The 288,358-nt window shown below is 39.2% G+C and overlaps 2 protein-coding genes, 1 non-coding gene and 2 pseudogenes across 4 annotated transcripts; 1 reads left to right on the forward strand and 4 right to left on the reverse strand.

Annotated features, from left to right (window-relative positions):
* Positions 1-45,923: 45,923 nt before the first annotated feature.
* On the reverse strand, positions 45,924-232,763 carry Man2a1 (mannosidase alpha class 2A member 1). Of its 2 annotated transcripts, none has more exons than XM_045132451.1 (22): positions 232,528-232,763; positions 208,058-208,312; positions 205,416-205,560; positions 191,211-191,382; positions 171,535-171,662; positions 157,906-158,079; positions 156,756-156,942; positions 153,656-153,833; positions 145,900-146,099; positions 143,071-143,253; positions 137,342-137,456; positions 135,810-135,880; positions 110,524-110,689; positions 108,373-108,588; positions 107,462-107,584; positions 102,516-102,630; positions 86,416-86,549; positions 82,231-82,372; positions 78,781-78,914; positions 57,882-58,082; positions 49,003-49,113; positions 45,924-47,453 (listed from the first exon to the last, which is right to left on the reverse strand). In XM_045132451.1, exons 1-22 carry the CDS (start codon positions 232,660-232,662, stop codon positions 47,301-47,303), a joined length of 3,438 nt encoding a protein of 1,145 aa, XP_044988386.1. In that variant the 5' UTR covers positions 232,663-232,763; the 3' UTR covers positions 45,924-47,300. The 2 variants fall into 2 exon arrangements, with proteins under 2 accessions (XP_044988386.1, XP_044988387.1); XM_045132452.1 differs by lacking the exon at positions 232,528-232,763 and adding an exon at positions 225,543-225,662.
* LOC123454355 lies at positions 105,627-105,725 on the reverse strand. The gene has a single exon (XR_006633324.1). It is a non-coding gene; the product is annotated as a small nucleolar RNA SNORD16 (small nucleolar RNA).
* LOC123454347 lies at positions 121,954-122,009 on the reverse strand (annotated as a pseudogene).
* LOC123454319 lies at positions 151,445-151,544 on the forward strand (annotated as a pseudogene).
* Positions 232,703-241,606, reverse strand: LOC123454064 (skin secretory protein xP2-like). The gene is made up of 3 exons (XM_045132146.1): positions 241,454-241,606; positions 233,243-233,893; positions 232,703-233,143 (listed from the first exon to the last, which is right to left on the reverse strand). Exons 1-3 carry the CDS (start codon positions 241,604-241,606, stop codon positions 232,703-232,705), a joined length of 1,245 nt encoding a protein of 414 aa, XP_044988081.1.
* Positions 241,607-288,358: the final 46,752 nt, after the last annotated feature.

Below are 288,358 nucleotides of genomic sequence, written 5' to 3' on the forward strand. Positions count from 1 at the left end.
TCACATTACATAATTCCCATTAACAATTTCACATTTGGAGTCAGGCTTCCTAGCCATCATAGGTGATCTGAAAGCAGCCAGGAAGAACCCCCCACCTCATCAGAGATATCCGCAGGACAAGAATTTTGGGCATTTTCACAATCTGCTGGTGGGTGTTTTGCAGAGTGAGCACAGCCCTTTCTAGGAGTTTTATATTCAGCAAACCTGTGTCAAAAAAAAAAAAAAAACCCTTCATGCACAGGCATCATGGGAGATGCAGGGTATAATAACCTCTTCTCCACAGAGTTTTTATAGAAAATAGATATGTATCAACAGCCATAATCAAGGCAGATAAAATGCTATGAGGTAAGATGCTTTGGGAATTCAAAAAGGAAGTTATCGATTATTTCCGATTCAAAAAATCATCTATCGTTGAGCGGTGCCCTAAAGGCTGGGTATAATTTGAACCTATCTGGAAGGCTTTCCAGAGGCACTGATATTTGCAAGTTTTTTTTTTTTTTTAAAAACTTACTAGCAGTAACATTCTCAAATGAATGCTTTTTGTTGTTGCTGTTTAGCTAATCTTCTCCGTGACAACAATGACTGCTACCAAATGTACTGTAAACACGGGTCACGTACTTGAAAGAAGAGAGAACTAACAGTGGGAAAACACACGCTAGACTAATGAACTTTCTTGATTCACATTTTTTATTGGCATCAGGCAAAACTCTGACTACCTCCTAAACAAGTGGTAGAAATCAGGGTCTCTCACTCAGTAACTTTTGGGAGATACATAGAATCAACAGAGACACATCCAGTCCTCTGCCACAAAGCAGCTAGGGGCCCAAAGCCCTGCCTCTGGCTGTGTTTTGGGGGATTGGGAAGGGACTGCTCTGCATGCAGCATCTGGTGTGGTTGTTCATTTACAGGCAGCAGCTCTAGTGAGGCCACGGAGAACCTGGGGCGTAAGGTCAAGACTAGCAGTTCCCTGTGGCATTGAGGCTGACCACAGGGGCTTGTTATACTGTGCCCGGCGGACAAGACTGCAGACGTGGGGAAGGAGCAATTAGACTGGAGAGTTGGTGCTATTTCAGTCACCTGATATAATGAAGGCCCCTCAGCAAGGCTGAAAAATAAGACCCCCCAGGGAAGTGGTGCCTACTTGGGCCAGACCCATGGGGCTGGACTGAGACTCCTGAGATGCGGTGCACCGCCTGAAGTCTGCGGCTGCACCCTGCCGCACAATGAGACTGCTGCAATAGGCAAAAGCCACCTTTGCCGTGCTGTGGAAGGCAGACAAGTGGCTGAAAGAAACATTTTTCAAGGGATAAGGGAAAGATGCTTAATCGCCTGCTGAAAGCCAAGCAGGTGCTGGCCCTGGCAAAGGAACTTTCTTTCTCTCTTTCTTTTCTTTCTTTAAGAATATGCTTTGTATGGAACATCCTGTGTTCGTACCACAATTTCCCTCCTCCCTACCCCCAGTCCACCAAGGGCCCAACTCAGTGGGGTTCCTGCTATCCTCCATGGGGTTGTGGGTTATGTGTTGTGGGAGCAGCAGTCAGTTATCAGGAGGAGGCAATGCCTCTGAGCATGTCACCCCCAACCTGTGGTTCTAACAATCTTTCCTCTTCCTCTTCCACAAAGTTCCCTGAGCTATGGTGGGTGTGTTTTAAATCTACTTCAGTGTTGAGCTGTCAGGAGCTTCCGGACCTCTGCTTTGGTATATGTTGAGTTTCTCAGCAGCTGTCTCCATCACCCTGGTGCAGATTGTCAAGCTCCCCATGGAAGCAGCTCTTTGGCTCATCTACCCAATTCCTCTGTGGTTTCACCTGGGCCTTGGCTAAAGTAGGAGGGATGCTTTATCTTCTCAGGTCTCACTGCCTTCTGAAAAAGAACAGATTCCCCAATGGAGAACAAAGTCAGAATAGTCAAATGGGATAAGCATTGCTAATTTAGAGTGGTTTTGATGAATGTAGCCCCTCTTTTGGTCAAAGTCTAGGAGGAGCTTACCACTAGAGACCATAATCTTGGTCTCCATGGGATTCTGACGAGTTCCAGCCATGGGTTCCTTCCCACTGAATGGCTCTCTTAGCCAAGCAGAGAGGCATTGGTTACCCACCAAGGCTGTGTGCCACCATTGCACAGGTACATGCATCTTGTCAGGCTGGTTACTTTTGAGTATCTGTGAGCCCCTGCTTGCTCAGAACATGGTTGGTAACTTTCCCCCAGTAGCTCATGTAACACTTTTCAGCCCTAAATAGGCTAACCATCTGGGGACTGGCTCCCTTCTGGATTCGAGCTCGGTCACTCAGTGTCTTGTGTTGGCAGCATGTGGTGTCTTCAGCAACAGGATCCTACCTCTTACCTAGGCAAGTAATTAAGTGCTTTTCAAAGGAATTTTAACCAATGGGAGCAATGAGATGTATACCTTGCCAGGGTCATGGCACATGCCTTTGATCCCAGCACTCAGGAGGCTGAGGTCAGAGGATCACTGTGGGTTTGAGGCCAGCCTGAGACTAATTCCAAGTCAGCCTGGGCTAGAGCAAGACCCTACCTTCATAATCCAAAATAACTAGACAATAACAACAAAACAGTACTTACTTGCTGTCTGGAGATGTACTGCTCCCTCCATCAGAACCTGGAACAATCTGTAGGTCAGAGAACCTAATTTTTCTAGGTGATAGATAGTGAAGCTTAGTTTGTTAGAGTATCCTAAGAACTGTTGATGGAGGATGGATAGGGCCCATCATTTACAGCGTTGCAAAGAGCACTTCTGAAGTTAACACGCTGCCACATTTCAAAACAAATAATAATAACCCAGAAGTCTGAGTGGAAGTTCCAGCCAAAGAAACACAGCTCCTTTGGATGTGCCTGATCACCTCATGCTGACACACGCAGTTCACACTCAAGTCTGCACCATCACCCCATCTCTGTTCCTTTAAAGTGGCCACTTTCTCTCAGCTCCTCTGACTCACATCATGGTCATGCCCTGCAGATGCCAGACTTCATCAGAGTGATCTGTAAACACAGGCATCCACGAGATCCTTCTCCTGGTTCATAATGATATTTTGGGATACAATCTGCTATTTAAAACAGCTGCTGTTGATTTACTTGAGGCACATGCTGATTTTACGTCAAGCAGAATGTCATGCAAACTCCTCCAAGGACTCCTGTGGGGGCAGGTAGAAGAACACAGAAGATAAGAACATTCATAAATGCTTGCCTACCTTAGAAATCGCTGTTATAAAATCTTCAAACACTAAGCGATCATGCATCCATTTAACTAACTTCTGGCTTCTTATTGCACAAGTCACACATCTATGCTGATGAAGGCAAAGAGAAAAGGAAAAAAAAAGTACTATTGACAATGTCTTTGATACAGTCTGATATAATTTCTCTTGTACAAAATAAAAACAAAACTATTTTCAAGGAGGTTCTCTAGCTCCTTAAGTCTCTTTTCTGTTCTATTATCATTTCATCCCCTAACTTCCATCTGTTTTCTACCACTTTTGTCTTCCTCCACATCATGTGCTCTGGAAGCTGTTGAAGAAAAGGAATGTTCCAGACCATGAGCACTTATTTTTCCTTTTAGGTAGGGTCTCACTCTAGCCAGGCTGACCTGGAATTCACTATGGAGTCTCAGGGTGGCCTCGGACTCATGGCAATCTTCCTACCTCTGCCTCCCAAGTGCTGAGATTAAAGGTGTGTGTCACCATCCCTGGCTCCGTGAGCACTGTCTCTTCCTATCACCAGCGCTCCACACATAGCCTGGCACTTAACAAATTCCTAAGTAATCAATGCAGTTGGATGTAGATTGTCTCCAGTGTTGCAGAACTATCTGAAAACTCGCAGAGTAAAGTTTGTCTCCCCTTCCCCACCGCGGCACCTCAGACAGCCACCTGCTCTGCCACAGACCCAGCTCTGTGATCATATTTCGCCCCCTGCCAATGACCATCCACAGCCCACTTCCACCCTCTGAAACCCTTTTCTCTGCCTTGAGGCATCTTACCAGTTCTACACTATCTGTTTCAATTACGATGTGCTTGGGCCAAACCCTAACCTAGCGGAATCTTTCATCATCTCTCTCCCTCCTTGTCTAGCCTAAATGCCTTAGTCTACTGTTCCCATCCTGACACAACTGTGTTTTACAAAGGCAAGTGACAAAAGAGCCCAGGTTTATAATAGTTTCACCAAAATGCCAATTCTAAAGCAGATCTAAGGGGTCAGTTTCTCTTGTGATGTATAAGACACTGACACATCTAGGACTCCTGAGAAAAAAGGATCCCAGAAGAGTTATAAAGAATCAGACTCAAAATAAACAGTGCTACTCAAAGAACAAACAATAATACATTGGAGTTAGCCAATACAGCAAGCATCCTTGGACTCCATAAGGAAGACCCGCACCTCCTTATACATCAAAAGTTAAACATAACAAAGTAATTCTTAAAAAAATTTAAATAGCGTACTAGTAAGATAAAAAACACAATGTGAGCTGGGCGTGGTGGCGCACGCCTTTAATCCCAGCACTAGAGAGGCAGAGGTAGGAGGATCGCCATGAGTTCGAGGCCACCCTGAGACTCCATAGTGAATTCCAGGTCAGCCTGGGCCAGAGTAAGACTCTACCTCAGGAAACACATTTATTTTATGTGCAGAAGATACAATAGTAAACTTTAACAAGTCTCTTCCAAAGGCTTTAAGTTATTAAATAAAAATTCCAGTGTCAGGTGAAGTATCATGTTGATCAGTAAGACCCCTGAAGCTTCCAAAACAATACAGGCTATTGCCACTTCTTTTACTTACCCACAAAACTGGATGGTAAGACACTGTTGAAGAAGATACCACATGCCTCAGTCACAACACAGGAAGAAATCAAACTGGAACAAGGTTGATGGTTTGCTTCCCACAGGCTACTTTCTTAGTGAGGGAAGGTGCAGGCTGAGGGGAAGGGCTGCCATCAACAAAGTTACTCAAATGTGCACCTACCACTACCAACACTACCAGCCGGCCAGGCACAATTCATCCACTAGTACAACAGAGGCAAGTCTATTATGAGGGCAACCAATTGCTTTCTGATTGGATTTGAGGTCCTCACCATGAGAAGGAATTCACATATGGTATTTCAAACTCTGTCAAAAGCCCCACGGTGAGGGAAGTCATAGAACATGGAATGGAAGATTTTGTTGTTTGGCTAAATAGACATACCATGCCCATCAAATTGCCCTCTAAATAACTATGTTTATGTCCATAGATTAGTACTGCTTTTAGCTTTGGTCAGAGAAACTTCTTTTTGCAATGGTCAGATTTAACCTATCAACTTATATAACTGCTCAAAGTGATAAGAATAAGTGACTATTGAATGTTTATCCCTAAATGAGACATCTATACCACCCCAAGGAATGTGGAAGAAAGAGACAAAAAGAATTTAATAGCTGGAGAAAAGAGCAGACTGGTATGGAATGCTGACTTCCAACCATGGCATGGCTGTTGCAATCTTCAACTCACAGAAGCTGCAATGACCCACACAAGAGCTGCACAAAATTAGGCTTGTCAACATTTTGTCTTCATAGAGGAAGGGTTCATGGACCTCCATATTATTCCCTGAGGATTTATAGTATTCAATGATGGAAGGGAAAGAGAGAAACATTTTCTTCAAAGGTATAACCACTGGTAAATTGCTCCTGCTCCTATCAGCAATCTTAATGAAACTCACTGAGTCACAACATAAATAAACAACAACCAAAAGCGAAAGTACAAAGAGGGCAAGTTGAGCAGTGGAAGAAGAATAACAGTGGTAAAGCTGATCAAAATACATTATGTACATGTATGAAAATATGAAACTCAGCGCTATATAATTGATGGATGCTAACAAAAACATTTCTAAAAGTATCTGCTTACAACAACCTGTGAAAACAGATGGGAAGGTGAGAGAGAAAAAAACTAAAAGGTATAGGATCAGATACTAATAAACGTTCTGGAAATAAAAACCATCAAGTGGAGGGGTTGACATGAAACAGTAGGGAGCAAGGAGTATTGTATCAGATGTTCAGGGAAGATCTCTTCATACAAACTCCTTCAAACATTGAAAGACACATCTGGAGAAGGAGTCTAGGAAGGAAGGAAGCCTTATTTGTCCCAGGAACCCAAGAAAGCTCAGGTGGCTAGAGTCGAGTGGACACCAGGGATGAAAATAGGAGTGAGGTTAGGTTTTAAACAGCTTGTTAAGCCATGATAAAGACTCTGAACTTTATTACAGGTGTAGGGGGTCGCACTGCTAAATTCTGAGTGAGAAATGACAGGACCTGACTTGGGTTTTAAAATCACTGGGGGTGTTGTGTGGAGACTGAATTTGGAGTAGTTTAGAGTGGAAGTAAAAACGTATGTTAGGAACCTCTTGGACTAGAATCAGCGAGAGGGGCCGGGACAGTGAAGTGGCAGGACCGTAGCAGTGATATGGGTGAAGATGAACAAAATTTGAGGCATAATTTGTGGCTACACGGAATCTTCTAGATTCAGGAAGCAGAAGGCTAAAGAGACTCCTAGGGCTTTGACCTGAGTAACAGTACCGCCCTGGACACACTAAGTGTGACAAATGGGCCAGACATGGGAGACGTGACTAAGACATCTGGATGTGCATTTGGAGTTCAGAAGAGAGGCTGAAGCTAGATATAATATCAAAATTCAGGAGACTGGATGGAAACACCTCTGTCAGTAAAGACAGAGACCTCAGCAGAAAGCCCCAGAGCAGCCCAAAACAAGACAGAAAGGAAAGGAAACCTGATACATGGTGGAGGGTATAGAATGGACATCAGACACCTGATTTCTACATGCCAAGTGAAATATTTTAATGGAAATATATGCATGTGGGTCAAACCCGGCTGAGAGTTCACAAAGGATGGTGGCTACAAAGTGATCACTGGATTTGTGAATCTGGAAGCAATTGATGACTTTACAGAAATGGTTTCCAAAGAGCAGAGGGCAGAAAGCCTGATAGAACAAGGCAAGAGATTTGAAGGCGAGCGAGTGGGAACACACAGGAAACTTTACTGAAGTGTTTTGTCAGCAGGGTGAGTACTGAAAGAGCAGCTGAAGGAACATGTGAGACTTGGGACCAAAAAAAATAAAAATGTTGTCTAGTTTTGTTTTTGTTTTATTGTTGCTAAGATGATATTGCTCAAGCTAGCCTCAAATTCCTGGGCTCCTACCTCATATTCTCATGTTTTTGCTTGAATTAAGATGGTTAAATATTAAGATCGTCTGCATATTTGTGGGAATGGCACAGTTGAAAACCAATACACAATAGCAAAGAAGCGCTACAGTTGAGGAAAAGGGGATGAGCTTTAGTCCCTTAGTTCACATTTCAGCTGCCTTTGTTACACCAAGCTGTTCTAACCCGAGTGCTTTAGTTTCAAAATAAAATACTAAATTTACGAATAAAATATAAAATTGTTTCCATTATTCTTCCTTAATAAGAATAGTCCTTTGGATTACCTTCAAAAGATGGTTATTATTTTTTTTCACTTTTTTTACATATCAGGAAGTGGACAACATGGTCAAGTGACTTGTGCAAAGTCATACAATATCAAAGCCAGGACTGACACCCTGAGTCCCCAGTGCCTAGCCGTTCTGCCTCCCCACGCACAAGTTGGTGAGTGACAAGCAGTTAGAATACTCTCAGGGGGTCAATTCAAAGCCTCTGGTTTAGTATCATGTGGAAATTGAGGCTAACTTTGACAAGTTCATTCAGAAGCAGTGTTTTCAACTTCGATCCACACCTGTCTTTCCCCCAATTAGCCTAAACCAGAGATTCAGAACTGACAGATGGTTTTTATGTCTTATCAAGGGAGCATTTCTCTCCTGTCTATTCTGCCAGTAATTCCAGATGCATTACTCCTCAAATGGCAATCTTGTCAAGGATGGGGCTCATTCTGCTAGCACACAGCCCAGGGACAGACTAGAAACATAGTTGGCAAGACAAGATGGTCTGGAATTATCCATTTGTTGGATCTAATGCTCAAGTTGAGAATTGTCATGGCCAGAAACAATTTTAGAACGGTCAGATAAGGGCATAGTCTAAAATACTTAAATCATTCATTTACAGTACTCCTTTCCTTAATATAAATTAGGACTTGGGAAGCTTTCTCTCTTACACAGATTTCTCTCTCTCTTTTTCCAACTCCACTACCATCTAAGTTACCCTTTAAAAGTAGGCACAGATTCTTGCAAGGATAAAACCACAGTGAGAGACAAGAGGATATGGATCCAAAAGGTGGTTTTGGGTTGTTGTTTTTTTTTTCTGTTTTGCCACATGTGCTAAAAATTCCACAGCTGGCATGGAGTCCCAGAGACTATGGTAATGACTATTGTGTTGCATGACTTCTAGTGTTCAGTTCACTTGTGAAAATGTTCAGGGATTTGACCACAACTTTCAACATTAAAAATGAGAGGTGTGAGAGCTCCCAGACATGAGCTACCTTAGCTCTTGCCAGGTCTGAATTTTCCCCTTCTGGGTAAGCTTCTAACAGATGCTTTAGCTAGTCTTGTTTTAAATATCTTACATGAAGGCACTCCCTCCCTTTCCACTGAAAGGCTATTTCACAGCCCAGTGGATCTTAACATCAGACTGTGTTTTCCAGAAAGTTGCCTGAAATCCATCTTTGGTTAATTTCTTAACATAATTCATGTTTATTCACTTTGGCAACTCACCTGCAAGTAGCCTTTCTCCCTGGTTGGCAATTAAGCAAGTAAGTCTAAAAATGAGAGTGTAAGCCAGTCAATTCCCTCCAGGCTGGATGAATCCATGCTGCATGAATTCAGGATGCCAAGATGCCTTGGGCACTGAACATCCAGCAGTTTTCTCTTCTCTTTACACACACACACTCTCTCTCTTGCTCTCTGTCTCTGTCTCTGTCTCTCTCTCTCTCTCTCTCTCTCTCTCAAATCATCACCTCATCTCTCAGCCACTGCATGGACTGCTCTCAAGTACCAGGCCTGGCAGGAGACCCAGTCACCCACACAATGCAGTTCTCACTATGTCCTTCCCTCATCTTGACCCTCACCCCAAGGTTCTTCATAAATTGTCACAGATTGCAGAGTGAGAGGACAGTCACCAGAAGAAATACAGTGTAGCCAAGGTCAAGGTGGAAGACCCCCATCTCTGCCAGTCTCCACATTTCCCGGTGCTCTGGCGCCTCCTCCATCATTCCACCAACCTGTTTCCACTCATGCAGCTCACTGACGCTTGCTCGCAGCCGGTCCTTTATTCAGACCACGCATTGCATTTGGCCGCTTTGTTCTCCACCTCCTCACTTTCTTTCATTAGCCTATCTTTTCCCTCACAGCTCTCACAGGGATTTTGACTGCGCACTTTCCTCCCAGAACATATTGATCACTTCCATTTTTTTTTTCCTTTTTTGATAAAGACAACAATGTGAATAGAAAACATTGTTTTGGGGCTGGAGAGGTGCGCCAGTTAAGATACTTCCCTGCAAAGCCCAAGAACCCAGTTCCATTCCCCAGGACCCACATAAGCCAGATACACAAAGTGGCGCATGTGTCTGGAGTTCATTTGTAGCAGCTGGAGGCCCTGGCATGCCCTCTCTCTCTTTCCCTCTCTCTCTCTCAAATGGATAAATAATAATAAAATATTTTAGAAAACTAAAACATGAGCTGGGCGTGGTGGCGCATGGCAGCACTCAGGAGGCAGAGGGAGGAGAATCGCTGTGAGTTCAAGGCCACCCTGAGACCACATAGTGAATTCCAGGTCAGCCTGGGCCAGAGTGAGACCCTACCTCAAAAAAAAAAAAAAAAAAAAAAACCCACATTATTTCTTTCCCATATTAGAAACAGAAAACAGCATGGTCAAATGGCTTTAAAATGATTTACTCAAAGTCATGCAACTAGTACCAGTCAGAACAAAAGCTGACGCCCTGAGCTTTTGTGTGTGGTTCTGCCTGATTTTTGATACAACATGCATGTCAGAAACATGCTGTGGAAATTGGCTCTGCTAAGAAAGTACTGCATATTTGAGTATCTTTCTTGTACACACTTTAAAGAATTAACCTTCTATCTTTCCTTTTTATAAGAATTATATCTTGGATATTGTTTAAAATAAAAACATTACAATGGTTAAAAGGAACAGTTTCTTATTTCATTATTTTTTGCTTTGCACGTAAGCCGAATGTTGTTTCGCTGAGAAGAAATGCTTAAACAAACTATATAACTGAAAAGTATTTGGATAAAGTTACATTTTGAATAAAAACAATCCATTAGACTGCTTTCTAAAAACAACTTTGCTTTTGCTTAGCGTTTGCTTGAACTATACCCGCCCAACCATAGCTGAACACAGAGCTTCTTTTGTCTCATTGAACTGATGTCACTTGAGTTGTTCTGCTTTAGAATCCTCAGGACTAACATGGAAAAACCCCGCACATCTGGAACTGGAGCAGCACTGGGGACGTGACTCACATGCCTGTGTACTGGCCACTAAGGCTCTTCAGATTTCCCACACAAGAAGTGCTATGGTCTGCTTCAGTTTTGAGCTTTTGCTTCACTCCTCTGGCTTAGTTTCTTAAAAAAAAAAAAAAAAAAAAAAGATTCCACAGTTAGGGCCAACTGTTATCCCAGACAAATTAAATTAAGCCCCTGGCATACAACTAAAAGTTAGTTTCACCTAATTGAGCAGCTAATGAGTGTGGATGAATTTGAAGTACAGATAAAAAATATTGTTTTCAAAGAGCCTTTCTGATTAGCATGTTCTGAAATGGGCAAGGAAAAATATTTATGCAGCCATTTTTTATAAGCATGCTCAAATCCATTTGTTAAGCTCCAGGGAAGATCTCAGAGAACTCTCCCATATTTTACACGAGATGATCTACTCATTGCTGAGAGAAGTGCTTTATCCACATCCGGTCTTTTATATGTCTTGTGGCAAAATGAGTTCTTCCTGTTACCAACACATGTTTTCACTCAATGAAAGCGTGGGTCTCTACTCCACTGGAACTCCATTTTCTCATCTATTAAACAGCCTTTTTAATAAATGGCCCTAGTTCCCCTGAAACATTAAAGGAGCCAGTAGTGGGGTGGAGGAGAGAAATAACAAACAGGGAGAATTCTGAGTATTAACATTTTAGAACTTGTCATAGTTTCCTATCATTTTGCTATATTTGCTTTTATAGTATTGAATATGGGATTGCAACCATTTTTCCTTCCTTCTGTAAAATTAAGCTTTTAAAAAATATTTTGTGATGGAGAGATGGCTTAGTAGTTAACGTGCTTGCCAGAAAAACCAAAAGACCCAGGTTCATTTTCCAAGTACCCACCTAAAGCCAGATGCATAAAGTGGCACATGCATCTGGAGTTTGTTTGCAGTGGCTAAAGATCCTGGCATGGCCATTCTCTCTCTCTTTCTCTCTCTCTCAATGTCTTAACCACTGAGCCATCTCTCCAGCCCCCAAATTTAAGTTTTTCATGTGTGCATAGTACACGTAATGTGGGGGGGGGTGCATGTGTGGATGGTGTGGTATGTGCATGTGTATGTACTGGTGTGGTACTCTGTGCCCTCACATGGCACTCTGTGCCCTCACCTGAGGCTCTCAGTGGACTCACCTGTAGAGGCCAGAGGAGAATGCAGGTATCCCCCTCTATCACTCACCCAATTACTTTTCCTTGCAATGGAATCTTTTACTGATTCCAGAGCTTGCCATTCATAATTCCCAGCTATTCTCTAGTCTCTACTCTCCAGAAAACAAGGGTTATCGATGGGGATGGCCATGCCCGGCTATTTACCCAGGTGCTGAGTCTCGATGCCCCTCAGGTACTGATGCTTGTGCATTTATCTGTTGAGCCATCTCTCCAGACTCCTTTTTTATTTCAGTGTCTCCTTTTTTGAAAAAAAAAAAATTTATTTATTTGAGAGAGGGAAAGAAAGAGAAGGATAGAGAATGAGAGAGATAATGGGCATGTCGGAGCCTCCAGCCACCACAAAGGAACTCCAGACACATGCATCACCTTGTGCATCTGGCTTATGTGGGCACTGGGGAATTAAACCTGGGTCCTTAGGCTTTGCAGGCAAGTACCTTAACTGCTAAGCCATCTTTCCAGCCCAAATGTCTCTTTTTTAATAAGTTTTCATAATTAGCAAAGCAAATATATGTATTGTTTCCCATAATGTATAATCATTTAAAAAACCAAAACTTCACAATGTTCAATTTAAATGCAACATTAAAGTCAGTTAAACAAAACTTAAAAGGCAGCTATATTTAGTGATTGCTGCAATTGTGATAGGTTATCTCAAATTCTATCATTATTTTTATATGCATGTTAGCTTCTGAGGGTCTACATTTGTTTCTTTTGGTTGTCTCTTGCCCACTAGTGATAGAGGAATGGGGAAAATACTGTGGATGTGGATGAGGAAACAAAGCTCGCAGTGTTCCGGAAACGACATAGTATATCAGAATGTGTAATAGCAGGTTAAGGATATGGCTCAATGGTAGATTGCTGGGCTAGCATGCCTGGGTCTTGGTCTGAATCCCTAGGGCTCATGTTCCCCCCCCCCCTTCTCTCTCTCTCTCACACACACACACACACGCACACACGCACACACACAAGAATCACAGGGGTTGGAGAGGTGCCTCAGTGGATAAAGTAAATGGGATAGGCAACTCAAAACTGATAAACGGCTTAAAAAAATTGTGCCACAAAATGTGAGGACTGGTGTTTGGATCCCCAGCACCCATGTAAATGTTGGGTGGGCATGGCCACCCACCTGTAATTCTAGCATAAGAAAATTAGAGATCCTTGAGGCAAACTGGCTAGCTGGACTAGCCAAATGAATGAGCTCTGGTAAGACTCTGCCTCAGTAAATCAAGGGACACACAATTTGAAAAGACACTCAGCATCAACCTCCAGCTCTTCTATGCAGGCATACTGTTGTGCATGCACACCTGCACACAGTATATGGACAAGCATGTGAACACATACACACCCTTGCATACATCCCCCACACAAGAATGCAGAGTAGTAGGTTCAAGCTTCACCTCAGATAGCATGCACGTGCCGTGAACCTTATGCTCTCATATACATATGCACATCATTCAATGTGACCTTTCCCTTGTACAAAATGCATGTATGTTCCCTGAAATGGCTCATTGTGGAGGTCACAGCTATAGCTCTCACCCTAAATGGAAAGGAAGACAGGAAGGAAATTAGTATTTAGTATCTGCTACGAGTGTTATCATTTCCATTTGAGTCCGTTCACAGAAGTCTCATGCATGCGCATGTATTCAATCTTCCTCCTCAAATGGAGGAAACTTCTAAAGAGCACCAAAAACAAACAAAACAAAACACAAAACCAGAGCATTGTTCCACCCTCCTTCCCACAGCAGATTCTCCTTGAAAGCTTTTGTGGCGGAGCGAGGGGCACTGGAAGGGCACCTTTGGGCAAAGACCGTGCCCTCTGGCTGTTAGCTTCACTTCCACGCCATCCACCTCGCTCGCTCAGGGAGCATTCACTGAAGCTGATTTGAATCAATGGAGATTGGTGTTTAGTCTTCTCTCCAAGACCAGGAAATGTGCCCATTTTTGGCAAGGAGTTCAACTTTTGCCATGTTGGTTTTTTTTTAAGCCCTTTATCAGTTTTGAGTTGCCTATCCCATTTAAAACTCTTTCATTTAATCAAATCAAGCCAATCAGAATTATTGAGCACCTATTCTGGGCCAAGCATGCCTACAGTATACAAGAACCTGTCAAACCCTGCTCAGGGAACTTGAGGAAAATGGAGCAAGTGCTAGACCCACAAATAATGCAAATATAAGTGCTATGAAGGAAGTACAGAGAGCTGCAGGGGTTCAAAGGCTCTAAACGCAGCAAGTCAGAACAGACATTATAACAATGGAAGCAGCATTTGATGCAGACCCTTAAAAAGTCATTTTCCTGGCCATCCAGTCAACGAATAGTTAGTGAACATTGACTACGGGCCGGTCGTTTGCTAAGAATCAGAAATGCATAAAGGATATAAACTCCTCTGTTCAAAGTGGGCATCTGCATTGTAGCCGTGAGAAAGGTGATGAGCAAATAACTGAATTCCTTATCCCACATATGGATGCTGGGAACTGAGTGACCAGTATGTGCCAACAGTGTTAACTGGGAGAGAATGTTGGCAGTGACAGGGCAACAGTGACACAGTACGGCGCCACCGCAAGTGGCCCGAGGAGCACCTTTTCCCCCGGGACCTTCACTCAGGTAAAACAGGATCCTTGATGACGCCACGGAAAATAATGTGAGGATGAGTCAAAGTGAACCAAAGTCAGAGAAGAGTGTGTCAAGTAGTCAGAGAAACATAGCAAAAGGACATTACATATCCAAGACGCGGTGGGGGCTTCTCGAGGGAGAGTCACAACCAAGTGTCTTTATAATCGCTACATATATGAATTCTGTGGCTAAGTTACATTGCTCAAAAGATATAATTTCTAGTAAATTTTAAAGATTGACTATAGCTTAAAATGTCAGTGAAGTGTGAAGTTTAAAAAATTTTAAAAATAGATGATCTGGTTTACTTAATTCTCCTGAAAAATTCCCTTTTGTAAATAAAAGGGGTGGGTAGTTTTATATGGCACCTTTTTTAGATTTAGGGATGAGAAAGAAGTACTAACACAGTCAAACTCAAGGTCACAAACATTCTGGCTCTGGGCAGTTTGTTTGCTTTTTTTTAACATCCTTGCCTGAGATGCCTTTAGGAAGGCAAGCACCATTCTGTGGGCAATTTGGACTTTATCTTGTGGTAAAGTTTCCCTTTCCAGGTCCCCTTAATTGCCATCTCTCTTCTGCTTCAGTGGTGGCGTGTGTATGAGGTGGGCAAGGGTACTTAATTCAGCAAAATGGACAAGGAAGGTCTTTCTGAGGGCAGTGCTTTGTAGTAAAGATCTGAAGGATAAGACTATTAAAAGATAGAGTGAGGCCAGGCATGGTGGCTAACACCTTTAATCCCAGCACTCAGGAGACAGCTGTAGGAGGATCGCTGTGAGTTCGAGGCCAAACTGAAACTACATAATGAATTCCAGGTGAGCCTGGGTTAGAGCTAGAACCTACCTTGTAAAAAAACAAACAAACAACAACAAAAAAAGAGTGAGACAAATGTCTTATCAAAAAAACAGAAAACAGCCGGGCGTGGTGATACACGCCTTTAATCCCAGCACTAGGGAGGCAGAGGTAGGAGGATCATCATGAGTTCGAGGCCACCCAGAGAATACAGAGTGAATTCCAGGTCAGCCTGGACTAGATTGAGACCCTACATTGAAAAACCAAAACCAAAAATAAAAATAAAAACCAGAAACAAATAAACTAGGTGCACTGTGGCCAGAAAATAGCAAAGAGGAGGACAGGTTAAGATGCTTTGGAGATGCAGATGGATTCAGGTCTCATAAGGCAGCTGGTCATAAACAGAAATCCTGGATTTTCTCCTAAACATGGAGGACTTTTGATGGGTTTAGAGTGGGTGGCGGCATGAGTCCACCAAATTCAGAGTACCAAGTAAAAAGAGAGCTGAAAAGTGAATTAGGAAATAATAGCCTCGTTTCATTTGTAACTGTGTTTCACAGAAGAGTAAGCCTGAGATATAAAGGTAGATAAATGATTTTGGAGGAAGAAACAAAAATAACTTACTAGATTTAACAAGACATTAAGGTAGACAAAGCAATAGAAGCAACAAAATTCATAGGAGAGAAACAGAGGGGCTCTGCTGCAAGCAGCCTGTATTAGCATTCTTTTCTCATCCCCAAGTGAGACTAAGCCAGGGTAACTCATTCTTGCAATAGAGCCTTGAGTCATGAAGTATCATTATCTATCTTTGTGTGTTGAATATGACCCTATCTCTGTTCCTTTGCTCCAGCTTTATGTCCCCTATCCTGACTCCATGCTTTGTATATGATTCATGCTAAAAAAGAAAAAAAAAAAAAGTATAGGTTGCTTGAGTCAGACATCTAAACAAACATTTAGGAGAATATTGAGACCATACTCTGTAATATTCACTATATAGGAAAATTCCTTAAAAAAAAAAAAGGTAGGGGTGCTTTGTATCCAAATAAGTTTGGAAAATGATTTTTACATGTCCTTCCTGAAGAGTAACAAGTCAGATTCACACAGTAAAGACATAAAGACATTCTTTAATGAAGACACATTTTTACTTTTCTTTAAAAGTTAACCCATTTTCCCCTCCAAATCAAATGGGACCTATGTCCTTTTATTCCACACAAAGGCCCCAGGGATCTATGGTACATCTGACCTAAGCCACAGGAGCAGTTACATAATTTGCAGGCCCAGTACGAAATGAAAATACTAGCCTCCTTGTTAAAAAAAAAAAAAAATTAAGAATTTGAAAACAGTGGTAGCAGACCACTAGGTGTGAGGCTGTTCTGAGACAAGGGGGTCTGTCATAAAAGCCACCTTGACAGCAGTTCTAGGGGAAACTATGACTTTGAAGAATATGAGCTGCCTGATTAGAGATGAGAAAGATAGCAAAGCAAGGGCAGAGGAGACTATGACCATCTGACTCTTGCCATACTTGAGTGAATGGGCCCAACATACACTGTCACACTCTATTCAACCTCAAGACAGTGTTATGCTTAGTAGGCACACAAAAAATAAAGTGCATGTGCTCCCTCAAAGGTAGAATTTGGGGCTGGAGAGATGGCTTAGTGGTTAAGGGCTAGCCTGTGAAGCCTAAGGACCTTGGTTCAAGGCTCAATTTCCCAGGACCCACGTAAGCCAGATGCACAAGGGGACACACACATCTGGAGTTCGTTTGCAGTGGCTAGAGGCCCTGGCACACCCATTCTTTCTCTCTTTATCTCTCTGCCTGTTTCTCTCTCCATCTATCTGTCACTCTCAAATAAATAAATAAAAATAAAAACAAAAAAAAGTTAAGTAGAATCAGAATGATAAAACTGAAGGTAAACTACTGTGCCCCATGAACTTTTCTTTTTTTTGTTTTTCTTTTTTAAGGTAGGGTCTCACTCTAGCTCAGGTTGACATGGAATTCACTATGTAGTCGCAGGGTGGCCTCAAACCCTCAACTCCACGAACTATTTAAGAGACAGACCATTGAGACCTAAATTCTACGACTTTGCTGTGAACAGAGATCAGGAAAATAAGATGAAAGAGAGAAATCTCTGCTGGGGTTGCTGAATTGGGAGGCTGTAAGGCAATAAGTTCTAGGATCACTATGTGGGGAAGACCTAATTAAGACTTGACCACGGCACAGGGACACAAGTGAGAGGGGCACACGTGTTGGGCTAGGGCCCCTGACTCAACATTGCTAAGTTTCAGTTACACGGGCTACCCAAGTTAGCTCACACTTCAGCAGGGCCTTGTCTTATGCAAGCAATGAGTCTTGACAGTTGCTGTGAGCACATTATGCTCAGAAAATAAATGAAGGGAATGGGCCTGCCTTATCCCAGGAGCAGTTAGGTGACAGCTCTGCTCTGGGAGTGGTCCTTTCAATCTCAGTTACCGCATCCAGGAAGCCACACAACTGAACAGGACTTAGCTGCTGAGGCTGAAGCTAAATCTATCAACTACTAATGTCACACCATTACTTGGACATGATTCCAGCCTTGCAATCCCATCACTTTGACAATAGAAATCATCTTCTTCTGTTCAATGTGAGCATACACAGTAAACTGTCAGGGGCAAAACTGAGGACAGGGAGCAGACAAGGAGGGATGAGAACACACGTAAGGACCCTGGGTGATTTCACGTTAGAAACACAGTACGGGAAAGTGGAGGCAACACATGTTAACACAGGTTTCACCCAAATCCACGTGGATCCCTAGAGAGCTTCCCTCCTTCCTTGTGCCTCCCTCTCCAACACATACAATTTCCAAGTTCACTCTTATTTCAGGCATTGGGTAAGACTATGAAAACAGGCACTAAAAAGTTTACTGGTTGTGGGGCTGGAGAGATGGCTTAGTGGTTAAGCGCTTGCCTGTGAAGCCTAAGGACCCTGGTTCGAGGCTCAATTCCCCTGGCCCCGTGTTAGCCAGATGCACAAGGGGGTGCATGCGTCTGGAGTTCATTTGCAGTGGCTGGAGGCCCTGGTGCTCCCATCCTCTCTCTCTCTCTCTCTCTCTCTCTCTCTATCTGCCTCTTTCTCTCTGTGTCTGTTGCTCTGAAATAAATAAATGAATGAATGAACAAAAAAAGTTCACTGGTTGAATGGGGCAAATATTACATTTTTTTCTCATACGGACAATCTAGATATTAGATATTATTTTATATTATATGTGCATATAAATATGACATTTGTACATATGAGAGCAGAAAGGGGACTGACTACTTGGATGAAGGGAGGAGAATAGTGAAAGTGAGGATGGTGGGTAGATGAAGGTAATGGAGAATAAATATGTTCAATTATATGATATGCTTAAACAAAAATATCTTTATGAGACCCATTATTTTGCATAATGAATATGTACAGAGGACTACAGAGTGAGGTAGAATGCTCTGGGTGAATTTGAATTGCTGAAAATTTTATCACTTTTGTGACACATCTATAATGCTATTATAAAACACACACATATACCATATAAATAAAATGGTGATTATTGATAATTGAAAAATTGAGAAAACATAAATGTCCAATGCTAAGGGATTAATTAACTTTTGCTATTTGTGCAATAAAATAATATACTTCTATCCAACGTTATTTTCTATATGATCACTGAATTGCATAAACTGCAGAACCCAAGCAGTTTAAACAATATGTTATTTGAGAGAGAAAGAGAAGAGAAAATTAGATTCCATATCCTGAATTAATGGTAGTTGACAAGGAGTCTCTGGAACGTCTGCTGGCTTCTCTGGATGTCTGTTCTCTCTACAATGAACTCACACTTCTTTTTGTAATCAGAGGGTGAAGAAATTATTAAAACTTTACTCTTCTCTAGTGCTGCATGCAAAGCAGGGCCGCATGGTAGACAGGCTCAGAGACCAGCCCTGGAAGTGCCTGGCAGCAACCTTGACACTAGTTCTCAGGCAAGGCACTCTCTCAGCCTCAGACCCTTGTCTATACTATAGAGACAATTGTTCTACAGGGGTTAGTCAGCATTAATGAAAACATAGGTGTAAAGCACTAAGCCCAGGGACTGGAGAAAGTGACCAACCATCTAAACGATTATTTAAGGAAAAATAAAAGATACTATTTTTCATCATTTTGATTAGAAAGCTCTTTTGATGTCATTAATGCTTACAAGAGTGAGATGAAATAGGTACTTTAATGCATCATGACAAAAGTTGAAGTTGGCATTTCCTTCCCGAAAAGTAAATGTGTAATATGTTAATATTTTGGTCTCTGTGATCTCATCTTTTAGGATTCTCTCTAAGGAAATAATCCATGATGGGCCAGAGGGTCATGTGATAGGATTTTAACAGAACATTGTAAAACAGCAAAAATAGAAAATTGGAAATCTTCTAAATGTCCAATGATAAGAGCATAATTAAATAAATTTCAAAGATAATATAATACAATGGGGGAAACTCATAAAGCCATATCAGAAGCTAAATTCATTATATTTTCAATTCAAAAACTAGCTTTTAAACTAATAATTTAAAACTAACTTTAGCATTCTAAAAAAACTTTATTCCAAGACTGTACATGTAAATAAATAAAATAAAAATCAGAGGTAGTAGGAATATAAGTTTTAAAGTGGCATTTTAAAAAATGTTTTTAAATTTAATTAATTTATTTGAGAGAGAGAGAGAGAATGGGGACACCAGGACTTCCAGCCACTGCAAACAAACTCCGGACCCATGCACCACGTGGTCCTGGGGAATCAAACTGAGGGCCCTTGGCTTTCCAGGCAAACGCCTTAACTGCTAAGCCATCTCTCCAGCCCCTAAAGTAGCATTCTTAATCAATTGTTTACAATAAGTATATGCTGTTTTATAGGTTAAAGTCAATATTTTTAAATGTAGAAAACATTTTGGGAAGAGAAGAAAGTAATTTCATTTCCTTTAGAAACTCCTTGATTTTTTGGAAAGAAAAAGAAATAAGCAAAAATATTATTTGAAGATGAATGTATTTAAACTTCCTACTTCCAAACCACCCTTAGAAAAGATAGCCCAACAGACTTTCATTGCTTAGTCAGGAAAGCTAAGATCAAATGGGAACTTAAAACAGCCTGAACATAGCCAGCCTCTTGCAGCTGAAAGGGTGGAGGTATTACTCCATTCCCATAGAGGTGGGGCATTACTTCATTCCCATAAATGGGTTATCACTCCATTCCCACAAAGGTGGAACATTTCTCCATTCCCACAAATGGGGTATTACTCCATTCCCACAGAGGTAAGGTATTACTTCATTCCCACAGAGGTGGGGGTATTACTTCATTCTCACAGAGGTGAGGGTATTACTCCATTCCCACAGAAGTGAGGTATTACTCCATCAGAGGTGGGGTATTGCTCCATTCTCATAGAGATGGGGTATTACTCCATTCCCACAGAGGTGGGGTATTACTCCATTCCCACAGAGGTGGGGTATTACTCCATTCCCACAGAGGTGGGGTATTACTCCATTCTCTCAGAGGTGAGGTATTACTCCATTTCCACCCAGGTGAGATCAGACAGGAACAACATTTCCTTTCCACAGGTCCACTTCCTGGTCTTGCATCCTCTTCTAGCCAGGCCAGTCCTGCAGAAATAGGGACACTAGGTTATTTCTTAACTGACTGAACAGATGAGGGACTGAGGACTTGGATCACATGGGCCCCAGAGATATAAATAGAGCAATGGAAAGAGCCTGTGCTTGGGCGCCATGAAAGTTTGGCTTGCTTTCAGGTTTGCCTATCTTCCTGTCTTCTAGCTGAGTGCTGGAAAAATTGTTCACCTCAAGCTTTAGTGTCCTTTACTATAAAATGGAGACTATAATTTCCATCTCACAGTGTTGTAGCGGGGATTCTCCCCAGGCAGTGCCCAGCTTTGCTGATTATTAAATGCTAATATGTTCAGTGCAAGTTGATGAACAATTCCTTACTCCAATGTTCCCACAGCCTCCCACCCACATCTCTCCACAGCTGTCTGACCACAGGGAAACCCCTCAGGCTGGTGCTCCAGCACCATGGCATGGTCTCATTTGAATCCTCCGTGAAGGAGCCCTGGTAGCCGTTCCTTGTCTTTGAATATCATCCTTGGTACAACTCTAAAACATGAGTGAGGTGAGATGCATGGCTGAGATTCTAGCTTGCTGAGATCTGAACTTGATATAAGAAGCATATAGTTTGTAGCATCTGCTCAAATCAAGAGGATACTTACCACCTTGGCCCCCAAGACACGGCTCTGAAAAGTTAAGGAAGCTGAAGAGAGGGTTAAAGAGCAGAGTATAGTGGGAACCCAGGGAATCTCTCTTAGCCTTTGTGTGTTTGTGAATATTAGGGTGGGGGCCATGTTCAAGTGTGCAACTTCATGTGTATGCATGCATATACGGTCACAGGTTGATATCCGGCATCTTCCTCAATTGCTCTCTACCTTAGTTTTTGAGATTGAACCTGGAGTCCACTGATTTAACTAGTCTAGCTTACCAGCACGATCTAGGGATCATTGTGCCTGCTTCTACATGGGTGCTGGGAATGCAAAATCAAACTTGAAGGGCAAGCACTTTCACCCACTGAGCCATTGTCCCAGCCTCCTCTCTGTGTTCAAAGCATCTTAACCCAAGCTCAGAAGAGAAGCAACTTCCACCCCAACATTTATTTAAACCTCATGAAGTCAACACAAGTGATCCTTTCTCTTGTTCTTTTTAAATTTTTTTAAAACTTTTATTTATTTATTTGAGAGTGATAGGCAGAGAGAGAAAGAGGCAGATAGAGAAAGGGAGAGAGAATAGGCGCGCCAGGGCCTCCAGCCACTGCAAAAGAACTCCAGATGCGTGCGCCCTTTGTGCATCTGGCTAACGTGGGTCCTGGAGAGTCAAACCTCAAACCAGGGTCTTTAGGCTTCACAGGCAAGTGCTTAACTGCTAAGCCATCTCTCTAGCCCCTCTTTCTTTTTAATTTAATTTATTTGAAATGGAAAAGGAGAGAGAGAATGGGTGCACCAGGGCCTCCAGTCACTGCAAACGAACTCCAGATGCATATACCCCCTTGTGCATCTGGCCTGCATGAGTCCTGGAGAATTGAACTGGAATCCTTTGGCTTTGCAGACAAACACCTTAACTGTTAAGCCATCTCTCCAGCTCTCTCTTGTTATTTTTCAGTAAAGAGCAGAACTAGGTTTTTCCAATACAAAAGTTTTTTTTTTTTAATATTTTTGAAAAGATAGTACAAGGTTTTAGATTCTTAATAGATTATCTGGGAGTTTCTGACACTGATAAAGTTTAAGAGTTGAACTTCTAGCCCATCTCACTTCAGGCCTGGGCAGCCAATTCATCAGAAAACAGCAGCTCTGAGGAAAAAATCCTTAATTTATGATTCTGTTCTTTTCTCAAGGATATTTTCTCCATTCTTTAGAAAAGACAGGTCTAAGACAGTCTTCTCAGAGACATTTCATGGGAACAATCACTAATTCTGATAGTTACTCTCATAACAGACAATCAACACTATCCTCCAAATTATTTGAAGGGAAGACCTGGTATGAGAGAATACTGAGAAATCTTTTGTATTGAGAATTTCAAATAATTTGTTAAGAAAAAGCATCATCAGGGATGGAGAGATGGCTTAGCAGTTAAGGTGCTTGCCTGCAAAGCCAAAAGATCCCAGTTCGACTCTCTAGGACCCACGTAAACCAGATACACAAGGGAGTACATGCATCTGGAGTTCTTTTGCAGTGGCTGGAGGTCCTGGCATGCCCATTCTCTCTCTCCCTCTCTCTTTCTCTGTCCTTCATTCTCTCTCTCAAATAAATAATAAAAAAAGAAAAATAAAAAATCATTAATGTTCACTTATGATCCTTAACTAAACACAACTTACAAATAATTTTTTCTTGTCCTTTTTTTTTTAATTTTTATTAACATTTTCCATGATTATAAAATATATCCCATGGTAATTCCCTTTTTTCTTGTCCTTGATTGGTGGGCTACAAAGAAAGCATGTGATAGTGTGCTGGAAGAAGTTTTCAGGAATTTTGATGTATTGCATGGACTAGGCTTCCTGTTATAAATATGACTGTCTTAAGATTGTGTGTTCTATTCCTTCCCAGTCCTTCTAAAGTGATGGGAATCTTCTACCAAGGTTAGTTTTATTTTTTGTCACTTAGTTTGTCCACCTGTTATAGTAATTTGAAAACTTGATACTTGAAAGACTGCAGAACCCCTAAAGACAAGTTCATGAACTATTTTTATTTTGTTTGTTTTTCTTCACTGCAGTCACCAGAAAAACTTCCTGAACTCATAACCAGTTTTTGCATGAGGGCAACGTATAGTTTTTCACAGGTGTCCAGTCTGTGACAAAGGACAAATTAAGTCTCCAAAAAGACTCATCTGCTTGCTTTTTTTGATGACTTCTCTTTCAAGGTCCTCTCTCGCTAATTAGCCTCCTTAAATGGACTGTTTAATGCATAACTAATCCTGAATTTCTCTTTTCTCTGACTGAAGAGAAAATTGCACTTCATTTTGTTGAGCTGTGGTGCTTATGTTGCAAATTTATCAACGAGTGATATTCGAGAACTCTAGATGGCAGCTGTTTAGAGTTTTCTCATTGGCAATATTAGATTGGGAATTACTAATGGTGAATATATAAAACGTCTTTAATATGCAATCTAATCAAAATTGTTCTAAATATTTAGCTTCCTAAATTCAAATGATTTTCTAAAGTATATTAGTCTGATGAAGCATTCTTTTTAGGTCTACAGGAAAGTTGAAAACATTTATAACATGCATCACATGGCAAAATGTTATTATGGATAACAGTCTAATTCAGTGTGTTGATTTGAATAACTGTCTATCTCTGCATCTATATCATTTAAATTTACTTTTATTATTTTATTTTCAATAGCAATAAAATATTTCAAAAAAACAAGTTTATTCTGAGTAAGATGGCTGTACCTGGGCCCTGTTGCTGCCTTTTGCTTCACACTGTACTGCAAGGCAAACTACAGAACAAAGGAAGTGCATGCAAGCTGTGGTGGTTCGGATCAGATGTTTCCCATAAACTCATGTGTTCTGAATGCTTCCTCCCCAGCTGATGGCAATTTGGGAGAAGGAAGCTTGCTGGAGGATGTGTGTTGTTTGTGGTGAGTTTATGGGTATTCTATCCAGCTTCCCCTTGCTAGAGTTTGGCTCCTGCTCCTGCTGTTGTTTGTCATGTGGTATTGTCAAGAAGGTGATGTCCAGCCTCTGTTTACCCTGCCATCATGAAGCTGCTCCTCAGACTGTAAGTCAAATAAATCCTCTTCTCCCATCAGCTGCTTTTGGTCAGGTGCTTTATCCAAGCAATGCAAAGGTAACTACAACAAAACCTAAAATAAAACTAGCAAATAGAGTTCTCAACATGATTTCCTTAAGTGATTGATACCTCACTTTCATAAGCAACACACACCAGGGTCTCTTCTGTCTCTATAAATAGTCATTGTTCTCTTGATGAGAGCAAAAGTCTGTGGAAGGCTGAATGATGAAATACAGAAGAGATCAAGCCCCCAGAGTGTTGAAAACTATCCCATAACAGCCCTTACATTTTTAGTAGGATTCTTTTTTAAAACATTGTTTTTATTTGAAAGAGGGGGGTATAAAAAGCTGGGCATGGTGTTGCATGACTTTAATCCCAGCACTTGGGAGGCAGAGGTAGGAGGATCTCCATGAGTTCAAGGCCAACCTGAAACTAACTGCATAGTGAATTCCAGGTCAGCCTGGGCTACAGTGAGACCCTACCTCAAAAAAAAAAAAAAAAAAGAAAGAAAAGAAGAAGAAGACTAGAGGAGGGTGGAGATAGCACACTGCACACTAACTGCGACACAGCACTACTTTGTGCATCTGGCTTTATATGGGTACTGAGAAATTGAAACTGGGCCAGCAGGCTTTTCAAGGGTTGCAGTCACTTCATGTTACTAGATGAATACCAGACCAAAAGCAATCTGTGGGAGGATACAGTTTATGTCAGGCTTACAAATTCTAGGTGAACACCATCAAATTTTGAAAGAAGCTGGCTCATTTCCATAGATCCAAGCAGAGATACCACCAACAGCCAGTACCACACAACTGCCAGAGCTCAAAACTGTTCTGAACACATCTCATAGTGCTAGAATTGAGGATCCATCTCCAAACACACCTTAGCGGCTAGACTCCAAGGTCTGCTCCCAAGATACTCCTTGTAGCAGGGATCTGCCTACTGGGGGATCAAATTTCAATCTCCGTTTTAATAAAATGCCTGAATTTATGGGAACAAACATTCAAACTATCACATTAACACATTCCACCCTGGCTTCCATAGACTCATGACTATCTCACAATGTAAACTACATTCAGTGTAATTTCCAAGGTCCCCATAACCTTTATCAACTTTAAGAGTGTCCCAAAGTCCAAAGTCTCATCTGCAATTTAAGACTGTCTCTTGTAAAATCATAAGCTATATACTTCCAACACATAATGGCACAGAGTCAACATTTCTGTTACAATAAGGCATAACAAGGGGATACTGGACCAATACAAATCAATAACCATCAGGTAAACATCAAACATCTGCAATTCAAGTCTGGCATCCATAACCAGTGATGACAGTCTCTGGATTTCCAATATTACCCCTCCAGCTTTGCTGGCAACAGCCCACACAATCATCCTGAGCCAGCAGCACTCCACAGAGGCTATCAAACAGTCCTGGGATATCCAAAACATCTTTGGGTCTATACTTCAAACCACAGTCCTTCTTCACAGCTCTATACAATGCCCTTACTGGACTTCCATACAGGGACCTATCCCTGTGTCACAGTCTGCATCTCAGCAGCAGTTTCTGGAACCATGTTGCACAGCTTATGCTTTTGTTATGCTTTCCAAACCATTACCAGTTGTGCAGTTCCACAGCAAATTTGTAAATCTAGGGGACAGTAAACTTTGACCTTGAAGAGCAAATTACTTCTTTAGAATTCTTCCTTCAAGTCATCTCTCCTTTCAGAAGAATTTGTATTCTTACTCATTTGAACATTTTCTGGATGGATTTCACCCTTGGGTACCTTTTCTATTGTCTCAATGCAAAGCAGTTGGCTCATCCTTAGTGGGGGTTATAAATTTACAGTTGTAGCTTCAGTAACCTAAAACTAATCTCTGTGTCAGTAACCTTAAACTTGTTTAAATTTTTTGCTGTGATAAGCTCTATATTCTTCATAGCTTTCTGTTCTATTACTTCTGCCAAGCATACCAGTGCATTACTTTTAAAGTTAACCTTGCTCAAATTCTCTGGGCATGAGCAAAAGAACACAGCCAGCCTTCACACCAATGGCCCAGTTCCAGCAAACTCTCTGATTCCCCTTTGAAAGTTCATAAACCAGTCCTTCACAGTCCACAATTCTCTCTGCATTTAGCATTTTCAAACTCTCACCATAATAGCACACAAAACTTTGCATACTGCACTGTTATAAGGCTTCTTCAATCCAAAGCACCAAGTCTTTCCATATTCCTCCAGCACACAAGTTCCAAAAAAAAAAAAAAAAAAAAAAAACAGAATCTGCATGGTCAGATTCAGCACAGCAACAACTCCACTTCTATTGAAGGAACTTCATGTTACTGGACAAACACCTGACCAAACTCAGCTTATGGGAGGACAGGGTTTATTTCAGACTTACAAATTCCAGGAGAACACCATTCATTTTAAACAGCTGACTCAATTCCATAGGTCCAAGCAGAGAGATACCACCAACAGTCAGCACTGCCCAACCACCAGAGCTGAAAAGTGCTCTGAACACACACTCAAAGCAGTAGGTGTGTTACGGACTGAAGATCTATCCCCAAATGCACCTAAGGACTGGACTCCAGGATCTACTCCCAGTGACATGCCTCCCTGTAGCAGGGATCTGCCTGCTAGAGGCTCAAATCGAAAGCTCCATTTTAACAAAACACCTTAGGTCTGTGGGGCCATACATTCAAACTATCACATTCAATGTACCCCATTAAGCAAGAGCCTTTAACCATTGAACTGTCTTCCTAGCCCCTTAATAGGATTCTTGAATCAAATAGATAGCAGGATCAAAAGCTCAAATTCCCTGGATTTATAAATGAGATATAAAGCAATGAATTGTTATATTAAAGAGAAATACAGAATCAAAAACCAGATAATGGCAAGAGGTACTATAAGGATGACAGCACAGAAAGAGGAGGCACTTATCCAGTGGAAAAGGAGAAAAGAAAGTCCAAGACATAAAGTATTTGCAGAGGCACATGAGAGCTCAGAAGTTAAGTGCATGTGCAATCCGGCTGTGCAGAGCTGCTTCCAACTGAATCCAATGGGAAGGTGTCATGGGGCCTGATCTCAAGGCAGTAGGTGGATGGACACTGCCACCAGAGTCTCAAATGAATGATGTACAAGACTACTATTTAGTACTTGTCATGAAGGGCATGCAAATCCACTTTTGCCATCCTTGCCTTATCTCAAAAGTAAAACATAAAAGAGTCGAAATCCAGTACCTGGAATATAGCAACGAGGAAAAAAAAAATGTTTAGAGACATGTGCTACAGTGCCAAGTCCCACTTCCCCCCATAACCTCTACCTCCAACCCCAAGAGGAATGAATGAATGTCCTTTTGCACTGACTTCAAGTTTTGCGAAGGGTGTTCACATAATCCACAAGGGGATCCTGTGATTTGAGCTCTAAAACCAGGTACATGACTTCTGCCTGAGAAACCTAAGTTAAGTGTGTGGCTAAGGGTAAAAAACCTATCAGATAGGTAAAGGAAATGTGGGCTGTCTTCCATAAAGATGCTACATGCAAAGACAGACATGTACCCACAGACACCCAGGGGACTGTGAGAGAAAACCCAAGGGATTGACTGAAGCATGAATTCACATCAAGGAGGATTCCAAGAAATAGATGTCCCCAAAGAACCTAGGAAATCAACTACAAATGTGCTCCATAGATTGGTAGCAACTGAATAAGGCTTCCTTACATCCCTTCCTTTCACATGTTAGGGTTGAAGAGGGGCACCCAGAAGAGCTGGCAGAGTAATGAAGCCAGTCACATTCTGTTCGCCTTTCTGCCATAGACCCTGACTGGCTGATGCTGGATGAAGGAAGAAAGTTCTAACTTTGCATAAAATGTAGGGTTTTGGTTGAACTTCCAGGTGATGGAACTGAGACTACCCTGGTCATAAAATCACTACATGATAGTTGTTTTCTAAAAGTTACCAGGACATCTGAGACAGAAACACCTTTGGAGTATGTTTGTTTGTAGTAGTTCTGATTGTCCATTAAAAGTCTCATTTGTTCAGTGTAGCAGTACATAAAAGTGACCATAAATAAACAAGTTGGCACATGAAATAAGGCTGTTGCATGCACTGCACTGAGAAAAGTGAAAATAGTAATGCCTGAAAAATCGATGAGAGACACCAGGAGAATTACCTACATTGTGTTTAGAAAAATAGAAGCCTGGAACTACATGAAGGGTCCTCTGTCAACACCATCTTCTCTTAATTGTGCCTCTTAAAGAAATTATCTCAGAACTGAAAGCCTAACTTTCTTTTCATGAGAAAACAAAAATAAGAGCAAGCTACTGGTATATGAAAAGCATACATTTTCTTTTTAAATCTCTGATATTTGTAGATGAGTGACTAGGGGCCACACATCTGTCTCATTCCACACTTATAGTTCATGTCCCAATATGAAGTAGTTCTATGTGTGAGTTCCTCCAAAATCTCATCACTGGCCCACGCTATCAAAACTCCTATCACACTGGATGAGCAATGTAAAACTCCTACAAAAACGCCTACCAAACCAGCCCCATCCATAAGAACATTTCAAAGTTATAAGGGTAACACGTAGGTGCCAATGAGCAGCATGGCTTGTCAGTATCAGCCATTGTGGTGTCTCTCATATAACCTTGCTGACCGTCTTTCCATCCTCTTCGTCCATAGTATATACTACTTTCTGTTAAATGATCATTTTTAGATTCATCCTTAGTGCTTTTATTAACAAGTGGAATGATCAAGACTAAGCTGTTGGCTTTTCCAGACCTTAGTTTTTCTCATCTGCTAAGTGAGGGTTTGGACTAGATCAGTGGTGTAGGGAGCACTAAACAAATCTGTTATTTAAAATCATATTCCAAGCCCATCACTAGAAATGTGTGATTCAGCAGACAGAGGGTAGGCTCCGTCTGCATTTTAACACAGTTCAGACGGCTCTGAAGCAGATGATTCAGTCATTAAAATACATTATCTCTAAGGTCTCTAGCAATTTTAACCCTGCCTTCTGTTCCAGTTTCTCACCCTGTTTTTGGAGCATTTTCAGAAGGCATGAGACTTTATGGCATTTAGTATGCTTAATTAATATATTTTTATTTGAAATCCATGCTCAGTGAGCGTTGGGTTCGTACAACAATGATTTTAGTCATCATATGATAAAGCAACACTCTTCTGACTGTACAGAATAGACATGTCTTCTCACTGGCAAGTTAGATGACTGGACTAAAAGGTTACATAGGCCATGAGATGATATGACTCTGGTGATAGTTCTGCCACACTATCAGGTCTACCACTAGGAGTTGCCACAACTCTGTCATTTGGCAAAAGACACATTTACTCTTTAGAACCATCTATGAAGTTGTGTGACAAAGATGACAGTGTAGAGGGCTCGAAAGTTCCCCACTCTGAGGGCAAGTACAGTTCTCCTTGTTCTCTGTTTGCCTCAGTCACAGAAAATTCAAAATTTAATCTCTTCCTAAATAGTATTCTGGCTCCCTTCCCTCTCTCTCAAAACTGGCATCTAGACACAAACGCATGCTCTCACGTGACGTGTACAATCAATAGAAGGTCCTGAGGATCATTGACTGTAACTTTGTGTCTTTGCTGCTTTCTGAGCTCTTATAGTTTGTTTGGTCCTGCACCCAGGAAACAGGGGTGGCACCAACTGAAGTGTGATTTGACCCACCTGATTCTTCATGTGCCATGTCGGCAGCCTCTTTTGAATTCCTGACTCTAGATTTAAGACACACTCACTCTGACCTCTTCTTTCTAATCCCAGTTCTCTTCTGGTCCATGGCATCCCTCAACTTCCATTCCCCCAGGGCCACAGCGTCCCAGAGGATATGAAGAAACTGCATGATAGATAGTTGCACATCAGCCCACCAGTTTCCTTAAGTATTTCTAAAACCCAGCTTGGCACCATGCCAACTTGAATGTGTGCCAGGTAAACCTGTGGTCCTGGAGCAGGTTTCTACCACATCTTCCAACAAAGTCCAATCCCAAAGGAGGCCAGAGAGCTAAGATATTCATGCAGGATAACTGGTCTTTCCTTTTTATTCTTCCCAGCCACCTACCCTCAGAAATACAAAGGGTATTTCCTCTACCTCGCCATCGAAGCTGTTCTCTGCAGGGCCTACCGGCCCCCTGCATGCTAAGGCTTCTAATAGAATTTAGTGATCCCAATTCCCCAGGATTATCATTTGATTTGTAAAAGGAATTCTGGCAAATTTAAGCAACACATTTTTCTTCCTCAACAAGGCCCGTATTTCAACGCTATGGTCTCACAGTGAATTTTTTTTTTTTAAATACGGTTTCCCACTGACAGCCAAGAAATGACTTCTCTTTTCAACTTTCCCCCAAATGATGAAGTCCATTGATTTAATAAGTGCAGAGCCACACAGCAAATGATTTCTGGGAGTGAAAAATGTCTGCTTAATGTGTGCAAAAATATTATTCCTGTAAAATAGTTATCTAGATAGGGCTGCCTTTGGGAAACTGCTAGCTAAGAGAAAAATGTATGGAAGAGCAACTCTTACATATAGTGCCATGCATGTTAAACAGCTTATGACCAAGAAGAGAAAGCGCTGTCGATTTGCACTTCTCTTGGGTCTCCTACAGATACTAGGATCACAGCCACTTATTGGGCACAGGGCCTTAAAGAGCAAGTATGGTGGAACCCTGTGCTATCCAGATAGATGGCATCTCTTAGGAAACAATGAGAAGTATCAATTCTTTAGTAGCCTGGCTTCAATCTAGCACTCCAACTTTGCCTAACACTCCTTACCTGTGGCAGCCTACTCTTCCACAAGCCAGCTAAGTCTTGCGCAGATCCACTGGCTGCACTCCTGCAGCTGTATGTTTGCTCTGGAAGTTGAATTCCACGGGGATGTCACAGGAATAAGGGCTCCCAAGGGCCTGTGGACAGGAGCAAGAGATGCAAAGGAAGAAGAGAGGGGATAAAAGAGGGGAACGGAATGTATGAGACATAAAAGTAGAAAAGAAGCCTAATGGGGGAAGAAGGAGACCAGAAAGGGGAAGGATAGCGAGAGGGTAATGGGGGAGAGGAAAGACTGAGAACAATGCACATATGTATTTAGTGTGTATGTGTGTATAAATATTGTAATGAAACCTATTACTGTGTATATAACTTAAAAAATTAATTTAAAAGGGCTGGAGATATAGCTTAGCAGTTAAGGCATTTGCCTATGAAGCCAAAGGACTCAGGTTTAATTTGCCAGGACCCACGTAAGCCAGATGCACAAGGTGGCACATGCATCTGGAGTTCGTTTACAGTGGCCAAAGACCATGGTGTGTCCATTCCCTCTCTACATAGCTGCCGCCCCCGAAATAAATAAATACAATATTTTAAAAATAGTGAGAAAATTCATGATCATTATCAAAACTCTTGCCTTTTGCATGTATTTCTATCAATCAAGGGGATCTTGTGACACAGGAATCTAAATGCCACATTTCGCTTAATTCCTTTAACAAGAAAAAAAAAGAGAGAAAAGAAAAGAAATATGGATCATAGTTCTGTCTTACTTTCAGGGAAAAATCAGATCATATGCAATTATCATTTGTTATAATTTATGTATTCAAAAAAGAAAGAAAGAAAGAAAAACTTCTGAGTAGGAGTCACAAACTGAGTCTGGCTCTGAGGAAAAGAAGAATATGGAAGAAGAAACACAGAGCAGGAAGTAGGGAGCCAGTGGGTGGTGTTTGTTACCATAGTGATGGAGCCTCCAGGCCTGATGGCGCTGAGGTTGGTTTTTGCTAGTGAGTGGGAGGGAACAACTCTCCTTCTGGACTGTGCTGAGGATAGAGGGATCTGAAATGACCAAGTTCTCTCCCAGCTTGACAGCCTACAACATGCCTCTATGGACAGAGACAACTCTGTACCTACAAAGTGGATGACAAGGTGCTGGGCACATCAGAGGGTTTAATGTACAAAAGTGAAAGACTGAACCCCAATATTAAACATGAAGTACAATTCCAAGAGGAAAAGTAATTTTCTTGCTGTGTATTGACTTAACTAGCGACAGGACAGAGCCAAATCTTTTTTTAATTCAACCTAATGTTATTTTCAGTATCAACCTATTTCTACCAGCTCACAATGACATAGCAGGGCAACCACTGTCCTCTTGGATAATGAAGACTTCAGAAGACTATGAGGGTGGTCATCCCAGACTCTCACCTGACTCTTCCCTATCTTGCAAGTTTCTTGGAGAAGTGACTAATGTTACACTTTCTTTCATTTCTAAATGGGTTTCTGATAACAGCATAATGAAATGATTTAAAAATGACTGTAAATGACAGGTTTCACTATATTTCCATTTATGTGATGATATTACAATTCACTAACTGTAAAGAGTAGCTTAGGGATAGGTTATGGTTAGGGAATTATCTACTGAATTTTTTCCTAAGTGTAAATACCTTAGAATTTTTAACAATAACATAGTGCTAGCAGACACAATAAACAATATCAAGAAGTTAAAAGCTCTTATAATTTTAATCCCAATTCCTTCCCTACTCCTAAAACGGTATAGGTTGGTGTTTGTTCTTTGCAAGTATTTATACAGAGAACAGCGTTTAGCACTGTGGACTTACTCCCAGCTTTGCCGCTTCTTAGCTGTGGGATTATGCAAATTAGCTCCTTAACCTTCAATTCCTTACCTCTAACATAGGGGTGAAATACTAATGCAGGATACTGTAAGGGATAAATTAAATAACAAGATAAATTATGTTAGCTACATAGTACAGTATCTTAGAATTTTGTAAGTGATAGCATAAATAAACTTGCACCTCAATTTATATTGTGTTTATATAATTATGCTATGCATATCAAGCTACAATTCTCAGTTATCCAAATACCTTTACACATATTTCCATGTTTTTATATAATAATTTAATTTATCAGTTCCTGTATAAAGTTCTACATTATGGAAATAAAATAATTTTAGTCAAATATAATTAATGAACATTCCCATTGTTAGTGACTTTAATCTACTCTACAGAAGAAGGGTTGGCAAACTTATTATAAAGGACCAGATGATATTTTGGGCTTTTGCAGGCTATGCAGAATGTATTGTAATTATTCTACCAAATTGCTGTAAAACAAAAATAGCCAAATAAACAAGGGAATATGGCTATCTTCCTGTATTTTATATTTTATGTATATATATTTATATTCAAAAATAGCCAGTGTTTGGACTTGGCATAATCTCTGGTTTTTTAATTCCAGGTATAATGTTCTGGTTAGTAGTGCTGTGCTCACATGTGCCTACATATTTTCTCACTTCAGCTCATTGCTTTGAAATACATACACACAAGTATGCATTGTCAGTGGTTATTATAACAAAATATCATGCATTGATGGCTTAAACAACAAAAAGTTATTTTTCACATTTCTAGAGGCCAAAAGTTTAAAATCAAATTTCTTATTTATAGCCAGGCATGGTAGTGCATGCTCTTATCCCAGCACTCAGGGAGCAGAGGTAGGAGGTTTCTGTGAGTTTGAAGCCACTCTGACACTACATAGAAAATTCCAGGTCAGCCGGTGCTAGAGTAAAAACCTACCTTGGAAAACCAAAACAAGTAAAGAGAAACAACAAAACCGTAAAATAAACAAACAAAAAAACCAGAACAACAAAAAAGCCTGCTTATTAGTTCTTAGGGAAGGCCTCTTCTGACCTTACAGAGACCAGTTTCTCCATGGGTCCTCACATGGAGAGCTCTTTGAAGGCTCTTCTGATAAGGCACTAATTACCATCATAAAGTCCCCACTGTCCTGACCTCATCCAGCTTTCCAAGATCTCATCTCCAAATATCACACGAAGTTAGGGCTCCTACACATGAATTGTGGCAGGACACAAAAATTCAGTCCATAGCACATTGAATAGAAGAGCAGATTTCTAAATTATAAATATTCATATATACCATTATATCTTCTACAGTTTACAGTCTTATCCAAGTATGTGAGAGAGCCCAATTTCCTATACCTCATCATTAGTGCTTTTTCATAACTATTTTATTCTTTGATAATTTAATACAGAAACAATATATGCAGATTTTATTTTTTTAAGCATTTATTTATTTGCAAGGAGAGACAGAGAAAAGAGAGAAAGAGAGGAAGAATGGGTACTAGGGCCTCCTTGCAACTAGAACTCTAGATGCATACACCACTATGCATCTCTGGCTTTATGTAGGTACTAGGAAACACAGGTCATATGCTTTGTAGGCAAGGGCCTCAACTACTGAGCCATCTCTCCAGCCCACAGGTTTGACTTTTTATACATTTTATTATTCACGAATATAAACATATTTTCATATGTTTATTGGTGAATTATATTTAATTTTCCTGGAACTTCCAATGTATATCTTTGGCCAGCTTTTCTCTGTTAATATTTTTCAATTGTTTTTCATAAGCTTGTTATACATTAGAGATGTCAAGTCTTATTTACTCACCTGCATCTTATGTCCCTGTGACAACCAGACCTGACCTTAAGATGGTCATTTTATTCAAAGATACTTGCTCAGTGTAGGCTCCTCATTCACTGGATTGTGAATTCTATGAGCTCAAGACTATTTGTCTCAGCATATTTTGTTCCCAGCAATGATGACATAACACAATGATGGCTGATAACTGGTATTCCAAAAGTAATTATTAAATAAACCAATAAAAATGCATATATTGCAAATATTTATTGCCATGTATTGTTTTTACTTTAACTTTTGGCATTTTTGACAGCATGTATTTTTTTCTTTTTTATTTCTTTTTTTATTTTTGTACTTAGTGAATATAGTCAAGTTGGTACCATTGTTAGCCTCCTCTCTGCCCTCCCGCCTCCACAGGGACCCTCCTTGTTGGGTATGTGGGTCATTCATTGCGGGGTTAGCCATCAGTTTTGAGTAGGAGGCAATGTCTCTGTGTGTCATGACCCAACATGTGGCTCTGACATTCTTTCTGCCCCTTCTTCCGCAAATTTCCCCTAGCCATGTTCATTTGAGGTTTACTTCAGTGATGAGGTCTTGGGAGCGTCTGTGTCTCTGGATATCTGGTTTGGTAGGAGTTGATTGTTCTCTGTGTTGATCTCCTTCACCCTTATGCTGGTACCAGGTTCACTGAGAAAACAGCACTCTTGCATGTTTCCCCAATTATTCTTAGTTTCAGCTGGGCCCTTTTGAGGTATGATGGGGTGGTTCTTTCCTTAGGATCTGCATCTATCTGAAAAAGAAGAGCAGATTCTCTGACGGAGAGTAAAGTTAGCACCAGATAAATGGGATGACCATTACTTTTAGAGAGAGTAGGCCCTCTTGTAGCCCACGATTGGTGGGAGCTTGATAATGGAGAGTGGGCTCAACTTTGTATATAGTTCTGACTTGTTTCCCAGCTCTAGCTATGGATTCCATTCCACTGAGGGGATCAGTTAGCCAAGTCAAGAGCAGTTTATTTCCTACCATTGCTATGTGCCACTATTGCACTTGTGTGAGCATCATGTCAGGTTGTTTACTGCTAAGTAGGTTAGACCATGAGTTGCTTGGACAGATATTAGTCATTTTCCCCCACTCACTCATGTAGCACCTTCTGACACTAGATGCACTAACTGTCTGGGGACTGACTCTCTTCTAGCTTCCAGCGATGTCATTCCATGTTACATGCCAACCGCATATGGTGTCTTCAGCAGTACGGTCTTACCACTAACCTTTGGTGGGTCATCATGCACTCTGACAGAAATCTGTCTTCTTTTGGGAAACCTTGTCGGTCTCTCAGATCAAAAGCTCATTGTGGATGATAGCCATCTGCTGGTACTGGGTATTACAGGTCAGTGCCCAAGAAGAGAATGAAGAAAAAGATAAGTGACATAAAAGAGATAGAGAGATGAGAGAGAAGAAGGAGAGAGAGAGAAACAGGAGAAGATTAAGGTCAGTTTTCATCATACTCTCTCCAAGGCCTTGTGAATCAGGTGTTCCCTCTAAGGGTCTGGTGAAAGTTTAACCATTTGGTCTTTGAGGATGTAGAGTTTTATGGTACCATTGCCATTTGGGTCCAGTTTTGTGTTCCCCACCCCCTCCCTTGCTTTCCCCTCTCTCCCCACCCACTGTATTGTCCATTCCTCAAGATGCTTGCTAGGTATGTCAGCAATTTGGGTAGATTCAGGTTAGGAGCTGTAGATGAGTGAGACCATGAAGTGATTATCTTTCTGTGATTGGGTGAGTTCATTGAGAATGATCTTTTTTTTTTTTTTTTTTTAATTCTCAAGGTAGGGTCTCACTCTAGATCAGGGTAACTTGGAACTCATTCTCTAGTTCCAGGGTGATCTTGAACTCACAGCAATCTTCCTTACTTCTGCCTTCCAAGTGTTGTGATTAAAGGTGTGCTGCTCAGCTAACAGCATAATTTTTAATGTTTATAATCAAATTAATCTATTTTTGTTTTTAGCTTTCAAGTTCATACCATGCTTAGAGAGCTCTTCATTCCCAAATAGTTAAAATAACCTCTTATTTTTTATTATATTTGTGGTTTAGTTTTTACAATTGGATCTTTAATGTGCAAATCAATTTTCATTTGTTTTCACAGACAGACAATGCTCCTTTTTCCTAATTAATATCATGCTACTTATTGAATGATCAACTTGTTGCCACAATGTAAAATCCAATCTTTATCACATTTTATTGGGAGTAGGTATACATGAAATACTGGTGTGTTCTGACATGTAATGGGAGATGTCCGTGGTTTTCTTTCCTAATTTTTTACTGTTTACTATCTTCATGTATAAAAACCCTTTCCTGGTAGACTGCAGTTTCAATTTGTCAACATGCTATTGAGTCTGTTATTCATTCCCTATAGAGCAAGCCATTAAGCAGAACACTGGATCAAGAAGAATTATTTTTCCATCTGGCTTTCTTCATTAGCTCTCTGTCTGTAAGCTACAAAACTTCTAAAGAGCCATCAACACATAGGTCTGACCTGCCTCAGAGTTACCTTGAGACTGGAGCAGGAAACAATGTGCATATGTAAAGTGCTCTAAAAATTAAGTGTTCCTGACAAGTGATAATTATCCATGGTCCCGATTAGTGACAAGTATCTGGTGATTTCATCTTGAGGAGTCATTACTCAAGTTGACTGAAATGAGATGAGCAGCATTCTGTGGTGAATGGAGGCAAAATCATGGAAAACACCCTCCTGTTTTCTTTCCAGTTGGTGTTCGCAACTGCCACTGGCTAAGTCATCCCATAAAATGAACCGAACACCCATGGAGTTCTGGTCTGGTTGTGAGAGTTCTGTGATCTTGGCACACTCCTGTGTGCCAGGATCAGTGTAATGTCCCAGACTTCATTATTCTCTGGTGGGGCCACAGAGCTCTGGGGATCCCTGGTGGAACTGTCCAGAGCAGCAGATAGAAGGATTGAAGTACTTTATCGATTTTTTGAGGTAGTTAGTTGCCAGGTGGCTTAACACAACAGAAACTTTTTCTCAGAGTTCTCAGAGGCTAGTTATCAAGGTGCCAGTCAACAGGGCAGCCCGTTCTCTGGAGATTCTAGGGATGAACAATCACCAGGTCTCAAGAATCTTAGTCTTTGGACACTATGGTCAAAAACGAGTCACACAATTAGCCTTTCCTTGACTCAGGGAAAAGAGTACTTAAGAAAATCTCATGGCTACATTGTAGGAAAAGCTTGGGCAGAGGGCAATGCTTCAAACCACAGTGAGCTTGATAAAAAAAGCTCCCAGTGAAACCTTTAGCTTGTCCCAGAGTATATCATGGTAATTTGAAGAAAGAAACATGTTTGTAAGTTTGATGCTTCTGTCCCCAACCTTTTTTATTTACTGTAAAGATTTGCAGCGGGAGCTGGAAGTCAATAATTAAAGGTATAATTTTTTAACTCAACCTCACTCAAGGTTGAGTCCAAGAAAAGCTATGTGTATATTTTAGAACAACAAAACATCAGAACATGAAGTCAGTATCTGAGAAGGACCTTCCCTTGGTTTAGTATCTATCAACTGTGGCCGGGTGGGTCTCATGAGCTCCATGTGCTAACTCACAGTTGGAAACTCATCTGTTTTCACATAATCTTTCAGAATTCTTCACATCACCCTTCCAATTTCTTCTTCAGTTTCCCAAGAGAAAGATTCAAATACTTTTTTTTTGTTGTTGTTGTTTCAGATTTAGGTTGTTTCAGGGGAAGGAATCACTGGCATTTACGAAAATAAAGTACAACAGAAATAAGTTTTTTGCATTAAACAGATCATTCTATTCCCTAAATACTCAGAGTCAAAACCAAAAACTTGGAGGAGTAGGACTCCTAAAGGTCATTTGGAAATAGCTGGAAGTGTTGCCATGGAGAACCAGTTAAAACATGCTTATTTCATCTGCGAAAAAACTCTTTGCAAGCCAGAAAAGGTGTTTGGGAAGACTTCTCATTTGGAATCATGGCAGTGTGGCTTTAATTAGAGCAGGGGAAATAAAAAAAAAAAAAACAACAATTTCTTAGGGATGGAGTGACTTATTATTCAAGGTCTCACGGCAACATGTAGGCATCAAGTCTAGAATTGAGATGGACAGATGCAGTGTTCTTCGTGTTACTGATGTATTTCCCATCCTCTTTTGTGATTAAGATCTTCCTGGAAATGACAACCCTACGGTTTTTCCGTGCAGTGTAAGAATCCTCTACAAGTCCTATTCCAACATCAGACACAAGGCCAGCAATTTTATTATTTCTATAGAGAACCATTAGTAGATATTTTCTGCTTTGCAAACCATACAGTCTCTAAATTACTCACCTATGCCACTGTAGCCAGCCATAAGGTGGCCATAGAAAATAGGTAAACCAATGACGTACTGAGTTCCAATAACGTTTATGAAAAGAAGTTGCTTTGGCCTGAAGTCTATAGTTTTCAGACCCCTAGAGACCAAGGCAGACATTCAATTGCATCAGCCTTCACTTTTCCTGTTGCGTAAGATGGCTGTAACAAAGGGACATCCTTTCCAGGAAGTTATGGGGATTAAATGATGAAAGAAACATCATGTGGAACAATGCATGTTCGTTATTATTGTTGTTAGTATTATTATTTTGCCTCTGATCATGCCTTCTGAAGCAAACCTTTCTCCTGGCCCCAGACAAATCCAATTCATCCACTACCACGAGCCCTGACTGCTTTACAAACTTCACAGCCACAGACGGTAGCCTTGCCTTCTATGATCCCAGAGTTGTGCATGGCTAAGATAAACAATTTGCATTCTATTTAGAACCCTAAAAAATTTTGGACTCCTAAAACCTCCTGGTTCTTTGTCACTAGGTCCTCAAATAGGTAGATTTCTTTTTAAATATTGAACAGCTTTCATTTTCATTGCTTATTTCTAGAGATGTTAATGAAGCCAGGTGCAACTTTTCAAAGACCAGCTGGTTTTGCTGCTGCCACCCTACTTCTTGCATGTCTTTTTAAATTTGAATTAGACAGGACTTCAAAGGGCTTTCCGGGTACCTGTCAAAACAACAAGAACTGGGGCCCATGCCACTCCAAAAACTGTTAAGACCCTTCTCACTCCCTATTGTGCAAACAGGTGAGATTCAGGAGAGAGTGGCTCAGTCTTTTCATCTAATGTGCATTTAAGGACAAAAAACCTCATCATTACTAAAGCTAAATGGAACAGGCTCAAGAGAGTGCATTATGACAAGGTTTCACTAAACTTTACCATAATATGAATGCTTGCAAAGCTAAAAGTATTTTAATAATAATGTGTCTTATTAATTCTTTATCTTCTTACCTGTGTGACAAATATTGCTGAGCTTGTGGTTGACAAGTTAAACTACAGAGACAGCCCTGAAATTGACTGCGGACGAAAGAATGAAGGTACATTAATACTCTATGAAAATGTTCTGTCCAAGTTTAGATTATTTTCTGTTATTTCAATTGTATTATTTTTAGTCCAGAGTTCTGAAGCCAACAGACCTCTGTACAGGACACTTCAGTTTCATAACTGTCATCATAAAGTATCATAGTCACAAAAAGTCTTAAATTTGGAGATTTATATATCATTTCCTCTACACATATTAAACAAATATATATATGTATATAAATATATATGTATATATATGTATACATACATACATTTATATATACACACACACATGTATATCCATCTTAAGTTTTTTCTGAAAACTACACATATTTATTCACATTACTACTATATTTTCAAACCATGTACACTACTTTTTTTTCCCCTTGTAGAGTGCAAATTCCAGATGCAGAATAAGACACAAAAACATCTCCAGTCTAATTCCAGCAATTGTCCTTCCCCAACACTAGATCTGGGAGATCTTGGTTTTATGTTGCCAGTTTGAAGCCCACGTCCTCTCCCACCCTAACTGATGATGTGCTTACTCCAGGCGCAGCTAAGGTCTCACCTCCTGGCCTTCCTTCCTCTTCTGTCCATGTGTGTTTGGGGGTACCGCCTCTGCTCTCACTCAGCATGTCATATGTGCCACTACTGTGATCTTCTTGCTGTCTCATTTTAGAGTACCTTAATTCCACCGAGACCCTTCTCTCTCTTACTAGAGAGAAGAGCAGGACTATCCTAAGCCCATTCCTCAGTGCCCAGCAGAGTTCTCTTGCCCACATCACAAACTGAGCTGCTTATTGACTGAAAGTGATGCAACAACATTCGATATTGGTTGCCCTCAGGCTTGATTAAAGGTACTCTATAAATTCTGAGGGGATGAATTTGTAGATTTTACTTAAGCCAGTAGATTTTAATTTCAAAATGATCTTATTCACTGCACTTAGAAAATCCATTCAGTGAGGCATTCTTTTATTTCTGCTAAACCCACTTCCATACAGCCACTGCAAATATATTTCAGTTCTACAAATGACAAGGAAGTTCACCCCAATGACAAGTGCTTTGCATTCTGCTCCAGGAGGGGATTGCAGACCAAAACATGGGCTGATTCCCAGCTTCAGATCATGCTTTGAAAGCCAAACCATGAGTGCCCCCTTTAGTTTAGCAAAGAGTCTCACGTATGCAGACCCAAGAGATGCATGTTCCTTACTAAAATTGCCATGCAGATGTGGAACCAAAAACTAAGCCCCAAGGCTAAGTGACGAATTAAAATGAACAATGAAATAAAAGAAAAACAAAACACTTGGAAAGTAAACCAAGCATGGACGCCAAGAACACAAGGCTGTATGGGAAGCCCTTAAAGTGTGTCTTTTTATTCAACACTGTTCCCATTCCCTGTGCACAGCCAGAAATTCAGTCCTTCAAGGATGATTCTATTGGGAAGAGTCTGAAAAATTCAGAGTTGGGATACTTCCAAGAGGCCAGCCACTGCTCCCTCCTTGCTCCAGCCTCCAGCTCCTTCTTCCCCCACCCCGCTTGCCTCTGGGTTCTTAATGTACATCTTGCTTTATGGGATCCAGTCCCAATCCCACATTTGATGGGAACACACCCTGAGCCACTTTGTAATTTTCAAGCATTTTGTAAGTATCCACATCCTTGATCATACTGCCTTATATTCAGAAAAAAAAACACCCCCACCTAAGTGCCATGTAATGAATTAATCAGTTTTTATTAGACACTTTGAGAAAAAAAAAAAGTCCAAGGTAGTTGAGGCTAGAAAGACAAGGTAAAAGACAGTATTTTGAAGGACTGTTAGTACAACCAAGGACGAATCACTTAAGGACACACATTTAGCCAAGTATCTATGGAAGAGCATGCTTCTGGGCAGGCATGGGAGACACCGAGAGTCAGCTTGAATGTTTTTAGCTTATTGTGCTATACCACTGAATTCCAAAAGGTTTAAAACTCAAGTGGGTTAATTCATTATTGGCAAGAAAGTTGGGGCTGGTTCATTTAGCAACTCAACCTTGTGGGAGCCCTGAGCTGTACTCTCAATTTCACTTTGGTCTTCAGATGTCCTCTAGGGGTTAAAAATGACTTCAGCAGCCCCACCATCAACACCCCCATAATACTGACTTTAAATTTTCCTGTGTGAAGGCAGGGTGTTCTCCCTTATTATGGAGGAGGAAACCCTTTTGAGAAGCCCTCGATAATTCCTCTTGGCAGCTCATTGACACAGTGAATTCTGTCATGTCGATTCCTAAATTAATCTGACTTGAGGAGGGCAATTATCATGATCAATTTAAACCAATCAAGATTCACCCACTGAGGTCCATAACAAGTAAGTAAAGTCAGGGTTTCTAATAAAGAAAGATAGTGATTGGTTGGTAGATAAAGTCCTAACATGAGGTCACATCCTTTGAGGGGCCAAAGGATATGGCTTCAAAGAGTTTGTGTGGAACTATTCTGAAGGTTTTGAGTAGAGAAATAATAGGAATAAAATAAACAATTAAGATGTGAGAATTTCACGGTCTCTTATTCAGAAATCTTAATTTTTGTCTCTCAACATTTACCTGTGGTGAACTTGCTGCTGTGTGAGGATTCAAGGCAGAGCATGAAGGCCCAGGTTCTTGTTTTCAGAGGAGCTTACATTCTGGGAAAAGCCAGCCTACGAGGTATCAGGCTTGGCTCTGCGATGAGGAAGAGAAACAGGGCCAGAAAATGACTGTGAAGGCATGGAGATGGGGCTGTGCTAACCTGGCTAGTCACAGGGAGATGGCTGGGGCGGCACACAGGTGATGATGGTTAATCTCAACTGTCAACCTCATTGGATCTGGAATAAACTAGGAGACCAATCTCAGAGAGGGTCCGTGAGGGATTTTCTAGAGTAGGCTAACTGAGGTGGTAGAACACACCCTAAATATGGAATAAAAAGGAGAAAGCAAGCTGAGCACCAGCACTCATCCTGACTGCAGACGGACCGCTGCCTTCCGCTCCCACGCCTTCCCTGCCACCATGGGCTTCTGGGCATTTCCAGAGCTGTAAGCCAAAAACCGCCCTTCCTCCCTCCAGCTTGCTGCCTGTGACGCATCTGTTCACAAGTTAACTATGTAACTGAGTACTTGCAACGAGACCAGAAGAGTAAGAGGGAGGCTTGATGGGAGATGAGAGCAGTCTTCCAAGCAGAAGAAAGAGGAGAGCTCAGTCCCTAGAGGAGGGGGTGTTGGCCGTAACATATGAACAGCAGTTAGAGGGAACACAGCAGAGGGCGTGGCTGATCAGGGAAGAATTTCCTAAACTCACACAAAGAAGGTCAAGGAGGAAGCCATGTAGGGCTTTTTGGTCTGGGCATAAGTCTATATTTTATTTCAAGTACAACCAGAAACAGGAACAAATAAGTAACAAGAAGCCTTCTGAATTTCACGTTTTAGAAGCTCCCTGTGGCCTCTGTGCGAGAAAAGAAACTACAAGTAGCAGGAGCTGCTGGAGGCAGCAACAGCGGTCTAGGGAGGATCTTGGCTTGCTTTTATATCGAGATTTATACTATGCATTATGAACACATGACCACCGAAATTCAAAAGTTCCTTTACCAATTTAAATATTAAATTTTAATATGCAGATAATCAAAATTTGTGGAGCCAAGTACTTGGTTTTTATTATTTCTTTAATGAAATCTCTTTTTACTATCTTTAGATTTCTACACACACACACACACACGTTACAACATGCATTCTACACATCTGTATAAGCATTATGAATTGTTGCATCTCTGCACTGCATAATCACCCAAAGTAAGTCCGAGCTTCCTTGTGAGCATGCTTGTATGAACCTGTATGGTTTTCACCCACATCCCTTGCCCCATTTTGAAGGAACTCCCTCCCAGCCACTACAGCTGTACACTAGCCTGGGCTTCACTGCCAGGAGAGAGTACAGATTTTGGTGTTCCCACCAGCCTTACTTTCTGGAACAACTCATATGGACCTTCCTAACTTCATGTCCTGATTTATCCCCCTCCTCAGCTCTGTCCTTATCCTGCCTACGTAATGCCTGCTGACTGGCTAAAGATGACCTATGGACACAGAAGCTGGGATGGGTCTCAAATTCCAATCCCAAGGTGTCCAAATCTTCTTTCGCCTCTCTAGAACCCCCCTTTTCTAAGTACAGCTGGGCTGAAGAGTAATTCCTTCATGAAAGAACAAAGAACAGGCCCTTACTACTCTGTCCTACTTCTTTTTAACACTTGAATAAAGACATCTACTTTTAAAAACAGGATTAAGAACCACACTAAAGGACCATGCACAGGATAAGATTATCTTTTATTATAGATCTTATATTACATAGTCCCAAAAAGATATAAAATCTTCCAAGAGAAAATATCAAAACCTGCTGATTTCAAGGTGAGCAAAATAATCAAAATGAAAGTAAACATTTTCTTCTAGACAGAGGAATGTGAAAACATTTCAGCACAAGAACAACAGACATCAGAAGATAATTACAATGTTTTACAACATATTTTACAGCATTTTATTTAATTAATATTTCTACAAAACAAGGACGTTGAATTCTCAAACAATGCACTTATAACACCAAATTAATATTTCTAAAGGGGGGACAGTGACTATGGGGTCATATGTGATAATAAATGTAACAAAACCTAACTAGACAAATATGCCACTGAGATCACAACTGAAGTGTGTAGTTTTTAGTGTGCAAAAGACACTAAATTATTTAAGCCAAAGAAAAACATCCTCTCTTCATTTCCCTGATAATGTATTCTAAAAATAATTTTAGGGCTGGAGAGATGGCTTAGCGGTTAAGGTGCTTGCCTGTGAAGCCCAAGGACCCATGTTCGACTCTCCAGGTCCCACGTAAGCCAGATGCACAAAGTGACACAGGGCACAGGGTCGCACATGCGCACAAGATGGCACATAGCTTGGAGTTTGACTGCAGTGGCTGGAGGCCCTGGCACACCAATTCTCTCTTTCTCTTGCGTTTAATAAAAAAAAAAAAAAGGCCAGTCTGTTGGGCTTGCCTCAAAAAGAAAAACTTTGAAAAGCAGAAACTTGCTGGTTAAAGAGAATTTCTGCTTCACCTCTGATTAGCTGGTAGCAACAACACGAACTGAAGTAAACCCGACTTGCACGGGACGGACCCGTGTGCAACACCTGGAGTGGCAAAACCACTGTTATTGCATCAGATTGTTCATTTTATCTGATAGAATTTCTAGAGTGATTAAGCACACCCTCACAACCACAAAACACAGTGAAGGGATACAAACAGGGACGCAAGGAGTGCCGATCTTATTCCTGGGACTTGCTTCTGGCTAGCCTAGTGAATGCAGATGTCCACAGAAGGAAGTGGTTTTGTTGTTCTTTCAGTTGTTTATTCCCTCCAAAATGAGGAAGGAGATGTATAGTACATGATTATTGCATGAAATTACCCCCTTGTAATAGTGTTGTCATCACAGATATTGTTTCCTTAGTTATTAAAGGCAAAGGAGTTTATGAACTTAACACAATGGTGATAGGAGCTGCATCTTGAGTAAAAATTCAGATGATATTCAGACTGCACAGACAAACAAACGTTTTTTTCCCCTAAAAGGATATTGGAATGACAAGAGTTCAATGAAGTTTAAAGTCAGGTAATACTAAATTAGGTTAACACACCAAAGAGAATTCTCCAAACTGTACATATCAAAAGAATTCTTTTATGTTGAAGCTGAAAGCTATTGATTGGAATATTTAGGAAACAATGATATCAAATCAACTTTATTAAAAGTCCTGTGATGGCACGTGGGTTTAGAACTATACTTTTGAGTTTAGCACATATAAAAGTTTGAAGTTGACTGAACAAACATATTCCTTAGTTAAGATACATCAAGATGAACTACACATAAGTGCATTTCAAAACAGAGTCTATTTTAAAGCATTCTCTCTTCAATATGGTCAACTACTGAGAAATGGAAACAGTATCTGGATTTTGCATGTTACAAAACCCTTGCTTCAAGTGTAGTTTCCTTGGCAGCAGCATGTTTTAATTAACAATATTTTTCTTCCTTGTTTTGTTTTCTGACATCTCAGTACATTCAAATAGTCAAAATGTTTATAGTAACACTACCACAAATTTAATGAAACAGATCAGAATGTGGCCAGCATTAACAGGCAAAAATGAGATAATTTATGTGTCATAGAAAGTACCCACCCTCTGCCCCAGCCTCCTAATAATCCCCCCTTTTTCCCCAAACAGTAATATGGACACCAAAAGATTTAACAAGACTTATAAAAAATAAGGCACATTTATTTTGATATGGTACTTTTAAAATAGAAAACCCCACCTCAGAACACCTGTATTCAAATGAGCTGTGTAAAAAGACACCTTGTGGTACCTAAAATAGGGTTGTGGTACCAAGGGAATTGCTTTTTCTATTTCAGTGACCATGGAATAAATTGCACCTATCCCACATTGTCAAGTAATGAAAATATGCCTCTTTTTCTACTGTTGAATGATTCAAAGTCAGTCCTTTCTGAAAATACTAGGGTAGGAAAGGGTTTGTCAGGAGGTTCATCAGGAAAAAGTGTGACAATCAACTATGTTTATCAAAAGTTTGGGAGATTGCACTTTTCCACGTTTTAATACACACAATTTTTCAAATTTGTATTAATAATTGCAACCATCTTGGCTACTAAGCTACTACTCACTAGCATTATTTTTTAAATATTTTGGTCTCTTTATAGGTTTTCCATTTGGGTATTTTTTTTTTTTAATAAAACTATTGACAGACTAGCAACACCAATACTTAGGATCTCTTCCCAATCCCCAGCACAGTCATAATTAGTTAGCATTTAACCTGAGAGACCATCTGTTGAGGGCTATCTTTAACCCTTTCTTCACGTGCTGCATCAAATCATAACGACAGTGGCAGTTCACGGGATGAAATTAAAGAAAGAAACTTGGTGACTTAGCATGGCTTTTTTCTTTTCTTACTATACGGGCATTAAAAAAAAAAAAAATCACAGAATTCAGGTTCTCACAGTAGCCAGAAGCTAAAATAATGTGCTTCGTTATTGCACGTCAAACCAAGAAAGGTAAAAAAGCCAATGCTTCTCAATTCGAATCTCAAAGTCAGGTTCACCTCAGCTGGATTCGGAATGTGCTGATTTCCATGGGACTCAAGTAGATTTCACTTATATTTTGAACTTCTGGAGGTGAGTGCATCAAGGATAAAGATGAAGGAGTGAGACTTTCCACAGTAAACTTATTGAAAAGTTTTGGTACCAATATCTAAAAGTAAAATACAGAATATTGCATATTTAGATCAACCTTGAAGGAAGATTAGCAGCCCATCTATAAAATCACTAAAAAATAGTGTAGGAAGGAGTATGTATGTACGTATGCATGTAATTTCTTTCTAAGGAAAAGGGAGGGGAAGGCATGCTCGAACATATAAAACTACTCCTGCCTGCAAAGACATACAGGAACCTGGACATAACCATGGGTCATCTGTTCTTCATTCCTTTTTTTTTTTTTTTTTAAATTTTTGACAGAGAACATTTTATTTTCAATAAAAGAGACAACTTGTATGGGCCAATCTAGTCCCCAAGGACTTAAAACATTATTAGATTTTTGCAGTCAATACTTATCCCTAATAATGGTGGTTCTGAACTATTTTTTTCCTTATTCCAGCAGAATTAAAAAATGGGATGTAGGTCCATTAAAATAAAATTTCATGTCATTGAGTTCTATTCTATAGGTAGGGTGGGTGGTTATTTGAAAAAAAAAAAAATTCTTCACCACTGCCAAATTATCCTTGTACATCTCTTTAGATTATACTCCCTTGTCATCTTAAGACTCAATGCCTTAATACTAGAATGTTCACCAACTCATTACACTCCGATTATCAATAATACTTTAGGATGGACATGTAATGAAAGCAAAACACGCAAGTGCTACTTGCTTCTTTGTTATCCTACGGAAAGTGGGATAACAGCAATGGAGAAGATCTGCCCAAGCACATTTAGTGTCCACACCAGACTGCCTCCTATTCTCAGAACTTAACATACATGCTAAATGGTAGAGTTGGTACCAGACTGTTGGAGTCTAGTCTATGGAGTTTTGGCAGAAATTTGGCTCAGTTGAGCTGCCGTGGGGCATACCTCGCTACTTATAGGAAGAAGCCAGGCTGCTTCTGAGTCACAGGCCATTTTGATAGCAAGACAGGAGACCAAAAGCTCACTTCCTTTCAAGGAGAAGCTGATAAAACTTCCAACAAGACCAACATAAGGAGAAACCAAACTAGACAGGCAGCCAGCAGATTGCAGACTAAAGATCTGTTTGGCCTGCACTTTGTTAATGCGCATGTAATTCTGGATTAATTGTAAGACCTAGACATACATTTATTTTCCAAAACTAATCAACCAATGCCCAGCTGGCTCTGGGATGTGGTCAGTTATTTCACTGACCACCATCTCAAAGCTTACACTATCACTTCCTGATTGCTATATCAATCGATTTTGGTTATTTAAAACTTGCCCTGACTTCTGTAGAACTTGGATTTACCAGGGCTGTAAGTTACATGGCTCTTGAGCATGCTGTGGAGCATGCCCAGAGAAGGAGAAAATAAAAGGCAACAAAATGATATGAACATTGCCTTCAAAGGTGCCCTATTGTTGCATTGAGGGTGAGTGAGTATTATCTTAGATGGGAAAACTTAGCCACCGTGAAGTCTGAAGGAAATGAGTGCAGATAGGATGAAAAATTATCTTACTGTCAGAAAGACTGTCTGCAGAAAGTGAGGATTTCAAGGCACTATTAAAGTGAGCTCTTGACTTACCTTTCCCTGAGTAGTGGAACAACGCAGGCCCATGCCTCTACTGGAGAACTGGCAATCAAACCCTTTCCTATGGAGGATCAAGGCTGCCTCATCAGAATATCCATTGCCCACCTGAGAATGAGAACACAGACATGTCACAGAAACATTAGAGTTGAGTATTTATAGTAATTCACACACTTCTGTTTAATGTCAGCATCCCTGAAACAGTTACTCAATAGTAACGTACAGTAACTGCGCTTCTTCCCAGGTTCCAGGATCACTGGACCCACCTACCCACATCCCTACTCTGAGTCCTGATGAGCCTGGGAAGGTTAGATTCTAAGATTCTTGGTTAAGTAATTTCATGCCTTTTCACCCCATTGTCATGAAGGGCTTAGATTTTTGTTCACATGTTACATACTGTTTTATCAAAGAGTGCTCAAATAACATACTTCATTATTTAATACACAAATCTGTTGAAAAGAATATACCTGAATGTAGTCTTTACCTGGTCAATGAGCAATGCCTTAACTGCTAAGCCATCTCCCCAGCTCACTATCTGTATTTTAATCAATGTGATTTGTAAAAGATAGGCAACTGTATTCTAAACAGAATAAGTTAACATGCTCATTTAAATTTCTATTCATATCTGCTACTGACCTAACTTTGTAGCTAAAGGATAAGGGAACCATCAGATGATCTATCTACAGCTGTACATATGTATATCAGAGCCGTAACAGTCTTGTTTGGATTCACAGACTAGCTGGTCTTGTAGTGAGACTTTTTCAGAAGCACTTGTCAATGCTAACTGAAAGCGTGTGGCATTTTAACCCACTGGAACATCCTTAAAAGACATTTGATAGCAGGAATTGCTAACGTTTCTCAAGGCATTTGCTCTGAGAATAATAGATTCCTTATGGCCTGTAGCACTCAAAGGGAAAAAAATGAGGATAGAAATTCCTTTGGAATTCTGCATTTGAATTCTAAAAGATATTTCAACGACCAATACAGAAGTGGTTAAGACTGCATCTTCATTGTCAGTAAAAGTTACACTTTCTCTAAAAACTGAAATGGTAACATTTTTGTCAAGATTAACTGCAATAAATAGCAATAATCTTGTCCAGTTTTTTTTTCCTTTTCCAGTTTTTTTTTTAAAATCAAATATTCATAAAAGTTTCAGTTTTCAAGCAAAATGACTTGAGGCAAAGCAGTAGTTTTTCAGTTCAAAGTCTAGCTAGACATTTTATTTCCAAGGAAACTGTTGTTCAAAGTAGGAAAACTATGAATTTAACTTGAATATTCATGCAAGAAAATAGACACCTTCAAGAAGGTACCTTGAAGTGCGGGGGGGAGGGGGGGAGGAGACATTACCATGGGATATTTTTTATACTTATGGAAAATGTTAATAAAAATTGTGAAAATAAAAAAAATAAATAAAAAGAAGGTACCTTGTATGTTCCATATATACATATGTATGTATATTTACATAATTTTACATTCACTGATGCATTATTAACATCTGGACCCCAGAAACAGTGGGGAGGGCATAAGAAGAAAATCTACCAGCTTTGAAACAGTTCCAAGCACTACAATAGGTAACTGTCTTTGTAGAGAAAATCCATTACAAAACTTACTTCTAAGGACAAAAGCCAGCGCTCAGCTCACAACTAAGCCTGGCAGGGAGATTCTCCTGGAGACTGAATGCAGCATGGAGGAGGAGGAGGAGCTGGTCTGCAGAGTGAAAGTCTTGGACACAGCAGGATCAGAGCAAAGCTTAATTCCCCTACAAGCCAGTTAGTTGAGCGACTTTATATGAGCACGCATGTAAATGCAGCGCTCTGGGTTACACTCCTGAAGGGCCTCTCTAAAGACCAAGGTCCACACTTGTGGCTACTAAGACAGCTGAACAACTGCTGAGCGCCAGGCCTGAAGTATAGTGCTCAACCCAGATTAATTTACTTTACCTCACAAGCTTTAAGACAGTTAAGATACTTTAACATTTATATTAATATGTTTATATGTACAGCTAAGTCCTTATTACAAAGCATTTTCCCTTATAGTCAAAGAGCAATGATCACTGATGACTACTTAGCCCCCACAGTCTTTTCCCTTTGATGGCTCACAGAGCTGTTGTGAGTGTCCTCTTGTTAATAAAGTAAGTGGGAGAAAGAACAGGTAGTCCACAGCATTTTCAGCACTCTCCTCTCTGATAGCAGCACATGGCTCTGGGCAGGGACCTGGAGGCAGCCTCCCCACAGGGAGCCTCCCAGCACTACTACTTGCTGCCACGTCTACTGCAACATTATCCACCATTTCCACGTCGTCAGATTCCTCTTCCACAGACAATGTTGTTTACTTTACTGTGGAGTGGAAGCGAAAGTAAGATTCATGTTGATGGCATGATGCCAGACATACAATTATAGAAATGTGGTTTTAAAAATCTGAAGAATTAGTAAAAGTATATCAAAAATTACATCAAAATAACAAGATACACTTTAACAATAAATGTCACCCTTCTCTTATTCATAAAAGGGGAGGAGAAACATTTTTGCTTCACTGTTACTATCTACCAGGACTCATGACTGAGCAGTGGGAAGCTGTGCCCATCGAGCACTCACAGGGCTTACCATAGGCTAGACACTATTCTAAGCACCTCACAAGCATTAGCTCTAACCCTGAGAACATTTCTAAGCTGGCCTAACTGGCATTCCCAAGTAACCAATGAGGAATTGAGACTCATATAGTTAAGTGACTTGTTTTAACTCACAGGGTTAGAAAGCACAGGAACCACTCTCAAATCAGCAGTCTGTGCTTTTAACAGCGTCACTTGCCTGCTGTGCTCAAGCTCTGAGATGGTGCTCACAGATTCCTGGCCAAGAGGGGAGTGAGTGAGAAAACACTCAAAATGCTTGTACTAAAGGAGATAACCTTCTGATTTAAGGCTGGATAAAAGGAGCATCCTGTCAATGGTTCTAGCAGAGCAGCCATGACATCAAAACAACTATCAATCTAAAAAGCAAGGTTTGGAAATTATAACTTCTACTCATCGATCTTGTACTACCCATCTACTCTTTTCAAATCGGAGTAAAGCCCATTCTAGAAATTATACATGCATGTGACTGCCCAGTCTAAGGAAAAGAATGCGTCAATATTCTTCCACTGAAGCAGATGATCACTTTATATGTAAGAACTATGCTATCCTTCTCTTGCTCCAAACGTAACTTGACGGGATCATTAATAACCCAAGACTTAATGGCTGCTGAGAGGTAGAAATTTTCTCAGTGGTATTGGCACTAGTAAGGCACCCAACTAAGTAATTCCTCAACCATGCTTCTATAAGCAAGCCTAAAATTCAGTGAGTTACAATGGAAAAAAAAAAAAGGAAGAAAGGAGGGAGAGAGGGAAGGAAGGGAAGGAAGAAAAAGTGGGGAAGAAGGGAAGAGACAAAGAGATAATGAAGACAGACTGGTTTGGAAGAGGAAGGTGATTATTGGGAGGAGGGATATGAAAGAGTTATGGTGGTATGAACAAGATACATTATTATATCCATGTATGAAAATGCCAGAACGAAACTCACGATTACATATAATTAATATATGTTTTACTGATATATTAGAAATTTACTGATTTGTGAGACTCATACTAAATATTTTTAGACAACTTTTGGAAACTAGTAAACGTTACATGTGAATTTGTGTTTTTCTAGTGAAGAAAGGGGCCTTAATTCTGACAAGATTCTATAAGAATAGCATGAACACCTGTCCCTACCCTAATAAGCATTTGAGGGTGTAAACAGATTAAAGCTCAGCTAAATACTTAGAGAAAATTTTCCCAACCCACTCAGGTGAGAATATGGACTTTCAGAAATAGATAAAGTAACTCACATTCATCTTTAGTGCATTCTGGGAACTGGGGAGGTTAGACAATTGTATACCTCACTGTGAGTCACTCATTAAAATGTGCTATAATAGCACTTCTGTTTTGATCAACAGAATAAGATGACAGAAAGAGAAGGTGAATGATTTTCTTAAACATGTACAACAAAGGACATCCCACAATTTTCACCTTTTTAGAAGCTAGAGAGATCAATAAAGCACCAATCAATTCTTAATGAGAAAGGCAAAACAAAGTAAAATCCTTAAAAATATCATTTATAAGGGGTGGTATAAACAAGTGAAGAGAAAAATTAACTTTTTAGGAGTTATTGGCAAGAAAGCAAACCATAAACCAAAAAAAAAAAAAAAAAAGTAGGAGGAAGAGACTAGATAATCAAAAGTATTATGTATGTTCAAAGTAAACAAAAATGTCAAATCATAGAAACAGTGTGAATTCGTGAACAACAAAGCCTAGGCCACATGCAAACATGAGGCAGAACAGTATCCTGAAGCCAGGCTGAGTGCTTGGTTAGGCCTCTCTCTGGCCCTTTCTCTTTTTCAGGCTGAGTTGTAACTACAGCCTTTAGAACCCTGACTCATGACCTGTCTTCCTCTGGGATTCTCCCTGTATTACTCTTGTCCTAACATAGTTACCCTTTCCTGATGACATGGCTTTCCTAATCTGTGTACCTGAGTGATGTTCCTCTTTCCAGTCTTCAAGCCCTTGGAGAAGTTTCCCTCTTCATCTGAAGTGCTTGATAGTGTAAGGAAGGACACTAATTAAGAGAGGGCAACTCAAGAGGAGAGAAGATCATGGGCAACAGTGTGAGGAGGTGAACAGGTAACTTCATAGGCTGTACTGTATGCTGTGAGAAGGCCTCCTGAGACATCTACTCCCTCTTCATCTCATCATCAATACACTGTATGGACTCACTTTTAAAAAACAGAGACAGTACAAAAGCAAGATATGCCTATAAGCAACAAACTTCATCTGCCAATATAGGGTATTTCCTGAAAATTGTGAACCTTTAGAAATAGATTTAGTAAATATAAAGGATCAAACAGCACTATCTGAGGCCATGAGCAGGACTCGGACTCGCCTGCTAGATGACTTAACTGTAATCATTTAATCTACCCCTTACCTTTCATTTTTGGATATTGATGAGAATTTAACAATTTCTAGAATCAAAAAAGGTTTTATAAAAATTATTAACCCTAGGCTCTCATCAAGAAGTCTACACAATCAGATCTGACAAGATGGTATGTTTGTCATACAATCTTCCTGGTGTAAGCTGGACAGGATGAATGTGCAGGCTGGTTATTTGAGAGTATAGAGTTCTTTCTAGCCTCTACTTGGTCTCTCTCACCTGGCCTTTGAAACAATGACTTTCTTCCATGAATATTCAGGAAGATCAAGTCCAAGAAAATTTAGAATTGAGGCAGCTCAGAGAGTAGCTAGGGATGGGGGATGAGTGAGCAGAGGTTCACTACTAATGGAGACCAGGCAGGAAGAGACACCTGCCTAGCAGGTCATGGTGCCGCACCTTTAATTCCAGCACTCGGGAAGTAGAAGTCGGAGGATTGCCATGAGTTCATGAGTTCGAGGCAACCCTGAGACTACCCAGTGAATTTCAGGTCAGCCTGGGCTAGGGTAAGACCCTACCTTGAAAAACAAAAACAAAACAAAAATAAATAAATAAAAGAAGAGAGGCACTTGATTTTTATTAGGCCAAAGTCATGGTTAGGACAACGCTAGCTCATGAACAGTCCAGTACAAACCTCTGGCCTTGCCTGGAACCTGATCTGTGCGTTGACAGAACTTTGAGGGGAAATGACTTGCCCTTTCCAAATGAATACTCATTACTGTACACTCAATGCTGCTCATGCACGGAAGCACAACTTCACTCAAAATGTTTAGGCTTAGCTTCTGGGTTTACCCATGAGGTCACTTTTGTTTTGACAGGCAAACACACTCACGACTACACTAATGAGGACAGCATGAGAAGCCGTCTTTGAACCAATACTCACACCAGCTTCACCGCATGATGTACTGTCTTTTCCTACAGACTAATGGACAAAGAGCACTTCTTTAATGAAGTGGGTTGAATGGACCAATGACATCCTTCTTTAGGTTTCCATGTGGCCTTTTTCGAACAACATTGAAAATACATGCTAAAAGTCCAACACTAACCTAGGAACTGTCAGCAACTGACAATGCAAGAGTCCTCCATATTTAGTCCTCATTATGAGCCACTGTGGCATTGATAGGCAGCAGTATTTTTGTCCTTGTTCTTCCTTCCAAACTTTGATGTTAAACTGTTAACTCTATTCTGTTAAAAACTGCATTTATACCCACACTGATATGTACAGTAAGTATCTATCTAGATCAACGACACAGAGTTTCTGTCTTCAAGGTCAGCAGTGTCTCAACCTGCAGGCAGTGAAAGTGATCTACCTGTGCAAAGGTGAGAAAAGCTGCAGAAAGGCAGGTGGCTACAGTGAGTACAGTCTATACTGTGGAGGGTCTGAATGGTTCAACATGTCAGCCAATTTGGTAGGCCGTGGGATTTTTCACCTGGGAAGTAATTAGGGTCCATAAATAAAAGATAGCCAACAACAGAAAGAAGGTAAAAAGTTACCATTAAAAAGAAGTGAGGTAGGGCTAGAGAGATGGCTTAGTGGTTAAGGCATTTACCTGCAAAGCCAAAGGACCTCGGTCCAATTCCCCAAGACCCACATTAGCTAGATGCACAAGGTGACACTGTGTCTGGAGTTTGTTTGCAGTGGCTGGAGGCCCTAACATGCCCATTCTCCCTCATCCACACACTCTCTCTCTAATAAATAAAAATCAAATATTAAAAAAAAAAAAAGAAGTGAGGTAGAAAACAATGGCAGCCATGGATTAAAGAGGCACAACTGCCTGCGCTTCCTAACTTCAGACAGCTTGAGCTGCTTCAGGGAAACCAACACCTTTTGCACAAGTACAGGACAGGAGTCATCTACAGACCAAAAGAGCAGAGGACACAGCCACAAGTTCTTGTGATCTTCAGGTTGCTAATGTCCTCCGAGTCTGTAGAGAAGTGGTAACCCACCCAAGTCTGGTGCCTTCTAGACTATCCTTTTGTTCCCTTTTAGCCTGTCAATTAATGGCATTACCTCAGAAAGGCTATCTATCTCCCAGCTATTGTTTCCATGGGTCATCCTAGTGTCTATGGGCCAAAGGGAAGACCCATAGAAGAGCATGGGAAAAGCCAAGTGAGAATATCCCACAAGTCACTCGACAAGGTGACTGAGCTCTATGTAAGCTCTGTCCTAGGCAGGAGAACACGGCAGTGGGTGTAAGAGAGGCCTAGCTCTCACTACCTGACACACATTTATTTCTAATTGTGTAATTATGTTCCCCTTGCTACTAGAACCTATGCCTGAGAAACTGAGTACTTCTGTCAGTTTTGTTCACTACTACAGGTAAAGGGACTATGGCGGAAGCTATTATGTAACAGGCATGAAATAAATCCTGAAAGGTCATCTCACATGACAAACAAGTGTTTCCACACAGAAATGTGCGTGCATGTAAACACACTAGCAGTGCTGTTTTCACTATTTGAAAATCATGTATTTTCTGGCATAGCTAAGCCAAGTTCCTTATCTTGGACATTAAGTCTAAAATCCCTAAGCAGGTACTTTGTTCAGTTTGCTTTGATTCCTAATTTTTAAACATTTCTCAGGTTGAACATCCCTTTCTTTCCATGCTGAAGCCATTTACTCTGAGGTTTTCCCCACAGATTCGATAGCCACATACTATCCAGCTAACGTCGTGTCCACTGAAAACAGTGCTATAACACAAAGGATATCAAATCTAACCAATACTCATTCCAAATACAACTTTTATGACCAGAGCAAATGGGCATATGTACACTACAGCAGCCTGAAAACTGCATTTCCTGTCTAATAAATCTTTCCTATGCTCTTTCTCTAATATTTCTCTCCAGCCCTACCCCTTAAACATACTTTTATTATTTATTTTATTATTTATTAAGGAGAGGAAGAAGAAAGAGAGAGTGTAGGGGAGTGAGTGGGCATTCCAAGGCCTACTGCCCCAGTAAACGAACTCCAGATGCATGTGCTACTTTTTCCATCTGTCTTTAAGTGCGTTACTGGGGAATCCAACCTAGTCTGTTAAGTTTTGCAAGTAAGTACCTTTAATTGCTGAGCCATCTCTCCAGCCCCAAGCTGGTTTCTCAATACTAGAGTCTGAGTTGCAATTTGTTTAAAGAGCAAGATTTGAAAATACAAAGTTTTGATTACAGAAATACTTAAGCACTGTATTTGTATTTCTTTAACTCCTGAGAAACACTGACTATCATGGAGTAGCAAGTAGAAAGAGTACCAGAGGCGATCAGCCTGATTCTACCACTAGTTCTTTGACCCAAGACCAGCAGTAGTTCCATGTCTGTAAGAGAAACCTCTGATCAATTCACAATGCACAACTTTTCTGAAAGGCCAGTGAGTAAATATTGGCATGTACTCTTAAGCTATAGACCAACTGTCAGAGGGAAGGCATAATGACCCAAGCTACAAAGGGAGGTCCCCACAGTCACTCCTCAAAGCACAGTAAAGTTTACTGTATTTTTTTCCCATTGTCTTTACCCCTTAGACTAAGTATGCTGTGAGTGTGGTAGTTTGATTCAGGTGTCCCCCATAAACTTTTGTGTTCTGAATGCTGGGTCCCCAGCTGGTGAGAATTACAGCCTCTTGGAGATGATGTGTTATTGGGTGTTACAGCCAGTTTCCCCTTGCCAGTGTTTAGCACACTCTCCTGCTGCTGTGGTCTACCCTGCTATGATGTCCACCTTCTGCTCATGTCATTGTTTTCCCCTGCCCTTGTGGAGCTTCTCCCTGAGTCTGTAAGCCAAAATAAACCCTTTCCTCCCACAAGCTGGTTTTGGTCGGGTATTTTCTGCCAGCACTCGACGCTGACTGCAACAATACGAAACAATTTTATACTGACATTATTTTGGTATATACCTTTGACTGTATTGTCCGTAGATTGACCAGATGGATGTCACAAGGAAAAGATGACAGTAGCGGAGGGAATTCACTTAGCAGCTCAAAGCTGGGAGAAGGAACCTGTACTTTGACTATCATGGGAAGGATGGGATGATTCAAGAAAGAAGAGGTCATGTGGCTGAGGAGGGAAGGATAGCTGACTGCATTCTTGTCTTCTTCCTGTCGAAAAACAAAGCAAAATACAAAAAAATGCTTAAGAATTTTATATTTGCAGTTCCCACCAAATTAACTGAATTGTCTAATAAAGTTTAAATATTAAAAACACACTGACACTTTGCAGTATTATATTTCGCAGGTCTTAGAAAATGCATAGTGGATAATTAAACAATATAAAAGTATCTGCCTAACTAAAGTTTTAACAATTTCATCCAGTGAATTAATAGTGAAGACACAAAAGCATTTTCTACAAACATTTCTAGATAATTCATACCTTTGTATGAAAACCCCCAACTCCTACAATGCTCTCCAAGTTCAAGGATCATAATGTTATTGTATCTTACACACTGTCAAAAGTTAGCTCTCCCTGCTCAGGTTTCATCCACTGTACTCTTGTGCTTTCATTTATACATGTGACAAGATCATAAAGGCATGGATAGATAGATCCAAAGGGCATTCTACAAATGTTAAAAAACTTCAGGAGCTAAACATTACCCAAGGATAGACTTCAAACAAAACAAAGCAGACATGCAGAGGTGCATGTCTGTAATCCTAGCAGTTGTAAAGTAGGGAGAAGGGAAGTTCAGGAGTTCAAAGGCAGCCTTGGCAAATGAGAGGATAGTTTGGGCTACATGAGCTGCTTGGAGAAAAACAAACAACAACCTAAAGCATAAAAAAAAAAAACCTCCCAGAACAAACATGATTTTTAACAAATATACAAATGGGGCTAGAAAGATGGCTCTGCAGTTAAAGGAGATTGCTTGCAAAGCCAGATGACCTGGGTTTGATTCTCCAGGACCTACAGAAAGCCAGGCACATGAAGTGGTTGATGTGTATGAAGTTTGTACTGGCAAGTGGCCCTAGTGTGCCTAATCTCTGTCTCTGCTTGCAAATCATAAGCAAAGGATTAAAAAAAATGAAAATTAAAAAATTTCCAAAGTTGAGATAGACATATGCTGGACTTTATAAAACGACTAATTAAATCAATGCCTAAGTAGGACCATAACCAACAGTGTCAACGGAGTAAGACATAGGCAGAACTGAGAACAGAAAGTAATTTATGTTGACAGGTCCTTTGGTCACCAGCTATACTTGGTATAAAATTAATGTTTTTAGAATGTACTTTTTTTATTTAATTTAATTAATTTATTTATTTGAGAGCGACAGACACAGAGAGAAAGACAGATAGAGGGAGAGAGAGAGAGAGAGAGAGAGAGAGAATGGGCGCGCCAGGGCTTCCAGCCTCTGCAAACGAACTCCAGACGCGTGCGCCCCCTTGTGCATCTGGCTAACGTGGGACCTGGGGAACCAAGCCTCGAACCGGGGTCCTTAGGCTTCACAGGCAAGCGCTTAACCGCTAAGCCATCTCTCCAGCCCTAAAATTAATGTTTTTAAATGATGACTTCACTGGTACCATGTGGTTTTGCGTGTTTTCTTGTACGTGTGTGATACAGTTATCTGTGAAAAGACAGGATTTATAAAGATAATGGAGTTTATAATTCAGGATGTCAGATAAGCACTGGACAGAAAGGTGCTAGCAAAAAGCAACTAGCATTGTATCAGCAGCTAACAGTACACATCATTACAATTCAAACCATGGAGGCGGGGGAGGGAGAGAGAGAAAGAGAAATGAACTTTAAAGGTAGCAGAGGAATAGTGAAGTATTAAGATACTGACAAAAAAAAATGAGTTCTGAAAGAATTTTATGAAAATGTATCCATTTAACATTCTTGTAAAAATAGAGATTAAATAAAGCACACACAATAATATTCTCCAACAATACTGGCACTTAATGCAGCTTGTAGAATAACATGAATAGAGGAGAAAACTTCTAACAAGACACTTAAATGTGCTCCCAGATCAAAGGACTTCACAGTCTAGGTCAGGACTGCTGACTAAAGCACTTCTGAGGAATGAAAGATAAAGAATACCAACAGAGAGGAAAACACCTGCCTGATCATTTTGAGAGTCATTCAGTCCATTTAGGAGAAGACACACTCAGAACAAGATCCTGGCTTTGTTCTATGTTCTTGGAGGATTCCCAGACACTTCAATGACAGATAAGATACTTCTCTGGCTTATCACCTATACCCGAGAATGATGTGCACATATGCCCACTCTCCTCAGGACCAGATCAGCTCTGCTGACCCTGGTGCCTCCCTGAATTGCTCACACAACAGAATGACTTGGGATACTTCACAAAGCACAGGTCTTGAGTCCTAACCCAAGTCTACAGAACCAAGTCTCTAGGGGGAGCCTTGGCAATGCATGGTATAAAAGCATCTGCAGGTGAAGCCACAGAGCCAGATTAACAGTACTCTGAGATTGGTGCTGGGAACTGCTACCTCAGTCATCCTCCCAACCTTCTACAGGAAACAGAGCTGTAGTGAATAACATAAACTATAAGTCTCACCATTTAGCTACTTTTAGGATAAAGAAACGAGATTCAGACCAAAAACTGTGTGTGTGTGTGGGGGGGGGGGAGAAAGAATTAAAGAAGGAAACAAAGTCAGAAATGGAACTGCTTCAGAATTAAAATACTGGCAGCTTATTGCCCCCAGCAGGATAAGAACATTTACAGAAGAGTTCAGCTCAGTAACAGTATAATGGACAAGTAATACTGCTGAAGACCAGCCCAGCCAGTGGATGTACTTTCTAACACTGACAGCAACAAGGGGCTAAATAAAATATTTAACTGCTAAATGACTACTCTGATTAACCTTTTAGAAACATAACCTTTTAAATTAAGTTTTAGGATAAACTCTAAATTTATAAAACACATTTGTTGTAGACAGTGTTATGTGTTTAAGCTACAAAAGGATCTGCCAACTTTCAAGAAACTGATTTTGCTACCATAAACATGATTTCTCTCTTGTCTAGAAGGCTTCAGATTGTGCGAGTCTAGCTTTCTCTGTGTAGCTTGCTTGATGGTGAAGACCTTCCAGTACATTCTGAGCCCAATGACACAGAGCTGTGTTCTCCCTCACTGGGTTGCAGCCCTCATGCTAGGAGCTGGAACTTCCTGACAGGCTTTCTGGTGCCCTTTGTTAAGCTCACTTGAGTTATCTGATCCTTTAGTATCGGAGGCTTCCATTTCATCTAGTCAGAAGTTGTTAAATTATGTAAGATTAAGAAAAAAAAATCTCTTTTTTTAAGGGGGGGGGAGAGCAATTCTACAGAGAGAAGCCAGGGCCTGGTGTATGCTGGCAAATTCTCTATGACTGAGCCATAGAAGGTCATTTTAGTCTCGCTTATCACTTTGACCTGCAACATGGCAAGAACTTGACATATTTGTCAAAATAAATTTACTAATTTAACAAGTAAAATGAAAGAAGAATTCTTTAGAATGGAAGAGTTAGGTAAAAGACAAAAAGGGAGTGAAAAACAATGAACATATATTAAATCAGAACATTGAGATATAAATATTACCTAGCTCAGAACTGAAGAATGGTGTTCTGTGGTTCAAAGTTATCTACAGCCATGTGGTCTACACAGATTAAAAAGAATTTTACTTTACTAACAACAAAAACTCCAAAAACAGACTTCTGCATTTTAACCAGGAAAAGAACTAGAACTGTGACTCAGATTGGGACAGTATTTCCATGCAGAAACCAGCATTTGTGAAGGTAGGAGTGGGATAATTGGGAACAAAGGTCTGGTAGGAGTGGTTTGGGGATAAGAGGGAGTAACTGGTTGAATATAAATAATCAAAATACATTACACACATCTGTTTAAAAAAATCAAGAAGAAAGAAATGAAGCCATCAGCTAGAGCTAAGCACTCGTAATGAGACAGGTATCCAGAAGTTCACAAAAGGCATTCTGGTTCTGGCCCAACATAAGAATTTGCCCTTAAACCTGGCTAACCTCCCTGTGCCATCATGTTCCTAAGTCACATAAATTTGAGTGTTTTAACCTGATCTCCCCTAATTTCTTCTCCTTATATGAAAAAAAAAAAAAAAAAAACAGTGATGTCCAGGGTCAAACGACAACACTGTAACACGTGCATACTTGCACTGCTCCTAAATCCGCAGTGGCTCCTTTCCTGTACCCACCAGCACCAAGGAAGAAGTTGGGAGTGAAAGAAACCAATCTTGACGCACTCAGTGCCAGACACCATTTCCATTTACATGTGCCAACCCTTTCTGATAGTCAGCGATCAACTTTAGGCAGCCATAGTCCTCTGCTAGCAATCCAAGTGTGTCCCCACAGTCTCTCTGCAGAACACATTCAGAATAGGACTCACTTTGTTTAGTTAGCCCAGGAGTGCTTCCATGTAGCCCTAGAAGGTGCTACCTTTCTAGGGAGTGTCTCTCCACATCAGCTTCGCCATCCACACTTTAGACATTAGAGGTCTTAGTTAAAATTCAAAAAAATTTTCTTTTTTTTAAGATTTATATTTATTTATTTATTTGTTAGAGACAGAGACAAGGGGAGAGGGAAGGAAGGAGAATGGGCGCACCAGGGCATCTAACCACTGCAAAAGAACTTCAGACATATTTATTTGCCACCATGTGCTTACGTGGGACCTGGAGAATTGAACCTGGGTCCTTAGGCTTCGCAGGCATGCACCTTAACCACTATGCTATCTCTCCAGCCCAAAATTTAAAAACATTTTATAGAGAAGTTAAATTATAAGCTATAGTTCATATTTCTTTATCAAGTACCTTTTTTTTTTATCAATTTTACTACAAATAGAAATGTATACTCTTTTACTTTTTTTTTTTTTTGGTTTTTTCGAGGTAGGGTTTCACTCTAGCTGAGGCTGACCTGGAATTCACTATGTAGTCTCAGGGTGGCCTTGAACTCACGGCAATCCACCCACCTCTACCTCCCAAGTGTGGGGATTAAAGGCGTGCGCCACCATGACGGGCTCTACACTTCATTTTTAATTTAAAAGAAGCTATACATAAAAGCCCCAGAAAATTTAACCAATATAGGATTATAAAAACACTGGATCAAGTTTAAATCAACTGCTATCTTAAGAATTTTGAATGAAAATCAACAAGTTATTTAACTTCTAAGTGAAAGCTTTATATATCCGACATGAAAATTTTTATTGCCATATTTAACAGAAGTTTTGTATACTAGTGTCAATATGGAGGGAAGAATATCAATGCCAGAAACAGTTTCAGGAACAGCAAATGAGCGTAGCTGCCAACACGCAAACAATAATTTTAATATGTGGTTTTCGTTCTTCAAACTAAGCTATCTTGTCACTAAATGATTTAAACCATAAGTCTCAGGAGCTGATATAAATATTGACATCTAAAATGAATATTACTTTTTTCTAAAAGATTCTAAATACTGAAAGAATTCTCTGTAATAAATTAGCCATTTCCATGTCATTTAAGCCATTTGACTTTTACTTATAAAATATCTACTCAGGATGAAAGGCCCTGCAGGATACTTTAAAATTAAGTTGACAAGGTCCTGGAATCTAACAGGGGAATAAAATATGTACATAAGCTGTACATGGTGGTGTACCCTTTCAATCTCAGTACTCAGGAGGTAGAGGTAGGAGGATCCCTGTGAGTTCAAGGCCAGCCTGGGACTACAGAGTAAGTGCCAGGTCAACCTGGGCCAGAGTGAGACCCTATCTCAAAAAAAAAAAAAAAATGCAGAGGAAGATGATACAATAAGCAGAAACAATAATACAGAGCATATGGTCTGGTCTGCAAAAGTTCAGACCTGTGCACATGGCTATCTACTTACATGACAATTTGGGTCCTTTCTCTGCTATAAGGAAAAACCACTATAGCCTCATTCCCAGACCCTCAACACAGGCATCCTTGTGTGTGCTCCACAGCCAGTGCCTCTGTCTACCTCACACCTGCCAACTCCCTGACAAAGGAGGGGCTGAGGAATAGTGCCACCCCCGCCATCTCTCCAATAACCTGCCCCACTCCCAGTGATTACTTAGGGGATCACAAAGGCCCCAGAAAGGGAACACAGGAAAAATCAAGCAATCACCTGCCAGGGGAAACCAGTTAGTCCTCCATAATCTGCCCATCTGGGTTCAGTAGGAGAGCAAGGGCAAGTGCTCCTTCCCTAGTGCCACAGGCAAGACACATCTGAGACAAGGTCAGAGGGATCCCAAACGTCCAATCCCCTCTGTGGTATTACAAGGTCAAAGGGATCCCAAACGTCCAATCCCCTCTGTGGTATTACAAGGTCAAAGGGATCCCAAACGTCCAGGCCCCTCTGTGGTATTACAAGGTCAAAGGGATCCCAAACGTCCAATCCCCTCTGTGGTATTACAAGGTCAAAGGGATCCCAAACGTCCAGTCCCCTCTGTGGTATTACAAGGTCAAAGGGATCCCAAACGTCCAGTCCCCTCTGTGGTATTACAAGGTAAAAGGGATCCCAAACGTCCAGTCCCCTCTGTGGTATTACAAGGTCAAAGGGATCCCAAACGTCCAGTCCCCTCTGTGGTATTAAGCACCAGTACAGAGGGACTGGTGCAGTAATGCCTGTCACAACCTGAAAACTCCAAAACACGAAGGCCATCATGAGCCTATTCTATTCAATCATACAACGGAACACTCACTGAAGATACTACAAGGGAAAACTATTGCTTCCTCATTAATTAAATAAGACTCCCAGACTGTGATGGGCAGACCACAACACAAAACAAACATCAAAGGAACTCCAATAAGGTTGGCTATTTCCACAATGGAAATCTCCAATAAAAATAGAAGGAGGAATAGAACAGGAATAGAACCCCAAAATGAAGAAACAAGATATGTGACCCTGACGAAGCCAATGGCAGAACTGGCAGCAAATCAAAAAAAAAAAAAAAAAATCACACAAACAAAATCCACACAGCTGACTTCACTAGGCTTTACCAAATAGGCTGAGTTCCAAGATGCATTAAGAAAATCAAAAGGTGAAGGTATTACTAGGCACTGTGAGGTCAGGGGTATTAAGGCCAATCTGTAAGTACAGAAGTTGTCAATCAAAAAAAATTAAAATAAAAATCAAAACATGACCTGAAATTAGAACCAGACAAAGGGATGAATATTATACGGAAAAAAGGCAACAAAAAATACAAATGAAATTGAACGATTGAAAACCTCTCTACAAACCCTCAAGAATAGAATTAATCATGTGAAGGACAGAACCTCAGAGCTTAGAAGACAGTTCAGGAGTCCAAAAATATTAACAAGTTCAAAATATCTTATGAACAGGACAAGAGGGAATTGTGGGACACCCCCAAATGACCAAACATCCAGATTATGGGTATACTAGAAGGGGAAGAAATCCAGGCCAAAGGCATAGGGAATATATTCAACAAAATTATTGAAGAAAAATTTCTCAAACTTGCAAAAGAGAGGCCAAATCCAGATATAAGAAGCTCACAGAACATCAAACAAGACAGGACCAAAGAAGCAACTCTTCAAGGAATATCCACAGTTCAAACTCTATAAACAATGAAAACAAAGACAGAGTAGTTTATAAAAGCAGCAAGACAGAAACAACTCATTAAATACAAAGGCAATCCTATCAGAATTACCTCAGAATTCTTGATGGAAACACTGAAAGCAAGAAGGGCCAGGAATGAATCACTTTGAAGTCTAAAAATCTGTGGCATCCAAACCAAACTTCTGGACCTGGCAGATGTATCCCCTTGTACTAGATGATGAAAGGAAAACTCCATGAGTAAAGTGAGCTCTGTGATTATAATGACAAAGCCAAACCTACAAAGACCACTTCAGGGAATACTTTACACACTCAAACAACCAATCTCAAGAGCCTACAAGAAGACGATCACAATAACCAAAAGCAGAGCAGGCTCAAAAAAGTACAAAGCTCAAGAAAGTACCAAAACCCCAAAAGAATCCAAAATGGCAGGGATTAAATCGAACTACAGTTATAACTTTAAATAGTAATGGTCTTAACTCACCCATCAAAAGACACAAGTTAACAAACAGGGTAGATCAGAAAAAATGGACTCTTATCTGCTGTCTTCAAGCAAACCACCTCAGCACTAAAGACATACACCTTGGGATGAAAGGGTGAAAAATGATATTTCAAGCATATGGAACTTAAATAGAACATGACTTCCAGGTAACATCGTGGCATAGGAGGCACACCAAACCAGCCTAGGGAAGGACTTAAGTAAAACCACAACAAAATACACTCTTCTTCTGAAAAGTGTGGGAGTATATGATATTCATAGGCGCAGTGGAGAAGCAGGAGAGATCCACCAGAAAGGAGGAATACTGCCAGAATCCCACTGACCGGCTTGAGGCCCGTCATTTCATGTGATCTGTGCCAAGAGGTGGCAGCAGCAGAAAACAAACAAGGGGATTTTTCAACCTCATAAACCTCCTTGAAAAGTCAAGAATTCTGAAGGAAAGACAGCTGAGATCAACTAAGGAGCTACTGAAAGGATTATAGGCAGGACTTTGTGAGCAACTCTAGGCTTTCTGCATGCTCCCATCCCACAATCATCAGAACCACGACTCCTTGGCCTTCAGCCCCCCAGAAGCAGGACATCCAGCACAGCTGATCAGAACTCCAGCTCCACAGCACAACATGGAGGGATCGAGGTGGGCATTCAGCACTGGTGAGACTGGAATACACCCCAAAAGGTAACAAGGCTGACTGGCAAAAACCAAACCAATCCTAAACAACAACAACAACAACAAAAAAAACAGAACAAGCCAGGTGTGGTGGCACCAGCCTTTAATCCCAACACTTGGGAGGCAGAGGTAGGAGGATCACTGTGAGTTCCAGGTCAACCTGAGACTACATAGTGAAATCCAGGTCAGCCTGGGCTAGAGTGAGACCCTACATCGAAAAAATACAAACACTAAAAAACAATAACAATAACAACAAAACAGGTACAATAGACCTGCATAGGAAGAGCTAATATCTCTTTCCATGTCAGGACAGGTTATGGGTTACATATTCTTGGTGGGCTTTCAAATAAGCTGTATTTGGGGGTTGAATATTGTTGCCCTTGATGCTTTCAGATTTACAGGGCCTTTGTGTTTTGCTTCTGTCATTATTGGAGGCAGGGACTAATCCAGATCCAGGCTGACCTGGAACCCAACTCAGAACAGAAATCTCTACCTCCCAGCTGACAAGATTAAGGGTGTAGAACAACACACACCCTTTATAAGACTACCTGTTTTAATCCCCACAATTGCATAATCTGTGCTGGAATTTATTGACTATGTATATTGCTCAGCTGAAGTTCAGAATTTGCCAGTAAATTTTTCCAATTAGTCCACTAGCATACTTACTTAGCAAGAAACTCAGCACCTAGGATTACTTCTGCAATTGGACTGGGGTACAAGAGTGACACCTGGCACATTAAGCTCATATTCTGAAAGTACATAAAAAAGTGGATTGCCACATGTAAGAACACTGCAGATAAATGGAAAACCCAAGCATCAAATCAATTCAGGTTGCAAAAGTCGCTATGTTATAATACAAGGAACACAAAGAATCAAGACAATACAATCTCACCAAAAATTATAAATCCATCAGAAATGATCACCAACAAGACTGTTTCAGATGAAATGCCTGACAAATATTTTAAAAAAATGATTGTACCTATACTCAATGAAATAAAAGAAGAAATGAAAGGAATCAAAGAAAAAAAAAACAAAGGAATTAAAGAAGAAAAAAACTTCTGAAAGAGAACACAGGAAACTAGCTTCATGAAATAAGGAGGTCATTACAAGACATGAGTAAGGAAATAGAACTACTGAAGAAAAACAGGCTGAAATTCTAGCTCTAAAGAGCACAGTCAGTCAAATAAAAAACTCTGTGGAAAGTCTCACCAATAGAAGGATGAAGGAGAGAACAGAATATCTAAACAGGTGGCAGATCTAATACAGACCAACAAAGAGAAAGACAAGCTAGTAGGAAGGTACGAATGGGAATTTCAAGATATCCGGGACACTATGAAAAGATCAAACATAAGAATTCAGGGTATAGTAGAAGGAGAAGAATTTCAATCCAGAGGCTTAGTAGGTATTTTCAACAAAATCACAGAAGAAAATTTTCCCCACATTGGGAAAGAGATGCCAATGCAGATACAGGAAGCTTTCAGAACACCAAACAAACAAAACCTGGAAAGAACCTCTACTTGCCATGTTATAATAACACTACTAAACACTCAAACCATGGAAAATGTATTGAAAGCGGTTACAGAGAAAAAGCAAGTCACCTACAAAGGCAATCCCACCAGAATAAAAGCAGATAATTCAATACAAACTTTAAAAGCCAGAAGTGCTTAGAATGATGTATTCAAGTTCTGAAAGATAACAAGTGTCAACTCACATTACTTTATCCTGCAAAGCTATCTATCCAAATTGGTGGAAAAATAAGGTCATTCCACAACAAAAACAGGCTAAAGGAATTTATGACAACTAATCCAGCTCTATAGAAAATAATTGAAGGAATCCTTCATGCTGAAGGGAAAGCAAAAAGCACACAGGAGGAAATAGGAAAAAATAAACCATACTCAAATAACAATAAAACAAGCGAGTAAGGGAAAACAGGAGGCACTACAAAATAAGAAGAATGGCATGCAGAAATACATATCTTTCAATAATAACTCTTCATGTCAATGGCCTCAAGGCCCTAACCAAAAGACACAGACTTGTAGAATAGATTAAAAGGCAGGATCCTCCCATTTGTTGCCTCCAGCAAACTCATCTCTCAATAGACAGTCTTAGGGTGAAGGGTGGAAAACGGTATTTCAAGCAAATGGGCCTAGGAAACATGCATGGGTTGCTATACTAATATCTGAGAGAATGGACTTCATATGAACATTAGTGAGGAAAAATAAAGGTCATTTTATACTGATTAAAGGAGCACTCCAACAGGAGGATATTACAATCCTAAACATGTATGCACCTAATATGGGGGCTCCAAATTTCATCAAATAAACACTATTAGTCTTAAGGTCACATACAACGTCAAACACAATTGTAGTGGATGACCTCAATATCCCACTCTCATCAATTGACAGGACATCTGAGCAAAAAACTAACAGAAACACATGTGGATTAAATGATGTCATGGAATAAATGGACCTAAAAGATATCTACAGAACATTCCATCCAAATACTGCAGAATACACTTTTTTCAGCAAGACATGGAACATTCTCCAAAATAGACCATATATTAAGAAACAAAACAAATCTCAATGAATACAGAAAAACTGAAATAATCCCTTGTCCACTAAATTCAGGAAAAGACAAGGGTTCTACTGTCCCCACTTTTATTTAATATTGCACTGGAAGTCTCAGCTGTAGCAATAAGGCAAGAGACACTCATAAATGGGATACAAATGGGAAAGGAAGATATCGAACTATCATTATTTGCACATGATATGATTCTATACATAAAGGACCCTAAAGACTCTACTAGCAAACTGTTAGCAGTGATAAACACCATACCCAATTTTAAGCTATATTACAAAGCCATAAAAAATAGCATGGTATTGGCACAAAGAGAGATACAAAGATCAATGGAACAGAACAGAGGACCCAGATGTTAATCCAGGCAGGTACAATCATCTGATTTTTGACAAATATAATCATTGGAGAAAAGATAGCTTCTTCAAGTGGTGCTGGGAAAACTGGATATCTATATGTAGAAGGATAAAAATAGACCCTTGTCTATCTCCATGTACAAGAATCAAAAGTGGATCAGAGACCTTCAGACCTGAAACTCTGAAATTGCTAGAGGAAGAGGTAGGGGAAGCACTTGAACATACTGGCATAGGCAGTGACTTTCTGAATATAACCCCAATTACTCTGGAAATAAAACCACCAATCAACTGCTGGGCTCTCATGAAATTACAAAGCTTTTGTACAGCAAAGGACACTGTGAATAGAGCAGGGGCAACCTACAGAATGGGAGAAAATCTTTGCCAGCTACACATTTGACAGAGGATTAATATCCAGAATATACTATGAACTCAACAAACAAAACAATAAGAAACCAAATACCCCAATCAAAAAATGGTCTATGCAACCAAATACAGAGTTCTCATTAGAAGAAATACAGATAACATATAAACATCTAAAAAAGTGTTCTACATCCTTAATCATCAGGGAAATGCAAATTAAAACTACCTTGAGATTCCATCTCTCTCCCGTCATAATGGCTACCATCAAGAAAACAAATGACAATAAATGTTGGCAAGGATGTGGTAAAGGGGGAACCCTTCTCTACCATTGGTGGGAACGTAATATGGTACAGCCATTTTGGAAATCAGTGTGGAGGTTCTCAAGACAGCTAAAAACAGATGTGCTATATGATCCAGATATAGCACTCCTAGACATGTATCCTAATGACTCTTCTCCTTACCTTACAGATATTTGCACAACCACGTTTATTGCTACTCTATTCACAATAGCTAGGGAATGGGACCAGCCTAGATGTCCATTCACAGATGAATGGATAATAAAGATGTGGTACATTTAGACAATGGAGTTCTGTTCAGTGGAAAAGAAAAATGAACTTAGGCGGGAGTGATGGCTGAATGGTTAAGACGTATGCTTGCGAAGTTTAAGGACCCTGGCTTGATTCTCCAGGTCTCATGTAAGTCAGATGCACATGGTGGCACATGCATCTAGAGATCATTTGCAGGTGGGCCCATTCTCACAGACTCTCTCTCTATCTCTCTCTCTCTAATAAATAAATAAATAAATAAATAAATCAATAATAAAAAAAACCTCTTAAAAAATGAAATTTGCAGGGAAATGGATGGATCTGAGAATGATTATACTAAGTGAGGTAACCCAGGCCCAGAAAGTCAAATGCTGCCTGTTCTCTCTCATATGTGGGTACTAGCTACAAATGCATGGCTTTGTGTGTGAGCTGGAACCAAAAATCAGTAGCAGAGGCCAGGAAGGTAGAAAAAGGCTATAAGGGAGGGAAGGACTTAAGGGGATGGTATTGTATATAAGAAAGTAGAAGAACAGATTACAGGGAGGAGAAAGGTCTAAGCAAGGCCAGGGGAAGAGATTGTATAAAAGGGAGGGGGAGGTCAATCAAAATTTAAGATATTTTGAGTAAGACATATGAAAACCTCCTAGTTTGAACAATGGCACATCTAGAAGCCATAGATTGTTACTAGAAACTTTTCAGTGCCAGGGATGGGATACCTTCCACTGAGTTATTGGCCAGTGAGGTCCCTATTGCCTCCAAAACATTACAGTCTATTGCCAAGGCCATTCATTGGTTTCACTTGAGAAAAAGATAGTAAGACCCTATTGCTGAAGACTTCACATGCTTGAGTGGCAAAGTCACTGAGAAATCAAGCTGGTGCTGAGCAGAAAACTTTCTCCCTGTAGACCAGCCAACTGAAAGCTAGAAAACGCTGCCCTGTATGCAGCCCTATGGGTGACAGAAGTCATCAGCAGTGAACAGTGGACAATGGAAGCCTCAAGGTTGACCAGACAGGTCAAATGACTGAACAAGTGCAATAGTGGCATGTCTGCTCCAAGGGAAACCAACTGCTCTCTAATTGGATCAAAAGCCCACTCTATGGGAGGGAATACATGCCTGGTATTGAAAACCTAATCAAAAGTCTATTGCAGGGGAAGTCTTAAGCCTTGAGGTATAAAGTCTGCTCTTGTCTGGATAAATGCATATATTGTCCTCATCAAAGTGCTCTGAAAGCACTACACTTAATGTTCATATTGATATATTAATGCTACTCTTACTTCTGGTTACAGAAGCTTCTCTTTTCAGATGGTGATGGCCATTGGCATGACCCAAAAGGCAACATAGTGCTGAGAAGAAGGAACAGAGGAGTGTCCAGCACTTAAACATCTATATCACACCCTCTAAGGCTCAGGGTCCATTGTGGAAGAGGTGGCAAAAAGAATGTAAGAGCCAAAGGAAGGGTGCCACTCCTTATGATGCAACTGTCCAGACAGAAATTGGCCTCCACCACAGTACCTAGCAATACCTATAGAAGGCCCTCATAACAGGAGAAAAAGATGATGACATCAAATTAAAAGATAGACCAATGGAGAGAGGGAAGGGGTATTATGGAGAGCACAGTTGTGAAGGGGAAAGTGGGGGAGTGAAAAATCATGGTTTATTTTCTATAAGTATATAAGTTGTCAAAAAAAGAAAAAAAACTTCTTCATGTAGACCAGCTGAAAGAAAGCTGGAACAAGCTATGCTGCATGTAGTTCAATGGGAGAGAGAGAAATAACCAATGGAGATATTCAACAATGGACATTGCAAGCCTTAAATTTGGCCAGCTAGACCAAATGAGCCAATGTGTGCAATAGTGGCATACCTGTTGTGTGGGAAACCAACTGCTCCCTAACTGGAATGAGGCCCAGTCCACAGGAGGGAATACATAACTGATACTGAAAACCTATGACATGGGTAGTCATGAGCCCTAGGTGTGTAACATCTGCTGGTATCTGGCTAAATGTACATAGTATGCTCACCACAGTGCCCAGTATGCACTTTTCTTAGTGTTCATATCCATATATTAATGCTACTTTCACTATTGGTTAGAGACATTTCTCTTTACAGATGGCAGTAATCTTGGAATGACTCAGAAGGCCATAGTGCTACGAAGTGACAGAGGAGTGCTCAGCACTGCAAAAATCTCTTTCACACCTTCCAAGGCTCATAGTCCATTGTGGAAGAGGTGGCAAAAAGAATGTAAGAGCTAAAGGAAGGGTAGGACTCCTTATAATGTGCTCTTCCAGAAACAAAATGGCCTGGATATCCATGACCTCACCGTATCTGACACTACCTACATAAGACCATCATAACAAGAGGAAAAGATTAATCATCATAAAACATTGTCAACATAAAAAGAGACTGATTGAGTGGTGAAAATGTATGGAGAGTGGAGTTGCAAAGAGGAAAGCGGGGGGGGGGGGGTGTGTGTAATTACCACAGGTTATTGTCTATAATTATGGAAGTTGTAAAACAAATTAAAAAAAAAAAGAAATTCCCTGGTTTGCCCCAGGGAATGCCATTCACCCCCTCAGAAAAGAAAGAAATACAACTTAAGAAAGAAAAGAAACAGCTGTTACTATATAAATGTAAGATAAAATAGGCTTCAAACTAAGATTAATTGAGAAGGAAAAAGAAGGCTACTTTTTACTGTCAAGGGAATGATACAATATGAGGACAGCATGATCATAAATCTATGTGCACCAAACATAACAGTTTAAAAAACAAAACCTACTTGACAGCAAAAGAGAAATAAATACCAACTTCATAACAGATGGGGAATTCAATATTCCACTATCATCAATAGACACATTATCCAACCCAAATCAGAAATGAAAAAAGAGAGGTCACAATGGACATCAATGAAAGTGGAAGAACCATTGGAACTTACTTACAAAACATCTACCCCACAAAATTGGATAATCTGGAAAAATGGATGGATTCCTACATACATACCAACTACCAAAACTAAACTCAGAGCAGATTAATCTCAACAAACCTAACACATTCATTGAAATTGTAAAGGTCATCAAAAACCATGCCAGAAAGAAAAGCCCAGAACTGGATGACTTCTCAGCCAAATTATATCAAACCTTCATTGAAGAACTAAAACCATTTTTTCTTAACATGGTTCACATAATAGAGAACAAGGAATACTCCCCAGTGCCTTTTACAAAGCTAGTATAACCCTAATGACCAAAACCAGACAGATATATAACAAGAAAACTATAGGCTATATCCCTGATGAACTTAGATGCAAAGATCCTTAAAAAAAAAAAAATCCTTGCAAACAGAATTCAACAACACATCAAAAGCATTTTCCATTTTCATACAGTATGTTTTATCCCGAAGATGTAGGAATGGTTCAACATACAGAAATCAGTCAACATAAAATACCACGTAAATAAACTTAATCAGAAGAATCACATGATCATTTCAATACATGCAGAAGGTCTTTCACAAAATACAACATCACTTCATGAACAAAATTCTGGAGAGAATAGGAATGTACAGTTTGTACCTCAACATAATAAAGGCTATATATAAAGTACTTAAAGCACACATATTTCTTCTTCTTCTTTTTTTTTTTTTTTTTTTGGTTTTTCAAGGTAGGGTTTCACATTAGCCCAGGCTGACCTGAAACTCACAACATAGTCTCAGAGTGGCCTCGAACTCATGGCGATCCTCCTACCTCTGCCTCCCGAGTGTTGTGAATAAAGGCATGTACCACCATGCCCAGCTACAAATAATTCTTACTGGGGCAAGAGTCAAGGACATCTCATTGCAATTGGGAGTATGACAGGGGAGCTCACTCCCATCTCTGCTCTTCAACATAGTTCTAGAAGTCCTAGCCCATGCAATAAGACAGGAACAAAGAAATGAAAGGAATACAAATTGGAAAGGAAGAAATAAAGTCAGTCCTATTTGCAGATGACATGATCTAATACATTAAATGACCTGAAGTCTCCAACTCAAAATTTCTAAAGGTGATTAATACCTTCAGTAAAGTGGCAGGATACAAAATCAACACACAAAACCAGTAGCCTTTCTATATACAAAGGACAATATACAGAGAAAGTAATCAGCAAGTGTGATGGTTAAGTTTTTGTCAACTTGATCTGTTTAGGACTCTACAGACATTTCTCATAAGTGGGTCTGTGAGGTTACTTCCAGGAAGGGTTAACTAAAGGAGGACTCCTTCCCCTGGGTGAGCGCTTCCCTCAGAGTGGGTGGTCCCTCACGGGGGCAGGGTCTTTATCTAAAGAAGCTCTGGGAAGAAAAGTATCTTCTCCCCCCATCTGGCTGCGGGTGCTGCTTGCTGTTTGCTGCTTTCCATTGTGGACTGAAGAGCAGCGTCTCTCCAGGACACCTCCAGGCCTTCAGTGCCAGATTGGGACTGCTGAGGCATCCAGCCTCATGGACTGAGCAGCTACCAGGTTCCTTGACTCTCAGGCCTATAATCTGCTATTGTTGGACTGCTGTAAGCTTATCCAATCACTTCCTTTTTAATACAATTCATTCTATCGGTTCTGTTCCTCTAGAGAACCCTTACCAATACAGTGAGGCTGTCCCCTTTCCAATAGCAACAACAACAAAAATTAAATACTTGGAATAACACTAACCAAGGAGGTGACAGACCTTTATAATACAAACATAAAAAAACTCAAGAAGAAATTGAGGTGACTTGAGAAGATGGAAAGATCTCCCATACTCCAGTATAGGTAGAATTAATACAGTGAAAATGGCAATTCTATCAAAAGCAACATACAGATTTAATGCAATACCAATAAAAATTCCAGCACCATTCTTCACAGAGATAGAAAAAAATGATCTAAGAATTCATATGGAATAGAGTAGGCCTCGAATAGCCAAACATATCCTCAGCAGAAGAAACACCTCTGGAGCTATCGCCATACCCAATCTAAAGCTATATTACAAAGCCATAGTAACAAAAACAGCATGGTACTGGCATAAAACCAGAAATGTAGGGCCGCAGAGATGGCTTAGTGGTTAAGGCACATGCCTGTGAAGCCTTAGGAGCCTGGTTTGATTCTCTAGGTCCCACGTAAGCCAGATGGACAAGGTGGCGCATGCATCTAGAGTTCATATGCAGTGGCTAGAAGCCCTAGCATGCCCATTCTTCCCCCCTTCCCTCTCTGACTGTACCAAACAAACAAACAACAACAACAAAATGAGAAACCTAGACTAATGGATCAGAATTGAAAACCGGGATATTAGGTCAAGTAAGTACAGCTGCTTGATCTTTGACAAAGATGCCAATAACACAGACTTGAGAAAAGACAGCATCTTTAAACAAATGGTGCTGGACAAATTGGATATCCATATGGAGAAAAAAAATAAAGTCCAAATGCATTTAAGATCTCAATATAAGACCTGAAACTTCTCTTACTGGAAGAAAAAATTGGAGGAGCTCTCCACAATATAGGAGTGGGTGAAGACTTCCTGAACAAGACTCCAGTAACCTCTCTGTCTCTTTCTCTCTGTCTGTCACTCTCAAATAAATAAATAAAAGTGAATTTAAAAAAAAATCAAACAAGGCCTGAAGAGATGGCTTCATGGTTAAGCGCTTGCCTGTGAAGCCTAAAGACCCTGGTTTGAGGCTCGATTTCCCAGGACCCACGCTACCCAGATGCACAAGGGGGTGCATATGTTTGGAGTTCATTTGCACTGGCTGGAGGCCCTGGCATGCCCATTTTCTCTCTCTCTCTCTCTCTGTCACTTTCAAATAAATAAACAAAAATAACAAATCAAACAAGCTACTTAAAAAATGAAGCAGAACACAGAATAGGGAGTTCTCAGAGGAAGAAATACAAATGGCTAACACGTACTTAAGAAAATGTTCAACATACCTATACATCAGGGGAATACAAATTGAAACAACTATGAGATTACACCTTACTCCAATAAGGATGACAATCATTAAAAAGTCTAACAACAAAAAATGTTGGCAAGAATGGTTATGTAAGTTTACATTCCTACTGTTGGTAGGAATGTAAACTTACATAACCATTATGGAAATCAATGTGGAGAATCCTGAAAAGGATGAACAAACACAGAGCTACCCACAGACCCAGTCATTCCCTTACCAGGCCTTCATCCTTAATGTTCCATGCTTCATGACAGAGACATTTGCTCACACTATTACAGAAAGGCAATGGCTGTATAGTCTCATTCATCTGCAGTTCATAACCTGGATCAGCTCAAGTTGCTGACATACTTCATAGGCAACTTGAGGCCCAGACAATAGGGATGGAATGGTTTGCGGGGAGGGAAAACTAAGGTTGGAAAAAAAAATGAAGTGGTACCACAGAAACCTTTATCCTTGAAGATAGACTAAAAGATTCAACCTTTAACAGGTATATGGTGGGAACACCTGACAAGAAGGGCCCTGGAGAGGGTTGGGATGAAGACTAACCTTAAAAGATTTTTTTGGCTCTGGCCTGTAATTAGTATCAGAAAGCAGTTGCTACCCACAATAAGCTATTGACTGGAGAGACCTATGAGGTCCCCAAAACAAGACAGGCTTCTGTCAAAGCACTTGATTACCCACCAGAGGTAAGATAAGACCCTATTGCCAAAGATACCATATGCTGCTGGCACAGAACACAGAGACCTGGCTAGAATCCAGAAGAAAGCCAGTCTCCAGACAGTTCGTTCATCTAGTGCCAGAAAGCACTATATGAGCTACTGGGGGAAAGTGACCAACAATGGTCTGAGCAGCCAGGGGTCAAAGGTACTCAGAAGGAAACACCCTGACACGATGTAGGCACCAGTGCAACAGTGGCACACAGCCTTGGTGGGTAACCAACAGCTTTCAGATTGGCTAAGAGATCTGCTTATTGGAAAGGAACCAGTACCTGGAATTGGGAACCAGGTAAGAATCCTATGGAGACAAAGATTATGCTCTCCAGGGCTGGAGGGATGCCTTAACGGTTAAGGCGTTTGCCTGCAAATCCAGAGGACCCAGGTTTGATTACCCAGGACCCACGTTAGCCAGATGCACAAGGGGCATATGCACCTGGAGTTTGTTTTCAGTGGCTGGAGGCCTTTGCACGCCTATTCTCTCTCTTTCCCTCCCCTCTTTCTCTGTCAAATAAATAAAAATAAAATATTAACAAAAAGATTATGCTCTCCAATATTAAGCTCCTACTAGTCTTTGGCTCAAAGAGGGGCTACATCTATCAAATTCTCCCTCAATTAATAACACTTATCCCATTTAACCTATGCTTACTTCTTTTTTTGTTTGTGTGTTTTTTGTTTTTCGAGGTAGGGTCTCACTCTAGCTCAGGCTGACCTGGAATTCACTATGTAGTTTCAGGGTAGCCTCGACTTCTTGGTGATCCTCCTGCCTCTGCCTCTCAAGTACTGGGATTCAAGGCATGTGCCACCATGCCCGGCTTTTACTTCACTTTTTGCTACATAATATTTTTCTTTTTCAGAAGGTAGCAATACCCAAGAAGATACCCCTAGCACTTCAGCCATGACCCAGCTGAAACCACAGAGGAAGGAGGGAGACAAGCAAGAGTGCTGCTTCCATGGTGAGCCTGATAACCAGCACCAGGGTGAAGGGACAGATGCTGAGGATACTCAAAACATACCGAAGCAGAGATCCAGAGGCTCCTAAGAGCTCATCACCAAAGTAGACTTAAAACATACCCAACAGTGCTCAGGAATTTTGCAGAAGACAGGGCAGGGAGATTCTAAGAGCCACAGGCTGGGACATCATTGCCTCCCCTCAACAAATGACTTCTGCTCCCACAACATAACCCACAACCCCATGGGGAATACCTGCAACACCACCGAGGAGGACCCTCAGCAGAATGGGTCAGCGAGGAATGAAAAGATGGTACTAACACATGCTGTATCTTCACTAAGTATGTACATTAAAAAAAAGTTTGAACAAATTCTACAAACTTAGTCCCTTAAGAATATGACTAAGCTCTATTCCATAATTATTTCCCTCAAAATGTTTTCACACAAATTGGGACCTTGGGCTTTTTTTTCTGTACACAATAAACAAAAATAAAATTAACAAAATTCAGATTTTATATAATATTTGCAATTGAAGTTCTAAAAGAGTGAGCTAACTCATTAGTGGCAGCATCTCAATATTGGAAATTGCAAACATAAGTAAGCAAAAAGCTTCAAGTTATCACTGTAAACTTTAGGTGGCAAATGACAACCAATATTAGAACATGCTAACTCCACTGTCCTACCAGGTTCATGCCACTTCTTCTTTCCAGCAGGATTCGAAACAAATTAGCTGTAATTTTGTTATCATGTACACCTTGCCCAAGGCCACGGTTATCATCTTGCATGAGTCTTCTATCCATGAAAACTTCAATTTGACCTAGAAAACAAACAAAATTGTCAGGAGTACTTGAAACAATTATTCACAGGACTATGTTAGTGGGAGCTCAGGTGCTTTGTTCTAACCTCTCCCACTAGGGTGCTGGATCCAGAAATCCCACAAGGGAACAAGCCTTCTCTGGATCACAGCTCAACACAATGGCTACAAACTCATAATCCAGTATATTTTATCTGCTTTTCTTCATTAATGTTTAGTAATGTCTGGTAAGCTTCTAACAAAATGGAGCAGAATGGGAAATATAAAAAAAAAAAATAGAAGCGTAAATTAAATTCTTTAGAACTTAATTCCAAGTAGCAGTACCTGGAAACAAGATGCTTATGAAGTTAGAAAATATACAGAAAATGTGGAGCAATGACTATCCAGATGCATGGAAACTAAAAAAGATTTGTAGGTAGAATTCAGGTTACTTGATATGTGGGGATTTTGTGAAAGTCCTAGAAACCGAAGGCGCCACTCCGCCCTCTCTGACAGTACTGGCAGCTGCATGGCTGTCTGTCAGGCATATTTGGTTCCTTTTTGCTTCACAATAATTTCACATTTCTTCTAGTTATAAACTCACCATGTGAGATTACAAAGCGAAAACCCTAGTAGTAGAAGTGAATGTATGTATTTAAAATTACATTCAATGTGACTTAAAATGCTATAGCCTTTTACATCTAAAATATTTTTTCTTTTGTTTTTTGATTTTCAAGGTAGGGTCTCACTCTGGCCCAGGCTGACCTGGAAGTCACTATGTAGTCTCACGGTGATCCTCCTACCTCTGCCTCCCGAGTGATGGAATTAAAGGTGTGTGCCACCATGCCCGGCTTCCTTTTACATATACTTTTAAAGTATATTTATATCCATTCTTATCTACTACTGTGTACTGTCAATTAAAAAAGAAATTGTGCTAGTATTCTTACCATCAAGCCAATTCGTTTTACTTTCTTAGTTCAGGCATCCAATACATAAAATTACCAACAATGAGTAGAATTTTTCTCATTAACTATTTTCATATATGTATTTGCTTTTTTCGAGGTAGGGTCTCCGTCTAGCCCAGGCTGATCTAGAACTCACTCTGTAGTACCACATTGCCCTTGAACTAATGAGGATCCTCCTGAGTACAAAGATTAAAGGTACACACCATGATGCCAGGTTATTTTCATATTTTAGAAGACAACTATGTAAGACTTCCTCCTCTCATCCAGGGACTACTTATCCTTATGCCTTTCTAGAGCTTGTTACTTTATACCCAAATAAGTCTATTAATCTATAATTCTTCTATAGTCTCCAAATCACCACACAATTATGGATTCTTTCAATTGTACTAAATTGTATTTTACTCTAATATTAAGGTTATTGAGTAAGTGCTGAGGCATGTGGCTTCTCACTGCCTGAGGCCAGAGTACAGTCCCCTATTTAGAACATTCAGAATTTAACCCAAACTTTAAAAATGTGTGGCTCAAGAGTTATATAACATGAAGGTGTCATTTGTTTTGTGTACACAGTGGTTTTGGTTAATTAAGTGTATTAACATTTATAGACTCAATAACTCCATAAATTTAACAGAAGTTTGAACTTTCCTTCAAAAACTAAGAAGTTTGCCAACAGTGGGTCCCATCCTAATGGGCAAATGAAAGAGTACTAAACAGTAGTTACCCTACTAAATCCTGGCTGACATGCTCCCCAGCACACTCGTGCCACCAGTGCTCCTGATCAATCTGTGCGATGAAACGGTTATTACTTTTATAAGTTAATTCGTATCTTGACAACATAAGTTCATATGATTTTATTCTATGAAGGTCACGCCAAAACCTGAGAAGTAGCACTTTCCCTATACAAGCTTGCAATGAATGCACATAACTAATGCAGAAGTGAGTTTGTCAGAAGACATCGGGTGAGTGAAATTATTATGTGCCTTGTCCGCTTTGGGCAACTTTTTTCATGTGTGTGTGTAAGCCGTATTAGTGTATGCATGAAAAACAACTAAAACTATGTATTATATATGGTCTACGTCTCTCAATAGAAAATTTAACACATACTGCCTGTTTTTCTCTTTCTTGGCATTGCTTTTTGAATCCTTGAAGCTATAGCTCTTTATTTCCAGCTTTAGCATTTTTCTTCTTTTGGGAAGTGGTACATTAAAGTAGGAAGACCATGTGTGTTTGTCAGGTTTACCACTGTGCCAAAATAGTTGAGTAAATCAAATTAAAACAGGAAAGATTAACTGGCTCACAGTTTCACCTGTTTCAGCCCAGGGCCACTACAGTCTATGGGTTGTAGGTCTGTGGCAAGGCAGAAGAGCATGGCAGAGGACAGCTGCTCAACTCATGACCGTCAGGAAGCAAGAACGGGCTGGGGACAAGGAATACCTCTCATGGGCACACCCCTGATGACTTACTTTCTCAAACTAGACTGTACTTCCTAGGTTCCAGCACTTCCCCAAAATGCTATCAAAAGACTAATCCATTGGTTAATCACTTCTCCAAAGGCCACAGCTGGGTCTTTTGTGGGGACATTATATCATATGGAAACTGCAATGCACTGATCCAGAAAAGAAGCCATGCTTGAACTACAAATTTATACCTTTGCAGTAAGTTGTCTAAACTTTGGAGTTTGGGTTTGCACACCTAGTCAATTGCCTCTACAAACAACAGACTATCAGAAATAAATTACTCTTGTTGTTTGTATATGAATTATCTTCAAAAGCTCATATGTTGGAGACTTGGTCCACAGTTGCTAAGGCTACTCAGAGATGACTAGATCACGAGGGCAATAGCTTCGTTAATGGATTAATCTCTCAGAAAGTAACAGCTGAATATGCTATTAAGAGCTGGACCTTAGTTAAAAGAATAGGTCACTGGCGGTATGTCTGAAGAGTATGTTGTTCCCAGATGCCTCCTCATCCTCTTGCTTCTTCATAACCATTATGAAGTGAGTGGCTCTGCACCACCACATATTGCACCATGATGCTGACTCACTATGGCTTTAACTCAAAGGAACAATGTGATTATGGCCTCAGCCCTCAGAGATCAGGAACCACAGTGAATCTTTCTTCCCTAAAGTTGTTTCTTTCAGGTATTTTGTCACAGTTATCTTTACTAACAATTATCTTTAAAAACATTATGACACACAGTGTCTTAGGTTATTCTTCATCTGAAGATTGAGAAACTTTATCTCATGTTTCTCTTATAAGGTAAAAATAATTAATAGTTTCATTCTTGAATGACAAATAGCTTTTAACTGGAGAGGATAATCAATATATTTATCCTCAGGACTGAAGGCTTTCTAAGCATAAAAATTAAACAATACATACCAGTAGTCAAACTGGAAACACCTAAAGACTGAGCAGAGAGCAGTGACAGCCGATGCTCAGAATCTTGGATATAGGCCATTGTGGTCATTGGATAGACATTTGCTTGAAGAGGCAATTTGCTCATTGTTCTTCTAGGTTGAATCTATAAAATCAAACAATTCTCCCCTTAAAATTGTGATATTACATATGTGCTTTTTTTTTTTTAACTCTATGAGAGAGAGAGAGAAAGAGAATGAATTGGTATGCCTGGACCTCTAGCCACTGGAGTCCAACTCCAGACAGACATGTCACCGTGTGCATTTGGCTTATGTGGGTTCTGGGGAGTCAAACACAGGTCCTTTGGATCTGCAGGCAAGCATTTTAACAGTAAATGCACGCGTTTACAAATTAGGATTATTAGGATCAGTATTGCATTCTTGTTAGATGAAATACCACTCACATTTCACACAAGGCCCATAAGAAACCAGAGAGGCAGTAGGGAGAGTAGTGAGAGTGCTGTTTCCATGGTGAGCCCAACAATCAGTGCCAGGGTATAGGAGTTAGACCCCGAGGATACTCAACACATACTAAACTGGAGATCCAGAGCCTTCTTAGAGCTTATCACTGATGTAGACTTAAAACATACTACCCCCTACGGCTCAGGGAATTTTGTGGAAGAGGGGTCAGAAAGACTATATGAGCCACAGGTTGGGATGTCACGCCCAGAGGCATTGCCTCCTCTCCAATAACTGACTGATGCTCCCATAACACATAATCCACAACCCAATGGGGAATACTAGCAACCCTACTGAGGAGAGCCCCCAGTGGAATGGGGTAGGAGGATGGAAAAGACTGTACCAAGACATGATGTATCTATACAAAATATGCTCTCAATTTAAAAAAATTAAAATATTCTATAAAACCATATGAAGAAAAATCGTAAGAATCTCCAAAGACAACCTTATGAGGGAAAGGAAACTTGTTCTGATTTTAAAAAATAGGCATTTCTATTTAATTCAGAATGAAAATGTCTAACAGAAGTCTTCTAGCTTTCTCATATTTGCATAAAACAAATTATAAAGGTATTAAGTATTCATTTTTCATCTAAATCTAACATACTGCTTTTGTAATGAAAGTTAAGCATAATAGTGCTCTATCCCCTTTCAAGAAGTATCTCTTATTATTCTTGGTCAGTTTTAATAAATACCATGGACTTCCCTAACAAATCTTCTAATATATTACATTATAATCAAGAGCATCTTTATATTTAAAAGCCATTCAACATTTTCTGTTTAGTGTCAATCTAGATTCCAATGTTTTGTAGTCTAGTATTTGAATTCATGAAACTGAACTGTACTTTCTGAGAGGCTGTCAGAGTCTAAAAGCCATTCCATAAACCTAGGACTGGTTTTCAGTAAATCTTAAATGCTATCTCATTTAATCTTATGAAATGTTAAAGTGAAACTCAAAAATAGCACGGCAGTTCACGCACACATACTGTGTGTCTGCTAATGGAAGGATGGCCCTGACTAAACACATTACAGATCTGATCATATGTATTCCCAACAATCCATCAGCATTTCTGTGACCGATTATATTGTCCCCACCCCAAACACCTGTATGTAACTATAACCTGTGAATATGGTCTTATTTTGAAAAGAGTCTTTGTAGAACCTGCCCATACTGGATTACAGTGAGCCCTTAAGGCCAAGCTATGTGGTGTCCTTGTTAGAGGTAAACTGGGACACAGAGATTAACATATAAAGGAAGAACTCCATATACCAACAGAGGAATGAAATGTAGTGTCAATTCTATAAAACAAGGAATGCTAGGGATACTTCCCTAGCTCCTTTGGAGGTGTCTTACTGACACTCTAACTTTACACATCCAGCCTTCTGGACAGTGTGAGGATAAAGTTCTGTGTTTTAAGCTACTCAATTTGTGGTAATAGAAATGCAGGTAGCCCACGGAAATGAACTCAGTAAGTGTGGTAAAAGGGAGAGAGGGAAGGGAAAGGAGGCACACAGGCTACCTTGAAAGACTTCTCCATTTCTGCTTTCTTTGTTTTTCTTTCTGAATAATCTGATTTTACTTGGCATACCAATGCAATTTTGCCCCGTAATAAATGCATAGTTCTAAAACAATCTTAGTCGTCATTCAAGAAAAATGTGCCGGAACCCCTATGTGAGCACATTTCCAGAACCCTGTAAGCTTACAACACTTTTCAAACTCAGAAGCATGGGGCTGTTGCTGAAGAAAAATGCAGCTTTCATTTGCCGTGGTTCATGATTTAGTTCTAGGTTTACAAAGATTTCGGCCCCAGGCCTGAAATGAGAGGTAACCTGACCCATTCTCCTGACTGTACACACAGACAAGGGATCCACTGGCCTTGCTACAAGCTAACCAGAGACAGAGCCTGGTTACCAGGTGGTTATCAGAGGCGTTCTAGGAATGTCTGGACTATGGAAGGCACATTTCCACACAACTCCAGGGAGAGGTGAAGCACTTGGGTTTTCTTGCTGCTTTACACAGAATGAATTCTAGGTCTGTTGTGGACTCACAAACTTAGTGACTCTGATGCTTTAAGAACCAAACTACTCCTAACTCCTCTGCTTTCTAACTCCAATTTTCCTACCCTAATTAATTTGTATCCTTAATATTATAAAGATGTTTAAATCTGCCTCAACTGTTTTACTGTTTCTCACAACCCGTACCCATGAATCTAGATATCTAGTTCTGTTCAAATACTACCTATTTCCAAGATTTTTTAATATGGCTTATTTAGATTGTACACTTAAATATAATCTTTACTCAAATGTTTGGTCACTGGAAAGAAAATGCATATTTTTAGTTATTCATTTTTACTACGAGTTCTTATTCATGTATACACCCACACATACAAATGATTGCTTCTGTGAGATTTTAAGAAAAATATATTTTTTTGTATACAAGGAAAATGAATCACCATAAAGTCAGTTTCATTTGTAAACCAAATGGCTGTAGTACAATTGACATGTTAATGAGAATCTATGTTGCAATTTTTGTGCTTTGGAGAAAGTTTAAATTTAACTTTTGCAGGAAATCACTAAAAATTATCACAGTCCTTTCCACTTACAGCCAGTTGAAAATCAAAAAAACTAAAAAGCATATGTTGTGAAATTATTTCTATTCATAGCCAGGAATGTTTTAAATGCTAATGTTTCAAAAACATGAAAAACATGCTTCTATTTAAAATAGTACCATTCCAAAGATGTGTTGTCACACGCACATACACACTTAAAATATAGACATTACGGTAACAATCAAGCAAGTTCTAATAGCTTCTGTTCAAGAGTGTTGACAATTTGGAAAAATGTTAATTCTGTTACTATTTGTAAGTATTGTATGAAATTTTTCATTAAATATATATAAGCCTACATATCTAAAATTGTATACAGTTCAATGTGTATATATGTGTGTCTGTATATATGTATATATATGCTGTACATTTATGCATATATATGTATATATGTATATATATATATATATATATGCATAAATGTACAGATACATACTGGAAAAGTAAAGCAAGTATTTTCCAGAAAATTTAAAACAGCCCATTATACATCACACATTAAAATATATACCAATGCCTCATGGTAAAAAAGATATCCATTGTTCCCTAATTATGTTTCTTTGTAGCAAATTCAGACATACACATATATAAGGTTTTAGCATCAAAATATTTAACATGCAATAATGGTAATCAAATCTTTGAAAGAAAAAATTTTTACATAGAGACATTCTATAAAAATGGTACTCAAATATTTCTCCTGACTTTGGAAATCTGAACTTAAAAGTTTTGGTTTAAACTCAGCTTTATTTTAGAAATACCTTGTAACTTTAGGAATAGTTGAAAAAAACTGAGCCAGTTAATTCAATATTAATTGGCCCATTAGCCCATATTAAAAACTATACACTAGGGGCCTGGGGAGATGGCTTAGCAGTTAAGGTGCTTGCCTGTGAAGCCTAAGGACTCTGGTTTGATTTTCCAGTACCCACGTGGCATAGGCGTTTGCAGTGGCTAGAGGCTCTGGTATGCCCATTCTCTCTCTGCTTCTTCCACTCTCTCTCTTCCCCCCTCTATCAAATTAATTAATTAATTATTTTTTAAAAACAAACTACACACTAATATAACCAACTCTTAGCTATTTTAGAAAAAATTACCTGGTATCCATTTAGGTCAGTATAAAACCTATTTTGGTTGTTTATTTTAGAAGAAATTCTCATTACAAGCTCACGGTTATGCACAGTTCGAATGTCCACAATATTAGAAACCTCCACAGATTGTCCTTCTATTCCTATATTTAAAAAAATACACATTAATGAAAAGCAATTATTGCACCATCTTTGAAAACATAGTATAGAGAACTCCTCCAAAGTTATATACATTTCCTTTTCTCCTGCATCCTATCTTAACCATCTCTCACATATAAAATGTGTTACAATTTACCTTTTTTTCCTTTTATTGCCCATACATCTGGTGAAATGATATATGGCTGAAACCAATATTAACATACTAGTATTTATGGATTATAATATGGAGAATAACCCATAAGTTACATCAATTTTAATTGAGTTTGATGCCTCTTAGCTTCCCTCATTATGAAATAATCCATTCTGCCTTTTGCTATACTACAGAGGGCAGCTTGAACATGTATCAAGCCCTATTTTTTTTTGGGGGGGGGCATGCAAGCCTAAAGTATTTACCAGCATCTATCTGTCATTCTACCCTAAGCGTATTGTAAAAAAGGAGTTGTGAATACATCCAACATATTTAATAGAGATGGAAAGAACAGGAAAGGTATTATACAGTCTTCTAAAGAAAGCAGTTAGTAAAGAGGTGATAAAAAGAGGCTGTGCTATTTATAAAGCTGATAGCTTTTGAAATTCTGAGGACCCTGGAACTTCCCTATAATTCTATTTCCACTATTGGGCCTCATTTCTAACACACACTGTCACTCTGTGGTGACAACCAGGGACTCTTTAACCAAGTGGTTATATGTAAAGACCAGGGGTGGGGGTGGAAACAATAGAACATGGAGATCATTTTATTTTTTCTCAGAAGATAATCTCCAGAGCATAAAGAAAGTGATAAATTGTTACAGAAAGGAAAATTCGAACCTGTGCTGTCTGTGGAAATGAATGTACATGCAGCTAGTGCAGGCAGTACAGGTTTCTGTGAAAGGTATGCTGGACACCATAAAATATAAGTAACAACAGGTATGAATTATGGTGAGTTGGGGAAGTCTCTCATCAGGTCTTTGGAGCTCACAGAGCTTGCTGAACTGCTTCCCAACACCTACCGCTCTCCAGCTTAACCCAACAGTTGTCAACTTCAGCTTCTTACTATTAGTAGAATTGCTAAGAATGGAAAAAGAACGGTGCCACATACGTGTTTCTAAGGCCTACAATTAGAATTGAGAACTTGCCAGTTTAAAAGAAAAAGCACCTCTATCACTAGGCACAAGTTTTAGCATAAACATATCACCTAAATTACATAGTACAACACAATCTTCTTTGAACTAGGATTACATATTACACTAAATGTAAACTTTACTTTTAGTATGTTTACATCAATCACAACATCGTTCAACTGAAATGAATGTATATGGAATTTTAATAGCAAGCATCTACAAATGAACCTAAATTACCCAAAACACAGATGAATGGTTTAGGTTGTAGCTCCGTGGAAGTGCACATGTGCTCATTATGGTGTAGTCATGGGTTCAGCCTCTAGCACCTAAATAGCCAAGCCAAAAGCACCACCAGGAATGGCAGCACTCGTACGGCACTGAAGATGGCACGGCGGATGGCAGAAACTAACTCTACTGGGTGCATTTGTTGGATTCCCAGTAGTGTCTTACGTTTTCTTTTGTCTAGATTAGATATTCTCTCAGGGGTCAGCAGAATGCATGAAATGAAACAGTTTTAACAAGCACGAACATCATTAATTTCAATTCATGTCTCTCCAGAAAACATTTACAAAGAACATGCTTCAAGGAAAAACATTAATAATTTCACATTACCTCTAGCCATGATAAATTATTCCATTGAGAAAGTCATCTTTCTCAAGCTCAATATTATATTCAGATACTGTTGTGGAAACAAATACTTCAAATTCACTATAAGGAGCTCTATGTCCATTCACAATTTGGAAAGGCATTAATTTAAATTCTGAGTGTGGGCAGGCTTTTAAAATAAGGTCAAACCATATGACTATTAAGAACAAACCAAATAAAACCTATAACAGCAATAAAAGCAAGGCGGTATGTTTGAATTCTCAAAGAGAATGGGTTCTTTTTTAAAGAACAGTGTACATGAACACACACATAGCCAACATCAACAATTCCCTGAGGCGTGCTTTTCCCAAGGAAGCCTGAGGGGTGGCAGGGTGGCATCCTCAGGGAGCAGGATGCAAGCCTTCAGCCTAGTGCCTCCCCGATCTTTGTAGTGTAAGTGGTTCTTCTTGCCTGGATGGCCAAGATGTTTTTTCTAGTTCCTTCTATGTTTTCTATACAGGGGGTGGAGGGGGGTGAGGGGGGAAGCCTCTATCTTAATAGGTTAGTCCCCTTAGGACAGGAGTGAAGGTATTTTTCAGGATTTGGCAGTGAGAAATAATGCCCTCCTGCTGCTATTACCTACTGCCCCGAGAAGAGGGAATGGACGGTGTTTAGGTGTTTATACTTATTAACCCAAGCAATGCAACATCAAATACAGACAGTTCACAGGTGAAAAGTTTAGGAGGAAAAAAAAAGCCAAGTAGTCTTTCACTAAGCTGCTCTTCACATGTGGTAGAGTCCAGCTTTACCCCTATAGCTGGAGTGGCATCTGTCTTACATACCATATTTATATCCCATTCTTATATTTTGTACACATGATAACTGATGAATCACATAAGTAAACAGAAATAGTCAAGAAGTGAAAACCTATTCTTGATCACACAAAAGCTGGAAGATATGGGAGGAAGGAAAACTGGCTTGTGATAAAGATGGGGCAGCTAAAGAGATGAAGTAGGGAGTTGTATCATGAGTAAATGCATGAATGTTACAATGTGAGGTCCTCCAAGTCAGCACGGAGGCACACACACAGTAAGTGTCTGCTACGTGAAAGGTGGAAGTAAAGGGGCCCAGAACAGCCAACAATTACTGGCTCTTATTATGTGTCTCGTGCTTCCTGCATGCTTCACATACAACGCTGTATCCCTGCCTGATCCTAAGTCTAGAGAAAATCACTGCTACAGATCCCAAGGCTGGCACCACCAAGACTCAACCTGTAACCATCATGTCTCCCTTGCAAACCAATAACTGGGGAAAAACAAAACAAAAACAAACTGAAGTTAGTTTGAAAGCACGTCTGAGAATCCTTGCAATATACCTAGTAGAAAGAAGATCTTCAGGTATAAGGAGAAGCTATTTGAAGGAGGGAAGAAAGGTGGGAGGGAAGGAGGAAGAAGAGGGAGGGAAGAAAAGAGACAAGTTCAAGTGATACATAGTAAGAGTTATTTACCTGACTGAAAGTGAAATATAATTAAGGGACAGGGCTTACCAACACAAAAGCCTTCTTTAAGAAATGATGTAGAGATAAAGACATGTCTGAGCACATGCAGCACCTATCTGCATCAAGTCTGGAGTGTAACATGTCTGAGCACATACATGCATCTACAATGTTAATACTATTGGTCTTGGCCACTGGAACTCTGCTACGTCGGCCTTCTAAAATGGACTGAAGAAGCATCCAGCCTCAGGGACTAAACAGCTACTGGGTTCTCTAACTCTCTAGTCTATAGATAGCAATTGTTGGATTATCCAACCCATACCAAGATTATCTAGTAAGTCTCCTTTACAATACATATGCATTCTAATGGTTCTGTTCCTCTAGAGAATCCCAAGTAATACATCTGCCATGATCATGTCTGAAATAAGAGGTGGGGGAACACCCAGGGAAGGCACACAGATGGTAGCCTGGGATCTCAGCCACGAGCACCAAAAATTATGATGGCCTTGATGAATTGCTTATATCATTTCCTTTGCATTAACTACTCTGTTTCCCCTGCCAGCTAGACATTTGTCTAATTAACGTGGAACAGCCTAGATCAATCCTGAACCACAGAATCACAGAATTGGCTCTCTCCACCTCTCCAGATATCTCATTCAATGTGAAATGCAGAGTATACATTTCCAAAGAATATTCTCTTAAAAAAAAAATCAGACCATTTCCACTATATCCAATTAATAGGAAAGAGTTTGTTAGTCTCATTTACTCCCCAGGAACAATCCAGTATCTTATCAATGGCCTGTACCATGTATTTAATATAAATAATTAGATCAAGAAAAGATAAGGGCAACTGGCTCATGTCCATCTAGGAAACCAAAGAGAACCCTGAGAGAGACATTTAAGTCTTTGAAAAAAGTTTCACTGAAATTTAGTATCTGCGTATCAAATTATAGCAAATAAATCCTCAAAATATCCACCTTAGTGTATATCATGAAAGCAGGGCTTTTGAGCAAAATGGAATCCTGCTATGTAATGACCTCCTTGCCTTTTCTTCTGTGTCTGAGTTGAGAGAATGAGCCATTACTTCCCAGAAGGAATACTACCTGTCTTTCTGATAGACAAGGTATGCTGATTTTGAATATTTCTCTCTCCAATTTTCAGAGTATTTTATACCTAAATCATAAAAAATAAAAACATTACTACAAAGGTACATGCACATATGTTTATTGCAAAAGCATTCATAACAGCTAAGAAATCGAACCAGCCTAGATATATATCAGGTGATTAATGCAAAGAAAATGTGGTACATATTCACAATAAAATTTTATTCATCCACAAATAAAAATGAAGTTGTGAGGGCTGGGGAAATGGCTTAGTGGTTAAGGCATTTGCCTGCAAAGCCTATGGATTCTGGTTCGATTCTCCAGGACCCATGTAAGCCAGATGAACAAGGGGGCATGTGCTTCTGTAGTTACTTTGCAGAGGCTAGAGGCCCTGCCATGCCTATTCTCTCTTTCTCTCCATCTGCCTCTTCCCCCTCCTCTCAAATAAATAAAATATAAAAAAAATTTAAAAACATGAAATCATGAATTATCAGGAAGATGGGTGGAATTGGAAATCATTATGTTAAGCAAGGTAAGCCATACTCAGAAAGAAAAATACCAAGGTTTTTCTCACATGCAGATCCTATGTTTGGGTATAGGTCGTGAAATAAGAAAGGAGACCATGAGAAGGGTAGCAGAGAATTAAGCAGGGAGAAAGAGAGGGTAAAAAAAACACATACGGTATCAAAACAGAAGGGAGACTGTCAAGGGGTAATGGGACTAGCAAGGGGGAAAAGGGGAAAGGAATGTGGGATGCAGGGGAAGAACAAGAAAATGAAAATGCTATAATGGAACTAATTAATTTTGTATGCTAACTTAAAAACAAAACAGTAAATAAAATAATATATTCCTATTATGTATTCATATTTTTTAAGATTATTTTTATACTTTATTTTTAGTGACAAGTTTCATAAATGTACAGAATGTATTTTTAATTTTTTAAATTAGTTTTGTACTCAGCAAATACAGTCAATTTGGTACCCTTATTATGCTCATCCATGACCTATCCCCTCCCCTTGGTCCTCCCTTGTTGAGGTATATGGGTCATTCATATTTCTTATATTGTTGTTTTGTGGAACTTTATCCAACTGTGGAATTGACATGCACATTAATTAATACACAGTACTTAATTCAACATGTACACTTAGATGACAGTTCTCACAATGATGAATTAAGATAGTATGTAAATGTTTGTAAAAAGAAAATATTATAATTATATATTTTTGAAAACTGTCCTCAAATATGAAAATATTAAAATAAAAAAAGTTGTAATAACTTTCCATCACTGAGTGACCTTTTCCTCCATGCTAAACTTTCTCAACTTATCATCCACTATAAGATCTAATTTATCCTGAGACTCTGCTGATTTCTGGGTCTGTAAATGTTCTCATTGATTATTTCTTCAGAAGTGAAAAGTTTAACATCAGTTTTTATGATATAAATTTTAGAAAATTTCATTCTAACTCTCAAATTTAAGAAAGTGATATATCACTTTGTTCTATTCCTAAAATACTAGATTAGTAGCTATTATTATCCATTGATCACTTGTGAGTTTGGCACTCGTCCCCGTACTTTATGCTTTCCCTTTAATCATCCTAACAATGCCAAAATAAATGTGTAATAAGAAACATGCAGAATTTTGATCAAATGGGTTGCAAATTTTAAAAAAGGTTACAATAATTAAGCAATTTATTTGAAGAAGGATAAAAACTGAAAGATGTCCAATATAACTAGAAAGATGTTTATGAAGCTCTGTTTTGGAGGAAATGTAACACATCAAACAGTTATAATTTCAAAATAAATAATCAAGAGATGAGTGATTCCCTAATTGACGAATAAGACTTCACATTGCCAGAGTTTTCCTGGTGCTTCCTCATGATCCAAACTTGGATGGCTGCAGTCAAGGGAGCGCAGAACTCTAGAATAATCCCAGTAGTGGCCTTGCACCCCTTCACTGACAGGAACTCTGAAGTATCCTATTTCCAGTTCTCCCAAACAGGCTCCCTTTCCCAAATGCCTTCAGACAGAAGCTTGAATTCCATGTATCATTCCTTACACTGATCTTCTCACAAGAGTCTTTCCATCAAGACATGTCTTCTTATTGTTGTATTATTTCTTGTAACTTACAAGTGAAGGAGGAGGGAAGAGGGAATAGAGGAGAAGGAAAAGGTGGTAGTGGTGGTGGCGGCGGCGGGGGGAGGGGGGTAGAATGGAACACATCTCTCACCTATCCCAACACCCAGAGATTCTAAAGCTAATTTGAATTATTGGTGTCTGATTGGATTTTAATGAGTAACAAATATTTTTGCACAGCACAGTTCCTAATTGTTTGCTTTCAACAAAAATGAAAGGGATACACAACCATGTTGAGAGGCAACAGATAATTAAAAGTAAGTGATTAAACTTAATGTTTGGGAATTACTTTGTAACTTATCTTGTTTGACTAAAGAAGAGTTCAAAATGTTATATCATATTCATATAACAAACTCCTTTCATTAACACCTATTTGTTTACATAACAATGTTACTTTGCATTGATATTTATAGAAACAAATAAGTTACAGTTTCTTGAGAAATGCCTCAATTAAAGTTAATAAATTACTAAAATGACATTTAGGCTGTTTTGATTTGTTCTTAATAATTTTATAACATTTAAACATTTGGATCCTTAAAATGAAGTTGTGAGGGTTGTTTTTTTTGGGGGGGAAAGGTGAATTTTGAAACTTTAGTTACATATACAAATCACAGAGAGAATTCACTTTTTTTTCAGAGAAGGAATGAAAAGTTGACCAAAAAGCATAAAATATTAAATAATGATACAACTCTGTAACGACCTAGAAAGGAAACATGAGGACAAGGAGAAAATAATGATGTGAAATCTGTGACTGTTAAAAAAGACTGAGAGGGCTGGAGAGATGGCTTAGCAGTGAAGGTGCTTGCCTGCAAAGCCAAAAGACCAAAGTTCAATTCCCCAGTACCCATGTAAGTCAGATGAACAAGGGGGCACATGCATCTGGAGATCCTTTGCAGTGCCTAGAGGCCCTGGCACACCCCTTCTTTATTTTGAGAATAAATAAATAAAATTCCCAAGTTGCCTAGTGTGGTGACACACACCTTTATTAAAAAAAAAAAAAAGATGATGACAACAACTGAGGGCAACTTTTAAAAACTGCATGACTTGGTATTGCATGGCGACCTGTGGATATGTTCTATTTTAAATTAATTAATTAATTAATAAGTAAAGAGATATAGTACAAAAAGGAATGGACATGCCAAGGTCTCTTGCCACTGCAAACAAACTCCAGGTGCATGTGTCAGTTTATGCACCTGGCTTTACTTGAGTACTAGGAAACTGAACCCAAGCCAACAGGCTTTGCAAGGAAGAGCCTTTAAATGTTGATTAATCTCCCTAGTCCCAATGTTTAGTTTTACATGGTACTATTTACAATAACAAAATAACATCCTTTCCAATTACTTACGTATATAAAGAAAAAACACAAGTCAACTTAAGTGATAAACTGAATTAAGAAATAAATAAATTTATCTATCTCCTTTCATACCTTGTAATTCTTCTCCTTCCTGCCCATCCAAGTGACATTTCTCCAAGACCTAACAACTGACAACCAGCTTCATTCATCAAATCTTCCAAATTACCTAGCCTACAATGTTCATTCTTTCTCTAAACTAAATATATATACATATATACGTATATATATTTATTATATATATGTATATATGTGTGTGTGTGTGTACATACACACACACACACACACACACACACATACTAGTGTTTAATTCATCTGAATCACTCTGCATCTTAAGAAGGTTCAACATTTACTACGTGTCAGGCTTGGTGTGCATTAACTTAGTTATTTTTCCTAACACCCCTGTGAGGCGGAGTCTTCTGCTATCCCTGTTTCAGAATGATGAAACTAAGGTCACATAGGCAGTAACCTACTGAGGTCAATCAATGGACAGGCAGCAGAGCTTCAGTGGGGCTAAAAGTGACTGTGTTTGAACAATTACACCCATGTTCCCATTCCTGGCTTTCATCAGAGTGCAGTGTACACACGTTCGAAAAAGACGATGTTCCCCTACCCTTCAACACAGCTGCTATCAAACAGCCCCCAACATAACCTGAGTCTGAATTTGTGTAACAAGAATGTGCTTATGACCCCTTAAAATAACCTTCTCTTCCATGCCTGTAGGGAATAATCAGGTTCTACACATGCTGGCTAATTTCAATTTTTAAAAGTTCCAATTAACAGAAGAAAAAAAATCCTTAGCAGTCAATTGCATATTATGATATTCCAAAAATGTTTTAATTACCTTGTCTGCCTACCCATAACTTAAAAGATTTTTACTCTTAAACTAAGTATGGAATGTAGCTCTAGGGAAAATATAGGAGATTGATTATAAACCATTTTAACATTCTCATGAATCTTTTTATAGAAATAAAAACAACTCCAATAAAACCCTGGGATCTTGTTTACAAGTGAGGTAGACTCCAAGGACAGAAACTTCAGATTCGAGCATCTTTAGAAGATGAATTTAGAAGCAAGGAGCTAAGAACAAGAGATTTTCTGTTACTGAGTTGATGAGTTAGTTATATTTGGCTATCTAGTCTTTTTACAGATTAAGAAACTGAGACCCAGGCTGGAAACATGACCTAGTGGTTAAAGATGCTTGTTGCAAAGCTTGCAAGCCCAGGTTCAATTCCCCAGAACCCAGTAAAGCTAGATGCACAAAGTGGCACATGCATCTGGAGATCATTTGCAATGACAAGAGGCCCTGGCATCCCTATTTTCTCTCTCTTCGTGCAAATTAACACATATTTTAAAAAAAGAAACTGAGTCTATGCGAAATTGAATAAACCCAAAAGGTTACTGTTGTTTGCCTAGTGGCAACACTGAGGATTCTACACCAAAGAACTGAATCTCTAAATCTCAATGTGAGCACCCTATAAGATTAATCCAATGAAGGTCATGGGTCTCAAAATCTCAAAGTGAATACTCTGTAAGATTAACCCAATGAAGGTCACAGGTCTCTAAATCTCAATGTGGACAACTCTATAAGATTAACCTGATGAAGGTCATTTTGTATCCCTAAAAGTGAGGCATCATGTAATAAATTTACTTAGATTTATAAATTCAAACTGCTCAAGAGAAAAACTAAGCAACTCTCTTTGGATGCTAACTATACCAACGCAAGGAAATTACTTAGTCATTTTAGTCAAAGGAAAGTCTTTCCTTCCTTCATCTTTTTAAAGCAATTCATTACATTTTACCTCCAGGCTACTTTCTTTCTTAATGTATCTTTTCTTTTAGCAAGATGTATTACATATAGTACATTCTTAAAAAAAATATGTTGGTAGGAAATAGAGCCAAAGAATTACATTTCAGGTATTTCTCTTAAGGTTGAAAGATAGTTTTTCTACACACATACTAACTCACAACCACCTGCCCAGAAAAACATGGTTAGGGGAGGGAGGACTTGAAGTTATAAATCATAAATGATTTGGGACCTGAACCTTTTGCCAATGAATATGTACATGACATAATGGTAACCCATAGCAACCTAATTCTTCAAAGTAGTTGTTTTGTCAGTAAAAGTAGGACACTGAAGTCCAATAATTAGATCTCGGAAGAGAAATGAAGTTTCAGTTGGCAATGTCACTTATCAATCATTATGCTACTGCAATGCATTTGTGTGTGTGTGTGTGTGTGTGTGTGTGTGTGTATGTGTGTGTGTGCGCATGCGTATGCGCACAATATAAAATATAATGTAAGAAAATTCTGGGGCTTTTGGTTAGATGTTATTTCCTAATCCAAGAGTAACAGAAAAAGCTAAAGCAGCTCATTTGATGAGGCTTGAAGCTTCAACTAAAGCTGATTACACTACAAGAAAAATTAGCTATCTTTTGCCCCTAGAAAAACTTTATTTTTCTTATAAACTAAATGATCTTTGAAAAAAACATAAAATGGTTTCCAAAGAGCATTTCATTAAATTATGTGGGTTATAGTACTGATTTTTACTTAACCTGACATAAGGCAAATAACTTTATTGCATTAGATATCTCAGAAATAGCTCTGATTTGGTATTATTTCAAGCTAGTGAACATAAGACCTCTAGTAATTTAGTATTTCTAGAAACCTTCTGAATGTGTTGTATAAGCAAAAATGAAAGGAAAAGCATGACTAAAAAAAAAAAAAATCCTAAGACAATGCAAACAGAGAAACTAAAGTTCAATACCAAACGAAACCAGAAGCCTTGGCTGCACCAAGGCTTCTCAACAATTTGTTTCACAATCAATAATGACCAATCAGCTTGTGCAATCAGGGAAGTGTTGTTTAATTGTTGCTCTTGATATTTCCCCCAAAGCTTAATTTAGAGAAAAGTTACTGTGGGGAGAAAATATCCAAAGATACCTAAAATAGAATCTGAGGACTGGAAGGATGTTTTTTCAGGTTTGGCTACTTTAGATTTTTGAAAAAATGTTTCAATAAAACAAAATGCTTAACAAGTATAACCTATAGTAGTAACTCAGCTTCTGCTTAACCTGGTTGCTGAAAATAATAAAACTTTTTGTGCAATTAGCTGGTTTAGTAATCTAATACAATTTCAAGCATGTGGTCTGCGTAACTCCCACTTTTTTCTGGATCAGAAATTTGGCACTACTATAAAACTGCAATGATGAAACCCAATACTTTCTACGTTAACTTAAAAAAAAAAATCAGGCCGGGCGTGGTGGGGCACGCCTTTAATCCCAGCATTTGGGAGGCAGAGGTAGGAGGATTGCCATGAGTTCCAGGCCACCCTGAGATTACGTAGTGAATTTCAGGTCAGCCTGAGTCAGAGTGAGAACCTACCTCGAAAAACCAAAAACCCAAAAACAAAATAAAACAAAACAAAAGATTAAATAGAAAAAAATAATTTTGGCATTAACAACAAAAAGACTGTACTCATTAATTCCAATTCTTAACTGTACTGGTCAATTTGGAGAAAAAATAGCATATATGTAAAAACTAAGTTAAATTTCAGAGTAAATATTTTTGTTATTTTAAGAAACACTAGCTAAGAGTAGATCTACCATAAAAAACATGGAAGTTGCCCATAAAGTTTCTTTGTACCCCAGAAATCAACTTTTTGTCCATGCATTTTGATTAGCCATCCAGAAATGTTTGTTGTTGCTGTTTTGTTTTTGTTTTTGCTTTGTGAGGTAGGGTCTCACTCTAGTTCAGGCTGACCTGGAATTCACTCTGTAGTTTCAGGGTGGCCTCAAACTTTCAGTGATCCTCTTACCTCTGCCTTCCAAGTGTTGGGATTAAAGGCATGTGCCCCCATGCTGGGCCAAAAATGTGGTTTTAGAGGAGCCATGTTCAAGAGTTTTCAGGTGATTTATGAATGAAAATGCCTAGGAATGTCTCAACACATTAGCAACTCTGAAAAACTGATTTCATTCAAATTGTCAATGAATCAGAATCCAGATAATATGAATCCTGAGGTAATGGTGTTAGAGGAAAGAGGCAGTCAGAGTTACAGAGTCAAAGGCAAAATCTTTAAGGTGGGACTACTTTCCAGGAGAGAAATTCACTGCGAGGAGGTTAAATGCAGAATGGAATGCAGCCTGGAAGCACACCTTTCAGTTACTTCTGCCATTTCATCTTCCATTGACTACTTCCATGTTAGAAAAAGAAGTAAGTAAATGCTCAGGGCTAGAAAGCAAGTAGGTTTACAGGTCACTTCACATCTGTACATGCTGACTTCAAGTTTAATCCAGGCAACTAAAATAAACTCTTTCAGAAAAGCACTATAAGTTAACTTCACAAAATACTTACTTATCTGTCATTTTCCACACATTTCTAAACCCTCCTGCTTTCAAGCTACAAAAATCTAATATTGGCTCAAAAACATGTGTCAGCCCAAGTTTATCCTACTCATTGAGATATCCAGAGGCAATATAAAGTCCATATATTTCTTTGTTAGGTCAATATTCTTAGTGTCTGATTCAGTACAAACTCCATTTTTTACAATTTTATTTATTTATTGGAGAGAGAGAAGCAGATACAGAAAGGGCATGGCAGGGCCTCTAGCCACTGTGAATTAACTCCAGAAGCATGCACCACCTTCTACAGCTGGCTTATGTGGGTATTAGGGAATCAAACCTGGGTCTTTAGGTTTTGGAGGCAAGTGCCTTACTCCTAAGTCATCTCTCCCAACCCAAACTCCATTTCTTTCTTTCTTTCTCTCTTTCTTTCTCTCTTTCTTTCTTTCTTCCTTTCTTTCTTTCCTTCTTTCTTTCCTTCTTTCTTTCCTTCTTTCTTTTCTTTCTTTCTTTCTTTCTTTCTTTCTTTCTTTCTTTCTTTCTTTCTTTCTTTCTTTCTTTCTTTCTTTCTTTCTTTCTTTCTTTCTTTCTTTTTTTGAAATAGGGTTTCATTCTAGCCCAGGCTGTCCTGGAATTTGTTATGTAATCTCACAGTAGTCTTGAACTCATGGAGACCCTTCCACCTCTGCCTCTCAAAAGCTGAGACTAAAGGCGGGTGCCACCACGCCCGGCTCCAAACTCCATTTTTTAACAAGTTAAAATTTATTTTTAAGATGCCTCCATTCACTAAGGCCAACTACTGGAGACAGGAAGTACTGGCACAAAATTGTATTCATACATTTGAACATATTTTTCTCACAACTAATGAGCAGCTTATAAGTAATGGGAAATATGGAAATAGATGACAACTACAACTTTGATGGTTGTTCTAAGTGTCAGAATGGTCTGGACAGCCTGGGGAAGACAGGAACCTACCCAACTGCCCCTGAGAGGTAAGCCCCTGCCCAGAACATGGAGGAGAGCAAAGCAATCTAGACAGGAAGAGACAATGGAAAAATAAAGCAGAGAAATGAAGCTGAGTCAGCAACACAAATGGACCCCACAGAAAGCCTAACACCGCTGAGGGTAACATGGCATGTGTAGTGCTTAGAAAGGTAGAAGTCACTGGTCTCAGAGGCCCTTGTTCCTGCTGCACAGCTGCTAGTCAGGCCCTGGACAGGCCAGCACCCAGAAGGGACAGGGAGGAAACATGAGACAACTAAGTTCTGATGAGCATCGTTTATTGAAACTAAATGTGCAGACAAGTCAGTCTATGAATTTCCAAATCAGCCACTGAGGTATGACAGAACACTAAGCTACAACCCCAAGTAGCAGGAGAGAGCCATGTACCTTATACAGATCACTTTGTGACAACAGTTCCAGAAGCCCTGGATAACACAATGAAAATTCATGATGCATTATGAAATAAAAGTAAAAGCAAGTAAGGAAATACACTTGAGGTTAGAATTTTAGGATGGCAGGCTTCCTCATTCCTGAGAGAAAAGACATAGCTCATCTCTAAATACAAGTGATGAAAACAACATGAATCACAGGTCAGTGACAAAGTGTGTGCCGTGCTACAGTCGAGGAAAAGCTTTCCTGTGGAAGGGCAAGGGTATACAAGAAAGGGCTGGAAAGATGACTTAGCGGTTAAGCGCTTGCCTGTCAAGCCTAAGGACCCTGGTTCAAGGCTCGATTCCCCAGGACCCACATTGGCCAGATGCACAAAGGGGGCACATGCATCTGGAGTTCCTTTGCAGTGGCTAGAGGCCCTGGTGTGCCCATTCTCTATCTACCTATCTGCCTCTTTCTCTCTCTGTCTGTCACTCTCAAATAAATTTAAAAAAAGAAAGAGCAATGGAGATAGCAGATATGATTAAAGTATTAATGTATGAATATGTTATAATGAAACCCAGTACTTTACACATACCTAACATGTTTATAAATACAGATTTTTTTTTGAGGGCAGCAAGGATAATTTCACGGACTGAACCCAAGGTCTTATGCAAATTTTACATAAGCACTCAACTACAGAGCTATGTTCCAAGCATTCCTTTTCCTTTTTTTTTTTAAAAAAAAAACAAAACAAAACATTTATTTATTTATTTGAGAGAGAGAGACAGAAAGAGAGAGAATGGGCACACCAGGGCCCCTAGCCACTGCCAACAAACTCCAGACACATGTGCCACCCTGTGCAGCTGCCTTAAGTGGGTACTAGCTGCTAGCCATCTCTCTAGTCCCCTTTTGGCTTTATATTTTGAGACATAGTCTTACTAATTTGTCTAAGCTGGCTGTTCACTTGTGATCTTCCTACTTCACCCTCCCAAGCAGATAGATTATAGTAAACTTAAAAATAGACGAATGCATATTTTGTATGGAGTTATGAATCATTTAATCCTAGATGAAATGTGATTTTAGACTTTTTGAGGGTTGTTTACCAAAGAGTAGGCAATGATGGTCAAAATGGTTCTGATTTACTAATGGTTTTAGAAAACTCAATAAAAGGTTATTTCACAACTATAGACTTTCCTGTAGGTAGGAAAGTGATAATAGACAACTTGTAAGTCAAACTTTGGATACAAAACTGGGATTTTTTTATAACTCCCAGAAGACTTCTTAATTCAACCTAGGAATCATGGATTATATTGAAAATAGATCACATTGACTATACTTAATATCCCAAGGAAAATAATATAAAAATAAAAATATATTGTGGGGTTGCAAAGTCAAATAAGAGCAAAATAAAATTCAGACTATGAAATCATAAAACTGAAATCAGTTATCTAAGAAAAAGTTTCATATAGTACCTTTTGCTTTCCTATAACCTAAAAAAGAATCAAGGATTATTGATAGTAAGTTTATCCTTAATTTGTGGAATTTTAAATTTTTTTCTGCCTGTATGAAGAATCAAGGAAGGGGAATATTTTCTCTTACCTTATTTTTTCAGCTTAGATACCAACAAAAATAATTTAAAGTGGTATTTTTAAAAGAAAGTTAAAAAAAAATAGCTGATAACTTAGTAATGGTCTGGTTACTGGAACTACATTTTCAGTTGAAGAAGTACTCCCTTATAAAACACTGAACTCAACGTCAAGCAATTATGTAAGTATACAAGTGTAGGACTTTGGTCAGTAATTCAACCAGATCCCATGAAAGAATATGTCAATTGCTCAATTGCCAAGGGTTAAATTGCTAAACTAATCAAGACCCAACTTTCTACCATTTTGATTACTAATAATGCCATGCAAAACTGGCTAAAGTAATAACCAAATGGCTGATTGCATACTACAGTAGACAGAGCTGCAAACAAGCATAACTACTTTAAATCTATTTAAAGTTACATTCCTATGGTATGTGCAACTGCAGTACATTCCACATTTTAAAAAGTAAGTCTTTTGTGTGTGTGTGTGTGTGTGTGTGTGTGTGTGTGTGTGTGTGTGGTGTGTGTGTGGGGGGGTGATTGTTTGTTAGTGGTCTAACAGAAATCCATAGAGAATATTAGTCTACTTTACAACACCACACAAAACCCTGTACTGCTTTCACATCTGAATAAGGTTTCTAGTAATGAGCTCATGACTAAAATACATTGACAGAGGATGGCATATAAAAGAAAAAACACGTCTATGCAGGGAGTGAAATCTTTTATCATGTTTATTATTCAAAGGTAAATATGGCTGAAATCATATAATATGAAGTTTAAAAAGATCAAACCCTGTCTACAAATTAACTGCAACTTCACTGAAAATGATGTAAGTAAAGCAAGAATCCAAAACTAGTGCATACTTCACAACTGTGTTTTCTTACCATGGATGTTGTACAGTCGGACTTTATGAGTAACATAGTCAAAGAAGCAAGTTACATCTGAATATATTCTTCCACGTGTCACAATGACAAAGGGCAGTTTTGAAGAAACATATGGCTGAGGAGAAAATGACATTTGTAGTATAAACATTTTGGCTTCTAAACATGCCCAAGAAATGATTATAGTTTCTAAAATGGCAAATCCATATTAGCCATTATTTACTTCCAATGAAAACCAAGCCTATGACTTATCTGAATATGCATGTTATAAAACTGCATATAAGGGATATTTTGTTATAAAAATTGCAGAAGTCATGTTGGGTCATGACATGCAGAGACATTTATTGTACCAATAACTGTAGGCTAACTCCACAATGCACAACCCATATACCTCAACAAGAAGGGGCCAATGGGGAGGGGGTAGGTCACGGATGACCCTAATAATGGTACCAAACTGCCTGTATCTGCTGAATACAAAACTAATATAAAAAAAAAGAACGAAGAAGGAAAAAAAAAATTGCAGAAGTCTATATCTGCAAATGCTTACAATTTGACTGGCCTACATGACCTACAAATATTCTCCCCAGCTATTAAAAACTTCTAATTAAAATTCTCCTATAGTCTAGATGCAGTTATTTTCTCATGCCAGCACTTATTATAATGACTAGGTCCTTCCAATGTTCAGGACGTAGGCCCAGGGAAAGGACATTACCAGGGAATCAACTAAACGAACAGCATGCAAGATGCTAACCCAAGTTAATCACAAAGTAGCTACTGAGCTCTAGATAGTTAGCCCTAGTACATGAAAGAACTAGATCAAAACACCAAATTCACAAATACAAGGGAATAAAAAACATGGAAACCACTGATTTAGTTGTTACTACTTAGAAGTTAAATTTAAGAAAATATGGGAAAAAAATCTACAATTTATGTCACCACAAAAAAAATTTAAAGAATTTAAGAAGAAATGTATTTTAAATACTAGATATCTTAGCTCAACAATAACATGAAAAATGAGGCTTGCAATACAAAATACTTGAGCAAAGCATGACTCTCAGAATTGTGTACTTTTGGGGCTGGAGAGATGGCTTAGCAGTTAAGTGCTTGCCTGTGAAGTCTGAGGACCTCAGTTCGAGGCTTGATTCCCCAGGACCCACATAAGCCAGATGCACAAGGTGGCACATGCATCTGGAGTTCATTTGCAGTGGCTGGAGGCCCTGGCGTGCCCATTCTCTCTCTCTCTATCTGCCTCTTTGTCTGTGGCTCTCAAATAAATAAATAAAAATAGTCAAAGAAAGGATTGTGTAGTATTGTTGTTAACCTACCTCCTTGTCTACACACACACACACACACACACACACACACACACACACAAATATATATGAATACATTAGGATAATAAATACTTCATAGTTTGCAAAGTTCTTGTGCCTAATTACTACATAGCTAGAAAGTGAGCAGGAGGATAAGAACTTGGGATGGAGGTTTCTGAATTCCCAACTTTTTTTTTTTTTCAAGGTAGGTTCTCACTCTAGTCCAGACTGACCTGGAACTCACTATGTAGTCTCAGGGTGGCCTCGAACTCACACTGATCCTCCTACCTCTGCCTCCCGAGTGCTGGGATTAAATGTGTGCCACTACACCTGCCCCAACTTCTGATATAATCAGTTATCTCCTTCTCTGATCTTAGAATGCTTTTTCTTTATAAATACATGACAATTATCTTTATTCTCCATGTATTATAGACATTTAAAGATAAAATAATTTAAAAGTTATAATAGATAATAGTTACTATTATCCATGAGTTACATTCCATAATACAACTACCTTTTCTTTTCAAAATGAGAACAATGAATCCAAACAATGACTGAACAGTGCATGCCTATAATTTATATACTCAGGAAGAAAAGGAAGTAGGATCTTGGGCTGGAGAGATGGCTTAGTGGTTAAGCGGTTGCCTGTGAAGTCTAAGGACCCCGGTTTGAGGCTCAATTCCACAGGACCCACGTTAGCCAGAAGCACAAGGGGGTGCAGGCATCTGGAGTTTGTTTGCAGTAGCAGGAAGCTCTGGCGTGTCCATTCTCTCCCTCTCCCTCCCTCCCTCCCTCTCTCTCTCTCTTTCTCTTTCTGCCTATAGCTCTCAAATAAATAAAATAAATTAATAAAAAAATGAAGTAGGATCTTGAGCTTGGGACCAGACTTTACACACACACACACACACACACACACACACACACACACACACACACAACCTTATCTCAAAAACAACAAGCAGGGTATGGTAGTGCATGCTTTTAATTCTAGCACTCTGGAAGATGAGGTAGGAGGATCACTGTGAGTTCTAGGACAGCCTGGGCTAGAAGGAGACCTGTCTCAAAAAACCCAAAACCAAGACAAGCAAACAAAACCTTAACAAAAACACATCCAACATAGCAAAACAAAATAAATGACCCAAACCAATGACAAAAGATAGCAGTACGTGAACAAATTCAAATAGCATATGCTGAAGTTCTCTGTTCATTCTGGAGCAACTTATGAGCTGAGCTACAGGTTACTCTTAAGTCTTCACTGATTAAAAAAAAAAAGCATAAAAACCAGTAACAATGCAACAACAATAAAAGCTAGAGTGCTTAGGGTATCCAACATGATCCATAAAAATCTAATAATTTTGGTTAATAGGATTCTTTATAAAATTTACAACAAAAGTCAGTTTCTCAGAAGAAAAGTCTTTAGACAACAAGCATTAAAAAGAATATTTAACTCTACCTAAGGTAGAAATATCTATACATGACAAGGCATAGAAAAACAAAACTTTAAAAAATATACAGAATTGACTATATAAAACTAACAACTAGAAAAATTAAATAACGAACAAATTAAAATATTAAGAACATTTTATAATATATGAGGAAATTATGAATTTCACAAAATGTAAAAGACACTTAGACGTCAACAGGACATAACAACTTAAAATGGTCAAAATTAATGACACATTTACAAAAGGAATAGGAAATATAAATATAGAGAAGGGAAGTTCCAACTCTAGTAATGAAAGGTTAATTGACAACTTTTTTTCCTGATACTAGTACAGACAATACTTTTTTAAAACAAAAATGCCTTTTTAATAATAATTTATCAACCTTCTAAACTAGCTTACTGACAGCAGATAACTGGCTGAGAACAGAGTAAGACACAAATTAAAACACCATTGTACAACAATGCTTTTTTAAAAATAGTTTTTTACTTCCTTGAGAGAGAGAGAGACAGACAGAAATAGGCAGGCAGACAGCAAGTGAGTATGGGCATACCAGGACCAGCTGCCACTGCCACTCTATGATCTGGTTTCACATGGGTACTCGAATATACAAACTCTGACCATCAGGCTTTATAATCAAGTGTCTTTAAATGATGAGCCATCTGTTCAGCCGGACAACACTTTTAAAATGACCGCTTTTCATTGCTTCAACATGCCGAATTCTCAGTGCATTAGAAAGATTGTTAAGGGACTGGGGAGATGATTTAGTTGGTAAAGGGCTGGCTACATAAGTACAAAGACCTGCGTTTGGTTCCCCAGCACTCACATAAAAGCTGGCTATGGCAATGTGTGCCTGTAAGTCCAGTACTGGTGAGGGAGAAGCAGGAGAATGCCTGGGGCTTACTGGTTGTGTTAGAGACCCTGTCTCAAAATAAATGAATAAATAAATAAGATGAAGAGTGATAGCAGAAGACATGGAAAACACACACACACACACACACACACACACACACACACACACACACACACTGGTGGGAATAAACATTAATACGGTCTTTCTGGAGGGAAGATAAGCAGAAAACACAAAAATCTTAACTGGCTTACTTCATACACTGACACAAAATGCTCTTCTAGCATTACTCTCAAGAAATAATCAGAATTAGCCCGGCGTGGTGGTGCACGCCTTTAATCCCAGCACTCAGGAGGCAGAGGTAGGCTGATTGCCGTGAGTTCGAGGCCACCCTGAGATTCCATAGTGAATTCCAGGTCAGCCTGGGCTAGAGTGAGACCCTACCTCGGAAAAAAAAAAGAAAGAAAAGAAAGAAATAATCAGAATTACATCTGAAAAGGCAACAGCAAGCTTGTTGCGATACTACAGTGGTGAAGAATTAGGAAAAAAGTAGGCATGCAATATTAGAGGATCCTGAAAGCAAGGATGTAATTAAAAGTGTGGTGCCAAAATCACCTCATTAAATTATGTTATGAATAAAAAACAAAACATATAAATGCTACAAGGCAAAAGTGGGAATGGGGAAATGAATATTCTAAAATGAAAGATAGTAACAATAAGGCTGGGTGTGGTGGCACATGTCTTTAATCCTAGCACTAGGGAGGCACAGGTAGGAGAACTGCTGTGAGTTCAAGACTACCCTGAGAATGCATAGTGAATTCTAGGTCAGCCTAGGCTAGAGCAAGACCCTACCTCAAAAAGCAAAACAAAACAAAATATCACGATGTTGGTCATGTTTCTCACATGGCGAAGAGTAGTTGGTAAGTATCATTTTTTACTTTACCTTATTTTACATTTTCAAAATGTACCAGAATTTGCATATATAGCATATACTACCCTTCAAGTAGAAAACTTGTTTATTCAAAATCCTAAGAATGGGGAAAAATGGCCTAGGGAAGAAAGAATACCTTTCCCACAGGGCTTGGAACTCTGTGGCTCTACATATGCTGTGCTATGGTGCAGATGCATAAAACATCTCAAGTCATCCTAACCCAAACCCAATCAGGCTTCTTCTCTCCCTGTAACTCAGGTCAAACAAATGATGTCTATATAACAAATTTCTCAGCATTAATAAGGATAAACATAATATTGGAGTGAAAAATTTATCCCTGATGTATGCGCCAATGATAGACTAATGTGGCTGACTTCTCATTATTCCTCAGCACTCTCACCTGCACGACTCACCTGGGCATGCCCATCAGGTAGGAAGAGATAGGCACCACTTTTGTCTCTTCTACCTGTGGTTCCGTACCATGAGAAATGCACCTTTATTTCATGGTGCTTACCATCTTCTTTAGTTTTCATTTTCTAAAGATAAAAAAAATAGAGTAACTCCCCATTGAAATGCTATTCATGTTAGTTGCACCTAGTTTCTTGTACATATTAGAAAAAACACCACAGATCAGCCTAGGTTGAAAAAATGGCAATGTAATTTGAAAGGCTGAGTCTGGAGGATTACCATGAGCTTGAGACCAGCCTGGGCTATACATCCTGAGTTCCAAGGACAAAGTAAGATCTTATCTCAAAACAAGCAAACAAACCTCTAGCATTCAAAATGATTGGTGGCACACTAAAACTTTACAATCAACCTTAGCTTTTCAATCCTTCACAATACCAATGCATTTCATCAAGGACAGAGGATGATACATATTTAGAATTTCAGTGCAGTGTTTCTCAAACTTCTGGTAGGAGTTTTTATTTTTTTAATACTTCCAATATGCATAGGCCAATGTTGCTTAAAAAGTATAACGAAAGTGGAATAAAACTGAAGTTTAAAATGATATACCAAATATATATTCATTTTTATTATATTGAGTAGACATTTTACTTTGCCAAGCTGTTTTCCAAAGTTTCCATAAATACCTGTAGTTTCCACACTTATCTATGAGATAACAGTACACAGAGCAGCACAACCTGCAGGCTACAGTGTACACAGCATGTGGCCACATTAGACAGAACACTGCTGGTCCATCCTGTTTCCCAGCGTCTGGTGCAGCCATAGCTACGTAAGAGGCTTTTCCCCTGCTTATAGTCATTGGCAGATACAGTAAAAGTGACAAGCTTACTACAAATGTGCAGGACTATTCAGAACATACCTCTAAAAGCCCATATTGATCAAACCAGAGTGCCATGAAGGAGTTCTCTATAGTTATAGCATCCACAACATCTACCATGTTCTTTATGTGGAAAGTCCCATCTTCCATCACACCATTATATAGGACATAATCAGCCAAAGGTGAATTTGACCTTTCTGATTCTATAATCTTATACAGTTTCAGGCCCAATGGTGGAATATGTGCTAGAAAAGAAACCTTTAAAGACAAGGGAAGGGATTTATTAAAGAGAAATGTTATCTTCTGAATGTTACTTTTGGTTAAAAAAAAACTACCATATTTTAAGAAAGAGGATATAATATTACTCTATAAATGTTTTGATAACTCATGTTTAGGTTAACCAAATCTCAGTTTACCTAGGAACTCTAATTACCTCAAGTTGGAAGGTTTATCCAAGATTTTGCTTTCATCCTGTAAGTGAAGTTATATGACCATTCTCAATTGTTCTACAGTATTTGTGAGTATAAGTGTGTGGAGGCCAAAGGTCAACACCATGATTTTCCTTAATTCCTTTACCTTATTTTGTGAGTCAGGGCCTCTCACTGAATCTGGACTCACCGATTTGGTTAGAGTAACCAGCCAGCAAACCACAGGGATCCTCCTGTCTCTTTATGGTGGTTTGAATAGATGGCCCCCAATATATTCAGTTCTTTATTATTTGTAGTTTGCATCTGCTGGCTACCTGGCTGGAGGCAGTATCACTGGGTGGACCTTAAGGTGTGGTGGTGGGTTTCAGGTATCAATCTAAAGATATGCAAGGTGTGTCTAGCAGGAGTTCCTGAAATGTGATGTGGCTTTTGACCTTTTAGCTTGTGCTTTTCTCTCTCTCTCTGCTTGGTCCTGTGAAGGCAGGCCAACTTCTTCTGCCACTTATGGAACTTCCCCTGGATCTGTAGGCTTCAATAAAAATCCTTTCCTCCATAACTGTTCCTGGTCTGGAAGTTCATCTCAGCGAACCTGAATCTGTCTGCTACACTCTTCTTCCCCAGTGCTGGCTGGGATTACAGGAACGCATGACTGTACCCAGCTTTCTACAGCAAGCATTGTACCAATTGAGCTAACTCAGCCTCTGTTCTACAGTATTCTTTAAAAATGCCAACAGGAAGAAATCCTCCAGAAAGGGCACTGTGCAAGGCATGGCTCCTGCTTTCTTGAAGCTGTTTCACTTTCTAGATGGGCTGCCTCCTGTAAAATTTGACCAAGACTTATATTATATACTTTTGCATTCTAGTTACAGGATTATGCTTACCTAAGAAAAGCCAGCAATGGCTTTTGACATTGAGTTCTTAGTTTATGCTAGTGTCTCAAAAATGAACTGAAATCATGCTCCCTCCAGATTATAAATGCTTAGTGTTTGTAGTGATATGGGCTCAGCTTATTATTGCTTATTCCAAGAAACATTCATACACATGCACCATGTGTATGTATAATGTATATATGTATAGGTTTTGTCCAGTTTTCTAGAATTAGATCTCAGGAAAAAAATGCATCATAATATCTTAGTAAGTCTCTTTCCGGGGACATGTTGGACTAAAGGTGGAGAAAAACCCAAATTATTAAGAACTGTAGTATTTATCTCAATTTGTAGATGTCAATCATTCAACTACATTAGACACAAAAATTCAAAGTTTGAGTAACAGTTACTTTAATACTTCAGAATCTAGTAAAAGGATGCATATTTAACAAGATACCCAATGTATATACATCAATAGCAACATGTTACTAATTAACAATATTAACATTTTCCCTCTAGTTTCTTTTTTGTTGTTGTTGTTTTCTTTTTTTCTTTTTTTTTTTTTTTTTTTTTTTGAGGTAGGGTCTCACTCTGGCTCAGGCTGACCTGGAATTCACTATGTAGTCTCAGAATGGCCTCGAACTCTTGGCGATCCTTCTACCTCTGCCTCCTGAATGCTGGGATTAAAGGCGTGCACCATCATACCTGGCTCCTTTAGTGTCTTTTAATTACAGCTCAATTCTCCAATATTTTCTCTTTTTACATCATCATGGTAGCTCACTGTGGCTACTAGATTACTAGGAAGTTATAAGCTATATACACTGCCTATATGTTCCCTCTTGCCCCCTCTTTTTTTTTTTTGTCACAATGTCTTTGTAAGTTGTATGACCATAACATACCTCATAGGCTGTTTGCAAAATAGTTCTTGCTTCACTCCATACAGCACTCACTTGAACTTCCACAGGTATTCCTGAATCAGACAGCACTTGGACCTTGGGGGAACTCACGTAGATTGTTATCACTGAGTTTCGTTCTTGTTCTAAAGGATTATAGACCACAACATACCTGCCAAAACAAATGTGTCACTATTTTATATACTCAAAATAATTTTTCTTATGGTCTTCTTCATAAAGAGTCACAGAGCCAACACATTTAAAAAAATAAAAAATAAACCTTCTGTCAGAACACTTAAAAAACTGCAGTGTCATTACAACAAATACTACACAGTACAAAGCAATAAAAGTACCTTCTAAAGATTAACATTTAGGGCTGGAGAGATGGCTTAGCGGTTAAGCGCTTGCCTATGAAGCCTAAGGACCCCGGTTCGAGGCTCCATTCCCCAGGACCCACGTTAGCCAGATGCACAAGGGGGCGCACGCATCTGGAGTTCATTTGCAGTAGCTAGAGGCCCTGGCGCGCCCATTCTGTCTCTCTCTCTCTCTCTCTCTCTCTCTCTGCCTTTCTCTCTCCGTCTGTCGCTCTCAAATAAATAAATAAAAATAAACAAAATTAAAAAAAAAAGATTAACATTTATACAAATGCTAGATATCAATGTGCTAGCAATCAAATTTCTCCCAAAAAAACATGTAAATATGGTTTTTGTCATCTTAAAGAATCAACACTATATAATTAATACCCTGATACTGAATTTTGTTGATGAAAAGAATTCACAACTTGCTTGTTTAAAATTTAGGCAGAATTAAAAATGTGAGGCTTGTTTTAGACCAGGAAAACATAGTGAATTATATGGATACACACACATACACACACACAATCTCAAAACTGACATATATATTTTATATGTAGGATGTCTTTATGGCTCAAGAAATATGATTCTGGCCAGGTGTGGTAGCACATGTGATTAATCCCAGCACTCAGGAGGTAGAGGTAGGAGGATCACCAAGAGTTCAAGGCCCATCCTGAGACTACATAGTGAATTCTAGGTCAGCCTGGACTACAGTGAGATCCTACCTTAAAAAAAAAAAAAAGAAGGAGGGCATAGGGACCTACTTGAATCTGCTTATAAAAAGGTCCAAAATTGGGCTGAAGAGATGACTTCATTAATTGTTAAGGTGCTTGCTTGCAAAGCCTGATGGTCTGGGTTCAATTCTCTAGTACCCATATAAAGCCAGATGCACAAAGTGGCATGGGTATATGGAGTTCATTTGCAATTTAAGAGGCCCTACTCTCTATTTCTCCTTGTAAGTAAATTTTTTAAAAACCTGTTTAAAAGGTCCAAATTTTATAAATACTAATGGAAAAGATTTCATGAGAACTCAAAAAAGAAGGAAAATTAAAACTATTGAAATAAGCCTTAGTATAAATACAAAAGGAACTGAGATTTTTGGCAGAATTTTTCTCCTATCTTATACTAGCGTATCTTCATGTCCTTTACATCACATTTAATTTTTAAAGAGCAGTTTCATTTCTATTTTATAACATATTTTTATTTTCAAGATGAGAGAAAGAGTGTGCGAGCTTCAGAGAGAGTACACTAGAGTATGGGCTTTCTGCTACTGCAAATGAACTCCAGATGCATGCATCACTTTGTGCATCTGGCTTTATGTGGTCACTGGGGAATCAAACCAGGGCCAGCAGACTCTGTAAGCAAGTGTGTTTAACTGATGAGTCATCTACCCAGCCCTAAAGGGTTATCTTAAATGTAGCTCCTTGTAAAAGAATTTAAAGCTTTCTTCATTTTTTATTATGGTCCTCTCAACTCTGAATATCAAGTATTTCCCCACTGAAGCATCCAACATCCTTGATTTTTCACTCTATCACTGTTTTAATGCATGAGTAGAAAGAGTGAGCATCAAGTGAAAGATGTGAAATCTTCTTGATTTATGACTTCACACTATAATCAATTAGTATTGTATCTCCAAATGTATTAGGAATTTAAGATGATGTATGACTAATACTGCTCACTGATTCACTAGTGAATTTGTTCGAAAATATTTTGCTATTGAAAAACCACAGAAGTACAGATTACACAGTCAGATAATAACCCACTTTTCCAATACAGAGCATTAAACCTCTTACCAACACATAAATCCCCATCTTAGCCACAGAAGTCTCAAGAAGAACCAGGGTAGGGGCCCTGGAGACAGGCTCTCAACAGTTGTGTCTGATTAATTTCAACTCTAATCACAAACACACCTAGAGAATCCAACTACCAAGAGGCCTAATATATCCCATAGGGTGCAAGGGTGAGTCCACATGACAGCTACTCCTATGCCCTAAAGATCTTTAAAACCATCTCTCTAAATGAGTGAGACCCATGACCCTAGAGGCTTCCAAAGCTAGTATGTAAAGCACCCTGGAAAGCTGTGGCCTGAAGCCAGGCCAGTCTCCTTATTCTCCACAAAGCCTGGAAGCACTTCCAGGCTCCTGAAGCACATGCGGCCTAGAATAACTAATTGTGGGAAGGACTCTGGGTACGTCCTCATTTCATAGAGCTTGTCATCAAAGCTGGGGCACAGTGTGTCTACGCAAAAGAGTGGATAATAAACACCCAGAACACTAATTCCTTCCCACAGAAAAATTTTAAAATGACTCATACTTAAAGCAAATAAGAGTTTTAACCACATAATTTAGTTTTGTACCATATTAAATCACTTTTTATAGTAAGCAGTGAACTAGGTTCATTTTGTTTCATTTAAATAGATAATTAGTATTTGACCATAATGCTGTTTCTACTGTACTGAATGATTATATAATTATCATGCCAAGAATCTAGTCAAAAACTAAATGGGTAGAGTATTAACGTGTATAATGTTGAACGAAGGAAATAATTTCAACATAATTACAGATTCACAGTATGTTCTTCATAAATACAAATTTATCTGACACACATACCAGCACCCATTTATGTACATTTTAAGTAGAATAGAGAACACATAATCATAAGTTACAGTTTCCTTAGAAATAAGTAGACTATCACAAATTAGCTAAATTTCATTGTTATTATCAGGTGTGGAGATCAAGCATTTGTTACAATGCCCTTAATCACAAGCATCAGTTGTTTTAAAACCTTCAGGTATGAATCAACTCAACAATACTATACTATTACTCAGAAAAAATTAAGAATACTTATCCATGTGAAAAAGAGTGTTATTGCTATTCTGAAAATGAGGAGGTTTAATTTCTATTCTACATATCATTGAAAAGAAATTCAGAGCTTTTTAGTAACTTTTTTCGTTCAATTTCCTACACATTAGCATTAACTTCTTAGCTATTATTTGTCACCAAGTCATATGCAGCTTCCTAGATTTCATTGTGACATCAGACCCTGACAACATGGGCTTATGGACAATTATTTCAATTGTCTTTAAAAGAGCAGTTCTCATCTCACAATGAAAAAGCACTCATTTATTAGTTGTCAATCAAATTAAAAGACAGGAGAATAATGTACTTCAGCTGGGAGAAGAATAATAAGAGGATATCTGCATGCTCATGTCAACTGGGGATTAATGGAAGAACTGTATTCCACTGCCAATGTTGTCTGTCCTTGAAAAGTCTACTTAGGATGAGGATAGTAGGAATTACTTCATTTCTTTTACAGAAATAATTGACGACATATTATGAAGACAAGTGTAACAATCCCAGTCTTGACTTTGAGGCAAATCTAATCAGAGCCAACTAAGATGTGAGCAGTACACTAAGACTTCACGGCCTTCCTTGTCAGAATGATGAAGAACCGAGTGAAGGGAATATGTCCATTGTTCTGTGGGAATTTGGGATGATTGTACAGTGTTTCCTGCATGTCCTGAACAGTCCGCAGGACTGTGTAACAACCAGGAAGGCATCGTTTCATCCCTCTCATAACAGAACTGAGATTTAGCAAAGTCAAGTATGTCACCAACACCTATCCAGCTAAAAATGCCACAAGAGGGTTCAGAACTGCATCTTAACCCCACAGTCATCTTCTCTTAACCCCACAGTCATCTTCTCTCCACTGCTTACAGCCAAGAACATACAGATCTGTTTGAAAGCTGGGCTTTCCTGTGGAGATTCCTGTAGTTCCAAGTATATGTGAAGAACTTTCTCCTCGGCCACACTAAGGATTCCCACAGAGTCTCTCTCCCCAGGAAGCTCAGGATGAACAAAAAGCTGTCTATATTTGAAGTATATTACATTTGTGAAAGAAAACTTATAGAAGTATAACAACAAAAATATCTTGCAATTTATACTAAAGAGTTGATCCTTTGACTTCACTGTCGGCAGCAAGCAAAAACAATATTTGAGGAAACATTTTTAAAACACTACCTATTTTTATGACTGTATAAGGAAAATAAAAATGAAAAACGTTTTTCAAATCCTCTGTATGTGCAGTTAAAAGTTAAGCAACAAAAACCAAAACTAAAATTGGCCTAAAAGAAGTTAAACAGAAGTTTTCTGAAAAACAATTGTAGCTTGATGTACTTACTGTATATACTACCTACTACAGAATAACTTTCAATAAATAGCTGATGAGTGAATACTATAGAAAAATCTTACTTGAATAATAAATACTAGCATGGGTTTTATAGTTTTAGCAAGAGAATCTCCACTTTGATTATTCTGATTCCTCAATAAATACAAGTTAGTTTATCAAGCCCTTTGTGAAAATGAGGAAAGTGACAGACCCAACCAACGTCTCACAGAAAGTTCAGAGGAAGACCAGAAGTTCATTTTGTCTGATTTTTAACCAGTGACAGCACATTTTAAACAAGAATACATTCATCTTCTCTAAGTGTCCTCATTAGTGAAACGTAATCAAGGAAAAGAGTTCAGTATAGCGAATATGAAAATACATAGATTCATGTTGAAACGGCAATCTCTCGATTTGAAATCCTTTTGCTACACTCCACCTCATTTTTTAGTTTTAGAATATAAATTACCAGATTATTTATCAAGAAAAACATCAAGAAATTGAAAACAAAGAGGGACATTTCGGAGATACATTAGATGGTGACTTCTGGACTCATGTGAGATGCATTGAAGACTAATTTCTCATATGCAACTGAGATATAATAGTTATTATTTTTATTTTTTTTGTTCATTATTTATTTATTTATTTGAGAGTGACAGACACAGAGAGAAAGACAGATAGAGGGAGAGAGAGAGAATGGGCGCACCAGGGCTTCCAGCCTCTGCAAAAGAACTCCAGACGCGTGTATCCACTTGTGCATCTGGCTAACGTGGGACCTGGGGAACCGAGCCTCGAACCGGGGTCCATAGGCTTCACAGGCGAGCGCTTAACTGCTAAGCCATCTCTCCAGCCCTATAATAGTTATTTTATTTCTTCAAAATCACCACACCATGAGGCAAGATGACTGAGTTATGCAAGAGTATGCTTGTTGCCTACAAGGCAGAATCTCAGTAACTTCTCATTTTTTTTCCTTTTTCATGGCACTGTACTTAAAGACCCTGTTATCTCATCACACCAGATGAAGCAATGAATACGCCAATGAAACTCAATACCCTGTGCTGCTGTAACTGCTTATTTTGTGTGAAAATTTTACACATTTCTTTTTTCAACAAAAGAAATTAACAAAACCAAAGGTGATGACAATGTGACAGTGGTAAAGGAGGCCTCAGGAATACCTACACAATTACAGATATGCACATACATGCAAAGCCGAGACAAAGCCTGGCTAAAGAAAGAAGAAAGGCTATCTCCTGGCACGTGTGGCTATGAATGTACTAATGTGAATACGTAACCCTCAATATGCAAGTACCTCCAAAGGAGAGAGGAGACAATCCAACTGATAAGCGAGTTCGGTATCACAAAGACAGAGGGAAGCCAATGCATGGCCTGCCCTGAGAAACACGCAGTTAGGATAATTAAGGATTAATCAGGAATCAACCAATCTTTATAAGTGAATTTTATGCAACCTAAGTACAATGTACACCCAGAAAATGACAACTTGAGAGGCATAAAAATAAGTAAATGGAGAGAGATGTCTTTCTAGGTTTAAAAAAAAAAAAAAAAAAACACTAAAGTAAAAAAAAAAAAAAACCTTAACAGCCCCCAAATTATTTCATAAATCTTACACAATGCCAATATTAAAATAGTTACCAACAGTGATTCATTTCCTAAAAAAAATTAAGAACATAAAAAGATAAATAATTGATAGGAAAAACCTAAAAACACTTAATTTGTGGTACAAAAGGTCTTAGAAATAATAGGCAAAAAAAAGAAATTCAGCAAAGTAACAGGCTGACATATTTGAGAAAAAAAATCTAAAACAGTTTCAATCTTTAAAAAGGATTGAACTTAAAGTAATTTTAAGCAGGGAAATGTGTGAAGTGCTTTTACTAAGCAATACAGAGCATTAAAAAATTAATTAGATGTTTAAAAAAAAGTCATGCTTCCACTTCTAGAAAAGAGGGAGATGCTCTCATTTCTACTAGTCAACTAGAGGAGCCAGATGACAAGCAGTAACAATTTCCTCGAGGAAAATAAGAGAAAAACTGGTAAACAGGAAGTATGACACGTACTAACTGGTATTCATTTTACAATAATGATGACAGTTTGGAAGATAGTTTCTTTTCCCTGTGTTGTTTTCTTGATATATACTATGTTATTTTCCAGAGCTGAGGGTTCTACTTTAACATTCCTTTTCCTGGCATTTATCCAAATAGGTGTTAAAGCTGTTAATGAGTGAAATGACACAATCATGAGTACCCTAACTCTCAGTGAAGGGCTTCCATCTAAAACCCGGTGGCTTAACAGCAAGAGCAACCAAACCTTAGTGGCATAAAACCAAATAATACAGTAAATGCCATCACAGTTTGTAGCAACAAATGCTACTCAGTACTGAAAAGCAGTAATTCTCAAAAGTACACCTAAAAGTTCAAGGTTTTTCTACAATGTAAAAATAATTTCTAAACTGATGTGATCAAAGTAGATCCAACATATAATCTTAAAACTTTGTCAGTATCATCAAGTATACAAAAGAAAATTTTAAGTCAATTAAAAGGATAAATGTTCCTTTCTTAGTATTCAAACACTTCTGATACTAAAGCAAAGGAAAAAAAAAAGAATAAACAAAATTGTACATAATTTGGCTGACCTCAGGAATCTTGTCATCAATTAAGTTGCTTTCATTCTGAGTTTTGCCTAAAAGAAAAATACCATCTGTTTTATCTAAAACATTAAGATGTTCTATTTTCTTGTCAATTCAGAAAACACATCTGTAGTCATTTTCTGAAAAGACAGCAAAAGACATTATATTTATGGGTGACTGCATAAGGAATGATGTTCAATCAAAATGTAATTTTCATCTGCTGGAAGAAAATTTCATTTCTCCAATGAATAAAATGCAGTAATGTTGGAAGAACATACAGTACATAAACAGAATGATTTTCACAAATAAAAAAGACCTTAAAAGTTAGCACAGTAAGGTAAGAATGTTTTGTTGTTAAAGCCAAAATTGGCAAATTTCTGTTCATAGTCACTCTGTGTAAATTTGTTGACAAATGAAGTCTATCTTCTCCAAAGTTTCCAGGTGAATAGAGGAGAAAACAATGTTTTATTGGTACTACATCAATTTCTGTTAGCAAGCCATCATATGTGGTAAAAATATGAAAATGACAAAATGCCAACCACTTTCTAATTTCAAAATGTTTAGAAGCAAAATTGTTTCTAGAAAAGAATCCCTACTGCATAATCCAACAAACTGATACAAAGCACCAGAGACACATCACTCACAGTGAACGCAAATAGTGTCACAAGGGATAAGGAACACATTTGGAAGAAAAACACAAACCAATCAACTGCCTGGATGACTGACTGTATATTAAGTACCTGCAATAAATCTGAAATCCATATTTATTTCCTTAGTGAATGTCTTTCTTTAATAGCCTAGCCCTACAAAAATACAAAAATAATTTTGTTGCCTAAAAAAACAAGGCTACTCTCCAAATCAGTATAAAATGCAAGTCCAAAGGCTCTATTTAAAATTTGACTTTTACCACAAAGTTGTGAAGTGTTCTGAAGTCCAAGATGGGCTTGAAGCCCTCCCTGACTCTTTCAGGATCAGGATACCTTCACTAAACTCCTTTTCCTTGTTCCTCTTGTAGTGCACGCTTTATTAATCTGCATTTAGAAGGGAAAAAAAATCCAGTTCAGAATGGAAGACCTTAAAATGTGCTACATCACTTTACTCTATGCTTTGAACTGCTTTCAGTTAACTAGCTTTGCAGTTTCAAAGAAGGAAGAAACTGGAGAGAGAACTAAGTATGCAAGAAGCTGGAAACATGACTAAGGAGCTCATATAACCATCAGTAACTCCCCACTCCAATGGAAGCACTTAAAATGGTCTTATAATGCAAATAATTAACACTTTCTAGTGCATTATGCAACTTCAAATTGGGGGGGGGGGGGAGGATGCCAGCATACCAAACATAAAACTTTGAAATTTGCAATATCTGACTGACACATCAAAATTAAGGCCAGGTATTCTTTGATACTATCTGCTCTTAAAGTTTTCTTTAAGTTATCTAAAGATAATATAATGCCTATAGATTATGTACATGGTACTCATTATGCTTAGCTTACTCTGACTACATATTTTGAGACATCACAAGACTTTATTACAATTCTACATGACTGGCATATAATTTTCTTCCACTTTCTGCACTTCCCTGATTACGGTTATTGATGGGTAACTTCAAGATGTTGTAAGCCCCAAGCAGTCACATCGTATCATCAAATCACAAAACTAAAACCCACTGTCTAAAATTTTAATTACTCATATAATCTGATAAACTGTCACACAGCTAGTTAAGACAATTTGATTTAAAATATAAAGGACAATTAAAAAATAGACTAGCCAGGCAATTTAGCAGGTGTTCTCTGAATATTTAACTACTTAGTTGTCACATTTCAAGAAATAAAACTTAAAACCATCATTTTAAATGCAGTCTGTTTTATCACTTGCAGAAATAAAATTGAAAATATTTTGTTCCAAAGAAACAAATCACAGTAGACTCATTAGAAGACTCTGAGAAGCGAGTCTTTTAAAGCCATATAGCATGGAAAACAGTTATCACTTCAGATACTATCCCTTAGATTCACTATGGAGACAAATCTCATACAGTACATCAATTAAATTAATGTTAATGATTCAATTAATGAAGTAAACCAATAACTTATTTTAATTAAATTAATAATTTAAATTAAAATTAAGACTGATAGTGGCCTAGTGACAAACCGTTCCTTTAAGCTCTGAGATGACAGCAAAAATGTACTTAACATAGAATTATATTGTTTAGGATGACCAGCATACATGTGCAAGTGCCTGATGGGAGAATTATAAAAAATATTATTTCAGGAGCTGCAAGGATGGAATAAAAATAAAAATGGAACAATAAATTCGGAAAACAAGAAAGCTCATAGGAGAGTCAGAAAGCTGGCTACAATAGGGGAAGTAGACGAAAGGACCCTCACAAAGTTTGAGTCAGCTACGTGGCTTCAAACTTAGGAAATGTGGCTCAGCACTGCTCTACCAGCAAAGGTTTCCTGGGACTGGAACCTGGCAGAGAGAAAGGGCAAGCACGGGGGACAGACAGAATGAAATACCACCAGAACTGCCAAGATCTTCTCACTATGCTTCCTTTAGGGAATCTGCTAATTAAGCAATTTCATAATTCTCTCAAATCATCATTCTACACATCTTCTACCTCTAATCTGCCAAATCTAAAAAGTTCTGGAAAAAAATATTGAAAGGCTTTGTCCACAACTCATTTGGTAGCAAAACCTAAACTGAATTCACCTGATTTTACATAAGATATTTATTGCGTTTGAATTTAAACATTCAGAAATCTTAGACTCTGCAATATCATGTCATACATACAATTACTTTCACCAATGTTTTAATTTTTTTATTTTTATTTGTTTACTTTTTAGAGAAAGAGAATTGGCATGTCAGATCCTTAGCCACTGCAATCAAACTCCAGATGCTTGTGCCACCTAGTGTGCATGTGCAACCTCGTGCTTGCCTCACCTTTGTGTGTTTGGCTTACATGGGATCCGGAGAGAGATCAAACATGGGTCCTCTGGCTTCAAGGCAAAAGTGCCTTGGTGGATAAGTCATCTCTCCAGCCCACTTTAACCATTTTTTTTAAGGCCTCTAATATTTTTATCCCTGAAGGCTTCAGGTAAAACCCTAGAGATTTACTTTCAGGGGCAGACCATACAGGTCCTATTTCACAGACTACTATAAAAAGAGACCTTGCTTATGTAGGTTCTGACTAAGTGAAAATAAATAAATGAAAGGGTCAAGAAAACATGGACACATACCATAAGTGTGCTGTACAACACAGGAACACATCATTCAATAAGACTGTATGAACCAGGGAAGAAAAACTATCTTTTAACATGGTCCTAAAATGTGTCACTAAGAAGTTGTAACTGTTTAATGCTCCATTTTCTTGATATTTGAATACCCCAAATCCTAACATGCATGTATGTATATATGTATGTATGTACATTTCTTATGTTATAAGCTCTATATATCTATCTATTTATCACTTCTTTATTTTGCCACTGTCCAATTATGTTTTGGAATAAGAACAAAATTTCTCAAATTCATCAATAAGTATTTGATAGGATTTGTCTACTGGTATATCTTGAAGTCAAATTTTAAAGACATGAGTAGCACAGCCAGCTCATTTATTCAACATAGATATACTTCGACAAAATACAGAACAGGACCCCAATCTCTGAAGTAGAGGGTATAGGGAAGAGTAGCCAATTAGGGGAAACTCTGGCAGCTACTCATTGATCCAGCTAATGAATCTGGATAAAGGCTGCTAGTGCCTACACAATAACCCTAACTGACTGGGAAAAACTCATTTGCTTGAAGTTGGCAAGTTTTGGCTTTTAAAAAATCAAAAGGAATTTGCGGATATAACTCAGTAGTACAATATTTACCAAGCATGTGCAAGACCCTCAAGGCTCTTGCCACCACCCAGCATCAGAAAAGAAAAGAAAAGAAAAGAAAAGAGAAGAGAAGAGAAGAGAAGAGAAGAGAAGAGAAGAGAAGAGAAGAGAAGAGAAGAGAAGAGAAGAGAAGAGAAGAAAAGAAAAAGAAAGAAAAGAAAAAGAAAGAAAAGAAAAGAAAAAGAAAGAAAGAAAGAAAAGAAATGCAATATAGAACAAAAAAATGCTCCCTGTGCCTAAGCACAGGTAGCCACATGGCATACTTTTGACCAATATGTATTAGAATTGTACTAAATAGAAATTCTGAAAAATGCACTGCGACCCTAGTTCAGTAAAGACTTCCAATTTTGCTTGACTCTCTCTCTCTCTCTCTCTCTCTTTTTTTTTTTTTTTTTTTTTTTGCTAATCTTCTCTGTATCGTTCCAATTTTAGTATATGTGCTGCTAAAGCGAGCACTTGACTCTCTTTCTGAAAGGATTGCAGATGCAGAAGAGAAGCATGAACTCTCCAAAGTCACAAGATTAACAGCCAGGACTAAAAGTTCAGAATGAGAAGGTAAACAGAGCTTGGACCATGAATGACACCATGGAACATATCAAGAACCCTTCTCTACCTACTTTGAAACTGGCTTATAGGAAAAATCAGCTGCTTTCTTGTGAAGACACTGCAATATGGTTTCTGTTATACGTGGTTGAGCACAATATCAAATAAATCACTCTACACACAAGAAACAGTATCAATTAGTGAAGGAAGGTCAACAAGTACAAAAAAATTATAATTTTAGAAGAGGATAACACTGAACTCAAGATGATTCTAAATATAAGTAAAATCCCCATAAAGATTCATTATTCCAAACAACTTCTATCAAGTTTATGCTTTATCAAGTAATACATGCAATTTTTTCCCATAGATTTCACCCTCCCCACCAACAAATTTCATTACTTAATAAATCATTTCCTATTTTCCAAGTATATCTTCTTTATGTCATTCAAATATTCAAAATTTCTTTAATTCAAGTAAGTCAATTTTCTTCGTAGAACTTAAAAAACTAAAGATTTAATAAAATCAGCTAATTTATAGTTCCATGCCCTGTTTACTACAGATTGTAATGGTAACACAGGCATTTTTTGCTATTAAAGATTTTTGGCTATTATCCATCTTTTTTATAAAAAGAAAATATTTTGTGTTGGACAGATGGCTTAGCGGTTAAGGCACCTACCTGCAAAGCCTAAGGACCCACTTTCTATTCTCCAAGACCCACGTAAGCCTGATGCACATGGTTGCACATGCATTTGGAGTTTGTTTACAGTGGCTAAAAGCCCTGGCATGCCCATTCTCTCTCTCTCCCTCTCTCTGCCTCAAATAAATAAATAAATAAATCTTTAAAATATCTTATTTATTTATAAATTGAGAGATACAGAGAAAAAGAAAATGAACGAATGAATGAATGTGCATGGATGTGCCAGGGTCTCCTGCCACTGCAAATCAACTCCAGATGCACAGCTATGTGCATCCGGCTTATGGGTACTGGGATCTGAACCCAGGTTGCTAGGCTTTGCAGGAAAGAGCCTTAACTGCTGAGCCATCTCTCCAGCCTACCCACCTCTTTTGATAGCTGTTATCTAACTTTCCCTCTTTTTATTTATATTACCCATAATGTAGTGCTCTTCATCTACAAAATAAGGTCTCTTCTCAATTTTCTTTGTCTTTTTTTTTTTTTTTTTTTGATGGTTGGTTTGATTCGAAACAGGGTCTTGCCATATATCTATCTATCTATCTTGGACTGGTCTTGAACTCATATCCTGTCTCAGCCTCCTATGTGCTGGGATTACAGTCCTGCACCACTAAGCCAAGGCCTTCTGTGTATTCTTGAACAGCATTTTTGATATCTCACATTCCTTCACGTCAGCTTCACTGTTTGGAATCTGTACTGAAGATATCACTACAATGAGCAAAACAATTCTTACTTAGCTCATTCCTCCCCTTTCCATATCCTCTTGCCTTTTTAAAATTTTATTTTTTAGTTGTTTTTAATTACCTATTTATTTACTGTATTAATTCTTTTGTGGTGTTCAGGACTAAACCCAGCCTTTGGCCATGCATGCTAGGCAACGGTTCTGCTGCTACTATGCTACATCCCTGGTATTTTTGTCTTCTTGCTGTCTCTAGTTTAGTTACTAACAGAGCTTTGTGACAGGTTTCCTTCGATTCCCTTCCATTTTAATATCTATGAAAGAAGTAGATGCCCACATAGACTCTGTGTTTGCCAAAGCTACATGTGGTATCTCATTTTGGTATTGGTTAAAGTCCCTTTCTTAGCTAGAATGGACAAAAACTTGTTCAACACCTGAAGTGTGTCAGTTTTCTTCCAGTAGATTCAAAAGCCAATAAGGCTCTGTGCTCATGGTGCAAAATATTTTAGCAAGGGTGATGGCAACAGGAGAACTGAAATAACCAGTCTGTTAACAACACCGTGAAAGATGTAAAAAGGATCTGGCGATGAAAAGAAGCAACAGCCAGTTCACATGCACAGATGCAACCTGACTGAAAGTCCCTAGAACACCAGCATCCAAGGTGTCTGTGCCTGACTGCTATTCAGCCTTCCAAATCAGCTCAGGTGTTCTCCTCAGCACAGAACATCACAGTAATCATCTGACCTATACTGCTAACCAAACCAATTTCCTTGAGCAAACATTTCCCTAGACCATTGATCTACTATCAGTCACAACTTGTTCCTAACTAGTTTATCTCTGGAAGAATCAGTTTCCCAATTCATTATAAAATATACTCAGTGAAAGCCCTCACATCAATGTGACCAAGGCTGTCAATACATTTGTCAGATGAAATGTTAAAGTTGAGCTGAGTGTTTAAATAGGGAAATCATTAAGATAAATGTTTATTATCCTCAACCTTTTGCTTTAGCATAAAACATACAAATGTGCATCATATTCTAGTGTACTTTAGTTATAGTAAAGCAAAGTCTTTGCTTTAACTGTTGGCCTCCTAACTGGAGTTCTGTTACACTTTCTGCATAATCGAATGAAGAATGATTTGTGGTTTGAAGCTCAGACTTGTACAGTACAGTTAGGTATGTATATATGTAAAAATTCTGGGTTTGGACCATTTCTATATTATTGGGAATTCTTTTCAAATCATCTGATCAGTATTTATCTGTGCTTTGTCTGTGTTAAATCTTGCCAAAACAGAAGACTTAGCATACAAGGAGGGCTTTTAAGCATAGGTCATCAACTTAATAAAAATAAATCAAATTATGAGAGGAAAGTTATGATAAAAACTTGATTTCCAAACTGGGTAAGGTAGCGCACGACTTTAATCTCAGCACTTGGGAGCCAGAGGTAGTAGGATCGCCATGAGTTTGAGGCTACACAGTGAATTCCAGGTAAGCCTGGGCTAGAGCAATAACCAATCATGGGGGGAAAAAAAGCAAACAAAAAACCTGGTTTGGAAATAAGTAACTTATAATTGATAATCATAGAACTCAAAAACTAAAAGAATAGAATGTAATGTGCTGGCCTGCCAAGTTCCAGGGTCTTAGAAAAGGAATACAAAGTGTCAGTTTATGTGGCTTGCTTGTCAAGGAAGCGGAGAATGGTTAATAAAGGCTTTTGGCAGGGGAAGGAGATATTGCTAAGAGCTTTGAAGATCAGTACCCTTCCTGCAGAAAAAAGTGTTTATCTACTCTTCTAGTTGACAGAAAGCCAAAATTTCAAAGGTTCAGGGGTAAATGTTTTGAAACTGAAGAGTAATTCATCTTCATGATTGCTTCTAGAGACCCGCACACTGTATTTACTTGTAACTCTTAGCTAAGCAAGCAATTGCATTTTTCAGTCTGGATCTATCAGCTTTGTACTTTGTGGATTGTTTAGATTGTGGTGATACTGTCATCCCAAGGAATTAGTGTTCCTGAGCATTCATAGGTAATTGAGAGTCAGTCTCAGGTTCCCTACTCAGCCATCATGTAAATTGGAAGTGTCAAAATTTTTTTTCTAATGTAATAGGTGTAGTTTCATCCATGTCAATAAAAGGTTGAAACAATATTTCAGGAATTCATACTCATCATTCTGATGTCTTAAAATAAATAGAAATTGTAAGGAGGGGGGAGAATACTGTGGGAAAGGTAGTGCCAAAGATTTTATCCTTTCCTCAAAATTTAGGAAAATATATGCTAAATATATATACTTCCAATTCCCTTGGAACCTTCTGGTTATTTAAAGAATGCCCTATGTTCTATTCAGTCTTTCAGCAAGACATCATTGATAAAAATATCCCAACGTATTAAAGACAGGATGAGCCATGCTTTTAGGTAATCAGAATACTGATCAAACTATACCTTGAAAAGAATATGAGCAAAATATAGCAGAATAAAGTAAAAACATGGATGCTTTTCAAATGCAGCTTATATTTAAACAGAAGAGCATCTCAGAGACAAATTCTTGAATTCTACCCCTAATCTAATACAGCACTGTTCTACAGTAACCTGATCGTCCGACAGTAGACTAGCACCATTCAAAGGTAAGAATACTTAGGCTGTTTTCAGGATGAGAAAACCTGTTGAGGTTCCTGGGTGTCAAATCATAGTCCCATTATGTTCTCTTGAATTCCCCTAGGTAAACTGACATATATCCCATCATTTTCAAGGATGGAATCTTTTAAACTTCCTGACTTACCACACTTTTCTCCCAGCCAATAGGACATTTCCATACTAGCTTTCCAGTACATAACAGGATTTGAGCTTAAACCATTATAACCCATGAGTGATACTCAGTTCTTGTACAAGTTATCACTGCTAACACCTACATCTCTTCACAATCATATAGCACATGGGCACATACAGCTCTTCTCGTCAGAATCACATTAAAGTCATCAGAACAGCAGTGGTTTAAACTGTAAAATCTCAATTTCATAAGGAAGACACAGATGCTTCTACCAAATCTATGCTACGATAATTAAAGCTGCCAAGATCTGAGTAGTCACCAAATTCTATTTCTCTAGATATTCCATTTCTAAAATAGAAATAAGGTTGGGAGCTTGGTCTTCATTTAAAACTTACAGTTCAACAATAAGTTCGACATGTCAGATGCTTCCTTAGACACAGTTTTACTTAGTATACCGGTATGCTGATGACATGGCTAACAAATGGAAAGAAAAATCACATGAAACCTTGAACCCCATTTTACTAGTAGATAATTATGGCCAAGTAATCCAATTATAATAAAATGCTAAAAATGCAAAATAGAGCAATAAGCAATAACAAATTGGATATGCTTCTGTTACTATCTCACTCTGAGCCATCCTTTATGCTCTGCTTGAGTGACATAATGGCTACTTGCTCTTAGGTCTTCAGTTTCTTTATCCCCTAATTTACTACATATCAGTGTCTAAGGCATACTTAAAAACAAAGATCTGAGAAAATTACTTTTTATCTTGGCATACCTCAGGGACATTTTAGGTTTGTGAGGAAAGCGTGCTCTGATAGTCATGTCATAATACTCTGTTGTTTAAAAAATACCCCAAATAACCAATAACAGCAAAAGGTTCTACATACAAAAACAAATCTGATAAGGTCAACTCATTCAGGTATGTGGGACAATTTTACATACCCTCATTCTGAAGACTCCCTCAAGATGTGAACTCAGCAGTGTTAATTTTATACAAATGCAATGATTAGATGAAACCTAGAGTTTGCCATGTGTCATAATATGAAACCTTAAAATCTCAAATGAAGAGTGATAAAACTTCCAATCTCTTTTTTACTTGTAGGTCATATCTTCATATGAAAGGTGAGCCATATTCTATCAATAGCTGGAATATAAAGTTTAATAGTATCTTAAGCCAACAATTATATGTATTCAAATAAATCCTTATAATGAATTCTTACTATATTAAATCCAATAGTCATAAGCCCAATGGTGATAACAAATTAAAAAATATATGAAGGTAAAAGTGTTACAGTGACATCTATTACTTTGTGTGTTAACTAAAAAAATTATTAATAAAAATAGCTTCTACTCTCAAAATAGTTAACAACCTAGAGGAATTATCTTCAAATAATTACACTGGCAGAATTAAGGCACTGTCAACCACTAATGCATATCTGATGTGGCTGAGATGAAAATTCTGGCCAGTACCAAAATGGGATGTGACTTTGAATGTCTTGGAAAGGAATAGTGTTTATTTGTACTTGGATGCTTTGTCAGCTGCAACAGCCAGGAGGGCATTAGTGATGGTCTCCAAAGATGACAGCTATCATCTCTTTGTTTCATGTATATATTCCTCATGTCAAGAAACAGAAACAACCATCCTCCTGTTGAATCGTAGCTAACCCCAGTGACTTGCTTGACCAACAGAGGCAATATAAATGGCATATAGGATCTCCAAGGTTAAGTCCAAATAAGCCTTGGTTCTGCCCACTAAGAAAACTCCCAAATGTCTCACTCCTGGGACTCTTATTCTTGAACAACTCCTAGAAAACAGCCACTCTGATTAGAAAGGTCATGTGTAAACACTGGCAGCTGACAACAGGAACAAACCCTCAGCTAACAGGCAATATCAACTTCCAGAAATGTGATATAGTCCCCTAGGACACTCACCCCAGCAAAGCTTTGGGGAGGGCCAGTCACAACTCCTGACTGACTGCAATGATATGGGAGACCCCCAATGAAGAAATGGACAACAGAATACAGACTGTATTTAAGAAATCAACTTTTGGGGTATTTTTTAAACAACAGAGTATTATGACATGACTATCAGAGCACGCTTTCCTCACAAACCTAAAATGTCCCTGAGGTATGCCAAGATAAAAAGTAATTTTCTCAGATCTTTGTTTTTAAGTATGCCTTAGACACTGATATGTAGTAAATTAGGGGATAAAGAAACTGAAGACCTAAGAGCAAGTAGCCATATGTCACTCAAGCAGAGCATAAAGGATGGCTCAGAGTGAGACAGTAACAGAAGCAAATCCAAAATAACAAATCAGCAGCAGCAGCAGCAATCAGGAAAGGTACAATTCAAGACTTTCACTTGATAAAGAATAATAAAAGGTGAACTAAAAATTTACTCTGGCATTCCAGAACAGAGAGAAATAGAACAAGAATAAGAATACTAATCAAAATTGAGATCCAAAAGAAAACACATATGGAGGAAACCACGGAACATGAAATAACAAGTGACATTAAATGGCATTACCAAGGGAGAGCCATTCACTGAGCAATGGGCCATGGCAACACACAGGGTTTTATGTGGAATTAACTACTTTATGTCTGGTTGATAGTCGAAGGTTTCACAAACCTAGAAACCACTGAATTCCATGGATACATTAATTCCTTCTCTCTCTTGTAAGGGAAGGGATTATTTTCCAATAAATGTCTTACTATATATTAAAAGCACCTAAAGGCAAATCTGCAATACTAGTTTGAATAAGTGACTCTTAAACTAAAAGCATTTGTTCTGTTGAACTTGTTCTTAGTATATGAACATGTATTAGAAACTCAAATAGTGCTGAAAAGTGACGTTTAATTTATTATCAGTTTACAAAGTATTAGGCTTCACTCTGATGTTTCTCACACCCTTCCCACTTGTACCCTATGGACCACCATTGCCTCTTCTTTTTTAAATTTTTTTTTTATTTTTATACAGTATATATTTTATAAGTTTGTACTAATACATTCTCATATTATAAAGGCAATTAAGAGGAATAATCTTCCTTTTCATATTCGAATCATCTGAACACAAACAGAACCCCATGGCTCTTAAAAATTTTCCACCTCTTCTGCAATATTCCCTGAGCCTTGGCTGGTGTGTTAAAAGTTTGATTCATTATTGAGTTCTCTATAGAGTCTGGATTTCTGCTTTGATGACTTTCGAATGACCACAGTGCTAGGGGAGTTGCTGGGGGATAATGGTCACCAACAGCATGAATAAGCAGATCTTACAGGCTACAAAATTAGCCACCAGAAAAGAAGTACACCACCATGCAATACTGGCAGTTCAGTATATAAGGGCGACCTAGTGTTCTAAGATTGGGCATGAGACCTGCTCAGTTGGGAGAGAACTCATACCTGGTACTGATAACCAAGGCAGAATCCCATGGATAGGAAACTTAAGACAATCTAGAGAAAGCCTCTGCAGCTCTTTGTCTAAAAGTGGGTACACACATCAAAAAATCTCTATGCTTGCCCCCTTTAATCTAAGCTGCTCTTAGTTTTGGTAGGAGAATCTGTTTTATGTTGCAGAGAATACTGGGGAGATTCAGGATCCATCAACAGCCAAGAAAAGACAGCTGACTACCTACCACAAGACATTCACCTCTACTGCATGTTAAGGTGTCCAAAGAACATTGCAGAGAAAGTAGCAACAATTGTACTGCTCTCACTGCTAGCCTGACAACCAGCTCCAGGAAGATGCCAACCTCATTTTTCTTTAGAACTAAATAAAATACCATTGTACAAATACTTTATTATCCAGTCATTAGTTGATGAACACAGGTTGATTGTGTTTCCTAGCTACTGTGAATAGAGCAGCAATAAAAATAGATGTACAAGTATCTCCATGGAAGCACACAAAGTCCTTTAGATATATGCCCAGGAGTGGTACAGCTGGTTATATATGGGAGTTTCATTCTGTAGCTCTCTGCAAGCTATTTCTAAGACCACAGGTGATATCTAGAACACATCTAGAACTGCAAGAACTAAACACCAAAGGGGGAAAAACCCAAAATGGCCAATCAACAAATTAGCTAAGGGAATGAACAGAGTTCTCAACACACAAAGAGAGAGAGAGAGAGAGAGACAGAAAGGGGGGGGGAGGGAGAGGACTAGCAGATATTAAAAAAAAAAAAAAAGGACCAACATCTTTAGCATTGGGGGAATGCAAATTAAAACCACTTTTAGATTTTATCTTACCCCAGTCAGAATGGCTATCATCAAAGAAACTAGTGACAAAAAAGCTGGCAAGATTATGGGAAGAGGTGAACTTTGTTCACTATGGGTGAGAGTGTAAACTGGTGCAGCCACTATGTAAGTTAGAAGGTGAGCTCAGGGAGAGGTGATAGGTAACGAGGGCTTTGTTAGTCATCTTGAGTCCACCACCACCCAGACCACTCTCACACAGAATCTTACCATTCCATCTTCCAGCATCAGATTATGCAGCAAAAAGGTCCTTAGCAGATGAGACCCTCCATCTTGGACTTTCATATCAAATTACAAATGAGGTAGTTTGAAGTTATACTGCTGCATCATTTTATAGTTTTAGGTTTACAGAACATGTTTCAGTTTCATTCTGATAGTTTACATGATGAAATTTCAGATTATCCCCCTTACAGAAAAGTTTCGTTATGAATGGTCAAACCCCAGAGCTTTCTGGTCTATGGCAGTTTATTTTGGTCCTTCCTGAATATGCTGTCGGATGAGTTTTTAGTCTTCACCCTTATCTATCGTACACTTTCACCTTGCATCACTAGTGTCTACTGAGACTACTTCTGGAAGTCTTCTTATTATTTCTTACCACCAATTTCTTTAGAAAATTTTGACTGCAAAAGCACCAGAAGCAACTATCTTTAAGCACTTAACACTAGACCATTTATGCAAGGTTCCTTCACTTTAATTCTTAACTGTAATTAATTTCTACATAAAATTATGAATCCCCATACTATATTGCTCATATAACCTTACCAGCCCATACCAATTCAGATATATCAATACATACTAATGTCACTTGCAGCAGATTATGTACTTTCTAAATACAAACTGAATTATGTTAGGTTATAGCAAGAATTAACACTGCCACCAGCATGACCAAATCATTTACATGTATTATTTAAATTTATGGGCTTAACATCAGAACTTCTTGACCTTTTTAACATTACGATCTCCCTAAGGATTGTTTTTAGACATTTATTTCCTAATCACACCCAAACAATATTAATGCCACATATAACATGTTTACTTCTACATAATCTGTTTGTACTTTATATGTTAATAAGATATTTTTCACCCTCCTTGGAAGTTATCTTCCCTATTATGAACAATGTGGTTGTCTACATTAATAAACTGTTACTCAAATAGGAACTATAATTAAAGCTAAACCCGTAAGCATTATAGAAAACTTATGAAGAATATGAGAATGCCTCTCCATCACACTTCTAAAACCCCCAAGATGGAGACCAAGAATACCCATTTAATTTATAGGACATGCTAAGTAAAACTATCAGATTCTTTTAAGGGCTTTTATAATTTAGTTATTGCTGATTTTATTGAGAAATAAAAAACTAGGGTAGAGGTGGAGAAATGACTTAGCTGTTAAGGTGCTTGCCTGTGAAGCCTAAGAAACCATGTTCTAGCCTCCAGATCCTATGTTAGCCAGACACACACAAGTCAGGCAAGAGCAAGGTTATGCATGCCACTAGGTGGTGCAAGCATCTGGAGTTTGATTGCAGTGACTGGGGCCCTGGAATGCCATTTCTTTCTCTCACTCTCTCTCAAAAAAATAAATAAATATTTTTTAAAAAAACTAGGGTAAGCCAGGTGTGGTGGCACACACTTTTAATCCCTGCACTCAGGTGGCAGAGGTAGAAGGATTACCGTGAGTTCAAGGCCATCCTAAGACTACATAGTTAATTCCAGGTCAGCCTGGACCAGAGTGAGACCCTATCTAGGAAAAAAAAACTAGGGTAAAATATGACTAGCAAATAAAACTGACATTTTAAGGCAAAAATAAAGCTCTCATGAAGTTCTCAAGTACAAAATGAATAGAAATACAACAATAAAATCCAACAAGCAGAAGTACTTACAATCAACCTAACTATAAAAAATGATGGTTTGACATCTGATAGAAAAGCTCTGTGATTAAATAAGATAAACACAAAAGTTAAATATAAACTATGTAAGAAGGAACAACAAAAAGCAACCATTTTACTAGTAGCCTGAAACTTCCACTTATGCTTAGCTGTAATTATGATTCATCAGTGATAGATTTCAGAAGTGTTTCTTCTTTACAATGATTCTGGTATTCTGCCTTTCTTCCTATATCGTAAGTAAGGCTAACATTTATCAGTGATTCCTGGTTAAGGTCAGGGCAGTATAAAGAAGAAAACAAATGGAATCCACTCTTACTCTACCTGCTGTGACCCCTGGCTTGCCCTACCACCACAACATGTACTCATCGGAGACAGAGAAGCAAGAATGAGGCATCAGTCACATCTAATCATCACTTATGATTCTTATAATAATTAAAGCCAAAGAGTCCCTCACCAACATATTAAAAAGCAGTGTCAATATGAGGATTAATTATAACTAAAATACAAGAACTTTACTTTGGTTCCACAACTTATCCAGCATACAACATTTCTGTCAGAGTACTTGATGACCCACCAAAGGTCAGTGATAAGACCCTATTGCTGAAGACTCCATACTAGCTGACACATAAAATTGAACAGCATGGCTGGAAGCCAGGAGAGAGTCAGTCCACAGACAGTCAGCATGTCTAGTGCTACATGGGCGACTGGGGGAAATGACCAATATCTGTCCAAGCAACTCATGGTCTAACCTAATTAGCAACAAATAACCTGGTGTGATGCCCACACAAGTGCAATAGTGACACACAGCAATGGTGGGAAACCAACTGCTCTTGATTTGGCTAACTGATCCCCTCAGTGGTACGAGACCCATAGCTGGAGCTGGGAAACAAGTCAGAACCATATCACCATATCCAAACATAAGCCCACTCTCCACTATCAAGTACCATCAATCATGGAGTAGAAGAGGGCCTACACCTATTAAACTCTCTATCAAAAAAGTGTTATCTCAATTTTCTGGGTGCTAACTCCGTTGGAGAATCTGCTTCTCTTTTTCAGACAGATACAGATCCTAAGGAGAGAGCTGCCCCAACATACCTCAAAAGGGGCCCGACTGAAACCAAGGAAAATTGGCAAAACAAGCAAGGGTGCTCTTTTCCTGATGAACCAGATACCAGCACAAAGGGGAAGGAGATCAACGCAGAGAAAAATCAACTCCTACCAAATCAGAGAGCCAGAGCCTCAGAGGCCCCCAACACCTCAGCACTGAAGCAGACCAAAAATGAACCCAACATGACTCAGGAAAATTTTGGGAAGAGGGGGCAGAAAGAATGTCAGAGTCACATGTTGGGTCATGATATGCAGAGACATTTATCATACCAATAACTGTGCTAACTCCACAATGCACGACCCATGTACATCAACAAGGAGGGTCCATTGGGAGTGGGTAAATCATGGATGAGCCTAAACAATGGTACCCAACTGCCTGTATTTGCTGAAAAGAAAACTAATAAATTAAATTTTAAAAAAAAAACCAAAAATAAATAAATAAAGAAAGAAAGAAAGAAAGAACATGTAAAATCAAATATATTTAAACATTCCTTATTTCAAAACAAAGAGAACAACTGGTAACTAATATTTCCTTTGAAATCCTTATCCTGTCATGCTAGGATATGGCAATCTAAAGCACATATGATCTCAATTATGTTACTGATAATTTTTAAAATATTTTTAAATTTTTATTTATTTAAGAGTGACAGAAAGAGATTGAGAGAGAGAGAGAGAGAGAGAGAGAATGAGAATGGGTGCACTAGGGCCTTCAGCCACTGCACACAAACTCCAGATGTGTGTGCCCCTTGTGCATCTGGCTAATGTGGGTCCTGGGAAATTGAGCCTCAAACCGAGGTCCTTAGGCGTCATTTGCAAGTGCTTAACCGCTAAGCCATCCCTCCAGCCTTGATCATTTAATATTACTAAAGTACTCTGATTTCTTATTCTAAGGTATAAGCTGCTTAGGACTCTCCCTTACTGAAAAAACTGTAGCAAAACAGGACTTTACTAACTGATCAATCAAAATATCATCTCTACTCGCACTTTAAATATTTTCTAGTATTGTTATTTCACTTAAAGTAATTTTAGTAAAATAAACTTAGTTAAAATTATGAATTACCTTTAAAATTATTCCTAAATTTTAAGAGGTGTAACTAAGACAAGAAAAAGTTTTATTGTTAAAATAGACTGCATGTCTGAGTTCATGGATAATAACTACCTATGGGCTGGAGAGATGGCTTAGCATTTAAGCGCTTGCCTGTGAAGCCTAAGGACCCCGGTTCGAGGCTCGGTTCCCCAGGTCCCACGTTAGCCAGATGCACAAGGGGGCGCATGCGTCTGGAGTTCGTTTGCAGAGGCTGGAAGCCCTGGCGCGCCCATTCTCTCTCTCTCCCTCTATCTGTCTTTCTCTCTATGTCTGTTGCTCTCAAATAAATAAATAAAAAATGAACAACAACAAAAAAAAATTAAAAAAAAAATAACTACCTAATACTTGTTCACTAAAACCATGTGGGTTAAGTACCATAAAAACAAAGCACTTGTATAAATCAGACATAGCAACCAATTAAGCGGGGTGTGTTTGTTTAATAAGCAACTTTATCATCCATTTTATAAAAAATAAATAGTTTCTAGTGAAAATGTTAAAGGAGAACATATTACATTTCTTCTTTCATTAACAAAATGAGATCAGAGAGGAATGAAAACTAGGCTAAGTACAAGAAAGGCAGATGGGGTGACAGGTGTGCATAGCTTTTTGTGTAGGTTCTGAGGAACCTAATTCAACATCTTCAGGTCTGAGAGGTCCTTATGCTTATGAAGTAAGCCCCTAAACTCTGAGCCATCGCCCCAGTCTAGATTCTCCCCTGTCTTGATCAACCTGTCATGTACACACTGTTTTCCCTTGTACCCAGTTTTTTTTTTTCTTTAGTGAAAGAAGAAACTTAGTATTAGCAGATCACTGTGCTCAATAACCGACAGCAGCTCTAAGTTGAGGGCGAGATCCTGTCTCAAAGAAATAACCATGTTGAGCAATAAGGAAAACCCTGAAGTTCTGCTCTGGCCTCTGAATGGAGAGAGCATCTCCACACACACACACATACAACCCCTCAACACACACACAGTGCTGTAATTTAAAAAGAATATGACAAAGATGAGGAACTGTTATTACAAGCTGCATATTTAAGTTAGCTTCTCATATAAGGTAATAATACCCCAATCAGTATACCAATAACTGTGTCAGATATGAACACTGGATACGCTAGCATCATGAAAAAATTAATTGATTAATGAAAATCTGTCTCAACTATGAACTGACTAAAAGGTCAGAACCACAACAAACACAGAACAACAAAAAAGCCAGAAAAGTGGTAAAAATTCATGACGAATTATGGATTTACCTTGGATCCCTTGTACTCAGCTGTATTATATGTTTCTGTGGCAGAGAATCTTGTGAGTTTTGCTTCATATCCTATAAAAATGGATTTTCAAAATTTTACTTTTAAAATATTTTTTGTTCATTTTTTATTTATTTGAGAGTGACAGACACAGGGAGAAAGACAGATAGAGGGAGAGAGACAGAATGGGCGTGCCAGGGCCTCCAGCCACTGCAAACGAACTCCAGACATGTGCACCCCCTGTGCATCTGGCTAACGTGGGACCTGGGGAACCGAGACTCGAACCAGGGTCCTTAGGCTTCACAGGCAAGCGCTTAACCGCTAAGCCATCTCTCCAGCCCCAAAATTTTACTTTTAAAAGTACCAAAATTACCTATCCATTATTGCCTATTTTGGAAAACCTTGAGAAGGGAACAATAAATAGAGAAAAAGAATCCTCTTTCCAAATATACAAAGTATATCAAAATTCAAAATGAATATCCTGGGACAGAGACAGAGAAGGGGACAGGGGAAGGGAGAAAGGGAAAAGCGAAGTGTTGATTCAGACTCTAGTATAACATACATTACCAGGACTACATTCCATAGAGTTGTTCCATCTTGGAACCAAATATATCAAAGTGTTGGACACAATTATGCATAAGACTTCTGTATCCTACATTTCATATCCTTATAAAACATATATCTACTTATTAAAATTCTAAAATGAAATTTTATAATCATGCCTAGATTACAAGCACCAGTCTATGAAAAATTAAAAGCTGTATCTGTGATTCCACATGTGCTAATTCAAATTACCTATAAAATTCTAAGCCCTGACATTCATAAACCATTCTAATGATAACTGTTACAGTCTCCAGGTTTTAAGGTGGATGTGTGAGGGTTACAATTAACTAAGTTCTCAACCATTCCTCCTTGCTGCAGAAAAGCCTGTCTCATATTTCTGCCTTATTGTCTCTTCTATCTAATTGCAACAACTACAGAAGCCAGGGCAGATATTCCCATTCTGTTTTACAGAAAAATGTATGGGGGTCCACATGTTGAGTAGGTCTTTCAAGGCCCACACAATCAGGCACAGGGCTGCGGCACTACCTAGTCTCCTAGTTCCCTAAGCCCCTCACTATCTGTGTGCATAATTTAGCCATGCACTTAGTACTTGGGTGACTTATCCCTAAAGAACATTAAGTTCAAGTGAGAACAGATAACGGGCTTACAAAAATCCAAATATCAAAAGGTTCCTAATTAAAGCCAAGGAGAAGAAGTAATAACAATCCCCATTTGTTTAACAATACCACACCACAGTAATAGTGTTCGAAAAGCTTCATGTATCTACTTTGAAATAAGTTCACTGCGTTGTTCTTCAGGCTGAGATTTCATTAGAACAACATATACATCAGAAATCAAATTCAGACACACATAAAAAGAATATGCATATAATTTATGTAAAATGGTACAAATTCTTTAAATAGTACCCCTTTCCAATTTAAGGATAAGACAATCAAATATGTTTATAATGACTACAGAAGAGATCAACTAACCATCTCCAGGAAGGGTTCAGAAGAATAAGACTTGTATGTGTTTTTGTCCTTCAAGATGAGAAGAAATGCAGAATCTCCAATTATTTTCTCCAAAGCAATTAGTGAATTAAAGAGTCTGTAAAGCAAAAAAAATAATAATAATATATAATATATATATACACACACACCCCCAAACACATATACACATACACACATATATATATGCATGCTGAGAACTTAAGAATCTTCATATAATATTCTCATTTTATTTACTTAAGACAAATCAATAGTATCTTCATCTTCATGGTGCAGTCACAAAGTAAAATGCATGATGAAGACACTGTATTTTTTTCCCTTCAGAACTAAATATTTAGAAAAAAGCAACCGGAAGATATCAATGATGAGGGTTCACTGAAAAAATTCTTTGAACTTATCTGAAACATATCAATTTATTCAACATGCTTATAGCTTCTACAAATGTCATGACAAGTAATCAGAATGTCCACAAAGATCACTTTTAATAGCTATAAGGTATTACCTTACAAAATTATTTACTTCTTGATTCTAGAAAAAAATATAAAACTACAGAAAATGAAAACATGTTAACTCTAAGTTAATAATAAGAAAATTAATTAGTATACATGCCATTCTTCAAGAATTAAAGGTAATATATATTCAATTTAGTATCATGTTCTTGTTCAATAAAACTAGAAAGTTTTCTAACATATCTGGATGACAAAATTGTCATCTTGTTACTTTTCTTGGTCTCTGAAATTATTAACCACATTCAAATTACATATTTCTAATTAATTAATTTGAGAGAGGGAAAGAGAGAGAGAGAATAACACAGACTATGGGCCCAGAGCTTATTGCACTGCAAAAGAATCACAGATGTGTGTGTCATTTTGTGCATCTGACTATATGTGGGTCCTGGGGAAATGAACTTGGAGAGAGCAGGCTTTGCAAGTAAGTGCCTTTAACCACTGAGCCATCTCCCCAGTCTTCAAATTACATTTTTATGTCTGAGGAACCAAAAGGGTACTTAAGAATCCACTAAACACTATCAGTTCCAGAATGTAACCTTGGCACATCACTAGTGATTGCACTACATAATGAAAAAGAACTTACAGAAAGCTACATATCATCCTTCAAATTTACTCATGCTTGTGTAGGCTTTAGAGATCAAACATACTTAAACAAACACACAATGACAAAATCTGTAGAAAAGCCATGACAACCATGTTCCAACCACCAATCATAATGAATCTACTATGTTTGTAGAGTTATATTATTTTCTACAATATAGAAACCAACTTGGGATAAATACACTAAAAACATTCTTTTTTAAGATTTCGTAGAGATGGGGCGGACAGCAAAAAGAGAGACAGAGAGAGAAGCACGGGTGTGCCAAGGCCTTCAGCTGCTGTGTGTGAACTCCAGACATTCACACCCCTTTGCGCACATGTGCGACATTGTGCGCTTGCATCACTGCCCATCTGGCTTACATGGAACCTGGAGATTTGAACATGTATTCTTAGGCTTTGCAGGCAAGCACTTTAACCGCTAAGCCATCTCTCCAGCCTTTTGATGACATGTAGCAATGACAAAAATCTGTCAAAATAAAAACAACAGTAGGGCTGGAGGGATGGCTTAGTGGTCAAGTGCTTGCCTGTCAAGCCTAAGGACCCCAATTCGAGGCTCGATTCCCCAGCACCCATGTGAGCCAGATACACAAGGGGCGCATGCATCTGGAGTACCTTTGCAGTGGCTAGAGGCCCTGTTGTGCCCATTCTCTATCTACCATTCTGCCTCTTTCTCTGTCTGTTGCTCTCAAATAAATAAAATTTTTAAAAAAGCAACAGTGTGGTGGCACATGTTTGTGATTTCAGCCTACTGAGGATGAGGCAAAAGGATTATTGCAATTTTAAGATGAGCCTGGTACATAGAATGAGTTCCAGGTGAGCCTGGATTAGAGTGAGATTTTGTCTCAAAAAGTGGGTGGGGCTGGAGAGATGGCTTAGTGATTAAGGCGCAGGCCTGTACAGCCTAAGGACCCAGGTTTGATTCTCCAGGCCCCACATAAGCCAGATGCTCATAATGGCATATGTGTCTGGAGTTCGTTTGCAGTGGCTAGAAGCCCTGGTGTACCCATTCTCTCTCTCTCTCTCTCTGACTGTAATAAATAAATAAATAAATAAATAATAATAATCCAGGCATGCTAGCTCATGCCTTTAATCCCAGCACTGAAGAAGCAGAGGTAGGAGGATCGCCATGAGTTCGAGGCCACCCTGAGACTACAGACTGAATTCCAGGTCAGCCTGGGCGAGAGCAAGACCCTACCTTGAAAAAAGGAAAAGAAAAAGAAAGAAACTTCCATTACTAAATTAGAAATAACTTCTGCAGAACGTTCAGACTTCCTTCAAGGAAAGTGTCCATAATAGATGTTACTCATTAAATACACTTACATAGTACATTTATAACTTTAATACCAAAATCTTATGGATTTTAGTTCAAGCTATCAAGATAAGTTTCTCAGCATATCTAGATATCTTCCAATAGCAATAATTGTTCTCATCAGAGTAAAATCTATGAGACTAAAATGCAGTTCAGTTATGGAAACATTCATTGAGCACTGTTTGTTTCTACTATCTTTGGGGCTATCTTTATTAGGCAGCCTGAACCTACAGAAGAGCCGTTATGTTTTACAACAGCTAAAGCCATACATTGATCACAGTGTATTCAAGAGTCCTAACTAAACCAAGTAAAAGCCACAGATCAGCGTTTGTATCCTAACCACACATACGCAATGTCATAATCAGATGAGTACTAAACTACAATAGACCATTCCTCAAATGCTTTCTTAAACCAAATGACATGCAAAAGCTAAGTTTGAGAAATACAGGGCATAATAAAATTTAAAATATTTGAACCTTGCATCAGTGTGGAATTTTTCAGCACCTCCAATATTCTAACACACTGTTGTTCTATTGCTACAGAACAGTTCGGGAGGGGGGAGGGGAAGCACTTAGAAATCATGGCTTTCTCGTTGACTGTCACAGCTGTTCTTTAAACAGATGGTGCCACATTTGTCATTCAATAGTATCATCTGTACACCAGGACCCTCACATTCACGTGTCATTCAGCTTTCTCCTACCTTATTAATTACAACCCAGGAATAATTGATAGGATTTCACAATCTTCATATAAATGACTTTATTACCATTTCTTCTCTCCTTCCACATCAGAGTATTATCAACATTTAACCTGAATATCCATTACACTCTTCCAATCCACTACATGTTTTCATGATCAAAATTAACCCTCAAATATACCATGCAGGGTCAGGTATGGTGGTGCATGCCTTTAATCCCAGCACTTAGGAGGCAGAGGTAGGAGGATTGCTGTGAGTTCAAGGACAGCCTGGAACTAAAGAGTGAGTGCAAGGTCAGCCTGGCTACAGTGAGACCCTACCTCAAAAAAAAAAAAAAAAAAATGCTAGAGGGCATTCTTCTTCTCTGTTTCATAACTATACAAGCATTTAGCCTGCTATTGAGAGCACAGCTCTCAGAACCACCCTAGGATGGCCCAGGAAGTAGGAAGCGTCTGGAATAGACCTACAGATGTTTTGCATGAGAGGAAAATAAGCAAGGTGGGTTCTTTGTTTGGAGTTGCTCACACTGCAGTCACATGCAACCCTGACTCACAATTCCCCCCAGCAACGTTCCTGCCAACGTCTGAGTGAGCAGTAGTGAACAGTCCAAGTCTACGAGAATAACTGAGGCTAGCTGCCTCTTTGTTTATAATTCTCTAACTTGTGTTTTCAAATTTCCTCCTTAAATGTCTGTGCTAATGATGTGATAATTGTTTACAAGTTTTCAATTGAAGAGTGAAGCACTGAGAAAGCAAATATACAAATGTCAAGTACAATTTGAAATTTACTATGTCTTTTTTCCTCTGACATGCAGTTGTGTATAGTCTGATTTGTTAAGCTAAAACCAACAGAAACTATATTGAGTACCAAACAACAGGTGTTTTACAAGGATTATAAAATGGAAAATATTTTGGGGCAAAGACTTAGAGCTGGTGGACTGTGCAGAAGAATGACTTCTCCATGCTTAGGAGCTCTCCCCCATCTATGCAACTCTCACTTCTAAAATCTCAATAAATCAAGAATGCAAGAACCAAAGAAAATGAAAACAAAAATGAGAAGTGAAGAATCTGACTTTACTTTCAAAAATGTTTTTCCTGAGTGAATACCATCACCACCATCATTAATGACCTTTCTACTTTAAGGTTGGTTCAACCTCAGTGGACATTACATCCATAAAAACATTTCCCATGGGTAAGCTGAAGAGATATGCAAGATTTTACCATGAATATATTTCTTAAGGACCAAAATTCATAGAGAAGACACACAAAATTTATTTTTCAGGTGGCTTGCACTTTATAGTTTTACCAGACGTTTAGCAACACTACCATTTTTAAAATTTTTTTCTTGTTTATTTTTATTTATTTTAGAGTGACAAAGAGAGAAAGAGTCAGAGAGAGAGAGAGAGAGAGAGAAAACTTGTAAACCTATATTTTTCAGAAAACTAGTCAAAGAATTCTAACTAACAATGTAATTAGCAATTTCAATTGCAGATCAATTGTTCAGTATTGACTTCATGTGCTCTGTCGTTTCATATGGAAGTTATAATAAACAAAATTTAAAATTATAAGAAAATCAAAGTGCTGATGATTTTAAATGATTATGAAGTATACCGAAGTATACCATTTGTGTGGTTCCTTCCTGAATATCTACTTCTCTTCCTTCCTCTCTACTCCCCCGTGCCCCACTTTCTGGCAACACTGCTGTAGATTAAAGCCAAAGGGTTTGGTTATCTTTTGCGTGGTAGACAAATTGTCACTGAATCACATCTCCACATCTCTCTAGTCCATGATAAAAGAAAAGCCAGAAGAACCAAATGTCTAAACTGTAATGAAACAATAGGAAAAGCTCCTTTCCCAACGTAGGAAGGCCTTACACACTGATCCGAATGAGCAGTCAACCAAAGCATGGCATAAGGATACAGATATACTATCAAAACAGGTCAGCTTTCTCAATAATGGGAAGCACCACTTGCTTAGGACCTCTGCCTTTCTAAGACAAAGCCTGTTCATGGTCTCAGAAATAAATGATTGCCTATACGGTCTTGTGACAGTTCTACAGTTAGAAAGACACCTTTGTCTCAATACCCCAGGCAGCCTTCTTACTTCCCCTGCGTCCATCAACCTCACATGACTCACTCTTCTTCCTGGTTATGCTTCTTTCTCACCTTACTCGTTTCTGTCAGTGTTACTCTAAGCACAAGTCAACACTTACAAACACCTGGACATGGAGTGAGATGACATTAAGCTGCTATACAATGAAGTAGGACTCTTGATCTCCTTGGGTTTTAGGTATAATTTAACTGATGCCAAATTCTTTATAAAGAAGATAATCCCAACTGCCATGCAATGCTTAGAAGAGACCAGGATCAGCTTTACAGACATGCTTAACCCTCTATCTGGAGAAAGGCACTACAATTAAGAGTTGATGAGTCAACTGATTTCTTGATAACACTTTCAAAATTGGTGACACATTGTTATAGCAATATATAGAAGGAAAATCATTACTGATGTGTTCTAACATACATTAACAGTTTCATCTCAAGATGTGTATGACTCCACAATTAAAAAGATTGAAAATTATTTTTCCGTGATTACATTACCTGGTACCATAGTCCACAACCACCCAGTCTTTTGCAGTTCCTGTGATAGCATCATGATGCTGAAACAGACCTAAATTCCTTCTGGCTTCTGTCAATGCTGCGTAATGTGGTGACGACAGAAATTTGTTTATTTTGTATTTCTGAGCTTGTTTCAGGGCGAAATAGTAAAGAACTTCAGCAGCCCTAATTACATAAAAGAATGATTAATTTTGATTTCAAAACAAACATTACTGCTTATGATTACTGGTACTTTTTAATATTATTTATGGACATACTCGGTATGTAAACAATACATGTTGGTACCATCCTTACCCTCACCCCTGCCCCCCTCCAAAGGGACCCTCCTTGTTAAGGATGTTAATACTTTTTAAATGCAGTTTTTTAAGTTCAAAATTTCAATGAAAATAATTTATACAAAAGATACAGAAAATAACATTTCTATAAAATTAAAGGTATCTATCAAATGTCTCGATCATCAAAGGCCACTGTGCTGACAGTGGTCCTGGTTCCAGATGATCTGGGAAAGAAGACAGCACATTTGGCAGGAAGTTTTATTTACATAGATAACACAAGGACAATACCCCTAACAGAGCAGTAAGAATCAGACAAGTGTTCCAGCCTTTTCTGCTCCCTGTGAGCAACCCAGGTGAAGTATCAGCTCAAGCCAGTTACTTTCACACCACATGGTAACAGGTGAGGTAGTGGTGAAATGCATGTTCACAGGAGTGGGATGCTCCAAAGAGGAGGCAGAAAATGATAGCTTTCAGTTTTGAACGATAACATACAAAAATAGAATTCATGAAAAATGCCAACAGGATGTCTTTTTTCTTTTGTGTGGTAGACTTTCTGTTGTTGCTTAGTTGTTCTGTTTTCTTTTGAGACCGGGTCTCACTTCATAGCACATACTTGTCTCTGACTCCCACCAATGCTCTTGTGTTAGCCTCCCAAGTCCTGTGATTATTGGCATGAGTCATACTCAAGGCTTTCTACTTAGTTCTTAAAAAGAAAACCTTTAGTCTAGAATGCCTTTGAGAGAAGAATATGGACTTATGAGGCCCACCTTTCCTTGTCTATCAGAAGAGATGGTTCAAGACAGATTTGTAAATATGCTTTTAAAGGAGACGTGGATTAATGACACAAAAAGCATATGGTTCTATACTGGAAACATGTTAATGAGAAAGGAGAAAAAAATCACCTTAAAATTTATCAATGTTCAGGGACAAGGAGATATTGAGAGTGTTTTTTGTTAAATGATGATTTTTCTGAACTGTAGAAATAAATGACAGAATATAATGTCTACTTTAAAATAAGAAGCTCTCTAAATATCATGGCATGAGAATCACTAGTCTGGAATTAGGCAAATTACATATGTCTATTTGCACACACAGCAAAATTCCTGGTTTTGAAAAGCATTAATAAACATACACAGATATCTTAAAAATAGTAAAACTATAGACTTCAAAAAGATTTTATGTCTTTTGGGGCTATAAACTGTCCCCACATCCTCAAATATACTAGGCAAGTTCTCTACCACTGAGCCATACCACCAGGTCTGTTTCCTTCTTTATACCTTTCTGATTTTTTAAATCCATATTTTACAAAATTATTACTATATACAAAAAATATATCACTATATATATTACTACATACATATATATTACTATATAGTGTATTACTATATACAAATAATAAGCTCACTTTCACATAAATGGGTACATGCATAAATTCAAAACTATTGTATACTTGTTGGTTTGTTTTGCCTTAAAGCAGTTTTCTTTATATATTCCCAACAGTAACCACTATGCCTTAAATATGCTCAATAAACCACATTTAACTAAAATAATATAGTTTGTCACTAGTCTTTACTACTAGAAAAAAATGCTTAAAAGTCACCAATTCAGTGGTATGAATCCTTACATTATTTAGCACTTACATATGCTTATTTTATATGAGATATTTTCTTTTAGAAACTGTGAGAAATGTATTCAGGGCCCATTAGCAAATCATAGAAGGTAAGTAAGAGCTAACTTGTTTTTTTCATATCAAGACTCATCTTGAAAATGAATTTCTCTGCTAGGTCAAATACAAAGTTTTAGGAGTCACTGGGATCGTTCTCATGGGTCACAATTTCAATGCTCAAAAGTCATGGCTACCACAGTAGACAACACAGGAACAGCTCGCTTGGACAGTGATTGAAAATTCTACTGGACGGTGCTATTTTAATGTCATTACAGTTTCTATTGGTTGCTCTCTCTTCTCAGAATATGTTTATCCTTTCAGCCAATCTCTTTGCCTGCCACATCAATTCTCATCTCTTTCAAATTTTGTTTTCAAAGCAGAAAAATCATACCTACAGGAATGTGTTTGAAATAAGAACTGAGATGATGCCTCTAAAGGTCTCCCACATACACAGTTCATTCATTTTAGAGTGTCCACGTGGGGGCCTTGTTTCAGCTTCTCAAGCCCCATGTGCTTCTTTGTCACTTGAATGCTCACAGCATTTCAGCCTACCAGATTAACTGGCTGAAGACACACTCAGTAAAAAGACTGAATATATTAGTACAATGTTCAATTAATTATATGTAGATATAACTAGAAAGATACAAAACTCAATAAACACCTAAAACATCAAATTAGATAAATTGTATTTTCATGAGAATAGAAGGTTATGAAATAATGTGATTATACCATGGAGGCATATCTCTGATTACATTAAAACTTCCTAAGTACACCAACACTTTGTAAATGATGTATGCAACACTCCATTAAAAGGCTCTACCAACATGAAAGAAGGGAATAGGAAGTGTAGCTCTCTCAAGTTAAACACACCTTAAATGGGATTCCATGATTCTATCCATTCGTTTATAGAAAGGTCTTGATGTGAAATAGCCACTCCAGTAATGATCATCTCGGTCAGCATAAGTAAAAAAGTCTCCACTTAGAATAGGAAACGTGGACTGGCCGTTTTTCTTAGTTGCCTCTGCTTCTTCCAAAGCATCAAAGTAATCTGATAAAGTTCCAAACTGGATCTAGTAAAACAAATTACCAAGAGTTATATTTCAATTATGCACCTTTACCTATAAATGCTTCATGTCTTACACTAAAAGGAAAAAGTTAAATATGTAGGATGTAGGTCTAAGTTAAGATGGGTACAAAGCTCATAGATCTGACAAGAATCAGAAGCTGGGGTGAGGAATGTCCATAATGTTTTGTTATCCTAACATGAAGTCCCAAACTTAATTAAGAGAAAGTGTGTATACTTAAGCAGTTAGGAGGACAGCTATTTAAATCTACAAATTTGTACACATGAAACTCTTTACAGATCCTTAAGGTTCTAAAGTATTCAAAGATCCAGACATGGAGTAACCAAGTTTATTAAATGATAGAGACAATTACAAAAACATTTATATTTATATACACATTTGTGTGTGAATATATACATCATATATTTATATAAATAAATATATTATTATGTGTGATATATGATAATATATAATAAATATTATATATGATGTATATATTCACACACATATATACAATATGTAAGTTTTGTTAGTCATAAGATGTTTCACATATCATATCTTCTTCTGGCCCCTTCAACTCTAGTTTGAGTTCTTATAATGAAGAACAGAAAGACTATCAGAGCAGTAGGGTATTTAAAACATAGACTTTCAGACTTGAGGAATGGCTAAGTGGATAAGGCTTTTGACTGTGAAGCATTAAGGATCAATCCCTCAGGTACCCACATAAGCCAAATAAACAAAGTGGCACATGCTTCTGGAGTTCATGTGCAGAGGCTAGAGGCCCTGATGTGCCGTTCTCTCTGTCTCTCTTTTCTTCTCTCTCTGATTGCAAATGAATAAATATAAAAAAAAATTTAAACATGGGCATTTTCTATACTGCACAAAGGTAAATATTAAGAATGATAAAGAATTACAATGTTGACTACTCAAATGAACAGTTCTTTTTGCCTAATGATTTAAATCACCAATATATAAATTCATTTTTGTTAGGCCAAACAATTCTACAAAACAAAGAAGGAGAAACAATTATACCAGACCTTATAAATACAAAGCAAAAGGTAGATACTCTCAATAAAAACAGATTATTAAGCCAGGAGTGGTGACACACTCCTTTAATCCCAGCACTCGGGAGGCAGAGGAAGGAGGATCGCCATGAGTTTGAGGCCACCCTTAGACTACATAGTGAATTCCGGGTTAGCCTGGGCTAGAATGAGACCCTACCTTGAAAAACCAAACAAAAAAAATATTAAACACAGAATGTGTTATTTAAATAATAAGATACCAGTTTTATATATTTCTTCCTTGTAAACAGATAGAACAAATCATTTTGATTTAATATAGTAATGGTATGGGCCTAAATCCTATCTATACCACTTATGCCACACCGGCTTCTGAGCATATTCTATAAAACTTCTATGTTAGGGCTGGAGAGATGGCTTAGCAGTTAAGCTGTGAAGCCTAAGGACCCGGTTCGAGGCTCGGTTCCCCAGGACCCACATTAGCCAGATACACAAGGGGGCACACGTGTCTGGAGTTCGTTTGCAGTGGCTGGAAGCCCTGTCATGCCCATTCTCTCTCTCTCTCTCTCTCACCCTCTGCCTCTTTCTCTCTCTGTCACTGTCAAATAAATAAATAAAAATAAACAAAAAAATTAAAAAAAAAACTTCTATGTTAAAGCAGGATAGAGTTCTAAATAAAGGGCTCAGAATCATTACTAGCACATACTGGTATAGTCTTTAGCTATCATTTTTCTCTTTCAAAAGCAAAACTTCAAATCCAATCATTTACTACAATGATATCAGCAAAACAAATACAAGGGATTGTAATTGAACTATGCTATAATCACCAAAATGGGTGGTTATTTCTAAATATCATCTGCTCTTACTTTGCCTTTACCAAAGTATTCTCTTGGGAAAGTTACTATGTGTTTCCTGAACTTCTAATAAGAATAACCATAGTACCTGCCAGCACAGCCAGAGAATTAACTAAAGTGTTTCTAAAAATTAACAGCACCTAATGAACACTAAATACATTTTAACTAATAATTACTGTGAATTTAGTAGCATTAGTAAAAAGCAGAATAGGTGTGTAATTTACCAAGGACTGAACTGAGTCACACACAAAAAAGGAAATACAGTATTAATTTCATACCCAGCAGACACAGATAAGCTTTCCGTTGTATATACAACAACAGTGGCAAGTATCAATAATCTAAGCATTTCTGAGTTTCATTTCTCTTAGTGATCTAACATGGAAATCTCCCAAGTTCCTTTTTCATTTTGGAGCACATGGATGTGCGGAGAGTATGTGTGGTGTGAAGCATGTGTACAGATGAGCACACCCTGCGATCCTGCATGTGGAAGCCAAAGGAGAATGTTGGGGGTCCCCATTTTCACTTATCTGCCTGTTTCCTTGAGGCAGAGTCTCCCACCCACTGCAGAGCTGCTGCTTTCACTGTTTTCTTGGACAGGAAGTTCACCAATTTTCCAGTGTTTGCCATCCACATTCATGACCGGGGTTACAGTCACGCATGGCCAGGCCCAGCTATTGACTTCTGTGGTCCCAGGCTCTCGCTTCCACAGCAAGCACTCTTAACTACTGAGCCATTTCTCTGGTCCCCAAGTTTCTAAATTCAGAAATGTATAGCATGACACATAGTTGATAATAAGAAAGCACACACATTTAAAAATATTTCAATTAATTTTTTATATTACTCAGGGTAAATATGATTCCATCATGTTTAGTTAAGTGGCCTCATAGGCTTTGTGACAAACTTGACTCAGTCTTTAAGGATTAAAATATTACCCTCTGTGCTAGCTTTATAAGGAATTGAGTAAATTCTTCTATAAAATTTCTTAGTAGCTTGAATAAATATTTGGGATACCTAAAAATAATTAAATAAAAAATACAGTTTTTATTCATGTATGTATGGGTGCCGCGTGTCTGTAGTGTGGGGTACACGTGTACATGTACATGCACATAGAGGACACAGAACCACTGTCCACATCCTTGGCCTACAGCTCACCGCTTAGGTGAGACTACTGCTAGCCAGCAAACCTCAGGCACTTTCCTCCTTCCCAGCACTGGAATTACAGGCATGTGCCACTAAGTGCAGTAGTTTCATATGGGTTGAGTTCAGGTCCTCATGGCTACACTTCAAGGGCTCTACCAGCTGAGTCTTTAGAGGTTGATTACATTAAAGGACAGCAAATTTAGTCTTAAACATAAGACACCATTACTAGGACAAAACAAGAAAACTATTAAAATAAGTGATCACCAATAGAAAACTGGCTGTCTTGGCTACTTTCAAGGCAATGTTTTAGCCATCCAAACTACATGCACTTTTGTTTTCCTTTTCACTAAAAGAAAATGGCCATTTTACACTTACAGGCTATATTTTGTTCTAATGACTCTGAACATCCCATACATGTAATTAGATAAACTGTAGACGCAAAACAAATGAAGCTACTGAAGAGCAAGCAACCCAGGCCACTAGGACTGGAAGACACAGGTGCTATAGGAAAGGTAAAGCCAACAGTCTAATTCCCATCTCAGGTACTTGCCCAGTTCTATACAAGGTGTGATAACCTAGAAGAAAGCAGGAATTAAAAGTAGCAATTGATAAATGACATTTAAAAAAAGAAAAAAAAAAACTCTGAAAATGAAGCCTCTTCTACATCTGGTAAAGGAAACCTATAGTCTCAAAACAAACAACATGAATGTTAATGAACTACTGTTTCCTCCGTTGGAAAAGCAGATCCACACACTACTTTTACTCAAAGGGGAACAGATATGGAGGAGACAACATCTGTAAGACAAAGCAACAGATAAATGTATAACAAACACTTCAAGAATAAAAAATATACTAATACTGCACAAATTCAGAGAAAGTTAATAAGCAAATAAATTAACAAATATTTGACAGGGTTACGGGATGCAAGGTTAAAATGCAAAAGAAAATTGCAGGGATAGGGAGATGATTCTATGGTTTAACTGCCTGCCATGCATAAGGACCTGAATTCTGATCACCAGCACCCATGTAATATGCTGGGTACGGTGTTGCAAACCTGTAATTCCAGTACTGGAAAGGCAGAGACAAGAAATCCCTGCGGCTGGCAGGCTGGCTAACCAATGTAGCCAAATAGGGAAGGTGTAGGTGTAGCTGGAAGTGAGGAAGTGACTTACATTGATTTCTACCCTCCTCATCCATATGCACACATGTGAAATAAGCATATGTACACGTGTGTGCCCATGCAAACCAACAGATATACACACACACATACATGCAAATGTGAAAATAAGAAAGAAGAAACAGGGCTGAGGAGATGTCTCAGTACATAAAGGTACTTGTTTGCAAAGCCTGCTAGCTCAGGTTCAATTTCCCAGTATCCACGTAAAGCCAGATGCACAAAGTAGTATTTGAGTCTAGAGTTTATGTGCAGGAACAAGGCCCTTATGTGCTATTTCTCTCTCCCCCTCTCTCTCTCAAATAAATAAATTTTTAAAAATAACATTTGAGGAAAATGGACAGAACAGTAGCTGATCATGTTAATCAAAACAAACCAACTCAGAAAGGCAATTATCTCATGCTTTCTCTCATATACAGAATCAGGTTGTAGAAAAATGTAAAAATAATTTTTCAAAAGCCAACTGCATTATTATATATGGTATATACAATATTCACAATGGCTCAAAGTTAACTATACACCAATCACAGATTCAATGTGATTCCAACCAAAACCTGTTTTTTGTTTGTTTGTTTGTTTGTTTGTTTTGGTGTAAATGAGAAAAGCTGACTACTTATATAGAACTACGAAAGACAGACAACCAACACAATCAAGGGGCAACAAATTTGATTCTTATACAAGCATATAGTAAGACCTAATTTAGAGGTAAGGTGTAGCAATTAAGGTAGTATGAGGTTAGTGAAATAAACCACTAGCAATGAACAGACATTGTAGACACAGATGCCCACAAATCTGATTAGGGTTCCTCCAGCATGTCCTTCTGCAAACCAGAAACACAGAACCCAGTTATCATGACTAAATCTGAGACTGTGAAGCAAATCAGTTATTTGTCATACTGGCAGAAAGTCTTAACACATCAATCAAAAGGGGGGGAAAATGAGTGCTTACTTTGGCAACACAAACACTAAAATTGGAACAAGAGCTGGGGAAATGGCTTATTGGTTAAGGTGCTTGCCTGCAAAGCCTAAGGACCCAAGCTCAATTCCCCAGTACCCACATGAGCCAGATGCAAAAGATGGCACATGCATCTGGAGTCCTTTGCAATGGCTGGAGGCCCTGGTGTGCCCGTTTTCTATCTGCCTCTTCCTCTCTTAAAATAAATAAAACAAAATAAATGGTTGTAAAATTGGAATGATACAGAGAAAAATTAGCATGGCTCCTGCCCAAGGATGACACACAAATGTGTGAAGCATTCTATATTTTAAAAATGAAAGAAAAAACAATTCTGATGAAGTGTGAGTAAGGCTACAGAACAATTCATGTCACACAGGCGATAACTGGTGCACTGGTATACTACTGGCATGACGGCCTAAAGGTAAGCATGTTCATACTGAATGACCAAAACACTGTGCTTAAACAATTTTATGTGTAATACAATCGGAGACAACCTAAATGTTCAATAACAGAATTTAAAATTCTGGTATAAAGGTATAAACATTAAACAGATACCTGAGATACTAGATGCCATACATTATCAAAAAGTAATGAATAGTTTGTATAAAACTCACAAACATAATCTGGAACCCCAAATGGTCCACATTTATAATTCCCTTAATATGAAACTGAGTAAGAGGTAAAAGGAATGAAAACATTGGCTATTTCTGCAGGAGCTGGTGATGACCAGGAGGGGTCCTAAGAAGTTGTTTCAAATGTTATTATGCCCTAAGCTTTGACTTTGATAGTAGGTATCTAAGGGTCTTCTAAACTGAAAAAATGTCCTGTACACTTATGTTTTATACAGTCTTCCTGTGTGTGTATACTGTTTACAATTATTTTAAATAGTTATTTTAAAGGGACCTAACGGGGAAATAGTAAAATAATATAATCATAATTTGGTTCTTCAGAGAAACACATACCCCAATAAGATGCGTTTAGAAGTAAGAGTCACACTCTCTCTTCTGATCAAATACTCAAGCATGAGCTGCTTTGAGAACTGCCAAGAAGACTCAAAGTTCTAATGCTCACATTCATAAGCCGGCAAAAATTTTTATCACAAATATTTTAATAACTTTGATTCTTATGTTTAAGTTAAGCTACTTAATATTATAGAAATTTATTCAATAAACTTGAGTTCTTACTGTATTAACTATGGTCTACTGTCACTTTTGTAATTTTCCAGATAGTAAAATCATTTCCTTCAATGGATCTTCCATTGTCCTACAGGCTAACATGTGAATAAACATGATGAATAATTAATTTTCTCACATGCAGTTGTTAAGACATACTATTAAGACCTTTAAGCCACTTACTGACTAAACAGAATATATGTGTTACTTGAAAAAATTGACTTATAATATCTGTTTTATGAGATCAAGAAAATTTTAATCTATTCATAGTATTTAATATTATCAAATTGTTGCTGATTTTTATGTGGTAATGGTATTATGATTGTATTTTTTATTGTTATTCATGTATTTGAAAGGAACAGGCAGAGAAAGACAGACAGAGAGAGAGAGAGAGAGAGAGAGAGAGAGAGAGAGGGAATAGGGGAACCAGGGCCTCCAGTCATTGCAAACAAACTCCAGACACATGTGCCACCTTGTACATCTGGATTACACGTGTCTTTGGGAAGTGAACCTGGGTCCTTTGGTTTTGCAGGCAAGCATCTTAACTGCTAAGCCATACCTCCAACCCTATGATTATATATTTAAATAAAATCACTGTAAGATGCACACTTAAATCATGACAGATATAACCATATAGCATCTGAAATTTTCTCCAGAAGGATCCTGGGGCACCTCTGAGGCAAGGGTGGCCTTGAGTTGGAACTGAGCTGTGAATATGAAGAGAAGATGGCTACTTGTGCTATGTTCAAAATATCTGAGTACATTTTAAATTTCTATAGTGTAAAAAAAAATAGTAAGAACCTAGGTAAATGATTAATTTTAGAAATCTTATTGAGGAAAAATACTAATGTAGTTTTTGGATATGAAACATTTGTCAATTCTTAACATGTTCATACATAACTGTCAGTGACATTATCAACCCACAAGAATGTGACTATCAAAAAAAAACAGTAAGTTTCCAATGATGTAAGAAAGTCAGGACAACCCTTAAAAGTGAAATACACAACTTATGAGGTATACATTTTCATTCAAGTAAAAGTAATGCCTTTTTAATCCCCCAAAACCAAGTTTTCTCAAATTGAGTCAAAAAGGCTCAACTGGAGTTTTTCCTTAACAAACTAAATATAAGTTTAAGAATGATATTTTCCAGACAATATTGGAGTCAGGACAAAGAAACTCAAGATGCTGTGTTAGTCTCATTTAATAATGAAGGCTTAGTTCCAAACATAGCACTGTATGTTCTCATTACCTTGACTTTAAGCTGAGGTTGAGAATTCATATAATTAAATAGCTGCTCATAATTCTTGTACTGCAAATCCCATTCTGTGTATTCACTGTACCGAAAGTCATCTCCTAGTGGGGCCAGAAGAACTTTAGTGCGGAAAAGTTTTGACTTCTTCCTATACTGATCAAGTAGCATTCGAGCCCTATGAAAGGAAATGGACAAATAAGAATTGTATTAAGACCAAAATTAAAAAAAAAAAAAAATGTATTAAGAAAATGCCAACAGGGTAGCTCAGTACGTGTGAAATACAAACATTCAAAAGAGTATTACATTAAAATGAATTCCTGAATACTTTTCCAGATCTTAGATAAAATAAGATTAAGTAGATTGTTTTCACTATCACATTATCTATTTTAAATAATAAAAAGATTAAATAATTTTTACTATAGAGAAATCCCATAGCTTTCCAATAGATTATCCTTCTAGAAATCACAGTGAACCATGTTATCCTGAAGCCTCACCTTAGCAACTCCATTCATATGGCTCATTGCTTTAAAATAACTGAATCTGAGAAGACTAAGTTTCCCTCACCTACATCAGCCCTGAAGTTTGCTCTGCTTTGATATTCCTTCCTCTAAGCAAAAACTTAGTAACGGATTAAACACAGCAAAAGTATATTTTGAACAAGACCAAGAGTTACAAATCATAACCTATAAATGTTATAGAACAATATTTGCTCATCCAAAGGAAGAAAACCTACTCAATTCACACTTGCCATCAATGATCTGATCAGCTGTCACACTGTCCCTTTTGATACTGATCACCAAATACTGCTTGGCAGCTAAACTAGCTGTTTTGGTTTCAACCCTCTTGGGCTCAACCCCACTGACTTCAAAGGTCAGCCAAGCACAATGTGCTGCTGTGAACAGCTTTCATACTTCACATTTGGCATTCTGCAGGAAATCCTTTGGGAAACGCTGACCTAGGGCACTACTGAGGAAGTCTGGTTATATACACTAGGAAGAAAGGCTGGCGAAAATGAAATTAAACAAGATAAACCCAGAGTTATTCAAGTGTTTATAAAGCCAAAGCTCATGAAGTGAGGGTTTGCACAATAATTATTTGGCTGTTTTTGCCTAGTATTCCAATTTTCACTTCAAAGATTACCCCAAAATAAATCACAATTCACCCATATAAGAACTTATGAAAGTAACTCAAAGAAAATCAGTATTCAAAGTCCTATATGGATTTTTAAAATTTATACTATGAGACTGCTTTGCAAATACAAACGTTTTAGCAGTTATTTAGTAGCTTGATGAGTAAAATCTAACCATAGGGTTCTTAAATAACATACCAGACTTAGCTTTCTGAAATTAGCATTTGGCATAATATTTAATATTCATTTACTATTAACACTTCACCTTCCAAAAACATTTTAGATTGTTACTTATAATTAAGAAAACATGAAGAATAAAATTAACTACACTGGAATGAGGCCAAAAGGTCTAAAAATAAAATGTAACAATAGATAAAATATGCACTATGAAAGAGTATCCATCTGGGGCTGGAGAGATGACTTAGCGGTTGAGCGCTTGCCTGTGAAGCCTAAGGACCCCAGTTCGAGGCTCGATTCCCCACGTCCCACGTTAGCCAGATGCACAAGGGGGCGCACGCATCTGGAGTTCGTTTGCAGAGGCTGGAAGCCCTGGCACGCCCATTCTCTCTCTCTCCCTCTATCTGTCTTTCTCTCTGTGTCTGTCACTCTCAAATAAATAAACTTAAAAAAAATAAAAAATAAATCTAACTTTAAAAAAAAAAAAGAGTATCCATCTGCTTCCTGAGGCAGCCATGATGCAAAAAAAAAAATTAAATTGACTATTATATATACCAAAGCATGCATGCACATGCACACACACACACACACACACACACACACACACTTTATACACAGGTTAAGGAAAGTGCAATGTTATTGTCATGCCTTTACATCGTGAATCTATCTCACATAGCTCAGTCTGGCCTAAAATTCTACGTGTTGAGGACAACCTAGAGCTCATGATCATCGTGCCTCCATTTCCCTACTACTAGGATTCCAGACATTTCACCACACCCAGTGTAAAAAGTGGCTTCTCTTAAATACATAGATCTGATAGTACAGGCATCTTACTTTATTTTAAAGTCTTACTGTGATTAAAGGCAACTTGCTTGCAAAGCCTCATGGCCCAAGTTCAATTTCCCAGTAGCCACATCAAGTAACATGTGTCTGGAATTTGTTTGCAGCAACAAAAGGCTCTGGCATGGATGCATGTGTGCATGCATACGTATGCATGTGTGTGCGCGCACACACACACACACACACACACACACACACAATTTCTGTCTTTCTCTCTCTCATAAATAAATTTTCAAAAAATTTTAAAACCTATTCTATTTCCAAGCAGAACTTACTATCTTTCTATTATAACACAAAGTATTATTTAATGGATTATACATCTTTAATTTTTAGGTAAAGGAACTAATAATGAGATGCTTCCTTCATTAACACAATTTGCTTCTAACAAAACAGTTCATTCCTTTGAGTTACTTAAATGTATTTATGTGTAAATTCTTTTAAAGTTTTCATTAGGTCAAAAACCATCAGTAATGCAAAGATCTTTATTCATGACAGCTGGACAGCATTCAATGTTTTTGAAATTGTTATTAAAAGAACAGATAATTATACTCTTCATGTGCTCCATTTCAATAAATGTGTTTTTGCAGTTGAGTTGCTTTTCTCACCAATTTGTACAATGGGAACTGAAGTTTTATTATCAACAAAAGTATATGAAATCAATCAAACACAGTAGAAAGCTTTTATAATATGGGGAAAGGAAACTATTATAATAGCACATTATAGGTAAGCCATTATATATTGATCTACTATTGTTCACTTTCCATTAAATTATAACACATAAAAAGTACACCCAAGATTCTGTTACTTTTCAGCTGCTTTAGATCAGATCTGAATGAATACTTAGAACAATGGTAATGCTAACTACTGATGCCTATTTATTCAAACCTTCAGTAACTCACAGTTGATTATCCATGTTGCTCTTGGTGTTTTATGAGCTGCATATTTTCATACCTGCTTTGGACATTTCCAGGAGATATTGCTTCTGGGGGTACTCCCCAAGGGCAACCATATCTGCCTCCTGGAAGTCGTTTAAAATCAAACTGGCAGCATATTTTGGGATCAGGCCCACAAGTATGAGGGATGTCGTAGCTGTAGAAGGGCATCATGTGGCAAAATATGTCTGTGACCGATCCCATATCTGAAACAAAAAGCCAACAAATTTGCATTCACAAAATTTGCTTATCCTCAAGCCACATAACATTCAAAATGACACTGCCATATACACATAGGCTTGATCCTAAATCAAGAGCTGCTTTTCCAGTATCTATACCCCAGCAGCATTTCCAGCCAGCCTGAAGGAAGATCCACAGCGACCCCTCTACTGACCACTTCTACCTACTAGAACACGTCTATCAACTAGACATAGAAATGGCACAAAGTGAACCAACACCTCACCTGCAAGAACCAAACTAAGTAAAATTTACAGCTGGCTCACGAAAATCATGACCTTGTCCATTCATGAGTGCCAGCTCCTGCCAAAAGGCTAATGGCAACAGGACATACTGTGACCATTACACCAGCCACTGAATTCAGCAAGAAGAGAGGAGTGGAAAGGAACTGAAAGAATAAAGGACAAGGATGTGGCAGGGGATCTCAAAAGCCCTGGGTCAATTCACCTCTTGTACTGAGGAAAGGAAATGGGACCAGCAAAATTAATGAACGACCACCAAGAATGAGTCAATGGGGCTCACAGAATAGAGTGAAAGCAGACATGTGGGTGGCATGAGGGTTGCTCCAGGAAAGCAGATCAAGGTGTCCAAAGGAACTTGTTATTAGACGCAGAGACAAGAGAGATAGAAGAAGCATTATCTGAATGAGAACAAGCAACTGAAGATCAGTTCTCAACGACGTTCAGCTTTATGATAAAACTGTGCTAGTTTTCTTCCTTCAGTCATAGAAAACAATCCCATGATGTTTGGAAATTAATCATGAGTGTCAAGAATAATGACATAAACATACTGGAAAATCACTGTCATAGAAGAGAAAGTATCTTTGAGTGATTGGAATTTCAAGGCTGACACTGTGAGACCTACAGTGACATAAACCAGAACCTCTGTGACATGGTCAACAGGATCTTGAGCTTTCATCAACCACGACATACCCCAATTCTGTCTCCAAAAAAACTCCAATGTTTTATACAAAGCAAAATGTTTTTTAATTGCATAATGAACTCTCTGGATGAGCATGTGTGAAAATCCAGCACGCTTCAGAAGATAAGCCATTGTTGGTGAATGACCAAAAGGATCAATGGACCAGCCGGACTGAGGTTTCACTCCTGTTGATTAAAAAGAAAGAAATGTTATATTTTAATTGATATGTTAAAAGAAGTCAAAATACATTCAGATCCACCAAAGCTCCAAGGTTCCCTGGGCTAGAAGATAAAGGACATATTCTGCAAGACCCTTTGCCAGCAGCCCTGACAGAAGAGGCTGCTTCTGCAAGTCCACCAAGGCAAGGGAGCTAATGAAGTTAACTAGCTGGAGTTGGAGACACTCCACCCCCTCACAGATATGACAAAACCACTGCCAATCACGATGGGGTCCATGTCCTTTAGTAATCTCACAACCATGTTTTCTGTGGGGTTGGATAACTGAGGAACTCCCAGTTTTGTTATTTCAACTTATACTACCAAATCTCAACACTAAGGATTTCTCAGTCTGCCCTTTAAATTTTTTTTAAAAAATTATTTATTTGGGGCTGGAGAGATGGCTTAGTGGGTAAGGTACTTTCCAGCAAAGCCAAAGGACCCAGGTTGGATTCTCCAATGCCCATGGTAAAGCCAAATGCACAAAGGGATACATGTGTCTGGCGTTTGTTTGTCCTGGCTAGAGGCCCTGGAACATCCATATTCTCCCTATCTCTCTCTGCCTGTTTCTCTCTCTCTCTAGTAAACAAACCATATTTTTAATTATTTGTATGTATAAGTGCATGAGTATAGGCATATGTGCCATGATGCATGTGGAGGTCAAAGAACAACTCTTGGGTCTGTCGTGCTTAGCCCATCTCATTTAAGGCAGAGTTTCTCTTGAGTCTACTGTTGTTGTTCCTTCTGTTATGCTCCCAGAGCTTCAAGGAAATTCTGTCTTCTCTCCCCTCACACCATCAACATGTGACAGAGCAGAAGCTTGCCATGGCCTTCAGCTTTCTACATGAGGTCTGAGAGCTGAACTCAGGTATTCAGACTTGGTGTCAAGCACTTTATTCATTATGCCATCTTCACTAGCCTCAGTATGTCTTTTACTTCCAAGAAAAAAAACCCAAATTATCTTAATGTATAGTGGAAGAACTAACCAAATTAACTGTTTCACTAAGACATTTTAAGGCTAGTGTTAGTGCTCAGCCTAGAAGTGGGTCAATGGAACATGTCAGACCTGGCTCATATCAATCGTGACAGCCACTGACTAAAGATATGTGTTTCATAGAGAATAAATGTGACAAAAAAAATCAATGCACAGGTTAGAGTTAATGGGCTAAGAATATTCAAATAGCATTATACAAATCATAGCTTTCAGTGGTTCAGCAGTACCAAGTAAGACTTAGACTTACAACCTAAAAACTTAGTATGACTAATATTATTGTGTACATTTTTGTCAATCAAACTCCTATTTAGCTTTTCTACTACATATGTAAGCTTACGAGAGGACCTAGGTTTACTCTGCTGAATAATACTAAAGACTAAAATAGAGATACGAAGACAACAAAACAAACTGAGAAGGGAAAGTCAGGACCCACAATACAGTCAAAATTCATCAAGACAGGTACACGATACAACACATCTGCACACCATGTATGCACACCACATACCCACACCTAAATAACAATAAAAGCACTCAATCAAAGTATGTTAAAATCAAAGAACTAAATATATAAGATTTATTCATTTCAGATATGTAATATACTTCTAAAAATCATACAGAAATATGGAATGCTTTTTAGCAATATTTTGAGGGTAGTGCCGTGGATTTCACAATGCTAAAACTACCTTTTCCATCTGTTCTGAGATTAAGCAATGAGGACAAGACAGCCAGGTTTCCTACAACAGCAAAACCAACTACAAATTACATATACAAATTACATATACAAATTACATACAGTAAGCGGAAAAATTATATGAAACTGAGCTAGAATAAGAGATAACATTTTAATACACAGATATAAAATATATGTGTGTATCTATCTATAAAGCTTTACATATCTGCATAGGCATAACATGTTTAGAGCTCTGTAAATTTATAGATTTGCATATGTACATATGTACACACACACACCAAACACACACAGCACACTTCCCAGCTTAGTCACTGGCAGGTGACATCTTAGTACCAATAAACATATTTTAACTCTCAGATCTTAACCTCTAAACATCAATATTTATTAAAAATAACCTGAAAGAAATGGCTCATCCCAGAGCTAAGGCCAGAACAGTAGAAGATATTAACATGTTGAGTTATAAAGTTAAGAATAATTCAAGTAACCGGAGGAACATATTAAAATAATTCAGTAAACAGATCAAATGTGCACCTGTCAGCCAAATCTGTGGCAAAATAAATAATATGGAACCCAGTGAATATTACACACCATGAGCCCTGAATAATACAATAGGAAATAAAAAGACAAGCTCTTCTTCAATTTAGTATAACACCAACTAACAATTATAGAAGGAATAATAGAAGTGGAAAAAAATCAATTGATCCCAAAACTAAAACATGTATTATTACTCAGAAATAGGATAGCTACTAACCTTGATGTATCACCTATGAAACATAAATTAGGAAGGTGTAGTCAGCTCCACATTGCTGGGATGAACCTCCAAACAGATATAATTTATGGGGGGGAAGGGATTTATTTGAAGATTTCAGATCCAAGGGAAGTTCTACAATGGCAGAAGCAGCGAGCTCCCTTGCACAGATGCAGGCACAGGGAGACACCACTAAACAGCCAGCACCACAAGCAAGCCCAAAGGGCAACAAACAGCAGGGCCCATAGCAAGCACCAGGAACGCAGGCACAACTCAGACTGCTGCACAAACCTTTGGCCTGGAATTCAGAGCTACCCCCAGTGACACCTGTTCTAGCACAGAGGCTGAAAGATTTAATAAAACATCTGGGTCTATAGGGGGATATGCATTCAAACTACCACAGAAGAAAAGATATTGACAACACAACAAAACTACAGCAGACACGCCTTTATACATTAAGTTAAAATGTGGCTGCTGGCCTGACTCACCGAGGGGAACTGAACACTAGTGCGGCGGCAGCCTGGCCACACAGACAGGAGGGATACGTCAGCAATATGCATGAAATCACGAGTACAGCAGACTTCAGAGAAAACTGGCTTAGGCTCGAAGGTCAAGAATCACAAAGAAAAGCTGGAGAATTTTTCCAGATTAAATGAAACGAGGGGTTGGAGATGGCTCGGCTGTTAAAAGTACTTGCAGGCAAGGCCTGATGGTCTGGATTCAATTCCACAGTACCCACATGCAGTGTGCCCATCCCCCACATCTCTCATTTTTTTTTTCTCTGATTACAAATAAGTTTTTTAAAAAAATTAATAAAGGGAGCTAAAGAGACAACACAACTAAATGTTACACATAATTGGGACTTGGTCCTCACTGTGGAAGACATTGAAAACAGGCCTTCTCAAAGTGTTGAGGTAAGTGATGAGATTTGAATGTAGCCTAGGAACTATCTTAGATAGTCTGTTTTTATGAGTGTTAATATTCCTGGTTGATAACTCTATTAGTTGCAGTCAGGTTTGCATTGCTGGCAGAAAACACCTAACCAAGAGCAGCTTGTGGGGAAAAAATTTTCTTTTTAAAGAGAAAGGTTTATTTTGGCTTACGGACTAGAGGAGAATCTCCATGATGGCAGGGGAAAACAATGGCATGAGCAGAGGGTGGACATCATCTTCTGGCCAACATCAGGTGGACAACAGCAACAGAAGAGTGTGCCAAACACTGGCAAGAGGAAGCTGGCTATAATGCCCATATGTTCAGCCCTAACAATACACTGCCTCCAGGCTTTACTTCAGAACACCTACATTTATGGGGGACACCTGAATCAAACCACCACAGTATTCTAATTCCATATGAAAGTGTCCTCACTTTTACTGTTTTACATTTAAAGATTAGGGAAAAGGTGCCTCAAATTCTCAACGGATTCGGGGGGGGGGGGGGGGAGGAATGAACCTATGATCAGGCCATTGGGAAATCCTTCAAAATAATGTCATACAACTCGAAGTTTTAAATTATATCAAAATTATATTATAAAATTAAAAGAGCATGTTATGCTAAATAACAGGGACAAAGTAAGATTATACACAAAATAAAAATATATATCAAATGCTACAGAAATGCAAGCTTAATATCCATCAATGTACTGACTACAGAATCACTGATGACCTTTTTTACACATCAAAATTACAACCACAGAACAGCAACTAGCTGCAAAAGAGAAGCCTGAGAGGGTAACATTCCATTGCCAATGTTTGGCACACTCTCCTGTTGCTACTGTCTACCTGATGTGGCCGGGGGATGATGTCTACCCTCTGCTCATGCCATCATTTTCCCCTTCTATCATGGAGCCGCCCTTCAAGTCTGTAAGCCAAAATAAACCTCTTTTTCACACAAGCTGCTCTTGGTTGGTTGACTTCTACCAGCAAGGTAAGCCTGACTGCAACAGTAATGTTGGTACTGAGGAGTGGGATTGCTGCTAGACACCTGACTGTGTGGCTTTGGCCTTTTGGAGCTGATCTTCAAGAGGCATGTGGAAAGATTTGAAATGTTGGCCTAAAACACACCTTGCAGTGCTGTAAGTACAGTTTGATGGACTATTCTGGTCAGAGTTGAAAGACCTGAATGTCGTAAGGTTTGGCTTATGAAGGTGAGAAAAAGCTTTGCTTGGGTGGATTGGGCTAGAAGCAGTTTGTGTGAGAGGCTTGCTGTTATGGCCACGCCCTGATAAGTTGTGCAAGGTTGCTTTGAGTAGAAAAGGACTGGTGTGTGCAGACGGATATGGCACAGAAAGAAATCCTTAGGCCAAAACTGCTGTCTGTTCAGCCGCAGCTGTATGAGAGATTACAACCACTGAGATTGGACCATCTGACCTGCACTGTGGCAACAAAAAGAATGCAGGGGTTTTTTTGTTTGTCTGTTTGGGTTTTTCAAGGTAGGGTTTTCCCTCTACCTTAGGTTTACCTGGAATTCACTCTGTAGTCTCAGGGTGCAGCACACTCATGGTGATCATTCTACCTTTGCCTACCAAATGCTGGGATTAAAGACGTGTGCCACCATGCCCAGCCAAAATGCAGTTTTTTGAACGGGCATGAATGCTCAAGGAGTGTCCTATTCTTCAATGTAAGCTTTATTCGCCCTGTGTTAACAAACTGGCACCCCACCTAGCATTGTGGAGTATAAGAAATGCAGGAAACAGAGGGTCATTGAATTTGCAACATGGTTTTGTGTTTTGGAAACAGCCACGGGCAGTGTGAAACAGGTTTGCTGGATTGCCTGCTTGGAGACCCAATGGAGCTGTGAGGATGAGCCGTGGGTTGCAGTGGAGACCTGCAGAGATGAAATGGCTGCTAAGGAAAGCTGCTGAACCTGATGAAGTTTTGAAGTTTTCCCAGACTGTGAGCAGCCTAGCTGGAGGAGTGGAATTGGAATTCCAGAGACTTGTTGCTGGTTAGAATTGTTGGACTTGGAGATTTGACATTGACTAGAGCTTGTTGGACTTGGAGCTACAGAGTTTGATGTTTGCCCTGTTTAAATCTTGTATTGGTTGAATCTTTCTTTGCTATATCCAGTGCCATCTTTTGCAGTGTGAATGTTTATTCTGCACCATTATGGGATTTGGGGGGATTTTTTTTTGGTATTATGTCTCAGTTAAAAAGACTTTGGATTTGGGGGAACATCATTAGGATTGATAAAAATATGGAAATTTTTAAAGTTGGACTGAATGCTTTGCATTTTAAATCATGGATGGTTACCAGTTTATAGAGGGGGATCAAGGGCAGAATGTGGTGGTTTGATTCAGGTGTCTCCCATAAACTTATGTGTTCTGAATGCTAGGTTGCCAACTGATGGAGATTCAGGAATTAATGCCTCCTGGAGGCAGTGTATTGTTGGGGGGGGGGGGGGACTTATGGTATTAAAGCCAGCATCCCCTTGCCAGTGTTTGGCACACTCTCCTGTTGCTATTTTCCACCTGATGTTGGCCAAGGAGTGATGTCCACCCTCTGCTCATGCCATCATTTTCACCTGCCATTGTGGAGCTGCTCTTCAAGTCTGTAAGCTAAAATAAAGTTTTTTCCCCACAAGTTGCTCTTGGTTGGGCGATTTCTACCAGCAATGCAAACCTGGCTGCAACAGAGGACAAGGGGCAAATTTAGGAGAATTATAAGAAAAATACAAAATTTTATTAAAAAAATAATGAAGTTTAGACTATTATAATGGCATATCACAAATAGGTTAAGTTTTAAGTATGAGTATGCAAAAACATTACTTCTTCCTGCTAAAAGTTTCATATATTCAATAACAGTTATTCACAAGAAAATATTGTTTGAAACAAGTATTTTTATATACAATTATCATTTTATCCTAAATAACTAAAATGTTGATGTAGCTGGGTTCTCTGTATAAGTAACTTAAATTCAAATTTTTATGTATAAGTTAAATTGTATCAATAATTATGGAAAAATCTTTAGCATCATTAAAAAAGTTTACCTTCATTAAAAGGATGTATACACATAGGACTGTTGCAGCAAATTTACAAATGTCTGTAAACTCCCCAGAATCAAAAGGCTACAGTGCTGTTTAGTTATTATGTTAAATATCAAAAACCAATAAATAATTCATATAAATGTGGCACATTAAAAAAGAAATCTAATCTCACTTATGAAAACAGATATAAAAGTCATAAACAAAACACAAAGAACAGATTGAACTCCATAGCACCAAGCCAAAAGGGGTTTCTCTTAGAAGTCAATGACTTTTTAATTGAGCAAACAGCTATAACATTCATAGAAGGAATTAGAAAACTCACATAATGGTAATAGATGTCTGAAAGAAATCTAGATGTAGTCAGTATGTATTACAATTGAAAATTACTAAAATCAATTTTCTCAACACTATAAAAAATACCTACCATAAAATAATAGAAAATATGATATTTAGTAGAGCTAAGCATTTTCCTTTAAGTATCTGAAATAAGAAAGGCAAATAGCACCATTACCACATGACTTACAGCAGATCTGAACAGCTAAGATACATGGTCTAAATACTAAATGTATGAAAAGATAATTTTCACTTTTGAAGATATTAAATATTCATAATAACAGTAAGAAATTATGATAATAGTAACAGAAGAGTAAACTTGTTAGATTTATATATTGACACATTCCCACAAAAAAATTTCAATACTGCTATTAAATAGTTAAGAGAAGGAAGGTATTCCTATAAACAAATAATGGCAGGGAGATGGATCAGTGGTTAAAGGCACTTACATGCAAAGCCTGTTGGTCCAGGTTTAACCCCCCACCAACTCCCATGTAAAGTGAGACTCAAAAGTGACGCATGTATCTGGAGTTCGTCTGCAGCAGCACAAGGCCCTGGCACACTCACCCTTACTTACTCTTCCTGCCTGTCTCTCTCAAATAAATACATGTGTGTGTGCGCACGCGCACACACACACACAGCCCTACCTATATATGCTTTCTACCCTATATATAAATAAAAATAAACATTTTTACGTTACATTTTTAAAACCTGATATTACAAATGTTGGTAAGAATATTAAGCAAATTCTAGTTCATTGCTAGAAGAGTATAAATAGTGAAATAGAACAGTATAAAAAAGTATATATTATATATAAATAACCACACAGGAAAAAATAGTCATACATGTGACTAAGAGCTCATATTCCGAAGATACCAAAAACGAGGCCCTGATACATCCATTCCCTCTTGCTTTCTATCTACCCCTTTCTCTCTCCATCACTCAAATGAATAAATAAAATTAAAATATTAAAAAAAATTTTTTTTAATTTTTTACTATTTTTGGTTTTTCAAGGTAGGGTCTCACTCTGGTCCAGGCTGACCTGGAATTAACTCTGTCATCTCAGGGTGGCCTTGAACTCATGGCAATCCTCCTATCTCTGCCTCCCGAGTGCTGGGATTAAAGGAGTGCGCCACCACGCCCAGCAAAATTAAAATATTTAAGAAAAGGGTAAAGAAACAAAAAAATTCAAAATAAGACAAATCATTAGCCAATAATCAAAAGAAAAAGTAGTTATCATTAGTTAAGAAAGATGTAGGGGGAGAGTAGTCAAGAAAAATTAATAGATAGGAATTATGATCAAAATATACTACATACACATCCTGTCAATAAATAAAAAATTTAAATTACATGATATAAGTGATTTAAAAATAAGAAAAAGGGCTGGAGAGATGGCTTAGTGATTAAGTGCTGCCTGTGAAGCCTAAGGATCCCAATTCGAGGCTCGGTTCCCCAGGACCCACATTAGCCAGATGCACAAGGGGGTGCACACATCTGGAGTCCGTTTGCAGTGGATGGAAGCCCTGGCACACCCATTCTCTCTATATATATATTTGTCTCTTTCTCTCTCTCTGTCACTCTCAAATAAATAAATAAAAATGGGCAAAAAACATTTCAAAATAAGAAAAAGATATATAAGTTGAAACAATGAACACCACTCTATCCCTACAAAAATGTTCATTAAAAAGCAAAAAAAGATGGGCTAGAGAATTAACATAGTAGTTAAGGCACTTGCCTGCAAAGCCAAAGGACCCAGATTTGATTCCCCAGGAGCCACATAAGCCAGGTGCACAAGGTGGGATGTATCTGGTGTTCATTTGAACGCCAGTGGCTGGAGGCCCTGGCACACCCATTCTTTGTCTGTCTGTCTGTCTGTCTGTCTATCATATCTATCTCTCTCTCTATCTCTCTCTCTCTCTCTCTCTGCCTACCTTCCTTTTTGTCTCAAATATATAAAAATAATTTTTAAAAAGATAGGCTGGGAGATGGCTCAGCAGTTAATGGTGCTTGCTTACAAATCCCGAGGCATGGATTCCCCAATACCCATGCAAAGCCACATGCATAAAAGAGTGCAGGCACCTGGAGTTCATTTGCAGGGGCAAGTGGCCACAATGCATGTGCATATTCTCTCTCCCATGTACAAATAACTTTTTTTAAAAAATTAAATTTAAAAATACTAACATTGCCAGTGTAGGCAAGAATGCTAAGCAGAATTCTAGTTCATTGCTAGAAGAATATAAAATAGTAAAACCATCCTGACAAACCTCCACATTTCTATAAAGTTAAATATATATCTTACACCAAGAAATTCTATTTCTAATATATAAATATGGCAATGAATATCTACTAAAACCAGAAAGACTTGTGCATGAAAGTTTATGGAAATGTAACTCATGATAGCTAACAACTGGAAGCAACACAGAAAAATGAATAAACAATGAAACAATACCCAGCAATAAAAAGGAATTAAGTTATTGGCATCCCAAGGATCAATTGCAAAAACCTTATGGTAGTGACAGGATATAAGATTACTGCACAGAAATCAATACACAAAAATTTTATATACTCTACCCAAGAATATGCTTGTATGAATTCAAGAAAATAGTCCCACTTACAATAACAAAAGAAATTTTTTAAAGTTAGGATTAAATTTGACAAAGTGTACAACTTCCACAAAGTTATAGAACTACTGTTGAGAAAAGTTACAGATCTACAAAAATAAAAGGGCATCTTATATTCACCTATCAAAACCTGACATTAAGATGCTAGTATTTACCCAGTTTGATCAACACATTCTACACATTGGTACCAAAATTACTCCTGTTATTTTTGAAAAAAAAAAAAAAAAAACAGATGAAGTGATCATAAAATTCACATGGGGGGAAAAAAAAAATCAAGAGACCTTAAAGGTGCCAAACAAGCTTTAAAAAAGAACAAAGTCAGAAAAATCATGTTTACCAACCTTAAGATGTACTACAAAGCTATGGTACTGAAGACAGTGTAATACTGGCATAGATAAGTCAATGGAAACGACTGGAAGTGCAAAATAAACTCATACAAGTCAACTGACTGTTGACAAGAGTACCAGGACAATACAAGAAGAGATATCTTTTCAACAGAGGTGTTGGGACAACTGACTATAAGCATGCAAGGGAGTGACGATGGAATGCTAACACTACACAGAAAAATTAAGTAAAAAATGATCATAGGCTTTAATATAAAAGCTAAAACCATAAAAATAATAGAAAGAAAATCAAACCTTATGGACATCCTATATTCCAAACTACTCAGAAGCCTAAGGTGGACAACTACTTTAGCTTAGGAGTTCCCTGAGCCTGAGCAATACAGTAAAAATCACTCAAAATAGAATTTTAACAGAAAAACTGCATGAAAATAAAACACAGCCAGAGTGTGAAGAAAAATATTTGCAAATAATTCTGTGATAAGATTTTTATCCAGGATACATGTATTTTTATTTTTGTGAGCAGAGTCCCACTGCAACCAAGACTGTGTAGCTCAGCCTGGCCTCAAACTCATGATACTCCTGCTTCAACCTCCAAGTGCTGAGATTAGAGGTATGAGCCATCATGTGCAGCTTTATAAAGAACTATTATAAGCCAACAATAAAAAAAAAACCTTCTAGAAATGAGCAAGAGATTTTAATAAACATTTCAACAAATATGCTCCATTAAGCAGCTAATGTACATGTGACAAGATTTAACTATAATAGCCTTTAGGAAAATACAAATCCAAACCATAGTGAGATAACATTTCACACACACTAGGATGGTTACAATAAAACACAGGCAATAGCTAATGTGGGAAAGGTAAGGAGAAAGCAGAATCCTTACTGTTGCCGGAGAAAAGACAAAAGGATGCAGCCACTTTGGAAACAGTTTGGGGTTTATATTCAAAAGAAATGCAAACATGTCTTCACCAAAACTTTTACAAATGCACAGAGCAGTGTGAATCACAGTCACTCAAAAGTCTACAGGCTGAAGAAAGGATAAACACGTGCAGTGTACACAGTCAGAAAGTGTTGTGCTGTTCAAAGGAAGATCTACAGACTGTAACACAAGGGAACTGGGGGGAAAAGCATGCCAAGTCTGATAAAGCTTCCTTTATATAAAATATCCAAACTAGTCCAATCCAGACAGTCCACTCTACATATCCATGGGTGCCGTATCTGTGAATCCAACTGATAGCTCTGCACTAGTCAAGGAAATCATTTCATCTGCACCAAATGTGTAGTTTTCTTATCATTATTCCCTAAAATTTATTTATGTAACAAGTACATTTTATTTGCTATTAAAATATAGTATATGGAAAATAAAATGAAGTATATGGAAAAATGCTATGTCATTCACTAAAGTGACTTGCATTTTGATATCCATGGGGAAATCTCTAACCACTCTTACACAGAGGTTTAAGTTCAAAAGCAGATCAGTGATCAGCTAAGACAGAGGCAGGGAAGATAGGGACAATAAAGGTGACTAGTTCTTTTTTTGTTTTTTTGAGGTAGGGTATCACTCTAGCCCGAGCTGACCTGGAATTCACTACATAGTCTCAGGCTGGCCTTGAACTCACTGCAATCCTCCTACCTCTGCCTCCCAAATGCTGGGATTAAAGGCATGTGCCACCACACACGGCAATAAGAGTGACTACTAATGAATAAGAGGTTTCCTTTGTGCATGTATAAAGTTTCCAAAAATAGATTCTGGTGAAAAGTATGCATCTATGTGAACATACTAAACAATATTAAATGAGTGAGTTTATCATATATAAAGTTTTCAGTAAAACTGTAAGATAAACACAGTCTAGGGCTGGAGAGATGGCTCAATGGTTAAGGTACTTGCCAGCAATGCCCAAGGACCTGAGTTTGATTTCCCCAGTTCCCACATAAAGCTAGACACACAAGGTGGTGCGTGCATCTGGAGCTCATTTGTATGGACACAGGCCCTGGCACATTCATTCTCTTTCTTTCTGTCTACCTTTCTTTCTCAAATAAATAAATAAAAAAGGATATTAAAAACATTTCTGAGCAGAAGTAACTAGATCCAGTGGAGTGTGTACTCTAAATCCATACATATTGCTATTTCATAGCTGTAAGTTTTTAAACATGAAAGGATGTATAACAAAACCAGCAAATGGGAAAATGATGTGGAGCAGAGACTAGCTGAGGGAACATTAAGTGAGCTTAATGCTTCTTCTAGCACCAACTGTAGCAGCATGTGTGAAATGTTGTCCAGTATGGAAAGGGGACCGACTCAAGTGTCCAGGGTTTCTAAAGGGAAATAGCCACACATAAATACATTCATATTAAAACTCCAGGTTTTCAAGGAGAAGTAAGTGTGCACACACGTCAATGTTTAGTAACAGAGAAACCCTCATTAAGAAATCCAAGCCCCCAGTGACAGCTAAGGGTGACCTTACAGGTAAGGCCTTCAAGGATAAGAGTCTCAGACCAATTATGGTATGGCACCTGCACAGGCATGATACTTCATTTAGTTTCCAAGATTCTAATCATAATTAAGAACAACAACAATGTATGAAAAAAGAAAAAAACTAAAACAAGTATTTCAAAATATTATATTTCAAACGGATTTCAGTTAAGTTTTGATGAGCTGCTGTTAGATATCTGATTCTTGGTCCATCATCATCTTCCTCACTTCCTTTGGTAGAATTCTTCCTTCATTCAGTGTTATTCCATGGAGGATCTCTTCACACAGTCCAAATGTGGATGACCTACATTCCACGAGCCTTCTCGTCAAGATCATCACAAAACAACTAAGCCTCCCTGACTTCAGCTCCTATGCCTCAGAAATAAGCACCTGGCCCAGGTTAGGCCAATCAGATAAAACATTAAAGAACACTGTTTCTCCTGCAGGTTGTGGGGGAACGGTGAAGGAATGACGGTCTCTACTGCGTAGAGACCCTTTCTACACCATATGGAAAAGCAAAGGTGAGCCCAAAGAAACAGTAGCTCAATATGGGTCATCTGGTCACCCAACCTGACCTGAAACCACCGTATCCTCTCGTCCTGCGATTCTCACTGGGACACAGGAGGAGGGGGTGGCCTAAGAGAATAGGTTTGTGCCTTTTATCTTAGCAAGCACAAAATTGAAACAAAATTTCTACATTAATGAAATAAAAAAGTTTATAGATAAAATAAGCAAGGGCTAGGGAGATGGCTCAATGGACAAAAGTGCTTGCTATGCAAGTGTGAGGAGCTGAGTCGGGATCCCCAGAACCCATGTAAGTGGGACGCAATAGCACGTGTCTGTTCCCAGCACTCGTGTAGCAAGCAGGACAGGAAGTGGAGATGGGAGAATTCTCAGAAGTTTGCACGCAGCACGAAACATCAAAAGGCCCTGCATCAAACACGGTGGAAGGCAAGGAGCAGCACGTGAGACTGCACTGCATGCCTTCACTACCACAAGAACGCACACATACATAGAGAGAGACGTAAACAAGGTGAACACCCCTAAAGAAAACTATTATGTACCTTATTTAATTGAGTCTACAACCTAATAAACACAAATTAACAAAGGGTACATTACTTATTAGTACTAGGAAAATTAATTATTTGAAAAGAAATCAAATAGAACCTCATCTCATATCCCCTACATGTAACTACCCAAAATAGCTCAAATGAAAGGACAAAATAGAAATACATACCTAGGTTTTTTTCCAGCCACTGATGTCCTTCTATAAATTGGTCAATTATGGCAAAATAATGTGCAGTAGCTTCATCAGGCATAACCCAGCCGCCTGTCACAATTTCAAGTTGACCATTCTGTAGTAAACTAGGGAGACAATAAGAGGTTATATTAATGAATATGAAAATTTTCAGAGAAGAAACTAAGAATAGCCTTCAAATATAGCCAGCATTTAACATGTAGTTTTTTTGTTTAAAAGAGATGTTTTTTAAATAAATAAAAAATTAAAAAAATAAAATAAAAAGTATTTTTTGTTTTTTTGTTCATTTGTTTTAAACCAGTGACTGGGCCACTCCAGGGTCCCGTGGTAAAAGTGTCTCAGGTGACCCTTCTTATTGTAGGCAAAGACATGTATCTCACTTTTTGCACCAGGGTACAACACAAAGACTTCTGATGACAGGAGCTAGTAAGATTTGTTCCCAAGGTTTACTCAGCACTGAATGTCTTACTAAGTATAAACAAAGGCCTTTACTCAGGGCACAGGTTAAGTACTTACTGAAGGTTTAGCATTTTAAGAATGCTGTTTGTTTCACTATGCCTGTCTCAGAAAGCAATATTTACGTCTGTCCTATGACACTGATACATTAATCAAGGATACTGCTCGGTAATAACACTACTTAAAGCACTTTGTTTCACACTTAGTTAAAACGTAAGCTATAAAGCTTATGTTCCATTATTGACAGATCTCTAACATCATCATTATCTACTTACTGGGTATACTTGTGCCATAATACCACACAAGGTAACAAGATGCTTAGCCACAGAAAAATCCTATTATGAACATAGTGTTCTGAATTTTTTAAAATCACTCTCTCTAAAAATAATAATTAAAAATCATGAACGGGGCTGGCAAGATGGCGAAGTGGTTAAGCTCAGTTCAAGGCTCTCTTCCCCAGGACCCACGTAAGCCAGATGCACAAGGTGGTGCATGCATCTGGAGTTCGTCTGTAGTGGCTGGAGGCCCCGATGCCCCATTCTCTCTCTCTCTGTCTGTCGTTCTCAAACAAATAATTTTTTTTTAAAATCATGAACGACCAAAAATTGTGTCTAAAAATATAAAGTCAAGAATTTAAGCAAATATACTACTGTGTCAGAGACCTGTCATTCTGTATAACATAGCAGTTTGGACAGTGGCGTGACATTTCCAAAAGTAGCAAGTATAAATCAAGAACTTATTAAAAAAAAATCTGGAAATGTCTATAAATTCTATTTCAAAACACAACTAAATCCAAGGCTACTGTATCCTATTCACTCTTGTTGTCAATTGTCTTTTGATTCGTGCGTGTGCGTGTGTGTGTGTGTGTGTGTGTGTGTGTGTGCGTGTGTGTGTATCTTTCTGACCTAGCTACACTCTAATGGCCATGCTACCTTGAACCTTATGCCTTTCAACTACTGCTTGGCAACCTGAGATGTAAAGGCAGTCTGCAATTTAATCCCTGACCATCACATGTAGAAATACTGTCATGCTCATTATTTTGTCCTAATAAAAGCATTTAGAAAATTTCAGGTATAAATTACATAAAAATTGTTAGTTGAGCTTGAATAGAGAGCAGGAATTAGAGACTAAGAGAACTAGAAACAAGTGATGAGAAATAACTGAAGTTTTTTCTTTATTAAATCTACATATTTTTTATTTTGCTAAGTAAGTACTGCCCCATGCACACAAATACTCTCCAGGGAACATTTAACTACAGAAAGAATCATACACTATATGCAGGCAGGTAGTTTTCCCAGCTCCGCTTGTGAGAAACTCATCCCTTCCCCTTCCTCACGATGCTTTGAAATGCCACTTTGATGGTATAACAGTTCTTGACCATACATAATGGTTCCTTTAAGTGCACACTTAGTCTGTTTGCCAGAATTTTCATTTTCATACTTTATTCTTTTGTCCCAACCTGCCTAGTTTCAGTTGCCTTCATGTCTCAATCCAACATGACATGCAGAGAAGTAGCCATACTCCAAGCTAACTAAAGCAGCACCCCCACTGATTCCCTTCACTCTACTACATTATAGCTACTGTCATGATCCAAAATTACCTATTTATGCCTAGGTTTCCTCTCTCTCACTTCCTCCTACCCACCTTTAGAACACAAAGTACAAGACAACAGAAACTAGAATATGTTTTGTTCACATTTACATATCTGGCACCAAGAAGCATGCTTTGAGTAATGAATGAGTGAGACCCTCAGCTTCATATTACTATTTATAAAGTTGTCTGTGTTATATGAAGTTAACAGATAGTGCAAACTGGAAACAGAAGGGTGAAATACAGTAAACAACAGTGGTAAGCTATGTGGAGGAAGAGAAAGACATTTCATGAAAAGGTATCTGCAGGAAACAGGAAAGGACTGGAACTAGGACTTCAGCAAATAGAACATGGGATTCCAAATCCAGCTGTCTACTACAGTGGGGCAAGAAGCCACTTTGCAGTTATGAATAGAAATGTATTCTGCACGACTCAATCACAATGGGTTCCCACAAGGAACTGACTGTAATACAATGTTGGAGTAGGAAAGACTCTTCACCCTACATAAAAGTTAACCTCAAAGGACTAAATAAAATGAATAGTGTAATCTTACAACTGGGTCAAAGATCAGGTAGAAATATACAAGGAAATGAAAAATGTAAGAAATAAAGACAAAATTAATCTAAAACATTTTAGAAAGACAGTAGTATGAAATCTGCTCTTTCAGTTGTCCAAAGTAATAAAAAGTAACCATTTTAAAGGCAGAGCGACTTAAACTAAAAAGTTAAGAAATAAAGAGTTTTTAAATATTGATATTAATAGAAGCATCAGATTGATGAGGAAAGAGTAGATTTCCATAGGACTGTATTCTTTTTCAGTTATGCATTTTCTGGGAGTGACTGAAAACAAGTTTATAAGAAAAAGCCAGGACATTATGGCTTGGAAGCAAAGGAATGTTTTCTAAAAATAGTATGTTCCAGGCTGGAGAGGTGGCTTAGTGGTTCAGGCGCTTGCCTGCAAAGCCTCAGAACTCATGTTCAAACCTCCAGGTCCCACATAGCCAGATGCAGAGCGATGCTAGTCCACAACGCCGCACATGTGCACAAGGGGGGCATGTGTCTGGTGTTCGTTTGCAGCAGGCTGAAGGTCCTGGTGCACCCATTCTCTCGCTCTCTCCCCTCTCTCAAAAATAAAAATAATAATTGAAACATTTAAAATAGTGTGCTTCTACGAGCTTTTAAGAAAAACTACATGCAGAGGTCAGAGTCAGGCACAAGTGAAGCAACAACAGCAGGTCAGAACACCAGTTTTAGTTCTTCTTAGCAGAGTTTCTCTAATCAGAACAAAATACTAAGTGGAAGAAAATAATACTAACTCTGAATACGAGGCCACAGACGCGTAAGTGTTTGTAATTAAGCTTCCTCCATCATGCCCAGCTGGTGGAGTCTTGCTGGAGGAGGTGGGTTGCTAGGGGTGAATCTTGGGATGGTTAACACAACCCTACCAGGTGTTGAAAGCTGGCTCCCCCAGATGATTTCTTTCCTGCTTATGTGGAGACTTGATCCCCGCTGCCTGCTTTCTTCACCATGATGAAAACAATAAGCCTGAGATAAACCCGAGCAACTACTATACTTGTACCACCTGTTTTGCCTATGTGATCTCACGAACCTCCATAAGAAGGATTAAGTTAATAAAAAGCAAATAATAAATAGGTAAATAAATAAACAGATTATAAACAAAGCTTCTCACAGGAAGGCAGAAAGGTTTGGTATGATATAAAATATTTACTGTGCTAGATAAAAATACATCATGGCCAGACAAGGTGGTGCACGCCTTTAATCCCAGCCCTTAGGAGGCAGAGGTAGGAGGATCGCCATGAGTTCAAGACCAGCCTGAGACTACATAGTGAATACCAGGTCAACCTGGGCCAGAGTAAGACTCTACCTTGAAAAACCAAAAGAAAAAAAAAAAAACTTGTCATGTATCCATTCATCCTCAACAAATGTAAGCACAGAAACTTCATAAGCACACAAATTTGCCCTATATTTCAGAAGACAAATGTTAAGCACTTAAGAAGTATTGTTAACTAAAAGAAAAACAGTACAAGAAACAAAGAAAGCTGTTAATCTAATTACTTAACATGCTGAGCATTATTTAATAACAACTATAAGAACTTAAAATGAAAACTCACAGAAGCATATCAAGAAATATTTTAGATATTTATAAGCATAACAGAAAAGGTATATGTGAGCCTACATAAAATTTAAAATTACTATTGCTCACAATAAGATAAAAATCAAATTAAGAGAGATTATAACTATACTCTTTGAGACATAAGTAATTTGATTTGAAAAAGTAAGTAATCGGGGGGCTGGAGAGATGGCTTAGCAGTTAAGCGCTTGCTTGTGAAGCCCAAGGACACTGGTTCGAGGCTCGATTCCCCAGGACCCATGTTAGCCAGATGCGCAAGGGGGCACACACATCTGGAGTTCTTTTGCAGTGGCTAGAGGCCGTGTTGTGCCCATTCTCTATCTCTATCTGCCTCTTTCTGTCTGTTGCTCTCAAATAAATAAATAAAAATAAGCCAAAAAATTTAAAAAATTTTAAGTAATGGGAAATACCTGAATCTACAGAAAAAAAAAATAATACATAAGCAAATTCTAGTACTTCCAAGTACTTAGTACTCAATGAGAATCAACTAAACTTTCGGTGACAGGTATAGGAAAATTATCAAATGTTGTATGCCCCACTCCCTATGAAATAACTCCTCAGCTTCTACCAAAATGTTCTATAATTTTAGCAAACTTTTTACATGTACATTTCATGATGCTACTTCATACATAAGAAATCCACAATTCAAAGTGAAAAGACACAGGGAAAGTGAGAGAGAAGGAAAAAAAAAATAACTTGCATCTAGTAAATCAAGAAACCCCAAAACTAGGCACTAACCTTCAACATTAACAATGCTCATGTTTCACTTTTTACAATGGTGAGCTGACTTGAAAGAAATGTATCATACCACCATGTTTCTATTTCAATGCTGGGGAATTTGGCGTAAGAGGCTCAAGAAAATAATTGATCCAAATTAATCAGAGCATATCTGTCACTGCTCATTTTGCTTAAGACACAGAATTTACTGTAAAGCTCAAGAACTGTAAATCATTTTCATTGAGTGTCACTTCTTCCTCTACACAGAATAATCAAACATTTGGAATTTGGTCACACACAGAAGGATGCACTCAAAGAGCTTCTTTCCCTGATGGGGAAATAGCTACAGACAACTTAGTAGCAAACAATGCATCATTTAGCAAGCTTCAAAGAATCACAAATTAATTTCATATGAGAAAATGAGATGAATCTGTAACCATACATTTGGGGAAATATGAAATAATACAAGACAGCATATAGGATTTCACTCTTAAATTAAAAATTAGTTAAATGGAAAAGTCAAAAAAGAAAGTCTCCCACAGAATCAATTTATGCCCTGAAGACATTTGCTAATCAGATGCACTGATGCATAGTCCTTTTGTGGTATCTAGTGCAAGTGCAAAAATAAGATTTGTTTTTAAACCCATCTTGTAATAACTGTGGGTCCTTGCAGTTTTTCTGTTGTTGATGCCTGTCTTCAAAGGTTTAGTGGATGAGAACAGATGAATCATCTCTTCATCATTCCTTCCTCACTTCATTCCAGAGTTGCCCCTCCTCTCAGCCTGTTGTCCACATTTTACTGCCTGAAGCACTTTCCTTCAACATTGGTCTACCTGGCTTTTATGAATCTATTACTGCCCACCATATCCCACCTCAAACCTCACTTCAGCTGACCTCTTTCATAGAATATGTAATCATTCTTTCACAGTATTTATAACCAAAGGTGACACATCTGTGTGTTTATACAGCTAAGACTGTAAGCTCCAGAGAAGCAGGAATCATATGTTTTGTTCATTCGGCCAGGTAACCTTTGATCCCAGTGCTCATGAAAGGCTGAGACGGAAGGAGGATCAGCAAGACTTTTACATCAGCCTGAGGCAACAGTGAGTTTTAAGTCAGACTGGGTTAGAATGAGACCCTGCCTCAAAACAACAGCAGCAAAAAAGTTCTTACTAGTATAAAAACATAAGAAAAGGTTTGTAAAAAGAAATGTAAAATATTACATTATAAAAACAAAGACTATGTAACAGATCTTTCAAAAGTAACTTGATCCTAAAAGGAAAGAAGAAATTTCACCTCAATCTACTAAGAAAATACAAGCCAAAACTTCAATGTCATGGCACTTTTCACCTATTAGATTAAAGATCAACTTACTGTGAGGCCACAGATGTGTACAAACAGATATTCTCACATGCTACTAGCAATAACTGTTGAATTACAGATTACATGTATACTCTTATCCAGGCTCACTCAAGAAAGTCAGAAAATATTTTAACATAAAAAGTAAAAACACAAAGATAAAAGCTACATCATGCCAGGCGTGGTGGTGCACGCCTTTAATCCCAGCACTCGGAGGCAGAGGTAGGAGAATTGCTGTGAGTTTGAGGCCACTCTGAGACTCCACAGTGAATTCCAGAGACTCTACCTTTAAAAACCAAAACAAAAAGCTACATCATGTATTATATTAGTAAGAGGTAAGAAATAAACCTACATGTCATCAATAGGGGATAACTGAGAAGTCTCATTCATAAAACTGATTTAATGAAAAGGTTCTGTGAGGTATGTTCTACAGCCTGGTACAGTTCCACAAAACAGACAAATAGCAAACAAATGCTGAGGATACAGACAAGGAAACCTAAGCATTGCTCATGGGAATGATAACTGGGAGAGCCACTGTAGCAAACAGAATTATTGGTTCCTCAAAAAACTAAACCTACGAAAATTACCTACTACAAAAGAATTAATAGGACAGACTCAAGCAGATATCTTTATACCCATGTAAAAGCAGCATTCACAATAGCTAAAAGATGAAGGCAACCTAAATGTCCATCAAGACTAATGGTTAGACAAAAGGTGACACTTGCAATTAGATATTATACAGCTTTAAAAAGGAAAGAAACTGTGACAACATGTGAACCTCGAAGACATAACCCTAAGTGAAACAAGGCAACATGCATGTGGTGGTTTGAATAGATGGCCCCAAATATATTAAGTTTTTTGTTTGTAGTTTACATCTGCAGGCACCTGGCTGGAGGCAGTGTCACTAGGTGGATCTTAAGGTGTGGTGGTGGGTTCAGATTACAATCTAAAGACATGCAAAGTGTGCCTAGCTGGAGCTCCTAAAGTGTGCTGTGTGGCTTTTGGCTTTTGGCTTGTGCTTCTCTCTCTCTCTGCTTGGTCCTGTGAAGGCAGGCCAGCTTCTTCTGCCATTTATGGAACTTCCCCTGGATCTGTGATCTTCAATAAAAATCCATTCCTCCAAAAGTGTGCCTGGTCTGGAAGTTCATCTCAGTGAACCTGAAACTGTCTGCTACAATACACAAAAATATATTGCATGGTTCTATGTAGATAAGGTATGTAGCATAATGAAACTGGGGAATTAGATCCATGGCTATAAGGGGTTGAGGTGGAAAGAAATGGAAATCATTTCCTACGAACAAAGTTTCAGCTGCGGATAGAATAAAAGACGGGAAATGGGTACAGGTAAAGGTTGGACAACAATATGAATGTTTTACTGGCACTTAAGGGTACACCTCCATTTTTAAAATGGCAAATCTTACATTATGCACATTTACCACAATAAAAATTCCAAAGGAATCTTAAAACCTAGCCCATTGTGCCTCTTTTGCTATAATTTGTTTCATATACATATGCCAATATGTACTCTAAGTGACTGGTCAGCTACCTCCTGTGCGTAAAGGAGAGAGGCATGATTAGATACTTTCATCTTTCATTGATAACAATTCTGGCATTCTATCACAATAGATACGAAAAATAATTTGGTCTATCCTCAAGCTTCATGAAATATTCACTCTCTTCTTTCTGGCTTCTTTTATTTAGTATGTTTGTTAAATTCATCCATATTACTTTGTATTTCATCATTTTACTGCTTAACAGTATTCCACTGCTTTTTTAAAAAATCCATTATCTATCTTGTTGATGAACATTTGAACTTTTTCCAGTCTGCTACAACAATGTCTTTTAAAGTCACTTTTGTCAACATGTTTTTATTTCTCTTGGGAAAATTCTTAGGAGTATAGTTCCTTAGTCACTAAGTGTTGGGTTCAAGCTTTGAAAACTCTGGAAGTCGCCTCCTTTGCATACCCATCAGCAATCTATGACGCTCCAGCTGTTATATGTTCATGGCAACCTTTGTTGTTACGAGATAGATGGATGGATGGATGGATGGATATCTGTTCTAGGTCTAAGACAGTTTGTGGTACAGTTTTTCTTTGTCTCTCCCTTTGCACACACCCTTTGCCCTGAGACTGAAGACTAAATAATTGTTCTTAGGTATTTGATCATGCCAGGCTCTTGCTAATTCCTAGCACATAATCACAGCTCTCTGCTGAGAGCCTGTAACTCCTTCCCTAGCCCAACACCCCCTTTTTGATGGGCTAGTTGTAGTCTTCACGTTTCACCTTAAACGTCACTTGCTTCCAAACTCCAAGTCACAGAAGAAAGTGCTTTCTTGCAATACTATGTTAAACTGCTTTTTCTGTCCTTCCTTGAGGCCCAGGACCAGGTCAGTCTTTCTTACTTGTCCTCTTGGAGTTTAGCACAGTACGTGTTTACTGAATGAATGGTACAATAAATGAAGGAAGGCTTCTGGGATGAGATAATATTTTATCTGACTATAGGAAAATATATAGGAGTAAAATTATTCTATGCATGAAAGAAAAATGAAATCTCAAATGGAACAGAGGCAAATCACAATTAGCAGAACCAGGATGTGTATGAGGACAGCAGAGTGCTCAGTTTGCCTAAGAGTCTAGAGCCATGCCACTCTGAAAGGGACTTCCCTTAGTATGCCTCCGAGCAGGGTGGAAAGCAGGATGTGATCAGAGAAAAAAGCAGATACCTGGGGAGAAGCCCAAGAGAAAAAAGCAGTCTGTGCCAGGCAGATGGGTCTGTACCTCTGACACGTAAGCACTCTGTCACTGAAGCACCTTTAAGCAGAGACGTAACACGGTCAGACTGGAATGTCAAAACTGCAAACCTGTGTGGGTGAAGCAGAAGGAACCCAAGAAGAGCAGAGCTGGAAACAGGAAGATCATCTGGCAGTCTGCATAGCAGCACAGAGATGAGCGATGGGGATGGGAATGCAGGGTCTAGGTATAGGGTACTACAGAGGAAAAAGATAACTTTCAGCCTGACTGGATGCAGGGCTAAAGGCAGGTTAAGAGGCAAGGATACTGATTCTGGGGCAACAACGACTGTTCCCATCCCCATTCTTATTATCTAGGTGGTGTTAGACAAGTTTTTTAACTCTTCTGCTTCAGGTCTTCATCAGCAGAGTGAGAATAAAAAAAGACCTTACTGCCAGGTGTGGTGGTGCACACCTTTAATCCCAGCACTCAGGAGGCAAAGGTAGGAGGATTGCCATGAGTTCGAGTTCAAGGCCACCCTGAAACTACGAAATGAATTCCAGGTCAGCTTGAGCTAGAATGAGACCTTGCCTCACAAAGCCAAAAAAATAAAGGACCTTACTTACCTAAAGGGAAGCGAGAGGACTACCTAAATAACTGAATGCTTTAACAAATCCAGCACACAGTACACACTCAGTAAATTTTGTTTCTTAACAGGACCATTATCCAGGGCAAAAGAAGTCAAGGGTTCAAGCCTTACATCTGGAAGCAGCCCAAATGCTGGGCACTTAAAACAACAGAGTGGATTTGGTGGTTGGAATGTAAAAATGTCACCCACAGCATCAAGTGTTTGAGACTAAGCCTCTTATGTAGGCCCTAGCTGGTGGATCCTTTCTTTGAGAGGTGGTGTGTTGGTGAAGGAGGTGTGTTACTAGACTGCAGCCAGTGGATGTTCAGAGCTCATTCATCTCTGTTGCCCTCACTCTGCTGGTGAATAAAGATATGAGCAAGTTGCCATGCTTTGTCCACCACAGAAAAAAGTGTTAAGCCTGAAATAAACCTTTTTCTTCAAAAACTGCTTTTGGTCAGGTATTCTGTTCCCAGAAGACAACTGCTAGAGTAGACAAGCATGAAAAATGAAGGGATACCAGCCTACAGGCAAATAAAGTGAACAGAAGAGGAAACCAGAGAATTGGTTACTGTAGACCTGGTGCTTTGCTTTGATCCTGATGATGAAATGCTAAGTAATCTTTCAGCTCTGAACTCAATCCAAATCTGCAATTGACTTTGAAATTCACGAGACACACTAACTTCACATTGCTCTGTGTATTTTACAGCAATCACTGTTTAACTACTGTAAAATCTGACCTGTAGAGAATGTGTAATAAATACCAATATAAGAGTACTGATGGTCCATTTTGTTCATGAAAAACACAAATCACCAGCTTGAATTCTTACTATTTAAAAAGTTGCATCAGATATTCCTCTGATTTCAATAAGCAAGAATAGGTTCATTCCAAGACAAACCCAGAGAAACTGTAAAAGAATAACTTACAGATTGGATCACTAGTTGTGGTGGCACACACCTTTAATCCCAGTATTCAAGAGCTGCGGCAGGAGAATCACTGTGAGTTTGAGTTAAACCTGAGATTACAGAGTGAATTCCAGGTCAGCCTGGGCTACAGTAAGACCCTACCTCAAAAAATAAATAAATAAATACATACATATATACATACATAAACAAATAAACAAAAAAGTTTTTTAAAAAATTCCAGGAACAGTGGCATACACCTTTAATCCCAGCACTCAAGAGGCAGAGGCACAAGGCTTGCTATGAATTCAAGGTTAGCTTGAGACTATTTTAGGTCAGCCAGGGTTAGAGTAAAATCCTACTCGAAAAAACAACAAAATGGATGAACAGATTTTGCACATTTTAATCAAAATGAAAAAAAAAGTAAAACCCAGCAATGGGGAGAGAACATCCCAGTGTACACTAACCATCGATGGTGCAGCAGGTATGAGAAGCAGTACTTTACACAAAAATGCAGACACAGAGAGGCTGTCAAGACATGGGTGAACAAAGGGATACAGTTTCCAACCCCTCAGTGGAGTTTTGCACTAAATACTTGACTAGATAGCATAAGCAAGAGGTAACATGATAGCTGGTTCAACAGCTCAGAGTGAGCCCAGAGAAGACCAATAACCATGTAACATGCAGTGCTAAATGCTAAAGTATGACTGAATCAAACCTCAGTCACTGTTCCACCCTGCAGAAGTGTTCACCTTTCAATGTACAATAAACATTATATATTATTTTACTGAGGTCACCAAAAGCATCCACATATGATGCCTAAAAAGTAAATAAGACAAGCTTAGACCAAAAGAAGTTGATTATTTAATGGAATACAGTATCTTTAACATCCACTAGATATGTATTTCAAGAGAGTATCATAACTGTAATTGATAAAATTAAGCTGAATTACAAGAAACAATCTAAAGCTTGATGATATTTGTATGGATCTCTCTTTAGTTAACTAGATTTTTATATCTAAAGGCTTATAAAGCTGAATCCTCTGGCCACCAGTGTGTGTTCGGGGTCGGAGCCAACAAGTCACTGCTAGAATAGATTATGGGATAACAGGAGCTATGTTTCTATTAGGTTACTGCCATCAATTGGCATTCTTCGGGGACAATGAAAGCCTGGATAGAACTCTGCTGGAATCTGCATGTTCCGCTCTACAGCAGCTAGCTTGCAAGCTTAAGTACAGACATTTAATCCATAGCTCATCTTCAAAGAGGGAAAAGCAGCCCATACATAAACATGGCAGCTGGATTGAAAACTTCTTTCATTATTGGTACTTCATACTGGCTAAGAATTTTAAATAAGAGGAAGAAATCTAATGATCCATTATGTTTCCACATGATGTATAGATGAAGCCTATATTTAGGCAACAAGCACTAATGATGTTTTGTTCAAGTGATAAACACTATTTCTCTAATTCCACAATTAAATGTAATAAATGAATAAAAGTGTATTTATAGCTTTAAGAGAATTTTAGCAAATCTTGAGTAAAAACAAAACTCAACAGCTTACTATATAGTCTTAAGACATTTTCTTTCTTCAAGCAAAATTGTACCATTACCATGCTTTTGTTTCTCAATGCCAAGAAAACAGCTCCCAAAAGGAGTTTAGGTTGATGGATATAGGCATTAGATTTCAATTAACTTTATACACACCCAGTCTTAACATCCTCTATCTCACCTAATGGATTGATATACTCTCCATCTTACACATCAAAAGTGTCTAATACTGGGCTGGAGAGATGGCTTAGCAGTTAAGCGCTTGCCTGTGAAGCCTAAGGACCCCGGTTAGAGGCTCGGTTCCCCAGGTCCCACGTTAGCCAGATGCACAAGGGGGCGCACGTGTCTGGAGTTCATTTGCAGAGGCTGGAAGCCCTGGCGCGCCCATTCTCTCTCTCCCTCTATCTGTCTTTCTCTCTGTGTCTGTCTCTCTCAAATAAATAAATAATTTTTTTTAAAAAAGTGTCTAATACTGATAATTTTATTATTCAACGTAAGTAAAATGGCCAATAGCAAAGAAAAATAGACAAAAATTTGTATTCACATAAACAATGGGGGGCATCTGCATGCCATAAAATTGGTAGTACTTCTGATGGGAAGGGGTAATGTAAAATACTTTAACTACTGATTCAAGCTGCCTGTACTGAAAATCAGGATGGAGCCCTAAGTCATAAATGGAAAAGATTCTGATACATGCTAGTAACAGCCCTTACTTTGAAGGGCAAGGACTAGCACAAAGTTGAATCTTATGTAGACACTAACCCTCATGCTACTATGGCCTCTCTCCCCACATAGCTACTAGGCTGTTAAAGACACTTAATCCATAAACCCAATGACTTAGTTAATGTCCCAATTTTCCAAGAAAGGATGAGGAGGCGTGCAGTGGAACACTCACTTCTGCACAGGACATGGCCACTGACTTTATGAGTTGACACAGGTTATGGTTACCTACACAATACATGCACATGCCATCCTGAATGGCAGTGAGGGCATGAGGGCTCTGTCCCTTTGTGAGGAGCTATTAGCAGTTATTGGTGCTGGGGAAGGGGAGATATTTTTTTCAGTGGTATAGCCCTACGTTGCACGTGCTTTAATTAATAACCCTCCATCCACACTCATGTCAGTACCCTAATTAATCTCAATGGCTGGCATGCACACACACACACACACAGAGGGACTAACAAAAAAGAAAGATGAGTTCAATGGGAAGGAGAGGGGGAAAAAACCATAATGAGAGGTGATTATAATCAAAATACATTATCAACATTATCAAAAAAAAAAAAAAATCCTGCCACTAGCATTTCTTGCGAGCAACACAAACTTCCTTTGGAAAGAAAAGTTGTTGGAGGATATTCCTAGGCAGAAATAATTGAGAACAAGGCTAAAAGTCCAAGCTCAACAAGGAGTTGGAGGAAAATAAAGTTGCAGTGCAGGAAGCCATGTTGCAGGCTAGGAGGAGCCTCAACCGTGCAAGATGCAAACTCCCTTCTCTTTCATCGGTCAGCTTTCATCACTCTCTAAGATTCAAAATCCAGGAAATCAATATGCAGATTAGTTGGCCTGTCAGGACAAAGGAGAAAGATGAAACTTCTGACTTCTCTACATGAGAACCACTTCCCAAAAGAAATCACATGGAGACCAGCCAAGAATAAATGCAGCGAAGAGCCGAGCATGGTGGTGCACGCCTTTAATCCCAGCACTCAGGAGGCAGAGGTAAGAGGATCACTGTGAGTTCAAGGACACCCTGAGACTACATAGTGAAGTCCAGGTCAGCCTGGACTACAGTGAAAAACTACCTCAAAAAAAACCAAAAATAAATAAATAAATAAATGCATCAAAGAAACTGTCAACATTTGGTTGACAAAGAAGAGATTTTAAGCAACTTACACTATTTGGGGACAAGTTCCAGATATGGATTGTTGTTTTTGATCAATAATGAATTTTAAGGGGGAAGTACTTAGCCTTGAAGATCACATGACTAAAGTTAAAGCAAAGCATTCCAAATGAGGAAGGAGTAGATTCAATGCAGCAAAGAATGGGAGGAGGGGGGGCACCATGAGAAGGAGCTCCCAAAATGCAGTGACTGTAACATGCAAATTAAAATAAAAACCATATGAAAAAGAAAGATTAGACTCCATAGCCAGAGAGTTGGGCTCTGAGGCAAACAAAACCAAAGCAATAGTCAAACAGGAAATGCAGAACACATAAGGAGGAAACACCCAAACAGATTGATGGAAGACAATGAGTTATGTACCCAGATATAAAACTTGGTGAAAATTCAAAATTTCAGGATTTTTTTTAAATCCTAAAAACCATCTCAGCACATTAAAAAAAAATAGTTATCTTCAATGAAGCATTATATAAGCAAGCTTTTTAAAAATAGAACAGAAACAAGTTCTATAATTAACTCTCCTATGAAAGGATGAAGACTATAAAGATGACTTCAGAAATAAAAAATAAAGTATCCAAGAAAAAAAAAAAACATTAAAAATAGGAAATGGAGAGAAGGCTAAGTGGTTAAGGTGCATGCATGCAAAGCCAAGGGACCCAGGTTCGATTCCCCAGTACCCACATAAGCCAGATGCACAAGATGGTGCACATGTTTGGAGTTCGTTTGCAGTGGCTAGAGGCCCTGGCACGCCTATTCTCTCTCCCTCTTTATATGCCTCTTTCTCTCTCTGCCTGTCATTCTCAAATAAATAAATAAAAATTAAAAAAATATATGCAAGCCAGACGGGGATGTAGCTTAACAATAGAGCACCTTCCTAGAATGCATGAAGTCCTGAATTCAATTCTCAATGCTACAAATGAATTAATGAAAATGTGCCAGGCATATGCTAAGAATCATACTTAATTTAGCCTCAGGAAAACACAAACAAAAAGGCTCCAATAACATCTTCTTTTGAGAAATACACTGCCACACAGAGAAGGGAAATTACTTGCCCAAAACTACACGATAGATTAGACTTTCCAGCATGTGAACATAAGCAGTTCTGTGCTCAGCTACAGAGCTATCTGTTGAGCTGCTAGTCCAAATTAACTGATTTTTAAAAGGGCAGCACATTCAAATAAAGAACAACCACCAGAGTGGTATGACTGCAATATTAGCCACCAACAGGAAAACCAGGGCCAGAGAGATGGCATAGTGGTTAAGGCGCTTGCCTAAAAAGCCAAAGGAGCCAGGTTTGATTCCCCAGGACCCACATTAGCCAAATGCACAAAGAGGTACATACATCCAGAGTTCCTTTGCAGTGGCTGGAAGCCCTGGCACACCCATCGTCTCCTGCCCTCCCCCACCCCCATCTCATCTTCTTTCTCACAAAAAAATAAATATAAAAGGAAAGAAAGAAAACTAACGGGCTAAAGATGTAGCACAGTTGGTAGAATGGGAGCCTAACATGCAGGAGCCATGGGTTCAATTCCTAGCACTCAGGAAGGGAAGGCAAAAGAATCTGAAGCTCAAGGTCACCTCAGCTGTATAATGAGTTCAGCATGGAAAACTTGAGACCTTGTCTTTTATTAGACAAGAAAGAAAAGTAAAGGGATGGAGGGATGGCTTAGCATTTAAAGTGTTTGCCTAAGAAGCCAAAGAACCCAGGTTCGATCCCCCAGTACCCACATTAGCCAGATGCACAAGGGGGTGCAAGTGTCTGGAGTTGGTTTGCAGTGGCTGGAGGCCCTGGCACACCTATTCTCTCTTTCTCTCTCTTCCCCTCTTTCTCTGTCAAACAAATAAATAAATAAAAATAAAATATTTTTAAAAAGAAATAAAAAAAACATTAACATTCCTTTCAAGGTGAAATAAAAACACTAACAATGGAATCAAAAAGCCTGGGAGTGGTCAGAGCTTTACAACCCCTGAACCATAAGTGATGCTCAGGAAGTGTCCTATAGGAGGTGAGCTAACAGATGCTAATGAATCAAAAAAAAAAAAAAAAAAAAGAGGAAAAAGAATTAAAGGAAGCTGACAAGAACACACTAACAAAAAAATAAGTATAGTTCTATAGTTCTGGTATTAATACTTGTTTTAAAAATGGGTACTTGATCCAAAATAACTGATTATATTATTAGGGAGCACATCTTGCACTTTTTGTACATAACTCAGTGTATGAGAAAAGTAGGAAAAGGCAGGGAACTGTACCCAGGCGAACTCTGTACACATGTGCACACTACAAAAACCTGCTCCCTCAGTCCATCTCAGTATGAGTCACACAAGCACTCCTGTGCATCAGATCTCAGAAAACACTTGCCACAATTTTCACTAAGATTTTAGTTGCCCTTCAGACAGCCATTTTCACAAGCCAATTTAACATCCTGCTTCAAGGGAAGCTGATATTTTTCATAGCATGTATGCAATTCTTACCCAATTGGACGAATGACAAACCGCACTAGTGCCCTTATTAAGTTTGCTTTTCTAGGTTCTCGTGTGTGTTGCTAACAACTGGTTGAGTGCTGTGCCCCAAACTCATTTTTATCCATAAGCTTTCTCTGCACAATTCTGCATAGAAATGAGTTACTTGTGTGGCTATGACAATAGAACTGACTATTCGCAGGTAATAACGGTTAATTATAAAATACTGAATTGGCAGATATCCATCTAAATCTTCATTCTACAAACACCTCCTAGTTAAATACCAGTAGAAGGTTCAATGCTGGTTATATAGTCAAAAGGAAAAACTGAAATAGTCTTCTGAATAAAAATTATAAAGTTTACACTATTTGACCATAAGACTTTTAATAAAAATAGTTAGGAAAAACAGTGCCTACATACTCAAAATTATTTTCCTAAGAAACTTGAGTCAAAAAGAAAATAGTAAGTATATAAAATATTTAGGGGAAAAATGAGAAAATAACATAAAAATTTCTAAGCTACTTAGTTAAAATCATGCTAAAAGGCAAACACACAGAGGCATACTTAATAAGATTATTAGACTGTCCATTTAACTTAGTGAAACCAGACTGAAAGAATTATGAATAATGAAAAACAGAAAAGGGCAAGGGTAAAAACTGGCAAACTGCTAACAGATTCTAGGCAGTTTGGGAGTGGGCCAAAAACCAGCCAAAGTAAAACTTTTTAGCCAATCTCATTTAAGAAATGAAGAAATATCAGAAAAGTGATTTTCAAAAGCAAAAATAACTACAGATGGGACAAATTCTTAAAACCTAAATCATTTCAGTAAAATTTCTATAAAATTATTAGCTTTTTTAGAAAATATGAAATATAATTTGTACTCAATGAGTAAGATTTAAAAAACAAAAAAAGCTTTTTAAAAATCTTGATAATTGAAGAATTAGCTATAAAACAAATTCACTTCCATGTAGTTTCATAAAGTGTTACTAATTTTTAAGAACATCACATAGTAGCTAAATCAAAATCTATGGTTTCGTTTTCCTCCCCCTCTTCCTCCCTCCATGGTTTTAAACTAAATTTGATGCTAACAGTTCAACTTAAAAAGTTAAGGTGCCCTGCCTAACATTTTGGAACTACAGTTTATTTTGGTTATGCAGAGGGGCTTCCTGAAAACCCTGGTCGCCACAGCAGCACTTATCTGCAAAGGAGGAACAGCCAGCTCTTCGGCTATGGTAGTTACCCAGGCTTCATATCCCCCAAGCTTCACTTCCAGCCCCCACCTAACCAACAACACAGCAGTGTTATCAGAAAAAACATTTTCCAAAGACTATAATAAACACCAACTCACCCCAAATTGTTTTCACATGTCAATTCACTAAAATCCAAAGATATTTTAATGGGTAAGCACAACTTCAAGAATGATTTTGAAGGCTGTTTGGGAAAATTTAATGGATACTCATAAAAAGAATAGTGCCAGCTAGGCATGGTGGTTCATGCCTTTAATCCCAGCTCTCAGAAGGCTGATCTAGAAAAATCTCTGTGAGATTGAGGCTAGCCTGGTGTATAAAGTTGACTTCTAGTTCATGGACTAGGCTAGAGTGAAACCTTGCCTCAAAAAAAAAAAAAAAAAAAATTTCAAGAAGAAAATTTAAGCTGTCAGAAACCTATTAGAAAGTCCCAACAATTTTAGGCAGGCAGAAGTGCCCATGAAACAACTCAGGAAGCCCGAAGTCAATGCACAGTTAACTACAAAAACACGGCATTTCTGATCAGTAAGAGGGCAGACAGGCACTTAAATCATGGAGAAGGTCCACATGCGCAAGCCCAACAGCCTGGCAGGGAGGAGCATCAGCCCTGCACCTTGCCACAGAGTGACCTTGCATGAGTCTGTGTCATGAACTGAAAAGCAAGGACCATGACTACACGAACTTCACAGAGCTGGTGAAAGGCTCATCAACAACTTGCAAGGTAATCAGGACCACACCTAATTCAGTGCATTAGATCAGTAGCATTAAAAAATTCATAACAAAATACTCAACTCTTAAAAGCAGTTATACTTATATCAGAGAATCCCCCATCATACCATATTTAAAAAAAAACTAATGTTGGGCTAGAAGAATGGCTTAGCGGTTAAGGCGTTTGCCGACAAAGCCAAAGGACCCAGGTTTAATTCCCCACGACCCACGTTAGCCAGATGCACAAGGGGGTGCACGTGTCTGGAGTTTGTTTGCAGTGACTGAAGGCCCTGGTATGCACATTCTCTCTTTGTGTGTGTCTTTGTCTCTTTCTCTCTCTCTTTCCCTCCCCTTCCTCTTTCTCTGTCAAAAAAATTAATTTAAAAAAAAACTAATGTTGAGGTCTTGAAAGATCAATGATAAAAAATACAAACTGCAGGGAAAAAAGATTTATTTATTTATTTATTTAGCTTGAGGAAGAACTTTCTATGACAGTAAATATCACAGGAATATCACAGGAAAAAAGATTAACAGATATGACTACACAAAAACTTTATGTCTGAATAACACAGACTACAAATTAAGAAAACCTTCAGGAAAAAAATCTTTGCTTACAAATGGTAAAAGTAGTTTAACAAGCAAGCCATATCAAAAACAAAAGACAAAGAAAACCACCTTTGTTCATATGAGAAAATATGCAACACCCTTAGTAATCAAAAAGCAAATTAAAATACTTTTCAGGCATCATGTTGACTGTGTTTTTGTTTTTGTTTTCTTTTTCAAGATAGGCTCTCACTCCAGGCAAGGCTGACCTGGAATTCACTATGTAGTCTCAGGGTGGCCTCGAACTCAAAGATACTCCTACCTCTGCCTCCCCAAGTGCTGGAACTAAATAAAGGTGTGGACCACCATGCCTGGTTCCAATTGTGCTTTTCAAAAAATATGGTTGGCCTAATAGTGAAGACTGATTTCTACATAAAAGACAGAGCAGTACACTGAAGCAACCTACCCAGGGGCACTTTGATTCTGTGCCTTTTAAAATATCAAGCCCCGTTGCCCTAGAAATTCCACTTCTAGGACAAAACATGAGATTTCAATGGAAAGTTTTGCTTCCCTCTTTTAGAGATGAACCAAAATCAACGCAAACAGGCTGTGAAAAAAATTTTCAAGTTCAGATACAAAGCTAAAATTTCACCTTCTAAAAACTCTACGGTTAGTAATCTTTAGTATTACCAAATTAAAAAAAAAAAAAGTATTGAAACAAACCTTTTAACAGCTTCCTTCTTCGGGATATCTATGATATCCCACCACTTTGAAAGGTAAGAGATTTCAGACCAAATAAATTTCCTGCTTGAATCTTCTTTCAGCTTTAGGACCATGTTATTAAAAATATACTGAGTCTTGTCTCTAAAGTAGTCATTGAAAGTCTTCAGCCAACCTAAATCAAGACACAAATACACCACAAAGGTCTGATTTATAGGGCTGATTCAACTTAATCACATTCCATTGCTTTACTGTTGGATACCTTAAATCATTTATATACCAGCATATTTATAAATAACAAGCATGTACAATTAATGAAATTCTGTTTTGGTAGATATGAAAATCAAAAAATCACTAACACTGAAATGACAAAAATACGCTGCCATTGTACAAAAATTCCAGGTAGAAATGAGAAAGATTGGAAAGATAAACTAAGACTTAAAAAGTAGTTATTGTGCCTGAGAGATGGCTTAGTGTTTAAGACACGTGCCAGCACAGCCAAAAGACTTAGGTTCAATTCCCCTGTACCTATAAGAAGGCAGATGCACAAAGAGGCTACAGGTTCTGGTGCACCCATTCTCTCTATCTGCCTCTTTTGCTGTCTCATAAATACATACTATTCTTATAAAAACATGTTTTAAAAAGCAGTTATTAATACTCAATGACTAACCAAATATTTATTACTACTTTGAGGATTTTTTAACCTGAACAATCTAAACAGTATTAACAATTTAAAAATACTATTCTTGTAAGATGAGATCAAAACTGTATCCTCTCATCCAAAATCTGAAATTCCCTCCTTGCTCAATACGTAAGTGAAAACTCAGACCCAAGTGCAGCAGGAGAGCAAGAAGGTGATTATAGTACTAATGTGGACATGGAGCAGGATTTTGCCAAAGGCAGGCATTTGTTCCCAAAAGCTGTTCATCATTCAGTTCTTTGGAAACACAAAGTAACACTAACTAAACAGCATATCTGTACATATCCATGTATTTTTTTTAATCTAAAGAGAACTGTAGGCATTGACAACTTCATTCTCTAGTTCACGCTACAACATCCCAAATATCTTAGAAATTGTTCCTAAAATTATCAGCAATTTGGCTGTTTAAAAAAAAAAAAAAGAAGACCACAAGTTCAAACCCAACCTCTAAGGCAGACAACTAAAACGGAATCGGCAACAACCCAAAGCTACTGCGTTGTTCGATGTGAGAGGCCTGAAGCAAGAGTGTGTGCAGACTGCCAGGCCCAAGGCTTCTAAAACCCAGAGCTGCGAGAACGAGTGTACGGAATGCCAATGGCTCTTGCATTGGTCTACCTGTGATGAAGTTACCATCCAATGTACACTGTATCTGCTGGAGAAAAATAAGCAGCAGATAAAAACACGTTATGCAGTGCAGATCATGTGCCTTCCTGAAAAAGAGTACTGCAGCTGTGACTATTCCTCCCTCTTGTTCCAGAGCATTCTATATGATGATTTGCTGAGCATCTACAACACATCAGATAAGACACTAGGAGCCAAACAGGAATACAGGATCAAATACCTTTATAGGACTTACTTAATCACTTGCCATCAAAGCACATTTCCTGAATAATTTAACTACTCCATGTTAGGCTAAAAATTCAAAGATATCTCATGGAACAAGGGTTTGAAAAGAATCTCACCTTTTTTCCTTTTTTTTTCAGTACTTTTTTTTTATTTACTTATTATTTAAAAGAGAGAGAGAGAATGGGCGCAGCAGGACTTCCAGCCACTGCAAATGAACTTCAGATCCATGTGCTACCTTGTGCATTTGGCTTACGTAGGTCCTGAGGAATCCAACCAAAGTCCTTTGGCTTTACAGGCAAGTACCTTAACCACTAAGCCATCTCTCCAGCCCCAGAATCCTACTTTTTCAAAGAAGACACTAACCCACAGCACTGACTCAGAGCAGGGAACTAGGAACTATATCAGGATTCCAGAATGAGGGAAAAAAAAAAAAAAACAACCAACCATTAAATGGGGATAGTCTAACTCCCTGTAGTCCATACCCAAACCCATGAGTTTGGAAATACCAGCTGCTCAGTACTGAGCCAGGAATACAGTAATATTCAACAAATTCTAGCTACTATTCTTTTATCATCATAACCTTTAAATGACCTTTCTTCACTTGTACAATTAAGCCAGAGAAAAGGAATATTTTTAAAAGGCATTTCCACAACTAATTTCTAAATATACCATTAAAATAATTCCTCTCATGCCGGACATGGTGGCACACGCCTTTAATCCCAGCACTCGGGAGGCAGAGGTAGGTGGATCACCCTGAGTTCGAGGCCACCCTGAGACTACATAGTGAGTTCCAGGTCAGCCCGGGGTAGAGTGAGACCCTATCTCAAAAAAAAAAAAAAAACAACAACTTCTCTTACCTCAGAATGTGACTGTCTTTGGAGAGAAGGTCTTAAAAGGGGACATTAAAGGAAAATAAGATCATGAAAGAATACCTTAATATGACTAGTCCCTTTCTAAGAAGAGGGGATTAGGACCCAGACATCTAAAATCTATGTAGGGACAGAGGAGGAAGAAAGCCATCAAGAACCCAAGGAGAGGTGGACATCAAGAACCTAGGGAGAGGAGGCCATCAAGAACCCAAGGAGAGAAGGACACCAAGAACCTGAAGAGAGAAGAACATCAAGAACCCAAGGAGAAGAGGCCATCAGGAACCCAGGGAGAGGAGGCCATCAAGAACCCAGGGAGAGGAGAACATCAAGAACCCAAGGAGAGGAGGCCATCAAGAACCCAAGGAGAGGAGGCCATCAAGAACCGAGGAGAGAAGGACATCAAGAACCCAGGGAGAGGAGAACATCAAGAACCCAAGGAGAAGAGGCCATCAGAAACCCAGGGAGAGGAGGCCATAAAGAACCCAAGAAGAGGAAAACATCAAGAACCCAAGGAGAGGAGGCCATCAAGAACCCAAGGAGAGGAGGCCATCAAGAACTGAGGAGAGAAGGACATCAAGAACCCGAGGAGAGGAGAACATCAAGAACCCAGGGAGAGGAGGCCATCAAGAACCCAAGGAGAGGAGGCCATCAAGAACCGAGGAGAGAAGGACATCAAGAACCCAGGGAGAGGAGAACATCAAGAACCCAAGGAGAAGAGGCCATCAGAAACCCAGGTAGAGGAGGCCATAAAGAACCCAAGAAGAGGAAAACATCAAGAACCCAAGGAGAGGAAGCTATCAAGAACCCAAGGAGAGGAGGCCATCAAGAACCCAAGGAGAGAAGGCCATCAAGAACCCGAGGAGAGGAGACCATCAAGAACCCAAGGACAGGAGGCCAAAACTCAAAATAATTCAATGCCACTGACATGTGAGTTTCATTTGTCTAAGCCACCACTCTGCCTAGGGTACTTTGTTACAGCAGCCAAGCAAACTAATTCAGTATTATAATGAACTACTGTTATAACTTAAAAATAATTACTGTAATATTTATCAACTACCATCACATTTAATATTTCATATCTACATAAGTGTTATAAGATTAAGTTGAACTGACAGATGTATAAGCAATTGTACTTCTACCTTCACTTTGTTATATATATGCAATAAGGAGTATGTGTACTCCATAATGGACTCTTAATAATCATCATCTCAGGCTGGAGGGATGGCTTAGTGGTTAAGTGCTTGCCTGTGAAGCCTAAGAACCCTGGTTTGAGGCTCGATTCCCCAGGACCCATGTAAGCCAGGTGCACAAGGAGGTGCTTGCATGTGGAGTTTGTTTGCAGTGGTTAGAGGCCCTGGTGTGCCTATTCTCCCTCCCTCCCTCCCTCCCTCCCTCCCTCTCTCCCTCCCTCCCTCCCTCCCTCCCTCTCTCTCTCTCTCTCTCTCTCTCTCTCTCCCCCCCCCCTCTCTTTCTCTCTGTTGGTCTCTCTTAAATAAATAATAAAAACAAACAAACAAAAACAAAAAGAATCATCATCTCTAAGATGCCACACATACCTCTTGCCTGAATTTTAACAAAGGTACAAAGTATTTCTTAGTTACTTGGTGTGGTAGTTTGAATAAATGTCCCCAGTAGACTGAGGAGTTTTATTCTAGCTTGTAACTTGGCTGGAGGAGGTGTTACTGTGGGTGGATCCTAAGGTCCAGTCCTAAGGTATGCGGTGGTGGATCTTGAATTCCAGTCTAAAGATAGAATATTTGAGCTCTGTTTGGAGTTCCTAAATGTGTTTGCTTTGCTTGCTGGTGGTGACTTATGGAGTTTCTCTCTCTCTCTCTCCCTCCCTCCCTCCCTCCCTCTCTCTCCTTCCCCTCTCTCTCTCTCTCTGTCTGTCTCTCTCTTTCTGTCTCTCTTTCTCTGCTTGGTCCTGTAAAAGAGGGCCAACTTCTCCTGCCATTATGGAACTTTCCCTTAATCAGCAAGCTTCAATAAATCCTTTCTTCCATAACTATGCTTGGTTTGGAGGTTCATCTGAGCAACCTGAAGCTGACTACCATACCACAGCCCTAAAGTGTGTTTGGGGGCCAATCTAGAATTCTACCCTAAGGTATGCAGAGAGCAGTCTGAGCTCTGTCTGGAGTTCCCAGAGTGTGCTCACTTTTGGTGCGGGTATGTTATTTCTCTCTGCTTGGATTTGTGAAAGGGGCCAACTTTTTCCACCATTATGGAACTTCCCCTGGATCTGTAAGCTTCAATAAATCCCTTTCCTTCCATAAACTATGTCTGATTTGGAGGTTCATCCCAACGATGTAAAAATGAATGTGACACTTAGCTATCAACTAAATTAAAGAACTTTGGAGCAGTCGAAAGCCTCCAAATTAATTTAGCAGAAAAACTCCAATAATCTACAATAAAAGGCAAATTTAGAAGAACTTGTCTTAATAAAGATCAATAGGTAAGAAGCTTTTGTTTTTTAAGTATAACTTTATACTTTCAACAGTTATAATTTGTTAGGAGCTAAAATCATTTCAAAGACTGGTTTATCACAAGAGTTTTCAGAGGAAACACAGTGACTGATTAATCCATTTTGCATTCAACAGTTCATTTGCCCTTCAACAATCATGCAGAAAATATGTCAAAGATATTTACATGCGCCAAAATAAAAGCTCAGAGATGTCAACTTAAAAGCCTTCCATAAAACTCATCTATAATAGATACTAATGCTACTACAATATAGCACAATTAATGAAGAATGAACTGAAAGATAGCCTCTTGCAGCTTTCAATATTGAGTAATATAACAGTAAATTAGCTTTTATTGCTCTTATACAATAGAGTAATCAAGTATTCCCTTTTATACTGAATTGGTTCTTTCTTCCTCTAAATCACTATAAAAAGTACAATTGCATATTAACATGAGACCAATCAGAAAGATAATATTTTATGAAAGGGGTATGGAATGAATTTTGTGATATAAAATTATATTCCTACCTCTAGATTTAATAATCTCAAAACACTGACTTGCAAGCTGATTTACTTAAGTGGTCAATTCAAACCTTTTTTCTTTCCCATGAATACAATAGGAAATTGAACCAGGGCTAGAATAACATTAAGAATACCTTGCAAATTATTTTTTTTTTCACTCAAACAACGCTATCTCCATTAAAAGAACTAAAAGCTATTTTAAATAAGTGAGAAATGTCTAGCACATGAGTGATTAAACTAGAAGTTGTATAGAGCTGGTAAAATATGAATTCAATGCCACTATCTTGTTATAATTTAAGTTTTCAAATAAAAATATAATAAAGTTTGAAACACAATTATCTATTTCCTGGATGCATCAAAGCCCCTAGTAATTATTCATTGATGAATCACGATTTATCTTTTTTGGACTCCTAACCACAGCCTGGAAGTCTGGAGAGCTGAATCTCTTAAGGGACAATTCATTTCACTTGGCACATGGGCATATCCAGTACCACCAGAGGCACTTAAGTAAGTACAGCTCCTCCTGGCTGGGTACAAGGTCAAATCTGGGAGCAAAGTGGTGTGGGGCTGCCCTGTAAGTTATCTCTTCCCAAATACACCACAACATTCTCATCAGAAACTAGAGTCTGAGAACTGTAAACCCATAATTGGTCTACCAGATCACTTATCTATTGCTATTTTTCTAAGGGAGAGTTCCCTCCTTTCCTCCCTCCCTCTTTCCCTTTCCTCCCTTTCTTTAAAATCTATTTGACTTATACCTTTATTTAAAGACAGAGTACATGAGCTTCTGTATATTTTCGCCCTACATCCTACAATTTTTAACATCAGGACCAAACATACATTTCAACTGAAAACTCAAAGCAATTAGGACTCATGAAACTACAAACAAGAGATATATGAGTGTATGGCCAAATGACTAAAAACAAAATTATGTAGACTATGAATACAAAATTATTATTTCAAGCAGAAATGAAGCCAAAGACAAATGATACTCTTAATTTTAGTATGTTTACTGGCTGTCCTACTATCCTAATAATCTTTGTCTAGTATCATTAAGTTGCTTAAATACTCATATGTTTAAAAGCTGTAATATTCCTAAGATGACTTAAAATACCCATTCCTTAGAAGGAGCCTTAGCTCAAAAGCATCATTACACTGTTATGGTTATTGCTACTAGAGTCATATTTTTTTTAACTGGAGTATTAATTCTACTCAGGAGTTAAATAATCAGTAACTTATAGGAAAATATGAAAAGTTTATGAGTTAAAAAATAATTATAATCAGGTAAGGGACATTTGGTATTAACATTTAAAATATGCAACTTAAGCTTTGAGTTATTTCTACTTTAAAACTGTAGTATTCTCAAACTTAAAAATAAATGCAAAGGGGGCCTATAACTTAAAATAAATCTTCTCTATTTCAAAATTAAGCTATTCTCTATCAACAAATGATCAATACGATACTCCCATCACTTGTTAATCCTTCAATATTAAGCGGCAATATCCAATCTTATACTTAAGAAGGAACATGTAATCTTAATTTATATTACTATTATTCAAATATTCGGTTGACTAATTTTACTTCCAATACTTTTATTGTAAGTTAGGCTTGTTTGTCACCCCTGCCCAAATAAACTGTAGAAGAGTTTTAATCAACATCATAGTGTACTCATTCCAACATGTACTGAGTTTCTAATAATGGCAAAGTAACCCCCACCAATAAACTGTAGAAGAGTTTTAATCAACATCATAGTGTATTCATTCCAACATGTACTGAGTTCCTAATAATGGCAAAGCAAAAAGGCAAAGCTAAAGGAAAACAGATTATACAAGGAACATATTAACAAAAAATGCTGTGAGAACAAAGAAATAGTGAAATCCTACCAGAAGGACAAGAGACTCTTTGAACAGTCATCGTCTGGACACAGGAAGAGCATATGTAAAGACATTAAACCATGAGGTGTATCAGGGTAAAGCTGTCAGTTGGGCATAGTTGTACTATAGGATATATGTTTGGAATATGGTGAGAAATCAAATGAAAATAGACATGGAGGACAGATATTAAAGATTTAAATATTCTCATTTCTTACAGAAAACTTGGAAGGAAGTAAGTTAAGGTTTTCTAATCTTTGCTTTCAAAGGTGTATATACTGAGAATGTTACAGATAGACTAAAAAGCTAAGCACAAACAGAAACAGGAAACGAAATACTTCTGATAAAAAATGGTTAGGAACTGTGGCAGAAATGGAGAGAGCAAAGAGGCCAATGAGGCAAAGGGAAGAGCACTGACTACAATATTCAAGATACAGAGCTTCACAGGCAAAGCTAAGGGTTCCAAACACTTTTGAAACCTGCTGATGCTTCAAAATGCTGATAGAACTCGAGTCTCCAAAATAAGCTAGACTTTCTTTCCAGGTCAACTAATAGTTCTCTAAGCATATCAACTTCAATTCTGCCACATTGTTTGAAAACAACACTTTTTAAATGCATGTATGATGCCTGTCTTAGAAATTTCACCTATACCACACAACCAATATGCATTACTGTTCCATTATTACATTATTATTATATATTACTTATATCATATACTACATAATGTACATATGTCATTATTTACATTATTACAGGTTGGGTTTAGTTCATCCTGCAACTGTGTGATGTCCGACTGTGACTATTTACCATATTGTTTTCTTAATTGTCCTTTAAGAGACCTGCCTACCTTGACATTTGATACTATGAGATGAGGCTCCAAAATAGTTTCTAAATCTGTGTTAAGCTTATTCCCTCCTTCCCTCCTAAGGGTCACATCTGTGAGCATCTAGCACTAACTGAGACCAGATAAGTTTTCCACAGATAGAGCTTGGTTGCCAGAAATTATGAAAAAAAATATGTATGAGAAACACGGTTAGAAGCACAAGAAAAAGTGGCTTCCTTTGACAGCCTACTCAGGGTACATGAGCCTGATGGTCAGATATGTTGGGAAAATGATCAAAGTTTCTAGAAGAAACTACCTTACCAGCTAGAAAACATTGCTCCTAACTCCCTTTCTAATTATATTTTTTAAGTGGCAGTAAGAAAACCACTCATGATTTTATATAGTATTTAAGAGCAGAGACAGCCATTTCAATAATAATAAATCAAAAGAAAGAAAAGGATATGAAACTGCAGCACTATGTCTGATTTTCCAAGATAATTAGGTCATTTAGGCTTAGTACTTCCAAAGTGTATGATAACTGGCAATGATAATAAAGAAGTTCATCCTAGATGCTATACCTGTGGTTTCCCTAGTGTTACCCAGAAGAAGCAATATTAAAGAGCATGTTACAAGTACTGGATCTAGTACGTGGATATTCAAACCCCATTCTGCCATTAATGGGATCACCTCCTGTCTCTTTTCTTTCTATGGAGTATGGGTAATACTATAGGACTCATAAAGTTGCTGAGAGATGAAACAAACTTAATATATGTAAAATTCCTAACATGGTAGAAAATGCCTGTAACAAGGCAGATTTCCTTAGTATCAGTACTTCACTTGTACTTCCAGGGCATGGGTGAGTTCCCAGGCTAAAATGATAGAGGTAGCGGAAACAAGACAAGTTTGGGGATGTATAACAACTATGTACTTCTCTCAGGAACAAATGAGTGTACACATTCCTCAGTAACGAAATCTAGCAAGAACCCAAACCACCTGTGTTTTCTTGCTCTAAAAAACAACCTCACATTTTGAGTATCTAAGGAAATAGCAAATTCCAGGATTGGGAAGATAGCTTAGAAGGTAAGACGCTTGCCTGCAAAGCCAAAGGACCCAAGTTCAATTCCCCAGTACTCATGGAAAGCCAGATATGCAAGATGACACATCTGTCAGGAGTTTGTCTGCAGTGGCTAGAGGCCCTGGCATACACATTCTCTCTCTATGCCTCTCTAAATAAATAAATAATTATACAGAGCCATGCAATTAATTTTAATTTTTATTTGTGTGCAGGGGACAGCTAGCCAGGGTCTCTTGCCACTTCAAGCACACATCCACCCAGCTTTCGTGGGGTGGTTGAGGAATTGAACCTGGGCCAGAAGCCTTTGCAAGCAAGCAGCTTTAACTGCTGCACCATAACACCAGCCCTGTGCGCAACAAATTTTCAAATGTTATCTTTCTCTTTAACAAACAAGGTTGCCAAATAAAATATAGGATGCTAAATTAAATCTGAATTTAAAATCACCAACAAATGAACATTTAGTATAATCATATTCTATGTAATATTTGAAACATATGTCCACACAGCAAAAATCCTACCCATTTATCACAAATTCAAGTTTCATCCAGTAATCTGTACTTGTACTTGCTAAATGTGACAACTTTATTAACAATACAAAAGTCCTCACCGTGATGCTGCATGGTGAGTTACAGGTCAGCCTAGTCTAGAGTGAAACCCTATCTCAAAAAAAAAAAAAAATCCTAAAGTCCAAGTAAATATGTTAAACTGCCTAATCTCCATAAAGCAAGAAGAAAAAATAAATAATCATCTGAATTAACAATCATAAAAATATGGAAATGGAGTGCAGAATCAGACAAACTGAGTTTCAATTCACTAGCCCCTGAGAATTCACCACTGACTGACTTTCAACAACTTACTATACCTATTAGATGTGGCTTAGTTTACCGCTTTCTCCTCCCTGGTGCAAGATGGGCAAAAACCTACTAGTTATTGTTTCATCTTCACATCATGTAAGCTCAGGACATTCAAGTTTTCAAACATGGTTGTCAAAGCCAAAGAATGCCCTTTCCCCTACACTACCTAACCCAGTGTGAGCTCTTCCGCAAACTGTGCGCACACACCCGCACCGCTACCCTCCCCCTTGCCCTCACTCGTCTCTAACACTTTCATCTGCACATTCAACAATGATGTCTGACTCAAACTGTGTTTGACAGGACTTGGTAATATTTGAACAGAAATGCTCGAAAGGAACAACATACTGGGATGCCATCACACATTTATTCTTGTTGGTTTGGTTTGTTTTGTTTTGTTTTGTTCTGTTCTGTTCTGTTTTGTTGTGTTATGAGGTAGGGCCTGACTCTAGCCCAGCCTGACCTGGAATTCACTGTGTAGTCTCAAGGTGGCCTTGAACTCATGGCAAGCCCCCTACCTCTTCTTCCCAAGTGCTGGGATTAAAGGTGTGGCATACCACGCCCGGCCCTGTTTGTTTTTTGAGGTAGAGTCTTGCTCTAGCCCATGATGACCTGGAATTCACCATGTAGTCTCAGGCTGGCCTTCAACTCACAGTGATCCTCCTACCTCTACTTTCTGAGCACTGGAATTAAAGGTGTGTGCCACCATGACCAGCCATTTATTCTTTCTTATCAACATTTTTAGACTAATGATTCAAAACCAAAGTTGTTTCAAATTATCATACAATTCTAAAAACAAAAATATATTTCTTACTTTAAAGAAAGACTTAAAATCCCAACCAGTCATTGAGTCAATAAAAAAAGTTCTTGGGTTGGAGAGATGGCTTAGCGGTTAATGGTGCTTGCCTGAAAAGCCAAAGGACCTAGGTTCAATTCCCTAGGCCCCATGTAAGCCAGATGTACAAGGTGGCGCATGCATCTGGAGTTCAACTGCAGTGGCTGGAGGCTCTATCGTAGCCCTTCTGTCATTTCCTCCCCCACCCCCTATTTTTCTGCCTCTTGTCTAAAGTAAATAAATTTTTTTTTAAAAAAGCTCATCTCTTGGAACGCAGATGAGAGGTCACTGTGAGTTGGAGGCCAAACTGGGACTACAGAGTGAGTGCCACGTCAGCTTGAGCTACGGTGAGACTTTATCTTGATATAAATAAATAAAATTCTTCAAAAGAGCCACAAACAAGCAAAAGAAAATTATTTTCCAGTATAACTTATGGGACTAGCTCTTCCTGGTGCTTTGGAGTCAAACCACATGGGGGATTATTTTCTAATGTTCATTTTACAAATTGCTTAACTAACAATATGCTGTCCAACCTCCCATTTAGTGTACCTTATCTTTCCTCTACACACTGTGAGTTCTTCAAGGGAAAATTAACTAAATATTTCAGCAGTTTAACTATTGGGAAGCAAAGAATTAAGATTATAGATATAAAGGTGCTGTAATTGTGTTTTAATCAGCTTATTAAATATAACATGAACATGTATCAATCAGCTAACATTCAATTTCATGGTCTATGATTCAAAACTTTTCAAAAGCATAACAGTAAAAAGTTACTGACATTTACCTAGCAATTCCTTTCCAACTTTATCTTAATTCATGTAAACCATTTAAGTATTATATGGCAATTGTTACATGTTCTTATAGCCTAGAAGAAGACTTAATTAGGAATTTTATTAAGATACAAATATTTGGAAATTTACCTTTTACACACACAACTAAAACAACATGCATTCTTCTTTAGAGGATAAATACAGAAATCTTTAAAATTTATTTCAAACATTTCTATCCTCAATGGACATAAACCCATGATGAAATAAACTACTGAGCCAAAGCTTGGTTTAAATTGCTGCCATGAAAAAATGCAAACATATCTCTATAAAATCTTACTTAGAAAATAAAGTACCTAATTGGACATTCAGTTGGAAATCTACAAAGATTTCCCATTGCAGTATTTTGACTGGGAATGTACACTCACGTACATTCCTTTTTTCCCCTACTAAAACAGTGGTTTTACATGACCTGAGTCAGTGTTTTACAGAATAATTTAGGTTATCAATATTCTATTTTTTGTTAAGAAATACTGAAAATTGGGCAGGAGAGATGGCTTAGCGGTTAAGCACTTGTCTGTGAAGCCTAAGGACCCTGGTTCAAGGCTCGACTCCCCAGGACCCACGTTAGCCAGATGCACAAGGGGGCACACGCATCTGGAGTTTGTTTGCAGTAGCTGGAAGCCCTGGCACGCCCATTCTCTCTCTCTCTCTCTCTCTCTCTCTCTCTCTCTCTCTGCCTCTTCCTCTCTCTGTCACTCTCAAATAAATAAATAAATAACAACAAAAATTTTTTTAAAAAATACTGAAAATAACCCAGAAAAGTCAGCATGTTCTATTCTCTAGCATTTCACTTCACAGTAAAAATCATGTTAGTTTTGAAAGGCCTTTTACTGACCATCATTTTTAACTCAAGGGGTAAGGGTCATTAACATCTTTTACTAAGACAAAAAAAAAATTCCATTTTGGTTGCTAGGATACCAAGAGACAGATTCGTTTATCATGGTCAGAAATGGTTATTAAGGATGCCTTCTACAAAACAATATACTACAGCTGTGATCATGATGCAAACAAAAAAAAATCTAAAAACAGGTATCCCTGCCTGCCCTCAAAGAGCTTAATATTGCATGTGGTTAGTATAGAAAAGAGAAAAGTACATTTTAAATAAATAAATGTGTTTTTAAAAGAATAAGTAAACATCAGAAGGGAGGAAAATTAAAGAAAAACACAGAACAAGTAGTCAAATGTCTCACCATAGTCAGTTATTATTTCATTGACTTAATTCACAGACTCACAAGGTACTGCGTGCCTTATAACAAGTCTAGGCATTCTACACAGGGCAGCTAAGACCAACTTCCTGTCCTTGGTGTGATTACATTCTAGTGAGCAGGCAAGTAAAAATGCTCTAAGTATGCACACCCCTGTTTACATGCAAGCATGTATAAGCCTGGGGTGGAGACTATGAAGACAGGTCAGAGAAGACCTTAACAGTTACTATATGACAAGTACTAGGCTAAGAATGGGAACATTTAAGAAGAGTCACATGTTCTCTGCCAATCAAGAATACCCTAGTGAGAAATCCAAGTAACTGCATAGGAGGCATTCTGACATACTTACTGCCCCATGTTGGCAGGACACACCTTTACCATGAACAATAGTGCCAATCTTTAAAGGTTATTGTAAACATTAGATGTTTATAAAACCTTTGGCACCTTGCCTATTAAGCCATATACCTTTATTATTATAGCTAAGTGTCTATGCTATAGAATAACAAGAAATGAAATTGGTAGAAATCAAGAATAGTAGAAAAGAGGAAAGGACAATGAACATGTCTAGCAAAACCAAAAAGGGAGAAGTGTAATAAAATCATGTTTTCACCTAAAGTTATAAAAGTTACAACAAAGAGTTATCATCCTATAAATAGAAAAACATACATCCAATAAAGTAACAGAAAAGAACATAAGTAGATGATAAATGCATGCTGGGTTAAAGAAAAAGCCTTGAAAGTACCAAGTGAGCAGTGGTTTTCTGATACTAATGACAATAATGTGACATTGAAAAAAGTCATAAACAGAAACATAGTGAAGTCCTTCAAAATAAATGTTGCCAGAAATACATTCCAAAAAAAAAAAAAAATGCTGCAGCAACTAATTCTCTGGGCATTCACTCTGTGCCCTGTGCCCACACCAACAAGCACACACATCAAATCATATGACCCCACTATAGTTATAACTATAGCAATTTCCAATGAGAACACTGAAATGTAGCAACATGAAAGGAATCTATCACTGTTAAAAAAGTCACACAAGCCGGGCATGGCGGCACACGACTTTAATCCCAGCACTCGGGAGGCAGAGGTAGGAGGATCACCATGAGTTTACGGCCACCCTGAGACTACATAGTGAGTCCCAGATCAGCCTGGGCTAGAGTGAGACCCTACCTCAAAAAACCAAAAAAACAAAACAAAAACAAAAAAGTCAGACAATAATGTCACAGAAATGTGAGAAGTAGGCTCACCAGATTCTGACTAAATGATTCTGGGGCTAAAGAAGCTTGAGGGCCTCTGTTGTGAAGTACGAACGAGTTTTACCTGGGTCATTATGGGAATGAGGCACCACAAAGACTTGAAGGGGCTCATTGTCCCATTCATCAGCTTCATACTTAATGTCAAATCCTTGCTTCCAAACTCCACCATCTGGATTATCAAAAGGAATTAGATTGTAAACATCCAACATCTAAAAATGTGAAAGAAAAAATTAAAGTTTATTAGTAGTTAATACTTAATATATTGTATGAAACAAAGATGTTTCTGTTGAAGGCCAAAACCACTTAATCACCATCCAAAGGATTGAAAATGCTAGCCTGCTATGTGACAATAGTAATGAACAACTCCCTCCTCAACTCTTTCTTTTGTTTCTTCCCCCTCACTCTAGGCCAAGCTGACCTGGAATTCACTATGTAGTATCAGGGTGGCCTGAAACTCATGGAATACTCCTACCTCAGCCTCCCAGGTGCTGGCATTAAGGGAGTGCACCACCATGCCTAGCCTCTGAACTACTTTCAATAAATATATTGTCAATCAATTCCTTCTACCCCTACTTCACTGCCAACACAATTTAGCAGAAATCTACAGGAATAGAACAGAAATACTTCTTATGAAATTTGATGATGACCAAGTATTTCAAAGTTTTCAAATATAGTATAAAAGTTTTTTACTTTACTTGGGAAACCTTTATTTGAAAATCAGTCTCATTTGTTTCTTAAATTTTTACCTGAATGAAAATACATGTAAACTCTTTTTTAAATCAAGAATACGTTATGTTTATCTTTTTTATTCTAAAAATAAGATTACAAAAGGATCAAAACTCTTTTAACCTGAGATTTAAATTTTAAGTATCCAAATGTTTTGTACAGTTGAGTATGGCTGCACACATCCATAGCCCATCAGCAGGCTGAGATTAAGAAGATCCCTTAAGCCTTGGAGTTGGAGACCAATATACACAATATAGTAATACCCCATTTCAAAAACATAATTTTTTTCTAGTTTTTCAATGAAGTATTAGTATTCCTTGAATAAAATTTACATTGTTAAAAATTAATCAGGCTACAAAAAATACATCTTAATTATTACTTAAAAAATTACAGAATTTGGGGCTGGAGAGATGGCTTAGCGGTTAAGCGCTTGCCTGTGAAACCTAAGGACCCCTGTTTGAGGCTCAATTCCCCAGGACCCACGTAAGCCAGATGCACAAGGTGGCACATGATCTGGAGTTCACTTGCAGTGGCTGGAGGCCCTGGTGTGCCCATTCTCCCCCCCCCCCCCGCCTCTTCCTCTCTCCATCTGTCTGTCGCTCTCAAATAAATAGATAAAAATAATCAAAAAAATGACAGAATTTTGGAGTACCAGAAAAATTATACAAAAATGACTATAAAGTATTTTGACAACAGCACATCTTTTGTTATAATAAATAAAAATAATGCCCTTCCAAAGATAAACCACTGAGTCTGGGGGAGCTCAGCTGGACAGGAGTAAGCGCTGGCAGCCCCTGCTACCTTCCCGGCTTTCCTCTTCAGCCCTGTCGCGCTCCCCATTCTCTCTTACCTCACTCCCCCCTCAAACATGGTTGCTCAGCAACTCCTACCGGCCCACTCACATTTAGAGGCCCCAAAGTTCTGCTAGTCTCTTAGCATGGAGGACAGGAGTAAAAAGTACTCAGTAAAACAGACAGTCCAGAAAGAACAGGCCTTCAGCCCCTTTCCATGCTATCTGAACGTGCCCATGCACACACTAATCAAGTTGCAGGTACAAGGCCTGGCCAGGGGCACCTCCCTCAGCTCCCACATTGGCCTGTGAGCCTTGACCTCAAGATCATATCATGTTCTAAGCTCCGTCTGGAAGTTAGTGGGAAATGCCTCCTTTAAGCCAGGTTAGAAGCCATTCAATTTCGGGAGACTTCAAAATGTTCAACCCCTTGGGTTTCTTGTCCAAGGCTGGATGTTTATCACAACCTCGGCTAATGTGAGAACACGCCCTAAGTCTAAGAAAGTCAGAGATCCTTTCTGACCTGGCTTCCAGTTCTACTAACCTAGAACAGAGCTGTGCATGGAAATATAATGTAAGACAAATATGTAATTTTACATTTTCTACTAAAATGAAATGTATAACATTAATTTTATTTTATTTAACCTATCCAAATATTGTTGACTTAACATATAACAAACATAAAAATGGATTAGGGTTCTTTATATGCTGAGATACTGTGTTTATTTGACACTTCTAGAGTGCGTTTCAAGCCAAACAGCCACACAGAAAGGCTTGGCAGCCTCATATACATGGTGGTTTCCATACTGGAAAGCGCAGCTATATAAGACTTCCTTCTCTGCAAAAGGATAGTCCCCAATACGTACTTATATCTACCCCATACTTCATACAGCAGGACTTCCCTTGTATTCTCCAAAGGGAAGTAAGAAAAGTAGCAGAACTAAAACTCTAAAACTGTTTTAAGCATTACAGATGATAAAAACAGAAAAGCATGCAAAAAGGCCATAGCTGCAAGAAAACTGACAGAAACAGTACAGAATTTCATGGCTAAAAAAGAGAAACAATGATGTGACCAAATCAATTGGCAAAAAGAGAAACTGGAATCCAAATTTTAAACAACTTTCCAAGGACAAACACAAGACCAAGTCTGAAAACAAGACGCCACGATTACTAATGAACGTCTCTATTACCTGCACATCCGGGTGCTGACTTCCACTCTGAGAAGCAAACAAACAGTCTTGCGAGTCGACCTGCAGGGCGAACTGTGAAGACTGAAGGTGTGAGCCAGTGCCTTGGCTGAAATTGCCTTGTGAACTTTTCGATCCGTCCTCCACAGACTCACTCAAATTGATGACTGAGTCTCGAATATTTGAGATGATCTCATTATTTTCTGCTAGCAAACGCTCCAAATGGTCTATTTTTTCTTGCAACATTGAGAGCTGGCCCTATTAAAAAAAAAAAAAAAAGAAAGAAAGAAAGAAGCAGCCATATGGAACACTGCTGTAGCTCTGGTGAGGCACACATACATTTTTCTTTAAGAAATGATGTGGCTGCACAAGAGGACCCCCACTCACCCTTCCCTTTCACTTTTCTGAGTGGGCTCACAGAAAGCACTAACAGCTGGCTGAACTGGAAAAAACATTTCGTAGCAGATAATGTTCTGCATAGCTGCAATCTTTGCTTAATCATATTTTGAAACATGCAACAGGATAACCAAAAAATTCTGGGCTATATTTCCTGTATCTTCCTCATCCCACACTCAGTCCTAAATGATCTTTGGGACTCAAGAATCACCAAATGTATCACTATGTTATATTCAGGTATGAAATTTTAATTGTAATTGATTAACACTAACTCTCAAGAACGAAGACTGAGAAAGACCACTGTATCTCACCTTTTATCAGTAGTGGACAATTCTAAATAAGAAATATAACCTATAGAAGAATCAAGCCATCACTCTTAATTAGCCATAAACATGAACATAGCCCCAAGCAACCCCACTGTAAGTTATTTTGACTACTTTTATTATACTGGGTGACTTTCAGGGTTTCTTGTTTTCTTAACTGATCCTCCCATTAAAAGGCTTGCCATCATAACATAAAGCTTGTTATACATAATACCACAGTTTATGACATCAAGAACAATCTTTGACTTGTTCAATCCTGTATTCTGGGATCCAGATATAAGGCAGATGCTCATATTTGTCATGTTACTGGAACAACAATAATCCTCTAATGAACAGCCAGCTACTTGTTGGGTAAAATGCCACATTAGGAAGAAAAATATGCCTAAGATATATATCCTTGGTGGTTGTTTTATATGCAAGGTGACATTACAAGTAGCAGCGTACCATAGGTTCCCAATGCTCATATTAGAATTTATAAGAATAATTATCTACATAGTGAATAAAGTACTCTAGACATTACCAAAAATAACAGGAAGGAAGTAAAAAAAAAAAGAAAGGAAGACTCAAAACCTAAATGTTAAAAAGTAGAGAGCTAGTCAAATGTAGATCTATATTGCAGAACCGTCTTTAAAAATTTAGAAACATCTACTTTGAATGGAAATGTAAGAATAGTTATTTTTAGAAAAGATTTCAAATAGTATTGCAAAAGTGAAGTTCATAGGCAAAGTATATCAAGATGGTTAAAAACTAGTTATAGATGTTTAGATTCTTTTCAGCCTGTTATGAATATCTGTTGATTTCAATGTGAGGAGGAGTGGAATATCTAAGAATTATATGCACAAGATGGGTCATATCAAGAAGAGAAGTCCACTGCCATAGGACCTACAGGAGAAGATCAGTCATGTGAGCAAACTATGGCAGAATGGGCAGGTATCTGTAGAAGCTAAGAAAGAAATTTTGAAATTAAGAAATAACAAAGTAAGAAAGATTAACAAGGAATAATTTGGGTGTGGGGGGGGTGTCCCTGGGGATGAGTCCTCCATGCTCTGATGATAGAGAGGCAAGACCAAGTACAAGACAGCAATGGGCTTCCACAGATGCTAAAACTGCTCTTGTGGGCCTGTCCAAGTGCAGGCACGTGCCAGAAGTAGTTCCTTATGCATTGACCCTAGTGCAGAGGGCTGGTACTCTCGAAAGTGCTAGATCACCAGAACACAGAACTCTGAAGCCTATTCACTGTCACACCCAGAAACAGGAAGTACAAGTTTTAGCACAGATCTCTTCCTGAAAGGTAAGTCCCATTTCTCCTAGTGAAGAGCAAGAAAGAGGCTATATAAATCTGAGGGATCAGGGAGCAAATAGAGAAGCTAGTGGAACCATGTGAACTCCAGATCAACAAAGTTATCTGTTAAACAGTATCAAACTATAAATGCTTCACATCAATGGAAAGACCACCGGTCCTCTATCATAACCTCACACTCAATTCAGAGAAGCAAACATGCTTGAGGCTCAGGCAAATCACACCTCGGTGTATACCATCCTCACAGATACGTTGTCAAAGGTTATCTGAAATAAACTAAAATCTTTTCTTCACTCATTATCATAAAAGGCTGCAGCTTTAAAAAAAAATCACTTCCAAATGATTCTGCTAAGTAGCTTCAATACTGAAGATTCAAATCCCTTTAGTGATGCAATTCCTACCACAATGGCAACAAGTTCTTACTCCAAGCAAATTAGAATTTAATATTTATCTATCGTAAATTTGCACATCTTGCTAAAATGAAACTTTAGCTTAGTCTAAAATTCTCAGTTTTAAAAGATATCATATTTTATATGATAGAGTATTAAACTACTACAATTTTAATACATGGATGTGAGATTTTAATACATTTCTTCACCTTGACAAAAAAAGATGATTTAGGATCCACATACATAGCCAAACTGCCTGTAACTCAACATGCATACAGTAGTAAAAGCACTCCTCTCCAAGGAGTGCTTTTACTATGCCCTTGCTCCATGATTCTGTGAGAGTATTAAAAAATAAAATTACTCAAGATGTTTTAAGAAGAGGACAACTACAGACATTAAAGATGACTTTCAATTTCATTGAGCTTAGTCTAAAGATGAAAGTAATGACCACTACCTGGAATTCTATACTGAAACAAGTATTAAGTGTATCAAGAAAACTGTGGCCTAGGGAACATGTCAGCATAAGGACCTTGTAAAAAAAAAATTTTAAACAATGCTATGCACTGGAATAATGTTTCCCTCCAAATGTTCGAAATTCTTACCATACGCCTCATATTTAAATTCCATACATATACATGGCAGAGAGGAATGCAGACCTTAAACGTATATGTTCATAGTGTGTTTTAAAGAAACAGAAATCATAGCTAATGTTTCAATTAGGCTGGCAAGTCAAAAGGATACTGATCAGTAATATTGAAAAAGACAATTTTTGTAGGGCAAGAAAATCACTTGTGAGAAAATCACTTCATCCTTTGATTTGCTAATCAGTGCTACAGTGAGGCATCTTAGATGACACACTGTTGAGGAATGGAAAAGAAGGTCATATTTGATTTTCTCTTAGTAGTGAAAGAGAAAAACTGAGCAGGAATAAAATAAAATAAAAATCATAGACATCAAAGACATTTGAGAGGGCAAATTTACACCAAGGTTGAATAGGATCAGTATCATAGTCATATAGTCATATCATAGTCAGTGTCATAGGATCATCCACCATATCCTATGACAGAACCCATGACTGCTCATCTATAACTAAATCTAAACTTACTACAAAATTACTTGCCCTAGAAAGACCACTAGCTGCTGGGGACTAGAGTCGCCATGGTCATCAAGCCCAGATGAATTTTCACATCTTCTCCTTCCTTCTTGTCACAACTGAAAAGATACATGACTTTCTCCTCAAAGAGCTGATCTCTGCTGGCCTCCAAACCCACCTCTAAGCGGCTCACACACTTTGTTCTTTTGGTGAAGCCCTCTCAATGTTACTCAAATTCCCCTTCTAAAAGCAACTCATTTTCAGTAGTTCAACATGTTCTTTTACACCATTCTCATAGGGCAAAAATAGTCAAAGATTTTGCATTTTGACTATTAAACATTATATGCTACCTAAATATTTCAAAGCTAATCACATTCCTATGCTTCCCTTAACCCAGTGAGATGGCTCATTTTTGGTAGTAACTTGATTGGATCCAGAAAGCTGAGAAATCACAAATCATTCTCAGGGCTGCTTCATGGGAGCCGAGGCCTCCTGCCTCTACTGCTCAAAGGGAAACCTGGATGGTTTGGCATTGATTAGCATGAGGGCGCTAGCCCAGGAGTGCCAGTGTGGGTTCCAGAGGACACCGATGCAGACACTTCCATGTTGGCTGGCACTTCCAACCACAGGAGGACCTGCCTGGGTGGATCAAAAGTACAAGGTAGGGGGGTGGGGAGGCAGCGGCTAAAAACACTTGCTTGCAAAGCCAAAGGACCCATGTTCGATTCTCCAGATTCCATGTAAGCCAGACACACCAGATGATGCATGTGCATGGTCACATGTGTGCACAAGGTGACACATGCATCTGGAGTTCAACTGCAGTGGTTAGAGGCCCTGGCATGCCAATCCTCATTCTCTCATTAAAAAAAAAATTACAAAAATGTATAGGGAAAATTCTTGCTCTGTTTTTCAGAGGCAGCCTTCTTGAGATTCTAGAACTCCTTTGGTCTCCAGAACTCATAAGAGCAGACCCAAGGCTCTCAGGTCTTCAGCCTCAGCCTGGGAGTTGTACCGCTGGTTTCCTGGGTGCAGAGCCTGCAGACCTGAACTGAGCCACACCCAGTTTCTGTGGTTCTCCAACTTGCAGAGGGCCTATTATGACACATCACAGCTCTGTAAACCAGGTTCCCCCAACAAATCAACCTTCTGAAATCCTCCTACCTCTCCTCTGCATGGACAGACAGGGATTATCAAGGGTCGACTCACGTTCCTTCCTTCCTTATAACCTTCCCCCACTCACTCACCTGCCCATTTCAATCAGCTCCTGTCCAGCATTTCACCAAAATCGCCCTGCACAGTCCCCAGAAGGTCACACAAAGCATCTCATGAGAAGCACTATCTAGCTCATCATGCCAAGCACACAACGCAGCACAGCAGTCTGTCCTCCTGGGTACCCAGCTACTTTCTCCAGGGCACACAGCTAGAAAGTCAGTGCTGCGGTTAGAATACACGTAATGTGAACCACGGCAGCATGCTTCACTATTTCAATAAAGGAGCTTCACTTGCTTTTGATCTCCTACTTATCAGCCTCCTTCGCTGGCTCCTTTACTCCCAACCTCTAAATGTTATTAGTCTCAAGGTTAGCTCCTAAGCCTGTTAGCTCTCAACAATGCCATGATCTCATCCATTCCATGATTCAAATTCCATGTTGTTCTGAGGTCTCCGTATTTATGTCTCTTGCTGAAACCTCTTCTCAGAAAAAGCAGATCAGATGTAGATGTCCAAACGCCCACTTGACATCTCTTAGTTTGCATCAGTCCCATATCCTAAATACCCTTCCCGAAAAGACACCAACAATCCTCAAATCTCCAGTACAGATTTTCATCTCCACCTCAAAATGCTCGCACACCCAACCTATCTTAAAGCTCTTTTCCTTCCTGTCCACAAAATGCTCGTGGAATCAATCTACTCCTCGCCCTCCAGACTCTTACTGACTTGCCCCCATACACGAATAATTCCCCCCTGCCTGAGTTGAGTTAACCCTCTAAAATGGCTTCTCATACTCCTGCCCAGACCAGTCAACCATGCCTTACCCAGTTACAGTGCCTGTCTTGGCAACCGATGCTGGCTTCTTGCTACTTGTGGAATAAAATTAAGATGCCTGCATTCTATACCACAGTGCTATACTTCAGTTAATAAGGCCATGAATGCCTCTCTCCCAATTTAGCTTTCACTTGTTACCTAGTTCCAAGCCAGCTCCCCCACACTGTCTCAGTGCCCTTGTTCGTGCTTTCTCTGTGCAAGGCTGCAGCCCCCACCTTAAATGTCACCTGTGCATAGCCTCCCAACAATCCTAGCTAAAGCAGGGTTCTTTACCATACTCTCCATCTCAACTTGCTTTTGTTTCCCCACAGCAGTACTAAAACAACCTATTATATTCCTGTGTACCCTTCTTTTCCTCATTAAGTGGATCCCTTGGTTGACAAAGAGGCACCAAAGCTGTGTGCACCACCACGCCAGGGTCAAATCTTAATACCATTAGTCTCAGCACATCAACATCAAGATTCTTCCTTGCACTGACTCTGTGGGTGAACATGCCCATAGTGTAACAGCAAATAATGACCACCCTTCTTGAATGACTTCCTTCACTAGGTACAGGCAAAGCTCCTTTAGTGAAATAGTGAAGCATGCCACTGTGGTTCACATTACATATGTTCCAACCCCAGCGCTGACTTTCTAGCTCTGTGCCCTGGAGAAAGTAACTTACCTTTCCTAGACCTCAGTATTTTGGTGGGCTGGATACAGATGCTAATACACACTACTTCGAAAGGTCATGCCAGGGCTTAAAGAGGTGCCATCATCAGCACTCTCCCGAGGGAGGATCACAACTGCTATGCAGCTTTGCAAAGCTCACTCTAAAGGATAAAGTATCCACCTGCAAAATCCCATGCACTGTGACTTAGTGCAGACCCTAACACAATGCCAAAGCTGAACTCTGGCTTCACTAACTAACGACCAGGCAACCGTGGACAAGCAAGTTCAATAACCTCTGTGCCTCAGTTTCCTCACTAGTGACAGGTAACACAAATTGTCAGCTTGGCAGGGCCTAGTCACCTAGGAAACTAGCCTCTGGGCATTCCTGTGAGGTATTATCTTGACTAGTTGAAATGAGAAGACTGGTCTTAACTGTGGTCTGGGGTCCTAGACTATATGAAAAGCAGAGCCGGCTACATACGAGCATCTCTCTCTCTCGGCTTCCTCACTGTGGATGGAATATGACCGTTGCCTCGAGCTCCTGCCACCACGCCTTCCCTATCATGATGGTCTGTGACCTTAAACTGTAAAATGAAATAAAGCCTCGCTTCCTAAATCAGGTCACAGCAATCCCATCCACCTACAAAATGGAGACAACTCACAATACCCAAATCCATAGGATTTGGATTAGCTGTGACGTAGGTAAATATGTAAATCAACTTAAATAGAATCTGCTAAAGGAAGCAAAAAAAAAAAAGCATATCCAAGGATCCAAGGATGCTCATGTCTAATCCTAGAGACCTCAAAGGTATTATTTTATATGGCAAAAAAAAAGAGGCAGGTACAGTGATGAATGCCTTTAATCCCAGCATTGGAGAGACAGAGGTAAAAGAATTGCCTTGAGTTTGAGGCCACCCTGAGACAACATAGTGAATTCTAGGTTAGTCTGGACTAAACACGACTTCAAAACAACAACAACAACAAGAGCATTATTGATGTGATTTAAGATTTTTGTGATGGTGAGATTATTCTAGAATATGCAAGTGGGCCTAATGTAATCACAAAGATTGATATAAGGGAAGAGAGGAAGAGAGAGGAGAACCAGGCCCAAGAAGGAAACATGAGGATAAAAGAGGTCAGAGTGATTCTATTGCTGGAAGGAGACTTGGAGAAAGGAATACACAACTTCTAGAAGTGGAGACAACAGAGAACAGAGCCTCCCTTACAGCTCTGAGGATATGGTGTCCAGTAGGCCCTACTTCATGCTTCTGACTTCCTGAACTGTAAGGCAACACATTTTTCGTACTTTAAGCCATGAAGTCCATATTGGTTATAGCAGCAACAAGACACTATTACACCTGGTAAAGAGTTGGCCCTATGTAAATAAATATATTATAAATAACAATTAAAATATATTTGTAAAATATATTATAAAATAAAGCTGAAATGATATCCTTCTGTTTGCACTGTTTAAGCAAGTTTGCCCCAGTCCCTATGAGGAGTAGAGCTGTGAGTCTTTGTTGCAGTAATGGGGGGGGCGGGGGAGAGGTTGAGACCATGAGACCAGAACAGCTATTTTCCAGGGGCTTAACTTGGTCAAACAGGCTCTATACTGGTCTCTCAATAAAAGAGGTGAGGTAATCCCGAGTCATCCTTGATTATTAAAAATAACATACAGGGAAGAAATATGACTGCTTTCACCTTGAACTGACTTTAGAGTCACTGAAGAGTGTCTTAAAGCCACTATGAGACCTTGTAGGACAAGTACAATTAAGAGAGAGCTTCACAAGGGCTGGAGAGATAGCTTAGTGGTTAAGGTGACTGCCTGCAAAGCCAAAGGATCCTGGTTCAATTCTCCAGGACTGACATAAGCCAGACGCACAAGGGGGCACATTCATCTGGAGCTCCTTTGCAGTGGCTGGAGGCCCTGGTGCACCCTTTCTCTGGCTCTTTCTCTTTTTCTCTCTCTCAAATAAATAAAAAAACAAAATATGATTTTAAAAAAAAGGAGAGAGTGCTTTAGTTTTCCAGGGAAAACCCATGTGGCTTAGACCAGAGCAGTGGAGATGAAAGAACAGGAAGGAATGTGACAGAATGGAAGGACTCACAATAGGTATATGATGAGAGAAAGAAAAATGCCCTGTTTGTGCTCTGCTGGGACAACTGAGAGCAGGAGGGGTATCATTCTAGAGAAACGATCCTGGGAAATAAGCATATGCATGGAGGGAAACCTGGTGCATTCTGCCAAATGTCAGATCTCTATCAGTGGACAGGCAAATCGGACCTCAGGAGAGAAGCCAAGGATGAATCTTGAGTGACCATAACAGGAATTTCAAGCAAAGGGAACAAATGGGATGACCTAGAGAGTAAGTATTGGCCTGTTTTTTAATGTCCCCCCCCCCCCTTTCTTTTTTGGGTTTTTCGAGGTAGGGTCTCACTCTAGCTCAGGCTGACCTGGAATTCACTATGTAGTCTCAGGGTGGCCTTGAACTCACCGAGATCCTCTTACCTCTGCCTCCCCAGTGCTGGGATTAAAGGTGTGAGCCACCACGCCCAGCTGTTTTTTGTATGCTAAATGACATGCCAGGCAATTCTCATACATGCCCAGCTAAGAACCAAGGCATTCAAGCTATCTATAGGAACTGCAGCTTGGTACAAGAGAATCTGTCTTTCCAGCAGAGCAGCATCCTTACTGTGGCAGGACCCTCGTCAATCAGCACTATTCAACTTATACAGGAATTTTATCAGACTCAGGCATGTAACAAACAGGAAGGCTCTGAGGTTTTGATAAAATGGCAAGTGCCCTGCCAAGTCCTGACTTTTAAGACATGTAGTGCTTAAGCCAAAAAAAGAAGAGTGACCTAGGTCTGTAGTCACAGTTCTGTGCGTATGCCGGCCTACCTATCCATTAACATGCCACAAACCACAGTTGCCAGGGATTTTCTAATGGTGTTTTTCAGGCCCGGAGATTAACATGTCTGCATTTCTTCAAGGGTATCTTTCTGTGGCCATGTGTCCAATCAGTACCCTTACCATGTGACCACAATGCCCTACACCAAACCACAGAAGCCGTATGAACTTTGTCCTGATATGTCATCATTCATAAATCGCATACCTACCTAGGTGTAACTGGAACACAACTCAGATGCAGACTGCCAAATGACTGTGAGGAGCAGAGTCTCCCAGCATGCCCTGGCAGGGGTACTCAGCTTAACAGCTGCCAGCATCACTATGCAGGATCCAGCCCTGACCAGGAATAGCAGCAGCACTCCACCCTCTTCTACAATGTGGCTAAGGAACACTCCAGAAAGCTGCTCCCATTCTACCCTATGAGTTTCTAGATGTGTGGTCACAACGAAGCTAGACAGCCTCTACCTCTGCAAGCCCAGTAAGACTGTAAAACACCACCTCGCTACCACTGTGGCAACATGCTAAGCACCACGTTATCATATGAAGTGAAATTCTATAAGATAGATACCCTTATAAAAACAATTACTGACGGAAGGGTTTCTAAGTAGGGCAAAATGTCTGGGTTATAAAATATTTTAATAAAATGTAGTTTTCTTAATTACAAATCCATTTAATAACTACAATTAAGTAGCAATTAAGTAACTAAGCAAACTAACTATTGGCTAATAGAATTCTTTCTTCAGCACTTCTCAAACTAAGGACCACATGGCCCTTTCCTCTGTAACAATTTTTACTATACTTGCTCCATTCTAATACTTACGTTCTAAGGCATCTGTAAAGAGTAGATCCTAGCCTTCACAAAACTGGCATGAAGCTTCATGATATACTTCAGGCAGCAACAATTCCCAGATAACCCAGATATGTTGGTACACAGCCTGTTGCCAAGGACTGCTGATCTATCTGCTCTGCCCTCTGTCACGTATTTATGGCACAAGCCTATCTTTATCCATAGGGTAGTTACAAAGTATATTCATTTATACTGCCTTAATTCATCCCACATAGACTAAAGAATTCATAGTGTAGCTTACATTCTGCTGACAAAAAGTTCAGTCAACATATAATTTTACAAGCAATTTTAAGAAACAAAATTTCAATGTATAGAGAATAACTGTCAGTAATGAAAAAGTCAATCAACCTAAAGAGTGTTTGCCTATTAAAATAGACACAACTGACATGCCTGGGATTATTTTTCATATAGAAATAGTTTGGGAAAGCCTCTGCAAGCAGGGGTGTATTGTACAGATAATCAGTCTTCCCCTTCAGTCTTATTTATAGCAATCATCCCACAGAAAAAGTACCTTCTACTCTTTACTGATAAGAGACACGTATTTAGGTAAGCTTTATCTGAACTAATAAATTCTGAATATTCTAATGATGTTTTACTAGCACCAAACACTCTAATGGATCAATTTTTTCCTATTGCCTTATTTTATATCATCTATCTGAACCAATAGGCCCTATAAGAGCAAGGTAGGCTAGTTAACAACAATGAGGCATAACACAGTTAAGAACGTGGTGCAGGATAGACATGGTGGCCTACACCTTTAATCCCAGCATTTGGGAGGCAGAGGTAAGGAGGATGGCTCTGAGTTCGAGGCCACCCTGAGACTACATAGACTACATAGGCAGGTCAGCCTAGACTAGAGAAAAACCCTACCTTGAAAAAACAACAACAACAAAAAAAAAGTGATGGGGTGGAGAGATGGTTTAGCAGTGAAGGCACTTGCCTGCAAAGCCAAGGACCCAGGTTTGATTCCCCAGCTCCCCTGTAAAGCCAGATGCACACGGTGGAACAGGCATCTGGAGTTTGTTTGCAGAGACTAGAGGTCCTAGTGTGCTAATTCTCTATCTGCCCCCATCTCTCTCTCTCTCTCAAATAAATAAATACTTTTTTTAAAGAATGTGATGAAGCTGGGTGTGGTGGCACACATCTTTAATCCCAGCACTTGGCCGGCAGAGGTAGGAGGATCACTGTGAATTTGAGGCCACCCTGAGACTACATAGTGAATTCCAGGTCAGCCTGAGCAAGAGTGAGACCCTACCTCAAAAAAAAAAAAAAAAAAAAAAAAAAAAAAGAGTGTGATGAATTGTAGCACACACACTTCTAAATATAGATCAGCTGCAAAAGAAGAATTAAGGACACACAATTTTCTCCGACTCCCAAATCTTTATTTTTTAAAGTTATTGAGTAGATCTTCTTCCTAAGAATTACAAGAAATATTTGCATCTCAAACGTCGCAGCCCTATGGTGCTGTTAAGTTTTCCAGAGATGGCCCTTGGTCAAAAGCATTTCTTGTCTTCCATGTGTCCATCAGCCACCAAAGAAAGGGTGCTTCTTTAATAACAGGTTATTTTCAGAAGAAATGTGTTTGGCCTTCAGAACAACCTTGAATTCTGAGCTTCCTACTGGAGTTACTACCTTTTGACTTTTATAAATCTCTTCATCTTCACATCCCCCACCCATACACACAAAGTAATGTTGGAACTGTCTTACAATCTGGAATACTAGTACCATAAATAAGACGAGAAGGATCTTTTTAAGTCTCCTACTGAAATGCTTCTGTGAAGTACTTCCTTATGATAATGTTATCTTTTCTTAGGTATGTTCATCCATAAGCTGGTTTCTGGCAAATTGAATACAAGCTGCCTTATTTTATTAACATCTGCTGCACAATAATCCTAATATAAGAAGTGAAGCTTTTGGCTATAAGAAATGTTCTTGGCTGGCAGCTTTGCTCTCTAAGCACAGTCCCAGAATGAGCTCATTCCTTCTCAACTCTGATGACTCCCAGACCAGCATCTCCTTCCCTGATCTCTCACCTACACTCCAACCCACTTGGGCGATTTCCACTAATGTCCACTTCATCATAAATAAAACTGAACTTAGCTCTGCTAACCAGCCTTCCTTCAAACTATTTGTTTCCAAACAATACAATCAGTTTCCAATGTTCCAAAGGGAAAAGGGGAAAAGGGAAAGACTCAAGTCACCCATCTTTGTCCTTTATCCCATCTGCTAGAAAGTGGTACTTCTCCTTACAAAATGTCTGCACATTTTTCTCCTCCTTGGTTCCAGCCAATCGAATACTGGAACAAGGATTTACTGCCTTATGTCTGTTATATTACCTCAAACAGATTCTCAGCTGCCTTCCTGTTTCTGAGTCTTCCTACACACTAGTACCAGAATAATCTACATGGAATATTTTCTTAGCTCCCTTCCAGGTCTAAAATTTTCTACAAAATGAATTCTTGAACATTGCTTTTCCCACTGGTAGGGTACACTAAGTAACTCTGAGTAACCTCAGACTGAGCGTCCAGGCAACTTACTATCTGGTCTCAAACTACCATGTTTCCCAACTACTCTTCAGCTCTTCCCAAAGTACCAGCTCCTTCGGGGTGCAAGGTTACAGAAGCTGTGCTTCATGGCAACGAGGCTCTCTGTCCCTTCAAAATCCAGTAAGAAAATCCTGGCTGCTGCTCCTCTCTGTCAAAAAGAACTACGTTCTAACCAGAGCTTAGTTCTATTTCTGAATTCCTTTTAAGGCCTGTGCTCTTATATTGGGTATACATTAGAACATGGACTACATCCCCAGGAGCTACAATCATAGCTGGTACATAGTAGGGGCACTCATACATTTTATCCTTTGGTAAGAATTAGTATTTATTGAGTACTTAATATGTGCCCAGTACCATTCCGGCCTCTTCAAATTAACTCTATTAATAAATTAACAAACAGCACTTAGCTGCCTACTTGTTTCATACATAACAATTGTATTTACCAAAATAACTTTTTCAAGGTGAGAAATCTATCTAGAATGTCTATCATCATTTCTGTATTATCTATCACATAAAAAGTCCTAAAATCTAGGCATGGGAGGATACATCAGAAAAGCCATTGAACTACAGGTCAGGATGCATGTTCCAGTACACATTTGCCATGACTGAACAAACTGTGGAGGTCTAGTTTAGGTGACTCAGTGCCCTTACCTGAAAACTCAAAGATTAAATTAACTGACCTAAAGAACCCGTCCTACTCTAAAATCGTATCTCTAACTTTTTCATATGTATGACTTTTCAGGGATGCTGGTGACTGTTAAAAAGAATGTTTTACTCTGAAAGAGCAAACTGAGGGCTTTTTGCTGATGTAGACAATGCTTCCGAGAATGACCCACCATCCCAGGCTTTCCTCCTCTGGTGCTCCAAAGAGAAAACTATCACAAGGCCATGACCCATGAATTCCACATGCTTCCATACCTGTGGTACAAAAGAACTCAGAAGGCCTGCTACAAAGGATGCTGGAGCCCAGCGTCCTCACTCTGAAGGGAAAGGACTTCCCATGGAGAAGAAGATAAAATGCTGCTAACCCCCAAGATACATGGCAATCTCAGTTCACATTAACTGTGAACAACAATCAAAAATGGCATGACTTCCTACTTCCAACCCTGTAAAAGCACAAGGGACCAAAATACTGATGCATGCTGAGTTGCAAAACTATTTTTAAAATAATGAGATTCAATACATAGGATTCAATAACTCTTATTTCCTCTGTCGGTAAGAAAAAGGGAAAGAAATAGACGGAGAAAACAAAAAGCTACAGAAGGAAGCCTCAGTCCAGATGTGAAGGAAATGAAATACAGCACGCGCCTGAGCAGCTGGAATATAAGATACAAAAATCTACTTATCCTGATGTGTGTAAGTGGAGCATGTTTAACAATACAGGGCCATCCCTCTTTCTCTATGCGGCCAGGCTATGAATGCGCTACCACTCACTGAAAACGTTTGTTGCTTTTAATTCTAATTTACTTTTAGTTGACAAAAACTGTATACACTGTTTACCATATTGCCTTGAAATATTTATGCATTTTGGAATATTAAATCAATTTAATTAACATGTTATTACAATTTTGTTTTGTAAAAGCCATGAAAATCTACTCTCTTGGGGCTAAAGGGATGGCGCAGTATGTAAAGACAAGAAAACTAAAGTTTGGATCTTCAGCACTCATAAATGCTGGGTGGGCAAGGAGGTCTGGCCTGCAATCCTAGGATTGGGAGGCAGAGACAGAATCTTTGGGGAACACTGGATAGCTAAGACTATCTGAATCAGAGAACGCTAAGCTCAAGTGAGAGACCTTGTCTCAGTAAAACTACAACGGAAAGCCAATGAGGGAGATGTCTGGCATGGACTTCTCACTACCATATCCACACATGCACGTACACCACATCCACAAGCAAAAAAAAAAAACAAAAACCTATTCTTGGCAATTTTTAATGTGTTACATTGTTATTATCTAGGTACCATGTTATACATCTCTTCAGCTCATTCCTTCAGTCTGAAATCCTATATCCTTTGGTTGTTAGCTTTCCGTTTTTGTAACCACCGAAAGACAGAATATGTAGGACATTCAGACCTAGGATGAAAGGCAAATGATTTAAGGCTTATGGACATAAAAGAACTGATGGCTCAAAGAAGATGGAAAATGCAGAGTTGTCCTCAGCTACTGGCATGGGGAGTCAAGACCCTATCTTCAGCTGCTGGATTAGGAAAGCAAATGTTTAACTATATCTCTCAACTTGTTAAAGGGATATCAAAAAGGAGAACGAAATGTAAAACTAATGTTTACAAGATTGGGAAAGGAAAAATTATTCATCCTCCTCCTAAAGAAAAACAAAAAACTCAAAGCTGAACAAAACATTTAAGTGTGTAAGTATATAGTGAGAATCAGGTAGGAAACCACTGTGGAATAAAGAAATGGCCAGAAGCAGGACTCAGAGAATGGACTCAGGTGGATGAGAAGAGAAGAGGGATCCTATTGTTGATGGCTATCTTCCAATAGCATTTGAATTATTTTTATTTCTATGTACATCTGTGTTCGTTTGCATGTACGCACCCCATAGAGTCAGGTGTTTCATTAAAGCTTGGAATTTGGGTCTCCGGCCACCTAGCTGGAATGTCACTGGGGAGCAGATCCTGGGGCCCAGCCCTAAGGCATGTTTGGGAGTAAGTCTGATTCCAGGCCAAAGGTATGCAGAGGGGTTTGAGCTCTGCCTGGGTCCCTGCTGCTTGAGACTTTTTAGTGTGTGTGCTAGTACTGGTGATTTGCTTGCTGCAGTTTTCCTGCTCTGCTTGGCTTTATGAAAGGAAGTCAGCTTCTCCCACCAACTGTGACACTTCCCCTGGATCTGCAAGCTTGAAATAAACCCCTTCCTTCCATAAACTGCGTCTGATTTGGATGTTCATCCCAGCATTGTGGAACTGAACATCATCTATACTTTCATACATACTTAAGACAAAATCACTGGCAAAGTCTCCAGCTCTCCTGATCCATGACAATGTGATTCATTGGCAAGTACACAGTATAAGGTCAGACTTGGGGTCTGTTCTGTTCTTCATGGAAAAAAAAGGCACTTAAGTTTTTGTGGACCTGCAAAAGAAGTCATCTGAAAGATGCACAAATGCATTCATTTTTTTTTAAAAAAAGGAAATAAATGCTTAAAAAGCCACTTCATGCTAAACTTCTACACTACACTGTTAGATGATGGGTCACTAACCTTAAGCACTACAGCAATGAACTGCATCACACCTACTTGGTTCAATCTAGCTGGGTATACTATACTCTCTGAAGATATAAGAAAGAAACACAACCTTTAAAAGTGGTAAAACTTAGCAGGATGAATTATTCTAATAAGTAGAACAGCAATCTAGAAATGCTGGTGACAATTGGTTGCTCTCAGTCTACAAGCTGGGCAACTTCAAGGTTTAGATTAATTTTGGGGCTGGAGAGATGGCTTAGCGGTTAAGCGCTTGCCTGTGAAGCCAAAGGACCCTGGTTCAAGGCTCGATTCCCCAGGACCCACGTTAGCCAAATACACAAGTGGGCATATGCGTCTGGAGTTCATTTGCAGTGGCTGGAAGCCCTGGCGCATCCACTCTCTGTCTCTGCTTCTTTCTCTCTCTCGCTTTCTCTGTCACTCTCAAATAAATTTTTAAAAAATGAAATAAAAAAGAGTCTTATATTAATTTTTCTTAGCTCATGATCCAAAAATCCTCTCTTGCAGAGCAGTTCTTTTGCAGAAAAGAAATATTCAAGTGCCTGGTCCAAGTCCTATAATCCCAGTTACTACAGAGGTTGAGTCAGCAGGTTCATAAGTTCACAGTTTGTCTTGGCTATAAAGTAAGTTCAAAGCCAGCCTGGGCAACTAAGTGAAACCAGTCTCCAAAAAAAAAGTAAGGGCTGAAGAGATGTGTCAGTGGTTACTTATCTATGAAGTGTAACAACCCAGGTTTGGTTCCTCAGTACCCACATAAAGCCAGATCACATGCATCTGGAGATGGTTTGCTATGGCACTATGCCCTGGCCCGCCCGCCCGCCCTCCCTCCCTCCCTCCCTCCCTCCCTTCCTTCCTTCCTTCCTTCCTTCCTTCCTTCCTTCCTTCCCCTCTCCCTCTCCTTCCCTCTCTCCTTGCAAAAAACTAAATAAATATTTTTAAAAGAAATCAATAGAAAGTAAAGAACAAAAGGACTGTGGGCTAGGAATACTAACACACACTAGTCTCCAGGTTAAATCCCTAGTATGACACAAAGATAATTAGTAAATAGATAAAATGAATAAATAAAAGAGGAGGAAGAGAAAAAAAAAGAGGCAGAAAAGGAAGAAGGGAGGGAAGGAAAGCAATTGAAAACATCAAGCATACCCATGCTCTATCATGGAAGTTTCCCCCAAGGACATTTTTATATCTTTGAAACATGTAAATAATATGAGTGTTATTATACCCTAAAGCCATCAATTTTAGATGGTATTTATTATAACCAGCTTACTCTGCCTTTTCTTCAGCATGCAGTTTGCCTGCAATAATACAGTTTAAACCAAGGATTTGCAAACTTTTCCCAAAAAATACCAGATAGTATTTTAGGTTTTGTGCCACAGAGGGTTTCTGTCCCCACCATCTGACACAGCTGAGAGGATTCATACATGAATGGCCGTGGCTTGGCCATGACACATTATTTAATCACTCAAGTATAAAACCTTTCTTGGCTTGTGGCCCTATAGAAAGTAGTAGGCCTATTTGGCTCACAGCTGACTTCGGCAGAGTTCAAGACCACTAGAGACCTTGGGAACAAAAGAGAAAGAAGAAAAATATTTGCCAAGAATTTTTTTTTTCTTTTCCTGTCCCCATCTCCATCCTCCTTTCTATAAAAAAAAAGTACACAAAATGCAACAGCCATAATCATCAGACTTAACAAAGAGAAAATAGCCTAAAAAACTCAGGATTTTGAATTATTTTTGCATATGACTATTATACCTTATCACTATTCAATACAGCTTACCTTCCTGTGCTAAGAGGCAAGAGGATACATCTGGACAATTGCCAACCTCTAATGCAGCTTGGAAAAAGCATGATCCGCTTACTTTGACCTGACCAGCATGCTCTTCTCAGAATGTATATGTCCAATTGGTAAAAAAAAAAATATAAAAAGTTGTATTATAAAAATAATCTTCCTTTTGGGGGCTGGGGAGATGGCTTAGCAGTTAAGCGCTTGCCTGTGAAACCTAAGGACCCCGGTTCGAGGCTTGGTTCCCCAGGTCCCACGTTAGCCAAATGCACAAGGGGGCGCACGCGTCTGGAGTTCGTTTGCAGAGGCTGGAAGCCCTGGCGTGCCCATTCTCTCTCTCTCCCTCTATCTGTCTTTCTCTCTGTGTCTGTCGCTCTCAAATAAATAAATAAATAAAATTTTTAAAAAATCTTCTTTTGATGTGTACATGAACATATTATATTCCTGCGTTTTTGGTAACATACTGTAATTTAGAATTCTAAATACACAACAGAATTTTAGGCCCCCAGAAAAAGAATACATATAAAAATTCTAGTCATCCTTTTGAGGAGTAGAATAAGACCTTTTGATCACTCTTTCCTAAAATGCAAAAATGTCCCAAAAGCACCCTGGGTATAGAGAATAAGCCTTTGTCTAGACCACAGCCAAACTAATTTTCAATGGGGACAATTCCCAACCCACGCCAAGAGGCTATTCATATAGATCTAAAGTTTGTGGACACTTATGACTGCTAATGCTTGGGGAAGAGAAAGGTGCTCTGGCATGTAGTGGTAGAGAATCAGGTTCTTCAGGATATTCCGCAACATAGGCCGCACTCAATATCTCAGGATCCTCAGACAACAGCAAAGGGTAGTGTAAAACCCTGGAAGAGAGGCAGAGAATGCAGCCGTTTCACACTACATTCTTCAAGGTAGGGTCTTTTCCTTAGAAGACACTGTTAGATATAGAAATTAAACACTACGGTATTAATGAGACACCTACTATGCACTTATGTATCTACATAAAAGAAAAAATGATATCTTAAATGCACTTTTAAATACTGTCTCACCTTGAGATTTATTCTAATCAAAAACATTTACTTCTTCCCTATCACAAGGCGAAATTGTCAAAACTCACTAAAGCACAATGTGTGAACTCCACTACACAACACTCAACCCTCAAACGTAACCTGGACATGGTTCTAACCTTACAGTTAGCAGTGTGGCTTGTTAATGAAAACAGAAACCCGTATTAACTCAAATGTTCTGCTTCCTCTCCTGATCCATCTCCCTAGTAACTACAAAATAAGCAAAGTTCCCTAATTCATAGAGTGCCTCTCCTTAGTTCAGGAACTTGATCAACACAGAAGGGGTCAAAATGCCTTTATATTTGGGCTTTCCAAAGTTGATCAAGATCCTATTTTGCCTAAAGATACTCCTTGGGAGTAAAGAAAAGACAGGGAGAAAAGACCTCTGGAGAAAACTAAGAATAAAGGAGGTGACACGCAAAACAGTTACTCATCTGAACACCTCATTCTTTGGGATGTTTTAACAATGTCACAAAAATCAATCACAGGTTCAGAGAAAAAAACAAGTTATTTCAATGTTCAGTCTATAGTCCAGAGATCACTTAAAAGTCAATTAATGGGCAGGGCATAAACATTTTCTTAGGATATGTGAATAAACAACTACTATCCACAGATAGGGCACCAAGGACAGAAACAAAGAAATGATGTCACTCAAGTGTGGCTTGGTCAGTTCTACTGGGCTTCTTAGAGAAGCATGGATAAAGGGCTGACAGGAGCAGGAGAGCTACCATTGAACGAAGAAATTTTAGCACATTAACTTCTATAAGTATTTGGGGAAGGATGCGGCTGCAATCCTGTCCTACTAAAGATAAATCCTGAAAGGGGGAGCTCTTGAGCCCTTCCCCCATAGACACCATTAAACACACACACACACACACACACACACACACACACACAGGGGGGACGGAGGAGGGAGGAGAGGGGATGGTGGGTGTCAAGAGGAGGATTGTAAGTCACTTCCCTGCAACTGTTAACTCCGCAAACACCTGGGGGAAGGAGTGAAGCCTCATAAGGCCCTCCTCCCTAGCAACTGTTAATTATGTCAATCCTTGAGGGAAAGGTAAACCCCTCCTCCTGGCTATGGGCAACAGGTTGGACTATAAATCATTGGGGAGGGGGCCAGGACCCATGATCCTCTCCCACTCCATGAGGAAAAGTTTATGGGTCCAGTCTTATACAGGCCTCCTTCAGGTAATCAACTACTGCTGACAGTTCAGAGACAAGAGCCAGGTCATGGTTGAAGGACAATGTTCCACAATTAGTAGCCAAGAAATATAATCCTGCCATCCCTGTGACGAAAGTCTTTGTTCAGACCCTGATAACAGTGATGACTTAGGAACAAAGTGTTTTAAAAATAATAAAACCTTCAGACCAGATGGAGTCGCAGTTTGGCTCAGCTGGTTCCTGGGAAGCCTGAGTCAAAGCATGCAATGCAGAAGTCCCCGAGTGGGTGCTGGAGACTCACCTCATGTAGCTTAAAGGCCCTGAATTCTTAATTGCTGCTGCCATGGCTCCCCAAGTTCTAGTGGTTCCCAAAAGCCGTGGATCTGGAGCATTAGTGCCAAAGAAACCAACCTTTCATACACAGCCCTGAACAAGCCCAACCATAAATACTACTGTTTATAAACAGAGTGCCCTGTGGGGAGGAGTGGGAGATCATATTTCTCTTAGATGTCACTGTTAACATTTAAACAGCTATGAAAACAAGGGGAAAAAAACAGCTATTAAAGTCCACATTATACTTACTGCCAGGAATCAAATTTTACTAATATATACCACACAAGATACAAAAAAAAAAAAAAAATCAGTATTTTTTTGGTATTAGTTTTGGAGAACTCTTCTTGTTTTTATTTTGTCTTATTTATTTGTAGAGAGGGCACATACATGTCATGGCATGCATGTGGAGGTCTCAGGACAACTGTCACATCAATCCTCGCCTGTCCTGAGACAGGGCTTCTCAATTCTTGTTCTTCTGTTCTTTACAGTGCTCACCACCAGCTTCCAGGAGATTCATATCTATCTCTCTCTCTATCTCTCTCTCTGTCTCTCTCTCTCTTTCTCTCTCTCATTGTGCTGTCATCATCAGTGTGCTGGGATTACGAAAGCCCAAAATGGCTTCCAGCTTCTTACAGGAGGTCCAGGAACTGAACTCAAGTACTCCACCTTGAGCCAGAGTATGCACTGAGCCATCTCCCAAGCCCCAGCTTTACTGTGTTTCATTGTGTTTTGATGTTTTCTTTTTGCAAAGAAACTCACTCTGCAGCTCAATCTGGCATGGAACCTGAAGAAATTCTTCTGCCTCCGCCTACCAAGTGCTAAAAATTGCTAGTTTTGTAAAAGGAGGTAAGTATACTTCTGTATACATATTAGAGTTTCAAGGATTTTACAAAGGCCTAAAAGTCTCTATAATTAAATGCCTTTTAATCAAGTATTTACAGACATTCTCATTTTCTCACTTGATAAATGCTATCCAAGCCCAAAGACAAATGGTGAACATTGCTTTCACATTTCCATGTCTCCAGTTCCTATAGAGACATTTCAAAGTTAATATGAGTCCCTAGTCATATGCTATACTCCTTAAAACCCGTTCTTTAGTATACGAAACCTGATTCATTATTTTAATTCTCTAGATCCAAACATGAGACATCTTGTTATTCACAATGTACATAGTAAGCAGCTGGCTTAATGTGTCTTTTGGAAAGATGAACACGTTCACGGAGATCCAGCAACATTTCTCCTTTCCATCTGCCCACATTCTTACAAGCTAGCATGAAGAATCTACTTACAAGGCACTAGGTCCTGGCCAACCTCTCATCCTCAGTGGAGTTTTCATTAATTTTTTTAAACTAAGATTAGATAACTCTGGAAATATAGACTACCTGCTATCTCTAGCTCTCAAAGGAATTCTTCCTGAAGCATCCTGGAACCTGTGAAGCTACCTTAGAGACAGGCCACTGCTGGGGAGGAAGCAAGTGGAGTGCTCTTGCTTCATAGTCTGGTCAGGTGGTAGAAAACAAGAGCCATAAGAAGACAGAAAAAAGAACAAAGACCCGCAAATAGATGGCTCTCAACCAGGCATGGCCTTTTAACAATTGCTTACTAATTATTAAATAGGCCTCTTACCTTACTGAAAGTTCCACACCAAGTGAAAGAAACTAAAATGGACAATTTAAAGAAACTAATGTCCTTTTTAGTTGCATTATTTACCTAGACACCAAAAATGACATGTACTGACTGACTCAGTTGGCTCTACTAACACTCATGAATTCTCGACCTAAGCCTGCCAAAGAAGTACTCTGCCACATGTTTTTCCTATGCTTGGCATTATCATCATGTTAGGGTTAACATGTAGCTAGAAGCAGTGAAAACAAATAAAAGAACTCACATGCTGGACGCCACGCTACACAACGGTTTTCATTCTGTGTAGCTATGAAGACAGCTAGAAGGGATTGTGAGAAGATATAAACCTCAAGCACTAAATGTTTCAGCAAAGGGACCACATTCATTATGCCTTCCCAGTGAAAGTTTCTTTGGGCCCTGCATGGTGCCACACACCTTTTTTGGTTTGTTTTTGTTTTTGTTTTTCAAGGTAGGGGTCTCCCTGGCTCAGGCTGACCTGGAATTCAGTATGTAGCCTCAGGGGGGCCTCACACTCATGGCGATCCTCCTTCCTCTGCCTCCCAAGTGCTGGGATTAAAGGTGTGCACCACCACACCCCGCTACGCACATGCCTTTAGCCCCAGCACTCAGGAGGTGAAGAATCTTTGAGACCCTATCTCAGGAAAAGGAAAAAAAAAAAGTTTCTTTGGAAAAGAACAATGTCTCAAGCCATGGTGTCACAGAGCAGCACTGCTTATTTGCTACTTCAGATCTAGACACAAGCAAGCTGGACACTTAATTACAGCTACGCAAAGATTTCTCAGAAGTCACCATATGTTCGAATCTCAGGTTTGAACTGTGTGACCATGGGCATCGTCAACTCTCAGGTGTCCTTCAGTACTGAGTAGTGACTATAGGAATTATCATGGGAAGCCCATAGCTAATGTCAGACACAGAAAGAGGATGTAGGAAGTCTATCCACTTGGGGATTTGGTGAAGGATAACCTATCAATATGAACCCATCAGAGCACTGTCTTCCTACAGTGAAATCCAGGCATGAAAAACTGGGGACACAGCCTTCCCACGCCCTCCCCCTAGCACAGAAAAGACACACCCACAGGCCCTTCCCCCTCAGCAGCCAGACACTGTTGCTTTCCACCAAATGCTTCACACGCTTTAAGCAGCTTTCAACTCCTCACTGAGTACTAGGGGTGCATATGAAAATACCGGAATTAACTTTGCCTAAGACTCTCAGGAACTGAATGAGTCACTTACTACTCTAGAAACAGAATAAAACGTCAAGGTTGCCAGAGAACCTCATGCAGATGTTTGCATAAATCATTTTCAAAGGATCACCAAGCCAAAGCCAGAAGACATTATTACTCAAGACAACACTGAAGTAAAACACATCAGTTTTTATGATAGTTATTGTAATGGAGAAAATCCTGAAAATGAGGTTGGGAATAAAGAGGATGGCAGCAAGTTTAATCCCAAATTACACAGCATATTAGATACCACAAGGCTTAGAACCTTTCTTTACCTTTGAGCAGCTGTTTTCTCCAACCTCAACAACAAACTTGAAATTCGAGATTTAAAGTCAGCTCAGAGTGCCTGTTGTGTATTTCCTCTATCACACTACCTAGCTAGCAAAAACTGCAGACATTTAAAAACGTCTGTCTGTCACATATTTGTGGGGTTTTTTTTGTTGTTGTTGTTATTTTCGAGGTAGGGTCTCACTCTAGCCCAGGCTGACCTGAAATTCACAATGTAGTCTCAGGGTGGCCTCGAACTCACGTGATCCTCCTACCTCTGCCTGAGTGCTGGGATTAAAGGCGTGTGCCACCACGCCTGGCTCTATATAGATGACGGAATCTGTCTTTTCACAATTTTACAATACTTAAGTTTGTACTTTAACTTCAATTATCGAAGTCGCTTGCCCTGGTATGTCAGAAGAAATGGCAAGGATAATTTTCAGTCATTTAAACAAACGGTCACAAAAGGAAAACCACGAAAATTCGGGACTTGCTCACTACCTACAAGTCAAACAGTAGTCAGCTAGTCAGCATTTGAGTTCTTCCAGTACCTTCATTACAGAGAACTCCACCCTACCCCCGACTTTTACTAAAATTTCCCAAGTGTGTCAAGTCATTGGGAAAGAGGTACAAACGGGGCTGGCCATGGCTGCGCGGTCCCCATTCGGGTCTGCTTATTTTTATTAACTTCACATACAAGCCCTTTAGGTGGCTCGTTTCCCCCAACTCCTCCTGCAGTTCGACCACCCGGCGCAGAACTGAGCGCCTCGCAGCTTCCAGCCGGAGAATAACACACGCTTCCCGCTCGGCTGCCCACGCCGGCCGCGAAAGCGGCCCGAGGTCACCGCTGAAGAATGACAGCCCTGATGCCAACCCGGAGACCCGCGTGTAAAGGGGCCGCCACGGGACATAAACTTTTTTAACCTATGGAGCAACGGTGGGGGGGGGGGTTGAGAGGGGAGAGGAACCCGACGGCCACCCAGCCCTGGTGAGGTGCCTCGGGCCAGATCCCGAGACTTCCCGGGACCGATCGCCCTCAGGGAACGGACTTATGCCACCTGCAGGTGCCCCGAGGCCCGGGGAGGGGCGGGCGGGAGGAGACGGCGAGGTGCAAAGGGCGCCCGGCCGCGGCGCCAGCACTCGGTGCCCGCGGCTGTCGCTGCCCCGCGGGCTTGCAGGGGGGCTCGCACCCGGCTGGAGAGCAGCCTGCCGGGACGCGGCTGGCTCGGGTCACGCGGGTGCCCCGCGCCGTGCCCACCGCGCAGCCCGCGAGCTAACTCACCTGCGGAAAGGAGCCCTCGCGGCGCGGGCCCCGCGGGTAGTCCAAGTGACCCCGGTCGAGCATCAGGTAGAGCGAGAAGATCACCACGCAGAAGATCGCGCTGCCGAACACGGTGAACTGGCGGCTTAACTTCATTTTCCTCGACAGAGCCGGCGCCGGGACACCCGTTCCTCACTCACCCGGAGGCGGCTGCGGTGCGCTCGGGACTCCAGGAAGCGGCCCGTGCCAGGGGACTCGGGGCTCGGCACGCCCGCCGCTCCGCTCCGCTCCGCTCCTCGGCCTCGGCGCCCCGGGGCCGCCCGTAGCCCTGTCCTGGCGCGGTCCGGGCTGGTCCGTGGCGGGCGGGCGGGCGACGAGGCTCTCCCCCCACCCCCACCCAACCCAGTCCCGGGGCAAACTTGAGCTCCACCTCTGCGCCCACCGCGGGCAGGGCGCGCGGGAGCGGGCGGAGGAGGGAAGGGGCGAGCGAGCGAGCGAGCGAGCTGCCCGGACTTCCTGCCACCGCCGCCCCGACCGAATCGGCAGGAAAAGTTTTCTCCGGCACGGCAGGCGTGTCCTCCTCACCCGGACAGAGAACGCGCGGGGCTCGGCGGCCGCGGGGCGCACGGCGCAGGAGCTGGACGGGGAGGAGCCGAGCGGGTCGGGGTGGAGGGGGGCCCTCCTCCCCGCCCCCCAGCAAACCCTACAACTTAGCGCCGGGACGACCGGGTTCCGCCCCCGCAGCGCCGCCCCCGAGCCCCGCCGGAGCCCCTTTTCCTGCCGCCGCCCGGGCCGGCTCGGGGGCTTCACCCTGGGCTGCCGGGGCGCACCGAAGCAGCAGGAGTTTCCCCGGGGTGCGCGTCGGCTCGCCGGCCTCTCCCGGTGCCCCGCCGCCCCTACCTTCCCCCTGCCCGGGCCCCGAGCCGCACGCGGAGGGCGCCAGGGGCCGGCGGCGGTGGCGGCGGCGGCGGCAGGAAGGGGAAGGCGAGCTTGGAGGAGAAGGACTGTCCTCCGAGAGAAGCTCGCGCCAGCTGCAGCGGCGAGCACCCCACCTCCTTCCCACCCCCCGAAAACGCGGAGATGGCGGCGGAAGCTGCTGAAGGAAGCAGCGCCGCTCGACGCTCCAGCGCCGCCCGCCACGAGCCCGAGAGAGCCAGGAGAAGGCGGCGGCGCTGCGCGGCGCGGCGCGGCGGGCGCTGGGTCGATGGGCGCCCGCAGCCCCGGAGCTGGGCAGCCGGCTTGGCCCCGCCCCTCCCGACGCGCCGGGAGGAGGGGGCGGGGTCCCCAGCGTCCAATCAGAGCGCGCCGCCCCCCCCCCCCAGCCCGCCCGCCCGCCTTCCCGGGCCCCTGGCAAGTAGGAAGACCACAGGAGGCTTCGGTGCTTGCTCTGGACCAGGAGTTGAGCCTAGCAGTCAGGAGCTGCGTGGCGCCTGCAAGCGCCTACGTTCCTCAGAGGTACCGCCTGTGCCCCCCACAATGTGCTTTCTGTTTGCCCAGGTTTAAAAAAAAAAAAAAAAAACCCTGAGACACCCAAGACTCAGCGTGCCTTTGGAAGGGTTTCCTCTGTGTAGGGTGGTATGTAAAACAAGAAATCCAATCATGCCTTCTGGGCCCTGGCCTGACAGAAAGGAGCCTGGGTAAAAGACCATTCCAGACAGGTGTAAAACATCTCACTACAAAATTTGTGAGGGGGACCTGAGAAGTGATGTTTGTGCACCTTACTTGAATCAGGGCCTCCCAGTTCCATTTTCTACTGCACCGTGAAAAACAAAAAAATTAATCTGGGCCTTTTAAGATAGGTTTTACATGGCCTTCTTGGACTGACGCTTTGTCAATAGAGGGCGCTGATGAGACATTACAGGAAAATGATTTTGCTTCCTGGTTTTGGTGTGTCTGGTGTAAAATTATTGAGGCACACCTGGCTTTCTCCATTGTCAAACTGATTCCTGTAACCCTCAGTAGCTGGCAGTTTTTCAGTGGAGGTAATGCATGACAGCTTTCCTGTCATCCTAGAAACAATTTCCCTCAAGGTTCAGGGGCAAATTTGCAACAGGTTTCGCAAACAGCATCACAGTAACTTCTCAGGTATTCAATAAGCCAGACTCTGAACTACAAAATCTAGACCTTAGCCCTAGAAGGAACTAGGACTTCCCAGAGAGGACAGCGTTCTTCCGCGATTAGCCCAAGAGGAGGTTACTTGTGAGATTAATTCCCCATAGCCTCCCTATATTCTGTGTAGTTCTTGCTAAAAAATCCCTCATTGTTCTAATCTCCAGTTATCATTAAGAATTCTATTCATTAAATTGTCCCTGTCCAGGAAGTAATCTCAAGAGACAGACCTGCAAAGACAGGTTTTAAAGGACAGTTTGATTGAGACTTTGGTCTGGAGCTCCTTGCCAAAGGGAAATGAAATGCTGGTAATTCGTGCCACAAAGGCTATCTCAGTTAATTAAACAATCACCAGTGGTTGATCCTGATGACATGCTATCTGAAGCAAGTGCCTTGAGGTCCCAGTGCCAGCTACACTTGACTGAGATGGCCATAAAGGGGACTGACAGGATTATGGTGTGGTAGGATTCTTTGGAGTACTCTTGAGTCTTATGAAGAGAAATGATAAGTACAAGTCCGTTAATGCTTACAATTAGGGCATGAGGATCAAGGAGACTCCACAACAATTATAAAAAATAAATAAATAAGGCTGGAGAGATGGGCTTAGTGGTTAAGGTGCTCACCTGCAATGCCTAAGGATCCAGGTTCGATTCTCTAGGTCCCACAAAAGCCACATGCACAAGGTGGCGCATGCATCTGGAGTTCATTTGCAGTATCTAGAGACTCTGGCATGTCCATTCTCTCTTTCTCTGTCTCAAATAAATAAATAAATAAACCTTATTAAAAAATGATGTCACAGAAAATCAAATGCAAGATTTTTTTCCTGAGTTATAATTACTTTTGAATTCACAGACATGCCCATTTTCTCTATAAAAATTAAGGCATTAGTTGGTAAATAATAGAATCCAAAAATTTGGAGTGATTGGATGTAGATAATCCTAGCATTCTTAACTGTGCCACCCCCTGTTCCTATCGTCAGTCTTTCTTACCAGTGGAAGTACTATTCATATGTGTATTTCTCTAAAATGCCCATGTTTTCTGTAAAAGCCACTAGAAGCAGTTAGTCTCACTTAGGCAGATGCCATGAGAGGGAACTCACATCCTTCTCAGAATTCACCACAGTATCCCTCTACACCTATGAAATGGTCTCATCTCAACACTGTGGGATAGATATATAGTGTTATGGAGAGAGAAATAATGTATACACCAAAATCTCTAAAATATTTTGTTGATATATACTGACAGAAAAAGAAATGGGCTGGGGAAATGGCTTAGTGGTTAAGCGTTTGCCTATGAAGCCTAAGGACCCCAGTTCAAGGTTCAATTCCCCAGGACGCACATTAGCCAGATGCACAAGGGAGTGCATGTGTCCGGAGTTCGTTTGCAGTGGCTGGAAGCCCTGGCACATCCATTCTGTCTCCCTCTCTCTCTCTCCCTCTCTTCTTTCTCTTTCTCTCTCTCTCTCTCTCTCTCTCTCTCTCCCTCTTTCTCTCTCTGTCACTCTCAAATAAATAAAAATGAACAAAAAATATTAAAAATACTGCAGGTAATTTATAGGAGTGAATTCTAATGAATGTAGATCATGAATCATAAAAGATAAAATATAATACTAGGACTGAGCCAAAATTTACTGCTAATGTGTTTGCATTTACCTTCTACACATAGTCATGACTCTTAACAACATACTTGATTGGTGGTTGGGAATGTAGACACAGTAGTGGCTTACAATTTGCAAGATTGTGACACTAGAGCTTCGTGACATGAAGTGAAAGGTAATCTAATGGGTTGGAGAAACAAAAGTACAATGGTTTTATGATATGCATCTTGCACACTTATCCTTTAACCATGCACCATGCAGAGGCCCACAAGAAGATGATTAAGGAACACATACAATATTTGAATATCTCTGTGTGTGCTCCTCTCTGATGGCCAGGTATGACTATAGACAAAGCCACTGTTGAGATGGGCTCTCCAATTCCTATGGAGATGTCAGGATCCCAGAATAACAGAGGCCAGTCAGAACTTAGTCAACAAGGACAGGGTAGGCACATTTAACTTAAGGGATAGCACAAGCAGATTGTCTTGGCCCACAGAGATGTCCTCAGAACAAATGCATAGACAGCCAAAATAAAGTACTGCTTTAAGTTTGTAACAGGTAAGGGTCTAAGGTCAGATAGTCAAAATCTGACAGTGGACAGTCACAAACTCTTCTGTGTTTTCAAACCTAAATCAGTTCCCAGACACAGAGCTCCTTGAGTGAAGGGGAGTTTGTATCCCCTCTAGGGACAACCTTGCACTGTATGAATATATATAACCATAGTGCACATGGCACATTGTATCCCTGCAAGTGTGTGTGTGTGTGTGTGTGTGTGTGTGTGTGTGTGTGTGCCATAGTTTGTGTCTCTATGTTGACAAAAATGAAATACCCAGATTGTTTTTGAAATTTGCTACACAGTGGTTCTGAATTGTTACTAATTCCTGATACGCAGCAGCAAGTAATTTAGATGCCTCATTAATACATACCTGAGATAAAAAGAAAGAAATGATCATGAATGTGAGGTGACAACTCTCAAATGGTCACCTCAGACATAGGATATGTTCTAGGATGATATAAGCTGTACATGGAAGAAACTGCTAAAACACAGAAAAGTCCAAACAAATGATATGGGTTAGAAATAATGAGCTTGGGCTGGGGCTTTGTCTCAGTGGTACTGCACTTGACCATCAAGCAAGAGACCCCTGTTCAATCCTCAGCACCAAGAGTGGAGGTGGTGGAGGGGAAATAGTAAGCACTGAGGAATGAAATGGCAATTACAGCAAGAACTGGTCACACCATACAGCCACGGAAGGAAAATGTTAGGAGTTGAACGGTGTTTCCTTAAAATTCATGTTTAAGTCTCAACCCCTAGTACTTCAAAATGTAATAGTATTTGAAGGTCTTTAGAGAGGTGATTAAATGAAAATGAGGCCATAAAGTTGACAGCCTAATCCCGATCTTACTGGTGCCCTTATTAGGAGAGAGACACACTGGGGGTCCGTGCACGACAAAGACGTTGTGACAGTGAGAAGACAGCCTTCTGCAAGCTGTGAAGAGCAAAACCTAACCTTCTGATACTTTGATCCCAAACTTCCATCCTCCAGACCGAGAAAATAAATTTTCTGTTGTTTCCGCTCCCTGTCTTCTGAGACATGGGGCATACTATAGTAATATAGAAATCAGCCACGCAGCTGGCAGAAAATATTTTATAGGGCTAAGTCCAACTTATGTAAGGAACTTATATAATTCATTAGCAAAAAAGAAAAAGAAAAGGCATCCTCAAAACAGACAACAAAAGACCTAAACATTTTCAAAAGAAGTTATATAAATGGCCAAAAGCTATATGTAAAGATGTTCAACATCAGTAATCATCAGGGAATTATACATCAGAATCACAGAGATTATCTCACACCTGTTATGATAGTTTTAGAAGCACATAAAATGATGTCTTAGTAAGGATGTGGTGGAAAGGGAGCCCTTATAAAATGTTGATGAGATTGTATGGGTATAGCCAACAGAAATAGCTTATGATACAGTTTCAAATGACACTATACAAAAGGGTACCCTTTCTGGAATACAGTATGGAGATTTCCCAAAATTAAAATTAGAACCTTTTGATCCAGTAACTCTACTAGGAGATGTATATAGTCCAAAGCAACTTCTTTTTTTAGAAAATGAATTTGGATCATATTGATTGTTCCTTACCATTAACAATATTATCTTATCATCAAAGTGATATTTTCCTATGAAATCCTGGCTATTGTGAGTAATGTTGCAATGACACAGAAGAACAAATATATGGGATATCAATTCTAACCTGTTAGATTCACACCTAAGTAATAAGAAAAAACTGTTATCTGTTTCATATGTGAGTCTGTGTGTCTCCCAAAGCTGATAATAGCCATTATAATAAGTGTGAAGTGTTACCTGGTTAGTTTCATAAGCTTGAGTAAAGTTTATAATTGTGATTACATAAAAATATCAAACTTTAATTTTTATCAGTTACATACACACTGTGTGTGTGTGTGTGTGTGTGTGTGTGTGTGTGTGTAATCTCCACCCTCTCACATTATTCTCTCTTATTCCCTTCCACAAAAACCCTTCCCAAATAGCCCTCTTCCTACTTTCATTTCTTTTTACTTTTGTGTCTTTTATGGTGTGTGTGTGTATGTGTGTGTGTGTGTGTGTGTGTGTCTGTCTGTCTGTCTATCTTGCCTGAACTTGGATAGAATGGTATTTTGTTATTTTTGGAAATATGAGCAACTTACGATCAGTTACTCCACTGAAGAATATGACTGATTGGTAGGAGAGGAGAAGAGTATCACACTATTATGAAAGGATGGAGTATTCAATCCTTTGCTCCCCTGACTATTGAGATAATAAGTCTGTCAAGGACACTGAGCTTTCATACTCATTTTTTCTGGATATGCTAAGAACACAAAGCCTTGGACATGCTTTCCTTGGGGTCATTTCTCAGGTTATCTTTACCCTAGACAACTGAACAACAACATATTCTCTCCAAAACAGCCAACTTGCTTACCACAAACAACAGAAATAGGAAAATCCAACATTCAGTATTCCTTGGCTATAGCACACATCCAACTGTGTATGGGCATCTGCCTGGACTCTCACCTTAACTGGAGGACACCGGGCTCTAGCACCATCATACTTGTGCTGCTTGGCCTGTTCCTTTGTCTCCATTGGGTGCCATGTGCTTTCTTACAGCATTTATGAAGCAGCAGCAGCAGAGTATAGACCTTTCATAACTCCCGAAATCTCAACCTATTTAGAGAACCTTGACATTGTGGCATATTCTCCACCTTCCTGGGCCTTCACTCCCATGCAAGAAAAGCTGGGAGAGGGATGAATCAAATAGTATGATTAACTGCTGAGAGGGATGGGAGAAATAAGAGAAAGAAGTTGGAGGAGGAATGTCTTTTCTTCAGAATGCTTTTCACTGTTTATTTATTGACTTGCTGTGGTATGCAAGATCCTGGAAGTCAGGGCCTGTTATCGTCTCATATCGTCCAAGTAGTGTCTAGCATTGTTGAGAATAAATATCTTGTAGGTTGGAGAGATGCTCAATGCTTAAAGGCACTTGCTCTTAAAGCCTAACAACTCGGGTTTAATGCCCTCGCAGACTCTCATAAAGTGGCACATGCATCGCAGTTTGCAATGGCAGGAGGCCCTGGGATAGCCATACTTTCTCTCTTTCTGTCTCTCCTTCTCTCTCTCTCTCTCTCTCTCTTCATCTTTTTCTTTAATAAACCAATAAAATATTTTTTTAAAAAAATTAAAAAGTAAATATCTTTTGTATAATGATTGCCTGGGCTTTGAAGTCTCAGTGGTGAGGGGCCTGACCATGCTGGCGGTAAGTTGTCCTGGCTTATAATAAGTATCTACTTGCTATTATTCCACACTTAAAGATATTCTTCTCATGTTTAAAGATAGCACTAAATATTTTACTCCTGCAAGGTACTTTCTTAAAATTCTCTGAAGAGAATCCAGAAATAATACTTTTATTAAAGAAGTCCAATATATTGTGCTAGAGAGATGGCTTAGTGGTTAAGGAACTTACCTGCAAAGCCTAAGGACCTAGGTTCAATTCCCCAGTACCTACATAAGCCAGATACACAAGATGTCTCATGCTTATGGAGTTGATGTGCAGTGGCTGGAGGCTCTGGTGCACTGATTCTCATCTTTCTATCTATCTCTTTCCCTGCCTCTCTCAAATAAATATTTTTTAAAAAATAAATATTTAGGCAGAAAACAAGAGTAACAAGCCTGTGTTGGATGCTTTTCTTGTGTTTATTTATTTAATTTTTTAAATTCTGAAAGATTAGTAAGTTAATATCTGTTTGGCACATTAGGAAACTTAAAAGCAGAAAGGTTAAATAACATGTTTAGAATATATAGCTACCAAGCGTATAGCTTCATGTTTCTGGGTTCAAAACTTTGCTGTTTGCTCCAGCAGTCTATATAGAGTTGTGGTACCTGTGTTACAGTGAATATCTTTTCCCTGATAACAGTTGGGATTGTGGTGCTTGGGTTCACTGTAAACAACCATAAATTATTCTAGCCATTTTAAGCAGGAAGCTGTTTAGTAGAGGATGCTTACAAAATCCATGTGAGGATTCAAAAAGTAGACTTTCCATTACATGAGTACTGAATTATCAAATAAGTGAGTGGAGCTAATACCCCTGATTTCTCCTAGGACAAGATTATAACTCTCTGGCTCAGGAGCATAACCCAATAGGAAGAGGGGGAATCAAGATACTGCTGTTGCAACTGTGTACTGTCTTCCTGGGGCTAAATAATGAATTATGGAATACTGTTGCAAAACAGAAAATGTCCCCACTTCTCTTTCCTAACTTTCATATGAGTATACCCAATTGACAAACCTAATTTATATCTACAACTCTGAGTACAAAGAAGTCTAGGGAATGTAAGCTTCCAGTCTCTTCAATATAAAACCAATGTGAAATAAAAATAGGAGAGGTCCATTGAGGAAACCATCCTTTTGTACTCACTACAGTATTTCTAGAAAAAGGGGGATACTTCCACCAAGAGAATGGAATAAAGCATTTAAAACTATTGCTGTCCAGGAAAAACTATAATGTATGTGATGACTTATTCAAACTCCAAACTCCTGACATTCCAATCTTATGTCTAGGATTTGTTCTGAATAAAATATCCTCTATGCACATTTTGTTTAAGGTCAATCATACAAATACAGACTTGTCAGCAATGAGAAAACTGTGATGCAGAATCATATTCATTTTTCTCTAGCCCTTTGCTTACTGTCAGTATCATTGACGTAGTGTGGAGAAGACAAAGCTTATTTTCCAGCAGGCCTTCCTCTGGCTTCTTACTGGATGATTTCTCATAGGCCACATGATGTTCAACAAGGGCAGGCTCAAGGATTTCATTCTCTAAAGCTTCAACATAGCACATCTCAGCACGTTTTACATGGAAACTCCAGACAGGTGAAACATTTGCCTGAGCTCTCAGGGAAGGTAGATTAGAAGCCAAGTTCTCTAGTTCCCCCGGCCATTGTTTTCTTCATCACAAAGAAAAGAAGCTCCGGATTGCATTCTACCAAATGCCCAGTGATAAATGTGCATATGTTCATTTATAACCGGTTCAATCACAGGCAAAACACAGCTGCACCTTCAGAGAAGCAAGCTATCCTGTGGAATATGAAGCAGAGAGAGAAAACTGTAAGCATCAGAGTGTAGTGAATGGTAGAGGGAAGGCTCTATGACTGGGAAAAGGCATATGGGGGCTTCACGTATAAAGGCAGTGTCCCAGGAAGTAAACAATTTTATAGGACATTTACCCCCCAAATTTTGAAAGCCAATGTAGTTTACTTGACTTTTTTTTTATTTTAATGATCTTAGTCTTAGTATTTACAACATGACAGAGCCAGATTGTTTCCCATAAATCATTTCCTTTAAATTTGACAAGAACACTCTGGAAGAAACACTGTTGTTGTTCATGGTGTGTAGATGAGGAAACTGAGGCACAGCCTTTACTAACTTGCCCAAATCCACTGTATCATTGCAGAACTGGGATTTGATCCATCTATCTCCACTACTCTGCTCTGCTAGCCACAAGAAACTTACCGGTTAAATAAATTATGGACCCTTCACTTTCTTATTATTTTATAATCATATATGTTAAGAGAAACAAGATGCAACTGGTTGTGGGGGTGCACGCCAGTAGGAAATTGCTGAAGAGGTGGAGGCAGGAGGATCAGAAAAACAATATGCAAAATTGCACACACTTACAACATATATATAATTATGATTACATAATATATGTTGGAAATATATGTGCATAAATATAAAAGATCAGAACATAGAACACTGGTAAGTTAAGGTGATGAAAATGTGTGTGCCTTCCCCTCCTTCTCTCTGCTTCCTTAATTTGTTAGAAAGCGGCCAGATCAAATTACAATAGAAAAAAAATTCTAAAATTTACTTCCTACTTACCTGAAATACAAAATTACATTTCTGTTCTTTGCTATAGCTTTGTGTAATCTTCAGAAACCTCGTCTGCTCAGTGAGTGACTTCATTACTAAATTGATGGTACGGGATCATCCTAGCTATGCAAATCACAAGTCCACAGCCGGCTGAGGAAAAAGCAGATGAAAGATTACATTAAAAATTAAAGGAACATGTAGAGATGTGGAGATAATGTGCTTACAATTATTTCTACATATTTAATATTTATGCAATTACAAAGCCAGTTGTGACAAATATTAAATCTTGAATCCTATTTCTTTTGCCCTGTGATATTTTGACCTTGAACCAAGACTGCCAAATAATACATAAGAAATGGCTGTGAGAGAAGTACTTTCTTCAGCCTATAAATGATAAATACCTTTTTCTTAGAAAGTGATCTCATTTCTTCCTACTTTTTGTTTATTTCCAATGCCTTGTATCCTTTCACTCTGGTATATTCTGATCACCCTTGAAAGGCCCAGCTTTCTGTCTTCCACTGTGCACTATGTTGTTTGCTGCTGCTGCTACTGTGATGTGTTTTCTGTCAGAGGAAATTTACAGGCACATTAGCCTACTTGACAGGCACAATGAGCCACAAGGCTCTCCTAAGGAGAAATTTCCACATGCTGGGGGGTCTGCTCTGCCTCTCTTGCCTCCCCCTCAAGCCAGAGCACACCACCATGACTCAGACACACAAACCTCAGCTTCTTTTGCCTGGAAGTATTGCCTTGGATCTAGGTTTTAATTCTCTAGTTCCCAGTCACAGCATTAAAGCAGTTCTGCAGTAATTAATTCATATTTCTACAACAATCTGACTATGGCAGTTTGTAGATAAAGCTAATTTCTTTCCTTAGAGCCATATAACAAACACAGAAGATCTACATAAGTAGAAAAGTGAGTCACTCACACAAAGGGAAAAAAGTGGTATTCAAGAAATACACAAATGAAAAGCAATATAATTAACTTCTATAGAATGTGTTTAGAGAGAAATTCTAAAACAATTTGCTATGTTCAGTGTGTCAGAAAAACAGCAGGAATAAATAAGAGTTATTAAAAATCCCAAAACATCAAATGAGACATCTCTGAAAAGGTAAACTATTTACTTAGAAGATTCCAAATAAATTAGGGTATTTTCCCAAGGTTCCTAGGTATTTTCAGTTTCCTGAATGTTCTTCTGCCCCTTGGGGAGGAAATTTGCTAAAACAAAGCAGTTCTAATACATTGATATGGAGACAGATGCTGAGGCATATCTTCTACTTAAACTCATCTAGCCTTTTAATAATCATGAGGGGTGATTTTCATTTTGACAACATGTCCCTTGTCCTCTTAGGTATGAACTATAACACAGAGAAACTATTTAGAACAGTCCAAAATCACGTGTGTCTTCCTTGATTCTCTGCCAAGCAACAGAGGTATTTCCCAAGCCAATTTATGCTATTGGTCTGGGCTACTCATTTACTGAATGGATAAGCAAGTAAAGGGATCCTGTATTATCTAGAAGCTAGGAATGAGTGACTTCATAGAGTACTTGCTTTTTAGAGGGTTATCTAGAAACATCCTTAGTAGTTTGTTCCCTTGTCATGTTCTGTCTCAGGCCATGTTCCAGAGAATGGTTTCAACTACATCTATGATCTCATGATGATCTCTTCCCATCCTAAGAGTTCAAATGAGAATTGTTTTTGGTTCTAACAACACACTTATCCTCAAAGAGAAAGACTTATTCCTCAGTCTCCCTTGAGGTCCCCAAGTGAGAAAAGACCCCAGATTCTGATGTTCAGCTTGGTTTCAGTCTCCCCCTCATCTGATTTTCTGCACCAACAGGAAGTTGCCTTTTACAAGTATATGAAGAGTGAGGATAGAGATGGGGGCAGCATTTTAACGGATGTCAGCAGGACTATTGGTCCCTCCAGCCACGGCACAGCAAGGCCACCAGGCCCCAGTAAGTTCTGCCCACCATGGAGAGTGCACAGAAAATTTGATTGCCCGAAAACCAAGGCACCAAAGCACCAGACTTTGAAGTATGGCAACTCTCCACCAAAGGTCTTTAGAAACAATTCATTTATTTACCTAGGGTTGTTTGAGTAAGATTCTTTCCAAAACAAGAGGTTAATTTAGATAACACCTCACAGTGTCTTAAAGTTCATGTTGGTGTTTTTTTTTTTTAAATTCCCAGAGTTATAAAGTAATGACCAAACATTTTGTAAACAATGTACATTCCTGTCCATAACTAAACCACTGAGAAGAGTTGTTTCTAATTTTCACAATGAATTATTTTAACAAATACTTGTCAAATGCTAGGAATGTGCCAGGCAGGTCTTGATATAGACACTGGAAATATATTAGAGTACACACACTGAACCAGCAGTGTGAAAGTTTGTATCTAGATGCTGAAAATTACTAGGACCTTCTAACAATCTCGTCCATGATGCCTGCAACTCTTCATGCTGTGGACTGCACAAATGAATTCTCCAAACCAGGTGTTTCACTTTTCTCCCAGCTTCTCCAGCACTAAGCCAAAGACGCCTCTAACATCCTGCACCCATTTTCACTAGGAGGTAAGTCTCCAGTACTTGGATTTCATCTTTTCAAAGTTTGGAGGACTTTTTGCTTTGCACCTAGAATGCTATACTGAAACTCAATGCCTAGGCAGAAAAACTGCCAAGAGGTTATCTAAAACATGGGTGCATTTGCCCTCCCAGATGCCTGTACTCATAGACATCTAGGGAGCTGCAAAGAGATGGGTAGGGAGGGAGAATTACTCACCGGGAAGTCAGGCTGTCAAGAGAAAATCCAAACCCAGGAGCTTTCCTTCTAAGAGCACCGATGACATTTTCTTCTTTAAATAAATCTTTTCTTCCTCTCTTTAGGTGAGAGATTGACATTTTAAGATCAATCATCCTCTGCTTTGCAGGGTTGGTAGACTAAGAAAAGAATAGATGGAAATTAAGCAAATTTCCATTTTTTGAATAAAAGTGCTCAAAATAGCTATAATGTAACTCAGTGTAGAAAAGGGGGATACTCTTCCCCCGATGTCCATTCTCATGGTTATGGCTTTTTGTGTCAAAATTTTACCATGTTTTCTCTAAAAGACCCATTCTGAACACATACCTGCTACTTGAATAGCACTTTGGGAAGCAAAGGAATCACACACTAGGTTTTTCTCCATCACGGGCAAGGCTGTTTTAGGCTTTCAGATGTAGCCACAAGTTATCAGCTTTGTCTATCCCTCTTAGGAGATAAGTGTAATCTTTTACTATAACCCATGGCTTCTTAAATGTTGTCTTTTTTCTTTTCTTTTTTGTCCTTCTTTTGGTTTTTCAAGGTAGGATCTCTCTCTAGCCCAGGGTGACCTGGAATTCACTATGGAGTCTCAGGGTGGCCTTGAACTCACAGTGATCTTCCTACTTCTACCTCCTGAGTGCTGGGATTAAAGGCATGTGCCACCACATGCAGCAAACTTTTTCCACTTATGACCTTGATTCATCAAAGTAACTTTTACATGATCCAAGGCATTGAGGTATATAAAAGAGGTATGCTAATCAAGCATTTACTGAAAATAAATCATGAATAAATGTATTTAAGAAATCTTTGCTCTCTATATATAATTTTACCATTTTAAAGAAACATTAATCAAACATGTATACTAATGAAATAGATGTGCTTATTTACTTTTACATAAATAACTAAGCCTTGGTTGAATACTTGCTAATAGAAGATGTAGATTGCTTCCAATGGTCTTCAGAGTTGATTAATAATTTGATCTTATAATCAATACTGAGAAAGAATGCTTCACATAAATATATACTACAAATGGGAGAATTATGTTTAGGACCATTTCAGAAATTAATGCAAATTCTGTGCTAATCCCAATCCAAAATTTATTTATTTTTAAAAATATTTTTATTTATTTACTTGCAGAGAGAGAAAGATGGAGAGAGAGAGAAAGAGAGAGAGAATAGTCACACCAAGGTCTCCAGCCAGTGAAAACAAACTCCAGTTGCATGTGCTACTTTGTGCATCTGGTTTTATGTGAGTACTGGAGAATCAAACCTGGGTTATTAGGTTTTGCAGGCAAGTGTCTTAACTGCTGAGACATCTTTCCAGTCCCCTATTTAACTTTTTTTATGAAACAAATTGATGCATGATCTTTGGTCCAGAGAGGGATTAAATTCCACAAAGATGCAAGAGATCCCAGGCTTATGGACCTTAACTTTTGGGTCCTTATCCAAGTTAGGAAAGAAATGAAAATGTAGACTCAGATAAGAATAAATTATGGATTACAAGATTTAGCTTAGGAAGAGTTAGAATTCACAGAGAAAGCTAGCAAGGAAGCCCAAGCCAAAAGAAGTTCTTTCATTTCCAGGCTAGGAAGGGGAGAGAAGATGGAGAAAAATCTCCAGGGAGGAGGCCTCTGAAGACAGAATGTGTGTGCGCACACACACGCGCACACACACACAGCAAAACACAAGAGCCCAAGCCAAAGGATATCACCTTACATAGTGGGTCAAAGAAGACTATGAAAGAATGTGGGGCTTAGAATGAGGTCACACATGTAACAATGCAGGTGAGCACCCCAAAACAGTGCAAGAAAGGGCCTGACAAAAAGAAATCGATATAGAGAAACACGTGTATGCCAAGAGGAACCAAGAGAGATTAACATGCCTGGTTTATGAGATTTATATGGATCCAACATCCAACCAGGATGAGCCTCTCCTCAGACTCAGGTGTGTGAGGGAACGACATGATTGAGTGGCGGACTCTAGCGGCTGACCCAGGAGGGGTCAGTTCACAGGTGTGCTAAGCCTTGCAAAACCTAAAGCAGCAGCAGGAAGTTGTTGCTTACAGCCACCTTTGATAAGACTGGGTCAGGTGTGGGTCCTAGTTCTGTCATGGCAGGCAAGGTGGCATTTCTTTGGGCCTCTGTCCCTGGCTATTTTTTAAAAAGCTACCTTGCCCCTCTTCTGTATCAGAATAAACAACTCAAACTGCAATTCCTAAAGTAAAACATTCCATCACAATACAATCCTAAGATAAACTAATTTGATACATGCTGAGGAATGATTATAGGAAAGTGTTGAGTCTTTGTTTTCCATAATTAAATCATTATGTTTCTGTAGAAGCAGAGAACTTCATATGTACAGTAAAAAGCACTACAGCTTATATAACAATCTTGAATCTGAGCTGAGGTGTTCCAGGCACCATTTATTGGCATTGCATTACATTATGCATGCAATGTGTGCATTGTGTATTCAAAAGTTCTATAGTGGGCTGGAGGAATGGCTTAGCAGTTAAGGCGCTTGCCTGCAAAGCCAAAGGACCTCAGTTCAGTTCCCCAGGACCCATGTAAGCCAGATGCACAAGGGGGCACATGTATCTGGAGTTCGTTTGCAGTGGCTGGAAGCCCTGGTGCACCCATTTTCTCTCTCTCTCTCTCTCTCTCTCTCTCTCTCTCTCTCTCTCTCTCTCTCTCTGCCTCTTTCCCTCTCTCAAATAAATAAATAAAAATAAAATATTTTTAAATGTTCTATAGTGAAGTTATGCCATACAGAACAGGAAAGCACCACAAGAAACACTCAAATTCATTAGGCATTTAATTATATTAATTTTGTGTTGTTGAATGTTCAGAAACCTTTTACTGTTGTCAATTGTTTTTACACTCTCCTCCCCCCCCCCTGAGGTATGCAAAGCAAAGAAACACTTTAAAAAGTGGAGCTCTAAGCTTCTGTTAATTTTTTCCTCCTTTTTATATTAGTCAGTAGTTCCTTATATTAGGGAATTATCCCATTGCTAGGACAAAATACCTGATAAAAGCAACTTAAGAGAAGAAGGGTTTGTTTGGTGTTGTACTTTTCCAGTTTACAGTCTATCATGGGAGGGAAGGCATGCCATAAGAATGCCACAGCACATTTGCAGTCAGGAAGCAGAGAGATGAATACTGATGTTCAGGTGGCATTGTATTTTTCCTTTTTATGCAGTCTAGGACCCCAGCCCATGGGGATAGTGGCCCCCACATTCAGTGTGAGTCCTAAATTAATCCTCTGTAAAAACACACACACACACAAAGTATTTCTCACTAATGCCCTAAGGGTTCTTTAATTAGGTCAAGTTGACAATAGAAATTACTTTCTTAATCAGGTCAAATTGACAATAGAAATTAACTATCATATATGTTATATCTATAGTGGCTCTGCTAGCAGTTGGCTTGCCTCTCTAAAAACTGGTAATGTTTTTGGATTTTGGTGTTTTTCTTGTTGTTGTTGTTCTTTTAGCCAATCTTAAATCATCTTTAACAATATTATGGCTCCAGTGGCTGGAGAAATGGCTTAGCATTTAGGCACTTGCCTTCAAAGTCTAAGGACCCAAGTTCAATTTCCCAGCCCCCACATAAGCCAGATGCACAAAGGTAGCATGCATCTGGAAATTGTTTGCAGTGGCTTAGAGGTCCTGTTGTGGTCTCTCTCTGTCTCTCTAACAAATTAAATATTTTAAAAATATTATGGCTCTTGTTTGATCCAGCCAGTCATCAGGTAGTTCATTAATTTATTTATTCATTTGAGAGAGAGAGAGAGAGAGAGAGAATGGTCACCCCAGGGCCTCCAGCCACTGCAAATGAACTCCAGATGCATGTGTCACTTTGTGCAGCTGGCTTACATGGGTCCTGGGGAATCAAACCTGGGTCCTTTGGCTTTTCAAGCAAGCACCTTAACTGCTAAGCCATCCCTCCAGCCCAGGTATTTCTTTTGCATCTACTTTGTGCTGGGTTTTGAGAAGGGGCTGGTACCACAGGATTTTGGGAAGCATGGTATGAAGAGGAGCCCTCACTGAGGATCAGTAAGAAAAGGCCCTGCTAGGATCAGCTTTATCTCTGACTAGTGTAAGGTCTCAGCAAGGGCATCAGCCTTAAGGACTCCAGTTTTCTGTCCTGGGGGGAAATCCACTCTTACTTCAGTCTCTAACATGCCCTGATTGCTGTGGGTATGATGAGCACACTGCCATGGAAATCCAGCAGCCTCAGCAAGGTGCACACTTTCCTAAAACATCCTAAGTGTTCCTCACTGAGATCCAAGGGGGAGTTATGATGCTGTCTTGTAACTTTCAAGACCCCAAAAGCTATTTAAAGGGAATGCATGCATGTGATCTCCACTATATTATATTTTGAGCATATGATCTTCCCCAAAATGCTTGTCCTACTTCCCAAATGCATGGTAAGATAGAGAGAGGAATCTTACAGGATCAATTAGAAATCCAAGTATGATGATCTAATCTCAACAGAACAATAATACACTAAAATTACCAAAACAAGCAGTAATACCAGGTAATACTGAACCTATCTTTTTTTTTAGCCTTGAATCCCTTTCTTTATTTTTTTCTTTCCTTTTTTTAATTAGTTATGGATACAGTGTGTATACAGCCATGTTGGTACCATCATTAGCTTCTTCCTTGTCCTCCCCCATCCACAGGGATCCTCCTCGATGGAGAATGAGGGGTTAGTCATTAGTTATGGGTAAGAGGCAATGTCTCTGGGCATAATATCCCAACATGTGGCTCTAACAATCTTTCCACCCCCTGTTCCACAAATTTTCCTGAGCCATGTTGGGTTTGTTTTAGGTCTACTTCAGTAATGAGCTCTTGGGAGCCTCTGTGTCCCTGGATATCTTGCTTGGTAGGAGATGAGTGTTCTCTGTGTCTATCTCTCCTTCACCCTTGTGCTAGTACCAGGTTCACCAAGAAAGCAGCACTGTTGTTGCTCATTTCCCCAATTACTCTTTGTTTCAGCTGGGGCCCTGATGAGGTGCGATGGGCTGATCCTCTCCTTAGGTTCTATGTCCATCTGAAAACAGGAAGCAGATTCTCCAACAGAGAGTGAAGTCAGCTCCAGATAAATGGGATAACCATTATTATTTTAGAGAAAATTTAATGGGCATAGGCCCTCTTGTAATTGACTGGTAGGAGCTTGATAATGGAGAGCAGGTTCAGTTTTTGGATACAGTTCTGACTTGTTTCCCAGATCCAGCTATGGGTTCCATTCCACTGAGCAGATCAGTTAGCCCAATCAAGAGCTGTTGGTTACTCACCATGGCTGTGTGCCACTATTGCACTTGTGTGAGAATCATGACAAGTTCTTTGCTGCTTAGTGGCTTAGACCATGAGTTACTTGGACCAATGTTGGTCATCCTTCCCCCCCAGTCACTCATGTAGCACATTCTGCCACTAATTGTATGGGTACTGACTCTCTTTCAGATTCCAGACAGGTCATTCCTTGTTCCGTACCAATAGCATATGGTGTTGCATGCTAAAGGGCAGTAGGATCTTACCACTAACCTTTGGAGGGTCATTAAGTACTCTGAAAGAAATCTGTCTTCTTTTGGGAAACCTTATAGGTATTCCTAATCAACAGCTCATTGTGGTTGTTAACCACATGCTGGTATTGGGAGTTACAGGCCAACACCAAGGAAAAGAAGGAAGAAAAAGATAGGCAATATAAAAGAGATAGAGAGAAGAGGGGGAGAGAGGAACAGGAGATTTAGGTTAATCTTCATCATACCCTCTCCAGGGCCCTGTGATTCAGGTCTTCCCTCTAAGGGCCTGGTGAAGATTTAACCAATTAGTCTGTATTTCAGGATGCAGAATTTTATGGTACCATTGCCATTTGGGTAATAGTGGACCTATCTTGCTAAACAAGTAATCAAGGCAAGTCCTTAGTTTAAGGCATTTCAGTATTTCCAAACAGTTTTCAAAGCATCCACAACTCACTGTTATTACTATTGGTTTGTGAGTATTAATAAAATGAAGGCTTTCTCTTTGTACAGTTTTGTATTTTTCCTTATTTGCAAGCTACCGGATATTCCTTTAATATCATGAGAGAATTGTCTTTTTTTCTGTCTTTCACAGTACAAAAGGTATTTTACAAAACTGCTTTTGAAAATTCATCTGAACTTGCAAAATATGTTACAGTTTTGTATTGAAACCAGGCATATTATTTGAAATTCAGTGTAATTCTCCAAATTCTGACATTAAAAAAGGAAAAAAAGAAAAAAAGAAAACTTTATATTGCTTTATAGATCTCACATCTGCCCACATTTCTATTTACTTCCTTTCAATTTCTTGTATCACAGGGATAGGACAACTTACCAAATACTATTTCTAAAAGCAAGCCTCACATATATATCACACATTAGAAATGGGAAAAAAAATCAGGTAGTATGGTATGAGTTATAGTGAGCAGCTCTCTCTATTTTCCCCACATCCTAATAACATTTCATGGCTTTCTCTTCTTTCTTTCCTCCATCTCACTATAAATATCAGCTGATGACTGACTTTTACTGCTGCCTTTCATTCAAACTCCTCAGGCTTGCAAATCAGCTACTGATTACAGGAACTATCTCCCAGTCTCCCGCCCTCACTCACAGCTTCCTGATGGAACTTGGGGCAAGAAAGAATGCAAAAACAGTATACAGAGTATCGATTTGAATAGTAAAACTTAAAGGTTGACTTATAGATTCCTTGCTTCAGCCATTTCAGCCCCCCTTAGTGCTTGGCACAGGAAAGCTGTCCCCTAAACAGTTTGCCTATTGAGAGCATGCCAGTCTAGCTAGACAGGTAGCACACTTAAGAAAGGAAAAGAGAAATATAATAACAAATGAGAAATAGAACATCAAAGCCTTTTTGAAAGTAGGAACTTTGCTTTCTACTGTGAATCTCAATGCTCTTTAAAACTAACATTTCAAGATATTTTATTTAATTTTTAAATTTATTTGCAGGTGTGTAGGTGGGGGTGGGGAGTATGACAATGTCTCTTGATGCTGCAAATGAATACCCATCTGGCTTTATCTGAGTGGCTGAGAAACTGAATCCAAACCAGCAGGCTTTTGTGTCCATGTGTCTTCAACCACTGAGCCACTTCCCTAGCCTCAAGATACTTCATTTTTGTAAAATGTTACCATTCCTTATTAATGGTCCAGATTACTCCAGTTATCTGACCGTCTCTTAGCACTTATCACTCACATTCATCTCTCATTTTGCCTCATCAAAACTTATGAAGTAAGTTAAGTTAGTGGGTCTCTATTATTTAGGGGTGTGTGTGTGTGTGTGTGTGTGTGTGTGTGCCCACACACACAAACTCATGCACATGTACACATGCACACACATGGGTATGGGGAGGTATGTAAGAATAGAATGGTTAGTAATAGTGATTAGCCCATTTGAAAGCATATTACTAAGTATTTTGTTGGATATACATACACTCATTTAACTCAATTATTTGATGAACACACGAATATAAGCTCAATTTTATAGATGAAAAACCTGAGACATGAAGCTGTTAAGTGACTTTCAGGAGGTCACATGCGAGAAGGTGCCAGAACAAATACGTTAACTCTGTCACTCCACTCTGCTCCACTGCTTAAAACAGATGCCCAGTATCTCCCAACAAGTGCCATGCCTGTATGCCATTCTGCAACTTAATTCCAGATGTTAACTAAACCTGGGTATTACTACTGTGGTAGCTTGAATGGATGTCCCCCAATATATTCGGTCTTACTAAAACTTCCTGGATTTCCAGCTGCCTGGCTGGAAGAGGTGTCACTGTGGCAGGATGCTAGGGTCTAGTCCTGAGGATTGTTTGAGGGCACATCTGGGCCAGGAGCCTATAGATATGCAGGATGCTTGAGCTCTGCCTGGGCTTCCTGGAGCGTGCTTGCTTGCGCTGGTGGTGGTTGCTTTTCTCCCTCTGCATGGATCTGATAAAGGGACCCAGCTTCTTCTGCCATTATGGAACTCCCCGAGGATCTGTAGGATTCAAATAAATCCTGTTCCTCCCATAAACTGTGTCCAGTTTGGAGGTTCATCCCAGCAACATGAAGATGACTATGACAGCTATGAAACTTCTGATTTCTGTGGTAATGCCACCCTCTTGGAGAGGTGTAAGTTCCTAGAGCTAGTGCACCCTGAAAATAAAACTCAACCACAGGATCTTGGAATACGCTAGTTAGTAAGATAATAGTACTCGAATGCCAATATTAAAATGTAAATGCAGTATTAAATCACTATAACCACTTGGACCAGCCACATTCCAAATGATTGATAGTAGCATGGCATGAGTGGCCAGAACAGTGGGCAGCTTGGCTATGGGACATTTCACCATCACGGTATTGCTACTCTAGGAGACAGATGACTGAGTAGATATAACAGAGTAAATGGTCCGTGAGCCTCTTCAGAAAGGCAGTGACATATATTTCCAAGGAAGGACATTCGCCGAGTGCCTGCTCTGAGCTAGGCATGATCGCCAGTCATCAATAAGGGTCAATGAGGCAGACATGATCTTCACCCCTCCTGCAGCTCACAAGCTCTGCCAGAGCCAGGTGTCTCCAGTGGGAGCACTGCTGGGGCGAGCAGATTCGACAAGCAAGGGGCAAAGGAGCCCAGCGGATGGGGCATCTAACCCCACTGGGGGCCAGAGTCAGGCAAAGCTTTCTGGAGAGGAAGAAATCTAAACTAAAGCCTTGACTGTAAGAGGCTATAAACAAATAAAAGAGGAAAAGTATTCCTGACAAGAAGGAAGAGTCTATGTGAAGGCTCTGGATGGGCAAAAAATATACCATGCTTTGAGGAAATTACAAAATCCAAGACAATGTTTTTTTCCTCTATCCATGCTTCTCTTAGTATTAGGGTTTAGATTTCATTCCCTTTTATTTTTAACATTTTATGTAAGTTGCTCAGCAGAGAATGGAAGGCAATAAGAAGGAAAAGAAAGAAGAAAAGTTAAGGAAAACGTGAAAGAAGGAAGGAAAGACAAACCAAGAATCATTCAGCCTGAGTATCCAGGAGCCAGATTTAGTTAATAGCACTCATTTGCTCCATATTTCACATGAGCCAATATGAAGAATGTGGCTGTACACTATTGTTAGACTGATAATGACATTCTAGCAGCCTCCTTGTATAAAATGCATGTGCCAGACATCAGGCTGGGGAGTCTACTAGCTGGCATTATTTTCCTTAATCCTCAGCTCCAGCCTAGCCATTTCCTTACATTCACATTTACACAGTATGCAACTGCTGTATCAACTCATGAGACAAAAGCTGAACTCATGAGCCTGGTCCATTTGCTTGGATACCAGGTTATAATCTTCCCCAGTGATGGCTAACTCCCCTGCTCTGGCCAGTTACTTCCTGTAGCCAGCTAATGGGATGTTTTATCTCACATGTAGATGTGGAAGAGAAGCCAGTGCGAGAAACTAAGGACATCTGTTTTGCAGACAAAGGAATTTGTGCCTACTAAATATCATCCCCAAACAGAACAGGTGACTACAAAAGGAGAAATGCCCGCCTCTCTTGCAGAAGCCAGTGGAGTACTGGTCAAAGATTTGTCAATATTGATTGATCCCAGGAGAAGAATTTTCTTTTTGGCCCTAAAATTTCCCGGAAGATTGTGAAAGTAGGAACAGTTGTGCATGTTGTCTTAACTAGTAATGAACTTTCTGACTGAAAACTTTTAGGACCTATAGCAAGATATTTCAAGCCAACATTCTGCACAAACTTCCGTCAAAAGATTGCCTCAATCTGTTGAAAACAGTTTCATGACAGAACCCAGGTAAAATTTCAATGGCTTGTATCTTTGGATAAAATGTTTCATTCTCATCAAGCAGTAATTAAATATGCAGGGCATGAAATAAGCAGCAAGTTTGGCTTCAAAGCCATCTTGCAAACTGTACGCCATCCAAGTCAGACCATATGCCTTTAAATCTAGATGGCTGCATATGTATCCAAGAGAAACCTAACTGCCACTTCTGCACAGCAAGAGCCTTCAAAGGAGGAAGAAAGGGAGATTGATGTAGCTTGTCTAATGAATGTATGCCAATATTTATGTCCACAGAGACTTGGCTAACCACCCACTTAACTTTCGCTTTTGGGGTCTTCACTCAATTCTAGCCGATAAAAACATTCAGAGTGACAGCTCAAAGCAAACGTCATGTTCGAGTGGCTCATTGTGACAGACTGTGGTTCTTTGTTTTCTTTTTTGGCTCCTCCAAGAAAATTTCTCCCTATCCACACTGGGACTGACTCACCCCAGTGTCTCATACCCTGACTCCTGGGCAGGTCAGACATGAAGGCTTATCATGAACATGGACACAGCCAGGCCCTCTGGAGTCTTGGGATTTCAGCACACATGAGAAGAAACCTTCCAATGGGATTCTAAGCTAGGAGAGTGGGTCTGGGGGCTGCTGGTAGGCATCTTGCAACCAGATGGAGAGAATCAGTGGGAGAACACAAACAGGGTAAAGAAGAACAGGAAAGAAAATAGCAGTTCAGAGTGCACTGTTGGGGTCCTGAATGCTGTCACATCTGAAGAGACCTTGTTTGCACTGGATGAGTTAAACCATGTCTGGCAACACAGGAGGGACTCACCAAATGTTGCTGGCTATATCTTTTCCTCCTTTGATGTTAGTAACTTACAGACAATAATTGTGGCCGTCTTTGGCAACACCTCTGCTTCTGGCTTTCCAAAAAAAGCCAATGAGATAGAACAGAAAGCAGCGGGTGCTCCCTGTACATCCCAGATGCTGCTTGGGAGAACTCGCTTTGCTCTCTGTATTGTATCTCAGACAGAAATCACACCCTAATCAAGCTGGTATTTAAAATTATATATATGCTGGAGAGATTGTTTAGTGGTTAGGGCACTTGCTGGTAAAGTCAAAGGACCTAGGTTTGATTCTTTGATACCCATGTAAAGCCATATGCATAAAGTGGTACATGTGTCTAGAGTGTGTTTGCGGTGGTTAGAAGCCCTAGTGTGCCCTTTCCCTCTGTCAAACAAAAAAATTATGTATATAATATATATTTATATCATATACATATATATATATTTCATGTTATTTCCTAGAAGAGGAAGGGAAAGTGTTAAACCCAAAAGTGGAATCCACAGCAGTAAGCAGATTACACAAACACCTCAACAGGTATGCCATTTCCAATGGACCTACAGTATGAAGACACTAATCTGTGTTTATTTGGCTATTTATCAGTAACACAATCCTAGAAAGTAGGCAATCTAGAGCGTTAAAAAAAAACAAACACAGAATTCATCAATTTGACACTGTTTAACCTCATGAAAACAAGAGAGTCTGGTGATAATTAGTGCTAAATATTAATTGTGATTTTGAAATTCAATTACCACGGGACAAGTAAAACCACCATTCATGAGTGGTGTCTGCAAAATATATACCTTCTCACCTGTACACATCTGTGCACATGAACCATTTGATTTTACAATAATTGCTAGAGGTTGGTGATCAGATTGGGTTGTTTTTAATCATACAATCTGTGTGGTACAGAAATTTTAATGGTAATTTCCAAGACCTCATGTTTGTGATATTTTCAGACTCTAAGCAATGTCATAAAATTGTAGAATTTAGAACTAAAATGATCTTACAGACAAAAGAAACCATGGCTCACACAGGACTCATGAGCTGCTAAATGGTAGACCTGGGATCTCAAGTCATGTGCTGTAGATTTCAGCTGAACACCTTACCCTCATAGCCCATCTGATTACCCATAGCACAGAGCCTCAGTGTTCTAGAGGAAATGATTCTCTACATCAGCTAGTCCAACCTATTCACTTACGAGTGACGAGATGCAGCTCAGAAAGATGAGAGTCTTGCCAAAGGGCAGAAAGAAATTGAGCTAAATTATATGGACCCTTAGACCAGTGCTCTCTCTTTATTGCCAGAGACAAGCATGCTTCACCAGCATGGTCATCAGCAGCCACAGACATCCCACCATCTAATTTCTGTCAGAGGACAAACTTACAAACAACCCATTTTCAAGTAAAATCCTAGTGATATGCAAGGTCTGGTAGTAAAATTTGTGGGCATCATGGGGGTCTCTTAATCAAATCAGCACATGCTCAAATACAAACAGCTGAGCTGAAGGACTATAATCTGCAATGTATGTTTTGGTGCTTTGTTCCCCTACCCCCCGCTCCCCACAGTCACTGAGATCTAGAATCTGCAGCTATTTCTGATACTGAAACTTGACTAGCTTCAGCAAGAAGACTCTTAAATAGCCCAAAACATCAAGTTCCTTTTTCAGATCTTGTTTCCTAATTTGCGCTGATATGGTAGGTTGGGTAGACAAAGAGTATCCATGTTGCTGTTGTAGTTTGAAGTTCCTGGCTTTCTTCATCCCCAATGGATATGTGTGAGACAAGTTAGAATCTATCTCAGCCTCTCCTCCCCCACCCCCTTTCTCTCTCTCTCTCTCTCTCTCTCTCTCTCTCTTTCTCTCTCTGAGGAGTTAAGTAATTCTATCTGAGGAAGAGGGGGAAGGTGAGAAGAAATCCTACAGAGTTGCCTGTCCGCCTACAGGAGAACATTAACATTGTTAATCAGTATTCCAGACTTTGCTCTGCTTCCCAGGGAAATGGTTGGTAGAGATATAAAATGCTTCAATCTTTTCCTATTCAGGGAGAAGGGCATATTGATTACTGTTTTGTTTTATTTTAATTTCTTGTTTTCCTTTGTGTCTTTTTGCAACCTTGTTGTTTTGTGTTGCAAACAATAAGAAACAAAATGATCAGGTGAAAGGACTCCGAGCTACTTGCTTTCTGCCCAGCACTGTGCTGAGCCCACACAATGCTGAGAAAACAGTAGGATCCTCGTCCTTGAACAATCCTTCATGTTTCTGGGAAACAATATGCTGCTGTCCTGTGGGTGTAGGGAAATCTTACAGGATTGACCCTTGTCTTATGGACGTGACTCGGGTAAGTAGCTAGAAGGCCAGGAGTGAAAGAAACTTAACTCTGAGTGGCAGGGCAGCCCCAGAATGAAGGCTGGACTCATGTGAACTCACAAGCAGCCCCTTTATTCACCCTATGATGTCAACCAAACTTCAACCATTTTCCCCCTTGTTTTCCTTGGCTTCCTGTGACCCAGACACTAAGGCTGCGTGTGAAGGACTCTTGTCCTCACCTCTGACCTCCTGGGACACACGTGGTCTGCTATGTGACTCAGAAAGGGAGGCTCCCAAAGTCTCCAAGAAGTAGTGTGAAGGAGTCCTGCATTTCTTGCTGTCAACACCATCAGCCTTTGGACTCAGGGACAAGGACAATATCTGAGCAGATCTTTCCTCTGGTCCTGAGTGATTGGGTGTGGATCAAACCTGAAGTCTTCATTCTTGTTCCTGAGAATGAGATGTGTTTCTGTTGTGATGATTGCTCTCTTATATATTGGGCTTTTATGCAGATAATTCCCTTCATGCATCCACCCTATTTGTTCTTCAATTATTTTCTGCTTTGTCTGAGTCCTGGATAAACAAGGCGGAGGCTGCAGCCACCATGCTCGAACCAAGACCACTGGTTCCTTCTGGAGCAAGCAGATGTGCTTGTCAGCTCTCTGTTCTAAGCTTGTGCAAGCTTTGTTACACCTTCCAGCAAGGACCTTAGAGAAAGACCCAACATACTGTGTGTTCCCAAATAAGGGATTTAACCTTCAAGCGTCTGACCTTTCTAAAACAGACAATAGCAATCTTACCTTCTAAGAATGTAGAAAGGGGCAAATGTTGCCAATTGCTGCATTTGGCCCATGGATGGCAGGTGATGTTGTTTCTATCTTTATCATTTTCCTTAACATTGTCTAGGAACTTGTTTTAGTTCAATTCTACCATGTAAGTGATGTTAAGAATCAGAGGAAGGGCACAATGTGACCTGTCACTAGTAAAAGAACACTGGATGTGGCCATTGGTAGGTGTAGACACGTAACAGGTGAGTTCCAAAGAGGTTCTGGTTGCTTATTCAGTCAGCAGTATAACAGTACCAAAAGAGCAAAAGCCAAACGCTAACAGCAACTTACGTGCTACTCTCTCACCTAACAAATGAATTTCTATGATCCATAATTTTGTAGTTGCACCCACAGTGGTTTGGATCCAGTTGGAAAGGAAATAGACCCTGATGAGCAGTTTCTGAGTACCAGGTACTATGCTAAAGAAATGGGAACACAAAAAGAGAAAACAACCTCAAAAATGTACAAACTAGTTATAATGGTGGCTTTTCGTTTTGTTGATACATATTTTTTCAGAGTATTTTATATATAGATACTGAGTAGTGAAAAACAGAAGGGAGTGCATATTTTAAAATAAAATAGTGAAGAAACTGAGAAATACCTGACCAATACACACAGGATGTCTGGCATCTGCCTAGGAGGTACAGGAAAGTCCCGAATCATTTATATGGCAGAAATGGTAAAAACAAAACTGCTACTTAAAAAAATAAATATGAAGGTGTTTCATGTAATACATTTTGATACCCAATGGGTCATAGAGGATCTGCGATAGTGATTTCAAAAAAGTAAAAATAAAAAAACCAATAGACTATGAAAAGGGGTTATGTATGAAAATGAGTTCATTAAAGCAACAAAAGAAAGGGGAAAATCTTGGAAATACTCCCTACTAGCTTTAGTGTTGATAGGTACCACAAAATGGGAAGTATCCATCAAAAAGGAAAACCTATTCATGTCGGGCATTCTGGGACTGTGAGAAAGCTAGACTGGGCTGTTGGAGATGGCCCGGGGCTTTGGGCTGTGGGGCTTGCAGGTGGCCTTATCGTGGGGAACCCACTCTGGCACTGGAGCTGGCCCTCCCTTCTAGCGAGTTGGTAGTGTGCTTCATCTTCGCCCAGAGGAAACGGACTTGTGGGCCTAGACCCCTATCCCAAAGCACCTGAACATTCCATAGTCTAAGGTTCTGCCCCCCCCCCCCCCACAGTTCCTGACATTGTGGCCAGCTGCCCAAGAGACCCTTATATGGTAGTAAGCCATCCAATATGTGGCTGAAGTCATGTAGCTTTTCTCGCCGCTTCTGTTATGTCCCGTGCAACTTCTCCCTCACAACTTCTGCCTTCCAACCTTCCAACACCAGCCAATTAGGTAGGGTTGCAGTCTGGTTTGCATTGCTGGTAGAAATCACCCAACCAAGAGCAACTTCTGGGAAAAAGAGATTTATTTTGGCTTATAGGCTCGAGGGGAAGCTCCACGATGGCAGGGGGAAACGATGGCATGAGTAGAGGGGTGGACATCACCCCCTGGCCAACATAAGGTGGACAATAGCAACAGGAGAGTGTGCCAAACACTGGCATGGGGAAACTGGCTATAACACCCATAAGCCCACCCCCAACAATACACTCCTCCAGGAGGCGTTAATTCCCAAATATCTGTCATCTGGGGACCTAGCATTCAGAAGACCTAAGTTTATGGGGGGCACCTGAATCAAACCACCACAGATAGTAACCCATAAACCTATGTATCCAATCACCTTATAGTCTGTGTGTACCTCTCAACCTTTCCCAAGTGTTTATAAACCCACTCCCCTTTTGAATAATGAGACAAAGTGCTGCCTATTAGACTGTCTCCCGGGTGGGTGGATCATTGTCAGTGGCACTCACCCTGTTTCCCCCAACTCCTCCTGAGCCTGTGGGGATAGTGAGGACCCTCATATTCATTAATGGAAAGGCGAAAATATTTGTTCAACACCCAAGCAACAACTAAAACAGCAAACAGTATAAAAACAAATGAGTCAGAAAGCATCACAGTGCTGAGAAGAAGTGACAGAGGAGTGCTCAGCACTGCAATATCTCTATCACATCTTCGAATGCGTGGAAGAGGTGGCAGAAAGAATTTAAGAGCCAAAGGAAGGGTAGGACTCCTTACAATGTGCTCCTCAGGACACAAAATGGCCTGGATATCCATGACCACACATCACCTGACACTACCTACACAAGACCATTATAATAGGAGGAAAAGATGATGACGTCAACATGAAAGAGAGACTGATTGAGAGGGGTAGGTGATATGATGGAGAATGGAGTTTCAAAGGGGAAAGTGGGGGGAGGTAGGGAATTACCATGGGATATTGTTTACAATCATGGAAGTTGTTAATTATAAAAAAAATTAAAAGTTTAGCACTTGGAAGGTAGAGGTAGGAGGATTGCCATGAGTTCGAGGCCACCCTGAGACTCCATAATGAATTCCAGGTCAGCCTGGGCTAGAGTGAGACCCTGCCTCAAAACAAGAAGAAATAATAAACAAATAAATAAAAAAATTAAAAAATTCAGCTCTATGATTATATGAACACAAAGCCTACAGAGACTACTTCAGGGAATACTCCACACAGAAGAGTCAAACCACCAGTCTTAAGAGTATACAAGAATATCACAATAACCAAAACGAGCAGGTTCAAAAGAAGTGCAAAGCACAAGGAAGCATCAAACCCCATAAAGCACCCATCTCAGCAAGGATTAAATCGAACCTCACAGTTATATCCTTAAATAATGGTCTTACCTCACCCATCAAAAGACACAAGTTAACAGGGCAGATCAAAAAAATGAACCCTTTGATTTGCTGTCTTCAAGAAACCCATCCCACCACTAAAGATAGACACCTCCTCAGGGTGAAAGGATGGAAAATGATATTCCAAGCAAATGGAACTAAGAAACAAGCAGGTGTTGCCATATTAATATCTGATCAAATAGGCTTCAACCCAAAAGTAATCAAAAAGAACAAAGAAGGCAACTTCTTACTCATTAAGGGAATGCTCCCACATGAGGACATCACAATCATAAATCTATATGCACCAAACAAAGGTACACCACAGTTTATAAAAGAAAACCTACTTGACAACAAAATAGAAATAAATGTTGACATCATTATAGTTAGAGACTTCAATACTCCACTATCATCAATAGACATATCATCCAAGCAGAAAATCAACAGGGAAATAATAGAGCTCAACACTATAGATCAATTAGACTTAATGGATATCTATAGAACTTTACAGCCCAATTCTACAGAATACATATTCTTTTCAGCAGCCCATGGAACTGTCAAAAATAGATCATATATTAAAACATAAAGCATGCCTTCCTTCATAAATTCAGGAAAATTGAAGTAAATTCCTGCATCATATCACAACAGGCTAGAAATTAAAAACTAGAGACACATCAGGAATTCCACCAGCTTGTAGAGACTGAACAATACACTTTTAAACAATGAATGGGTTTGGGAAGAAATCCAAAAATAAATTGTAAAATTCTTAGAATTGAATGATAATGAAAACATAACTTACCAAAACTTATGGGACACAATGACAGCAATCCTAAAGGAAAAACTCATACTGTCACATGCCTATATAACAATAACAGAGAGAGATCCCAAGTTAATAACCTACCTATCTACCTACAAGCATTGGAAAAGAAGAATCCAACCCTTAGACTTTCAGATGGAATGAAATAATATCAGAGCAGGCATTAATGAATTGGAAACTAAGAAAACAATTTTTTAAATTGATGAAACTAAAAGCTGGTTCTTTGGAAGAAAAAAAAAACACAAAATTGATACACCCTGGCCAATTTGATCAAGCAAAATTAAATAAATAAATAAAAAGATGTCTCAAATTAACAAAATCATAAATGAAAAAGGAAAGGTCACAACAAACATCAATGAAATTAGATGAATCATTAGGACATATTTCCAAAGCCTCTACTGGACAAAATTAGATAATCTGGAAGAAATGGATGAATTCCTAGCCACCTACCACCTAACAAAGTTAAACTCAGAGCAGATGAATCTCCTAAACAATCCTATCATACTTGTGGAGCCAGAAAAGGTGATATAAAACCTCTCCCCAAAGAAAAGTCCAGGACCATAAGATGGCTTCTCAGCTGAATTCTATGAAACCATCATTGAAGAACTGAAGCCAATTTTTCTCAAACTATTATGCATAATGGGAGAGAAGGGAATCCTTTTATCAAGCTAGCAACACCCTAATACCAAAACCACACAGAGATTCAACAATAAAACAAAATTATAGGCCTATATCCCTGATTAATTTAGATGCAAATATCCTGAACAAGATCCTTACAAACCAAGTTAAACAACATATCAAAAGCATTATCCACCTTGATTGAGTAGGCTTCATTTCAGGGTTACAAGTATGTTTCAACATACAGAAATCAGTTAATGTAATATACCACATGAATAAACTTAATCATAAGAACCACATGATCATCTCAATTGATACAGAGAAGGCCTTTGACAAAATACAACACCATTTCATGATCAAAACACTTCAGAGAACAGGCATGAAGGGTTTGTACTGCAACAAAATAAAGTCTGTAACACCCAAATAATACTTAATGGGGAAAGTCTCAAGGAGTTCCAATTGAGATCTGGAATAATACAGGGGTTCCTACTCTCACCACTGCTCTTCAACATAGTTCTAGAGGTCCTATCCCAAGCAATAAGACAAAAGAAAGAAATAAAAGAAATACACATTGGAAAGGAAGAAGTCAATTTAGCACTATATGCAGATGACATACTCCTATACATAAGTGACCCAAAAGTCTCCATCTTAAATCTTCTAAAGTTGATTAATTCCTTCAGTAAAGTGACAGGATACAAAATCAACACACAAATACCAGTAGCCTTTCTATATACAAAGGAAAAATATACAGACAAAGAAATCACCAAGGCTGTACCATTTTCAATAGCAACAAAAAAATTAAATACTTTGAAGTAACATTAACCAAGAATGTGAAAGACTGATATAATGAAAACACTAAAAAAAAAAAAAAAAAAAAAAAAAAAAACCTCAACAAAGACATCCAGGAGGAGTTGGGAAGATATAAAGACCTCCCATACTCCCAGATAGGTAGAATTAATATTGTGAAAATGGCAATTCTACCAAAAGAAACATATAGATTTAATGTAATACCAATAAAAATTCCTGTGTCATTCTTCAGAGAGATAGAAAAAAATGATATGAAAAGTCATATATAATGGCAGGAAACTTCAGATCCCCAAACATATCCTCAGCAAAAGAAACACCTCTGGAGGTATCACCATACCCAATCTAAAGCTATATTACAAAGCAGGGCGTGGATTACAAAGGCATAGTACCAAAAACAGCATGGTACTGGCATAAAAACAGAAACATAAACCAATTGAACAGAATTGAAGGCCCAGATCTTAGGTCAAGTAACTACAGCTACTTAATCTTTGACAAAGGTACTAATGAAGTAGATTGGAGAAAAGATAGCATCTTCAGCAAATGGTGCTGGACAAATTGGATGACCACATGTAGAAAAATGAAACTAGATCCACTCATCTCACCACACACACACACACACACACACACACACACACACACACAATGAAGTCCAAATGGATTAAATACCTTAGTATAAGACTTGAAACTCTTCTCCTACTAGAAGAAAAAAATAGGAGGAACTCTCCATGATATAGGAGTGGGGAAAGACTACTTGAACAAAACCCCAGTAGCCCAGGGAATAAAACAATCACTCAACCAATGGAATCTCATGAAGCTAAAAAGCTCTTGAACAAATAAACATACAATAGGCAGAACCACTATATTACCCACTGAATGTGAGAAAATCTTCACCATCTATACCACTGACAGAAGCCTAATATCTAGAATCTACAAAGAACTCAAAAAACAAAACAATAAAAAAAAAATCAAACAACCCACTACAAAAATGGGGCAGAGAACTGAATAGAGAGTTCTCAGAAGAAGAATCACAAATGAAAATGTTCAACATCCCTAACCATTAGGGAAATGCAAATTAAAACAACTATGTGATTCCTCCTAACTCCAGTAAGGATGGCAATCAATTAAAAAATCTAACAACAGGGCTGGAGAGATGGTTTAGCGATTAAGTGCTTACATGTGAAATCTAAGGACTCCATTCAAGGCTTGATTCTCCAGGACTCACATTAGCCCGATGCATAAAGGGGCACATGCGTCTGGAGTTTGTTTGCAGTGGCTAGAAGCCCTGGTGCTCCCATTCATTCTCTCTCTCTCTCTCTCTCTCTCTCTCTCTCTCTCTCTCTCTATATATATATATATATATATATATATATATATATATATATGCCTCTTTCTCTGTCACTTCACTCTCAAATAATTAAATAAAAATGAACAAAAAAATCTAACAACAAAATATGGTGGTGAGGACGTGGAGAAAGAGGAACCCTCATCCACAGTTGATGGGAATGTAAACTTGTACAACCACTATGGAAGTCAATATGGAGATTCCTAAAAAGAATGAACAGAGAGCTACCAAGAGACCCAGTCATTCCCTTACTGGGCCTTTATCCTAAATGCCCCATGCTTCAGTACAGAGATATTTATTCAACCATGTTTATAGCTGTTCAGTTCATTATAGCTAAGAACTGGAATCAACCCAGGTGTTTTTCATTGGAAGAATGGATAACAAAGTTGTGCTACATATACACAATGTAACTCTATTCAGCATAAGAAAAATAATACAATGAAATTGGTAGAAAAATGGACAGCGTTGGAACAGGTCATAGTGAGCACACACAATGACAGAAGCATGGTCTCCCATATCTGTGGTCTCTAACCCATCTTCTTCCCCATTAATTCCTGTCTTACTTTTATTTCTTTTTGTTTTCTTGCCTCAGTGACTTAAATTTAGGTGCTTTCATGATTTGTGGATCTGGGGAATGGGTAACTTACCAGGGGCTACACCACTGAAGAACATGATTGCCCTCTCCCAGCAACTACCAGCTACCATTACCTATTCTGGGAGGTATGAGGTCTTATGGGCCCTTCCCCCATCCATGATGAAATATTGACATGCTCAGTATTGCACAGGAGACTAAAGCTGCTGTGTGAATTCATTAGTTTAACAGCCATATTATATCCAGAAGATAGCATTCCACATCCCTCTTATCCATCCTCCTACTCTTCCATTCTTTCTGCCTCCTCTTCCACTGGGTTCCCTGAACCTTGGAGGGTGGTGGTTTAGATATTCTGTTTGGGGCTGAACACAAAATAATCACTTATTGTTAGAATACTTACCATCTATGCATCTCTGCATTAATCTCTGTCCATTGTAGTGAGAAGTTTCTGTGATCAAGGCTGAAAACAGTACTTATTTATGGGAACAAATATAGATATTTAGAAGGTAGTTTGACATGCTGTCTGCTATAACCACAGTAGCAGGTTCTTTCTAGGGACATAGGCTCTTGGCCAAGTTTATAGTACCAAGCATGACTTCCTTCTTATGGAATGGGTATCAAATCCAATAAGAAAGTATCTGGTTACTCACATAAGATTCATCGCACTATTGCACCAGTTGGCATATCTTGCCTGGAAGGTCAGTTGTGGAGTACACAGAAACTAAACTGGAACTGAGCTAGAAGCTTCCTGCCTCACAGGTAGATTTTCTTATACTAGCTAAGTGCTCTTCAAGCTGCTCAAGGAGAAAAACCATCCACAGTCCAACCCAGCTCCTTGGACCCTGTGCACTCCACAACAATCATTTTAAATGGAAAATACACACACACACACACACACTACACACACATTACATCACATACTCGTTACTTTCTGAGTGAAATTCTGCCTTTTCAGCAATTTCCTACCAGCATGTGCTACCACACCCAGCCTGGATGAGATTCTAAACAGCATCTATTGTAGAAGTATAGCTATGGTGAGAGGCATATTTGTAATTTCCAGTTTATACACTTTCATATCTTGTGAGTTTTAGACATGAGCATGAATTACCATAATACAAATTAGTTTAAAACTGAAAAATAGGTAATGAAAATACAAAATGCAGTAATGACAAAAATAAAATACACTAAAGAAAATAATTGAAAGCTTAAATAATGGGAAATCATTATTTAGTCCAAAGCAGTGAGATAAATAGTTTTCAATCAAAATAAATTATATCTCATGACTGTAAAATAAAAATCCAGAAAGCAAAATACCAAACAATACATTAAACACATTAGTTGCCATGTGTTAACAGCATTAAACTACAAACAAAACTGTGAAGCTAATGGTTCCTTTTCACTCGATTTGCTTTAATTATCAAAAATCAAATATATAAATGAAACTTTCCTCAAAGAACTTTATGAGTTTCCCATGAATATGCATCTAAAGAGACAGAAGGCCTCTTTCCCTGATTCCTAACCACACTCACATACACACAGCTCTGCCATGCACTGTCAACATATGCTTATGCCTGAAGAGAAATTTCATTTCATGACCCACCTAAAATACCAGCATCTAAATGTAGACATTCTTTTCATTGCTATAGCTGCTGCAACCACACCCTTACAGAAAAAAAAATTTGTGTGTGTGTGTGTATGTGTGTGTGTGTGTGTGGGTGGGTGTGCATGTGTCACACCAAATAGTGACTTGGTGTGTGATGCACATGCAAAGGACAGGCTTTGGAATGAGAGTAGCTGCTCCACCATTGGATATACCCAGTGCTTCTTCCTGAATTCATATCACATGTGACAGAGGAGATTCTTGTTCTGCCAAACTCTTTAATGACAATGAAGGGCAAAATGAGAATTCCTGAATCCACACTGGAGAATGAATACACGGTACACTAGCAGATAACTAGATATACAAGTACTATATGGTGGGCTGGGGGATGCAGCTCGGTAGTGTAGACTTCCAACAAGTATGTACCAAGCATCCATTCAGGTATTTGATATCAAATCCCATGCTCATTTTCACTGCTCCAGTTTGTGTTCCCTGCAAAGATGACTTGGTCTCTGCTTCAACAATGCATGTTCAAATTTGAATACAGAGTCTTTAGTGAGTATATTTCTATTGTATTGGCTACCACTGCTCCTAGTTTGAGATCATGCAGATCTCAACTTTATTTGCAGAACAATTGCCTAAAGGGGGAGGGAGGAGTTGTTCTAAAGATTATCTTCCATATCTTTGTTTTCTTTCTCTTGCCTTGGATGAGAAAGATTATAAAGACCACCTTAGCCTTTGGAGAAAATATATTAATGCACACCTGAAAAAGATTTGTTTTGTGAGAAAATGAGCTATCATGCTATTTCTTAAAGTCACTGCATCAAAGTTAGAGTTTCTAAAACTATTTTTATATATTTCATTTAGTTATTTACTTTGAGAAAGAGATAGACAGAGGGAGACAGACAAGAAAGGAAGGAGAGAAAGGGTGTGCCATGGCCTCCAGCCACTACAAATGAACTCCAGACACACTCACCACTTTGTGCATCTGGCTTATATGGGTACTGGGGAATCAAACCTTGGTCCCTAGGCTTCACAAACAAATGCCTTAACTGCTAAGCCATCTCTCCAGCCCAAAGTTACAGTTTTGACAGTGACCTATAATTTTGCTGTTTCTTTCATACCCATATTAATGGTTTATGCTACTTTTGTTAGAAATAATCTCTTTTCAAAACCCCTGGCCAAAGCTCCAAAATGACTCTTCACTGTGTAATTTAAATACAGTTTCTATGAAGTTAAAACTAATGTAGTCATTTCAAGTACATAAAAAGTTCTTGAATCTTAGAGGTATATTGAACATATGTAACAAATGTTACAAACACACACACATACACACACACACATAAAATTTCAGAATCATGTTTAAATGAAATGCCTCTGAAAAATGAGCTAGAAAGTTACAAAGAGAGTATGAAGATTAAGGTCTCATTTGTGAAAGAAGGGAAATAAAAACACATATACACATATCTCTGCCTATCTTCACAAAAAATAGGGAAGTCTTTGGTTGTTAAGTGCCTAGTTGTTAAGTGCTTGCCTATGAAGCCTAAAGACCCCAGTTTGAGGCTCAATTCCCCAGGACCCACGTTACCAGATGCACAAGGGGGTGCACGCATCTGGAGTTCATTTGCAGTGGCTGGAGGCCCTGGTGCGCCCGTTCTTTCTCTCTCTCTCTCTCCCTCTTTCTCTGTTGCTCTCAAATAAATAAATAAAAATAAACAAAAAAACTTTTAAAAAATAGGAAGGTCTTATAAACTGTAATGAATCCTCCACAAAATTCATATACTGAAATCCTAGCTTCAAGCACCACATAATTTGACCATCTTTGAAGATATGCCTTTAACAGAAGTAAATAAAGTAAAATGGGACTGTTAGAGTAGGTCGTCATCCAATCTGACTGGACAGGTGCCCTATAAGGAGAGACTTGGCCACGCAGAGAGAGATCAGGAGAATGTATGCATAGAGGAATGGCCTCATGAAGAAGCGACAAGAGGCTGGTTGCCTGCAAGCAAGATGCCTCGGAGAGCGAGCTGCTGGGCTTTGATCTGAACCTCTGGAAATGTGGTTATCTACAATGGGAGCATGGAATATTAGGTGAAGAGATATGAAATAGAGTTCCAGTTTTCTCTTTATATCCATTTGCATGGCTCTGAGTTTTATAAGAATGCTATTTTTTACAAATAAAAAATAAAGTTAAATGGTTTTGAATTTTAGAAATATATTGTCTTACAAGGGTAAGATAAGGAGGAAAAAAACAAACTAAAATGAATGAAAAGAGACACAAATGCATTTCAAATGTATGGTATAACTCACTGAGGGTGAGAAAAGAACTGATTCAAGTAACCTATAAACACTATGTGTTGCTCATTCTTAGTTGTAGGGTACTGTAGGGTAAGTACTAAAAATTCTCAGATGTCTTTAATAGATATTAATTTATGCTATAGTGGTATGAGCAAAGCAATTTCAAAGCCGTTTTAGGTTTACTGTATAATTAAGCAGATATATATCTGTGGGTGTCTTTTAAAAATATATATTTATTTATTTGAGAGAGAGAGGGAGAGAAAATAGGTGTGTCAGGGCTTGTTGCTACCAAAACAAACTTCAGACACACGTGCTACTTTGTGCATGTGGCTTTACATGGGTACTGGGGAATCAAACCTGGGCCAGCAAGCCTTGCAAGCAAGAGCCTTTGACCACTGAGCCATCTCCCTAGCCCTTGTTGTTGTGTGATGTTTTTTGATAGCTAAGATTATCACTATGGAAGAAGAGGCTCAAAAAAAAAAAAAAAAAAAAAAAACCAAGAAAGAAATAAATAAGGCTGGAGAGATGGCTCAACAGTTAAGGTGCTTACCTGCAAAAGCCTAATGACTAGAGTTCCATTCTCCAGTACCCATGTAAAGCCAGATGCCAAAAGTGGCACATATGAACATCCACTTTCTTGAATAATGACACATCAAGTAGCCATAGATTGTTACTAGAAAATGTTCAGTGCCAGGGATGGGATACCTTCCAGTGAGTTGTTGGCCAGGGAGGTCCCTGTTCCCTCTAAAATGATGCAGGCTATTGCCAAGGCCCTTGGTTTCCAGTGAGAAAGAGATGGTAAGACCCTGTTGCTAAAGAGTTCACATGCCTGAGCAGCAAAGTGACTGAGAAATCAAGCTGGTGCTGAGCAGAAAACCTTCTCCCTGTAGACCAGCCAACTGAAAGCTGGAAAAAGCTCACTGTATACAGCCCTATGGGAGACAGAAGTCATGGGCAGTGAAAACAGTGGACACTGGAAGCCTCAAGATTGGCCAGATAGGCCAAATGACAGAACAAGTGCAATAGTGCTTTGTTGCTGTGGAGGAAACCAACTGCTCTCTAATTGACTGAAGGCCTACTCTATGGGAGGGAATACATGCCTGGTACTGAAAACCTAATCAAAAGCCTATGACAGGAGAGGTCATGAGCCTTAGGGGTATAAAGCCTGCACTTGTCTGGATAAATTCATATATTATTCTCATCAACTTGCCCTGAAAGCACTATACTTAATGTTCATATGCATATATTAATGCTACTCTCATTTCTGGTTAGAGAAGTTTCTCTTTTTATATGGCAATGACCACTGGGATGACTCAAAAGGCAACACAGTGCTGAGAAGAAGGGATGAAGGAGTGTCCAGCACTGAAACATCTCACACCCTCCAAGGCTCAGGGTCCAATGCAGAAGAGGTGGCAGAATGAATGTAAGAGGCAAATGAAGGATAGCACTCCCTACATACAACTGTCCAGACAGAATTTGGCCTCAATATCTATGACCTTGCGGTGCCTACCAATACCTACACAAGAGCCTCATTAATAGGAGAAAAAAATGATGACGCCAAATTAAAAGAGAGACTAATGGAGAGAGAGAGGGGATATGATGGAGAGTAGAAAGGGGGAAATGAGAGAGGGGAGGGAAATACCATGGTTTGTTGTCTGTAAGTATAGAAGTTGTCAATAAAAAACATATATTGTAAAAAAAAAAATGGCACATGCACCTAGAGTCAATCTGCAGTGGTTAGAGGTCCTGGCACACCCATTCCCTCTGTCTGCCTCTCTTCTATTTTTCTCTCTGCTTGAAAATAAATAAATATTTTTTTAAAAAGGAAAGAGGGCTAGATAGATGGATTATCAGTTAAGGCACTTGCCTGCAAAGTCAAAGGACCTAGGTTCAACTCTCCAGGACCCACATAAGCCAGATGCACAAGGGGCACACTCATCAGGAGTTTGTTTGCAGTGGCTGGAGGCCCTGGTGCACCCATTCTCTCTCTGTCTACCTTGCCTATTTCTCTCTTTCTCTCACATAAATAAATAAATAATAAAATCTTTGAAAAAAAAAAGGAATCAATGGGAAGGTTGTACACTGGGAGACATCAATATAAATTCATGAGTTATCAAAATTCATGCATCTGCATATAGGCATTTAGAAGTACACATGTATGTGAATATATCTACTTTTGTGTACATGTATGTGTACATGCATGCATGCATGCATGTTTTCTGCCCTGGCCACCGAAAACTTCTAAAGAAACCACAGTAGCAATAGGAACACTTGGCCTGAATATTTTGGTATCTAATATTTGCCACCAAGAGGAGCAAAGACTTTACAGAGAAATGGATGATCTGAAGAAGGGAGCAAAATAGATATAAGAGGAGCCTACAATGTTTCACTGTCCAGAAATAAAATGCTTTAAAAATATGGATTAACTCGAAGGAGCTGACATTGGCTAAATCGAGAACAATTTTAGTACCAAAACAGCTGAGCACAATAACGAGTGATAAAGCTAACTATAAAATGGGCTTCTTGGGAGGAAAGGGTGGATTCATGCTTATGCTAGAAAGCTGTGTGGCAAATGCAGAAGGATAGAGCTAGATACTACCAGCTTGCAAAGATTTGTTCAGGCAAAGGTCACCAGCCAATACTAAGTAGAGATGAAATATTGATGACAAGTGGAATTTAGTCTACAAATTCCAAGGTTGTTTGCTAGCCTGAAAGAAACAAAAATAGTAACTATATAGTGAAAAATATAGTATACTTTCACAACAAAATTAACGTTACCAGTGAAGGTTATATATGTGAATATATGTATATTTATATGTATATGTGTGTGTGTGTGTGTATATATATATATAAATCTTTCACTGGTAATGTGCATTACTGGCTAGATAACATGCAATCAGTGATGTAATGTGTCCTATATATAACTATATAGAAAGGGACACATCACATCATTGATTGTATGTTATCATCCAGTAAGGCATGACTTGAATTAAATCAGGACTAAGAGGAAATATCAAACTCAAAATGAGGAATATTGTATATTTTTGTGTACTTCATAGATGTCAATATCCTAAATGATAAAAAAATGTCTGTGGAAATATTCCAATGAAAGGCTAATAACTAAAGGTAGCATTTGACTTTAGACTGGACCCCACAATAGGAAAACATTGTTATGTTATTATCCATCCCCATGCCCTGCCCTCCTCACAGCCCCTTCCCATGCTCCCCACTTGCCTGCTTCAAGCTCTGCCCCTTATGAATGTATAGACTGACTGCCTTGCTTTCCCCATCCCAGGCTTCTCCTCAGCATTGAGCTGCTCCACACAGCAGCAATATGCATGCAAAACAGCTGCCTTCTGTAATTGAACACACTTAGCCAGATCCTGCCGGCCCAGGCCTTATCATGTGTGTTGTGTGCTTAGAGGTGTTTAAGAAGCCTGCGTGGATGGTACCATAAAATTCTACTTCCTAAAAGACAGACCAAATGGCTGAACCTTCACTAGACCCTTACAGGAAACACCTGAACCACAAGACACTGGAGAGGGTTGGATCAAGACTGACCTAAATCTCCTACATCTTCCCTCCCTCCCTCTCCCTCTCTCCCCTCTATCTCTCTCCTCTCTAACTCTTGTGTATTAGTTATCTTTTTCCTCAATTTCTTAGTGGACACTGACCTGTAACCCCCACTTCCAGCTTGGGCCTACCATCCACAATGAGCTTTTGATCAGAGAAACCTACAAGGTTTCCCAAAACAATGACAGACTTCTGTCAGAGTACTTGATGACCCACCAAAGGCCAGTGGTAAGACCCTATTGCTGAAGACTCCATACACAGTTGACATGTAAAATGGAATGGTATGGCTGGAAGCCAGGAGAGAGTCAGTCCCCAGACAGTCAGCATGTCTAGTGCCAGAAGGCGCTACATAGGCGACTGGGGGAAATGACCAAGATCTGTCCAAGCAACACATTGTTTAACCTAATTAGCAACAAATAACCGGATGTGATGCCCACACAAGTGCAATAGTGGTACACAGCCATAGTGAGGAATCAATTGCTCTTGATTTGGCTAACTGATCCACTCAGTGGATTCTAGACCCTTAGCTGGAGCTGGGAAACAAGTCAGAACCATACCCAAACACAAGCCCACTCTACAGTATCAAGCTACCATCAATCACGGGGTATAAGAGGGCCTAAACCTATCATACTGTCTATCAAAAAAGTAAGTGTTATCTCAATTTTCTGGATGCTAACTTACTCTCCATTGGAGAATCTGCTTCTCTTTTCCAGATAGATGCAGATCCTAAGAAGAGAGCTGCCCCAACATACCTCAAAAGGGGCCCAACTGAAATTAAGGACAACTGGCGAAATAAGCAAGGGTGATGTTTTCCTGTGAACCGGATACCAGCACAAAGGGGAAGGAGATCAACGCAGAGAAAAATCAACTCCTACCAAATCAGAGAGCCAGAGCCTCAGAGGCCCCCAACACCTCAGCACTGAAGCAGACCAAAAATGAACCCAACATGGCTCAGGGAAATCTTGCGGAAGAGGAGGCGGAAAGAATGTCAGAGTTACATGTTGGGTCATGATTTGCAGAGACATTTATCATACCAATAACTGGGGGCTAACTCCACAATGCACGACCCATTTTCATTAACAAGGAGGGTCTAATGGGAGGGGGTAGATCACAGATGAGCCTAAATAATGGTACCAAACTGCCTGTATTTACTGAAAAGAAAACTAATAAATTAAATTTAAAAAAAAAAAAAAGAAGAAGCCTGCGTGGGTGCCCTAAGGACATGTCTTTTGCTCTGCACTCCTGCAGGAATGTCAATTGAATATATGTGTCTGTGAGTGTATTGCGGTTCTCTGGAACCTGTCATGTGAGCTGTGGAGCTCCTGTGGCAAATTAAAAGCCCAGATTTCGTGCCATGGCTTCGATAAGAATTTCTTCCTATTTATGATCTGGACTCATGCGGCTACTTGTTTCAACTATCATGGTTACAACATGGAAGGTGTGACGGCACCACTAAGGATGCATTTCTACAGCCAAAGAGTGTTCCTATTACACCTCTCCTTGTCTTGACTAGAGAACTTTGAAAGGCCTGGTGGAACACTATCAGTTATCCCACAGCAAGACACCAAGTGTGTGTTTGTGAGCTTTGTGCCTTGAAGCCCTGGGGAGACCCCATCTACCTCAGCTAGGTTTCATGGAGTACATCGACTGTGAGAACCAGTTCTAAGTCGCTTTTGTGGACTGGGATGTCACCCTGACTGATCAGTGAGCAGCGTCCTTGCTGTCTGGCTGATGTTCTAGAACTTCTGTTACAAGTTAAATGTGAACACCTCACTTATTCAACAGACCTGGCAAGGAGCCATGGCATGGGGCAGTGTCTTCTCACAGGGCCTCGAGTTTGAGTTTGAGCCCTCTTTTCCTCTGGGGTTTTCCTAAAGACATCTTCCCCACCATGAATCGTTTTCGTTATGTGGTCTAGTGTAGCCCGTCTTTATCTACTTCCAGGAGCCTCTGGCCCCTCCTCTGGAAGGAATCCAGCTTTCCACTTTGACATATTCTCTTCCTCCCCTTTTTTATTATTGATCATTTCTATAATTGTAGAAAATAAACCATGATAATTCCCTCCTCCCTTCACACATTCTTTTTTACCTACATTCCTTCCTCCTGTCTACTGGTCATCTACCAGGTCCTCCAGGGCTTCTGAGGCCTTTTCTGGGTCGTGAATAACACAATGAAACAATGTCTCTTTTCCTTGTCTCTGCCATGTGCATTCCCACTGCAGTACATCTGACCAGGGCTGTGAGCCTCTGTGCTGCCAGGCTGCTGGCCTTGGGGCTCTAGAAGCCCCTCAGAAAACGTTTCAACAGCCCTCCTGCGGTGAACATTCTAAAGATTCACATGAGCTGATACTGTAAATTTTGATTAGTGATACTGCTTGCCTTGAGAGTAACTGATATTATCTTAAATGCCTGCATGTTGCCTTTTTAAAAAAAAAAAATATTTTGTACATTTTTATTTATTTATTTGAGAGTGACAGAGAGAGAAAGAGGCAGTTACAGAGAGAATGGGCACGCCAGGCTCTCCAGCCACTGCAAATGAACTCCAGACGCATGCGCCCCCTTGTGCATCTGGCTAATGTGGGTCCTGGGGAACTGAGCCTTGAACCAGGGTCCTTAGGCTTCACAGGCAAGCGCTTAACTGCTAAGCCATCTCTTCAGCTCTGCATTTTCCCTTTTAAGGATAAAGTATAACTGTATATTTTTTAGTGGAAGTGTTTCTAGATTAGGAAAGTTCAGTGTACTTGTTTGTAATTGAGGGGGAGGATCAGCTAAGAGAGGTGAAAGGGTCATAATTGTTTTGTCCTCATTGTCAAAATAATGAGTGCTTACAGACTGCTGGGTCATGTGTACCTACAGAAGAGTAAACACAGGGCCCATTTGGTGCAAAATAATTTTCTCTAGCATGTTATTACTTAGAAAGACTTCATTATTAAGGAGCCTGTATTCACCATAATGTCTGGAAAAAGTTCATTCAGACCATCCTGAATTGAGACCATCAGTAGAAGTTTGGAGGGAAGTTTGATAAAACCTTTATTAAAGGAAACTGAGAAGGGTAGGTCCATCTTGTTGGCATAGCTAAGAAACTTATTTCCATGCATTAAGCATATTTGCTGTGTTTGTAACAAGATGATTTTCCAAAAATGTGAAATTTGTTATGTTCTGACTTTTAAATGGGAAAATATAAATATATTTCATAATTGAACCATCTAGGTATTATTATGCTAATAAATAATAGTGACATAATAAAGATGGTAGACTTGGTAGCTAATATAGCTATTGATGTAAAAGTAGCTGTGACTTGAAATACTCATTAAAATATTTGGGATAAAGAACCTGATATGTACATCTTGATCTCAAATTGTTCAGAATAAAAGACACTAGATTTAAACCAATGATGGGCAGTATGCAAAAATATTAGAATAGATGGAGTACAATGTTAATAATAGGTAAATCTAGTTAAATGACTGTTTGTACTCTCTGTATCAGTAATATTCTCAATTGTTGGTATAAGCTTGAAATTATTTACAAATAAAAAGCTTTTAAGAGGCTTTTCTGGAACTTGTATGTGTCTTAACTGTCTGGCAAGATGAGCTAAGAAAAAACTCTCCTCTCAAATGATTCCTACTTGGGGGCCGGCCCTCCTTGAGGGAACTCCCTGCCCTCTAGAGGACTCTGATCAATGGGAGTGGCAGTGATTAGGAAGGCAACCCAGGAAGCCAAGCTACACTACATTGAGCAGGGAAAAGATGTTTTAACCCTTATATTGAGGAGTTGTTAACTCAAGAGTGGGCATTTTAACTGGAAGAATGTAAGATTGTGAGTTATAGCACATCTATGGATAGCCAATATTTTATATTAAATAAGTGATGCTATGTAAGAGTCAACAAATGACTTCATTTCCTTGGCACAGGTGCAGTATCTTGAGAAGAGAAAATGCAAAATGGCAGCTTCTGTATAAAGAGCCACGGTCCCCTGGCATGTTGCCTGCGAAGCTCTGTAGAGGAGCTCAGTCTGTCTGCTACTTCATGTTGCCGGTGCAAACAGCCTGCTTTGCTCATCTCTCCTTTTCCATGCGGGTTAGCAGTGCACAGTTTCGGAACGCCAGGAACACAAGCATCCCCATCGGTTTAGCATCTAGATTGGCCTTGATGATTTAAGTATTTTTTTTTTCTTTTGATATCACTGTTTTACTATGTAGTGCAGGCTGACCTGGAGCTCGCTATGTAGATCAGGCTAGCCTCAGACTTGTGACCATCCTCCTGCCTCTGCTCTCTGAGTGATAGGGTGGCAAGGTGTGCACCTCCACACTGGCAAGGTATTGGATTGTTTGGCTGCAAGTGTTTTAAGGTCCTCAAGACAAGACACACTTCTATCAAAGCACTTGATTATCTGCCTGAGGGGAAAGGTAAGACCATATTACTGAAGACAACATGTGCTTCTGATGAAGAACATCCAGAGACTTGGACAAATATGGAGGACATCAGTTCCCACATGATTGGCCCATATAGTGCTGAAAAATCACAACACGAGATGCTGGGTGAAAATGGCCAACAACTCTGTCAGCAAGCAGGGGACTCTGCTTTATGCATCACCCATCCTGACAATGTGTACACACCTTTGTAATAGTGGCACCCTAGGTAGGTGGCTTTCTGATTATCCACTCAATGGAAAGGAAACCATAGCTGGAACTAGAAACCAAGTCAGAATCCTATGAAGAGCAAGTTTATGGCCTCCAGTCTCTCCATATGGACTAACCTAAAACCATTACCTCTACCCAAAGCAATGACCGACCTGTTGTCATTACCCCATACCTGAACTGGTTAGTTTCATCGCTCTCAGTGCAAACCTGGATCCTGTAGTGCATTCTTGCACAGCTGTTATTACCTTGGTGTATGTTTATGGAGCAGTGAGTTCTCTAAGAGCCCAGGCTCATACCACTGAATGCTCACTATCTCCTGCATTCATGAAAAATAATTAGGCTGTATGGCTTTAAATAACCTTTCCTTCAACGCACCATTACTATAGCTAAAATACATTCAACAAAACCAACCCCAAGATTAAAAGCCAACACTTTTTTTCCTGATATGAGTAGACAAATGAGTCCATATACTTTGATCTAGATTGAGGTGGGAGGCACAAAACATATTTTTATAATCTCAAGCAACAAGGGAAAACCCAACTGTATTACATGGTATTTGAATAACTTCTGGTAGCAAAGTTTCCTTTTAGTTGTCATGACAATATTCGCATTCTTCACAATGTGGAAGCAATTAGAAAGTACCTGAGAGATTAAAAAAAATGAAAATTTGTAGACAATGATGTTGATTCAGAATAATTAGGATGAAAAAGAGACTAACACATTTTGATAACTTCTGGTGATAACATTTTTTGAAAATTATTCCACCTATGCTTATATTGATTAGAGAAACAGTATGGCTCAGAATGATAGTTATATATGATTGAAAAAATATGAAAAAGAACATATATTAAGATATAAATTCCTACTTGTTATCTTCTATCAACTAGATCAGTGACAATTACATATTATGAGATATGACTCATGCTACAAAATGTGTCCATTGCAGAAACAGTATCAGCAAAAGCTTTCTCCTAATATGGTAGAAAAATTATTATGTAATATTTGTCTTTGTTTATGTTTAATAGATTTAGGTAAGAAAGAAACTGGAAATATATCTAACATCACATTTATATATGATAATGAGGACTATAATAACATTATTGCTTATCAATTGATTCCTTTTAAAATTATTTATTCATTTATTTGCAAGAGAAAGAGGCAGGTAGAGAGAGAATGGGTGCATTAGGACCTCTAGCAACTGCAAACAAATTCCAGATGCATGCACCACCTTGTGCACCTGGCTTACATGGGTCCTGGGTAATCAAACCTGGGTCCTTTGGTTCTGCAGGCAAGTGTCTTAACTACTAAGCAATCTCTCTAGCCCAGCTTTATTCTTCTTAAGTGGTTTGTATCTTGCAGTGATTTACAGGTGCTATAATTTCTTTCTGTCTTTCTTTTTTTTTTTTTCATTCTTTCTTTTGTCTTCAAGTTTATTTCTTGGTATGAAGCTACCCCATTAGAATCTACTACCTATAATATCATAATACTAACAAAAAAGTGATTCTTCCTTTTTTTAAATGACTTTATGAATCCTGAAAAAAATAATATAGATAAAAAATCCTGGTAGTGCTAATAAAATTAAGTATTACTAAATTTAGGTCATACTTATTCCTCAATAGAGTATTATCTGGGGAAATAATTATAATAGCATTATGCATTTTCATTACTTAATTTTAAGTTAACTTAAATTTTTCCATCAATATACTATATGGAAATAAAGGACTCCAGAAGAGAATATGTATTTTTCTATGAAACTGTGAGGCATTTGTTGAACCAGTTTCTAAATTTTATTCTAAACTACATCACTTATTTTTTTTCCTCAAGAACTGAATGATTAGAAATCATGTTTAGCTATTTGAAATCAAATCAGTGAGATCTTGGCATTACATGAAACTCTTGAAGAGCCTCACAAAGATATGACACAAGTCCTAAGCTTTAAATTCCAAATTCCTCTAACAGGAAAAAAAAAAATAACTTCATAACTTGGTCACTACTTACCAGCTGTCAAGATGTATTTTCTTTCTTTCTTTCTTTTTTTAATTAAGAACATACTTTGTATGGATACATCATGTGCTGGAGCCATCTTCTCCCTCCTTCCTGCCCTAATTCCCAAGGGGGCCCTCCTAAGTAGACTTGTTGGTATTCCCCATGGGCTTGTGGATTATACATTGTGGGGGCAGCATTCAGTTATTAGGGAGATTGTTTAGTGGTTAAGGTACTTGCCTACAAAGCCAAAGGACCCAGGTTCAATTCCCCAGGACCTGCAAAAGCCAGGTGCACAAAGTGGCACTTGTGTCTGTAGTTCATTTGCAGTAGTTGAAGGCTATGGTGCACCTGTTCCCTCTCTCCCTCTCAGATAAATAAGTAAAAAAAAAGAAGGAAAAAGAAAAAGAAAAACAGATTCTCCAATGGAGAGTGAAGTCAGCATGGGTGAAATTGGACAAGTGTTATTCATTTAGGGAGAACTTGATGGGTGTAGTCCTTCTTTTAGCCAATGACTAGTAGGAGTTAGACATTGAAGAGCATAATCTTTGTTTCCATAGGATTCAGACCTGCTTCTCAGTACCAGATATTGGTTCCTTTCTGCTGAGCACAGCTCTTAGATAATCAGAAAGCCATTGGTTACCCACAAAGGCTGTGTGCCATCATTGCATTGGTATGTACTTTTTGTCAGGCTGGTTGCTTCTCAGTAGCTTAGACCCTTGTTTGCTCACACAGTTGTTTGCCACTTTCTCCCAGTAGCCCATGCAGAGCTTTCCAGCACTAGACAGGCTGTCTGAGGACTGGCTCTCTTCCGGATTCCAGCCAGGTCTCTCCATGTTCTATGTTGGCAGCATATGATGTCTTCAGCAATAAGGTCTTACCTTCTACTTCAGGAGAGTAATCAAGGACTTTGACAGAAGTCTGTCTTATTCGGCGGACCTCATAGGACAATTTTACCAAAAGCAATATACAGATTTAATGCAATGCTACTGAAAATTCCAACACAATTCTTCACAAAGATAGAAAAAAATGATCACAAAATTCAAATAGAATGGCATCAGGCCTTGGATATCCAAATATATATCAGCAAACAAGACAACCTTGGGATGGAGAGATGTCTTAGCATTTAAGGTGCATGCCTGTGAAGCCTAAGAACCCAGATTCAATTCTCTAGGTCCCACATAAACCAGATGCACATGGTGAAGCATGTGTCTGGAGTTTGCTTGCAGTGACTAGAGGCCCTGGTGTTCCTATTCTCACTCTCTATCTCTCTCTCTCCCTCTCTCTGTCTCTAATAAATAAATAAAAATAAATAAAAAATACCCAGAAGGTATCACCATAACCAATCTAAAGCTTTATTACAAGGCCATAGTAACAAAAACAGCATAGTACTGGCATTAAAACAAAAATATAGACCAATGGAACAGAATTGAAGACCCAGACCTTAGGTCAATTAGCTATAGCTGATCTTTGAAAAAGGTGCCAACAATGCAGACTGGAGAAAAGATAACATCTTCAACAAATGGTGCTGGATAAATTGGATAATCATATGTAGAAAAATAAACTAGAGCCACTCATTTCACCACGCACAAAAATCAACTCCAAATGGATTAAATACCTTATTATAAGACCTGAAACTCTTCAACTACTGGAAGAAAAAACAGGAGGAACTCTCCACAATATAGGGGAGATATAATAATGGGGAAGGGCTTTCTGAACAATGCCCCAATATCCCAGGAAATTAATGTCTCAAGCAATGGGATCTCATGAAGCTGAAAAGCTTTTGCACAGACAAGCATAAGCAGAGCCAATAAATTACCCACAGAATGGGAGAAAATTTTCGCCAGCTATACCACTAAAGATGTATTTTCTTTCTGAAGGTAGAGAAGTAGAGAAATGTCACATTTTACTATTCTCATTCAAGGTCATCTGTCAGCAGTATCCATTTACCTGCATGTCTTGATAGATCATGGAGATCAGTAAGTGGCTCATTCTTGCCTTGTGATATGAGACTGCGGCTGTACTGTGTCACCTCATAACAATGCATGCCTTCTTAAGACACAGTGTTGGCACATACATACAGAAGCTCTGCATCTACTTCTTCCTTCTCTCCCGAGAGGCTGCAGATATCTCCTCCTAAGGAATAGATGTGCTCAGGCCTCATCTCTTTGTCATGGTCACTTCATAATGAAGCAGTAACCTTTCTATATACAGGATCATAGAAAAAAAAAAAAACTTTGTCTCTATTGTGATAGAGGCACTATCTCTGCCTTTGTGTGCTGCCTTCCTATTTTCACAGAATTTAAAGCATCCTTTTACATTGATATAGCCAACAGCCATCTGGACTACACAGTAGTGAGCAGTTTATTAAAGAGAAGTTTTACAAAAGGGAACTACAAGAGCCCATTGTGTGCTTTACATTGCAAGTATAAGGATATCAAATGTCAGTGAATTAATTTTTATGTGATCCTCGGCTCCTCTTTGCTGTTGTGTGGAATGTGAGCCCAACTTTGTGAAGTTGAAATCTGTGTGTCCAAACCCAGAATGCCTAAATAGGCTAGGATATGACTGGAAAAATTGTTTAATCCATTTTACCATAATTAACAATAATGCTGATAGTGATAACACCTTGTCAACGCATCCTATTATAAGTAGACTGGCTTGCTCCCTTGCACCCCCCTCTGTGCCATTATGTTCTATCCGGCAGAAGATAAAAAATATCATTTATTTATTTATATACTTGGCCATCAAAAATATCTATGAAGTATTCTGTACTTGCAAGGCACTCCTTTTTTTTTTTGTTTAGTGTTAGAGAATATTCAAATAAGCTTAAGAAAAGGCCTCTTCTTTCAAGGACCCTGTGCTTTTATGGAGTCAGAAAGAAGCAGTCTAAAAACCCACAACAGAAAGCAGTTCTCTTTCAATGGTGAAGAGAAGGGAAGTACTTATTGATCATCTAAGTGCATTCACATGTGATCTCATACAATTCTTACAGCAAGCTTCCCCCAGAGCATTCTTCTCATCCCACTTTTTTTTTTTTTTGTTAGATTAAAAAAAATGAAGGAACATGCTGAAGGTCATGGGATTTTCAAGTAGATCCATCTGAGTCTGAAGTCCATGTTCAGTCTAGTAGAACACACTGTTAATCTATCAGGAAAGGAAAAGGCCCCATTATACTGAGATGGCCAGAGGTAGAATGATTGGAAAGAAAAGTAGGATTTAGAGAGAGAGAGAATGCTTCAGGGACAGCTATGAGAAGAGGCAGAGCTTTCTTGGTGAATGACAGGGACTGGTATAGAAGAAGAGAATGGAAAACAAAGCCACAATTGGCAGCAATAGGTGGGTGGGGTAGGATCAGTTCCTTGTAGGCGAGGGAGGCTGCAAACCTTATTCTGCAACCACAAGACCACTGGCAACTTCAGGTCATCGACAACCTGTGACTCTTGTTCTGAAATATATTCTGCCAACAGAGTACAAAATTCAAGAGAGTGGAGAAGGACACAAGGCGTCCCATCATTCCCAGTGTGGGTCAAGTCTCTGATTTCCATGTTGGCCCAGGAAGCTGCCAATCCTGCTTTTTGTGATCTGTGGTTGACATCTCCTTTTCTTCTTATATGAGATTCAAAGTTCCTTCTTAATTCTAAGAATGTCATGGAGAAGTGCTTCTGTGGGTGGCAAGAAAAAGAGAGCAGGGCAACAGAAATGGGAAGACTCAAACTCGTTATACTGTAACTAAATTAGTGACTTGACTCCCTGAGTAAACATTCTGTGCATTTTTTTGAAAATTTCACAATAAAGGGGATGGGCATTCTGAACATAAGAGGGAAAGTAGACAGTCTGGGGTCATTGATACTTCACAAATACCCTCCAAAGCTCTTACCTGAAACTTAGACTTTAAATCACAAATTCTAGAAGTTCTGATGGGGAAGGATAGAGGCATTGCAGCTAGCATACAAGGGAGCAGCATCTTTGAATCTAGCTTGCAGTGTACTCTTAGAGGTTAGGGCTGGAGGTTCAGTACTAGTAGGTACAAATATATTCAGATACTGTAGAAATGACCAAACACTGCACCCATGCTACCCTCCATATCCTTGTTTTACACGCTAGCTACAAATTGAAATCGCCTGGAGAATTTGGGTGGGGTGGCAATCCATATCTGGTTCCCGTGCTCCCAAATTCACGAACAAATCCAGAATTGATCTGGGTGCATTTTACCCTTGTATTTTAAAAACGAGATTTTGTTTACAGATGCTAATATGCATAGATTTTTGTCCTATAGTTTGACACACTGATTGCCATTTCCAAAACTGAGATGCCACAAAATTCAGAGATTCACATTTTTTGGCCTTCAAGCAGTATGCTGAGTAACTATGGGTTAGGGAAAATCCAGACCTAACAGAAATAGGAATGATTACTTAAACCACCTTTAAAATAGTTTGGAGTATATTCACTCAGAAGGTAGTGTTTGGCAAGAGCTTTTTTTTTTTTTCTTTTGCAGGCTATCTCTGCTGAAACACTGAATTCACAATACACATCAATGAACCCTGGGAGAGTCTTGCTCTTTAAGAGTCATCCTGCCGATATGACCGGCAGGCTTGTTGCCCAGGAGCAGGATTTAGTGCAAAAGTGAGCAGTGGGCTGTTCCTGGTGCTGTGATTATGTATGGAGGAAGTCGGACAAGGAGCACACAGGGAATTCTGCCAGTAGCAGCAGGTCTAAAGGCAAAAGCCTGGCCTTGGGTCCTGTTTCCAAACAACAGGTCTGCTGCATGGAAAAATACCAGAAAGTACCAGGGAGTCAAACCCAGAAGATTGGGACCAGAAAGCAGGAATTTATGACAGTGTTTACTTTTACTTGTCACGCTTCAAACTGTCTCGGACACATTGATAAGAAGGAAGACTGGAAGTTTTATTGGTTTGAAAAGTGATTCCAGTAAACATGTAAGCAATTAAACATGCAAGATATAACTTTATTGTTGACGTTCATTTTTGGTATTCTTTCTGGGAGAACTGATGTATGGCACACTAAAACCTAATTTCTGGAACCAGTTTTTGGAAGTTCAGATTTTAAATTCTTATTGGTTAGTGACAATAAGCAAACAAAAGTAACAAAACAGTGAAACCACGCATCATCTCCATTTCAACTAACGCTGGCCTAGAAAAAAAAGCATGGTCATAATTTTAACGTTCTAATTTCAGATGAATGTTCAAAATGAGAGAATAAACTCCATATGTAAATTTAGTTGGCTAAAAAGAAGATTTTAATGTCTGAAAATGTAGACATGGCAACAAGCATCATAGAATCACCATTTTCCTCTCAGCACCTATATATGTAGGCTCTGCAGGAAGTGACTATTACACATTTACCATGTGCCATGCCAAGATCTAAGAAAAGTTCGTTACATAGATATTCTCATTTAATTCAACACTGACTGTGGTTGGTCCTGTTATTACCATCCCTGTGTCTCAAGTGAAGGGCCTGAGAAGTCAGTTTATTCAAAGTTACCACCTAGCAGGGGCACATGCAGGTCACTGTGATTTCAGACCTACAGAGAAACAGAGTTGAAATGTCAAGGCCCCTCAAGATCACTCACTGAATGGCATGAGAAATATGTTCTATAATCCCACTGGAGCCTGTTCAAAGGCAGGGCAAGGGGTTAACACCCAGCTGAGCTTCATCACCCCTCACCTTCTCAGGCTTGCTCAGTCCTCACAAGAAGTGTTAAACAGTCAGGTAGTTCTTTTCTCCAACCCCTCTCTTCCCTTCAGGCAGCAACTTCAAAGTGATGAGGACAGTCATGACTGAAGCAGGGTCATGCGTTGTGGGAGCTTCTTTCTTCTCATGACCCTAGGAAGCTCAGGATGTTGTGAAGTTCTGTCTGCACAGATGGGTGTGTGTGTGTCTATGCGTGTGTGTGTCTGTGTGTGTGTGTCCGCTAAGGAGGCTTCTAAATTTTTATTTATTTATTTATTTATTTGAGAGCGACAGACACAGAGAGAAAGACAGATAGAGGCAGAGAGAGAGAATGGGCTCACCAGGGCTTCCAGCCTCTGCAAACGAACTCCAGACACGTGCGCCCCTTTATGCATCTGGCTAACGTGGGACCTGGGGAACCGAGCCTCGAACCGGGGTCCTTAGGCTTCACAGGCAAGCACTTAACCGCTAAGCCATATCTCCAGCCCTAAGGAGGCTTCTAGATCTGCCAGGTTTACCTGAGCCCTGAAGTCTCACTCTCCGATCTTCACACTGAAGGAAAGTTTCTGGAGAAACAGCTGTAGTAATTAAGGCCTGCACAAAACCTATTCGTAGATGCTATGCTGAGCTCTCCACATACTGAACACTGTTCATCCTCCTTATGAGCCTTCTTCAGGTAGGTACAATCACAGAGAAAAGTTAACTAAAGCCCAGAAAAGGTACGTGATTTGCTCCAGGTCAGATTTAGCTAGTGCAGAACCAGGAGATCTAAACCAAGGAGATGGGAATGGATCTTTCCTGAGAACAGGACAGCTTTAAGGATGGATTGAGAACAATGATGACATCATTTCAGACTTCTAAACTGGGGAAAGGAAAGGGGTTATGGAAACTACTCATCAGACCTTTTTTATACCACTTCATTAAGCTCCCCTAACAACCCTGAGAAACATGTCTTACTTATTCAATGGATGAAGGAACAGAGGCTTGAGAAATTTCCTATTGAAGCCACAGAGCTGGATTTCAATTCTGACATGATCTCTAAAGTTAATCAGGGACATGATAGTTTACAGAGCCCTGGCATTTGTATCCTTATGAGCCACAGGGGTAAACAAAGCAGTGGTGGCATTCTAGTCCACGAAAGTGCCAAAGATCTGACAAGTTGTTTCTCTGAGATCACACAGACAGTATGTGGCTGAACAAGAAGCCAATATTTTTGAAAAGATTTATTATTCTTTCTTCCTATTAGAATATATTCTGTAAGGTATCCATGAAACTACATAACAGAAGGAAATAAGTAAAGAAGAAAGTCAAGAAAAAGTGAGCTCCACTTCCAGGAATGAACTAGTAATAGGATGAGGAGACAAGTAGACAGTTAAGCCTAGGAACTTCTAACTAAGCAAGGAGCCAGGAGCCAAGAGGGAGTCAGCATAGACTTTTGGACATTTTAGATGAGTAGACAATACAAACTATATAAAAGAGCTTCTGTCGCAAACTCATTTATTCATTCAACAAATGATGATGAATTTAATGAATACCAAACATGTAACAAGCAAAATGAGGTATACAAAAGTGGGCAGCAGGGCACACACTGAGCTGATCATGTTGGGGGAAAATTGCTGCTTATTCATGCCAATCCTAGCTCTTCTACATTGGCTAACTGGGGGCAGCTAGTTTCTGTAGCACTGGCCAAATTTTGGTGTAAATACCCTCACCTTTGTCTGACTGCAAGCTATTCAGATCATGTCAATTGCTCATAAAATTCCTGAAAAATCTTACAATCAGTTCTCCATGCTCAGAACATCATTGAACCTACCTGTCACTTACCTGCCCAACCCACACATAGTTCAAAGTAGGAATTATCTCTTCAAAATTCAGAAACTGTTTGTACAATGAGGAGGTGGCATCAGAGTTTGGAAACTGTGTGGCAATTTCTGGGTTTTAGCCCAGAGTGGCAGAAGTGAGAGCAAAGGAAATACCAAGGAGTCCTATAGGAAGTGTTAAAAGGAAAAATCCCTCAGACCAGTCAAATTTAATGCATTTGAGCAAAGCAGAAAAATGATTCAGGAATCAGCAGCTCCCAGAACCAGAGCACATTTCAAGAACTCCCACCAACAGCAACATGAAACACATTTACAGAAAAATGGAAGTGAGTCCCAAAGAAGCATTCAATTGGTTACAGCTTAGCCTATCAGCCAGTAAATTCATAAATGCTTAACCAGTTAATTGTATAAATTTGAGTTAAATGGGCATGGGGTTTCTTGCAACCAACCAAAACTTAGTTACTGTGATTAAACTGTATTATTTGGCCTGTTGGGCCAAGGTTTATGTCCAGTGCCTTCCACAGTTCCTAATTAACAGAAGAAAATCTGGAACATAATTCAGAGCCTGCTAAGGCTGTGGACATGATCAATGAACCACTTTGGTCTGAAC

The sequence above is a fragment of the Jaculus jaculus genome, chromosome 13 (genome assembly GCF_020740685.1).
Source record: "Jaculus jaculus isolate mJacJac1 chromosome 13, mJacJac1.mat.Y.cur, whole genome shotgun sequence".
NCBI lineage: Eukaryota > Metazoa > Chordata > Mammalia > Rodentia > Dipodidae > Jaculus > Jaculus jaculus.

What these genes read in the sequence shown, in the direction of transcription:
- Man2a1 (XM_045132451.1), bottom strand. Translation starts at nt 232,662, where the DNA reads ATGAAGTTAAGCCGCCAGTTCACCGTGTTCGGCAGCGCGATCTTCTGC. An exon ending in CCGACTGTACAACATCCATG is followed by an intron (nt 86,550 to 102,515) that starts GTAAGAAAACAC and finishes TTTTAAATATAG; the next exon opens with GAATAGAAGGACAATCTGTG. An exon ending in GTTCCACTACTCAGGGAAAG is followed by an intron (nt 47,454 to 49,002) that starts GTAAGTCAAGAG and finishes TTTTACTTTTAG; the next exon opens with ATATTGGTACCAAAACTTTT.
- LOC123454064 (XM_045132146.1), bottom strand. Translation starts at nt 241,606, where the DNA reads ATGTGCTATGTTGAAGCTTTAGAGAATGAAATCCTTGAGCCTGCCCTT. An exon ending in CTACGTCAATGATACTGACA is followed by an intron (nt 233,894 to 241,453) that starts GTAAGCAAAGGG and finishes CTCCTGGTCCAG; the next exon opens with AGCAAGCACCGAAGCCTCCT. An exon ending in TCGGGGGCGGCGCTGCGGGG is followed by an intron (nt 233,144 to 233,242) that starts GCGGAACCCGGT and finishes CTCCCCGTCCAG; the next exon opens with CTCCTGCGCCGTGCGCCCCG.